The sequence below is a fragment of the Cyanistes caeruleus genome, chromosome 2 (genome assembly GCF_971803275.1).
Source record: "Cyanistes caeruleus chromosome 2, bCyaCae1.hap1.1, whole genome shotgun sequence".
Classification (NCBI taxonomy): Eukaryota; Metazoa; Chordata; class Aves; order Passeriformes; family Paridae; genus Cyanistes; species Cyanistes caeruleus.
In genome coordinates, this window is record NC_141702.1 from 43,885,728 (window position 1) to 44,143,908 (window position 258,181).

At 40.2% G+C, this 258,181-nt stretch overlaps 5 protein-coding genes and 2 long non-coding RNA genes across 16 annotated transcripts; 3 read left to right on the forward strand and 4 right to left on the reverse strand.

Annotated features, from left to right (window-relative positions):
• The first annotated feature begins 14,711 nt into the window (after nucleotides 1–14,711).
• On the forward strand, nucleotides 14,712–112,321 carry CRYBG1 (crystallin beta-gamma domain containing 1). 5 transcript variants are annotated; one of them, XM_086876708.1, is made up of 23 exons: nucleotides 14,712–15,067; nucleotides 46,190–46,319; nucleotides 68,537–70,026; nucleotides 76,057–77,509; nucleotides 77,588–77,764; nucleotides 80,226–80,273; nucleotides 80,384–80,502; nucleotides 81,841–82,003; nucleotides 82,936–83,075; nucleotides 86,522–86,648; nucleotides 86,987–87,022; nucleotides 87,428–87,570; nucleotides 87,814–87,940; nucleotides 88,032–88,177; nucleotides 94,505–94,631; nucleotides 94,805–94,837; nucleotides 96,634–96,743; nucleotides 96,966–97,095; nucleotides 100,803–100,942; nucleotides 103,234–103,357; nucleotides 104,492–104,650; nucleotides 107,530–107,692; nucleotides 110,676–112,321. In XM_086876708.1, exons 1-23 carry the CDS (start codon nucleotides 14,724–14,726, stop codon nucleotides 110,762–110,764), a joined length of 5,718 nt encoding a protein of 1,905 aa, XP_086732834.1. In that variant the 5' UTR covers nucleotides 14,712–14,723; the 3' UTR covers nucleotides 110,765–112,321. The 5 variants fall into 5 exon arrangements, with proteins under 5 accessions (XP_086732834.1, XP_023779659.2, XP_086732835.1 ...); XM_023923891.2 differs by lacking the exons at nucleotides 14,712–15,067; nucleotides 46,190–46,319 and adding an exon at nucleotides 61,991–62,053; XM_086876709.1 differs by lacking the exons at nucleotides 14,712–15,067; nucleotides 46,190–46,319 and adding an exon at nucleotides 67,031–67,171.
• A 1,087-nt stretch (nucleotides 112,322–113,408) lies between these two features.
• RTN4IP1 (reticulon 4 interacting protein 1) lies at nucleotides 113,409–137,368 on the reverse strand. Of its 5 annotated transcripts, none has more exons than XR_015283076.1 (10): nucleotides 136,967–137,368; nucleotides 135,621–135,772; nucleotides 134,745–134,813; nucleotides 134,391–134,515; nucleotides 128,981–129,029; nucleotides 127,366–127,502; nucleotides 125,130–125,313; nucleotides 123,695–123,787; nucleotides 121,978–122,084; nucleotides 118,107–120,327 (listed from the first exon to the last, which is right to left on the reverse strand). XR_015283076.1 is itself a non-coding variant. In XM_086876714.1 (9 exons), exons 1-9 carry the CDS (start codon nucleotides 137,211–137,213, stop codon nucleotides 113,425–113,427), a joined length of 1,173 nt encoding a protein of 390 aa, XP_086732840.1. In that variant the 5' UTR covers nucleotides 137,214–137,356; the 3' UTR covers nucleotides 113,409–113,424. The 5 variants fall into 5 exon arrangements, 3 of the variants coding, with proteins under 3 accessions (XP_086732840.1, XP_086732841.1, XP_086732839.1); XR_015283075.1 differs by having other exon boundaries at nucleotides 118,107–121,572; nucleotides 136,967–137,341; XM_086876714.1 differs by lacking the exons at nucleotides 118,107–120,327; nucleotides 121,978–122,084 and adding an exon at nucleotides 113,409–113,541 and having other exon boundaries at nucleotides 136,967–137,356.
• Nucleotides 137,369–137,392: 24 nt separating this feature from the next.
• QRSL1 (glutaminyl-tRNA amidotransferase subunit QRSL1) lies at nucleotides 137,393–151,406 on the forward strand. The gene is made up of 11 exons (XM_023923896.2): nucleotides 137,393–137,518; nucleotides 137,752–137,911; nucleotides 139,101–139,199; nucleotides 140,190–140,286; nucleotides 141,985–142,161; nucleotides 144,395–144,570; nucleotides 144,675–144,787; nucleotides 146,315–146,507; nucleotides 146,866–146,983; nucleotides 150,217–150,422; nucleotides 150,895–151,406. The coding sequence occupies exons 1-11, from the start codon at nucleotides 137,495–137,497 to the stop codon at nucleotides 151,104–151,106; spliced, it is 1,575 nt and encodes a 524-aa protein (XP_023779664.1). The 5' UTR covers nucleotides 137,393–137,494; the 3' UTR covers nucleotides 151,107–151,406.
• A 52,312-nt stretch (nucleotides 151,407–203,718) lies between these two features.
• Nucleotides 203,719–221,720, reverse strand: LOC111927117 (uncharacterized). Its single transcript, XR_002863386.2, has 4 exons — nucleotides 221,519–221,720; nucleotides 219,687–219,780; nucleotides 209,916–209,987; nucleotides 203,719–208,156 (listed from the first exon to the last, which is right to left on the reverse strand). It is a non-coding gene; the product is annotated as an uncharacterized LOC111927117 (long non-coding RNA).
• A 15,523-nt stretch (nucleotides 221,721–237,243) lies between these two features.
• CD24 (CD24 molecule) lies at nucleotides 237,244–242,017 on the reverse strand. Its single transcript, XM_086876716.1, has 2 exons — nucleotides 241,808–242,017; nucleotides 237,244–239,306 (listed from the first exon to the last, which is right to left on the reverse strand). Exons 1-2 carry the CDS (start codon nucleotides 241,880–241,882, stop codon nucleotides 239,121–239,123), a joined length of 261 nt encoding a protein of 86 aa, XP_086732842.1. The 5' UTR covers nucleotides 241,883–242,017; the 3' UTR covers nucleotides 237,244–239,120.
• A 6,067-nt stretch (nucleotides 242,018–248,084) lies between these two features.
• On the reverse strand, nucleotides 248,085–254,394 carry LOC147654763 (uncharacterized). Its single transcript, XR_015283077.1, has 2 exons — nucleotides 254,283–254,394; nucleotides 248,085–249,386 (listed from the first exon to the last, which is right to left on the reverse strand). It is a non-coding gene; the product is annotated as an uncharacterized LOC147654763 (long non-coding RNA).
• Nucleotides 253,489–257,937, forward strand: MTRES1 (mitochondrial transcription rescue factor 1). 2 transcript variants are annotated; one of them, XM_086876717.1, is made up of 4 exons: nucleotides 253,489–253,640; nucleotides 255,100–255,541; nucleotides 256,390–256,462; nucleotides 257,485–257,937. In XM_086876717.1, the coding sequence occupies exons 2-4, from the start codon at nucleotides 255,108–255,110 to the stop codon at nucleotides 257,659–257,661; spliced, it is 684 nt and encodes a 227-aa protein (XP_086732843.1). In that variant the 5' UTR covers nucleotides 253,489–253,640; nucleotides 255,100–255,107; the 3' UTR covers nucleotides 257,662–257,937. The 2 variants fall into 2 exon arrangements, with proteins under 2 accessions (XP_086732843.1, XP_023779665.1); XM_023923897.2 differs by lacking the exon at nucleotides 253,489–253,640 and adding an exon at nucleotides 254,431–254,632.
• The last annotated feature ends 244 nt before the right edge of the window (nucleotides 257,938–258,181 follow it).

Below are 258,181 nucleotides of genomic sequence, written 5' to 3' on the forward strand. Positions count from 1 at the left end.
GTTATAGAGACATCCAACCCACAAGCACTGCACATTTACTAGAGGCTTTTCTGTCGGTTTCTGCAAGGAACCCCCCTTAACGTTGTTACAGGTCTGCTGAAACCAGTCTCAGGAGGATGCACTGGCCAGTGGAGCTGCTGTGAGATGCCAGCACCACTAGAAAAACAAACAGAAAAACCTGACTGAACAGACAAAAAAATAATATTTTTACAAAGATTTTTAACACATTACAAGATTTGCAAGCTTTCAGAAAGCTTCACACATATGGATATCCCTACAGAAAATCAAGGAGAGCCACAGGGTTAGTCTTTGCCCTTTCCTCCTCTGAACTCGGAGCTCTCCTATAGAAAAGGGTGGTTTTGGTAGGATCTGTAGGATGAAGGGTTCGACTTAATCATTGTGGCATCATCACTAAAAGTAATGCCAGGTCATTTCTTTTCTCACAGGCAGGCATCAGTCTGCCAGCTATTGTCAGTGATACTGTTAGGATGTGAGTCCTTGATGCTGCCTGTGCTCACCTCCCGAGGTCTTACTTAACCCCCACTGTTACAGCTCTTGAAGCACAACATTGGCCAGCTAGACTGTGCAATCAGCATTATGTTGATTACTTATGACAATTACCAAGTAGATTAAACATTTACTTTTGCATTTTTCTCTTGTGTATAAGGAACATAGGCACCTGACTCAAGCATATGGATTCCACTTCATAGGCTGAAAAATTAATTCCATTGAGCACACAAGACTTTTGTTGGATCTAGATCTACAAGAAGCCAGGTAGAGAATAAAACTCAGTCAAGTTATAAAGTGAGATAACTTACTGTTTAAATTACCTTCCTATTTAAACATCCTGCTGGTGTAGTTGCCAGACACAGATACATCAAGATACTTTGCTCATGTGAGATCTTAAAGACAGTAAATCTGTAGGCGAATGAGTCTCTTCTACTGAGACAAAGTTGGTTCTAGATAAGCACATGAAATATGTGATTACTGAACAAATAAACTGAACTTGAAGTGAATGCCAGCTTTTCTGTTATTATGACTACAAAAAAAAAATTCAAATATAAACATTAAAAATAATTGCCAGAATGTAATGTCAAAATAAATACACTAAAAAGGAAATTACCTCTTTGACATATTGTTTTCCACACTGCTATATAATGCTTTGAGTTTCACCATCACTTTGCACAGTTGACTCATCTAAATTGGAAGGGGAAGAGCTCAACAAACATATTTCCAATTCCAAGGATCCTCGAGCAGTATTCCCTCATTTTAAATGTCATCATCAGACAACACACAGTGAGTCATTGCCTAATGGCAGCTGAATCAAAATACCTGTTATTGAGTACACATGGAATGTGAAGATGCTTGTAAAGAACAAGATTATAATTAAAGATGCATTAATTCTAATAAAAAGAAGAGAAATGGAACAGATGTTTTACATATTTGTGGCCAGTTATGCTTTTGTGTAATGGTAGTGCAGATGAAGATTTGTAAGCAGAATCAGTGTATTATTTACATCAGAAGGGACCTCTGGAGTTCTTCCCTGAAATCTAGGCCAACACCCCTTCTCAAAGCAAGAGTAACTACAAGTTAGTAAAACTTGTATAGAGGCTAACTATAAGTTACTCTTCCAGCTACAGGTTGGAACATATTGGTAAAGGTAAATCATGCCAGAATTTGATTGCTGAAAAGTTACCTGAAATAAAACATTAAATACTATTTCCCTCTGTATTTTGCTAGAACTGGGATTACTGATATTCATTGCTTTGATCACATGGAATGAATTTAATGGTGCTTTCGTAGAATTGGTATTTTATGTCACCTACACGTACCACAAAGTAAGGATAGTCTGTAGGTATATGATGTATACATTTATGTAAGTTATACGTATATGGATGTATAACAAATGGCCTTGGCACGTGGACAAAATATTCCATTTATTCAGTCCTGACTCCTCTTCTGTAAAACCCAGACTCCATTAAATCATTGGCAAAACATGCCATATGTGAAACTACCTGTTCCAATGTTGTTTCATTAGCAATAGTGGTCAATAGTGAGCAGTCAATGCTGCTTTCCCTTCACTTCCCTAACAGTTTTCAATAGAAAGCAAAATGTACTTTAATTTTCTAGATATTGTCTTTTGAGTGTGTAAACAAAACCGGATCGTGAGAATCATTAATGTACACCTTTTAACATGCAACAGTGAGTAAGAGTCAAATGAAACTCATAAAGCTGCTATTTTTATCTAGCTAAATAGTTCGTTGTTGCCTACTCCCAGTGAAGATTTAATTTGATTAATTAGATGAGAAGCTGATTCATTCATCTGAGAACTTCCTGGAAATATTATGTTAATCTGGAAACTTAATGTTTTCCAGATACAATTTTAACTTATAAGTTTGTGGAAGTCAAAAAATCAGTCTTATTGGGATGTAATTCTCCTTTCATGCTCTCCTCACCTACTAATATTTGTCTTCTGTAACAGTGAATATGTTTGGAAATATTCTAGACTGGTTTTAAACTCTTTTTTGTCTAAATAACTGAGGTATTCTGACAATTGTCCTAGTTTTCCCTCACAGCTGTTAACTCTTTTTTCCTTTGCTGATTACACAATCACAGAATGATTTGCAGTGGAAAGGGCCCTTGAAGATAATCTAGTTCCAACCCTCATTTCCTATTTTAGTCCTACCTTAAAATTCCTAAGTCATATTTCAGACTATCAAAAAAATCTTTGATTGCTAAACCAAGTGACTGGACATTAGGAAATCCCAGTTCTAGGTCTGCTGCTTATTATTTACCTTGAACAAAATTTCTTGGTTTTGCTACTTTGTCATTGACTCATGAAGACATCTTGGTCTTAGTGAGGAGGAAGGGAAGTACCCCTTTTTAAAATTTCACATAATGTAACATGTGGAGATTTCTTACGAACCTAGATGAGATCATAAGCTTTCTTTTTTAATATATTGGCAATGTCAACAGCCAGTTGTTCACTTTGCTGGATTTTTACCCCTCTGCATGTTAACTAAGTAATACCTGTTCTGTCAAGCATTTTCATCTACCAAAGATAAGTGTCTGGTATTCAAAAGGTAATGGGACACTGATTCCTGACACTTCTTTTCTGTTGGTAATACTGACAGAAAGGTTAATGGCTTTGTCAATACTATCTCAGTATGGGACAGCTTTGGCTCCATCTATGTTTGATATATAAATGTAGCCATTTATGACCAAAGATCAGCACTAACTTAGTGCTGAATCACAGCACAGCCAGAAGGTAACACAAAAGTAGGAGGATAATACAATAACCCCGTGCTGTTTGGCAACTGGAACAGCCTTAAGGTTGTTTACTTTTAGGCAAGAAGAGGTTTCACCAATAACCTATCTGGTTAATACCATTGAAATGTCATCTGCTGAGACACGGGCAGTCCAGCCCTCAGAAGATACTAAGCACCCATGTGTCACTCAGGACTTGGGAACTCCCAGAACTGAAACCAGAATTAACTGCTGTTTGATGAGAAGTAATCTTTCATACCTCAGTAATAAGACTTCTTGCTGTACAGCTCTATATTAAAATAATTTCAATATGGACTTTATTCTTTTTCTGTGTTACACTGCATAATTCCAAGCATCTGAGTTAGACCCTTTACAACCTGGTCTATTGGCCTGACTTACTCTTGCAAAAAAGTACCAAATACCATATGGGTTCATGAATAAATACAGTGTCAAGTGTGACACAGAGACAGCAGCCCATATTCCCTGCCCATCCAAGTCATCAAGGCTTCAGAAAAGTAATTTACTATTCTTAGTAAACATAAGTGTATTATATCTGATGTAGACCAGTTTTTTCCTTAGATTTCTGTAAAGAAATAGTAGTGACTTGTAATAAAACACAGGATTTCTGTATTGCAGACAAAGTGGGGTTTTTTATATCACTGGATTATCTTCAGTAGTTTTACCCAGGGAAAGAATTTTTCTCAGTGATTACAAATTCACTTTGATAATTTTGTAGTACTAAAGTGTTGATAAGTCCAGTTCTGAAGCTCTGATATATCTTTGTTTCTCCACTAATAAAGTGTATTATGAAGATTTAAATTTACAAAGACCTTTTAGTGAATTTAAAATCAATATTGGATACGTTTTTTTCTGGTTTTCTTTTCCTCTTGGTTGTATTTGTACAACATTCATTGTATGAGTTAGCTATTAAATCCCTGATTTCTCAGGGAAAAAAAGAAAGAATACAATGTATGTAAAATAGGAGAATGGGTACTTGAGTTGATGGTGAAAAAAAGTAAAAATCCTAAAGTCTATCTTATTCCATGAGAAGTATAATTATCAGTGGCCTCATCAGTGCTGAGGGAGCACAGGGTTGCTGGAAATCACTTCCCTTGAGTTGCATGCTGCACCGTGTCTAACGTAGCCCAGTGTATACGTGATTTCCTTGCTTATACAGGAGTTTGCATTTGTCTCTCTTGAGCTCCATGATTCTTGCATCCTCTTGTTTGCTGAGATTCCTGTGAATAACAGGTCAAGCCTCCAGAATATCAAGCACTCCACCCTGCCCAGTTTGTATCACCCAAAACCCAAACAAATGTGTGTTCCAGCTCCTTGTCCAGTTCAATGATAAATGTGTTACGTGGCTTTGTGATGGGTTGACTGTGGCTGGATGCCAGGCTCCCACCAAGCCACTCTATCACTCCCTTCCTCAGTTGGATAGGGGAGAGAGAATGTAAAGAAAGGCTCATGGGTCAACATAAGGACAGGGAGAGATCACTCACTATTTACCATGAAATGCTCCTGCGTGGGCCCCTTCCATGGGGTGCAGTCCTTCAGGAATAGGTTGCTCCAGCATGGGTCTGCTACAGGGTAACAAGTCCTGCCAGCATTCCTGCTCCAGCATGGTCTCCTCTCCATGGGACCACAGGCCTTGTCAGGAGCCTGCTCCAATGTAGGCTTATCACAGGGCCACCTTTGGATGTTCTCCTGGCACAGGCTCCTCCACAGGCTGCAGGTGGGGATATCTGTTCCACCATGGACTTCCATGGGCTGCAGGGGAACATCCTTCCTCACCATGCTCTGCACCAAGGGCTGTGCTCTGGCACCCAGAGCACCTCCTGCCTCTCTTTCTCCACTGACCTTGGTGTCTGCAGGGCTGTTGCTCTCACATACCCTCACTCCTCTCTCTGCTGCTGTTTCTGCAGTGCTTTTTTCCCCCTTCTTAAATCTGTCAGCACCGTTGCTGATGGGATTGATCTTGGCCAGTGGTGGGTCCATCTTGGAGCCGGTTGGTGCTGGCTCTGTAAGGACATGGGGGAAGTTTACACCATGTTTCCATAGAAGAACACTGCTATCAAACCTTGCCACGAAAACCCAATACACATTGAATTATTAACCACTACTCTCTGATCCCAGCAGTCCAGCCAGTTTTTCACTACCCTTGCAGTCTACTCATCTAGTCCACATCTCCTCAGTTTAGCTACCAGTACACTACAAAAAACAGTGTTGAAAGTCTTGCTTCAGATAAGCTACATCTGTTAACTCTCATCCACAGAGCCAGCCATTTCATCATAGAAGGCAATCAGGTTGGTCAAGGATGATTTAACTTTGATAAATCTCTGCTGCCTGATTCCAGTCATTGTTCTGTCCTTCATGTGTCTAAATGTGGAGTTCATAATTTTCTCAGGAGTTGACCATGCTGTAGACCTTCTTCCTTGATTTTTTAAAATTTTCGATGTGATACTTGTCTTTTACCAGCAACTTGGGAGTTCCCCCAGTTGCCACAGCCTTTCAAAGATGACAAAGAAGAGCCCCACAAACACATCAGCTGTCTCAACTTCCATGGATGCATCTTGCCTGGCCCTATGTTCAAAAATACTTAAATTAGTCCAAATTTGATCTTCCTGTAGGATGGATAGTGCCTTGGTCCCCACAATTTGCTACTAGGCTCAGAGACCTGACCTTGGCAGTAAAAAACGAAGCAAACAAGGCATTAAGTACTCCAGTCTTTCCTAAGCACTTTGTCGCTATATCCTTTGCATCTTGTCTGTACTATTTAGCAGCGAGTTCACATTTTTCTTCACCTTTCTTTCAGGGCTGCTTACCTGCAGAAACTCTTCTTGTTCTCCTCTATGTTCTTTGGTGGTTTTGACCCCAGCTGTGTGGCCTTCCTTATTTGACTCTTGAATGCTTGAGTGATGCTTCTAGATTTTGTGGTAACTTCCTTTCTGTGTCTGAGCTCAGCTAGAATTTTCCTCTTCAGCTAATCTGGCTTCTCACTGTATCTTCCCATCTTCTTGTGCAATCACAATGGACCATTCTAGTGCTTCAAGGAGATTTGATTTGAAGACCAACTCTTTTTTTTCTTTCTTGGCTCTCCATTGATTCCTGCCGATCTATTCCCTGACCAAGCTCAAGTCCACTCCTGAAGTTCAGGTCTCTGCTATGTACTTTCCTTGCTTCTCTTAGCATCTTAAATTGAACCCGTTTTCCCACTTCTTTTTGGGCTTTGATCTGCATACTTTGATGAACCTGCTTAGAAACCTTTCTCAATAGCAAGACTACCAGGACAGGTGCTCTTGCCTTTCTTTCTTATGCTGGTGCCATCACTTCCCACCAGTCCTTGCTCCCAGAAAGCAATCCATGGATATAGAAACCGAAGGCTCTCCCTGTGACACCAGCTACACTGGCTTTGATCTCCATAATACATCCTCTCCTATTAAGCCCAGGTCCTTAACTGGTAGGGTCAAAGAGGAACACTTTTTTTTTTTTTTTGGAGGCTCTTTACCACAGCTCAGAGCGCAGCAGTAATCTTTGATCTGCTCAAGTTCTCTTTTGGCAGCAACATTTGTGTCCAGATGGGTAATAAGTACACAGTACCAGTGATAAGGCAGTAATAGATAGCAATAATCCAAAGACACTGTTGGTCCTTCTGTGGTGTCCCGCACCAAAGCCCAGGACAAGCAATCAGCTTCCTGACAGCAAGTCTGACCTGCAGGTGGGTACTCTGGCCCCTTAGAGAAGGAAGTCTTTTAAAAAAGAATAATCTTATTAGAGAAGCTTAAGGAAATTCATTCCTTGTTTCATCTCATTTTGAATATTATTACTCTTTCTGTTTGTCTTATTTTTTTTTCCTGAACCCTGAACTGAATAGTGCAGTTTCCTTGATAACTTATTGGGAAGGGCATGTTTATAAAGACTTAGCTTACGCATTCTCCTTCATCTATCTTTTTGTGGAACAGCTGATAGGTAACTCCCTAATTATTGTTTATTAATGGTATAAATTCACTGACCCACATTCTCACAGTCACTCTCTGTGTTTGTTTTAAATATCACATCCTTATTTTCTGTAATCGCAACTGATTATCCTGGGAAAAGCAAATGCTGCCGAACAGCTCTACTGTTTCGTGCTTCTCCTCCCCAGGACTCACAAAAACTGGTTTGTTTCATCAGGACGTTTCAACACCTCCCCTTTGGATAACTTTTCATGGGGCAGTGCAGGGTTTATATTCATGTGGAAAGAGGACAGAGCTGATGGCTGCACAAAGGCTGGTGGTGTTCACAGGATCTGTATTATAGACCCTGTGTAATATACAGGAGGAAGAAGTGACTGGTAAACATAACTATGAACAGACAGTTTCAATTTCCTAGTAATGCTCCTGTATTATCTGCAGATGCATAAGAACAGTTATGCTTTTAATTACATCTGCTTAGCTTAACATTTAATTGCAGATTCTTTAGCACTCAACTAGGTTACAGAAGATTGGATAGCTGTTGGATTTGTCACAGGATGCTCATATTCCACAGCAATTTAATCAGCTGTGCTTACGTTTCATTCTTTAGCACGTTGGCTCTAGACTGTAAACTGCTGAAGATAGAGAGGGACCTACCTTCTTTTGTCCATTTCCCAGCTCCTCTGTTAGTCACTATGAGCAATAATACATAACTGGTAATTATGTATCTAATTTTCAGGGCTATTGATTTAGTAATGTACCTAGAATCTCTATGAAATAATTAATTTCCTGGTAGTTTCTGCCTTCCTTCTTGAAAATCGAAAGAGAAAGAGCCTATCCTAACTTAAGCCATGCTGGCTGATAGATCTCCATGAGAATATGATGAAAATATAATAGAATGGCATTGCTGATTAAGTCAAACAAATCAAAAATTATTCTTTAAGGTGAAAAATTTATTTCAACCTAGATAATTATCAAAAATTTAGACCAGAGAAGAACATGGCCTATAGCTTTGCTTTTGGCCAAGCATGAAAGTGTAGCAGTACTATGCACACTAACCAGTGAAAAACTGGAAAGCAAGAGAAACAAAGATATAAAATATTAGCCTGGAAATGTATACATTTCATCCAAGCTATATCCACTCAGGAAAACATAAGCACATCATGATATTAAGCAGTAAATTAAAAATTTGTCAGTATTATATTCCTAATGCATCATTGTTATGTTAATTTGTGGTGTTTTTCTAATTGAATTAATTTATGGTGTTACTAGTCTACCTTTAAATTGTGACTACAGGAGAACTGAGTGCCGGAATTCACATGGGAATTTTTTTTTCCTTTTAATCAAACTCCAGAGGAGGCTGGAGACCCTGATACCCAGAGTGGCATCAATGATGCTGCCAATCAGTGGCATTCTTCTCCCATAAGAAGCAGTCCCACCTCCCTCCTCCTTTCCCACTAAGACAGGATAGAAAAAAAGCAGCCACAACATGGAATGTTCTCTCCTCTGAGTAGAACCCACGTAATTTGTTTCAGACTAGTTATACAGCCTGTTTTCTCACAACTATTTTATCTTCCCCGCTTACAGCTTTGAGTGGGAAAAAAATACTTATTGAAAAATTTCAGATGCCAAATAAATGCTGTATTGAACCAACCTTGACATAGCACACATAAAGTGTTTCACAGACGTTATTGCTCAGCTTGAGACCAGGCTCAAAATCTTTATTTTAACTCTTTATGCAAACTGGTTAAGTCCAAAGACCGAAAGCTTTCAAGAAACTGTAAATTGGAAAATACACAGAGGAAATGTGAATCTTCTGCAGATGGGCAAAAGAACAAAATACTCGGATACTCAGAGCAAGAACGAAGTGATTTGTAGGTGTTATCTTGGCTTTGTACTGACACTGCACTTCAGTAAAAGACAGATATCATTACAGAAAAGTAACACTGGATTGTTATTAGCAGAATGAGAAAAGCACCTGGCAGGCAACAGAGAAGAAAACCCTTGAAAGAAATGTCTTTTCTGTGAGATTTTTTTTTTCCCTGTGAACTGATTGGAGAAGGAATGAAAACTACTGACATGGATGTATTAGCAAGAATAAGAGAAATATTGAACACTGGGAACTCCTGAACATTTCATAACTGAAATCTATTTGGCTATCTGCCTGGACTTATGGGCTGAACCTAGCTGGTGTTGAAACCAAACAGGGCACTCTCACTGTTAGCATCACGATGGGAGTATTATGTGGAGGTATTAATTGATACAGAAGCAGTTCACTTGTATGTTAAAAAAATCCTACAATGGCTCTGGTTAGCACTATAAAATTTCATGTTAAAGACTACATGCTGCACCTTGGCATTGCTGTGGGACACTTTTAATGGGTGAGCACTGAGGTTATAACCCCCATTAATTACTCTCTCTCTATATATATTACTATTATTATTTATATCCCATGTATTATATACATTACTTACTTTGTTTGCTTCCCTTGAGCTGTAGGATTGTAATGCAAAAGACTCTTTAAAAGTCAAAAAATGGGTTGTAGGGAGGAGGTTTTTGTATTTGAGGAGCTGACTGGAGTATGTGGGTAACAGGGAGATCTGTATGACACTTCATCTATGCAAATATATAAGCAACTCAAAGGCTCATAAATTCTTGGCATTCTACAACAAAAATAGTAATAAGAAACCATGCTAATATTGAATTGATTAATTGAACATGCCAATTTCCCATTAAAAATTCTACCCACACCTATCTGCTGTGGAATACTCAGTTTACAGAATAAAAATCTTAGAGGATCAATGGGTTTGGCAGAACTATTCATGAATAAGTAGATTATAAATTAAGCCAAAGCTTAAGAAAAATGAAGGTGAAATCTTGACCCTGGTAAGAGTTGCATCTGTTTTTGACTTAACTGATCAATAACTAGCACCTAAGAGATGGGAATTGCATGCTTTCAAGAGAGGTATTAGCTCACAGATGAACCTAAATACCAAAGATCCCAAATGGAACCATGATGGGAACTAGGCAACTTAAAATAAGACCAAAAGCATCCAACACCCAAATCTAAATTGCTGCCTGAAGTAATCACACAGTGTGTACTGTGATCAAATTCAGAGCATGAGGTTATGTAAATTCACCCCCACTCCAAAATGTCCTCAGAGCCTGAGGTGCTTCCATCTACTTGAGCTCCAGTGCCTGTGTGCTCCCCTGTGTCCCCCCAGGCAATCCAGGCATGCGGCCGCCAGACAGACCAGGGTAAGTCATGGCAACTGGCACGCCAATAATGATTGCCCTTTGAGCCTGAGTGATGGTTTGTCCCACCTACCAGGTACATAAGGCAATCCCAGAAATGCTTGACTTCCAAATTTACTTCTTGGCTGAAGCTCACATCACTGTCTCTTGCTTCCAGATTTCTTAGTCCTACTCTCAGTCAATCTATTGCCATTTATCCAAAGTCCTTCCCTGTAACATGGAGTTACTTACATTTAAGGGGTTTGCCCTGCTATTTGTTTTAAGGGTCTCTTTGCTTCCCTGGCTTCCAACATATTGCTCTTTCTACAATTCTGGCTGCCGTGTTCCTGAACTAATTTAGTTCCTAGCCTTGGCTTTTCCTGGTCCTAATATTTCGTTGCATTTTCCAGGCTGTCTTTAACCCCCAGGGGTGATCACCCACATCCCACCATGTCTGATAATTTACTGAGGACATTAATTTATGCCTTTTTTTTTTTTTTTCAAGGCATGGAATTGGACTCACTCCTCTTTTCAGGTGTAGCCAGGGAACCTCTAGTCTCTTGTTGGGCCGGAAAACAAACATTAGTGGTGATGACTGTGAGATAGAACGTATTTTTGTAGGTAGGATATTCCCAAATTAAGGCTACCATTTCCATCACTATTTCTGCATCATATCTGGAACTCCTGGAAAAAAACTGGAAGCCAGTATGCCATTTTGGAGCCTGCTGTTACTGCAAGAGTTAAATAAGATCCAAATATGCAACCACAGCGAGTCCCAGCAGAGATTCAGGCCAAGCAATACCTAGTTTTTAGCTCCTTGTCAGACTTGGGCAAGAAGCAGGCACCTGACACGCAGTTCCATGAAGACTGAGGCAACTCTGAGCATGTAGGGAAGTGAATCCCTAAGTACCTGGGGCACTTTCAAGACAAGCAGAGAGGCAACCCTGGAATTTAAGTGCCCACAGGGTTAGGTGTCAAATGAATGTGGGATTTCAGGACCATAGTTTGGGAGTTACGTGTTTTATGTGGGACACAGGGATGATTTTGGCCCCTGTGTACTTTATTGCTCTTTTACCACCAACTCCAAAGTGTGGAAATCCAAAGCAATCTTCATTTATTCTGTCAGTGAATTATCTGGATCACAAATGTTTGTGTGCATGCACCATTTCTGAAGGAAATTTCACACCTCTGTGGTATTGGAAAAGAAGAAAAAATATTTGATGACAAAGTTGATGATAATCCATTCATCTTTTTCTGTAATTTGTGTGTATGGGCTTTAGATTGGAGGTTTGTTTGTTTCAGACCTATTGTGTCATATAGTGGAATAGTTTTTTACAGAGATTCTTTCTGTTTTGAAACAATAAAAAAGGAGAATCAATTATTTCAATAAAAAGTGTTATCTCAACCTGTGTGATAGCTGATTTCTATAACAACTTCAAAATTTTTGAGTCTGTATTTATTAGATTATCTGTGTAACTCCAATATTAGCATGTTTCAGGTTTAGAGGCTTTTTTGTTTTGGTTTTTTTTTAATCTTACGTACAGTTTGCAGTCAAGCAAGACTATTGAACATGGTAAAGCCTAATCTAGTCTCTCAATCATCTTCTTTTTCACCATGCTGGAATGATACCAAACAGGAGAAGGATAATTTGTTGCATAATACCTTTGTAAGGTATGAAGTACTATGAACTGTTGCAAAACTGTGTTGGTTCAGATAAAGCTAGACTGACTTGTTCTGTTGCATGTGCCTGGATTAAACTGACATAAACTGGATGCTGACATAAACATGACCATCATTTAAAGTTTCCTGAATGACAGGCTAATTCTTATGAATGTCTATCTTAATAGCCTTAAAAATGCCTTTCCTGACTTAAGAAGTCCAAACCTTCTACGTAAGACAGGTACAACTAAAAGTACAGAGCCTCAACAGATCTGTTTGGATGGAAATCACACACTGCCATATTTAACAACCAGACTTTAATCTTGCCTGAAGTTTGAAAAACAACCAAAACAACCAAACCCCTTCACTTAATTTTGTGCATCAGGATTTTTCAGGATATGTTAGCACTGGAGCACAAATTCTGGATACCTCGTGGCTTATGTGCAATGAGCATTTCTTATATGTGTCTCTCCAAAGATGTATGGAACTCTGCACATTTTCTAGGTACTCTATGGTGCTAATGCTAATTCAGACCCTGCCAGAACAATGTAAGAGGATTTGAAAAAATGTGTTCCTTTTCTCTTTTATATCATCTAAACTGTATATTTTCAGACAAAACCACATCTATTTCTTTTTTTTTTTTTTTTTTTTTTTTTGGTGTGGAATGAAGTAGCACAGGCCTGCTGAACATACCCTCATCTGCCTGGTCTGCCATCAGCTCAAGGTATCTAATGGCTAGAGTGGCAGGGAGAGGACACACCACGACTGCAGTGGCCAAGACTCCTTTCTCTCCGGTGCTGTTTAGGTGAAGTGGTTCACCAACACAAATTCATTTACCTTTGCTCTGGCACAGCAGAATCCCAATTATAACTGACACCTAAATGGAAATGTAATGTACAGACTTAGTAATGTATTTATCTGGCCTCTTCAATGGTGAATGTCAGAAAATGCCATGGTTATGTCAGTTGTGGTTCTCTAGTTGAGGAAATAGAAAGGAATAGTTTTAGGCTAAAGTAAGAGAAGAGGTATAGCTATTTGAATCTTTACAGTGCCTACCCAGCGTCCAAAAATCCTATCCAGATATAGGAGACAGGACTTTCTGCTTTGTTCCTAGCCATCCGTCAAGGACAGCATCTACCTGCCATCAGGTCTCCTGTCTCTGTCCTTGGAAATACTTAAAATCCAAATGGATATGGTCCTGAATATCCTGCTCTTGCTGACTCTGCTTGAGCAGGGGGTTGCTCTAGACAACCTTTAGAGGTCCCTTCCCATCTCAAGTGTTTTTTGATTCTACGGTTTTCATGTTTATATATCTTGCTTTACTGAAACTGACTTATATTCTCAATCCCTTATGCAGCTCCTGAGAGTGCAACTATCCTTCCAGTTCTGTCGAATTTTGGCATGACACATACTTAATTTTGGGAAAAATAACGTCCTTGTTAGGTTATTCTGTTTGGTTAATCACTAACCAAATAAATTACAAGTCAAAAGAACTGAATCTGCCCCCCAAACCGGTGCACATATTGCCTGGGGTAAAACAGTAGCATAAGTAAGACTTAGCTGCTCAGCCAACTCCTGTGTATTTTCTGTTCCCCTGCCTTGCTCACATCCTTTTTGTCCTGCCACAAAAAGGCAGCATTAATTTATATCCATCAATTTATGTTTGTCAATTATTGACTGATGATGACCATTGCATAATGCAGAATTTAAAGTTTTTCCAGAATACAGATTTCCAACCTTTCTGTTATGTCATCTTAGAATTTTTAGCAGAGAATTATAACATCTATGTCCCACCAGTAACAAGCAAAAATCAGAACCAAAACCACAAGAGCCCTAAAAGCTCCTTACATCAGACAAATGCGTGCTTGTTAGACGCAATTTAGGACAGACGGTCAGCACACAATAGCGTTTTATAAGGAAAGCTAGACCTCAGGGTCATTCAAGAGAAGATTCCTAAGAGTACTGAGGAATACATGGGATCTCCAGGTCCTGGCAGGGACCGGTCACGATTCTCCCCGCTGCAAGGCGCCTCAGCCTGACCCTTCCCGCGGGAGCGGCTCTGCTTCTGTTCCTCGTCCTCCTCAGCGGGATAACGAGCCAGCAGGGCGGTCAGGGACAATTTATTCCCAGGGAGAGGGATAAGCAGCTAATTAATTAATGTGGCGGGCACCGAGACAAAAAGCAGCGCTGCAAGGTTCGGGATGTGCTGGCTCCTGAGCCCCTCGGCTGTATAGCTGACTTTATTCACGTTTTTCGCCTTGAATGTGGAGGGGCTGGGGGGCGGCCGCGGGCAGGCGCGGAGCCCGCGGTGCGGGGGGCGCGCAGCCTTTCTCCGCGCCTTGCACAAGCGGCGGGGCGCGGGGCGCACCTCAGGCTCGGCGGCAAACAACAACAAGATAATGGGCGCTAATGCGCACCCTGGGCACGGATCACACGTGGGCCGCTCCCTTCCTGTGCGAGCGGCGGGGATCCCGCCTGCCGCGGCGCGGCGCGGCTCGCTCCGCGGGGAGGGACCGACGCGTCCGGCGGTGGGCAGGGAGGGAGGGACGGAGGGAATCGCCTTATTAAACGCATACACCGGGGCGGGCGGCTGCCACCGCCGCCCCGTCCATGCCCGCGGAGAGCCCCAGAGCGCCGCGCTCCCCCCGCTGCCGCTGCAGCCCCGGCTGCCGGCGGGACACCCCCGCGGCCGCGCACAGCCCCGCCGAGCCCGGCATGGCGCGGCGCGGCCGCTTCCAGCGCTTCTTCGGCCGCAGCGAGTCGGAGGACTCGGAGCCCGAGGGGGCGGCCGCCGCCCCCCGCCGCCGCCCCTCCGCCGCCGCCGCGCCCAAGCGGCGCCCCGCGTTCCCCCACTGGCGCCCGAAGAAGAAGGAGCAGCATCCCCGGGAGAGCGGCGGTGCCGCGCCCGCCTGGAGCCCGCCGCCAGCATCGCCCCTCGAGTCCCCGGCCCCGCGGTAAGCGCGACACCCGAGCGGGCGGTGGGGGGAAGCGGCGGGCCGGGCGCGGCTGGAGGGCAGGGGTTTTTCTGTCGAGGAGGAAAGGAAGAGCGTGTCCCGCAGCCGCCTTCCCGTGCCGCGTTCGCCGCAGCCCGCTGGCGGAGCGGCGGCCGAGCCGTGTTGACAAACAGCAGCGCCCGTGTGAATAAGTAACAGTCAGCCCTGTGCCCGGAGCAGGGGGAGGCTGCCTGGCCCAAACCAGCCTCCTAAGGGCGGCTGGCGCATCTGAGCGGCTTTGACTCTTCTGCAGCAGTGGGCTTGTTCCGTGCTCGCTTTTTCTGGACGTAGTAGAGGAGGAAGATGAAAGGGAAGGGCTTGACAACACTGTGCTCCCCGCAGCTGTTGCTCCCCAGTGTGGTTCCAGGTCTCCCATGAGTAATGACTGTCTAGTGCATGCTGGCTTCTTGGGGACACAGGCATTCCCCGGGGGCTGTTTAGAGCCTGTGGCCACGGCGCAAGGAACCTCAGTGAGACTGTGAGGTTGCCGAGTAGTAGAACCTCTGACGTGAAGGTAATTCACAGTAGCATATGGTGAACTTGAGGCTACGTCAGGAAAGGGTTTGGTTAATACTGTTCAGATCTGAACGTCGCAAGCCAGGCAGTGAGAAGGTGTCAGTGCTGTCTGCATTAAAAACAAACAAACAAAAAAGTTGTAAGCTATTGATCTCTCGGGTATAAGTTTCAGAAGGTGGGTTTGTATGAAAATATTCATACTTGCTGGAAAATAGACATCAGGTAGAAGTTAGAACCTGATGGAAGTATAGTCTAATGATGTTTGTATTTGGTATTGAAATGTATTATTCAAGACTTTAAACACCAACCTCTTCTATAAAAGGAAAAAATAAACATCTTATGTTTACATATTTTTAGGAAAGAGAAAATTAAGTCTGCTTTTCAGAACTTTTGAGCTGAGAAATAATGTGTTTCAGAATGCTATTGAGTGACCAAGCTCAGGGCAATGCTGCTAGTGACCTCAACCAGGAGCAGATCCCTCTTTTGCTTTCCAAAGGCCAGATTAAACAGAAGGGGACCACAGTGTAACTCAGGGAGGAAGGGAGCCCCAAACAAGGTTGACTCTGAGTTCAGATCCCAGTTGCTCAGGACTGTGTCTACTTGAGTTTTGAAATCTTCCAGGATGAGAGAGTGCACAGCAACTTTGGCCAAGCTCTGTTACTACTGCTGTACGTGAAATAGTTTCTACGGGTACAAGGCTGGAACATATTTCAATTCATAGCTTGTGCTGTGCCTGCCATGCACTACTGAAGAACCTCGTGGCTCTTGGTGACCCTCTCATGCATACTGACGGGCAGGTGATGGGTTCTCTCTGTGGTCATCTCTTACCTGGGCTGAGCCTTCTCCCCCAGCCACTCCTCAGGGTAAGATCTCCAGCCCCTCAGTATCCTGGGGCCCTGTGCTTTTTTTATCAGTGTGTTTTGGATTGAGGGGGCCAAAACTGAATAGAATATCTAGATGTGGGCAAATGAATGGTGGCATAAGAGAAGTGGTATAAGTCTTTAATCTCAGTGTGGGTTCCTTTTTTTCCAGATACCAGGATGTTTTTACTGCATAAATTTGTTTTCAAATTCTGTGCTTAAATTACAAGAGAAGTCTAATAATTGCATGTCTCCTGAAAGGACAGGTTGTAACTCCTGTTACAAAATACTGGGGGTTTGGGTTTTGGTCAGGGAAGCAATCCTGCTATTGATGACTGGCTGGGTTTGTGCTTCAGCACACGAAAATACACATGTATGTCACTAACTGCAGTTGGTCATCTTCAGAGAACACAAGCTTCTCCTGTTTGTGGAGCTTTCCACCACCCTTGTCTTTTAGATAAAATGGAATGAACTAAGCTTTTCGTATACAGCCAAAATACACTAAATGCATTTTTAAAAATATGTTGAAGATTATGGTAGCACGTCTCAAAAGACATGGTTTGAACCATTTTATTTTTATTACACACATAGTGGGCTGTATTGCTTGGTCTCCAGAATGCTGTATAGGGCAGATAGTGTCCTCTTAACAGGGATGACTTTGAAGATACGAGATGCTTAATTAGTGGCTATGGTTTGGCACATGGCAAGCACAGCAGCTGTCAGTTTGAAGACACCTATTTATGTGCTACTCCAGTTTAAAAATTATATCATCAGCAGCTGTTTTCTTTGTCTCATGTTATTTTTTTCAGGTAGCCAATACTTTTCCTTGCTGTTAGTTATTTATCTGGAAGAGCAGTACCCAGCGTGGCGTAAAAAAAACCACCTTGTGACAAAAACCAAGCATGTTTTTCTAAGCATCCCAGCTCTCTTAAACTTGAAGTTACATGTGTGCATTCTCTTGTCTCTATGAAATGTGTGTTGTACTGCCTGCATTCATTGGTGTCAAGGCAGCCAGATTAATTCCTCTGATTACTTTTTCTGCCAAAAGCTCGTAGAATATCTTTCCCTCAGACAACAGCTACAAGTTTGAGCCTCTAAACAGAAAAAGGTGCAGTGAAAAGAAAGAAAAAGAAAAAGAATTACAGTTGTCACCATGCTGTGGGTAACCACATCATGTTATGAATCCAATTTTTATGTGGTCCCTTGGAGGTCATGTCTTTATACAGCTGTCATGGTTTGGACACTGAATGATCTCCACCCAATGGCAACTTAAAAAATGAAGATGATGGCTTGGAATTGAACTTTGCAGCAGGAAGTTGACTGCAGGAGGACAAAAAAAAAAAAAAAAAGCTGTTTATCCTTGGGGTGTGTTTGTTTAGCAATGTTTCTCACAATGTATGCTACTGTATAAATCTGGAGCTTTTTGTATTTGATGGTCAAGACCAGACAAGTTACTTGGTCCAGTTATGAGCTGGCTACCATATAAATGACAGTGGCTAGATTCTTGCCTGAGATGTGTCAGTGTAATCACCATGAAAAAGGAGGATTTTTTTGCTGCTTATTGCTTCCTCAGCTTCAAGTAACACAGATATTTGATATTGAGCGTGTTAGAAACACTAGCACCAGCAACACCCCCTGCTTTTATTACTTCCCCCTCCCCTGATTAAATGAACTCAGCTCGCCTTTACCAACGTGCTAAATATGTGAAGACAAAGAAACCTGTGTTTGTGTTACCCTACAGTGATTTGGCAAGGAAATAAAAATTAGTAAGAGTTTGATAATAGGATAAAAATAAGGAGAGGGAAACAGCATTAGGCTGCATCCAAGGAAAATTAGAGCATGGAATTATACCTTATCTTAGGGAGGGACATGCACATCCATGAGATGTGTTGAATGTGAAGAAACATTATGTTTTTAGTGGAGAAAATGTCAGTGAGACCAAGATCTCGTATCTCTTCCCTACTTCCATTTCTTATTCTAAGTTACTCTTCTATGACTTCTGTGTTAGAAAAGGTGAATGAGCCCACGTGTAACATCACATTTTGGAAAAAGATGAAGAACAAACGCTTCATCCTGTGAAAAATAAAGTGTGTAATAACACAGACCATTAGTAGCTCAATTGATTGACAAGAATAAAATGTAGAAAACTGTTACACAGTTCGCTGTTCTGTAAAGTACAAACCCTCAATTCAATGTACTTTATATGTGTAACTTCACATTTGTGTGTTGTGTGTGAAAAAAAGAAAAAGGAAACTTTCATCTGTGTTCTTTTGTAAGACTGAATATGGATTTCTGCAAGTATTCCTAATTGCACTTAGTGGAAGGTGGAAATGGAAAAGTTAAATTAAAATACTAAATCTTTATTCCTAATGTGTTCATTAGGAATAAAGACTTAGTATTTTAAACTTTTTTTATAGGGGAGTGAAGATCTTTTAAGATATGATCAAAGAATTAAAAGCAGAACTTTTTTTCTGAGTTTTTTTCTGTACTGTGACCTAATGAGTAAATTGGTCCTTAGAAAAAATATATGTTATAGAAAAATACTAAGATAAGAGGGATGACATGCTAAAACATTAATTTGCTATTTTTGCATTTTTAAGAAGTAAAAAATACTGTCCTGTGAAAATGTAATGACATCTGTGCCATAAAAGTAGTAGTTTGTCTCTCCTGCCTAAGTTTAACATCAACTGCTGCTTCTGTGTTGCTGATTTCGTGGGTTTGGCGGCTGTGTAAACACCAGGGTGAAGAACACTCTCTTTTTCATTTTGTCCTTCTCAAAATCAGATGACAGTCTGAAAAATATGAACCAGTAAAACTGCTGATGCCTTCCTGGTCAGCCTGCTTGGATGTCAGGGTATGAAAGGTAGATCCTGGTAGAGAAGAGTGGCACCTCATTCCTGACTGCTGTGGTGCACGGGAATTGCTAACTTTCTTTTCTCATGCTTTTTCACTTCAATTAGAAAAAAATCTTAAAAACATGAAGAAGTGGGTTAGTGGATTCATGCCATTCACACTGAATTATTTTTTCCTTATTTTTTGGGGTGCTTCTGGTTTTCTGGATGTTTATTTGAAGAGATGGTGTACCTTGCTGTATCCAGATGAATTTGATCCACAGTAGTGCTGAGTTCCATTCAGGTGGTAGGAGTTCTGTACACATGTGAAAAACAAGGACTGTTAAAACAAGGACTGATGTGAAAAAGCAGGATCTATCCTACTCAAACTAGGTGCCAATCTCGGTATCTCTGGTTTTGGTGTGTCAGATCCACACTTGGAAATAGTGACCAAAAAAAAATAGGAAGGTGTTTTGGGTAATTACTATTATAAAACACCACTATAGAAACCACCCAGGAAGGTGCACAAACAAGAAGTTCTTATTGAATGCAGGTACGTACAGTTGGCACTTAGTAATGCATGGAGTGCTAAAAACAATGTTAAATACTGAATATATACCAATTCAGCGAGTACCACTTGTCTGAATGAGAAAGTAGTTCAGTCCTTACTCTTTCAGTCCTTACTCTTTCTCGACACATCCTTCTCTTGTCTCTTCCTTTTCTCCATGTCTTGGTCCTTGCAACTTTGTCCCATCTCCCCCTCCATCCTCTCAAGATTTACATCATGCAGTTTATGCTGCACACTCTAGTGGGTTCCTGCTTGCATGGAACAAAGAGAAGACTGGTACTTTAATGTACCTGTGGTGATCTCAGGGAAGAGGCAGGACATTTGTGGATAGAAATTAGTATGTTATAGAAAGGGTCAATATAATTAGTTTCATTTACTTCATATACAAGATGACATCCATATCCTCTAATTTCAGATATCTGCATCTGAAATAGTTCTTCACTTTATAATCAAGGAGGGCAAATAGTCATGTCTGGCGTGCAATGCATCTGACCTTAAGGTGAGTGTCTAAACCAGGCTAAATGAATTGCATCTTAGAAGTGCAAGTTTTTTCTCATTGACTTTAAAAGCTGCCTGAAGGTGACACCTCCAACATCTAAACTCGGGCACCTGAATTCCATCAATGTTATGCAATATGGGGGATACTTCCAGGCTGATGCTTCCATGTAGGAGATGCTACAGTGCAAAGTCAAACAGTTGTGAGCTTCAAAAACTGTGTTCTGGTTTTTCATGTGCAGCTTTAAGGCACCTTCTTTGTTCACGAGCAGTCTGGTTTGAGAGTCTCATTTTTGCATACTTTCTGTTATCCAGTATATTCTGTTATTCATTTGATTGTGGTTAAGACTTTCCAAGTTTCTTTGGGGAGCTGGGATTGATCCCTACTTCCTCATTTTCTTGGGATGGTTGGGAAAGGCATGGGAAACAAACCTTTTTTCAGATGCTTAAGAAAGAGAACAGGGGAGGCAGGAGATAGGGGAGAGGACACTATTACACCTATGGTCTGATTTGCAGAAGTTTAGCCAAAATGGTAATGCTTAGGAAAGTTAAATTCTCCTGGAAATATAATCCTGTGGTAGGAAAGATGGGGAACTATTAATATTAGGTGGTTCTTCCTTTAGCAGCTTGCATTTAAAAATAGAATAAAAACATGAGGACCTGTTCTGTCACCAGAGGTTCCTGTGCAAGGGAAGAAAAAAATGCCTTCTTCAGCTTTCAAAACAGACAGAAGTCATCAGTGGTTTCCATGAGTGTAATGTATCTGATAGTGGTGTATCTTTGTATATACAAGACAATTCTTGTATTTGTCACAGCAGCAAACTTTCTGCTGTACATCTTATCTTCACACGTGTTTGTTCATGCGGCCACATAATGTGAGCTCACAATCTGTCATCAAATATTTCATCATTCAGTGCTCCCTCGAGACAAGAAGGGAAAGATAGGCAAAGACTGATCAATATAAGAGATTGGCCTCCTTTAGTGCTCTCTGAAAAAAAAAAAACCCACAGTATTTATTTAAAGAAAATGAGATACCATCTTCTGTACTGTACTTGGAACTGTACTTGGAAATTATGAAATAAAAATATAAAATTTTTTAAAAATTGAAACAATATTAGCTGGATAAAATTTCTTTTTGGTACATGAATCCTTTATTCATTTAGAATTCACAGTTATAAAGTTAACCAAACTAAAATTTAAAAATGTTCTGAGCTATGAAAATTTATACAAGAGACATGTTTGATGGATTCCCCCAATCGTGAGTTTTGGGTTGAGCCCAGTGCCAGAAGCTCAACTGCTATTTTTGTTGTCCCAAAATAGGTTCTTTTACTCTGTGTGCAAGGGGCAAATCCACACACATAGTCGAGGTATTTGATTTATTTAAAATTCTGTGCAGAAAGGGGTGCTGGATGTCAAACCCACAAAGCTAGCACTACCAAAATGTTTCACTATACATTTTAGCAAACAGAAGCCTTAATTAATTGGCTACAAGTTCATAGGTCGTAGTTCTGGTATTAATTACTGTTTTATCTTCTACTGGTTAAGGATTCTCTTGCTTCTCGTGCTAATCAGTCCCATGGTGTTTCTCTTTTGGGCCGATGGGTTTTTGGGTCAATGATCTGTGAGTCAGTGGTCGGGATCTCCCCCTGCAGGATTACCTTTTACCCAGTCAGAGTTGATCCAGCACAGTTGTTGGGTGAGGTTTATTAGTTTCTTCCTCATCCTGGGGGTTCTGCCCAGTGTCCTTGTGGCTCATAAATTCTGTATTCTTTGTGTCTGCTGTCAGTGGCACATCCTTATTTTTCCAGCTTTGTTAGCCTCCCTCTGTGTGTGAGATCACTGAAACCTGTCAGGCCCTAAAGCTGTTCTTTTTCTACCAATTCTACCAACCAGTAATTTGTCTTTCTAACACCTGGACATCACTTAGAGCTCATGGACTACTCTCTGTTTCAGATTAAATCTCCTTTCTTGTTGATAAGACTTGAAAGCATGCAAAGATCAAATACCAAAACTCCTTTTTTAAGAAGGTGTTTACATTTTTCACATTTTCCAACATTTTGACAAAAGAAAATATAAAAAAATTTCAGTAAGGATACCTTATTACAGTGCTCCTTGTAATGTTTACATAAGTTCTCTAAGAAATATAGGTAGACAGAGGGATCCCCGTGCATCCTTTAACCAGCTTTTTTATAGTTGGTCATTCTTCTTTGTAAGCTACTTCTTTATTGTCTCTAGAGTATTTTGAGCTGTTGCTGGTGCCACATCTGTGGTGCTGCTGTTGAGGCAAGGTGGTAGGTCAGGAATACTGTCTGATGCCTTTCAGATTCAGAAGGATCAGTGCCCAAGTTCACAGATTATAAACATCCAAGCAGAAAGCATTTAGGTTGCATGGCCTAGTGGAACCATCGTTTTCCATTTGTCCCTTCTTTATGGCCAGGAGCAGGTGCCACAACACAGTCTCTGAGGGCTCATGGGGAGTCATGAAGATGATTTCTAATTAATGCTAGTCGAGAGAACCTTGAAAATCAGTGGACTTGGGAGGAGAGGCTTTTTTAAGAAATGAGGAAGTTTTCTGTTTTTTCCTGGCAGATGGCTAGCAGAATTTCTTGTGCTGCAACTTGTACCCCTTGCCCCTCAGTCCTTCCCTGTGCTCCTCCAAGGAGAGATTGGCTCCTGTTAATCAGCCAGTGTCTACTCTTCCGGGTGTTTCTTGTACCTCATATCCCAGCATCTAAGCATCTTGGTGGCCCTTCTCTGTACTCACATAATTTTGTACACTTTTCATGTACAAGAGATGTATAGGTAGCTCCTCCCACTGTCACAAGGGCGTGCTGCTGATAATGTTTGATGGTAGAATAAAATGAAGACTAAGGGCTTGCAGAGACTTGGCACTGAGTAGTGCAAGGTAATTCCAAGTGTCACTGTGAACCTGTGGATTTCTAGGGGAATGCCTATAGTTTCTTACTCTTCGACTTTCAGAAGGTTTTACTGATCTGTTTGATTTGGTTTCTATAATTTTAATTCCTTGAAAACCACCAGTGGGATTTCATGGTGGACATTCCACAACAGCCAGGGAAGTGCTGTATGATTAGCAGTCCTGGCACATTTTCCTACTGTTGGCTGGGAATCCTGTGCCACTTATAAATTATTTAGCCAGTAACCAGTAATTCTTGTGACAAAGTATATATTCAGGATTTTGGTACAGTATAAACGCATTTAGCACAAGATAAAACCATAGTAAGATTCTTTAACATTAGAGTGCCATCCCCATCTTCAAGGGGAGTGTTTTGATGATTCACCCATGGTTATACTGTTTTACAGATAAAGTACAAATAATTCATTCTCCATGCTATAGGGAGGACACCTGCAGATACATGCTGGAGTTCCCCGTTGTCCCCTGTTGAGGCGTCTTTGTGACATCCCTTAGCTGTGTGCAAAAGTTGGGGTGGGGGAGAAGTTGTCTAGGAGGAAGGTACCTTCTGTTTGGAAGCAATGTAGCTGAGTTTGTCAACCATTAACAAAAACAGCTTAATCAATCACCGTCAGCACTGAGAATAAGCTCTCAGAGTCATCCTGGAAGGGTGAATGTGGAGACACATTCACACATTCACTGGCTAACACAGTGGCATGGCTTGTAAACTACAGCTGCTTTTTACCTGGCTGATTTGGACTTGGACATATTGAATGCAAATGTCTGCCTCACCCCACCTTGTAGATGTGTTCTGAGTTAGCTTTGTGGGATTCTTCTGATTTGTGGCTGGATTCCTTAAGTTATTCAGTGGAAGGTACCCATGTCTCTTTTCAGATTAGGCAGTAAGAAATCTTTTTCTCACATCTTTTGTCTGTGTTGTTAGTTTACTGTGTAATCTCTCCCAGGCTGTGGTGGCTTGGGTTGTGTGTTTATCAAATGTCTGGAATAATGGAGTCTGATTTTGACTATGCAAATAATAAATATAAATAACAGCACAAAAGACCAAAAAAAAGTTGGCATCTTTCAAAAGCTCTGAATGAGTACATATCATTTGCAATTTCAGAGCGGAACTTATCAGGCTTTTTAGTCCTTGTGTAATTTAATGGGTGTGTATGAGGTGAAGAATTAAAAAAGAGGCTGAGAGGCCTATGAACATTCCACAGGGGAATATTTTAAGTACAATATAAGTGACAGTCCTGCAGATAATAAGTGTACACATTTGAAATGGACTCCCTAGTTCCTGATGAACAGCTCAATGCCCATTCCTGTCACATATCCTGTCAGAAATGGAGCATAGCCAGGGCTCTCCTATATTTGGGGTTAAACCCCCTGATGTTTTCAGGAAAATGTGTGTATTTAAGGTTCTAACAAACTTGAATTATGGATGTTTCTGTCATCTCTGATGGAAGAGTAGAAATCCAAGGGCAGCCAGAGCTGCACTATTACTCATGAGTCTGATTGTTAGCACTATCTTAGGGCATGTATCTGTGGCTTGGAGCGACTGGTAATTGAACTAACCAGTTCTTCAATAAGATCTAGATGGTATCTTCCTCTCTTGGGATGAGTAGAAAACTTTGCTATATAGCCTTTGAGTTAAGGTGGAGCTATTTTAACACAGGATTTTCAGTGTTCCGTATGAAATAAATTTATGGGTAAGTTAGATTCTGTGGGAATGACCTCACATTTTCACTGTAATTCAATATGAAAGGACAAAAATGCACAGTTACAACAGTACTGTCTACTGGTTCATTATAGTTAATAAATCAAACAAAGACATTAAAATTAACATATAAAATTCTGAGGTCTAAATGCAGCTTTTGCTGTTAAGATAACCAGCTTCTCATCTTGACTTTCAAGAACTATTTGTTGGTGCAAACATACTATCTTTGGATCAAAGGATAGTTTAGAAGTTACTTTAATTTTTATGAACTGAAGTTCAAAACAGATAGGAGTCTTATCCCAAAAAACTTCTGCATGTATGCCACTTCTACACGTGTCTTATTCCTAAGATTGGAATATCTTGCAAAGAAATAAAAAATTAGAAAATCAGGATATACTTCGTAATGTAAGTTTTTGTCAGAAGTATATCTAGTCAGATGATAAACTAGTCTGGGCTTTTTATGTGAAAAGTCCCCCTTTTTCCCCCTGTAAGTTCTAACCAAGTGTGGTAGTGAGACTTTAATACAAAAACACGATCCAAAAGTGACGTCAAGTATAAACATTGAGAAACAGTGTAGTGCTTTAGTCCTGAGTATTTTTATGAATCCTAAATGGACCTAGATTTAAGGGGCTTATATCTCCTTTCTCCCCACTGCAGAGTACAGTGCTCAGAAGCGCTGTGTGTGAGCCTGGCAGGAGCTGCTGGCTGGCACTGGAAGAATGTCCCACTAGCTGCCAAACCAGTGGGGCAGCATTGGAGGCAGTAATAATAGTCCAGGGCTCACCCGGAGGTATTCGAGGGAGGATTGCGTGTTACAGGGGTGCTTGCTTTGGCTGCCGGGGAGGAACTGAACAGGAAGTGTCCAACAAAAACTTGGCAACTTTAAATTCTCAATTTCTGTGTCTACGTGTGCTCTAGCAAGTTCAAATATTGAGCAGAGTATTTTTGATAACATTGTAGTGTTGCCTGATGTAATCAAGATTCTTGTGATGAGTACTTACGTTCTAATATTCTGTCAAGTTTCTTCTAAAAGTACAAAATACAGTTAGGCCATGAGAGATGTTTAACTACTGTTAGGCATTTGAATCACTTCTCACTATTGGATGCCTGTTTACTTTATCTTTGTCTTCAAAGATTTGTCAGTTGTTTTCCTTGGAATTGTTTTAATTATTTCTCTTTCTTTTATGATTTTGCTAAATATAATCAGGGTGAGTCCTTAACATCACTGCCATTGTGATTAACTTGTCGTACTCTACAGTTTAGTTTTGCTTGGCTTTGTTTGTTTTTAAAAGAAAAAAAAAAAAGGTCTGTATACCTGTTTGGACATGTCTAATCTCTTCTAAGTTAGATCTGAGTTACTTGACAACCTTTGGCATATTTCCTTGTGTAATTCTTTTAAACAGTGGTTTCCCCCTCCCTGCTTGTTTCCTGCAGTAGTGCTTCTCCTGCATCCAGCTTAAAGGAGGTCCTTTACGCTCTAAAGACTCCACATTTTGATAATTGGTTTGATAAGGTTTGTCAAAGTCCAGAAATCATCTGTTCCCACTGTTCTTTATTACGTGCCATGGATTGTTTCTCACCCAGCAATGGACTGGATAGGCTTTTCCAGTTGAAGTGGAACTCTCCTGTCATTACCATAGGATAGCTGCCAAAGCAGTGTGCTATTATGTATTCATTTCTTCCCACAGTGAGATGTATCGGTTCTGACGGTGTTTCACATGAAGTAGGAGCTGACAAGAGTTTACCATGAAATTTCCTGGTCCAGATTCTGCGACCGAGACAGAAGGATTTCTCTCTCATCAGTAATACTACTCATTTTTTTCCAACATGCAATTCCCTCAGTTCTTTTTCTAGACATAATATTCCCCAGACTATCCACCATCTGATCTGTTTCTCTCATAAATCTGAAATATGTTTTTATTTACTTGCAGAGGACTCACTGATACGCAGGCTGTATTGCAGCATAGGTGTGTAGAGTAGATCTTACATAAATTTTAAAAACAGAAGTTAATTTGATATACAAGACATAATAATTGTTTTCATTCTAACGTGTGCATTTTGATTTACTGACTGAGTTTTTACTAGCAGGATGTCCATTACATGTGTAGATGATTATAAATAAATTTTGTTGCTGATGACAAATTAAGTGTTTATGTCATCTAATGAAGCAAGTGTGAGCAGCCAGGTGTTGGCAGCGGCAGGCCATGATGTGTGTGAGATACGTGTGCTTCCTTTTTTTAACTTTCAGAAGAAATCAGGGTGCTTCTTCAAGGGTATATTTTGCTAGTTGGTGCTTTTATTGTTTTAAAATTTTTTTTTCCCCCTCTCAGTGTGTGTAATATTCCATCTAGTGTTTGGGTCATTTGTACTTGTGAGAAGACTTCTGAACCCCTCTTCCAAGTAGCCTCTTATTCAGTTTGTGGGAAGAACACATGCAGTTGCCTTTACCTCTCTAATCACATTAAGTGTCAGGGGAAACAGCTGTGAAATAAAAGCTGTTGAGAGTTAAGGTAATGAAAATAAATACTGTCTGACTGGATACTAAAATGTGGACAGACTTACTTGATTTAGCATTTTTAATATCTTCCCTGAGTTGCCCTTTCTTGTCTCTCTTTTCCTTGTAATTTTAGCCTGTGAATACAAAAACTTGGAGAGTCTTTTGAGTACACCATTTTCTGAACTTCAGTGTTGGGTTTTTACAGGATATGTTAGAAACTGGTCAAAAATAGAGAAATCACTACCATAACAGCTCCTCAGAACAAGGGTTTGGCAGAATCTTTTTCTCTGCACTTGTGTTCTAAATAGTCTGTTTTGCTTTTGAGCCGTGGTCCTCACTTGTGTTCAGGGATGCATGTGTGTGTGGTTACTGTACTCAAATATAAGGACTTTCTAATCTAGCAATATCCATGAAGATCCACAGATTTTGCTGCTGCCACTTGTGCTTCCTATCAGAGGAACAAAAAGCTGGACTTCTTCCCATGTTTCAAACACTCCTCAGCCTGAGTGCAAGATTCTTGTCCTTGGGGATCTTTTAACTTCAGTTTCCAATACTTTTAATAAGCTGGGGTTCATTGGTTTAGGTCCTTTGTCACCGAGTCCACAAAGCTGAAGGACACATGAACAAACCAGGCAGTCATTGGGGGCATCTGGAGGAGTAGTGAGCACCTCCCAAAGCTGTGAACATGAATATTTTCCACTGGTGCTCATGCAGCTTTGAATGTTGGTGACCTGCTTCCAGAGTGCCTGGGGGAGGAACAGGTGCTGTGGCACTGCCAGTGCCTTCTGCATCTCTCCTGGGGTAGAATCATGATCAAGGGACAATAAGGAAACAATTTCGGGTCTACCCTCCCTGTGGTATCTCGTGATGTAATCCTTATTATCACTATGGTGGTCAGCACCATTGCTGGCACGAGCCAGGATGCCAGGTTGTATTTGGCAGAGAAGTCAGGGTATGTGACCAGTAGACAGCACTGACTAATGCTCCAGGACTTGAAATGGTGCTGCTGATGCCATTCAGTTCCTGTCATGACCCTGCTGCCTTTGGCCCCAAAGTTACCTCTGTGCAGAGGAAGGGTGTTGCCTTTCCCTGTGACTCCTCACCATTTGCAGGAATTTAGGAGGATGTGATGGGTGTAAATATTCTCAGTCTTGGGCAATATGAGCAGGTCCTGGAAAGAAAAGATGGTTTCTGAGACTGTCCAGAGATGCAAGGCATTTGTGGGGGCACAGGGTGGCCCACCTATAGATTCTTCAGCCCCACATCTACCCAGGAGCAGTTCCCATGGCAAGAAATGTTTGGAAGACAGTAACTGAGTTCACAGGTGTTGGAGATCCTGCTTCCAGCTCATTCTCCAAGATGATGTGATTGTAGATTAGCGCTCCAAAGAACTTTTCAGAGAGTTAAGGTCTAAGAAGTGATGGACTGGCACCATGCCATTACATCAGACAGTATTGTTGGTAGTCCAGCAGACAGCCTTGGGAGCAGGCTCTGTGCCTATAAACAAGTGTCCTCTGGTGAACTGACCTAGGCTGCTGGGAAAGTAGCATCTCCAGCATGGTGAGAAACTGTATTTATCTTATTTAAGAGGTCCAAAGAACAGTTTTACAGTTCCACATTCATGAAATACTACACGTTTTCTGAGGGCATCCAGATTTGATGGTATATTCAGCCAAACACTCCTTGAAGTCTTCCTTTCCCTTCCCACTTCTGAGTTAACTGATTATTCCTTTGTTATTATTCATATGTGTTCCTGTGGACAACCACAAATAGAAGAAAGGAATTTTTTTAATGTGTTGCTTAGCTTTCCTGAAGATCTGTAGTGCATAGGCACCTTCTGCAGCCACTTGCTGTACACATATGGCAGACTGGGATCACATGCTCATGAGAAAACTGAAATTTTGGGTGTGTTTTGTTCTTTATGACATCAATGCAAAGAGCATTAAGCTACAGATGAATAACAACAAATGCATAGGTACTGCTGCTAAAAGCTTATCAAGTAGGTATGTTTCTACTGGAGTGTATTTGTGACCAGTACTGATTTAACTCTGCTATCTTCTTTTTTTTTTCTGTTTAGAACAGTCACAGAGGATTGAATTAAAACATTTTTGCTTTAAGTGAAAGAAATAGTCCAACCTTTTGGCATAGTGAAGTAAAACCAGAGCATTGTACGTTTTTGCACAATAACCGAAAAATGGTATGAATTCCATAAATAGGCCTTGGAACATATGTAATCTCCTGAGGACATCTTATTGTGGAGGAATCCCAATCCCAGCCCCATGAGGAGAATTTTACTTGGTGGTGGGTTGACCTAGACCAGCAATTAAGGACCCACTCACTTTGCTCATTCCTCCCTGTCAGTGGGATGGGGAAGAGAATTGGAAGAGCAAAAGCAAGAAAAAACTCATGGGTCAAGATAAGGACATCTTAATAAGCAAAGGAGAGGAAATACAGTCCCAACTGATGCACAGTCCCTCAATAATTCCACCAGTGGACCAGTGGCCAGCCAGTGTCTGAGCAGTAGCTACTTTGGAGAAACATTCTCCATCACAAAAACAGTGTTGGTATTGCTGAGCACGGTTTTACATGCTGTGGAATATCCATCCCTTTGATCAGTTTGGGTCAGCTGTTCTCTCTCAGCCCACTTGCTGGGGAGAATGTATGAGAAATTGATAAAGCCTTGGTGCTGTGCAAGCACCATTCAGCAATAGCTGAAACTTTGATGTGGGGTTTTTTTATGGGGGGGATTGGTTATTTTGTTGTCATTGTTTTTTGGGGATTTTTGTTTTGATCTAAAATAAAGCATGGTATGAGATGCTGTGAAGAAGAGTAACTCCATTCCTGCCAGACCCAGTGCACACTCTTAGGTACTTATTCATAGTTAATGATTTGTTATTCACTGAAATATTTGTTTTATTGCTTTGTGGTCAGAAAAATTGATAGAAGAACCTTGATAGTTAAATGTGTGGTGAGTTTCATGCATGTACATAATTTGGAAGACAGAGGGACAAAAAAACCATCTGTGACTTGGAAGATCAGAAAAGTCAGTATAAAACAGGTTGCCAAAAAAGAATGAATATTTTCTTATATAAAGCTGATGAACAATATTGTTTTATATATCTTTAAAACCCACACAGGATCTTTAATGTAGGAATCACCTAATTAATAAAGGAAGTTTAAGGCTGATTTTTTTTTTTAAAGAATTAAAAAATGGCATTGCCATTTGAAAGCTCTTGAAATGAACTGCCTGGGGTGCACATGAGGCCAGAGTTGCAGCTTAGTTTTAGAAAAATCCTTGATAATTTTTACTAATTAAAACACTTGTAGTTAGTAAGCTTAGAGCAAGGAAAAATAAATCCTAGACTTCAGAGCTTAATAATATTGCTTAGGAAAGACTGTTTTTTCCTAGTATGCTTTATCACATAATTAGAGAGAAATTAGCCCCACTTTGTTTATAAAATGAACTAGTGTCTTTTTAATGCTTTAATGAAATACAGATTTGTGCATCCAACATGATTTCACTGTCTGACTTTTTATTGTATAAGCTTTCTGTCTTCTTTGTAGGCCTTCTTTTTGAATACTTGTTGTTGAACTTCCCTGTTTGTATTTCTTAATCGATGTAAGCATGAATTTGGACACAAATCCATGTCCAAGCAAATGGGTGATCATATCTTACCACAGTGTGACATTCCCTGCTGTCCTGCATCACTTAGGTGGTAGTGAAGTGTTGTCACTGGTACATCTGTTACCCTGGAGGTTACTGGAAATGCCACCAAGTTTGTGTGGCTGTCACTATGGTCCTGTGATCTTGATTTGAGAGACCATAGGGGTAGAGATGCTGTGTCCATCCTGGATGACTCCCAGGAGCTTGTTCACATTCTCTCTCAGTGGCTTTGAGTGTTCACACCAGGTGTTTTGTGGTGTTGGTGCCTCCTGCCACAAGTTTTCCTTGGCAGGTGCTGGGTCTTGGTGGTGATAAATCTGATGAAGCAGCTGCTGGGCTGAAACTGTTAGGATAATTGCAGATGTTTCAGTCTAATTGTGTCTCCTCCCTTCCCTCTTGCTGGACGTACCCAGTTTTTGGTGCAGTGTTTACCACAGTGAGACTCAAAAGATTCTCAGCATAACTGCAAATAAGTACTAGATTTTACCTCTTACTTTCTTCTTTTGGCTTTAATGCAGTTTGCCTGTTGATGACATTGTGTTACTTAATATTTTTGTTTGAATTTTTACATGGCACCTACATAGAACAGGTGTGACGGAAAACACAAATTGCAAAAACTTGAATCACTGCAGAGAATTCTTTAATGTTTATACAAATTATTTTTTCCTGAAACTTCTTTACATTTCCTCCGAGAAGTACATGTGTTAAAAAATGGCTTGAGTAGTCCTTCTTCTATTAATTGTTGAAGAAGTCCTCATACTCCTTCATCTCTCATACTTTCAGATGTGTTTTACTTCTTCCACTCCGATTTCTTTATGTCTCATATGCTGGAACAGTCTTGTTATTTACATCTGCTCAATAATCTGTCCTAAATGTATTTATTTTGGTTAGTTTTGCACCCTTCCTTTTATGCTGCTCTGCTGTTCTTTAATCTAGCCCAAATTACAATTTAATAATGAAGGTGAGGGTTTAGGAGGACAGACAGTTCTAGTTCAAAAAGTTAGCTGTAAAACAAAACCCTTCAGTCCTCTTCAATCTTCTGGTGTTGCAGTTTGTGGGTCAGTCTGCCCAGACTCTCAAAGGCAACTCTGCTTTCTTGTCCCTGTGTACAGAGTGCAGTGCAGAACTGCTGCTGCATGTGCCTTACAAAGCCAAGGGGCAGCTGAGGCTTTTCTTTCATGAAAACCGTGTGCCTTTTTACTAGGGATGAGAAGAGCCTTTTAACAGAAATACTTTACTAACTGCCTGTCGAAGTTTCTATAGCAAAACTGACTTTTGAGCCAGCTCTTCTGAGTATTTGCCAGTAGAGCACTAAAAAAGAATGACTAAGGACATAGAATCAAGCAAAAGAAAAGCAGACTATAACCTAAGCAGTTTGGTTTGCCCCTTCTTGTATTTCTCCTCTAGAGGGTTTCCATCTTTTCTTCTCCACCGCAACTGCTTTTATTAATTTGTTTTGTGACAATTAACATAGGGAGGTGTTTGGCTATACCAGCTATACCTTAGCTGGAAATTTTATGTTAGGAGACTGACATTTCATTTTAACCTATTTCGTGAGTTCTGATCAATACTAGGAGGATAAAAATGGATTTGGGGTAGTACTTACATTATACAGACTTAAGTGGTAAGAAAATAAACTTTTAATGAATGAGCTGGGTGTGTAAAATGCAGGTTGTTAATTCTAGATTTCTATGCTGAAATTCGTAAAGCTTGAGTTGTGTCTGTTGTCTCCATTTTCACTACTCTTCTGACACATGCTTAAGGAAGAGGAATATTTGGAATACTTGCATAAGTTATTTTGAAAAACTGAACTTGATTCATAGACCATTGCCTGAGAAGGATACGGAATCTTGCTTTCAGCTTCCAGGTACAGCCATTGTTGTTCTGAAGTTCCTAAAAATGTTGTTGTGTGTTTTAATTAGTGAGAGCTGAGTTATTAGAATTATGTTGAACTAGCTCTCATTAGGGAAACCAAGACTTCAGTGTCCTCTTGTTTCTGTAGCTCCTGCTTTTTTTTTCCCCTGTTAATTAATGGAAACATTAATAGAAAATGGTGTGTTTCATTTACTTTTTTTAATGTTAAAGATTTGTAATTAACAGACTTACAGACCAGGCTACAGTGCTGCCTTCTGAAACAAATCAACTGAGGTCTTTCAGTAAGTCCATTTCCTTACTATGCTTCTGCAAAAGCATGCCATTTCATTTTTACATCTATAATTTACTATTTCATAAAACTTAAGCAAATTAAATTATCTATCTCAAAAATAAACATCAAATATTTAGAATTATTTGTCATCCTTAGTTACCTCTTCCTGATCCATGACTTCTCTGAAGTCGGTATTTTCACATTTGAAGACAGAAAAAAGTACAGTTCTGCATTATGGTTAATGAACATCTCTTGACAGAGATTTTGGGGTCTGTATCTTTGCAGAAAGAAACTTTGCAGTCCTAAAGGTCTGCTGCCAGGTTGACTGCAGCAAATGTGCAAAAAGTCTTCAAATGTGCATTTACTGCACACAGAAGAGGAGGTTTTTAGAATGCTTGAAGGTCTGGGTTTGGAGACTAGGTCCAAAGATTTTGAAATTGTCCCTTGTTTCGCTGTGTATCTAATACAATGAAAACATGACTGCTGTCTTTCTTTTCCCTTGCATAACTGTTTCTAGTAAGAGAGTGTTGATTACCTCAGTTGTTTACTCATGCTCCCTTTTGGAGATTACTTAGGGTTTTGGAAAGGGATCTGTGGCTTCTTTAGCTGTGGGAATGTTGTTAAGAAAGGAGGGGTTTACATTATACTTGATAAAAATCACCAAGACAAAATACTTTGCTGTCTCAAACTGAGTATCAGAAATGTTTTGCCCCCAGATCCTGAGGCTTTATCTGTGGGAGATTCTGATTTCTTGTCCCTTGTGAATGAGTTGCCCCATCTGGGTCACAAATGATGAGATAAATGTCTTGTTAAACTGGTTCTAGCCCTCAGAGGGTTGAAAGTAGGCAAATGCAGAAATTAAAATAGAAGGTTTTAGCAGGTAACTACAGAGTTGCAGGCAGATGACTCTGTAGTCAGCTATTGTAAATAGGACATCCTAGATGACTTAAGTCAGTCTTTGAACTGGCTCCAGAACGACCTGCATTTCATGTGTAAAGTCCAGGGCTCATAATACATTTGTACCACATGATGCTTTAGGATAAAGTTTACTGTGTGAACTGTTTTAAAATTAAAATGCAATTGAAATGGTAGTAGAATTATTTTTTGTGATTCGAGATGTTTACTTAATTACTCTTTGTACTCAACTGTCAATTAGACGCCTTGCGTAAGACCCAGAGCCAAAGTGAGCTGCTCTACCTACTGAGACACTGGGATGGTACAAATACCTTTGGCTCCAAAGGAGCACCAGAAAACTTTGTATGTGGAGCTTTTGGGTTTTTGCCTGTTTTTAAAATGGTCACGTGGACATTTTAAAACTCGAAGCTTTCAGCAGCTTGCACGCTCGAGAGCCCGTAAAGCGTCAGAATCCCTGAGATGGTGTTCACACACACTTGAACAATGCGGTTTGTCACTGAGTGCTGTACTGAAACAATTCATTTCTTGATGACAAAGAGCTGAAGCATGACATTTACTGCAATGAAAATTCCTTCCTTCAGTGAACACCATGGAGGCTTCTTCTGCTCGGTGCAGACCAGGTCAGGTACACATAAGAATATGTGATGCTGTAGCTGCAGGCTATTAAGAGCGTGTTCACTCTCTTAAGTTTTTATCCTTAAATCAGCTTCAAACGCTACCATAGTAATCTTACAGTTTTATAGAAGGCATCTTTAATCAAAGATAAGGGGGATGATATAAAAATTTGCTTGTCACATGGAGAGGGAGCTTTCATTAATTACAGACTTGAGCCAAACAGAAGAGTAGGTGTGGCTGAAAGTTAATGCTTATGGTGGACAAATCAAACTTGTTTTCACGCAGAAGTGCATGTGAATTAGGATTATCCACCTCTACTCTGACTGTTTGTTAAATCTAAGAGACAAGATAAACTTATTTCTTTTTCAGAGGTGTGGCCACAGATCAGTGCTGGAGATGTAAATAATTTGTTGTAACCAGCTTCCTCAAAGTTGAGACCTTATTTTGTTTTTTCTGAGGATTTTTCTTTACATGTAGTGGTTGCAATGTAGGAGCACATTGTTTTTACCAATCACAAAGTCTGTGCCTAGTTTACTGTATTCAGAATTGCTTGGTAGGCTCCAGCTCAGACATTTAATATAATTAACATGAAGGTGTTTCCTGCTCAGGAGGTATTTAAGCATTCTAGGGTGATCAAGCAATGAGGTTGGAAGATGAGCTGTTCAAAACCAATAGTTGAAGGCCTTGTAGATTAGTAATCCAGAAGAGAGCTGTTAATGAACAGAGTGGAAGCAACATTAAGTAAGTGTACTGAATTGTAACAAAATGCTCATCATTTTAAATAACAAAGCCTTACACAAAATTAACTGGGCTGTCAGTGTCCCAGTTAAAAAAATACTCTCCCTAGTTTGTCTGCACCTCCTTTCCCAGGAGCCTCCCATTTTCATTTTTCATTTCCCCCTCTCTTCTGTTTTTTGCATCCTTTCTTTTTTCTCCTCTCACTGCCTGCAAGATCACTTTTGGTAGCTGCAGAATAGAGAAGGAGGTGAAACAGGAGTGTGGTAAATGGACTTGACAAGAGGCAAAAATACTGTTAGGAGACAACTCATTGTTCAAAAGGTGAAGCAAAACAAACTCTGAAGGTGAAGCCCGTGGTCTTCTGGCTCTGTAAAGATGCAGAGATGCAGGTAGGCTGCCTTCAGTGAGCTTGTATCCAGAAGGAATCCTGAATTCTGCTATTTACTCGGTAAGCTAGTCCTTCTGAAGAAGCCAATACGACTTCAAAGAAGCACTTCGTAGTGTAAATCCATGTTATGATGTCTATTTGAGCTGGCAGAAAGCCTGACCTCTGTGGAGGTATGTAGAAAACCCATCCACATCCATGTGTTTATTTTAATGTGTAACTTTTGACGATTTATATTACTGCATTAATGGCATTTTAAGGAATGTGAGAATGAAGAGCTCTGATGGTAATCTGTAGGGCTGTGGAATGTACTGTGAAATGGTATCTTGTATTGGTGCTGTGCTAGAATTTGTGACAAAAATCCCTTTCTATGATGCATCTGTGGCTGCAGTTGATAGAAGCTTTTGAGTCATCTTTTCATCTTTTCTATTGTTATCTTGTTGAAAGGTCTAATATTTTTCAAGACTTCCCTGAGCTACTTCTTCAGCTGGACACGTGACTAGAAAAGCCATATGAAGTAGGAAAATAGATTTTACAAGCTGCATCTAAAAATATGTCTGTGTTAAAACATTTTTTAATTGTTTTCATAAATGTAACTGTATATAGACATAAAAGATGAAGGTTGTTTGCTGTAAGACATAAGAGTCATGGACCTGGCCCATTAAACACTCTCATAAATTGTGATTCAGTATTGCCATCTCTTAAGAAATGATGCTTCACTCAGATACTCCATATTGAAATATACATGGAATTTAAATGAAAGTTATTAATCTAGGATTTATATTAAAATCTCTGAAGATGTATGTTTTCAGGCAAATGAGAAAATCCGTAGTGGTAACTTTTGCAATAAAGTTATAATTACTTAAAGCCTGAAATTATAAAGTCCATTATTAAGTCTGGAAGCAACAAAACGTCTCATATTATACAAGCTGACTTATCTAAGTATAACTCTGTGTTTTCCTGCTACTTCTTACCAAATGTGTCATTTCAGTTCAATTTTCCATTCCTGACATCAAAAAGAAGTTGTTTATTCATTTTAGTAAATTGTTCATCCTTTCTTCTTAAAGCTCAGTAAAATTTTAATGGCCAGTTTTCAAAGCGGGATTTACAAAGCTAAGTCTGCATTCTTAATTGGTGCCTTTCCAGTACTGCTTTCCAAAAAAAACGAAAAAAAAAATACTGTTTTTTTTCTGAAGCATGTTTGTAACTGTAGGTTCCCTCGGTATTTAGATTGTTGATGCTCAGAAGTAACATAATAAATCTACATTGATGCAATTTGTAATCACAAATCTCCACTGAATGTAAGCCGCTGTGTTACTTTGTGAGCAAGAAGTGGCTCAGTGCCTTGTTGCCAAAAGTCTGAGTTTCAGTTGGGCTCAGCATAATTGATGCAAATGTGGAATGGCTGGTACCACACTAGGTGCTTGTCTTTGTTCTAGACAGTGGGCTAATTTAGCTCATGAAATCAACTCATTTTAGGTGAGTTCCTTTGCTGAAATTGCAGGGTGTGGTTTATGAAGATTTTGATGCATAGATAAATGGATGAGTTTATGGAGCACCAGCCAAACCTCACAAGTCCTGGTTGCATCTCATTCATTCGGCCTTCACTCTCACGCTGGGCTCAGGGACCTGCACAGGGTCTCCTCACTGGCCCAGTGGGTGCAGGAGAGGCTGGAGCAGAGTAGAGCATTAGGCTGCTGAAAGGCCATGAAATCTTCTGGGATCCTGTGCTGAAGGGGACCTTCCTGCGAGCTGCAGTCCCCAGCCACAGCCTGGAGCTGTGGTCATTCATTTCCGTGTCACAGGTGGTGTCCCCAGCACAAGACCTCGCACTCAGGTGTGTGAGTGCATCCCTCCCTCCCTCTGCCTCTGTACCCATCCTGCACGGCCTTTCCTGGGAACTTGAGACGCTTATTTTGGTCTATACAAACCTGTTTTATCCCTCCTTGTGGGCAGAAATGTTCTTCCCAAGAATTAAAGACTTTCCTACTTGTTGCTGGAATTGCACTGTATTTGGAATTGTCCAGATTAATTGGACTTAGAATAAATTCCAGTTTGTTTCCACAGAAGTGGAACTTTAGTCCAAGGCAGATTACTAGATGCTCACAACTACCTTTAAAGAGCACAAACTTTGCTGATTTTTTTCAACTGTCACTTTGAACTGAAATGCTAAAACTCACATAAAAAGAGCAGATGGGGAAAGGCTGCAAGTCTGCATGTTCAAAAGCATTTTCATGTCCCTGGATTTGTAAACACCCTTCTGTATCTCCCAATGTAGCTACAGAAAGTAGGAAAATGATGCAGTAACGTGGTGTTTCTGTTCCTCAAGTCATGGTGAGTCAATATGAACAAAGGAAGACAAGCATCATGTGTTTAAAGAAATGAGCGATGCTGGCTTTTCGTCTCCTCGGTCAAACAGCTTCATCTGGTTCTTTGACCTTCTTGCTATATAAAATGAGATATTACCTGTGTTAGCTAACTCAGTGTGATGATTATTGTTTATACAATGCTTTAAAGCTAGGCTAGAGTATAAATATCTAGATGAGCTTTTCACTCATTGAGATAGTCCAGTGCAGCATAGTTACAGCTGACCTAGGGGCAAGGATATTATTAGTTCATTGCCCACCAAAACTGAAATTTAACTTTGCTTGGGCTTGCAGGATGCCACTATAATATTCAACATGACTTTTAAAATATTCCTACAAATCAACAAAGTTTATTATATATTTACTCTGGCACATCTGTCAAAACAATTTCATATGCTATCAAAAGTTGCCCATACTTAAAACATATTTAAGGAACCAGATGTCCCCTGACAGGTTTCTCTATACAGATTTGTTTTTTCCCAAAAGTTAGGAGTTGAAAAATTACAGCAGAAAATTGCAGGAATATTTTACAAAGCCCATTTTTAGTAACCAACTTGAGCTGTCTCCCAAATGTGGCTGTTTACACAAAGCTGATGTAAGGTCAGTGCTTGGCTGTGGGAGGAATGGAGTGATTATTGAAGGCATCAGGAGTTTGTCGAGGCACACCTGGCATCTATGTAGAGGTGCCACCCAGTGGCTGGATGATAATAATGAGCTTTTCTGAAGAATGAAAAATAAAAGACCAAAAAAAGGATAAAAAAATGCTTAGAGGAGTATACCTTGTATTAAAATTGTACTAAGTTTTGGGGTTTGTTTTAAACATCACTACATATCAGCAGAGAGAGTTCAGTTTCATAAAAAGTAGTAACTGCAAAAATTTGTTAATGGTCTTCAAACTACAGAATAAAGAAAACTTAAGTAATTTGAATAGTCTCCAAGTGATGAAATGACTAAAAGTATTCCTCCTTTGAAATGAGGTTTTAGACAGCTGATCAGTACATGTACCAGTTATTTTGTACCAAACCAAATTTTTGTTTGTTGTTAGATTGTGATTTTTCCTATGCAAATGAGGGCTAGAAATACAACTGGAGAGAAGTGATTGTTTGTGGTAGGCCTTAACTGAAGTTTATGATGCATCTCCTCGTAGGAACGTCAATACAGAATGATAATAACCTGGTTTGTAGATATAAAAAGGGAAAAAGTGAGTTGCTGTGAAGATGCTTAAGGTACAAAGATACTTAAGACAGCAGGATATAAAATGATACATTTTTCAGGTAATTCCATAGTTGAGAACATCAGGAGGCAAAATACTGAAAGGGTGATGCGCATCTGGCACAAACCTGGTCTAGATCAAGCTCTATGCTACTGTTCATGAATATTTTAACTAGTTATATAATGGCTGGGTTTCTGGGCACCTAACTCCATTATTTGCTACATTTCCAGATAACCTTATGGTTCAACTTTATTGTTGGATTTTTTAATCCATTTTTCTGAAATGTCTTTTTTTTTTCCCTAATAATTTTTATTAACTAGTGTTTTTCCCTAGTTAATAGAGGAGCTAAAGAAGTTAACTTTAAATATAATTAATAATTGCAGTAATTTCCATGACTGAGGGGCTTTTCAATTTTGTAAAATGGAGGAAGATCACTTGGAATAAGAAACCAGAAGCTGCCTGGATTCACTGTATTAAAGATTTGGCTACAGAACAGCACAGTGTCTCTGTGTTAGCACACAGAAAAACATGTTTTGAAGGCCTAATGACTGTAGTATTTCCAGCTACATGCTGTTTGAAGTGCAGGAAAGCCAGAAGCTTGGAGCCATTTCATCTCATGAGCAGTTGCTTAGAGCTTCAACAAACTGCCAAATGCAAACAAATACATTTAATAACCTGAAATTAATATATTGTACTGTGAAGGTGGTAGAAAGAAAAAAACAAATGCATGTAGGAATGGAAGTGGACAACAAGTACGACAAGTTTGTGGTATTAGAGTGGCTCAGAAAAGCTCTGTGCAGCCTTTGTGTGAGCAAATGTATCGTGGAACAAAGCAACGAGGCAGCAGACCTGCTCTTTGTGGTTTTTTTGTGTAGAGTCCATCAGGGACATCGTGTCCAGCTCTGGACACATTTCTGCTGGAGAGGTCTTGTCAGAAGGAAGCACAGAGGAGAACATGGGAATTCCTTTGCAAAAGGGAAGATGATGCTAAATAATTGTTGTGAGTGAGAGACACGGCTGAAGCCTGCAAGTATTTAAATGGTGTGAATTTGCCAAACAAAGGAGGGAATTATTTAGGCTGAATTAGTAAGGCAGAGTGGAGTAACTATAACAAAGGGTACTTTTAGGTGAGGTATTAACCCTGTTATTAAGACATGTGACAAAACACCTCGAAGTAAGCCAGTAAGAATACTTCTGTGCTGACAAGATGTGACCTAAGGTAGTTTAAATAGACTTTTCTATCTCTAGGATCTAGAACGGTGGAGGCAGAAAGGTAAAGCTTGATTCACCTGTGAATCTGAAGCCTGGCCATTAGATGGCAGGGTGCTGGCACAAGAGGGTGCGTGCCTCCCCACGACTTCTCTGCGCCATGCCTGAGGAGGAGCTCAGAGCCATTCATCAGTCCCAAGGCCTGGGAGAAGTTTGAAATGCTCAGTTTCCCTGTAAAAATCACACACACACATCGTGTCACTCCCACAACAGAAAGACATGCAGTACATGTCCCCCAAGCATATGTCCTTTCAAAGACCTGTGTGTCTGCTCCAGATTTCCACCCCTTGAAACTCTGTGTGAGTAGGCAGGTGTGTGCAAGAGGTGTCCCAGCCACTTTGTGTAGGAGCTGAAGCTGGCTCTTCTCTTCTATAACCAGGGAGACAGAAATGGGACTGCTGAGACAGTGGGAAGAGGTGATACAAATGTGGTAAGTAGCTTGCTGCAGACTGTTCATAGAGTCCACATACTGGTTCTGTGGAAAAGATGACAGAAAGAATAACAAGCAGTGGCTTTGTATGGAAAACTTCAGCCCAGAGCAGGCTGTTTGAAATGCTCAAAATATATTAAGGCTGTAACGACAGCAACTCCAATAACGCACAATTAAAAAACCCGTGTTTAAAATAGTCTACACTGCTAAAGGATCTGCCCCAAGGAGTGATCCTACAGATGTATCCACACCTCTTTCGCCTCTGGAGTGAACTGTTTGTGTTTGTGCCGCCTAACATTTGACCTGGGTCCGATGCCCCCATGGCTCTAAGATCATAATTATATTTTTGTGGCTTCAGTTCAAAGTGTCTGGAGTAATGTGAAGGTTGCTTTGCTGCCTGCAAGACTGGTGTTTTTATAGCATTATGCCAAAAGTATGCTGCGGGGTGTGGGGCATACAGAGGCTGTCTGAGGACAAGAGGCTTGTTGGGATGGTGGAGGGCAGGAGAAGCCACTATTGGTCTAGTCCCAGCCTTGCTGTGACATCCTCAGGGGAGTCCATCCACAGAGCTGTGCCTTGGCTTTTCCTTGGAGAGAAGTAGTCGGTCCCCTTCAGAAGAGAGTCCAAGCACACGGTGATGCATGTGTGGTACGGCTGACCAGGACCAGGGAATGAACCAGGGAGGTAAATTATTTGTCAGCATAGGTGCATCTATCATAGTCACGAGTCAATCCTAGTCACGGGTGAACCAGAGAAGCCTTACTGCTCTTTATATTGTTCTGTGTTTTGCAGTAAATCTTTAGTCAGTCATTTTGCTGATCAAGTTGATATTTGCTGCTCCCAGGGAAAAATTCTAGTCCTGATGTGGTGTGGGAGGGGTAAGACCGGGTAGGGGATCTGAATAAACAAACAAAATTTCTTTCTGTTGCAATCAAGTTGCTGTTGCTCATGCATGCTCTCTCTTAAAAAATGATCTCATACTGTGTTGATTGAAAAGTGGGAATTAATAGGCAAGAACCATCTACTCAGTACAGATTAAAGACTGTTCTGAAAAACAGCAGATGGGAGATGGATCTCAGGGCTGAATATGATGTATTATGAGGGAAGCCATGTCTGTAAAATTTATGAGGATGCTAGTTTAGTAAGCACTGTTAGGTTAAAATGTATGGCAACCCACTCTTTTCTTCTTTTTGTTAGTGAGTTGTTTGCTCATTGGTCCTACATTGTCTTTATATATTTTTGTCTACAGGCTAGTTCCCTTCAACATTATTTGTAATTGTCATATTTCAAGTCAATATGTTAAGATAGTTAATAAGATAACATTGTATTGCTGTGAAGTATTAAGGCATGGAGGTAGAGTGGTGGGGCCAAACTGTGTGGTCTGCAGCATAAAGAGAGCACTGCCAGGTCAGTTCCCATCTGGAGGTTTCATTTTCCAGTCAGTAGTTCTACTGTGAATCAATATCTATTGTAAATCAGGTAAAAAGAAGATGTACATACCTACAGAACTTCTCCTTCCTCCTCATGCTCCCTCCAAAAGCTTGATAACTTCCAAGGCCTCCTTCTTGCTCTTCCTTTGCTTCACTGTAAAATTAGTTATCACTGTAACTACTAGCTCTGTGAAAATAAGTGTGCTGGTTTTGGCTGGCATAGAGTTAATTTTCTTCGTGATAGCAGGCATGGGGGTATGGTTTGGATTTTTGCTGGAAACAGCATAGGTAACATGGGGCTGTTGTAGTTACTGCTGAGCAAAGTGTCTGGGAGGGTTTCACAACATGCTCAGAGTGTTGCAAGTGCCTTCTCCCTCTGGAGCCTTGGGGCTCTGAGCAAGTGGGTATGGTTACACAAACAGTCCTGGGTGAGAAAAGCAAGGGTGTGAGTTGACAGTGCCTCGATTCCTCCATGGTGACTGTCCCCCCACCTGTCCTTGCCCCACAGTGAGTTTCTCTGCCATGCATTGGGGTGAGCTTCTCGGCATCTGGGCTGGAAGGAGGAAATTTGGCTGGGCAGCTGGGGCAGAAGCAGTGCAGCCCTGTGCCTTCACACCCTGTCTTGCCCTCAGGAGCTTGTGTGCATGCCCATGCCTTCAGGCGAGAAGCGTTCTGCAGTGTTTCCCTGGAAAACTGCCCGGTGCCATAAAGTAAAACTTGGAGGCTCTGGTGAGCTCAGCTCATCAGCAGATTGTTGGGAGGATAGACCTCAAACCATGAAGAAATTCAAAGAGTACCTTTTCTCACCTGTTTGGAAATCTGGAGCTGGCTGTTTTCCAGTGCAACATCTTTGGGTTGAAACCTCCCAAGATGCTTCTGTAAGCTCCAGTTTCTGGTGTGAAATTTTGTCCTTTAAAAAAAAAAAAATAGAAGGAAGGTGTCTGAGAGAATCAGTACTGCTTCACTATATTCTGAAAGCAGCAGCTTTCTGGCTACTGCACTGTGGCCATGCCAGCACCCTGAGGTCTAAGGTGTCTCAGGGGCTGATGGCCATCAGGAGAGGGCACATGGGGCAAGGTGTGAGGATGTCCCCAAGGAGGCCCAGCCTTCATTGCTGGAAGGGAGCCAGCAGGCGGCTCCCAGGTGCATGTTGCTGGCTTGCCTGGGGACCAGCACAGCCCCCTTCTGTAGCAGGACAAAGGATATCCTTTGGTGAAATATCCCATCTTCCTACCTAGAAAGTGTTTGCTTCCAGAGCTTTCTCTGGGGTCCTTTTGGCATTTGGGATCAGTGATGTGTTATTTTCTGACACACGTTCATTGTATATCACTCGGGGTGCAGATGCTTGTCACCAGCCCAGCAGCACCAAGGAGAATGGTGGCCTCTTGCAGAGTGTCAGTGTCACCTCAACAGCTGACGGCTCTTCCATCCACTTCCCTTGGTGTGCCATTATTTTCCTCCTCCTCAGCCTGACTTCTTAGCCAGACTTCAGCCAAACACCCTCCCGGTCTCCTGCCCATATCATGTCACTTGTTCCATTGCTCTGAGTCAAGGAGTTGACAGTCCCCAGCCTGCTGTTACTCCCTTCAGCAGTATCCACTGCAGACAGGGTAGGGTGACACAGGATCTTTCAGCACTACCTGAGAAGCTTTTTAATGTGACTTCTGAATTCTCTCACATGAAATGTGTGTGGAACCACCCCAAAAGCCAGCTCTATCGGTGGAGGCAGAACATGAAAATCAAGATGGACAGCTCAAAGTCAGCTATGTCCTGGGGAAGGTAACCAGCTATTAAGAGTGATGCAGTTTCTTCCTCAGAAATAGGTAAATAAACAAAATAATTGCACATGTTTATTGGGATATGTGTTAAAATGTCAAAACATTTTCACCACAATTATGCAATAAACTGAAAAACTTTATAAGTATGCCTGAGGCTTTCCTGCTCACTTATTCACTCTTTGAAAACTCTATATGAAAGTCAGTTATAAAACTGAATTTGCAAATAACACTGTACAAACAGAGCTGGATTTGAGACAATATGGTGAGTCTGGAAAAGAAGCCTGTGGGAAAAATATAGTTTTGTCCCAACCAAAATGGAAAATATGCATATTTTAAGGACAAAACAAAACAAGAACTTTTAGAGACTTTTTTTTGTGTGTATGTGAGAGCAAAATACTTCATGTGAGGGCGTCTTTTCTGCCTAGAGATCTCTCAGTGTTTCAGACTGGGGTGAGTTGGATGGCCACCAGTAGGGTGGTTGCCTGTGAGACTCTGCTTGCCCTGTGAAGAGAGAATGGAGAATTTGGGCTTGTTCAGTTTTGGAGAGGAGGCAGCTTTGGGTGGTGATGGAGATGAACTCAGGCTTTTCACAGTCGTGCATGGTGGGAAGACAACAGTGGAAAGTTGATAAAGGAGAGATTCAGATTAGATGTAAGAGAAAACATTTTCACTGTTGTCCAGAGAGGCTGCAATGTCTCTGCCCTTGCATATTTTCAGGAGTTGGTTGTGTAAAGCCCTGGACAATCTGGTGTGTTCCCATAGTTGACCCCGCTTCAGGCAGGACATCGGACCAGGGGCCTCCTGGCATCCATTCCAGCCTGAATTGTACTATGATCCTATGAAAAATTCAGTCTAATTTTGAAAAAGAATATCAAAATCTTTTCAAAACTGCATTTTAACCAATTGTTGAATCATCTGAAGGACAAAAATATATGAACTATTATATTTATATTTAGATTTAAACTGTTATATTTATCAACATTTTAATAAAACTGTCTTCAGGGAATTCTGGATTCTTGCTACTTCCATTTTTCAGGCAGTGAAATGGAAGACATTTTATAACTTGGTCAGTTTTTACTATTTTATTTTTCTCATGTGAGGAGATTAAATGAACTTTTTTACATTCTTTGGATTTAGAATTTGAAATTTGACACTGTGGAATAAACATAAGCAAAATTAGGTTCCTTAAGCAAGTTTTTGACTTGTTTAAAATTTATGTATTGCTTTAAAAATAACGTACACTTCCATTGTGACAGCCCAGTAAGTGACTTGTTCTGAGATTTCAACTGATTCTTTACTGAGACAGCTTCCAGAAGGAAAGTGAACGGAACATGTGATGTAATAAACCCCAAATGTTGTAATCTGCTGTCTCTGAAGAGGTGGAGTGACAGAAGATAAGACGACTAATTTTTCTGCCTTGTGGCTCTGATGTGGTTATCCTGCTGAGTATTGTATTTGGATTTTTTTTGTTTTATTACCAGGAAAAAGCTGACAGGTTAGTTTCAGAGAGCTAAAGCAGGTGGGATGAATTAATGTCTAAGAAGAGGAGCAAGTAGTTTAGCTAAAATAAAGCAGTAAACTTTGGAAGTACCAGAAGCCTTGAACCACTGCAACAGGGGAAAACGTCTAGTGTTTTGTCAGAAATACAGCAAATACTTATTCAGGCTTTTTTTTTTTTAATTTTATTTTATTTTTTCTAGGATGCATTAACTGAAGGATGTTTCTTCTCCTTGCAGGTACTATGATGTATCGGGCAAACGCTACACTGTTCAGGAGAACCAAACACCATCAGTAATCTGCCCCCACTCTTACGCTCTCCCAGCGATATCAATGTCTACTGCCTCATTACCAGCAGCTCTTAGAAAGGTAGGAGAAAACTAAATATGTGTGTTTCTATAAGTGTAGATGTGCACAAACACACATATATCATGAGGGTGTCTATTCTGAAAACAGAATTTAACACAAAGTATAATTGTAATCTTCCTTTAAAAGAGCTGTGTTTAAAGTACTGGAAAATTTTCAAATTAATAACATCTACGGAAATAAGGAAGGTGCGTAATGACTGTAGCTGGCATGAAGACACAAAAAAGAAAATGGCTCGAGGAGATCTTCCACATCCTCCCACAAACCATATGGCTTTTTCCTTTTGTTCATAAAAAAATACGTAAGCCAAAATAATAAAAGAACAGCACCTACTTTTCTACAGTTCCCCACCTAACCCGCACTGTTTTCTCTGTAAGTTTTTTTCCCAGAGGAGGAGGAATGGCTACACGTTTGTTTCTAGTGTTCATTTAGCTCATGGAGTGTTACTCATTTGCTTGGCAGCAGTATTACTGCATGGAAGCAAGCTAGGGAAAATGCTAATTACTCCTGTTCTAATGTGAGAACTTAATTTCAGATTGCAGACAAAGTTGTGCAATGCCATTCTTGTCTTTATTGTAATCTTTCCGTGGAGAGAGAAATACTATTTTTCCACATTAACAAAAGCACTCAGCAGGCCAGTAATTGAAAAAGTTGCTTTCTTCTTGGTTGTGGAACTAATATTCTTCTGAATATATTTGATGGAGGCTTAAAATATTCTGTCTTTAAAACAAACACATTCATTTTTCAGTCGTCTCAAGCCAGCAAGTCTCATCTACTGATTTCTGCATTTGGAAAAGAGTCATTTGTCTTCAGCTGAATACACAAATAACACAAACCCCAAGTATCCCTTTTGGTCTCATTCAGGTTCTTAGTTCTATTGATACTGTTGAAACATCCTACAAAAATATCTCAGTTCTTTACAGAACAGCAAAAGGGCACATTACTGTGCTGGGATGACATTCCATTGTAGTAGAGCTAGCTGGGAAATGGGCTTTCCAACAAAAAAAAAGTGCTGTTCACCCTATTACTATTATGTATATTAGCTTCTTGCAAGGACTTCTAGAAGAACAAGTAGATGTTTGATATTTTTCAGTGGAAAGAATAGGAGGGTTCAGCTGTTGCTTAGAAAACTCTGAATTGGCATTTAGTTCTTTTGGAATAATTTGTTCATACTTGCAGCTAAGTTAAACTGTTGGGGTGTCATTTCTCTAACGTGGAATCAATCCATTTTTTACTAAGAGCATTAACAATCTTTTAAATGAAGCTTCTGAAAGTGAGACTAGGCCACATAATTTTATATTTCAATGTATAACGCAAAAGTCTGATTGTTAGATAAATCGTAAAAATCAAGAAAGTTGCCTGGGGGAGTGTGTGTGTGTGAATTCAGCAGTTTCTTTTGTATTGGGATAATCTCCTAATGTGTGTAATAACACATTCACCTGCTGATGACAGATGGTTTATGGGGATTGGGATTTAATTTCTTGTGGGAGAGTGGTAGAAAACGGTGCACTAGAAAACATAAGCTGTTTGCATCAGGCTCCTCTGTGTTGCTGTTCTTTCTGTGGAAATCTGTTCATAAACCTTTCAAAGGTAAATGTACTGAGTAAAGTCTTGCAGAATAATGTACGCAGACTAATTTGTTTCATCCTCTGTTTTTTCCTAATTCATATTATTCCTTTTACCTTAGGTAATTAAGATCTGACTCCAGCAATGACTAAGACAAGCTCTCCTACATTCTTTTGTTAATGAAACAGTCTTCCTACAAAACCTACCTTATCAGTCTCTGGAGCTCATAAAATTTTGGTTTTGTTTTCTAGGGAAAAAAAGTAATTTGATTTTGCTTCTTTTTCTTTTTTATGGTATTGATTATTAAATGGTGGAGTTCACTTTCACCTAGATTGCCTTCCACTCTCAGCCAGTTCATGCCCTACTAGTCAGCAGAAGATCTAAAATAGCCACTCCCTTAATGGTTTTCTTTGCCTTCTAAAGAAAAAGCTGTCCCCAGCATATTCCAAGAACTTGTTGGACTGTCTCCTTCTTGTATTTATTTTCCAACAGAAAAAAAAAATTAATTTCAAGAAGTAATTAAACCCATCAGGTTCTGTCCTTTTGGATGCTTCCCTTGTGTGATCAAAAAACACAACTTCTCTCCACCCTAAAAGCTAGTCTATAATAAACTTCTATCACAGTATACCCTGGTTTTCCCTTTTCATCTTCTTCCAGGATTGTTTAACAAATCTTCACCTTGCCTCTTCCTGTACTGCACAGCAACTGTTCTTGATGAACAGTGCAACTTTGTTTCTCTTTTTGTTTGACTTACATAAATAGTGATGGTAAAAAACCAGCAGGATGTTGAAAAATGTTTAAGATCACTTGCTTTATAGTATTACACAATGAGTAAATGTTGTGTTGTCCAAATTATAAGGCAAAAATACTTCCTTTCACTACATTATTTTCTTAGGAAGAGAGAGGCTCTCTCTTATCATTCTATAACAGTATTTCTCTCTCATCAGATACTTCTGAGGTTGATTCAAATGTACTTCTGGTTCTGTACAGAGATTTCCACTTTCTTTCCCTTTGCAAGGCCATCTGGAATCTATAATTTTGTTTACTGTAAGCTTCTGGTTGGAACAACCAAAAATGTCCATTATATGACAATGAAAGAGAGATTTCAGAGTGCTTTTATCAAAATACAAATTGCAAATGTTTATTAAGTTACTGGAGGTAACTGGATCTATGAGAAATTAAAAATCATAAAAATTTGAGTATATGTTTAATTTTTGGGTTTTATCCCTTTATAGGCCGTTCACTTAGAAGTTTGACTCAGTTATCATTCTGGCTCCCTTCTAACTCAGACTATTCTGTGATTCTGTGTGATTCTTGACTTTCCTAGTCCTGTGCTATTTAGCATGCAAAATATTTGTTTAATGAAATTGAAGGTTAGCTGTTTATCTTTTTGTATTTTGGCAAATAGACATTTGATAACACATTATTAAATATTAAAAATCCCTCAGAAATAATTTCTAGATGTCAGATCCACAAAGTACACTATTTCTATAGTGTCTATGCTAAAACTCAGCTTATTCCTTTTCCCAAATAATACATTACATCACTGGTTACATTTTCCAGTTTTGCTAATTGAAGCTAAATAGGAGCATTTGGTATCCTTAAGTTTCTTTGCAAGTGAGGGGAAAATAGCTTTCTTAGATTCCTGTTTATATTTAGAATGTCTGTGTGGATTCACACTGAGGATTGCTTCAGCTGTCATATAGCCTATACTGCATGAAGTAGATAGCTGTGGCCATGATTTCAATAATCTGGTTTTTTATATATTCTAGACTTATTAATAAAACAGTGTGGCCAGTGTTCTCACTATGAATGAAGAAACAACATCCTGAATGTTTGATTAATTTCATTCTCTTTGGATAAATAATAATTTAATTTGAGAGCCAAATCACAGATAAAACATGTATTTTGCAGTCATGCAGGTTCAGCAGTGACAAAATACTGATACCAAGGGTGAAGGAGTCCTACCTGTGGTATGGCAAACTCAAATGACCTTAAATTATGTAGTTAAAAACAAACAGGTGTTAAGCCGATAGGTTTCTGTATAGTTACACTGAAAGGCATTTATTCCCCTAGAGAACAATTTCAAATTTAGATTGGCTTCTGCTGATAGCAAAATCAGTGAATGAAAATAGAGTTCTTAATGCTTCATTATTTATATATTTTCTGTGCATTAGGAATAATGATCACAAAAATCTAGACTTTAAATATTCTACGTGAGAGATACTTTGGCTTCAATATCTTTTTTTCTAAGTCGCATCTGTGTGCTCTAATGCTGTCTCTGCTCTTATATTCAGGTGTTGATTAGTCCTATTTTCAGATTTATAACCAGGTACCTGTCCAAAGGTTTCTCAGGATTCTCCATCTAGATAAGAGTTCTCACACCTACTTGCTACCTGAACACAGCCACTGCCTTTCACACAAAGATTCAGTTCTGTGACATGAATATTCATTGAAGGAAACCGGGTGGAGTACTTCTAACACCCAGGTGTGGCTATGGAAGCCCATTTTGATTCTGTGTCAAATTAATGGATTAAATGAGTTTATTCTATCACTGCCTTTGCCATATTCCTGAGACAGCAGATATGCAGATCCCTAATTCCTCCTGTTCTTTTAACTCATCTTTCAAGATGATAGTTCATCAGGGTCTAAGATATTTTCATGTTAGGATTCCTCATCTGCTTCTTTAATTTCTGTCTGCCTTGCTCGAAGAAATGTTAGCAAGACATTCAGCCTAGCTTGTCATACTGCTTCTTCTTACAGTAGTTTATTTTCTGAAGAAATAACAAAACCTAAAGTCTGTTTGGAATCAATGGGGTTACTAAATTACCTCCCAGAGTGATGTTTAAATGGTAGAAACAAAGCATATTATACTGTCCATAACAAGTAAGTGAAAAAGCAGGTGAGTCACTTTCCAAAGTAACATACAACAAAATTATCAGTTCATGGATGGGTGAGAGGAACCTGTCCAGAGAAGTCATTGCCTTAAGGTTCACCCCAATTTTTAATAGATAAGGCCTTTCAGTGGTTAACCAATCTCCTCCCAGAATTTGAGACTGAAATAAGACCTCCTTCTCCAGCTTGGACTCAGACAGGTAAACAAAACCTGGTATCCAAGGTCCTACAAAATGAATCATACAGGGGCTGAGAATGTTTGCTGGTGTTGGTTTTCTCAAAGAAGAAAAAAAAACCCTCACAATTTCAGGAGAACACAAACCTGGCTTCTGCAAAGACTGAAGGGAGAAAAGGAGAGGAAATTATATGACACAGAAGCATCTTTTTCTTTTGAGGTGAAGAGGTGTTATAGGAAGGCAGTTACCTAAGAGAGGCCTAGGTGAGGCAGGGTGCTGGGTTTCTGCTTGGTTTTGTTTCGTTTTCTTTTACCATCTAGATAGGTCCTCCCTCAGCTGTTTGGAATAGATTGTATCTTTCCAGCTAATTAAATGTTGCAGCAGGACAAATTTTTATTGTATTACCTGGAGAAGGACAGGAAAAAAGCCTGCTCAGTGCTGTGCTGAATGTCTGGATTCTTGACAGAGTTTCCATCTGCGTAACTACTCTTATGCTTGGTTGTTGGTTTTTTTTTTTTTTTGTTTTCCCTCTTCTTTGATATAACTGTTACATTCCTTACCTGGTAAAATTACTGTTATTCCTTGTGTGGGAAATATGGCAAGGGTCACTCAGGGTGGTTGTACACCTCACTGAGAGTGTGTGTTCAGTGTAGATAGGTCATTTGCTATACCAAGAGATGGTTCCAGCCACCATCTTCCTTAAGTGTAACTTGTTTCCCTGAAATAATGGTCCCACTTTCCACCTCCCTCCCAGGCTTAACAAGGTGAATAATTTTCCTTTCCATTTTTTTTTTTTTTCTTTTCTTCCTTTTTATTTTTATTTTTTTTTCTGCTAGGAATTCCCCCTGGCTAATAGACACATAGGTTCAAAATCCCCTGGTAATCCCTACACAAAGCTGGTATTAACTTTACTCCCTTTTCAGTTACTCATATTTGTGCTCACTCTGCTAGGACTACCTTCTAATCACATTGCTCCCCATTATCATCCCTACAGAGAAGAGAGTAGCTTCCCATGTTTTAAATTTAAAGTGTAACTTTCAAGTTCTTTATATACATAGGTCTGCTTGTGAGAGTTACCTACATGTGATGTGTATGGGAAATCTGAATAAATACATTTCTTTGATTTAAATCAATCAGAAATACAGTAATAAATATTTTTATAGGCTGAAATAGGTATAGCAATTATATTTACATTTTTATTTATAAACATGTACAGATATGTATGTATGGGTGTATATTTAAATGTAGGTATGGACTGAAGGATTTCTGGGGGATTTTATTCATAAGCCATGGCTTTGTGATTGCTGTCCTGATGTATTTGTATCAGTTGAAGAAAACAGTATACAGAGAGAAAGGAAAAAGAGCAGATGTGGTGAAGCATGGATCACATGAGAGTTCTTTGACAATGTTCAGCACAGCTACATTATTCATTGTCTGTATGGCTTTTTATAGGCTGCTATTGTGCTGAGCAGCACATCAACTCCTTATTATGGTTTAAAATATAGGAAATATAGAAAATATGGTTTAAAGTATAGGAAAACATGAGAATGCTATACTGGTTTATCTAAGTGGGTTTTTTTTCCCCCTTTTTTCCTTTCAATGCAAATTGTTCCCATTCTTGGACTGCAACCATGATGTGATTTGGGGAAGAAAGTTATGTTAATAGAAGAAGAATGCTTAAGTCTTTACTTTGAAATTCATGGAGGGTGGGGGAGGGTGGGAAGTAATCAAATTCTCAAACCAATTGAGTTTAATTTCATTTAATTTCATTTCATTCATGAAAAATGCTTCATTTTGCCCTGGCCATGCCAGCATTTCTTATAGGGTTGACAAAGCATTTACACACATAATAAATATTTAATTTGCTCTGTCCCTTAAACTTTTAAAGTTTTTTTAAGATGTTTAGCTCTGAGTCGTGCTGTTTTGCAATAGTATGAGATAATTAATATAGAAGGATTTTTTCAGATTTATTTAGTTGATAAATATGCAATTCATAATTAAAAAGACAACATCACCATAAACATGAAGAAAAAAATCATAATTTAGAATTTAGTACTGAAATCATTATGGAAGCCAGGAAATGCAGAACTGGGACAGAATTTAAATGCTGACAATTTAAGTCACAGTGATGTCTCCCACAAACATTTGTATTCCAAGAAGCCACTGTATATTAAATTACTTGTCCACAGTGTTCAGTGAGTAGTGTCATAAACCAGTAGACTGAAATGGCTTAAATGTTAAAACCCACAAAGCACAGGGGGAATAATTTGAATACAACTTCTATCAAACCTTTTTCTGAAGAGAGAATATTTAAGAATATGGTCTAGAGACATAATGGCAGTGTTGACTACTATAAGTACATTTAACTGAAAGGGGTGCTCAGGATTGTGGAAACAAAGCAAAATTAACCTCAGCATATCCAGATAGTCTTTATGTAATACTGCTTGCCAGCAAGAACCCACATATATAGGTGAGCTCTTCCTAAAGAGCAGCACTGAGAGTGGAGGACTGAACTACACTTTTGTTAATTCTTTCAGTTTTAATAACATACAGTACTGTCCTTTAAGACAGACATTTCTCAACATTAACACTTAAAAATACAGCAGTAGCAGAGCCCTTATACAAGCAATTTACTTTTAATACTGCATGGGTGCTGTTGTACCTGTAGGAGTGCTGAATCAGGACACTTGGGCCAGCTGTAGTTGTAAGTCAGCATTGGTAAAGCTTATTGCACTGTTAGAACCTAGATACTATGTCTGTTTTTATGGAAAAGGATAAAGAGAAATGTGATATGAATTTGTGTGCATCAAGCCCATTTGTTTTTGGGCTGTGATAATTACACATCCATTGCTTTAACTGTGTCTGTTCTTTGTTAATAGGAGGAGGGAGAAGGGGACAAGAGGGATACCAGAGAGGAGAGATCACAAAGATGCCACAAAAGCAAGCTAAAAACCCAAAGCAGGAACAATTCATTATTTATAGATTAAATTCACAGCAGATAGGAAAGAAAGTTAACCTAAAAATGGAAGTAGGAGTGTCCAGAAGATTGAATAAGCACTTTCTGTCATTTAAATGCTTTCAGTTACATGATTTGTGCTTTTCTAGGAATCTGCAGCAAGGTTTATTTTATGTCTCTGCTTAAAGAACTACAATTCTGATATTTGCATCCCTAAAAGAGTAAGCGATTCATAGTAGAATTATCTTTCTAACACTATTAATCTGTCTGAGACACACAAGAGAATTAAAGATTCCTTAGTTTAGAGTATCCATAATGATACGAAACTTTGGCCAAGCTTCATTCTGCCCGGGTTTCTCAGGACACAGCAAGCATTCATAACACTGCAGCAGAGATGCTCTGGATACAAAGATATAATTCTTTAACAGAAGATGAAGACAGATGTCCTAAATTCAGCCATATTTGCTAATAGTGAAAACAGAAGAATCAAGCAACTAGTTATACATGCAGTGTCATACTCACTGTGTAGGCAGATAACCAAAATTCTGAGAAGCCCTGATGTCAAAAAGCTTGGGCATTAGGTCCACTAAAAAACTATCTGATTATTGTGATTTGTCTTTAGCCCACTGAAGACATGCTCATCCTTTTGTCTTCCAAAAAGTCTGGAAATCTGTGGCTAATTACAGCACAAGAGAGGTTCTCAGCTATCCATGGCAAAACCTCTCTGAGTATTGCTCAACAAAATTACTTCTCTGCTTAATAAAATACTGTGCTGCTGAGTAGACTGATGGCATCATGGCAATTTCCTTGTTGGTTAACTTTTTTTCCATATTCACAGCTCATTATTCCTCTTATCCCCATTTGAACCACAAATTCATTTCAGTGTTAACTTACAGAGGTTTTCATTTTGCTGTTTCCGACATGGCTTCAGACACCAACTCTCTTCTTTCCTAAAAATAACATCCGGGTTAGGTTATGTCCCATTCTTACGGCTGGTTCAGAGGGACCTCGAAAACATCCTTTTCTCTTATATTTCTGCTGCTTTTTGTTGAGATTGATAGACATCTAAGCTGTAGTCGATTGTAGGCATACAGGAGCACAGCTGACAATGAACAAGGGCCTTAGAGAAGGGCAAAACACAGGAGGGAAGATGGCATAGATTTATGTATCATTTTCATAGAAGGAACAGAGGTCCTGGAATATTGGTGCAGGAGGAATCTGTGTTGTAGTCTAATACTTTAGCATTCAAGATGGCAGTGGATATACTGAGTCAAGAAGGCTTCCTTCACCCCTTTAGCATGTATTTGAAGGCAGGGATATCAGTAAATTCTTACTCTGATAGATCTTTCAAGTACTCACTTGAAAGTGAGTATTGAGGAGATTATTGGGGTTTTATATATATAGTTAAAGACATCCAAACAAGCTTGAACTTGTATTAGACAACTTGCATGTATTTATTCTTGGCTGGCAATTTAAGACAGATGTCACTTTGACAGCTCTCCTTCCAAGCAATTCAATACATTCACCTTGATGCAGGTGAAGTATTAAAAGGTTATGTTCAACTCTACATTGGATCTGAATCCTGAGTAGTATTCATATTCAGCTGTGTTTGGAATTGAATTTCATCTGAGCTATTGCATGCTCCAGGTAATATGGTGAACAAATTTAGTGGAAGCAGTGAATGATAATGTGTTTCTTTTAGAGAGGATTAACGATGGCCTAAAGTCATGTGATCAGTGGTCCCAGAATGTGATAATGTTGAGGTCTTCAAGGCTGGGCTGCTGAATTAACTACAGCCTCCCAAGCAGGGAACAAAATAAAAGGTCTAGCAAACCAGCAGACGTCTGCACTTCGCACAAGTGAGATAATGTGGACAGCCACACGCTCAGTGCGGTATTGCCCAGGGAAGGCAATGAACCCTTCATGCATTGCAAATTATTTAGGAGGTCTGTCATCAATGATCAAGCATTGACAGTACATAATGACTCTGGTAATGGTGACATGGGAGTGTGCACCAGGCAGTCTGGTATTATCGGTGACCATCCTTTATCTGCCCCACCTCTGTGTATCATCATGCCAAACACGCAGCTACATAGCATTTCAACATTTCACAGGTGTTACCTCTGCTAGTATGTAACTTTTCCTTAGGATGACACCCGGCACTTTACTGCTTTCTTCCCAAGGGTATACTCCTCCCTTCTGTTTCCCTTGGTGAGTACAGTCCTGTGAAGTTGCTCTTTGAATCACCAGGGGTTTGTTTCTGGCCTTCACACTGATCTGCAGTGTGGAGAGCTGAGGACTTGTACTGCATCATGCTTTTCTTGTACCATTTCCACACTTGTGCAATGTGTTGGAATGGTTTTCAGGACCTTGGCAGCTAGCTCTGGTCTCTCCTTGGGTGTGGCCCTCTCCATTTTGCCATGCTACGTGACCAGGTGGCTCAAAGTACACCTGAGCACCCTCAGATCTGAGGAGGTTGCAACACAAAGCTTTTGCTAATAGCCCATTCCTCCTGACCAGGCTTTTGCCACTTTTTAAGCTATATAATGCGTATGACAATTAGGAATGTGTGTATGCATACATATATGTGTAATTTATTGCACTGTAGTGCCAGCTGCAGTGTAATAATGGGTTTGAAGAGGGTAGTCATGAAAAACTTCATATTTCTGGTTTTATTGTCTCAAGAGCTGAATTACAGTGAATAAGCTGGAATGCTTCTTCACTTACCTCTTTAAAACAAGCACTCCACCTACTATGGCTCAAGATCTGCAAAAGCAAAGCATGATCCACTTAAAAAACCAAACTGCCTAAACTACTGCTTGAATAAGATTTAAAGATTGTAAAAAAAAATAAAATCTACCATTCCTACAAGCTAGTATTGTTCATGTAATTTTCAATATCATAGTGGGTAACATTTCACCAGGTAGGTTTTCAGTTTGTAGTGGTTACAAATAATATCTAAAGATTTAAATAGAATATTATGTTTTCTACTACAAAGTTTGCATTTTTATGATGGAACTTTGACATCATAATTTCCTCTGAATCATATCTTGTGACGTGCAAGTGAAAATTTATCTTCTTTTCCTCTCCTATCTTTACAATTCTCCTCCCACCCTCTTTTTTTCTTTTCTGTTTACCAGTTTTCTTTCTAGGGTATATTTGCTGGGGGAAAAAAAAATACAAAAGAGAGAATAATTGTCTCAGAGGAAAATAGAGATTTAAAAGTTTAGCTTTTGAAAAGTCTGAAAAATCTGACAAACTACACCATAAATTTTAGCAGCCACAGTTCAGATAAAAAGAACATCAATATCTGTTTAGTATTTTTTGCATTTCCTCTGGAGAAATTTTTGATTTTAAAAGTCTCATCAGAGGTGGTTCTAGATATTTCCTCTCCCTCTTCTCCAGGGGAGTTTTGATGGTTTTGCTTCTGGAAACACCAAGAGTATGTTTTTTGTCTGGTGTGTCAGACAGTTTTTATTAGATAAATTTCTGACTATTGGACCTGAAAAAGAATCCCACTTTCCAGACATGGGAGATGTGTAGAGAGTTTGTGAGGGCTTTTTTCCAAGTGTCTGCCAAGCGAGAGAGATGGTCCCCCTGCTTGTTGCTGGCTGCTGTTCAGAGCCTTGTGCACAGCTGGGAAACTGAAGAGCCGTGTCAGGTTCACCGTGTGGCCAGCTGGGAAAGCATGAGTTGCAGAAGAGAAAAATGATGGAGTCACTTGCAGAGGAAAAGGGTAGGTAGCTAGAGAAAAAACGTACAGAGTAGGAGAGATTTATATTCCCAGCCTTTCCCAACAGGTGCCAAGAAGGCGTGGGAGGGAAGCGGTAGATTAGGAACAGGAGAGAAGACTCATGCCTGCTTTCTGCATACAGGAAACGCTTGTTGTCTGCCAGGTTTTCATGGTAGACAACCACCTCCCTCCTGCATTCCAAAGCACCAACAAATAGAGTGAGTTTATGCAAAGGGGACTCCAGAAGTTGCTAATGGAGTGGTTTTGCTATAATTTATTTAGAAAGTAATCTAAAATAGTTTGAGCCGAACACTAGAAGAGTTGGAGCTAAAACTGTGGTTAATCATGATGCTTTTAAGTGTTAGCTTTAAAAGTACCTTTGTCAAATCTGTTGTTCTAAGCCAAAACACCAGAGACACTCCTAGGGTATGTTTGATTGGCCTATATCCAAACTAACAACTTCAGAAATTCAAGTGCAGAATCAATAACTCTTCGTATTTCTTGACATTTCCTGGAAATCCAGATATTTCTGAACTGTACAGTTTAATCCAGTTTGATCTAATTCCCTCTTGCGTTATTGTTAATCAACAAAATATATTTTTAGAGAACCCACACATGATGTGGGTTTTTTTAATACCAAGTAGGAATGAGAAATTTCATCCAATTACCCACTGATGGTAGTGGTGCAGTTTAAATGCTGTTGTAGTTGCATCTCTTTAGTAGCTAACATTCAGCAGTTTGAGTGCACAGTAGCATAATGCAGTGTGACTGTAGTAATTCATCTGTAATAGCAGGAAAACATGTATCTCCCTTTTTTCTTCAGAAGTAATAATGTATCTGTTTTCTAGACAGATGTATTGTTTATTTTAATGTTTTCTGCATTAATTAGTTCTGTTTGGAGCCTAAAATAAACACACCTAAGAATAAAATGCATTTAATGAGAACGCTCCTCTTAGAAGTTTCTCTTGCTTAATGGAGAATATTGCGATATGGAAGTAATTGTGGGATTACAAGCAAAGAGTTTGAAGGACTGCTCCACTTGATTTACATTTTTGCCCACAACACTGTAGGGAACCAGTGGGTTTGGAGTCATTCCCATTTTCTTCATACTGGTTTTGTAAAGCTTATTCTAACCAATATTGAGGAAGTTCTCTGTAATAGTTATTGTAAGAAATAATTTTAGTGAATTCCGGAAGCCTTAGGTGAACACTGTTACTTGGAATAAACACTGAGTTACAGCACTGTAATTTAGATGTAAAAATGAGATATCCAGGCAATTTTATGACATCAGGGTAAGTATTTTAGTAATAATAGTTCCTTGTATTTAAAAACTTTTCATTTGTACATGAGGGAAAACCAGTAAATCAGAGAAGTTATCAAGGAGTGCAAACACTTTATACATTTCATAAAAGGTCTCTTTGAAGCACACAGCCTATCAAACCCAAATTTTCTGAAACAGATGCTAGGTTGGGCACCTTGATATTGTAGTGCTGACTTGAGACACATTCTAGTTGAAAGGTACCAAATGATATCCTGGTATAATGTATAATAGGATTTATATCACATGATTTTAATCTATATAATGAGAACTTCTGTGGAGAAGAGACTACATCAATTTCATATTTAAATACAGTCTTTTTAAAATATTGTCATTTTTCATGCTGCTAAATGGTTTTCAGAGTCAGAACCATACTTTTTTTTTTTTTTTCTGTCACAGGACCATGACATCAGCTTTCCATAGATATCATGCTAAACATATAGTTCACTTTGTTGTTTATGAAATTCGGCTTTGATCAAATTAGCAGTCCAATTTGCAGTTTATTTACTGTCTTTATTCTTTCACACCTTAACAGACTCACCTTAGTAATACAGTGCTCACAAGGATGCCTTTGTGCCTCTTGACCTGTGACAGCCTATATTACACTGTGACTGACCTGGGGAAAGTCCCTGTGTTCCTAGCAAAAGGCTTTTAATTTTTATTTATAGTTTCAGACTGACTGCTACCCAAGAAAAAGATAACCAGATTTATAAATTTCAAAGTACATAATGAGTTTTAGGTATCTAGAGCTAGAGCTGCTGAAGGACACTTTGGTACATTAGTTAGTTTAACTCCCTGTTCCCTAGACCGAATGAAAACTGTTGGTGAGCCCTAGGTTTCCTATCTAGTACTGTGAGACTAGATAACCCATAAGTCTATAACCTTCCTCTGCTGAGCACTTAAAGGTAGCTAAAAAGAACCACTGGGCACAGGAGTGTATTAGAATTTCTGCCTTACTCTTCAGCTACATAGAATCATAGAATATCCTGAGTTAGAAGGCTAAGTCCCACTCCTTGCTCCACACAGGACACCTCGAGAGTCATACCATGTGCCCAACAGTGTTGTCCAAATGCTTCTTGAACTCTGTCAGGCTGGTGCTGTGATCACTACTCTGGGGAGCCTGTTCCAGTGCCCAGCCACACTCTGGGTGAAGAACCTTTTCCTGATATCAAACCTAAACCTCCCCTGACACAATTCCTGGTCATTCCCTTGGGTCCTGACACTGGTCACCGCAGAGCAGAGATCTGCCCCTCCTGTTGCCCTCACAACGAAGCTGTAACTGCAGTGGGTCCCTCCTCAGTCTCCTCCAGGCTGAACAAGCCAAGTGACCTGAGCCACTCCTACAGCTTCTCCTCAAGATCCTTCACCATCTTTGTAACCTTTCTTTGGAAGCTTTCTAACACCCTAATATCCTTGTTATGTTGTAGCACCCAGAAATGTTTATAGGATTCAAGGCGAGGCCAGGTGCAGTGTCATGCAGAGATGCCCAGGAAAAGCCAGCACAGAGTAGCCACATCAGCTCCCTGTTTGGCAAAGACTGATAAGATATGTGGCTCCAGAGGATTATTTCCTTTTTGCCCTGTAAACATTTAATGTAATGTGCAAGACTTTTTCAAGTGCCATAGACTTTCCAGACTGCTGAGCTCCTATTGACAGCAACAATTTTGTGTGAAAGCATGGGGAAGAGATGAAGATTGATGGTGCTTAAGAAAGAGCTCATTTGTGCTCTCGTAACTACACACAAATACTTCATCTAAAAGGAATAAGTGTTGCAGAAAGCTATAAATCTAAATAACACCATTTATGTTAAATCTGTACTAACCAGTATACACCATTTAGAGTTAGTGACAGGATAGTGTGTGCTCTCACAAAACAGAAGAGAGACCCACAAGCGTAAGAAGAAAGAGACTTGCTAAACCAAAACCACTTATGTAATACATTCTTTATCATTGTGAATTGCATTCAGAAATGAAAAAAGGAAAGGGGTTACATTTGTTAGTTGTGGCTTCTGATTAGGGGAGACTTAAAGTTAACTCCAAGCCACACTCTTCCTCTTCAAAATGCTTTTGCCATTTATCCTTTATTGCTTATCAAAAAAGTACTTCCAAGTTCCTATCTCTTAGAACAAAACATGCATATGTTTATTTTCACTCTTTACTTTGAAAGAGGTAGTTTGATGAATCTTTACACTAACAAGATTATCTAATGATACAGCTTTGACCTAGCAGCAAGATTCAAAATCCTGAGAGTGAAGATGTGAGGCTAACTCATTTCAAACTTCCTCACTTTCTCTTGTACTGAAACACAAAGAGCTGCAAGTGAAATCATTCATGTTAATACTATTTTTTTGCATATAATTTTTTCTGGATGTCTTTCAGGTTCAGGAGAGTTGAAATACTCTCTCAGTTACTCATTGTTGAATAATCCCTGCTCCTGCTTTTGGTGCTAATCCTTTTCTGCTTTTTCAAGTCCCTTTTTAGTACCATTTTACCACCAATAGCTTGAAAAATACAGATTTACTATACAAACATAGGAAGGTGAAGAACCAAGGATACCAGTATAAATCAATCTCTTTCTACATAAAGGCACATGTGATTTTTTTTTCTTTAGCCATCCTAAATTTGGCTCAGAAAACAGTAACAAGGTCTGTGAGAACCAACGTGTGTGGTATATTTTGTCTTACTGTTGCATATCTATGCGCTGGTATTGCACGTTAATTAATACACGTAAGGCGTTTGCCCAACACTAACTTTGTAGTTCTTTGCAACATGTTCTCTGCTTCTGTAGAGCTGCTTACTGAAGGACTTGCTGCCACCCTTCTGCAGTTCTTTTTCCTATCCTCTAATTGAGCCCCTTTCATAGCTCTAATTTGTCTGCCAAATGACTTAATCAGTTGGAAGGGCTCAAGTCAGATACTACTTCCTTTTTTTTTTTGCTTGTTTTTAACCTGAGTGCTGCCAGAAGAAAGAAGGGGTTAAAGCGTGGGAGGATTGCTAAGAAAAAGGGTTTGGTTAGTGGCACACAGGACTGCATCTCACACACGATAGTTTGTTTATTCTTCTGTAAACAGCAGAAAGAATTATCATCGTCATGGTAAGGCAAAAAACACTCTCTTCTATTCCCTTTTTAAACCCCCCAGAAATCTTCATGTTAATACACAGTTATTTTTTTTTAAATCATAAAGTCAACTGATCTCCATTAGTTTTATAGAGCATTTCTAAAACTGACAGCTTCTCCTCTTGACAGAAGTGGAGGGGGGAAAGATTTTAGTTTATGGAAATAACTAGCTCTGGGGAAGAGGAGATGGGAGCAGACATGCCTTTTCTGACATGCCCGTTCTTATTTATCTCCCTCCTCTCCTAAATACTCATGTAAGGATCTATTTCATTTTATCAATGCTTCTTTGTCTTCCCTGAGCTTTTTTGGAAGATTTCCATTCCTTTGATTTTGCGTGATTTTCTCCTTTTAGTTTTGCCGTTCTTTTCTAATGCATCCAATATCTAAATCTTGGTGTTTGTAACCTAAGAAATAATATGGCATAAAACAATTTATATGAACATTTCCTTTCCAAAAAATCCATTAAACATGCAGGCTCATTAATTAGTCTCATTAATCTATATGCTGTTACAAAATAGTCAATTTTCAATGTATGTTTGAACTAAAAAATTACTTTTATTGTGAAAAAATAAATTTGAAGTAGGCAGGTCCTGTTCTCTTGAAGATGTGAAATGTTCCACTAAAATATCCTGGCTTACTAGAAAATACAGTCTGTGTAAAAATATGACTGTTAAGAAAACTTATGTTTGTTCCACTTCCCTCTGCTCAAGTCTCACATTTATATCCCCTTGCTTATTCAGGTAAGTTCCTGAATCTAAATAAATGCATTCCCTGCAAATTGTTCAGGTAAATCTGAAATTGTTTAAAATCCAGTTATTGCTGTTTATGTTGTCTATCTGCATAGCAGTCAAAGAGCTGGAAGAGGCAGGGAGTGAATTCCATGCTAGAGTGGACTTGTTAAATTGAAAGCGTTTTTTTTTCCTCTAACTCTGAAGAGGACACTGTCAACCTGGAACGTGGTATACATAAAAGAATTACTAAAAAAAGTTTAAAGAGTATATGCCAAACTCTTGGTATTCAGAATAAGGCAGTTTGGGATTTAAAATAACCTAAGTCATATTTTCCTAATAGCAACCCCCACTTTGTGTCTTTGCGAAGGGTCAGAATAAACAATGAACAATGAGTATAGTGAATTGAAGTAATTCAAATCCATTTGATTGACAGTCAATTAAACTGGTTAAGTTTAGAGATCATTTAGGTTAACTTAAAATACAACTTCATTTTTCCCTTCAGTGAATCACAACAAGAATTCACTCAGGTCAAATGTTTTGTTAAGTATATTTTTTCTCCATGCTTTTAAAAGAACATAGGTACCAAGCCTTTATTTCCATCTGCAACTCACTCCTCTCTCTCTGCCAGTAGCTATGGCACTCACCTGTAGGAGAGTGGTATGAAAACTTCCCTCTGTACAACTTGAGGACTCAAGTGGGTCTTGTGCTTCTCAGACTTTTTTTTCTCTTAGCTTTGATTTGTACATTGTTCCTTCCAGTTTTTCTACTAATACTTTCACAGCATGTTGAGCCAGCAGTACTCCAGAGCAATTTTCAGCCTCACAAAGCCCGGCATTGGTAGTGTGGAATATCTGAGTCTCAGTCTCTGCAGAACGTTAAAGCCTGAAGAGTAATAGTATATTTATTTAAATGTTTTTGGCTAAAGCACTTTTTAGTATGTCATGTGACTGCTAGAACTTCAAGGCTTTCTGTTTCTCATGGCTGGGTGAATTATGATAGTGTGATTTAAAGATACTTGACGTTACTGGCTTTTCAGCATGAATTTGTAAGGGTCTGAAACTATTAGAATTGTTGAAGATAGAAAGGTCTCAGAAATTTTCATGTTAGTTGGAGTCCAGTTATTTATGACCTTCTAATGAATAATGAAGCTCAAAGTTACTCTTCACTAAATGGTTTGTTGCTTTTTTACCCTCTGAAGATGAACGTATGCTGGAAAAGAAATTTTTAAATTAAAGAACTGTCCACACTAGATATTACCATCTATTAGTTACCACAAAGTTGCTAATGACTAGTAAAAATACTGCTTTTTTCTCTAATGTGTGCTCTAAGAAGTGTTTTCATTTATGTTCAGCTGACTCAGATGAACTCATCTAAGAAAATAGCATCCAACTGATCCCTCAAGACACATCCTGAAGTTTTGATTCAACAGATCATAGTAGCTTATGCTTTCTTTTCACTGGAGACCAGCAAAGCACATGTTTAATTCACTGTTAAATTAAGGGTTTGGCTGTGGCAACTCATATTAGCTAATGAGAAAAAAAACAACAAAAAAAACAACCAGCCAAAACCAGAGGAAATATTTTAATGCTAGCATAAACAGGTATGAATATAAATACAAACAAGATTTACATTTCTTGGTTAACAAGGCAGTGTCATTTTGCTTTCAGATTAGAACATGGCTTTCAAGGTTCATGCAGAGTGCTTGAAATGGCTTCCTCCTCATGGTCCAAGGAATGGATAGGCAGGTCCTCTGGATTTTTCAATTGCCAATGCCTTTGATCAGGTATTTCTCAAGCAGTTAATGTTCTAAGAGTAAGAATGCTTGAGCATAAACACGCTGAAGATGCCTGATCTGAAGAGCAAGGGTACTTCTTGCCTTCTGAAATCAAACATTTCTGTGTGGTGCCTGGAAGTCAAGCATTCTCGTGCTGTGCTCTGTCAGGCTGGGTCCCACTTTGGAGTCCCTGGAGAAGCGTGGTCTCTGTGCCCTCTTGCACTGGCAATACTGGCTCACCTACATTTATCTGACTTAAAATACAAGCTCTTCAGGGCAAGTACCTGGTCTTTTATGTGTTTTGAAAGAGCTGTATATAATTAAGGTACTTTGTATGAAGAAATTACTTCAAAACAGTTTACATAGGGCAGCTATTTCAAGATCAAGGAAAAATCTTTAGCCTTGTTCCCCGAGGAAACAAGGCTTATGTGACTGGACTGGCTGGCTGTCCCTCCTCACTTCCATTCAACACCTTTTGAACTTGTTGGTTGTAGTTTAAGCTATGTTTGTAAGGGGGAGACGTCTCAATGATAATTAAGTTCCCATGGACTTTATGAAAATCAGTGGCTGGGAAGAGAGAAATACAGATTCCCATTTCAAATAACTAATTTTTCCAGGTGTAATCTTGCAAACTAAAAACTTGACAGCAAGTGTAATAATGACGGTCAGGTTGATAATGTAGTCCCAACTAATTTAGAAGACTATCAGCTATTTCCATCCAAATATTAATATGTTGGTTGACACCATAATAAAGTTCAAGTTCCCCAGTTTTGGTGTTCCAAAACAGTTTCTAGTATGAACAATATAGCCATCCTCCTCACACTTGTAGTTATTATGAATTTTCAGAGAAATCAGTATCATTCCTTATTAGCTTGCAGTAAGGGTAAAAATTTTGTTTTTTAAAAAGTTAGTTTTGCTTGTTTTAGCTAGCAATGTTCATTATTGCCATCTTATCCGTTCGCCTATAATTAGTTAGTACTGGCAATACATACATAGAATAAGAAATAAGTAATTGGGCTGTGTTACTCATTATTGTTGCATCTGATAGGGAAATTTATAGTTGGTTTTGTTATCGCTAAAGCACTTTACCTGTCTGAGCTGTATGAACTTAATGCAGCTCTTAATGTTGCTCTTTACTTAATTGTTTTGGTTCTGCTGGTTGAAAAAAGTCCTCAAAGGGAGGAGAAAAAGACAGCCATCAACTTTCTCATTAGTAAATTACTTCACTGTCTAGTAAAACCTAAACCTCAACAATAAAAAACTTAAGCTTTAGGTAATGACCATAGACTTGCCTATTTGAAGGCCACTGGTGAAAGATAAGTGTGTGAGGACACAGGTCTTGGGTGGTGATACAGCCTCTTGTCAGTTGAATGAGTGACATTGGTTAGGAGAGGTAGGCAAAGACAAGGGTTCCATGGATTTCTGTTAGACTGCACTGTAAGTCAGCTCTACATCTTCCCGGGTTTAGGCTCTGTGTTTTTCATGGTTTTTGTTATTTTTCATTTGCTTGGGCAAGCCTTGCCTGCTGCACTGACATTAAGTAGGTTCTGTGTGGCTTCCCCAAGCCAAGACTGTGTAGGCTGTTGATTAAGAAAAAAATAACTAACTTAACACTTTTCCAGCTGGAGGAGGAAGTGACTCCATAAAAAAAAAAAAAAAATCCTTATTTTCTTCAGTAGCCAAAGGGCCAGATACACCGCAGGCCGGGCACCCCGGCCAGCTGCAGCAGGCTGACCTCGTATCTCCCCCGCCTCCGCGCTGAGCCCTCAGACGCTCCGAAGTGAGCCTTGCGTGGTCCTTCCTGTTGAAGCTGTTCCACCTCATATAAGTCATTAAGCGTTAATTAGAAGAGGACTAGTTGAGCATTCATTAAACATTAAATACTAATTGAGCGCCTGGGGAGAGCGCCGGCACCATTCGGCCGTGGAGTCATTCTCAGGCCGGTCCGGCCGGGGCCGGGGGGGAGCCCCGGCCGCCCGCAGCCGTGCCCGGGGCGGCCAGGCACAGTCAGCCGGCACAGACGGCAACCAGCCGCTCCCGCCGGGGCGAGCTGGAAGATGCGGGTTCATCTCCCCGCAGGGCTTTGAACCCAGATGTCCCACGGGGGGTGCCGGCCCCGCGCACTTCCCGGGATTCGGGGATAGCCACGCCTGCGGCCGGCAGCTGGGGGCGGCCGGGTCGCGGCGGCTCCCCATGCTGCGCTGCCCCGCGGCCGTCGGGCCGGGCGGGGACGAGCCGGTGCCCCTGTCCTGCGCTGCCCCTCAGGCCGGGCAGCCCGCATTGCAGCTCGCCGGGGCGGCGGCGGCGCGAACCGCCCGCCTCCAACCCTCGCTGCTTCTCCCTCAACATCAAAGGGCGTCGGTTTTGCCCGGGGCGGCGTTTTGCCCTCAATAACAAGGCGGCGGCCGCAGCGCGGGCTGCTGGGGCACGTACGGGGTGCGGCGCCCTCTCGCGCCCCGCCGCCCCCTCAGCGGCCTCACCCGTCGCCGGGGGCGCCCGCGCTTCCCGCTGCCCCGCGGCCCTCGCCGGGGGCCGGTCCGGCGCTGCCGCCGCCCCTCCCTCCGCGGCCGGGAGGGGCGGCCCGGCCAGGTAGAGCCGGTGCCCGCGGCGGGGCGGTGGCTCGGGGCGGGCTGCGGGGGCGGGCCCAGGCGGAGCGCACAGACGGCCGGCGCCGGGGCAGCCGTGCGGGTAGCGGCGGGGTGCGTGCGACGGCTTCGCTCAGGGGCCGCCGAGCCCAGCCCAGGCGGGCGGTGAGTGTCGGGCGCTTGGCGGGGTGAGGAGGTGAGGCGAGGTCGCGGCGCGGCCGGCGGCGGGCAAAGCCCACCACGGCATTTTCCTCCTGCTTGTCCCGTTTTGGGACTGGGGGGGGGGGGGCAGCGGCAGCCTCGGGTGGCTTCGCCCTCCTGGTAACGCGCGGGACGGGAGCCGTGAGTCCTTCGGTGAGATGGTGCTGGGCCGCCTCTCCGCAGCCGTACTTGCGGGGAAGGGATCGGCGGCCGCGGGGCTGCGCGGAGGGCGCGGGGGCTTCGGCGCCGACCCGCCCTGGGAGCTGGGGGGACCCCGGGCACTGTGGGTGCGCTGGGCACTGGCAGGCGAGCTGGGCGTCTGCAGCAAGAAACAAGGTGGAAACTGCCGGAGTAGGGTCCGTGCTGCCGAGGGAACCAGCTCTCCTCGGGAGGTCTGGTACGCCGGGGTAGAAAATACTCGCGGTGTTTTGAAATAGACGTCTCAAAACAAGTATTCATCGTACCGGCATGTGAAAAGGGCTAATGTATTAAAATGCAAATATACATGTGTACTCGGCGATGCTGTTGCGTGTTTCCTGTTTACCATGTTAATTAGAAGTTGTAAGGCAGAACTTCAGTAAGAGTAATCCAGGGTAGTATTTGACCCAGTAACGCTCACTGAATGATGCAGTGGCTTGTATAATACTGGGGTTTTTAGCCCAAAACACAAGCCAAATACTTACTGAACTTCATTAATGAGAAATGTATGAATTTTAAGACAACTTACACCTTTGAAGCTATTCTCTACTGGCACAAGTGTGAAAACTTACTCAGTCAGTATGAAGAGAGAGTTAAACTCCCCACTCTTGTTTTTGTAAGGAAAATTTTGACCATGAAGTTTGACCTTGGTCTTGCAGGCATCAGGATCCTTTTCTGTAACACTTTGGGTGATGTTAATTAATGGTGCAAAAGTTTGATATTTGGGCCACATAAAACTGCCATTATAAGGCAGGAAGAACTCACTTGTAAATAAATGCAGGCAAAAACATTCAGAAGCATCGTGGAGTCTTAATAGTTTTTCAAGAGTTTTGTTGTTCTTGTTCTTTTTTTAAGAGCTAGTATGGTTTAGTAAACTGCTTTGTTTCTATTCACATTGTCCTAAAACAAATAAATGTATTATAGAAACAATTTTGACATTAACCAAATGTTTGTTTGTTTGGTTTTGTAGTCCACCTCACACCTTCCAGATTCTTCCAGAGAAGAAAATAAAAAGAAACCTGTTTTGGAAAGACTTGGAAATTTGTTTGGTACAGGGAAGAGGAAGAATGTCAAAAGTTCAGTAGAACACACTTCACATCATAAGGGAGAGAAGTCAGGTTCTCCTCACGGGGCACAGGCAGTGTACTGTAGGCACTTCCGAGAAGGACACGAAGCTCCTCAAGTACAGAAACAAGTGAGAAACGTAAGTGCCCCTTCTGAGGCACAGGAATATAATTTCAGTGGGGAAGTAAGACCACTGTATCACGATACAATTTCAGAATGGAGTAGTAGGGGAGTCTCTTCTGACAGTGAGTGGTCAGCAGATTGGAGCGGCAGCAGTGAAACCATTAAAAACTCTTTCTGTGAGAGCAGCCTGAATGTGGAAACACTAGGATTGGAGAAAGAATCTGTCACAGATATAAATAATTCCACAACTCCAGATTTCATACAGAGCTTGAGAAATTTGTCTAGTGAAGACTTAGAAAAGAGTATCTTAAGTCACAAGCAGCTTGTGAACACGTGGGTGTCTGAGGAGCCTGGGCATGCAAAACCAAAGGATTTGCCATACGAGTTGGAATCTGCAGCGGCTGAACACGCATATTCTGCTAGAGTGTTAACAGTTGATATCTATCTAAGAAAAACAGACGAACTCCTTAATGAACCCGTGACTCTTATATCAGAAGAAATTTGTAGTGATTTGGACACAATGGATAAAAAATCTACTAGTAAAAGATCTGGAAAACGGAGAAAGTCTCAGTCGTCTAGTGACATTACAAATGGAGAGAGAAACCAGACTGAGAATACTGCAAGAGAAGAATCCGTTTTTGAAGATGATGCCCATTCTGAGGTGTTTTCAGACAAGATAATAAACTCTGAACGAAAAGTGAGGTCTCTTCAACAGACTCCTGAAAGAAATTCCTCTTCCTCAGGTGGTAATCAAGACCTAAAAGTTGGATCTGCTCACAAAGGGGCATCTAAAGCTGAGGCTGACAAGGGCAAGCAGCAGATCTCAAGCACAACATCTGCAAGGAGAAGATCATATAAAAAGAATCAGTCAGATACTGTACCTATTTCCCCTACCGGTTTGAAGAGTCAGGTGAAAGATTACTCTTCAAAAAGGCAACCTTTAGCATCGCCAGAGACTAACCCAGTAACAAAAAGAACTTCAGTGGAAAAGGGAGCTATACCTGTGGCTTTTGGGGAAGACAGTTTGGAGTCTCCAAAAGCTTCTTTGGCTGCTAAGACAGAAGACAATGCCTTTGCTTTTGCTGAAGGCAGAAACGATACCAAGGCAGTAAAGCATGGTAATGGTCCAGATGGAAGAGCTTTCTTGCATACTGATGGGATTAAAAATGGAGACCTGTGTCTGTCAGGTGAGAGACAGACAAATTCTGATTTAGACACCTCAAAGCTGAAGAGCTTGGATGCTTCCAGAACAGTCACGACAAAGATTAGCCTGTAAGTAGCAAACAAGTTTACCTTGTCCTTGTAGCTGTAATTTTGCTTGTGTCTGTGTTTAGAATTCTATGGCAACACTAGCTGTGTATCTGTTACCTGTCTAAATTGTTATTGTCAGTTAAAAACTGCCTTTTTTTAAAAAAAAAAGCCATAATGAAAGCTGCTACTTAACAAGCACTGTAGTCTACATTTATTAGAAAAATAATTCCTTTTTTATTTTTTTAATGGATAGGGAATGTCTTTATTAATTCCATTATATGGAATAATTTAACATATATAAAAAGTGCTCAGTCATCATTGTTATGGATCAGATTAATTCATCTATCATTGACCTTAATGTAATTTTTCTCTCTGTCACCAAATCGTAATGTGGTTGAAGGTTTTGTATGTGAAAATGTTCAAATAAGAAATGTGTTGGAATTTTCTATGAAACAGCCTAAGTTCTGCTGTTATTTTATGAAGAAATGTAGAACTTGGTCATTCAAATGATATGAAAGATCACAGAGATTTGAATACATAAGGCTTCTTTCTTACGTATGGGCAGGATGAATCATATAAATTTTGATGCATGTGAATAACATCAGGTGTTTGCTGAATTATGCATATATTGGTTTTCAGTTCTTGATTTTGCACTTGAAGAAACTGTCTCTGTCGAACAGGTGATCAAACCTTTCCTTAGGATTACAAAGAAGCGTCTGTATTTATAAAGTTCGCTGTTATCACTAGTATGAGACCAGCGATCGATTACTTGATACTATTGCATTCTCATCCACAGGGAATCATTTGTTTGCATTATTCATCTCTGTTGTGTGGTTGTCACAGCTGTGTACTGTGTGCTGTTACACTTGTTCCAGCATGTTCAGTTACAGGTATCGGAGTACACTGAATCCTGTAGGCCCACCTAGGGTACATTGAGTGTTCATAATTGTTGTGTTGGAGGTATGTGGAGGCTCAACGAGATGGTTTAAGAGACACCTCTGTTTCCATTTATGCTTCCCACATCTGAGAAGCGCAGGAGCAATTTCCTTTGCATAATTTTCAGTACTCTGCATCTGAGTTGTTAATTTGTAACTTAAGTTTAAAAAGCCTAATATTGAAAGTTAAACTGAGGCATTTTTGTACTTGGTGATGCTTTGCCATCTGGCAGTATAGATCACAAATCTTAAAACTCTTGAGTTTGTATCTTCACAGCTTCAAAGGAAAGGTACCTTTCATATTGTTTTTTCTCTGTGTCACTGTCATTAGTGATAATGAAGTTATCAACACCTGCATAGCTGGATTTCATTTTTTTCTCCACTTTTCTCCTTTTTTTTAATCTCCTGGGCTTGCTGTACAGTGAATTATCTTTCACTGTACTTGTAAAGTAACAGATAAATACCCTGTCCAAAAGACCCAAATTTTAAGGAAAAACCAGCCTGTTCTATTTCATCCCATTTTGTGGGGTGTGTGACACTGTGTCTTGGCCTTATCTGCTGCCATAGGAACTTTAGCCCTGGGTGGGGACTGCTGTGCTGCCTGCAAGGTTTCTGATGCATCTGATAGCTGTCATTGCACAGCACCGCACCATTTCTTTGGCCAGAGTTACATGCTCAGTGATCTGGTATAATTTATAGTCATTCATTAGAACATTTGAACTATAAACCTGGATATGGATTAAGCTGCTGTAAAAGGGAAAGGAAAAGATAGTGCCATTACTAGAAGACAGTGTGGTTTTGTTCTCTAGTTTTTGTTTTGAACAGATAACTTTTTCATTTTCAAAGGTTAAAAAGTCATTGTTAGGTAGTTCACATTAATTCCTTTCTGGCTGAAAAATACCCATTTACTTAGAGATTCCTTGGCCCCTTTTAAGATGGATTTTATATAATACAAGTAGTTTTCCCTTAAAAATCCATGATGTCTCTTACTTATGCCATTGTGCCAATTCTGGGAGTCAAGTTCCTTTAGACACAATTTCAAAACAAGTCAGTTTCTCCAGTCCCCCCCAAAAATGCAGGTTCCCTCCAAATAAAGATAGCATTTTCTCTCTCTTTTTCATTTGCATCCGTGTACAGGATAACTTGAAAGTTACAGGATACTTTGCTTCTAGCTTTTGAAAGGAAAACCTATCAGATTTGAGACAAAAATGAGGTTGATGGTAAATCTTAGTTGGGAAATAAAACCTCAGGCAGTAGTTACTTTGATGTGCTTAGCGGAAAACTTGGCTTTGGTTGTCATGCTTTATGTTCAGACATGGTTTTGTAGCTGCCTTTATATTTAAGCCTACTTGTTGAATTATTCTTCTCTTTTCACATGCCATTTTTCTTTGCTCACCTCAATCTGATATTTTGGCATCAGTGTCTTTTTGGCACCAGTTGCATGCTTGGTGTGTGACTCACCTTTCATTTTTGACTGTGGGAGAGGTTTAACTGCTTGCTTCCACAGTTTAGCTGCAAGGTGTAGCCAAAGAGAAGGACATTGGTATTTCTCTTGTGCCTGCTTGTTCCTGGCATTGCAGATCAGGAATGGGTAAGTAAGAGTCAGCCACAGTGGACTCTTTGTAAGAAAGCATTTGTACTGTTTTTTCCCCATACAAGATGAGAGGCTTAAAGGATTCTCTCAAACAACATCTCCTTCTAAACAAGCTTAGAAACTCAGTTCTTGCAATAAAGTGCATCTTTTCACTGTATTTTAAATCAGTATTTTGTAGTTTTGAAAAGGTGTAATGAAAAGATTAGGGAGGCCAGCTGTGATAAGTGGAGCTGCACGGCTGAGCTTTCTCATGCTCTTTGGTCCCAGCTGTTTGGCTGGTGCTGTTGTGCAGAAATACTGCAGAATACAAAATACGAAGTGTTGAAGTGCTTGTTTCTGCATAAATTTGCAAAGCTTAAAACTATACCTTTGAGGGGTGAGCTCTTCATTTAAAATAGGTTTTAAGTGTGGCTGGTGAGTATCACTGTTAGCCATTGAACTTGCTTGTGTCAGGGCATACAGAGAGACACGGATTTTATGGGGAAGATATGAGTTATGTTGAAATAAATGCATTTAGTAGCGCAAGTGACAGGCTGACAGAAGGGTGGTATGGGAATGAATTTGTTGAGATAATTGGGCCATTAGTGTTACCTCTTGAAAATACAGGTAAAAGAAATTTTTTTTTTTTTTTTCCTCCTCTGATTGGAAAAGGATATGAAAGGTCCCGGTGACCTGAAATTCAGCTCATGTCAGTAGTGCATCATTGTACCAGGTGAAGGCTGAGCATGTGCTGTGCTCCATAAGCATAGCCAGCAGGTCAAAGGACAAGACACTTGGTGCTCATGAGTCTGTGTCTGGGTAACTCTGTTGAGTTGTAGCCCTTCCTTCCCTTCCATCTCTCTTCTGCTCTAAGATATGTTCCCAAATTGGAATGAGTCCAGCAGTGAGACATTAAAGAAGGTGACAGTTCTGGAGCAAATAATGTATAAGGAGAAGCTGAAGAAGCTTGCTTTCTTCAGCTGTGAGAAGGATATAGGTAAACCTCAGTCATCTCTCACTACCTATAGAGAAGGCAGAGGCAGATTTGTCCCTGAGCTGTGGAGTGAAGGGACAATAGCCACAGCTGCAAGTTGTAACAGTAAAGTTTTTATGGGATATAAGGCAAAAATAATTCACAGCAACTGTGGTTGCCCTTCTGCAGTGCTTCACTAGGAAGGTTGTGAAATCTTGACCCTTGAAGTTATTCAAAACTTGGTCAGGCAAAGCCTTCTCAAACTTGATCTAACTTTGAAGCTGTCCCTGTTTTGAGTAGGAAGTAAGTTGGGCTAGCTGATCTTTAGAGGTCCCTTTCAACTTGTATTAGTTTTCCAAAGAGAAAAGTCATGGAAAAATTTAACTTTTAAAAGTTTAGGAAAAAAACAACTGTAGTTCAAATGAAAAGCAGTGCCTTAATATATTTAATTTTATGCTGTATGATAGTTCCCTTCATGCCTTCCCTCTTTCAGAAATATCTTGTTTTTCTGTTTTTCCTGAAGTTTTCCAAGTGTGTTTTATTAGCACCTATCTGAAGTATGGCCAGTGGATTTTAAGTTTGCTATTTCTTCTTTTATTGATCATGCATTCTTCATAAGAGCCTTCCAGTTGTGAACCAGTTTGAGTAGGCTGGGAGTTACAGGGAGCAGTGTTGGGAAGGCTTCTCTGAAATGACATGATGATAGAAGGACATGGAACTGTTGGAGCAAATCCAGAGGAGGCTACAAAGCACCTTCCCTATGGAGACAGGCTGAGAGAGTTGGGGTTTCTCAGCGAAGAGAATTACATGGAGGCCTCATAAAAACCTTCCAGTACCTGAGGGGGAGGGGGTCCTACAGGGAAGCTGAAAAGGGACTCTTTGCCAAGAACTGTAGTGATAGGACAAGGAGTACTGGGTGCAAACTGAGAGACAGGAAGTTTATGTTGGATATTAGGAAAATACCTTTTACTGTGAGGGTGGTGAGACACTACCAGAGGTTGCGTGCGGAGGTTGAGGATGCCCCATCCCTGGCAGTGTTCAAAGCCAGATTGGATAAGGCTTGGAGCAGCCTGGTCTAGTGGGATGTGTCCCTGCCCATGACAGGGGAGTTGGGGCAAGGTGATATTTTAAGATCCATTGCAGCCTGTTAATAGTCTATGATTCCATGATTTTTAACAGTTACTCTCTGTATAGATTCTTAGGTAACTATTCTCGAATCCTCCTGTTATTTCAGTAAGTTTGTTCCTCATGGTATTCCCAAGAAATAAAGCTTGTACGATGGAGAGTCTTGGATTGGAAGGGTCTCATTTCTTATGTGGGATGGATCACTTGAGGAAGAGGGGAAAGCATTTCACTTTTTGTGTTGTTCCTGTATCTCACACCTCTTTCTTGGGCTAAAGAGCTGCCTGAGAACTTAGAGAACACAGTTTATGTAGGTAAAAGAAAGAAGAAAACAGTTAAACACCAGAATCATGTATTGATTGGTAGAGTACTTGGGACCCTGGAGATTGCTGCAAGCTATTTTCTTTTTATCTCCCACCTTTGTCAGTTTTCATGTAGGGCAGTTCTACCTGTCCTCCTACTGCTGAGTGTCCCCACATTCCTCTTTGGAGAACAGGACTGTCTTTGAGGTGATGGTGGGCTCCTTTGCACTCCTTAGATCTGACTGATAAATTTTGAAGCCATCTGTCTTGCATCCTCACAGTTGGTCATAATGTACAGTATGCAGTAGCAAGCTACACAGACAAATCATTTTTCCTGGTTGTAGGTATTCAGAGAAAAGAGCTTGAAACACTCAGTGTGCATAATCAGCCTTCTGATGCACACAGGAGTACTGTGTGCATGTACTTGTACATGCTTCTCTGTCCATTCTGATAGAAAAGTTTAGTGTTTCCAAATTCAGTTATTGTAAAATTATTAGGCTTGGTTTACACAATTTAACTAAGTTAGCTAAGTTTAACTGAAGGAAGTGGAAGAGTCCTCACATGTGGTGTTTGCTTAGCCAAGGTGCTGATGCAGTGCTTGGGGACAGCTAACAGTTTCTGCAAGCATTCATGAGACTGGAAGAGTTCATTCACTCAATTTGAGGTTGCTTCCATAGTGTAGGTGTAAAGGCTGCAAAGAATCTGGGCAGATGTCTTCAAAACTCATCGGAGAGAATATGCAAATGTTAACCAACTCATTATCACCTTAATGAATTGGGATTTGTTTTCTAAACTCTGTAGGGAATTGCATGTTTATAATTTATTCTGCCTATTCACTACTAAATTTTAATGTCTGTCAGTCATAAGTAGTTGAGTTCTCTGCCTCAATTGCAGAGGCTGTAGGCTGCTGTGTTTGTTTTACTAACCTTAAAGAACTAAATACATGTTTGAAATACATAGTCCTTATTTAGTGTCTAATTTTTTTAATCCATATAGTTGCTCCTCTTTTACTTGATTCCTTTTGAGATACCAAAGTTTAAAGTAAGTCTGCGGTTTATAGTTCTACATTTTATTGTGTTGAAAATTGTTACAAGCCTGTTCAAAATTAATTAAAGATGTCACTCTGTGTCACTTTGCCTCCTGTAGTCCAGCCAAACCGAAGAACATAGAGCTGAATTTTAAAACACCTACGAATCAAGACAGTTTAGAAAGTGAGCAGGACACTCTTGAAAAACCAGTTAATAAAACTAACAGCAACATTGCCAACAAAATTTCCTTGTTTGAAAACAAATGTGCTAACCAGAACCAGAGGCCTACTGAAATCCCTGCTTCAAAAACTAGTGCTGTACCAAGCACATTTGTTGGCAGAGCAAAGCTGAAATTTGGAAAACAACCTAAAGAGAATGAACAGCCTGATAAAACATTAAATAAGCAAAGCAGTCGCCAGAAGTTATTTGAGAATGGCACACTGGAGAAAGAAAGCACTGCAGAATTAAAAGGCAAAAGTGAAGAAAGCTTTGCTTCTTACGATGATATTGGGAAGACAGCAGAACTTAAAGTAAAAGCTGCCATATCCCTTTTTAACCAAAGCAGCAAAAGTGATGCTGGTAGTGTCTCTCTGAAGCAACCAGAACCAGAATTAACCACAGCAAAGAAAGAAAGTTCACCTTTTAAAGTGTCTTTGCACTCACCTGTTAAAAGTGAAAATGCTCAAGATCCTTTCTACCAAAGAAATTGCACAAGCTCAGAATTCCATAGAAACGAAGAAAAAGTGCTGCCAAACACAGAGGCTTTATCACCTTGCAGTAATGATAAATATCCTCTACCATCTCATCAGGTTTCCAGATCAGAATTTAAGAAGATGGAAAATGGAGATAAAAAGGTAAAGCCAGGGGATTTGAGCTTTTCATCACTGCAGTATGATGACAGCAATCAAGACAGTATATTGGAATCAGAGCACAACACCGATACACGAAAGAGCCCAGGCAAAACCTGTAATGGATCTGCTGAAGACGACAGCATTTTTGATTCCCCATCTGACATGAAGAAGTTTGCTGAAACAATAAAAAACTTAGACAGCTCAGTTTGTTTACCCCAGAAAAAGAAGAGGTCAAAGCTTCCAAAGTCTCCAGCACCCCACTTTGCAATGCCTCCCATTCATGAAGACAACTTAGAGAAAGTATTTGATCCTAGTGTATTTACTTTTGGTTTGGGACTGAGGAGGGAAAAAACACAGGATCTGTTACCAGCACAACAAATTAAAATGCAAAGCCTGGAAACAATAGCCAGAGTCAGGCCCAAGCGTGCATCAACAGAGCAAAGTATCATATTCAAAGCTCTGCAGTCATGTAGGGAGGAACCTGCCTTTACTCATGAAATAAATGGAAAAGAGAACACTGATTGTATAGATGGTGAAATTAAGAGATCACGGCTTGAAAAAAGCTCCCTCTTCTCAAGCTTGCTGTCTTCTAAAGAAAAGTTTTTTAGCCCTTCTGTCAATTCCGTAAATAACACAACAGCTTTTGCAACTGACTCTTCAGGGATGCCTCCTTTACAACAGGATGTTTCTGGGCCATTCATCATGCCTCAAAAGTCTGAGGTAATAAAGATCATTCAGGAAATGAAACAACGTTTGTTTACCTGCTGAATGACTGTTAATTTTGATTTTGCAATTCAGTCTCTTTCAGATATGAAGTTTCCAAGTTTTGTGGAGAAGTACCTGCAAGCAGACAGTGCAAAAAAAGAACTAAGTTTACCAATGCCCAACTACGGCAACCCTGAGAAAAGTTTTTCGAGCTGGTTAGGGACAAGCAGATATGAATCGAATGTGCCCCCTGGTTTGTTAGATGTGGATGTAAGTATTGTGTTTTCAAAAAGCTGCCTACAAAGTTACCCAGCTTTTGTTTTCAAGACAATGTGCATACATTATTTTATTTCCCCTCTTTGGGATATATGTAGATTACAAATTCATTGAGGTGAATTTAGGTATGGTACCAGTTTTATCTGAAAATGAGATGACGTCTGTCAACATGATTAAGGGGTCTTTATTTTGAGACTTTTTGTAAATACGAATGGAAAGCATTTTTTTTAATATGTTTTCATACTTGATTTTGTATTATATTGAAACAAATCCTATGCTAACTTTAATTTTTTATTGCAAATTAGTAGAATGCTTTCTGTGAACTTCAGAAAGCTTCTGTTGAAGTAATTGCTCTTCTCTTCCAGCAAGACATTCAGCCATTGTACAGTCAAATAAGTAACAGAGCAAATTTTTTATTTTAGCCCTCTGTTGTATTCCTGTGCATTGGATAAATACATATTCTTTAAGAATACTTTAATAACTGGATAGTAGTGATTACTGAAAGTGCTTCTACAGTGGAGGGCTGTCCCTTGGTCTGATTACAAGCACCTGTTCTTCATGACTGAAGACAGACATATGTTTTCCCCTCAAGGCAACTTTAATATGGAATATATTTGTAATTTCTGTTTTTAAGATGATGAACCGATGTCCTGTAGTATTTGCTGTTTCTGTTAATGTAAGCTCTTGTTGTGACCTGAGAGGAAAACTATAATAAGGAGATCTAAGAACCATGAGAAGAAATATGTTTTCTAAGGTCTAATAGCCACATGAATGTGACCTGTGGAATTGAAGCAGCATGTAAGAAGTGTGAGAAATACTTTCTGAAGCTAATGGTTATCTGCTGTAACAGTTCTGCTAAAAGGAGTGAGGTAGTAAAATCAGCTCCTTTCTTTGTCACCTTGCAGGAGACAGCCATCCGTGGTACATTGCAATTTTGAGAATGTAGATTCTTCTCTTATGGGAAGTTTCCCTAATTGGAGTGGAAATGGAAAATAGGGGGTTATTTACAGTAGTGTTTAGATTTACCAGTTAAAGAGACTTTCTTACTCCAATGGTCCTGCTTGGATTTAAAATCTTGAATTTAAAGCTAGATGTTCAGTACTGTCTTAGTTTGGTTTTTGCTACTTCAGCTGTTGTTCTTGAGTATTTTTCAATTTCGCAGTAGGGTATGGAGGCCTGATATAGCAGTGGAGTGTGCCTATGGACTATAGTACCTAAGACTGCACTTGAGAGAATCCCTTTAGGCTTTGAATGGTTTCTGGATTTCTATGGCACTGTTGCTGCCTGAATTGTTTTGCTCAAGTTAGGAATCAAAAATGCTTCTGTGAGGTGTACCTGCTCTGCATCTTCCACTGACTAAGAAAATGATGATGCAATGGCTAGTGGGTAATGTGAAGGAAAGAGTAAGGCCAGCCCAAAACAATGACTTTGGCATTCCTCAAAACACAGAACAAGTTTTAACAGGAATTGAAGCGCAGGCTAAAAAGCCAGTCATGCTTCCACATGTCTTGATGATGCCTACAAAAACCTGGTGGTGCTTAAGAGCTGTCTTGCGACCACTGCCTGCTCTGCGTGTTAACTACTATGTTCTCTTTAATTCCTTGCACATGTTGCTGGTTACCTATTTAGGGGCAGGATCTGTATTGGTCTTTTTGTTTGTGTGAATAATTCCTAGAAGAGCAGGACCCTGTCCCAGAATGAGCACTCCTGTCCTTGCTATGAAACCAAACACATAATTTCAATGCTTGCTTTATTTATTTGAAGATGACGTGATGCAACCACAGCTTTCCCATATATTCTGCATCATACAGTTTTAATTTACTGCTGACTTTGACATTGATTTAGATTTTCTGTACCTCATTGTGTTTTGTTTTGAATATTTTTAGTTTATCATTTAGTGCACAGTCTCATACTCTTTGAGAAAACCTGTTACAAAGTGTTCATCACAAAATTGATTATACTAGTTAGCTCATACCATGTATGTGCCATCATGCATCCCTCAGTATTTTCATATTTTCCTTCAAAATACATCATGCTTAATGGCTTGATGATTTTAGACATTGAAACTTATCTTTATCATTGAACAGCATATACTTTATCAGTGGCAGTTTTTAAAGTAGTCTCTTGGTATTGAAATCCTGGCATGTATATAGGAGCTGATCAGGATGATTTTAAAGCATTTCAAATCTGGGGTTAGTCAGCTTCAGTGAGATGATAATTGTGGGTTCAAAAGAAGCATATCAATTTATACATTTGTGACAAGATGCTGCTCTGCAAGGGGAAGTAGAGATTGAAGTGGTAAGTAGGTATAGTTGAAAGGTTACCAGCTTTTACCATTCAGAGTAGTTCATGTTTTGTTCTACTAGCCCTTTTTTTATAGCTGAGTACCTTTATTGAAAATGTTTTTGATTTTGTGGAGTTTTTTTGTGATTTTTCTTTTCTCACTGTCTATTAGACACTCCCAAGAAATGGACAAAGTAAAATCAATCCCAGGCCTGGCAAGGTAAGATCAATTTTAATAGTTTTACTGTTCCTGTCTGTATTTAAAGCTTAGGAAGATAGAACTATATGTTACTGGTGTGTTTTTCGGTTTTGTTGTTTTTTTTAACACAGCTGGTGATATACTGTGACTCAGACTGTCAAAAAGCTGGGATTGAAGTTTTCCATGATGTTCCAGATTGCAGTTCTTGGGTTCTTTCCCCAACAATTTTAGTTAAAGTCATCAGAGGATGGTAAGAGATCAATTTTTACTCTTCCTACAAAGATTTTTACTGTATCCAGAGATGGTTTGAAACAGAAGTGGCATGTGATTCACAGTAAGTCTGCCTTGTAAATGGCAATGTATCATGGACAGCAAGAAATAGGGCATTTTACCTCTGCAACAGGAAGTTCTGAGCTGGAAAACTTATTTTGCTGACTAATTGAATGAGTGTTACCATCTGGCGGGGTGTGAAATTTCATCAGTTACAGGTGTGAGATGAAATGACAGATTTTGTCCAGCTATTTTGCTCTTGAGCTCCTCTGTCATTAGGGATTTTGCACAGTATTTGGATTGGGCTAAAAGGCTAGCAAATAAGTTTAAAGACAGATCTTACTTGATTATTTAATGGCCAAAGGAATAAGATGATGCTGTAGTGATAATTGACTGTTTCTCTGACAAAATGAGGGGTTTTGCTCTAAAAACTGTATTGCTCAAGAGTAATTCAGAACGAGTTCATATCCTACTTTCTTCATAGCCTCAACAGAAGGGCCATTAGTAGTGTGGCTAGCACAGCAAGGTATGCTGTGGCCAGGCTATAATGCAAATAGCAGGTTCTCAAAAGTAATTATCTGATAGTAAGGTGCAGACACAAGGGCTAGTTGCAGTAGGAGGTACTGGGAAGCAAACTGATTGCTGTTTAGCTTCAGAAAACTGGAACAAAACCTTTTGATCTCTGTAAACCAGGTCGTCTTTTCCAGCGTGGTCTAGAGGGACTGGGTTTGGGGTTTTTTCCTCCTTCTGCTGAGAGCCTGAGTGAAAGGATTGTATTTGCAGGTGGATAAAGTTCTTATTTAATTATATGTTCCAATCTGCCATTAAAAATGAAGTTGTCCTTGTCTTCTGAGCAGTCTTATCATCCTCTGGCACATCTACACCAGCTCCTGTGGAACTCCAGGCTGTTCACAGGATCCAAGCAACTTGTCTGTTTATACATGATGCAGCAGTCTGCAGTGTCATTGTTTTCTGATGTACAAATTGGTTCTGATTTGTATCTCATACAAAGTCTGGTATTCAGAGACAACAGCCTTTGCTGCCCCAAATTACCAGTTTTAAAAGGTGGAGAAGTTTTTTTGTGAAAGTACAATTCAGCAGTAGACATCTTTAGTTTTATCATTGTTTTTAAAGGTATCACAGTGACTTAAAATGGCTTGCATCGGTAGTGTTGGGTGAATAAGCTGTATGGGGGAAATGGCAAGGGTTTGGAAACAGTACTGTGTATGAAAGGATTTGTTAAGTGGGAACATGATTTTTGCAGATCACACTTGATAAAGCACCATGAAAAATTAGATTTTTTAACATTTATTTTAAGCTGGATACTCTATGAGAAGCCAAATTTTGAAGGCCCCTCTATTCCGTTGGAAGAAGGAGAGTTGGAACTCACAGATATTTGGGGTGCAGGTGCTTCTGAAGAGCAAAGTGACAGCAAGTCTCAAAAGCCTGCAGTGATCGGTTCAATAAGACATGTTGTTAAGGCAAGTAATACAAGTAAAAAAAAATTTATAGGTCTTAATGTATAGTGGTGTTTTATACTGATACAGAGTGTGATTGGTCTATTGGGACACAAGTGTAACATGAGCTACAAGTGCATGAAACAGTCTTTAGTTTTGAATTTCATGTTTAATCACAAAATGCATGTGAGGATTGTGATAACATCAAGAGGAAGGACAGGGTAGGAACAGAACTTGGTGGGCTTTATTAGAATAGGCACCAAAATGCTACATGCAGCATATGCTTTGTAGTCTGGTCAGTCTCAGGAAAAGCATCCCAGAAAACCATCAATAATTTGGTATTTTCAAAATACAGCTGCTTCTTTTTTTTTCCCAGTACAGACCAAATTTGCACTCAAATACAATGTCAAACACCAAATTTTTGTTTGCTTGGAATGGGCAAACTTAACAGTGAGTTTCACACATGATGGAACAGCCGTCCTACATGCACTTTTAAACCTACCATTAAGTAGTTACAGTTGCAGGTTGCCAAAACAAGCACAAGCTATAAAGTTATTTGACTAGGAAAGGATAAGGGAGGAATATATATTGCTTGGAACTACAATTCTTGTTTAAGTTGCAGTTCCCTTCAAGGATGGTTTGTTTGGTGTTATCTTGGGATTCAATTTGCTAGAGGAGATGTTAACTGATGAAAGAGGATGCATTCCTGCCTAGATGGCAGAAAGTAAACAATGTAAATGCTGATTAGAGATTGCCTGTCTGTCTTGGTTCAAACAGTGACAGGCAAAGTGGCTTAGCTATACTTTTATTATAGGCATCTAATAGCAGTAGTAATTGACAAGGGAGGGGGGAAACAATTTAAAACAAACAGGTGTTTCAAAACTGATTTAGTTACGTTCAGTAATTACAGAACTCACAGCACAGATCAAGTGATTATGGCGATCTTCATTTTTCAGGATTACAGGGTTTCCCAAATTGATTTGTATACAGAGCCTGAAGGGTTAGGAATCGTGACTTCCTTTTTTGATGACACTGAAGAAACAGGGGTGTTTGGAGCCACGCAGAAGACTTGTTCTATTAAAGTACATTGGGGCACGTAAGTATGTAGCTCTGTATGAATGTGTAGTGCAATGAAAGGAATTTGGTTTAAAGCATTGGTTACACCTGTCAGACTTCTGAGCAGGCTATATTTATTCTAGTCCTATATTTTGACAGTATTTGTTGACAGTAGTGTTAGTGCATCACTGTAATGCTTCACTCTTGGGGAGTCTGACCTAGAATGTTTTGTTAGAGCTAGATTTTCTTCTGCTTGCATGTAGTAAATACCGAATAACCCTTGTGTATTTGTAGACAAGGAATAATAACTCTCTTGGTTTTTCTCATTCAGGCAAACTGACCATAAGTGAGGGTGGGGAATGAATTGTTATAGTAAGATCACATTTCCCACTTGCTTTCTTCTAAACTTGAAATCATCCTACTAAAAGAGTAAAATTTTGAAGTCCTTCTGTTATACTAAGACTTAGTGCTTCAGAGGGTCCATACGTGACATTCTTGTACTTCACAGTGCATTTTGATCTGGGCTTTTATGATGATGTTTAATACAAATATGTCACCTGAAAATATCTGGCCATCTGAGCTAGGAGGGTAATATTGTGAACCAAGCAAGCTTTCATGAGAAAGGAGATCTCTAAGGAGCAACCCAGGTGCCATACCAATATTAATTTTCATGGCTTAATAAGCAAACTTGTAAATCGTTATGGAAAACATGCTTCAAAGTAGTACTGGGAAAAGTATGCAGAAGAGAGAGGAAAAGTGAGACTGGAGCCACTTCCAGTCATCCTGCAGAACTTCTTACAGGGTATACAGTCCTTGGTTGTTAGCTCTTACCTTTGGGCACTGATAGCACTTGTCTTGCTGCAAACCATCTAACTATCAAAAACTGCCCAGCTGAAGGCAGGTGTTACATACCACTGCAAAGATGTTTCAAATCTACCACATGATATACGGACATTTTCATTGTTAGGCAAAGTATTTTATCAGAGTAAATATTTACACCTTGATTTATGGGAAAAAATGAAACATTTTGGTATATAGGCAAATTTGAAGATGTCCAAATGGTTGGTTCTCTGACCTGAAGTTACTTCTGATAAACTGCAACCTCAATCCAAATTACATGTCTCGCAAGAGTAATTAAATCAGATATATTATTTGCAGGTTGATTTTTAATTTGCTTCATCTACGTCTCCACTTTATTTCTGTCCTGCTTAAAATCTATCTGCGACCAGTAAAATTGTAAATTGTTTTTGAAAGGAGGCAGAGCCTGTGCTCATCTGAGTTATCTTTATTTTCCATTAGTGTAACAGCGTTGTTTTACTAAATCCACACAAACTCTTGCTGTCTTAATATCTCTTTCTTGCATTTGTATCCCCGAATGAAAGCAGACTAATATTTTCACTAGGAAGTGAAATATATTATTTTTCAGCTTTCTTGGATGTCTGTTCATTAGTCCAGTGTAGAAAGAAGTTGCTTCCATGAGAAATTCAGTAGATGGCTGCTGCTTTTTTGCATGTATCAGGATTAGGGGATTTTTTGCCTTTAGTTTACAGGCATGATATAGTTCACTGTATTGGCAGGTGAGTGAGGCTCTGAGTCACCTTGCCATGTGGGTGTGGTTGTAGCATCTTAAAGTTTCCCAGTGTTCATGCTTAATTGCTGTTTGTTAAAAGCTGCCAACAGAAATGAGTCAATGCACCTTTACCTTCTGACTGTACTCTCTCCTTGTTCTTCCATGTGTGTCAGCTCTTGCAGTGGTTAGTCATAGAATCCTTTAGGTTGGAAAAGGCCTTATAAGACCATCTAGTCCAACCATTAACTCAACACTGCCAAGTCCACCACTAAACCATGTCCCTAAGCATCACTACTGCACATCTTTTAAATACCTGCAGGGATTGTGACTTCACCTCTCCCCTGAGCAGCCTGCTCCAGTGATTGACAACTCTTTCAGTGAATTATTTTTTTCTAATATCCAGTCTAAATCTCCACAGGTGGAGCTTGAGGCCATTTCCTCTTGTCACTACCTGGCTACAGTCTCCTTTCAAAGCAGCTATAAAGAGCAATAAGATCTCTCATTTTCATAATTTTCATCATTTTGCATTCTCCCTCTATGTTCATTCTTTCCAGGCTGACCCCTGCAGCTCCCTCAGCTGCTCTTATTAGGCTTGTGCTCCAGACCTTTCACCAGCTCCATTGTCCCCTTCTAGACATGATCCAGCCCCTCAATGTCCTTGGTGTAGTGAGGGGCCCAAAACTGATCCTGAAACACAGGATTTGAGGTGTGGCATCACCAGTGCCAGGGACAGTCACTGCCTTGGTCCTGCTGGCCACACTGTTGCTGATCCAGGCCAGGATGCCATTCTTGGCCACCTGGGCACACACTGGCTTTATATATAACTGCTGTTGACCAGGTCTTTTTCTGCCAAGCAGCTTTTCAGCCATTCTTCCCCAGTCCAGGAGCACTGCCTGGGGATGTTGTTCAACACTTTCTCATGGTTAACCTCATCCCATTGGCCTCAGCCCATTGATCTAGATCCCTCTGTAGAGCTTTCTTACCCTTCAGCAGATCAATATTCCCACCCAACTTCTTGTCATCTGAACAGCTGAGGGAGTACTCAAATCCCCTCCTCCAAATCATTGATATTAAGGTATTAAACAGAGTGTGACAGAATGATGGACTATTTTAATCTCTTTGATATCACCAGATTTATATGTTATGGTCCTTACACGATTAAAGGGTTGGCTGCAGAAAGTGTTGCTGTATGTGTGTTTCATACTGCTTCACACTGCACTTTTTTGAGATCAGCCGTTTAAATTGGAGAAATACTCTGACATCCTTATGCAGAGATCAGTGGTGTGATTCTTTGTTTCTAGCAAGTGATGACTGGCTAAGATTTTTTAAAAAAAGCTTTGAAACCAAACTACTTTTGCTGCCCCTATCAAGAATTCTCAAAGTTACATCTTCCAAAGTAGATTTATTAGCAGACACAAACCATGAGGAAGTTGATTTCTAAGGAGTTGTCAAGTTTTTCTATGTATTAGTAAACAACGTAAGGTTAGAATTTTTTTATTGAGCAGATTTTACATCACATACCAGTAAGGTTTAATAAGGATTTTTAAAATTCTTGCAAATAGGTTCTGCACTTTAAAACTATCTTAAAGAATAATAGAATAACCTTGAATCTTTCTATTTCAGTCTAAGTTGGTTTCAGGTAAGACAGAGTCAAATACTTACTGTTCACTATTTTGATTTGGGTTTTTTGGTCTGATCAAACAAAAGACAGGTGTTGTTGGTGGTTCCTTTGGAGCACAGATATTTGTCAGTATGCCAGCTTGTAGGTGGCAGTTTTGGTGGTAAAGAAACAAAGTTTTGTTAAGGATACAATGATCTTGTTCCAAAACTAAGCATATTGTCTTGTTCTTTACTGTTCAGAAATGTTCTGGGGTTTTTATGTCTTGCTTTTGTCCCTCCACCCCCTCTACTTTTAGATGGCTTCTTTATGAAGAACCTGGTTTCCAGGGAGTCCCTTTAATGTTGGAGCCTGGTGAATATCCTAATTTACTATTCTGGGAGAAGAAAGAAGCATACATTAGGTCCATGAGACCCTTAAAAATGGTAAACTGCTGTTACTACTTACAAGTTAAATGACCTATGTTTATGTGTTATAAATAATGTATTAAGGTGGCTAGATTTTTCAAGACTTACAAAAATCTAACTCTTTCAAAAAAACCCCAGAATTTTTAGTCTATGAAATTCTTGAACTTAAAACATTTGATTGCATCATCTCTGCTATTAATCTGCCTTTTCACTTGCGCTCTTTAAGGAGTATTTCACCTTAGTCCTGCCTTTTTGTAAAGAATTGATGACTCCTCCAGATCTATCTTATATAAAATCTATAAGTTATCTAAGTCATTAACAGCTTACCTTTTTCTTCTTTTTTTTTCTTTTATCAGGGTGGTCGCAAAGTTGAATTCAGTGGGGAGCCAAAGGTAAAAGTCAGTATGTATTGATTGTCCAAAGCTATTTTACAGCACATGAACCTACACATTGGGTAGATAAGTATGCTTTGAGTGGATACCAACTGCTGATGGTTTACTGGGTAGTCCTTTTGTATGTGAGCACACTGTGAAAATGCAACTTCTGTCACATTTCTGCATCCATCACATGCATATGTGACAGTATTAACACCAATCCAGATAATGCAAATGGGTAATGAATGCTCAAGCCCTCATGTTGCATCTCTTGTGGAAAGGCTTCTTTTAGAGGAGAGAGATCCCACTAGTTGGTTTCATCATTTTGCATTCTCCCTCTATGTGCCCATGCAAAAGAAACTGTCTATTGTCAAAATTCATCATCCTCCCTGCAATTTTCCTTTTACTTCGTTTCCACTCCAGGTAATTGTTTATGAGAAGCCTTTCTTTGAAGGAAGACATGTGGAAGTAGAATCAGAGATCTTTACGCTTGATGACAAGGAATCAGAAGACAAGACAAGCCTTCCACTTCCATCAGTGGGATCCATAAAAGTACTGGGAGGAGTGTAAGTGTGGAAAAGCGGTACTTACCCTTTAGCTGAAGTAGTAACTCCACAGGCTGGAAATTGCAGTGGACAAATATAGTCCCTGTTAATTTTGTTTTTGTAATTTTTGGGTTTGAGGTATACACCAGGCTTAAATTTGAAAATATTCACAGCGAAAGAATAAATATCATATATCTGTATCTACTTCATGAAAACACGAGTGGCACTTGTCAGTTTTGACATGCGGACTCTGTTGTTGTTCAGTTGGGTCGCTTACGAGAAGCCTGGCTTTGAAGGCCATCAGTACTTGCTGGAAGAAGGAGCATATCGGGATTGGACAGACTGGGGTGGCTACAATGAGGAGGTGCAGTCCCTGCGACCAATTGTTGGTGTAAGTTCCAAGAACACATAGTAGGCATCCCCTGAGTGCTCTGAGATGTCATGTTGCACTTTCCTTATGGTGCTTCTCTTTGTTTTAACAGGACTTCACAAGCTCCCATATGATAATGTACAGTGAAAAAGACTTTGGATCAAAGGGTTCCAATATCAACGTGCTAGGTATCATTTCCAATTTGAAAGACACTGGATATGGGCTGAGGACACAGTCTATAAATGTGCTAAGTGGCGTGTAAGTAATATTTTTATTCACTCTTTCATTTTAGATACGGTGGTCTTTGTAGAAATTGGTAGTGTTAGCAGATGTTTTTCAGGACTCTCACTTCTATGTGGAGTCTTCAGATAAAATTTTCTTGACCACAGAATGTGAAAAGTAAAGGTTTGGTGAATGTGCACAGTAAACCATCTCTCTTCTTACAATAAGAGAAGATGGTCCCAGCATTGACTTTCTGATACACAAAGCATGAAAGCATGAGATGAGATTCCATCAAGAGAGGAATAAATAGCTTGTTCTTCTGGCTGCATTTGTTTGAAGCATTTCAACAGCAAAATTGTTATGGAAATAATTTCCAGTTTTGAACCTAATTTCCAGGCTTCTTGCATTTCACCAGAGGTAGATTCCTTGCTCTTTCTCTCACTTCTGTTTTAAATGGAGGTAACTTTTACTACGCTCTGATACCTTCTGATACTAGGGAGAGTAACTGTCCCAAAAATTAACATTGCTTTTGCAGTGAATCCTATAGATTAGCAGTGGTTTAGTGTTGTGGCGTTCGTTTTTATTGTTTGTTTGGAGTTTTTTTAACATATGGTTCCCAGAAGTCTCTTATTAGCCATGGCCATTAACAAGCCAGCTCTTAGTCCCACAAGTGCTACCATGTGCAGTTGATCAGCTGATAGATTTTTCTGTTTGATTAATCGAGTCCATCAACTGCAGATTGAGTTTCACAGCCTTGCAGACTGTATCAAAGTATTTGGGAAATGCAGACAAGTATTAGCAGTCATGGCTGCAAACACACAGAATTAACTAAAATAGCAGAATCAAAAGAGCATGAGATGTACAGTCCTGGTATGTGTGCAGGTGACTTGCTGGGAGCTCTGCCTTACCCAGCCACACCCTAAATCTTTCAGTGTGTTATCTGTGCTATATCTCTGCAAGTTTTGTCTGGATAAAGGTTGCAGAATCAAGCTCAGTGCATTCCAGAGGAATGCTTATAATTTGTATATGAATATGGTGTGACAGGAGGGGTTTTTTTCTGCCTAGTGACATCTGAAGCCACTGTGCTGTTTTGTCTTCTGTAATATGCAAGACAGATTCATGGGAAAGAGTCACCCCTGAAGGTTGGGAAACAAATTGTGGGTTACCTATCATGCTCTTCATGTAGTTGTTCCAGTAAATGTGTCTGTTGCATCTGAGATAGGAGTCATACATGAGTTTGAGTATTGTAATTAAGAGTTACTTTAATGGCAAAGGTGGCTAGGAGTCTTTATGAACAAAACTTGTCCCATAGACTCTGCTACCACTCCTGTAATCTCACCTTGTAGACTCCAAAAGATGTAATTTGTAGCAATAAGCTTTTAAAAAATTCAGATGCATTGTTCATAACAGGTGGTTAGCACTCAGCTCTTAAGAGTCTCGTACAACCACTCTGTTTCCAGAGAAGTTGTGAGTGTTTGGGAGTATTGTGGTGATCTTAGTAAATGTTAATGTGTCAGAAAGCATGAATGATCTGTATGAAGTCATTTTTGGCAATACAGTGCTTTATTTTAAGCATTAACCGTCTGTTCAGATAGAAGATTTTTTTATATCTTTCCTTCCAAGAAATCTGTCATTGTGCAATGAATAATCCATTGAGCAATTTCCTGAGCTGTTTAGACTGTAATGCAGTTGATGACATAGTGAACTGTGACAGATTCAGTAAAAGCTTGTCAAAATATTTCAAAGTAACCATCCTGGTGTCGTTCCGATCGGGAACGGCGATAAAGAACGACACTGGACTCTCAAGGGAGTCACAACACGAGAATTCCCTGGTTTATTGCTTCAGCCCTGTCTTATAGACAGATACGTGGAAAGTACAGAAAGGAAACTCTTATTGGTTAACAAAGTGCTACATCACCATCATTGTTCAGGGGCACTCTGCCCCCCTGACCCTCTCCTGCAAGGTAAACACAAGGAACAGACAAACAGCACCTGGCAGTTGTTTTCTGTCTCTGAGGATTGTTTTGAAATCCTCCTTTGAATTCCCAGGCTAGCTTCTCAGGCAGGACTGAGAGGCTATGGGCCTGCAGTCTCTGCAGCTCTCTGCAGCCTGTTCTAAAGCTAGCATCCATAATCCTGGTATCATATTGGAAACACTTAATTAAAATAAGTCAAAAATGTAAGAAGCCCTCAACTTTCATTGCAATTTTTTAACTACAGGTATCTGGAGTAAGCAGTTAGAGAAGTAAGATAACAGATGATCTGTATTTCCCACATAATTAATTTGATTGCTCTGGTTAATTTAAAAGGTATATCAAAGAAAAGAAAGCCTGACACTTCAGTGCACGATACTTCTGAACAATTTCTGAGCTCAACTGCAGCTTTAAACTGTATTGCTGAGACAGCCCAGCTCTGCATTTAGAGAGTGACTATTCCGTTTTGGAGTAATTCAGCACTAGATGCATTAAAATTTCTAAATTTCTAAATGTTTCTAAACATGTTTCCAAGCAGTATTTTCGTGTCTTTGCTAAATCCATTGTAAAGACATCCTGAAAAATATTTCATAGGGAGATGAGGATTGACTTCTTGAAAAATGAAAATTTACTTCTTTAAAAATGAAAATGTTTTGCTCTTGTGCATTTTTTGGAGACTAGCCAAACATAAAATGAAAAAATTAGTTTTCTACCATTAGAGTGGGAGAAAGCAATCCAGGCTGCTTGAAAACAGGAGGGGGCTTTCTTCTTTTAAGTAAGGTTTGATCTTTACTTCCAAACTGGCAGAATTTGAAATGGTGGAAAACGGAACTATTTACTAGCAACAGGTAACACCCTTAACAAGTTCAAGCAAGTACTAAAATCAAGTGTTGTAGTATTTTGATTTCCCCTCTACTTAAAAACTTCTTCAGGCTTTCATTGAATAGTGATCAAAATCACAGGAACTGCATGTTTGAAATGTGCCTTTTCTTTATCCATAAACACATCAAACTTTTGCCAGAACCCCTGAAGAAGATCTAGTCTTTTTGTTGATTCCTTTTGAACTTGCTGGAAGAATTTTCCCAGATTTGTTTATTTCATGTAGTCATCTGTTTACTGTGGTCGTATTATCAGCCTGGTTTTCCCCTAGTTTTCAAGTAATTAATCCACAGTGTAGATTGGGTTGCTTCTAGAGTACGTATGGATAGTGAGTGATATTAAGGAAATAATTAGGTAATGAGCAGTTCGTATACAGAAACCAGAGACAGTAAATTTAACCTGGATGCACTCAGGAAGGTATAATATGAGTGAACCTGGAGACACAAGGTACAAGAACAAACCACCACTGGGAGCTGAAAAGGGCAAGTACCCCTGGTTACCCCATTGGAGAACACTTCAAACAAAGCTTTAACTTCTCTGTATATCTGAACTGATGTTCAGGAAGAAATCTTTCAAGGAGTCACAAAATTAAAGCTCGCAGATCCCTGGGATACTAAGAGTCACAGTCACAAAATAGCATGATGAGCCCATTTTATCTCTTTCCTATAAATAGAATTTTATTACCTCACCCTATCTATTAATCATGGTACAAATCTGCAAGTGCCAGTTAACTTTCTGACCTCCCTCCTAAAGTTAGACAAGGTGAGTCCTGGGCTAACTAAGGGGAAATCTGATTTTTGGCGAGTTATCCATGTATGGATTATTTTCTTGGCTGTACTTTCAGACCCTGTTTGGAGTTGCACTTCCTAGATGTCACATGTAGAGGTTTTTGGAGAAAGATTCTCTGTGTGTAATAGTACTAACAGTATATAATCAATGCTTTATGCTACTTCTGGTTTCGGGGGCATGGACGGTGCCCAGGGATAAAGGTCTCCAGCACCCTCCTGCCAGAAGCCTGGGATGGAGCTGTTGCTCAGCCTCACCAAGGCAGTTTGTACGTCTGGGGGTTACAAAATCTGTTGTGTTAGGAGAGCTCACTCCCTGTGGGGCAGGATGGTTGCTGCCATGCTGCAGAGCTGCACTTCAGTTTTTGTTGTGCCTGGCAGCTGGAATGTGGCTCTCTTGCTCAGCTGTGGAGGCAGTGTCTTGCTCTCCAGGCCTTTATGTTAAATCAGAACTTGGATTAAGGCAATGCACCTTCCTAGGGATAATCTTGAGGTCTGACAGGTTTAGCTGGTACTGAATTCAGCTGCCTGTCCTTGATGATGTTATTACTACTTTCAGCAGCTTATATGGGCTTCTGAATGGAAAAGCACAAGTATGTCACCATTAAGCCCTGACTCTAGGAACTGTCAAACTGCATGGGCTGACTTGCATGGAAGAGTGGCACTTAGTTATTTAAATCCCATTTATTTAAATGTAAACATGTGCAAGTGAGATTTGTTGATTACTTCTGCATTCAGGCTTGTTTTTAGACAGGGGAAACTAAATAAATGCTGTCAAGGGATTCTTGGGAGGATGCTGACATGTCTTACAGCTAACTTTATATCAGAAACATTTGTTTGCATACATCTCAATTAAGTAAAACTACCGTGCACCATAGCTGCGTCCTGGTACTTGTGCATTGAAAAATCTAATGAATTCCTGCTGAACAAATTGTTTAAGGAAACCTCATTTTCACTGCTTTTGGTATATGTGGTATACAGGTATAGACACATCTGAGACACTTGAACTCTCTGCCCAATTTATTGTACATACCAATGTCTCTTTGATGAATTACTCTGAGGTGATTTTGAAATGGGCCTTGAAATATGCCGTAAGTAATTAGTGCGTAACAAGTTGGAATAATTGATTATATCTGAGGCAAACCAAGAGATGCGTGAATAGTGATATATGTGAATCACTGTTTAAGTGTTTGCCATGGACACATAAAACAAAGTTCATACTCTTGGCACATACATGTTGATGCATCTTTATTTCGGTTTGAGGTTATCCCAATTCTTGTGTCTGCAGAGACTCTGGCATTTGTACGTGGAATAAAACTGCAGCTTAGTAGAATCCAATTGATCGACACACATAAAAAATTAATGGGGGATTCTGATGTTGAGAGTTGTCTTCCCTTGCATATTTTAAGACCTGTATCATTTTGCTGCTTTATGATATGAAATTTTTGTTAGTGTAGAAACTCAGTAGGTTTCTGAGCCCACTGAAAGTAGATTTTGTCATAACCTAGCATACATTCATTATGTGCCACAGTGGCTAAAATTAAAGGCAGGTTGACTATGTGTAGAAGTTTTTCTTGTAGAATCAGGAACCAGCAAGATGTCCTGATTCCTGCCTAAATATAATGAATGAAACACAGCTGCTACTGTGGTCTGTTCTCATATGGGCATTCAGAAAACAACCAAACAGAAAAAAAAAAGTCAGAGTGTAAGTGTGGGAAAATTTGGGAAGTGTAACAGTGAAAGGCAAGGCAAGTTCTGCAGGTTATCACAAAATGAAAGGTAATATACGTGCAGGAAGTGCTCTGTTTGGGCTTTCAGTGTGGAACCAGGGTTATAAGAACCCTATAACAGAAGATTTATTGAGTGTAGTAAAATATGCTTAGCAAGACTAAGTGATAGCAGGTATTTAAGATTTGACCTAAAGTGCTGCAGGAATAATTGGACATCAGAGAGTTATATGCAGTGATTTGGTTGCTTTTCCTATACGTAGTGTGTATCATCTCAAAAGTTGAAAGTCTTTCAAAAAGGCATATTCTAACTGATTCTGACCGAAGGCTTGATGCAGATCTCCGAGTTTGTGGCCTATGTCAAGCATGAGGTCCAAGTGAGTAGTTACAATAACAGCTTAGCATTTAAATACATTGATCTGGTCGAATTTTTGGTGGTTTTAATGCTTGACTTTCAAGGATCTTCTTACTCTCTCTGATTCCTAGCAGGGAACAGTCTCCTCTGCTTAGCATATATGCTTGTTGTTGCAGCTCAGCATCCTGTTGGGATGTGTATTTGCTTAAACACAACTGAGTCGTAGCTACAGGCAATATTAAAAGTCATTATTGCTACATTTACTGCCCAGATTATTCTGAAAGTTAGTTTTGTTGAAAAAGTTCTATTCTGGTATCTGACCGGTGTTTTTGGTTTTGTGGTTTTTGTTTTTTTTAGAGAAGAGCTTGACCTTGGTAAAATAATAGAATTGTAAAACATCTTGAAATATTCTTACTGTAGATAACTTTTAGGATATGTGGCAGGTGATGTGTCTGAACTTGTGGTTTGCTTTAGCTAATTCACTCTGATTTGTATCAACATACTGCAAGAAGGTAGGAAAATTTGCATGGGGTTTGCACTGTCAGATACACTGGTTTGTTTAAGACAGTAATGAATATACACATCTGTATTTTGGAAAAGTAGTGTGACTTCTACCAACCACCCTCACCTTCTTTCTCTTTTAGATGGGTGGCTTATGAGAATCCTGAATTTACAGGGGAGCAGTATATACTGGCTAAAGGGCTGTATCCCAGCATTGAGGCATGGGGGGGAAAGAATTGCAAAATCTCTTCAGTTCAACCAATTGTTATGGTAAGGAGCTTATTTTATATGTGTTCTGCAAGTTTCTCTGAAGTATTTGGAACTCTACTTTTTTAAATTCAGTTTACTTACATTATTTAAATGATAATTAATAATAAATTTTGTATGCTCTTTTATCACCGTTGAAAATATTTTTCCTTTTTTTCCCCACAAAACTTTTGCAGGATATTGTTGGAAACGAAAGGAGTAAAGTCAAGGTAAGATACTTCTCTAAGCACACAAACTGTGTCGTGTCTGTAACATGTAAATAAAGAAGTGGCTGTTTGTCAAGTGGAACACTCAGGAATTTGCATAGATGGCTGACTAGTCAGACAAAGAGTGAAAACTGCAGGTGGAGGAAGGTTATTTTCCAAACCTTTTGAGTAAGGCACATGAAGACCCAAGGAAGGTGGGATTTAATACACAATTGCCATCAGAACTTTCTTATGGCACTGGCAATGTCTTGGTTCAGCAAGTGAGGGGTTTTGGGGTATCAGTGATTGTTCTTAGGAGCTGGAGCTCACAGCCCTCTATGCAGAGGTACAGGACCTGGAGTCTGTTGCTGAGGAGAGGGCTCTACAACAGAGGTGTTCTTGGTGAGAGCATGACAGTGTAGATACTGTTCTTGGTACATTAAGCCAGTGGCTTAAGTACTTAATTCCTTTTGAACCTATTTCTTTGATTAAGAGTTTTGCTAGTAGTGGTTGCACTTGAAGGGAGTTGTTCACTCACAAATACTGCTGAGTTGTGCTTAAAAGTTAATGCCACCTTTGTCAATAACATAAGGAAAGGAAATGGCAGGGAGAACTTGTCTGTTCAGTGAGTTAATATATTTCTACATTGGATTGTCTCCTTAGTGCAAGTACTAATATGTAGTTTTGACAGTGAGGCTAATAGGCAGCTTTTTTCATCCTTCTTAATTCTGAACCTCTTCAGGTTTGTCCCTGTACAAAGTTATTTTTATTTTCATTTCAGTCAAAGTGGTAAGTATATCACAGCCCTAAAAACTAAGTAGACAATTCTTAGCTGTCCTGGTTTGCTACTCCTGGTTAGTAGCACGCTTCAGTGGAATCTCCTGCATAGGGATAATGCATAAACTATGCAGAATAAAAATATCAAAGCTGCTTATTTTCAGCTGTGTGCATGAAAAATTATTAGCATCTTTGCATTATGTGCCTATTAAGACCCTAAGGAAGACCTTATCCCAAGGAAACAAAGTAGTGGCTTGCAGCCAAGAGACTACATCCATTGTCAGCGTGTTCCTCTCTGGAGAATGCTGTACCTGCCCACACTCCTATCTCTATTAAGAGTGAATAAAGCTGGTAGGCATGTTGTAATGTGAATGACTTCTGTGTGATCACAGCTAATTATCCTCCAGCCAAATTAGCAAGTTTGCTGCTTAGAAAGTTTTTCTCTTGTTTTTTTTTGTTTTTTTTTAAAGGGCAAAAGACTCTGGGGGTTGTATTCTCTCTTATCCTTGGAGCAGAGAAAGAACCAACACGAGACTGTGTCTATAGCTGTAACAGGCTCATAAAACCCATCTACCCTGGGAATATACCATGCTTCTTGGCATGCTGAGTCCTTTGCCAGGATTATGCACCATTAGTGTTCTGAGAGAGTTTTCATATACTGAAAGATATGTTATATCTTGGATATTTTAGAGATTAAGCAGATTGATAATATAAAACTCTATGGCCCTGTAATAAATGTGTGCCTATTCTGGCCATTGAGTGGGAATTTAAACATCTTACCCAGCAGACAGACCAAGGAGCTATACTTGTGTTGTTTTAATTATTTTGTATGTCACTACGTGATTTACAGCCAGAAGTAATTTTTGGAATTGTTACTTTGCTCTCTTGAGCAAGGATTGTAACACTGAAGAGGTGACAAACATAGATGACCAAGGAAGTCTGGGTGTTTTAAGTATGTTTTATCTAATTATAGAATTAATGGTAGAGATGTAACTGAAGGTAGAAGAATGAATTTCCTTAAATATGTTTATAACTTTTTAAAGGTCCAGTTATTTTCAGAGCCTGAATTCAAGGGTAACTGCCAAATATTTGAAAAAAACACAAGATGTATTGATTCATTTGCTGTGAAGTCTTCAAAAATTTTAGATGGCAGGTAAGTTATATTGAATGAATACTGCAAAATCACTAAAATGGTAGAAGTTTTAGAAAAGCAACCAGCTTTCTAACACATGAGGTGATTTCACATATGGGGATTTACAGAGAACAACGCTTTGACGTTGGCACATCAATCTTTCAGGAAAAAACATTGCAAATAATGCATCTGCATTTTATTGGCACAGATGTCTTAAGAGGAAACTTCTCCTTCTTTCTGCAGCTGCATAGTGTATGACCAGGAGGAATTTGCTGGTAACCAGTATGTGTTGGAAGAAGGGATCTATCCTGATCTCACAGCAATGGGTTGCTCACCCCAAGCAGTTTTAAAATCTTTACGGATCATAAATATTGTAAGTACAAACCTATTAGAAATATTATGAAGATAAGTAGGCGGTGATGATTCCCCATTTTTTGCAACAGTAAAAATTCTAGGGCACACATACAACAGAGGAAGGTTTGGGTTGGGGGCAGGGGGGGGCAGGCATTGCTTGTTTGTTTGGGTTTTTTTCTGTGCAGTAGCAGTTAAATGTCATAGCTGCAGTTAGTCTTCTTGACCTCCGTGCTGTTTTTGTAAAAGAGAAGATGTTACAGAAGCAACTGCCTGGGATGCCTGTTCTTGATAACAGCTACTAAAAGAACTTCTGTAAAGAGTCAAGCCTATTTCCCAGTAGGAGAGACCATTTAGAATGGGTTGAGAAAGTGGTAGGACAGTGTGAAGAAATATCTGTACCGTGGACCTTGTTTTTGATGCATATTTAAAAAGCATGCTTAATTAAGCAGCTTTGCATAAAACACATGTAATTATAAGGCACTGTTGCTATCATCAGGACAATGGAATTTGAGTTAATCACAAAATAATGCACCATTCTAGATAAGATAAAGCAACACCCAATACTATTTGGCAAAATCAGGCAGCGTTGTTATGTGTGGTGGATACAAACTAAACTACATTTACATATTTTGTAACTCATCAGTGGCCAGGAAGGAGTTTGCTCAAGCTTATAACCAATCATTATGACGGATCACTAATGGAACCTGCAGGTATCTTTAAAGATTAAAGTAATTACTAGCAAAATGTGGTCAAGATTCCAGGAACTTATGGCAACATGAGATGGCACTAATTTTAAAAAAGGAGGAGTTCACTATTGAATCTCTTCTTTGAATTTGGCAACTTTATTGCACTCCACTGTAATTTTGATAACTTGGTAGTGGTGTAGCCTGTGTTGAAGGAGAGCTAAAATATGTCATCCTCTTTCATGGCTCTGGAGAATTTTGATGGAGAATTTTGACAACTGCAGCAAGTTCATCTGCCTTCTGAACTCTTTGACTGTCTAGTAGACAGATCCTATTAAAAACAATATAATCGTTTCTAGCCAAGCTTGGTTGGGTGACCACCATGAAAAATAAGCTTTTCAGTACATGTCAGTAGTTCCTAGGTTTAAAATGCTTGTTTCAAGCTGGAAGGATCAGCTTACTTTAAAAAGATTTACTATTTGTGTCAGAGACTGTTGTGTTAAAACAGAAATTCCAGTTCTGTGCTTCTTGACACTTGTGAAACTTGTTCTAGTCCTATGTTTTATCACACTTCAGACAACAGCACAGAGCTGCATCTGTCTGAAAATCATGTGCTGCTGCTTCCTTCTTCAGAGGCTCCCTAGCTGCAGAGAAGAGGAGAATGGGTTATTTTGCTCATTGGTTTATTAGCAAACCAGAATAGAAAGAATGATTGTTTCTAACTACTTATATTGTTCGTTTTTCATGATTTTCCAAAAGCTTGAACCTTATTATTTTAGCTCCTGGTTTCACTCGTCAGACTTATTTTGGGACTGTATTTTGTCAGTGCCAATCTTAATTCCTCCCCACCATCTGTAACTTTTCTCAGGATTTTTTATGACATTTCTATACAAGAAGCACCTTTGCTATTTTAATGTCATATTACTGTTTTATCCAGTTGAACCCCCTTTGCAAGGATCATTTTGTAAGGGACCATAAAAAAAGGAAAATAAAGGGATATTTGATACACTTGCAAGTGAAAGCTAAAAGGACTTTTTAAAATAAGGGAACTTAAAAAACTATATTAAGGGCTGTTTATAAGCACAAGGGTTTTTGGGGGTTAGATTCCACTATATCTTGGTTGTGCTTGCTTTGCATGCTCCACATGGTTGTGCTGTAGATAGAAAATAGCATTTTTCCTTCTTGAATTTGACACATGTTCTTCTTCCTAAGCATACCATAAAACCCAGCTGAGAATGTGGTTTATACTTGAACAGTCATCTGAAATTACTTTTTAATGAGAAAGTCTGTGAAATAACTAAATGTAGATATGCAGGAACACCAGCCTGGTACAGTGCAGTATGCGAGAAGTACTGAAAGAAAATTCATGTGCTGACCTTGCACTTCTTGCTGTTTTATATAACATTGTTGCTGCTGAATCAAAAAAAAATGCCCAGCGTAAGGTGTGGCAGAAAATCGGAGGATTTCCTTTTCTATTTCTGTTTTCTTTGCAAGAAGATTATTTCTAAAGCATTGCAAGAGGCTGAAAGGCTGTTGCCTGAGATGTTGCATGTCTCAGAGGAAGCCAGAGGTGCCAGTCTGTAAAAAGGCTCAGAGTTCAGAGGCACTGAGACATCATCACAGTGTGACTGGTCCTGTTGGGCTCTTTACCCATGGTGACACATGACAGTCTAACTGGTGTTGCATTTCCTGGTGGGGCTGAGCATGCTCTGGTTGTGGAGTAAAGTGGAAAGGCCTCTCCTGGCATTTTCCACAGCCTAGCAGCATGTGTGCCATCAGGAAGCACAGCTCAGCTGCTGTGTGATAAGCTGGACTGCTGTGCAGGTGATGGTGACGCTCATGCAATGCTGTCATCTGAGGCCTTAAACATCTAAAGGAAGATTAAAGAGGAATTTAAGCACTGTCTAGAAATTGGTAGATGGGAGGTCTTGCCTAATAAATTCACATGGAAGCATGCATATATGAGCTGCCACGCATGCATGAAGCCAGCTCTGCCTTGGAGGGCCTGTTTCCATGCCTGAGGCCAGATGGGAGTCTGTCGAGACTTTGCGTCATGTCAGGCGTTCCCAGTCCAGTTGATCTGTGAGTGTGCTGAGCACATGCCAGAAGGAAGGAGCATTTCTGGCTGTGGCATTGGTTTTATGCAGTTGTTGGCTGGAAGACTGGTGAGAAAGGGAGTGGCAGTGTCATTTCTGTCTATGAGTGTACACTGTAACACCAGGGCACTCAGGCTTAATTGACTTTACCCTGGGGAATTTCAAACCCTACCTCCCAGCTTCCACAGGAAGGCCTTCAATATGACAGGCTATTTTCAGTCCACGATAGATACCTTGCCCCCAGAAAAGAGTCCAAGGTTCCTTTTCCAGAAGACATTCAAATTGGATTCAGTGTTGCAGAGAGCTTCATGTGGGCAGAATCCCTCTGTGACCTGGAGCATTTTGACAGAGAAGGAGAAGAATCATTTTTCCACAACAGTTTTGAGGATTCAGATGTTATAATTTTCACTTGTTGTGAATTTTATCTCAGTAGCATGAAACTTGAATCTTTTGTCTAGTCAGAATTGAAGTTGCTGTAACCTACAGTAAAAGTTAAAAATTAATGCAATAAGTGATAAGCAGTGCTGATGAGGCTGTCATCATTTGAAGCTGTAGAAATAAATATTTATCTTACTGTCTGTTCAGCTCTTTGTATGAAAATTCCCACGAGTGGGGGTTAGTGCAATGGAAGAGAGATACGGCATTGATTAAAACGTATTTTAAGACATACTTAAAGTATTGTACAAGAATCAGCCACAGAGGTCTTTGTGCCTGAAGATAAGGAAATTTTATGTTCCATGCGAGAAGATCCCTCGTGTATTTTGTATAAGGGCTTTTTATCACTTTTCAGCTTTAAGTAGAGTTGAAGAGCAGAAACACTAAGGGTTTTTGATCTTAAACAATCAAGAAGAAACCTCTAAAATAAAAGGGGTATGTGGAGTACTGATCTGCACAGTCACCATCTAGAGTTCCAACATCCTATAAAAGCACTTACCTTCCTTTTGCAGGAGCTGTCTGAGCCCTGCATAGCTCTTTTCGAAAAGATGGGTTTCCAAGGAAAGAAAATCGAGTTCAGTACAGAAATCTTAAATCTTCAGTTCCTGGGATACAATCCTCGAATAGCTTCAGTTCAAGTCCTTGGTGGCATGTAAGTTTAAAATCAATTTTTGATTCTTTAAAATGAAGTACTTATTCAACTTTACAGGTGTAATGGAACCACAGAATGTAAAATTAGAATTTCATAATGTGTGTAGTGCATTAATGCCATTTTGTCTTACAGAGCATTTTCATATTCTGTCTCAACAATATATTATCACTGACTCATGTCCTGTGCTAGGATTTGAAATTAATTTGAATAAAGCTCACAAGGAAACTCATGTCTCTCTCATGCCATATTTTAATAATTGGATAGCATTCTTAAAAACAACTTCTTTGCTCTTGGTTTGGGTCTCAGTCGTAAAAAAATAATTTGTTTTGTGATCTGTGTCATAAGTTCAAAATGTTTTTTAGTAAGTCTTGATGGTCATCCTTTAACCTCTCCTATGGACACAGAGGTACAGTCAGATCATGATCTCACCTCTTTTGGTGTTACTAGTAATTTTAGTCCCATTTACTTCAGGAATTGGATGAGTATCTAGCAGTTAGATTTACTAGGTGTTTTTAAGCAGTTGTGTTCTCTAAATGTACCCTTGAAATAATGTAAAAAGTAGTCCGTGATGAAGTTTAAAAGCTGTTTGGGAGCATTTTTAAAGCTACCGTCCCATATTCTAGGATTCCTGCAGATCTGTTAAATTCTCTTTTTGTTTTTTAGCCCATTGTTAACCTCTAAGATACTTGCCCCCAGTTTTGGTGGTTTTTGTAGTTTGTGATTTTTTTGTTTTTGTTTTTAATGAGAGATCCATTTTACTGTTGCTTTACATTTAAATGTATTATTTTGAAGAGGTAAATTTCCAAGGCATGTGCTAGAGATAAGCTGTTGGGTAGCTTAAGACTGCCCTCAAGTGGATTGCTAATATGCAAATCTGTAGAGCAGACCATTTTTCCCATCTGGATAAGCTGGTCAAAGGGTTTTCTTAGCACACTGAACTGAACTTTGAAACAAAATTTTTAAGGAAAGGTACATGTTCGTATTCTGAAGCTTCCCAAGGTTTTAGTATCTTTCACCATAACCACAAGTGATTCTCACTTTCCATAACGTGAAGTCAAAGTTACTTCTTTGCCAATATCATGATTCCAAGTAATGGAATTGTGAATTTTGTGTTTCCTGTCCAGTGAATATATGTGGGGTTTTTTTTGGTGGATCACTGGAAACACAGAATATGTTATGAAAATTCTGATTTTGTTACAGCAATGTAGGCTACTGTATTATGTCAAAATACAGGGTTTACATTTCCCTTGCCCCTGCTGCCTCCTTGTTGGAGAGGGTGTCATCTTCTCTTCCTTTGATAAGAGACCTCTATTTATAATTCTCTTAATTTCATACCTGGGGATATATGTGTATTAGGCAGTGAAAAAGCACCAAAATGAAAGTGAGTGTGCTTCTGGATGAAGAAGTCCAGTGACAAAACAGTCAGAGGAGACAAAACAGTCAGAGCAAGGACGTAACCTGAAAACGAGCATATTGAGTGCTCATGTACTCAAACCCCCATGGCTATTGGACAGTCCCAGCCCATCACTGAGAAAACTCTAGAAACTGCACTGTATGGCAGCCTTTTTTGAAGCCCAGACATAATTCACTGGCTGTGCCAATAATGATAAATCAAAATAATGATAAATCAAAAGTTGGGTTCTGACAGATTACCCTCAATGTGTGATTTTAAGTGTAGCTGGATGCGTGTTAGGGAATGCTAAACAAATTTTTTCTATGTGCACTCTTGCTCTGTCTCTTCTCCATCCCCCTTGCAGGTATTTGGAATGAAGAGAGATGTTATGAAATAAAACTTTTGTCAAAATACCCAACAGAACTTCATCCTGTTGGAGTTTCCGGTATTTGCTTGTTCCAGTCTGCATCCATAGTAGCTCTTTCTCATGTGAACCAGGCCTGTCCAAATTCAGATACACAGACCAGCTGGTTCTGCACCTGCAGCAATGTAGCATTTATAGCATATAGATCTATTCTCCTTGATGAATCACAGTGCCTCCTTGAAAGCAAATGGCATTTAAAAGCAGGGTTCTCCCAAGAAAATGCTTTGCTTCATTCAGCTTGCAATTTTTAAATAATAGGACTCTAAAATTTCAACTCCTATGTACCCATCTCAGTGTGGCTGATCTAAATCAGGATGTTATTTTATTATTTTTCAAGGCCTGTTAAAAAGAAAGTCATTGGCTTTCCAAAGCTAAACACTACTACATTGTGGGACAGATTTCTATTAAACTTATTTATTGATTCCAAAGCAGAATTCAGCAGTTAAAAAGTTGTCTTATTTTTTCTCCTCATAGATGGATCATTTATGAACACAGTAATTACAGGGGACGTCAGATGTTGTTAACACCAAATGAAATTCCAGACTGGTATAAAGCCAGTGGCTTTTGTCAGATAGGTTCTCTGAGACCTTTACTGCAGGTGAGTGGGCTCTGACATGAGCTCATGAAGCACTAATTTATATCTTGTCATGGGGATGGGGAGATATTAATGCAGTTGAAAACAGCGTTACAGCCTTGTCACAGGCATGTACAAACTTCAGCGTTGGCAATTGTGTAGAGAAATCACTCTGGAGTTTTGTGTGTAATAAAAGCTGTTTGAATATGCTACATGGCTTTGCAGTTACAGTGCTTAAACTGTTCATTAAGCATCCTTTAAACCAAAGTACAGAAGACAGTATTTAAGGATTAATTAAGCATTAATAAATAATGGCTATAACTGCTATATATAAATGATTTTGTTTCATAACTAGCACCCACACTGGTTGCTGGCATACTGTCTCTACTATCTGCATTATTTATGGAAAAACAAGAAAATTAGTTTTAAAAAAAAATACTTCAGTTAGTAGTGATTTTCTATTGATTTAAGAGGGAAAGTCTCTCCCTGCTTATTACTTGGCAGAATAATTTGCAAATCTAATACAAAATTTATTCTTGTCATCCCCTCTGTTTTGTTCTCTAAATAAAGACCATATGATCTTGTCCAATGGTGCAGCAGTCCTGGGAGCTTTAACATCTGAGATTCTTGCTAAGCCTTATTTCATTGGAGAAATAGCTTTTTCTAATCCATAGGTTACTTGTACCTGTAACCAACTGCATTTAGTTGCTGCCATAGCTTTGTCTTTGTATAGCCTTAAGCAGAACTAGGAATAATGCATTTTTACTGCCCTGCTGAGAGCTTCTCTGAAAACAAGTGTTCATGTGTAATAGGCCACACAATTGCACCATTAATAAAAGCTAAGAGCATCTATAGAAGGAATTAGTGGAGAGAAGTTAGTTTTGCTCTGAATTAAAAAAATTTTAGCTTTGCACTGTGTGCTGATTTCAGTGCATAGGAAAGCCTAAAACTCCATGCAAAGTGGTGAGTTCTCACAGCTTGTCTCATTCAGATGTTTATGGGCTTCTGAATTAAATTCTCCAATAAAAAAGTTAAACTTTCAGAAAGAAAGAGGGAGGTTTGGGGTTCAGCACTGACAGTAACTTCTCTGAAGTTAACTCAGAGCAAGGTGTGTTCTCTGCTGAGATTGTGGTTAAAGAGTTCTTTTGTTTTGTGCAGAAACGTGTGTACTTCAGGCTTCGAAACAAGGAAACAGGAAAATTCATGTCAGCTGATGGAAACCTAGATAATCTGAATCTCCTTAGGATACAGGTTGCAGAAGATACAGACTCAGATGATCAAATCTGGGTTTATCAGGATGGATTCATAAGGTGTCGGGTAAGGTTTGAGTTCAATGTGCATTTTCTCTTTTCCTCACCAGTAGTAGGGCTTTATGAACTTATTTCCTACTGCAGCATCTTCATTTATTCTATAGGTTTAATCTGTTTCAACTATAATGTAATCTTTCTGAAGGGAGTTGGTTGTTGTGGGTTTTGTTTTGTTTTAATCAACTTCGGCTTTTCCAGGTGATACAAATTAGTTGTATGATACTTTTTTGACATAATTGAAATTTTGAGAGAAAGTATTGCAAAAGAATCAAAGCAGAGGAGTTCTTTTAAAGTACACACCCTGATAATATTTTGAACTATGCATACCTTGCAGTAGGACAGTTAGTGTAATATAGTATTTGTACTGGTTTAGGGAAAATCTGGGAGGAAATAGACAATTAAAGATACAAACATTATAAAGTCACCCTTGGACAATATCCTCTTCTGCATTTAGGCAAACTTAAAGATAAAATCCCACTCTTTTGAGCCATTTAGGGTAGGGCTTTGTTTGTTTTTGTTTTGTTTGGGGATTTTTTGTTTGTCTTCTGGTTATTCCTGTATTTGTTAAATCCATACTTTTTTCTTTCCTCAACAAGTTTCCTGTGGAAAGTACAAGTTTCCAAATAAAGTCCTACTTTTCTCACAGTCCATAAAACTAATCATGTGCAAATTGTCATTGAGGTGAGCAGAGGTATGCGCAGTTCATGTAATGTTTAAGCATGAACAGTCTTAGGTAGGGATGCCAGCCAAAAGAAAATTAAGTTACTTTAATACTGTTAAACCGCTTGACTGCAAAGAATCATGTGAACTTTTTCTATAGGATTGTATAACTTCAAAGGAGCCATTTATAACTATGTCATCTATGCTGGAGGGGAAAATCTTACTGTTAATAAGCTAAGGCATTGTTTGGACATGTTTACAGGACACATGCAGTTGTAAAAGGGATTTATGCAGACAGGAAAATGATGCAAAGTAAGCTAAAAGCTTTAATATGACATACAAAAGACTTTTCTTTTGAAGGTGCTTCTCAAACATGTCACTGAAACTTTTCATATTGAGACAGTGTGGTGTTATATGGCTTTGGATAAATGCTTCTGGTTTCTGCCCCTTTTTCTGTATCTCACAAAGCAATTTTTCTGTGCACAGAAAATACACAGCTTGTGCTGTATTTATGTATGGTAGCTTAGTGCACAGTGCAAGCTGGCAACATTAATCTTAAGTGACTGAACTCGTATAGAGCTCTGCCATATTTCTGGTGAATGGTAATAAATCCATTTTGCACAAACCAAATATTGGGTTTTACCACATATCATGAAGAAAACTGAGCTGTGGGGTGGGTAGCTACCTGCACAGAGGCAGGCAGAGGTCACTGGAAGAACATGCATCTTCTGTAAGCTTGGGTCATCTCAGTGGCTGAGTCATGAGATGTGACCTTGAGCTGTGCCTGGGGTTTTCAAGGCAGGGCTGTTTTAAGTATGTGGGATAATCAGGAAGCAAGATATGAATATCACTCTGCTTTTCAGAAACAGATATGAATGCAGGTCTCCTTACTATTCATGAGTTTCATGGAGACAGGTGAAGTTCTGGCCGAATTGAAGCTGAGAGTTTTCCTAGTCCCACTAGAGAACACTTCAGACACAAGAGAGAATTTCACAACTAAATCGACTTTAATTCTAGATGATGATAGTCAGAAGTATGACTTTTTCAATAAATAGTGCTTTCAAAAGTACTTGTAAAAATAATTCAGGGCCATTTCAACAATGACAAATGAGTGTTCAGTCTGACACAGAAGTGCATTCAGTAGTTAAAAGGCGCAGTTTATGGTGATCTGCTGAAAATCACTGTTTATCTACAAAAATTGACTGTTACTTAGTAATACAGCCTTAATACTCTTTCGAAATAAGCTTAATTTTAGCCAGTTCTTTTTTTAGCCAAAAAGACATTTGCAGATGTTTGGAATCAAGTAATACAAGTGACTAGGAAGAGTGTAGAACAAAGAAGCAAATATTACTGTGATACTCTGTGAAGTTCATACACTTGATCCTGTGCAGTTATGTCCTTTATATGAAAAGGCTACTGCAAAACTAAAAATGATTGAAAAAAATAAAAAGATTGTTCAGAGGATATGGAGAGCCTCTGTGCAAGGAAGGGACAAAGCAGCAAGGACATTTTAGCCTGCAAAGGTACACTTTGAGGGATGATGTGCTTGAAGTCTCTGCAAATATAGCATGGACAACATATGCATTAAAGTAATCAGGGGGTGAGGAGAGCATCAAATATTAGAGACATATCAAATTATTTTTAATTTATGTGTTTTATATATATTATATATATTTAATTAATATATATTTTTAGTGGTAGTTAGGCTTTGGAACTGCTTGCCACAGTATGGAAGGTTTACAATAAACAAGGATGTTCACATAAAAGGGTTACACTGATCTTGGTGGCTAATAAATTCCCACATGGGACAGAAAATGAGCATGAAAGATACTGGGATGCATGGAAAAGTCTCTGGGCTGGCAATTGCTGTAGCCTGGAAGAGATAACCAGGAGCATATTGCATACAAGAGAACAGTCAATGTAATCTTCCACGGTATCAATGTAATTTTCATTTATTGGCCACTGCTAGAGACAGCTGCTAATTGTTCCTTTTGATCCGATACAGCATAGCTGTTTTAATGTTGCTGTGCTGTGGGGAGTGTCAGCAGAAACAGGAACAAAAGAAAGATGAGTCTTGAGTTTGGGGCAAAAATAGATTCCTTGAGGGGAAAATAATTCCTAAATTCTATTCTCACCTGATGATATCTCTCCTATTCAATAAAAAAAAAAACAGTGGAAATAGAAGTAAGGCCATTTTGAGTAATTGCTGTTGTCTTTCTGATGACACAGATGGCAGAGGATTGCTGCTTGACAATTGTTGGAAATCTTATAACTCCTGGCTCTAAACTCGGTCTGTCATTTGAGAGGAATGAAGACAAACAATATTGGCATATTAGTCCTGACGGCAGAATTTATAGCAAGATGAAACCCAAGCTGGTTTTAGATATCAAAGGTAAGCAAATGTTATCTCATTACACTGGGCCTTAATTACATGGTATTTGCAGTGGGATACACACTAAATGTGCCTATAAATTAAGGATGGTGCTGTAGTTGCTTTAATCTAGAAGCAAAAAAGACCCGATCAGCTAGTTTGACCTCCTGAATTATACAGGCCCTAAGACTTCATTTCTCCTACATACAATTTAGTAACTCACAGTACTCGCTTCTCTTGTATTCTCAGTGTCCACTCACTGTTGATAGGCTCAGTTAATTTTTGGTCAGTGTAAATATGATTATTTAAAATGGTGAAACAAGAACAATCTAACTTCTCATTAAATTTGATTTCTGTAAGTGCAAATTTTCTTACATTATAGTTGAAGATGCAATAGCCAAAGGATCGTAGGAAAGCAAAGGCAGGCTTGTATACTGATGTGATTAGATGCAAAAAGGTGGGGTTCTTTTGTTTATTAATGGCTATGCCTATATGGCAAGTATGAGATTCTGCCATAGCTGCCTGGGGTCTGTGAGAACTTGATGTGTATTTTGGAGTCACTTTTGTCATAGTAATTTGATTTGTGTAGATGCTGTTTGTGAACTTTGTTTTCAGAGCTTCACAGAAAGTCTAAAAAAGTAGCAAATTGAATGATTAGCAGAATTAGCATAATCAGATGTTCTTACATAATAATTGCTTTTTTGGGTGAAGGTAGTAAACATTTTCTATATCTGTTCTATTAATTTTTTTAGCTGTTTTTAAATGGATTTTTAATTGATGCTGTTACATTAGTTACGTCAATTACAATCATCACTACCCCCAAAAACTCAAACCAACCAGCAAAATAGCATAGTCAACAACCAGCACTTTTAGAAGTAAATGCTTATAATCATAGAATATCCTGAGCTGGAAGGGACCTATAAGGATCAGCAAAGCCCAACTCCGGGCCCTGCATGGGACACCCCAAGAGTCATGCCAAGTGCCCGAGAGTATTGCCCAAAAGCTTTTTGAATTCTGTCAGGTGCTGTGACCACTTTCCTGCCTCTCCTCTTCCCCTCACAAGGAAGGTATAACTGCAGTGAGGTCTCCCCTCAGTCTCCTCCACGCTGAACAGACCAAGTGACCTCAGCTGCTCCTCATACAGATTCCCCTCAAGGCCCTTCACCATCTCTGTTGCTCTCCTTTGGATGCACTAATAGCTTTATATCTTTCTTATATTGTGGTGCCCAAAACTGCCCTCAGCACTGGAGGTGAGGCTGCTCACTCAAGGCGAGCACAGAGCAGAGTGGGACAATCACACACCTCAGCCGGGCAGGACTATCAGCACTGTGCAATCAGGGTTATCTGGTGTCTGACCATAACAACAGTGGCACAGTCACAAATTCTCTTTACTGACATAAAAAGCTTATGATGATTAATTGCAAACTTAGCAAAAATGATCCACTTCGAGGAGAATCTTTAGTCACAATGACTGCATACCTTTTTCTAAAGTCCATTCTAAGTCGCACCAAACAAGCAGAAGTACTACTGCATTGTCTTTTCTTCAGTTAATCATGTTAAAAACAATTATGTATTCTGTATTCATAACTGAAGAACTTTACAATGGATAGGTCTGGTGGTGGAAGTAGAGATACACTCTTAGCTCTAAAACAAAGTAAATCTGTCCAGTAAATACAAAGCAGTAGATACATTTAGCTTTTATTTGAGAAAGCCTAGTAGGAACTCTGCCCATTTCTGCCAACTCTGCTGATCCATTCTGGACCAGAAATTGTGCAGTAAAGAGTTCCTCAGCAAATGAATGCAGTTGTGTAACTGTGCAGTTGCCAATGCCACCTTGTGGATAAACTGGCATAGCACAAAGCCTTGTCCAGAGCACCATGCTATCCAAATAGTCAGTCTGTCCACTGAAAAAAAATGCCATCTTTTCCCATTTTAATATGTTTACATTCTATCAGACACCACTTAAAAACTATTTTTGCAACTCACAGTGATAAACTGAGCTACAGAAAATAACATTAGCTACATAGTTCAGTATGTTACACTCATCATAAGCTTTCAGCTGAAAGGCTTATCTTTTCTCAGGGAGGGTGAGGCAATTGGGGTGCAAAACAAAAAGACAGTGTCTATGGGAGTGTCCTGGTACTTTGTATCAATGGTTGGCACAGATGGCTGCTTCCAGTGGCAATACCACCTGCTTTGCAGGTGTGTTGTACTATAGGAAATGCACGTGTCCTACAATTCTGCAGTACATACTAGATCTGAGGGAAAAAAATCAGTTCTGACTTTCAGCTCCAGTCAAATGTGCCTTTGCTTCCCAGTTTCTTAAGTCAGAATATTAATGGTGCTCCTCTATGAGAACATATTGGGCATTACATCACCTAAGTAAGTAGATTAAGCTCTTCTAAGAATGTTTGTATTTTTCATTCAGATATGTTCAGCTGCCAGTGCAAACAGCTGAACATTGAGTGATACATGGTGCATGATGACTTGTGATTCATCTGGTCAAAATAAAGGATCATAATGGCAAGGAGTAAACAAGTGCCAGACCTTGTCCCTGACATGGTCACGTGTGTATTGTCTGTTAGCAGCAGGACTTACTTCATCATCTGAACATCTTCACTCCATTCTTAGACCCAAGTGACAACTGACAACTGTTGCAGGAAAACTGTATAGTCAAGCATGACTCTTGCATGTGACAGTCTTCAAAAAGCTGCACCTGACTGTACTGCAGTGTTTCTTTCCTCTTCCATCCAGGCTGAAAAAGCTGAGAAACTGAACTGCTAAGGGGGTGGAGGGAATAAGACAGACTGATCCTGGTTAATTCAAAAACTGTTTCAAAAATAAATTCCAAAAGTAGGCAGTGATGAAAATATATTTTTCTTCTCAGAGCCATGGGTTAAAGAGAAACTGTCTACACCAGCTCTTACTAGAGCTTTTCTGAAACATAGAGTATTTGTCTCTTATTTTGAAGATAACCTCCCCTCTTTGACATTTCTCTCTACAGGAGGCACACAGTATGATTGTGACCATGTTGTTGTCAACACAGTCAATGAAGAAAAGTTAACACAGTGTTGGGAACCACTGGTTGTATAAACCCGATGAATCAATGATGTTTGAATTAGCCGCTGTTCTGGACACTGGAATTGGCACTGCCATCTCTGAAGGATACAGGATCAACGATGAGAATTTTGTCTTTTCTTCACTATTTTAAGAAGGACAAGCAACAGAATGATTTCACCTCCCTATCCAAGATTATTTTCCTTATAAAAGCTTGAGTATATCAAAATTTTTTTTTTTTGTTTATGTTTTTAAATCCTTACAATTCAGTGTTGGATAGAGAGTGGCAGTATGCCTCAGGCTGGAAGAGAATAACTGAAAGTGCAAGTGACCCCACAGAGTTACAATCATGTAAGTGAGTAGTTAACCCAAAATAGTCAGTAAGTGCAAATTATTTTATAAAGGACAGGAGTGCAGTGTGTATGTGGGTATAGCAACTTGGACCTATGCGCTGTAGTATGGAGAAATATTCACTGCAGGGAATTATTATATTTGGTTCACTGGAACAAACTTCTGTTTACTGAAAATTTAAAGACTGCTAGTACAACACATCCAAAGACTTTTTCATATGTGGCTTCAAGTATAGTTAGTATGCTAATGTAGTAAGTCCTAAATTAAGAAAAAAATCTAGATTTTCTCATGCATAGAGGATGTAAAGCAGCAGATACTTCGTTAGAAAAAGAGGGCTGGCAAAAGGATGCATTGGAATGTGAAGAATTTGCTCATTTTCCATGTTACCTAACTTCTTGAGTTGTGGGTATTTTTTCTTCTTTGCTAAGACACATTTGTGCCTTTTAAAACAGTTTCAGTAAGTAGAGTCATAGTGAACTCCCAAATCATATCGGAAACAAGAATTCTTAGGGAAAGTAATACTGAAGATGACTTCAAAAGCCTGTAAGTGCTGTGGTTACTGAGTTTTTCAGCCACTGCCTGTTGGGCTTTCCATGGAGAATGCCCAGCTCCCCAGTATTTCTGGAAATGTTGGAGAGCAGTGTTTGTGGTGAGCTCCTGGCTCTCCATTGGACAGAAGTGTCAGACTCCTCCAGGAAGGGGCACAGCCAAGCCTGGATACATACCCAGCCACAAGGGCTGTGCCCATTCCAAGTGTTACTGGTTTAGTAAAGAGCTTGTGACAAGTAGGATGTTCTGATTACTGCAGGAGTCCTTCTGCTGCCCTGCTTTGAACCTGGTCATGTTAGTTTTCCTGAATAATGTTGGTAAAAAGGTAAAATACACTCTGGTACTATGCTGCTGTGTTTTGTTCTGGCTTAGACCAGTGTTATTACAAGCTGCTCCAAGGAGCATCCAGGGTTTTGTCTTGCATAGTAAGTCTGTTTAAAATTAACATTTTCATTACTATTGTATTGCCTCAAAGGATACTGGTGCTTTTACTATTAGCACCCTAGAGGAAGTGCCTTAAAACTTTCTTCCTTTTGTAAAGACGCACTGAAGTATTGTTGCTCTGAAACGTGCTGCTTTTAGTCCTTAATAGAAAATATGTTGTTACTGGTTTCAAACAGTGGTACTTTGTCATATTGATGTACTCTTGCTATATATAATATAGCATTTTACAAATAAATTTAACTTAGGTAACTTTTTATTGAAATTATTTTTAAAGGTAGAAAGGTAACATTTTATGGTTAGTTTTGCTTTCATCTTGTGCACATCTCTGTCCATAATTCCTCTGTGCCAGCACCTGAGGAGTGAATAGATGGTGTGGAATAGCTGCAGGCTCTGAGGAATCAGTGATTCTTTACAAGTACACGTTCACTGCGTTTGTGCACGGGGCCACCACTCACATGGCTGCCACTTCTGTCCCCTGGGTAGAAGCGCTGCATGACATGGTTGGTGTGACTGGTGACTGTACCACCACAGCTGCACTGCAGTAAATTGACAGCTCTCAGCTAAGAGATTCCTTCAATCAATCCACCTGCATAATTGCAGGGAATGTTACTCCATAGCCCATCTCTGGCAAAATGGCAAGTGGAAAAACAGCCCACCAGACACAAACACCCCCTCCAGCACTTCACCAGTCCTGATGAGACACAAAAGGAACAGGAGCACAAAATTGTCTACCCTACCTGCATAAACACTGCAGTCAGCTGAATCTGGGCCAGGAATTGGGCAATTAGAATAATTATCAGTTACAGACTGATATTGTTCCATGCTTCTATTTAGATTAGCTATGTCATGAAAGGGTTGCCATAACAAGATCAAAGTTTCAGTCTTGAGACAGTGATGTGACTATTTAGTTCTGAGAGTGAAACAGCTTGAGTAATAATCTGCGTTGGTGAAGGTAAATAGAACTAGGGAAGTCAAGGAAAAACAGCACAGGTTTCATATAGACAAGTAGGTACGAGTGTGCCTCACCATTTTAGGATTTATATCTGGAAAAATAAAAGCTCCAAAATACACAAAAGGAAAATGCCGTAGACTGTTCCTCTTATCCTAAGAGTGAGGGGTGTTCTGCAAAAGTCACAACTACATTTTTAACATGGTTTTCAGGTAGAAATGCCTAAGGGACATTAGTATGTCTTGTCTGCTTATTAACAGGCAGCATATGAAGCAATCAAAGGCTTTTCTAAAACAAGACTTATAAGTTAGGCATCCTGTATGAGCTTTTAAAGAAGAAACACTTGCTACATACCAATTCATGTTCAAAGATTGACTGCAGGCAGAATAATGATTAGAGATATTTATTGTTTACTAATTACATTGATCACTGTTTTTCCACGCGCATGTCCTCCTTCCAATTTCAGAAAGGCCTTTGGAACTTCAGAAAATGAGAAGACTTCATCAATAACTGGTTGAATCTACAGAATAAAGAAAAATGTCACTATATTAGGAATAAAGTAATGTATCACCCTCACACCTCAAACTGTATGAAGAAAAGGGGGAGGTTTCTTTAAGGTATTTAGGATGGAACTTGCCATGTAGCCACATTTTAAGATTTTTTTAGGGATACCTCTGCATCCAGAAGAAGGCTTTCTGCTGCTCTTTGCCCAAATTTTGAAACACCTTTACTAACACAGTTTAGAGCCCTTACCTGTGGCTTCTACCACTAACCATGGTGGTATCTGGTGATATATTCTATCACCATGTAGGGCTGTAACTTCTATATCCTTTCAAAAACTGACACTGTGATTTAACTTTTTATTGTCCACAATGATATACTGACAGAACATTTTTTTGCCTCATATTTCTCTACTGGTTTTCTTGTTAAACTCAAGAATTGTCAGAACATCAGATATTTTAAAGATACCTATAACCCTGATGCCCATCAGCACACAGCTCAGTACCTGTAGAAGACCACAAATGAAGTAGAAAAATAGTCCACCAATGTTTGTTGCTGAATCATTTAACTACACTTGAAAACTCAGACACTGTGTATTCCAGGAGCCATAAATCATTATTAAGCCTAGCTTGCATCAACTGTTATTTTGACATTAATTTTGTAGAGTGGCTTTCTGGATTGTTTTAGACTAATTTCTAACAACAACAGTGAAACTACTTAATCACTCTTCCCATTATTAAGTAAGGAGCCTGAAACCCCTATAAGCATTTTCTTTAGATGTCATAGTGTACCAACAGAAGCAGAATTTTCAGCTCTTCTGAAAAATATTTATCACTGCTGATCCAAGGGAAGAGGTTATTTTTTACTGTCAAGTACTGAGTAAGCATTCCCAACACCAAAATAAGATTTGTCTATAGATGTACCTCCCACACCTCCTACCTAAGATCTGCCCCCCCTGAGGTTGGTCCTTTACCTTGGATCCCATAACACCAGACCAGTGCATGTCCTTGCACTGATACTAATCCTCTTACCAGAGGAAGACATGACCAGTAGATGAGTCTGCAGCTAATGCTTGCAGTGATGACAATTTGAAGTACCCAAGATCCAAACACTATTTATAGTGCTAGAAAAAGATAATTTTCACTTGTGTCAGGGAAAAATTATCTTCTGCACTTTCCTTATAGTTTTAGCATGTACCCTTCTCCTGTTGAATAAGCCAGAACTGGTAATTTCTCTCTGCTGGCAGGATGTGTATCATGCCAGACAGAAAAGGAATACAGCAGCAATAAAGACACAATGTGCCAGCTTTGAAATGGTACTGTCTTTCAAAAGCTGCCTTGCTTTGACTGCAAGACAAAGGGTTTTTACTTTCAGATGTGCTGCTTAGAAGGTGAGTGTGCAGCACTACCACAGAAAGGTTTTCATACACACACACTTTCCTAGCAGCAGTGCTGACCACCCAGCACCTTCCCCAACAGCATAACAAATGCCCTCTGATAGTTGTCCATGATCAGGGAGATCCTTTTCTTAGATCTCCTAATTTTCTCTTCATCTATACACTGTGCCTTACATTGACATCCACTCCTTGCATTTAAATAACTACTGACTTTGCTTGTATGATAACAGTAATCCAATACATCAGTACTCTAATTTGCACCACAGTATTGCCCAATATCACTAGATACTCCTTTTTATTTTGTCAATGCAAGCTTAGCCATAGTGTGAAACTTTACATGGCAGAAAATTGGGAAAGAATGCACCCCTTCCAAAGAATGCATCAGAATTTTCAGACAAATCACTTTGAGAGCCACTGTGCAAATAAATATAGTCACCAAGTGCCTCAAAGTTTCCATGCAGCAAGGTACAAGGCTTAGTAATTATTTCCCTTGTTCTGCCTAGACAATGTCTGTAAACTAACCCCTAGCAAAGTGAGTAGCATCACACAGCAGAGGAGCCACAAAGATACCCCAACTGTGGAAGAAATGCTGGGTATAAATGACCATGTTCAAGACAAACTCATGTCTGGTCAGCATTCAGTACAGAATGGAAATGTTGTCTTGGACATCAGCAAAGTCAGGGACGTGGACTCAAGGCAGCAAAACCACTGAATTCACAATGGTTTGGGGTAAACTAAGCATCTGAGTGCAGCTGCAGCTGTTGTGACCCTCAGCAGGAGGAACGTGCTGCTGATCAGTACTGACTGTTTTGAGGAAGACCAAGCCTTGCTTTCATAGCAGATGCTTGGGAAAACACAGTTCAGGAACCTTGCTGAGCCAAGCACTTGTACAGTACTTATTGTTAGTGGCAGTTGTGTACAAAGCTGTGGTGCTTCAACTGAGAGGGAAAAAAGAGATGCAGAAACCCAGCCTGCTGATGCATGGACACAGATGACCCTGACAAAGTAATAGGCTAGGAGGAGAGGAAAAGTATTCAGGGAAGAAAGCAGAGCACCAGCACAGGGGATGCGAAGTGCAAGGGATTCCAGGGAAAAGCAGAAGTTAATTTCAGACACGTGCAGCAACTGAGAAAACATGAACAAGACACTTTGCTGTCCTGCTAACCCACAGTCCCTTACTGTAGGTTGCACCTTATAACCCTGACAGAGGTATGTTATATCCTCAGCCTATTGGGTAGAGTTCAAAGCAGTGCATTTGAAAAGTGGTGACACAGTGATTCAGAGGAGCCCTGAATTCATCCTCACAGTTCAAAGCACCGTGTGTATTGCAGCCACCACATGCTCAAAGCCCATCTGCTACATTGATGTAACCTCTAGCTTCATTTAAACGCTGGCTTTAGGCAGTGCTATAGAGAGATGTGAATACCGAATTGATGATCTTGGCAATTTAGAGCATTAAACATTTTATCTGGCTGGCTGGACAGTCCCATTGTTTGAATAACCCTGAAAGGGCTGACCGTGTTGCAGCACAGTGATTCACTCAGCCTTTACCATAATCCACTGACTAAGATAAAATTTCTTCCTGTGAACAGACAAACAAGTAGGGGAGAGTCTGCTGTTTGTTGAATGTGTGATAATAAATGGAGATTAACTGGATAATAAAAACACTGCCTATTTACAGCCACGCATCAGTTCCTTGCCAGAGGACACCTATTTGTTCAGGGAAAAGGGATTAAACTAAAGTCTGGGAGAGAAAGGATTACACATACCCACATTGAAATGTTTATCTGAAAACAGATTGGGCCTGAAAGGTATTTTCTTCCTCTTCATTCTCTCCAATGCAGGACATACTATAGAAATGAATCTCGGGTCTCTTGGAATGAATTCATGTGCTTGGAAAAATAAAAAGAGTAGTTGCTGATGCTGATTAAGGCTGTCCTGCACAGAACACAGAGGTGCTATCCCAGCCACTCCAGCTCTGAATGTAGCAGGCAGTGAACAGCACTAGTCAGCAGGAACACACTCCTGCTCATGGCAAATTCAGGCCCACCCTTAGAGGTCCCACTTTCTGCGGTATCAAGGGCACAGTTTGAATTTATCAGGAGAGAACAAGTGAGAAAACACAAAAGGAATGGAGACGGCTTTGACCCTCATGGTAACAAGAAGTCACTCCAGTAGATGCGCAGCTTTTTCCTGCCACTGGAGGGAGAGCGAGAGCCTTGAAATTCTCAGGAGAGCGAGGAACTGAGCGCAAGCCTAGTTCAGAGCGCAGGACAAAAGTGCCCTCACTCAAAGGACAGTGACAGTGCACTGGCTCTCTTCCAGGTCTGCAAAGGATGGCCGTGTCAGAGCTGCCGGGCAGCCTTGCTTGTGAGAGTGCCTCCCTCCCAGCTGCTGCCTCCCACTGCACATCCCCTTCCTACACCTTGGTGAGGCTGCTCAGGGCTCCCGTACACCACCCTTAGAAAAGGTACTTGCACACAGAACAAAAGCTCCAGTAGACATAAAAATCCTCCTGAGGGCTTGCTGTAATGGAAAAGATCTGGCTGCTGTTTTGACTAGCTGAGTTAAAAGATAAAGGCTGTCTTCCTCCAGAAATTACCACTGGGCCTAAATGTAATCCATGAGCACAAATGCAGTGCTTGATCCTTTGGCCTTTAGTGAATCTCTCACCAATGTCAACAACAGTAATGAAGAAAAATCATTAAAAAGAACAGTCCTTGTCCTGGAACTAAAATTGGTTATCCATTTATTACTTTATTGTCATCCCATGGGGAAAAAAGATGCTGTTTTGGGACACTCCTACTTTAGCTGAGCATCTTCTCTGCTGTACTCATGTTCCATGCTCTTTGCATCTTAATCTCACTTCTTTCTTCTCCTTAAAATGGCATGCAACAAAGTATGCCAATCCTCATATTGCTTGCCAACAGCAAGTTCTAGAGTCAGCCCTCACTGAAGACAAAGGCTGAAGTTCTTACCTTCTACAGCAGCTGGCTCTGGTCACATCTTGCACAGGTAGCTTTGCAACTGCACAGTACCAGCGTAGAATTGTAGGATGGTTTGGGGTGGAAAGGACTTTTAAAGGCCATTCAGTCCAACTGCCCCTGTCATAGGCAGGGACACATTCCACTAGACCAGATTGCTCAGAGCCTCATCTTTGAATATATTTTATAAAACTTTCCTTGCTGTGTTTTTTATTAACTTTTATTTCAGAGAATATGCACTATCATCCATGAGCACATTAAAGGACATCAGGTACATTATATTTCTGTCCCAAATACATAACAGAAGTAAAACTGATCTAACAATACACCCATAACAAAAACTGTTGCAGTGATTAAGGCATGGGAATGGAAGGCAAGTGTCCCAGGGTCTAATCCCACAGCCACCTTACCAACAACTGTATTATCAGGTCTTACTTGTTTGGTTATTAAGACAAAGGACATTTTTCATAGCAAATCTCTAAAAGCAGCCCACAGGAACTCATGAACATCATGTACAATTATTAAAATGCTAGCATACAAATCCCCAGCTAAGCAGGCTATCAGGGTACAGCTCAGAGTGTAGAAAAGGCTTCAAAATCTCGTTTGTTAATTAGCCCTGGCAGAACAGCTTCTACAGAACACAATGAAGAGCAGTAAGAAACTGGAACAAGCCCAGAACTGCACTGTGTGCTAGCCTAGCCCAATCTTAAATCAATAAAAATAAGGAAGATCCTGGGTTTAGCTACGTACTGGACCATGCTGAAAAACTGTTATCTAAAGGAAAGCACAATTAATCTCCTCTGGAATCCCTGGTAAGGCACATTCTTGGTAGTTGTTCTGATATTTATGCTGGTAATTAAAGCAATCTGGGTAAACATCACCATTTACTTAAGACAACCAACTTCCATACAGTTAAACAGAAATACATATTTACATGTGAAATCATATCACATACAGAGATTAGAAGATTAGTCCTTTGTAATCCACATCTTCCCAGTCTCAGTAAACTAAACTCACAGCAGACAAGGGCTGCCTTGTCTGCATGTTACCCCTGCACTAGTCACAATTCCCTCCTACACCAGGAGGCCAGAGCTCGGAACACCAGGACTAACTTTCCACACAATTTACAATTAGATCAGGTTAAGGGAACACATCTAATTAAATGCCTGGAAGATGGTGATGAATTTTTTCCAGATCTCATTGTGGTGTAAGTGAATCTACATACTGAAATCCTATTTTCCCACAGAATGCAAAATTTCCATTAGTTGCCCTTCACAGACACTTTGTGATGTAACCACACAGCACTTACATAAGGAGCATAAGCAAGCCACCATGTCCTGGAGGAACAGGAACAGGTATGATTTAATAAAAATCACAGTGGCTTTTTTTTTTGGTGGCTGTGACAAAATGCAGATAGAGCTTCTTTTTGGAAGAGAAAGGGCTGAAAAGAGCTTTTGGCAACCCCTCCGTGGTCAACATCTCTGTGCTCTAGCCAACCAACCTGCCAAGCAAATGCACTGCAACAGGAAAACACAAAATTAAATGCAAAAAAATAAAAAAGGTGCAACTTTCGCAATTTAGTATGAAGAAAGACAGTCATCAGAACAAGTGTGAGTGACTAAAGAGTAGGGAGAAGGACTAATCTCTAGTTTATTGAGACATTTAAGTGTAGAAACCCCTATAATTAGGCACCCTAGTGCCTTTTTTAAGGGAGACTAAAGCAGGCACCACACAAGGGTGAATCCTCAGGTATCTTAGGATAACTTAGCACAGTCATAAAGCCTGGAATTACTGTAGAGAAGGCCAGATCTATAGATGCCATGTTTGGAGAACATTCAAGGGCTCAGTTTGATATTCATACAGCTGAGAGAAATGCAACAAGAGTGCAATAAGGGCCAGGAAGTAGTTATTTGCAGAACTGTGACAAGATGAATTGGAAGCAAATCAATACACACATACAGAGTCCAGAAGCTGTGATGACCTACATTAGCAGTAGGTGTAAGCCATCTTAAATCATGGCCATCCAAACAACTCTCAGAACCCATGGTATGTCAAAGTGGATGACCATATGCATTTGTGTTATTTCCTTCTTGAATAGGAAATACCTAGGAACCGGAAGCAATTCAATTCCTCATTTTAACAAGGTATCTCAGAGCAAATCACCAAAGGTGAATAAAGGGCATTAGCCCTCATTAGTACATCAAGAAATTATGGTAGCAAAAGGTTATGTGATTTGTTCACCACTGCAAAAGAAGACAGCAGCAGGTCCAAAGAACAGTCAGCATCCTGGTCTCCAAACCATAACAGCAAGTGCAAAGTCCAAAGCATCTAGTGATTTCAGCAAAATGTATAATCAATACTACTCACAAATTACATTAATATAGGCATGCAGTTGTTCTTCCTATGGGTGCCTGTGCTGGAACATCTATCCAAAAAGAAAACATCAGAGAGAATGATGTATTCATTTAATGATTAGAGACTCTGCCCTTTAGCCTTCCTTCTGCAAAAATAACTCATCCATCAGCCCATATGATACAACAATGCTCTAAATGAAAGAGTATTAAGTCACCAGAAACACTGCACACACACTTGTACTGCATTTAAATAGCACTGAATTAAAATGAAAATGTCACATTTCTGTTGGGCTGCATGTTAACCCACATCCTATTATTGTCCTGCAGGAACCACAACACACTCAGTGCTCCTGCTTACAACACTAAGGAGTCTTCTGAGACTGCTTTCCTGCACCAGCCTTTCTAAAAGGCAAAGTAACTGATCAGTTATGAGTTAGAGGCTTCTACCAACTTAAGTACTTATGTGAATTTGGCCTATTTTCAGCAAGGACTATAGGACATCTCTTTAGAAGGAAAATACTGGGCAAGCAGCAAAAAACAAAACTGTCAATGTTAAATCCACAACACTGAGCAGAAAAACACCAAATTAATTCCTAATGAGCCCTTCAGTGATGACACTTCACCGAACAGTGTGCCAGCAGGTCTGTGTCCTGAACTGAAATCTCTGTTGATTTCAGTTGCCTTTAGATGAGAACTGTAATTCCACAGGAACATTCTACCATGGAAAGAGACACAGCAGCTTCTGGCATGGGCTTCATCAACTCATTTGGTGGAGCTCACATTAAGCCAGTCCTTACTGGGTTATAATTAACTGCTGCAATTCAAACCACAACAGGGATTCTCCAGCAGTTTAGAAAATAGCCAGTCTCTCTCAAATTTGTCAAGGAAATACTAGGTTTTCTCCATGCCCACAACTGTTGCAGCAGCCTCCCAGCCCCTCAGTCTTGCAACTGTCTTTTTGCAAGATATGCAGCTGCAAGGCAGAGAAAACAGCTCATAAACTGAAAGTGGTTTTACAATTCCCAGAACTGACTGATGTGCAGGTAAATTACACAAGGAAAATTATTCTCTTGTATTACCAGCTCATCAAATCCTCTCCTTTGCTTCCCCATTAAAAAAAAATCTATTAAAAGAACTCCTCCTCAGAGCTGGCATTTTGCAAATCTCCATTCCTTGTTGCAAAGATCATCCAGGTGAGAACAAAGTAACTTTAAACAAAGTCTTATTCTGCGTCCATTGAAGGATTGAGGATTTTGCTTTCACAAAGGAAGATAATGAACTCATCAGAAATAAAAATCTCTGTTGGTGCAGAAGGACTGTAAGGAGAAACACTGTCAGATCAAAATGATCCGTAAATGTTTCAGAAGTATGCTCTTCAACGCTTCACTTACTGTAACATCTCTTTAACCCCTCATCTCTTTTTAATTTCTTACATTTAATCCCCCCGTATCATTTATTCCTGAAAAAAAGCCTCTCATTTTCAGGAGCTTTCTAATTTCTCTTATTCACTTCATAAAATCTCAAAATTAAGATGTCCTTAACAGAAAAGACTAAAATCTAAAAAAAAAAAACCCTGCATTACTCAAAAATATTCACTCAAAGATAACAAGCTAAACTACATGAGCTCAGTTTTCTGTTCTTGATACATTTCATTGCTTTGTGCTTTTTTTATTTCTCCTTTATTCCTTCCTATGAAAACATAAACATTTGTCTTCACTTACTTATAGGAAATTGTGGAAAAATTTCTCCAGTGATTCTCTCCTGCCTTTTTTCCCAAACACCTACTCTTCTGAATGGATGGTCTGTCCTTTTAAGAGAACTCTTGTGTCTAAACAAAAAAGGTCATAGTCTTATTAATATCTGTCTAAATGGAACACAACTGGGTCTTATAAAATCCTGATGACAGCTCAGATGTTTACAACATTGCACAAAATAGAGTAAAATGCTACTAGAACAACTCTGCAGACAAACAGTCTGATGTTAGGACCTGTTTTTGCACAGAGAATAAAAGACCAAGCAAACATCTTTGTCCTCATGATCATCTTACTACCAGAAGTACATCAGGACATTCATGTATGTATGACGTACATCTTAAGTGGCATTGCAATTCACCTGTCCAGGTTATTAAGCAAAGAACACTGATTAAGCCCTATCTCTATTGCATAAACAGCTGTTTCCCAAGAGGCTTTCATGAGCATATTCTGCATTTGTTTAGCATACAAGGTAGGAGCAGAACACAAAACAAATTGCAACTGGCTGAGAACAGGACAAATGGTAAGAACAAAGACAAGGGCATTTCTTTTTCTTAGACACTTAGAATTTAGCAGTGTGACTGAATGCAATCACAGGATGAGGACTTTCTACAGCTTCTTTCTTAATCACAGTATTATACGGTGCCAAAACAGAAGTAATCAGGTCTTCAGTACAACAGCAATTTATTTACTCTTTTCCAAACTCTGGAACATATTGCATATCAAACAAGGGGAATCAACACTCAGACTTTGACAGACCTAAATTTTACTAATATGCACAAATTTTGAGCTCAAGATAGCAGTTCACATACTAGAATTACCAGCAGTCATGACAGACTGCTTACTCTTCTGCTTATCTACCACATAGAAAGATTAACAGCAGTTGTCCATATTCTCTACTCTTGGATAATTTCATGTTGCCAAAATTCCCAAAGAGGACACTGCTGGGACTTATATCACCACACAATCCAAAACATAGGAAATCAACTGTTCACTCCCACAATATATTTTGTAACAAGCTCATAAACCCAAAAAGATCACGAAAGCAGACTGTAATCTTTCTTGGCTTTTCCCCCCCAAGTCCACTAAGATTCCCCAGAAGTTTATGAATGCTCACAATATTCCAAGTCCCTGTGCTGAATTAGCATAAACATCATACTCTGCAGCACTGAAATTACGAAACACAAGATTCTTGTCACAATTCTGCCAACGGAGATTACATGCAATAACTAGAATATTCTAGTTCTATGCACACTACAGGCAGGATGCCCAACCATTACTTACCAGGCTAAGTAATTTTGCATATGCAGATACACAGCCATGTTTATTCTGCCCAAATGAACCAAGTGAGACCTCTTAAAACATAATTTTCATGTGGAGTTTATATTAAATTATTCCCACTGGCAAAAATAAACAATCACTGGACATTACTCCTTGTAACTTTGTAAGCTTCACGTTTTTAAAAATGTACGCTCAAGAGGGAGAAGGCAGAACAGTCTTAAGCACTATGAACTCCTAAATTCCATGCAAAAGGCAGAAGTTAGAAACTGGAACAAGTTGATTTTTAACTAGCTTTCTTTACCATGACTCTCATAATATTTTTCTTCCCAATAGTGAACTACACTATTTTTGAGTCCAAGCAGCATCTCTTTCAGCACAAATACCCAAATAACCATTACTGACATACCTTTCCAGAATCAACCAGTTCTGCTATTTCATCCAAACTTGGGCCACTTGGCATGAAAAATGCCCACCGATAATGGACTCCTTTAAGGAGATGCTGCAAGAAAGATCACAAATCTATTAAAATACCATGAGAGCAAACTGAAATGGGAACTAAAATTAATGACAGAATCTCTGAAGAAGTAACTTAAGGAAAAGACATGGAAATTATATGCTAGTGTCTGAAAAAAATGGCACCAAAGCATGTGGATTAAATGTACAGACCAGGATGCTGTATTACCACAATAGGATCAGGTTGAATTTTGTGTCCAATTGTTCGAGTCAGCTGGTAGAGAAAAACAATTGCCTTGTCTCTGAAGCTAGAAACAATTATTTGTTACATAAGAGAGAAATGGTGTTATATGTCCACATACACTCACAAATGGGTTGAAATAAACCCAAATTAAAATGTGATATTTACAACCTTCCACCTCAGTATCAGTGACTTCATTTTCCATTGTAATATCTGCCAAAGTTATCACTGTCCAACAACAGATGGCAGCTCACATGAAAAGCATTTTGGGAAGATCTCTCACACATAAGTCAAGAGCTTCTCCTCTAAGTAAGTCATTACAGGAAAAAACAGCCATCATCTGACAAAGAGAGATGATTTTTATATATGGCATAGAATCCTCCTCATCATGGTAACATGCACACAGAGAAATACTATTACATTATTTCTTCGCCGCCTTTTCATTTTGTCTTTGGACTTTCTTGTGAAAGTACTACTGCAGGACTTAAAATCCCATTCAGCCAAGCCTTTGCAGGAATACCATAGCAACTGCTTGAAAAGCATTCATTTGGAGAGCAAGTACACAAGCATAGGGAAGAAAAAGTTCTAAAAAGCCCCACTGATCTGGCCACTGGCAAAATGTTTTAAGATCCACTTACAAAAACTAGAAAAATCAGTATCACCATCCAGACACACGAACATGAAAGAGATGAAAGACTTTCTAGCCACCCTCGACCACACTTACTACTCTCTGCTGCTGGAACAGGATGAAGAGAATCAGTCATGGAACAATGTTTTTAGAGAAAGCCTGACTGGCCTAAAGCAAGTAACAAAACTGCCCTCACTTCAGTGAGGCAGGGATTTGCTGTGTTTACTATGAAACCCCGGCTGTCAGCAGGACTCACTAGGGAGGCCATATGGAAAAGGCCACAATGGAAAGCACAATAACGAATCAAACTTCAAAGTCCCCCAAAGTACTACATACACTCAGCAGCACCACCCCAACTCATTTCTTTTCAGTGCAAGAAAGAAAGAATAGTATACTTAATGACATATGAGGACAATGCAACAGCTGCCCCTCCATGAGCTCTGTGACTGGCATCCAAGCCACAGAAGTAGTCACTAAAGTACTCCAAAATATGAAAGTACATAGGATTTTGTCAAATACCTTTAGAGTTTTGGAACCAACAGTGACTCCTGTTTGCAGCATGCCATCAGCCACTCCAAGTTTGTCCATATTGATCAGAAAAGGTGTCACTAAGGTAACATATGTTGCTCCTGACCATTTCTTCAAGAGATCTAGTGCCCACTTCTCAGTGGATCCACCAACATTATCTAGGATAAAATCAAACCTGCAGACATAGAAATAACAGGTTTAAAATCTTGATATGGGAAAAATAACTTCACCATAACTTAGCTAATTAATAGCAGAAATCAGCTACAGTTCACATTTCTACATGTCACTGCAATGCAAAAATAATCAGCCTGCAAGATAGCAGAAAGAAAGTCCCAAGACTTCACAAAGGTCCCAAACATTCAGCAAAGTTTAATGTACAATGGGATTTAAATTTACAGGTTATTGCCCATTCACTGTGCATCAGACACAGGCTATTTAAAATGTACACTTAAACTCCAAAAAGCAAACTGAGATGCACAACTACATTCTGTACTTGCTTAAAGCCTTCTAGAGCTCTATCTCCTCAGCCCTCCCACAGAGACTACTGGAACAGTCTTGAGGTCTAGCACTAAACAATATGGTATGTACACGTAAAAACTAGTCTGGACTCATGCCCTCAACTAGGAACAGCTCTTGTACGTGCTGTACTCAACAAAAGTCAGTTCCAGTGGCTAAAATTACGTAAACAAATTATTCGACTAATGCTTATTTCCTCACATCTTTTCTGTGATCCAGTTCTCAGCTTTGCTTCTCCAAGTTTTTTTTGACCTCCTTATTTATTTAGGGGCCATTTTACCTCTCCTGACAGCTCTTTTCTTCACATCTACCTATTTAACATTGAACCTAACAATGCAAAGGATCTAAAACCTTCCCATCATGGAATGGATATATGCAGCCTCTGGCAAAAAGCCACAGTTTCAGTGTTCCTTCTCATTATCCCAGCATGTGAGCCTGTAAAGGCTGAACAGGGCAACAGGGAGCTATGCACCTGTTCTGTTAAATGCACAACTCATTCTCATTTTCATCTGTAAATTTCCAGCAGTCTTCAGATTGTAACATATATCTCTAATCTAAATAATTTACAAATACGAGGGAAAATGCTTATGCAAATTAAATAGAAAAGTCCTTATCTCTCTGGAATGACAGTTTTCCTGCCTGTCTTCCAAGGGTGTGATTTTATATTTACAGTTCAGTTAATTTAACAGTTAGCTGCCAACAAGAAAAGATCTTAAAAACTAATGTTCCTGGAAGGAGTAGCTGACTGGATTCTGAAGAGTCAGTACAACTGTAAAGGGGAGGGAAGTAGGAACATCCCAGTCAGTAGAGCTGACTGATCAGTCTAGTTGCATCATTAAACTGCACCCTAGAACACTTGTTGATTTCTCTTAGAAAGGGTCACTTTGCTAGAATGGGTGTTTAGCATTTAAAGTGTTGCACAAAGGCAAATTTTGCACCAACTGCAAAGTCCATCCTGCTGTACAGACAGTGTCACTGCCCTCGCAACTGCCCTCAGGCCTGCTGACAATCACACTACAGCTAAAGGACACATGGCTTCTTAGCACAGTTACCAGTAAAATTCTCCCACAGATCAAGCAGCTTCTATTTCCCCTTCCAGAAACTTACCTCAGTCTAGCTAAAAAGAGCTGTGTAAATACCATCTTCAAATACAAGTAGATTACATTTAAACAGACGGAAAGATTAAGAAAGAAAAAATACTTCTGTTCTAGAGAAAAATCCCAGGCTAGTTTAAACATAGCTGCTGTGACAAGATAAATGTGATTGTTTTTCAGAAGCAGCTGTATCCAATGTTACAGAAGAGAGATTTACTCCCAGTTGAGTTGCACAGTGGCAAGTCACTGCTTCTTCATGATACAGTTCTTTCCTCTACAAGATGAATTTTGTATTTACCAACTTCACTCAGGATTTCAGAGGCTTATTTCAATTTATTCATGCATTGTATATTCTCCAAGGTACTTGGATGGAAGCTACAAAACTGTTCATATCACAGTCATTGAAGAGAAGCAGTCTCCCAATTAACTGGCTTAGTTTTACAATGTAATCTTTGCTGGGCATACTCATTTGCTAACTGCATCCAAAAAGGTGAATCTGCTTTACAACATAAGGCTTTAGAAAAATTTAGGGAACTCTGATAGAGTCAGGCAATCAAAAGGCAGAAGGTCTGACCGCCAACTCCTTCATCTTAGCATTAAGCAATACAAACACTCACAAGGGTAATGTTTTAAGATGCTCTTCCAGATTTCCAGATCTATAATCAACCACATCATCTGCTCCAAGCTTTTTCACCAGTGTGCTGGCATCATGAGAGCAAACTGCTGTCACGTGAGCATCCCAGGCCTTCATTAGCTAAAAACAAGTATAAAAAAAAGAAGCCCAAAGATTAAAATTTAGTGAAATAAAGAACAACTTAAAAAGCCAAAATCTCATTATATTTATATAATGAATGAGCGCCATTAATAGGGAGTGGAGAGACTGTTCTAATACAGGCTAATTTGTCACAATTCCCACAGACAAAATAATGGCTAGAATTTGTCAATATTTAAGGTGGTTGTGGGAGAGGAGGAGTTGGTGTGAAAGAAAGACTTTGGGGTTTTTTAATGCCACTGAAAGATACCAGGTCTCATGACAAATAAGGCTCTCAGTTTGCTCTGAATCTACCAGCTAAGCACACCAAGAGGTACTGTCCAAGCTGCCAGTCTACCATGTTGGCACCACATGTACCATTAAATATTATTAAATATGCCCTTTAAGTATTTCATATTACTGCAAATAGGTTAGGTACTAGTAACAAGAAAAAGAAGGAAGTCATCTCTGATTTACCACAGGGACAGTATCGTGTTATCTTCTATTCCAAAAGCTATAGCAAAGCAAAGGATTTTTGCTAGTTATCTCTTTTTGCATCTCATTTTTTCATTCACATATTCTACCTTGATTCCAGATAAATTAACATAGTTTATCCAGGCTTGATCAGTTAAAAATTGTACCTAGTCAATGGCTGGTCAGCCTTTCATACTTAGAGTCACCTGTTTTATCATGGATCAGGCAAATAGTGTACCACAAAAAATTCTGCTGTAAAACTCTTTATAAAACTGCTGTGCTTATGGCCTAGTAACATGGAAAGCAATGATGCAATCACCCAACTTCTTTATTTTTTTATAATCTTAAGAGGAAGATGTTTCAGCATGAGATGACACTAATTAGAGTCAAAACCACCAAATTAACTGAGCGCATGAAAGAGGACGCTCCATAACTAATGAATCAACAAAAGAGCACGCTGACGTTCCAAAGTTTAGAGCTATTGGAACAGACAGACAAAAGGGCAGCAGGGCAAAGACAGTGAGGGAAAGTAAATCTAAGCCTCTGTGCTTTACAATCACTGCAGTCAAAAGCCTGATGGCCTCTCACATCATTTGACCAACTACAGTAGTTGTGGTAGGTAATGTTCTCCATCAGTTTTCCCACTCATACACCAAGTTCTGTACATATTTTAAAGTGCACGTCTGAATGAAAGATAATGAGAACAGGACACATATTTCAAATTACACCAATCAGAGATTTTCTGCACCCAAATTGTGAAATGTGATCTTACACACAACTACTTTCCTTGAAAGTCCCTGCTTCCTACTTTAAAATAATACAACATAATAAATGGAAAGCAATAAATCTGAAAATACTTTCCTTTTGGAAATATCAATTTTCTCTATCAGACAGACTGATCAGTAGCTTACTATTTCTCTATTCCTTCTCTCAATTCCCTTCTGTTATTTTTTTTTTTTATACTGAAATGCTTGAAGATTCATCCTGGGCATGCTGGATAGTATTACCTGTACAGCAAATGTACCAACTCCTCCTGAAGCTCCTAATATTAATATTCTGAAAAAGAAAATTAAAATATATTTAATAGTTCTTTAAATAAATTCTGGAGTAACTATGTATTCTAATGTTTCTTATACATCTCTGACACTGATTTATTTTTAGCAAAAGATTGGTTTTGTCATTCAATGTTATTCAAGAGTGGTTAACTGTTCAAAGAGCAAAAAATGTGACTTAACATTATTGATCACATGTTCTGTGCCAAAAGCATTACCTCAGCACAGCCAAAGAGACTTCCTCATATGTGCTTTCAACTAAATGTAGGCAGTGGAGCTGTCACTGGAGCTGTAGCATTTATATCACCCAAAAACCCTGTACCTGTCCTCACTTTCCCAAACATAATTGTTTAATTTGGGACAGAATAAATTAAGAGTCCTTTCTGTCTCCCAGAGTCCACTGTCATATCTCCTAAAGAAAAAAATCCAATTCACCAACATTTTACACAAATCAATCCTATCTAAGAGAAAAAGTAGTTTAGGACATTATTTAAGGAGACTGTGAACTGCAGAACATATGGAACATAATTTTCCTATATTGCATAATGTTTATCTAAAAGACAATAATACAATGAAGTACCCTCATCATTAACACGTTTAATTTCTATTAAATGAAGATAGGTGCATTTTCCTTTGGAAAAAAAGCAGTAGAATTTTTCTAATTCCTTCTAGTACCTCTCAACAAGACCCTGTAAATTCCAGCTTGTGGAAACTGGCTCATAAGCAAGAAAATTAAAGAGCATATTGTCAAATTATTAGCAATTGAGAGTTCATTTTAACTAACAGCCCTAAATTTATTTAAAAAAATAATACAAGTTTACTTGTGTGAGAATCTTACTGCTAGAAGCCTAATCACTGTTCAAAAATTTTATCCAAACATTTCATTAAATAACTAATCATCAGAAAGTGAATTAGTATGAAAACCTTGCAGCTCAAGTTGCAAACAATGCTTTGACTTTGGATCCATTTGCTAGGACAAAAAGAAGATCCAAGATGAAGTCCTGGCATAGGATTGAGGAACATCATGTTTCTCAGAGCTTCTGTTTGCCAGAAAAATCTCAGAATCTTCAGAAGCTGATGAAACTCCTGTTTTAAATCTCACAGTGAAAGATGTTGAAGGAAATTGCTTTTTACAGTACAAAACTGTACTATACAATCTGGAGTCTCAGTTTACAAAAGTTCTTTGAAGTAGCTTAAGAGACTTGGCTTTGGTCACACTATCCATTTTAAAATGCTCCTTTTGTAAGTGATCAGATTCTGTTCCCTCCCATTTCACTGATCCAAGCTGCAAAATTCAGATTAAGAATATGAAACCACAATACCACAAAGCCTGCAGCTTTTAAATCTGCCAAAATGTACTTATCCTCAGAACCAGGCTTCTAACGACAGATGCCTGAAGCAACATGCATATTTTGACTTTAGTATACTTGAAAAGGCTCCAGGATACTGCACTCAAGATATTGGGTTAAACCCATCTTTATCCTTTAAAAGGACAGTTAAAATTAAATCCTTTCAAAAGAACCTTTTCAAACTGCCTTTACAATTTCACTCCTAGATAAAGGGCATTTCTTCTACTACATATTTGGTGGAAAGCTGTCATCTGAAAATGTACAATTTGCTCAAAGGATTTAGGTAACATTTTCCGTTTGGAGACCTGCTTGGCTAGGACTATTTTTTATTTTCCCCTTGAATAAAAGCCCTCAAGATTCCTCCAGGTAGAAATACTTTCAGATTCAGTTTGTTCCTATATTACATGGGCTACTTTCTACCACACCTTCCAATTATTAAAACTGTCTCCACACATTGTGACTTCAATAAAGCTCTTCATTTCTGAGACAAACTACATCTGCAGAGGAGATCCATGCGCACCAGCTCAACAGATCAGCATTTTTACAGCACTGACAACAGCAAGACACACAGGTAAGAGGGGGAGTGTTTGAAGGTGCAGGACCTGTTAGGACAGTACTGAATGACAGATGGTGGCAAGTGCCAAAGCAGGAACAGTTTTGCTTGCACTGCCTCAGGAAAACACAGCCAGGAAAAAACACATCATAGAAACTACCTGTTTTCACTGTAAGGGTGAGCTCAGGAGTAAACTAATATACAAGTATTTGCACCAGGAAACAAACTAACAAATCTTCTGACCTGGACAGAGATCCAAGAGAACCAATTCTTTCAAAAGAACAGAAACAACATTTGTTCCCCAGGCTTTCCTCCTTTCTGACAGAGGCACAACATCCACACCAAGATCCCCATGGGGCTCCAGCAGTTCAAATGATCATAGGGAGCAGATCTCTCCAGATAAGCACACACATGAGATTTGAACCCATCTTAAACCATGAGTTTAGCCCATCTCCCTGGGCCCTGCTTGGAACTATGGTGTGGTCAGAAATGAGAATGAAAGAAGCAGGACCTGTTTCAGCTGTGTGTGTCCCCCAATAGAACATACAAAGAGTGGGGAGTGGATGTACAGATCAAGGGCTAATATTTTCTCCAGATTATAAACAATTAAAAATTTTCAGTGACTGAGTTACATGCAAGATAAAAACTGAACAAATACATCAATTTTATATAGTTACAAAATTTATGTATTTACTGACTAAATATATCAACTCTATTTATATATAAAATTATATCTTATTTTATTATGCCAACAAAACGCCCCTGAGAAATTTATTCCTGGATCAAGAAATGTTTACCCTTTCAAGAAATTTTACAACCTACACTGACTTTATACTTCTCAACAGATAAAATGATGAAATAACACACAGACATTGAAAAAAATATTTTCTTTGGGCATTATATCATTCAAATTTTCAATGTAACCATATAAACCAGGAGTGTACATTTGGTAGCTTACATTAACAGAATGCAACATTTCTGCCCAGCATACATGAAAGTCTAAGGTATTGCCTCTGTATTCACATAAAGACTTTTACTTAATAGCAATGTAACCACTTTGGATAACTTCTCACACTGTCAGATTTGTTTTGTCATGCCTTTTGTGAATACAGAAAGCAAGATATCTAACAGCTAGTGTTGAACAAGCAATCCCCCTTCTACTGAAACAGATCAGGAACACATATGAGAAGCTCCAGGTATCCACAGAGAACTTCAACACAACAGAGTCATCCTGAACATTTAGGATAGTAAGAACATTTAAGCTTCTACAAGAATATTGACATTAATTAGAGTGGTGCAGAATGAAAAAACAACTGGAATTGCAGGAGGGTTCACAAACGATGAGAGCACACTTCAGGAAACTTGCAAAAACATAACCTGTGAAAGTATGTGCAGATGGAGCAGATAATCTGTCAGATCAATGCCAGACACTGGACTAACAGCAAGTATTTCTGGTTAGCCCACGCTACCACCTTAAAAGAGGCAAAGAGAACAATACACACCAATAGAAAAATCTTGCTGCTTTTAAGATGTCTAAACATTGCACTAAAGCACCAGTGAAGTAGTTTTCATCAAGGAATACAGCTCCTCTGCCAAAATAAGACATTTTTGTGTGCACATACACCCTTCTACATAGCTGTTTACATACAGCTACAGGGGACAAAAAGACTGACATAAAATCACATATGTAGGTAAATTCTCACCAAATGCATGACCTAAAGAAATTAGGAAACACTGTATAAATTCTTGTACTTTTAAATTATTGCCCTGAGAGTTCATGGAATGTAATGCACAGCTCCTTCAATGCATTTTAAACACTTTCCTACAAGTAATATTTCAGGGGAAAAAAGGTACCGTCACATAAGTCATTCACTGCTGGTTTTACAGTTCAAAATTTATAGACAGGAAATAGAATATTTTTAAGTACATTAAAATGGGTTTTTTGCTTATAGAGTAATTAAAAATTTATTATTATTTATTTATTTGGAACGTGAAAGTAAATATTAAATGTAAAGACACATTACAAATGCAGTTTGAATTTTACTGTTAACAGCAAAATCTAAACACTTACCTGAAGATTGGAAAGACAATTTAATAAGGCTAGCCTATCAGTGTATCATCAGGTTAATTCTATTTACTTGTAAAAGTTAAGATAATAAAAAGTATAAATACTGAAAAATAAAAAGTAATGTGATCTTATTTAGAATTTCATTACTAGCTGGAAGTTAATTTCAATAACGTCTCTTTGAAACTCCTTTAAATTTTGCAATTTCATTTTCTCAAAACATTGTTTAGAAAAAACAATTACTCAATATTCTCATGGTGAAGTTCCCTGTGACACACGAATGACCACTCACTCGACTGTCTTCCAGAGATGTAGGTGAAGAATTTCAACAGATCTAGTGTCCTTTGCAATGTGTTGCGTTACAAAGTATCAGCAAGATAAGACGAGGTCAGGCATCCAGACTCCTGCTACCCAGTAATTACTTTATGACCTAAACCTGTGATGCAGCACAGTAATTTTAACTACTGTTTTTCAACTCCCATAGTTTTACTTTTGCCCTTATTTCCATTCTGAAGATCTTGCTATCTATTTACTCAAACATCTAAAGGTCAAAATAACTGAAAATTTCAATTATCAGGAGAAAAATGGTATTTGCTCCAATCTTTCACTGCATTTTTCCTCATCTGCCATTGTCATATTAACAGACTGATAAACAAAGTCAATTTTTCTATTTCATTGGCTGCTCATCTTGCATGTTCTCCTTTTCTTGTCTGCATTCCTGACCCCATCAAAGCTCTGGCCTGCAGGTCAAACAAGAGTCAGTCACCTGTTCATTTTTCTCTAAAAAGCTGGAAAACCAGTCTGTTCCAAATGGCCCACACATGCAGGAAGTGAGTGAACCACATCTCTGTCCTTGAGAGGGCTTTTTGTGAGTTGTCAGTATAACTGAAAGGATATTACATTTGACTAGCTGTCTTAACAGACAAAAAAAGGCAAAGTCCCTATAAATTCCTGGAGATAACATCCTCAAGTTCTCTATACAGCCCATACATTATATATACACTGGATTATGATAGCATCATAGAACGGCCTGGGTTGGATGGGACCTCAAAGATCATCCAGTTGTACATGTCCTGCTGTGGAGAGGAACACCATTCACTGGAGCAGGTTGCCCAGAGCTCTACCCAACCTGGCCTTAAATATTTCCACTTGTGGATGCATGGGCATCCGCAACTTTTCTGGGTATTTTTTACATCTATATAGGGACCTCATCTGAGCCTTCCTCTAAAGAAGCCTCTTTCAAGCAGCTTGTGTGGACAGAATCCATCATCCTCAGACAGCTGATCTTTATGGATGTCATGGTACAGCAGTCTTTATCACTGCTGGACGTGTCTTAGAAGCAGCTCATCAATATAAAAATGAAGAACTTTGGTTTTAGCACCAGAACTGTTTACTTACCTTTTCCCACTACAATTACTTTGGTTCAGTCCTCCCACTTGGTTAAGTGCAGACCACGCAGTGAGACCAACATATGGTAAGGCAGCAGCTTCTGTGTGACTGAGAGATTTTGGCTTAAAAGATACCTGAAATAAAATCATATCTAAGTCACACAGGAGCTCCTATGTGGCACGGAAATATTTAAGAAAGCTTTACTGAATTGCAGATTGTGTATTGCACATTTTTAGCCATCATCAAAACTAGCTGGAGTACAAATCAATCCAAGCACTAAGAAATCAAATCACTTAAATACTGAAGAAAAATACCAGCCTTTACAACTTTGAGATTTTGTTAGCCACAGTTTTGACAGTTTACCTCGTTTCCACTAGCTACCACGAACTCTGACAGAGTGCCTTGTTTCCACGGGGGAATTGCTGCCCACACCTAAAACCAAACAGAAAATAACTATCAATTTTTGTAACTTTGTACACAATTGTACGTACACAGAAGTTTCCTTCATTACAGAAAACTTTCTTCTAATTCATAGAATGTCTTCACTGTTTATCAGAAACCAGTTTTAGCTTATTTTACATCCAAAAAAAATCACAAAACTGACTAAATGAAGGATTGGAGAGCTATGTAAATAAACTGTACCACTGCATTGTGTTTAAGATATAATTTTTCAACCCCTCCCCCCCAAACTACTCCCATGCCAGGAAAGCCCAGATTAGAGGGGTGAGCATGGTGCAGAATCAGGATTTGCTATGCTAAAACTGGTGAAATGTGAAAGCAACTGGTGAAGGTGAAAGCAAACAGTATCAGTATTTGTGTAGGCACCCATGAAGTGCTTCTTGGGATAAGCCAAAGTTCCTACTCCAAGCTAGTTAAGAAAAACAAAAACAAATCCCTTCTTGTTAGAATTGAACTGAAAACAAAGCGGCACTTTGAGTGTGCAAAAACAAAGAAACAAAAACCAAATAAACAAAATTCCACTCTTGCTACTGCTGAAATGGATCAAAAATTAAAACACAAAAGGGAAACTAACTTGCAGAAGCAAGTATCTGAAAGACTATGCTTTTCAGAGAAAAAATGAAGGGAAGAAAGTATTCTAGGAATTTACTGCCAGATAGGCCTTATTAAGAGTGCAACAGCATTAAAAAAATAATTAAGAGCAGAATGAATGTTGAACATCTCATAGCATATTTTAACTATACATTCTGGAAAAAAAACATAAGAGACTGGTGGAATCACCTCATCTCCAGGTTTGAAATAGGACACACCCAGTCCACATTCCATAACAACACCAGAGACATCTCGACCAAGTGTTAGAGGAAATTCAGCCTCGCCAGTTTTGAGTTTCAGGGGATCCCGCTTCATATTTAACGCGGTTGCACCATAACCACCTGTAAAACATGGAATCAACCACAACATACCATACTGAGTGTTCATTTATAATTGTGCAATTCCAATTAGAAAGCATCATCTGTACATAACATGCTTTATTTCTGTTATAACTGAAGCATGCAAAAAAACTGCAATATCTCATATTTCTACAGATTTTAGAAATCAAGAGCAGGTGTGAAAAATAAAAAGGCATATCTCCTCTAAGACGAACAACCTGGACTTCTATTCAGTAAGCAACAGACAAATGCTGTGAAGTCTCAGAAATACCCATCTAATAACAGTGTGCAGCCTAAAAATAGCCTGCTTTTGGGCATATATGTCCATTCAAGTGTTTGGACAAGTTTGCCTAGGGGCCCTATCATGCTAGAAAGTGTCTTAACACGAATCTTCAGATAGAATGTCCCATCACCAAACCTCCAAATATAGTCAAAGATTTTTTAAAATTCATGTAGAGAGTCAAACACAGATTACAGCTCTGTCAGCAAGCTTCCTGCAGATATATTTGCTTATTCTGCTAAAACTGATTCGATAGGCAAGCACTTCTACATAGGAAATAAAAGGTATTCTACCACCACAACTTCCTTCTCGTGTTTCAAACCCAGAAAATGGGGACGTATATCTGATTAAACGTATCAAATAAGAAGAGCCGGGCAATGAAAGAGCCAGATTTCCTGGGCGGGATGACAGCACGTCCCCAGATGCCAATTCAGGATGGCAATGAACAACACAAAGCTTTGCCTTAGGTCGCACATGCCGACTTGGCAGCAACGCAGACCTCCAGCGTTATTCACCTCAAGATGGGAAAATCCAGCATCACTTAGGGGCAATGCTGTTCCTTGGCCGGGCGTCTCTCGGTCAAAAGAATAGCACCACAATCACTCAATTAAAAGTTCACCCTCCCAACACACACACACACTCTTGTCAGCGGCATTTTATATCGTTCTCCCCTAAGAACTTGAAAAAAACCTTTTCGTATTGTTCTTCCCTGAGAACCTGAAAGAAGATACGTTTCCAAGAGGCGGCGGTTTTCCACAGGGCTCGGGGAAACACGTGTGTTGAGGCAGGCCTGGACACTGCCGAGACAGCTGTGTGCCGGGCCAGGACGGCGCCCTGGCACCGCTCGGGCCGCCGCGGCCGCAGCCCCGGCAGAGCCCCTGCCTTCCCGGCAGCGGCTGCTCGGGCTTGGCACTTACTTCTCATGCTGAGGTCGATGGGGTTCAGGCTCGCAGCGTGAACCTTAATGATGACCTCGTTCGGGAAGTGTATGATGGGGAACATCATGTCGCTGGTAAAGCGCAACACCTCATTGCTGCCGTACCGGTCTATGACCCAGCTGGGCATGGCGATCCCCGCCCGCGGAGAGGAGCGGAGCCCTCGGGCCGGTGCCCGCCCGCTCGCCCAGCGCAGCACCCGCCCGCCCGCAGCTCCCCACGACAGCATGGCCGGGGCAGCCGGGCCGGGCCGGGCCGGGCCGGGCCAGGTGGAGCCGCGGGATCAGAACCGGGACCGGGACCGGGATAAGGATCGGGCCGGCTCGTTCCCGCGTGCCTCAGCGCTCAGCCCCGGCCGACCCCGCAGCCAATGGGCGGCCGCCTTCTTGGCCGCTCTGCCAATGGTGCCGCAGGGTGTTGCGGCAAGATGGCGGCGCGCGGCCGCCGCGCCGGGGTAAGGGTTGGGGTCGCTTCGCGGGCGTGAGGAGGCGACGACGGGCAGGGAGAACCATGCTGCGCGCCTCTCTCCGACAGGTGAGCGGGGTCGGTCCGCCTGCCGGGGGTGCCGAGGAGCGGGGTGGGGGTGCCGAGGAGCGGGGCGGGTTCGCAAGGTGACCGATGTCCCATCGCGCCCCCCGTCCCCGGGGCGGCCCGGGAGAGCGCTTCCCGTGGGCTCCTTCCCTCAGCGGCGGTGGCGCGTTCTCCCCGTGCCGCCCCGGCGCGGCCTCTGTCACCCGGCTGCCCTGAAAGACGGGCTGCGTTCTTAGGTGTCGGCGGCGTTGAAGGAAGGACGAGTCACTCCCACGGAGCTCTGCCAGCGATGCCTGGCCCTCATCAAAAGCACCAAGTTTCTGAATGCTTACATTACCGTAGCGGAAGAGACCGCTTTGAAGCAGGCTGAAGAATCCGAGGAAAGATATAAAAGAGGTATGTTGGTTTGCGAGTAATGTCAGGCCTTAAAAAGTTGCTGTGGAGGAGCTGTCTGTGTTAGACGAAGCACCTTTGCTTTTTCGAGGGGTTGTCTTGGCTTGTTTGACTGTCGGGGGATGAGGCTCACGCTGTGAGGTTTCCGTGGGTGCTGATGGACGTACACTTGGCACTCGGAAGAATATTTAGTCCAAAAATCAGGGGGAAAACCTGGACCAAACGAGGTACTACAGGTTTAACAGGCCCTGTGCCTCTTGGACAGCACTGATACTTGGTGTCTGCTGCTTCTTTCCCTCAGCAGCTCATTTGGAATGTGTAGCCAATTAGCTACCATGAATAGGCAAATGCAGTGGTCATTCGCAGACCTCTAGACTGGGATAGGCAAACAGCTGGTACAACCTGTCGAGTTTTTAATTAAGAAAGCAAATTAAAATAAAACAGCTTCATTACTTGCAGTTAGTAATTGGAGAACAGAACAACTTTCAGTCCTGTTATCTGCAGCATTTAGAAGATGGCCATCCTCATTTTCCTTTATGTTTAAAGAAAGGCAGGAAAGGTAAATTTTCACCTAATAGAGTACATATTTTCCTTCCTGGATGATGCTTGCTGTCTTCTGGCAGCTCAATAAATTTGTTAGCCAGGTTGTTTTGCTTCCTGATGTAGGCCTTTTAGTTTCCCAGTTGGGGTTTTTTTTTGTGGTGTTGTTTGCTGGTTTGGGGTTTTTTTGATGGTAGATAATCAATTACTTGGGAAGGACTTCCTCTGCTTCAGTAATTTTTCAGGTCGTATCTACTGTATATGTCAGATAGGCAGAATTTATGGCTCCCAGCCTAGTGAGGGTGTGGATTTAGCAGCACCTATGGCTGAAATAAGCACTGTGTGGTCACATTGGAAAAGGTATAGCCAGCCTGGAGGAAAGCAGCTGCCTGCCTGAAGGGCTTAGACACATTCACAGAGCTCTGCTCTGTGAGGCCAAGTCTGGTTTGGGCAGAGTGCTCAATGCTTTAGTAGGAATGGAAGATGGTTCTTGAAAATGGAACAGACAACCATCAAATGCCAAGTGGAAAGAATTCTTTCTTCCAAAAACCACCCAAAGGGACATATAAAATAAACAGTAATTGATGAGAACATTATATATATAGCACATTTTGCTTTAATCTCTGTTGTTTTACAATCATTCCTAATGCAGGTCAACCACTGGGCATTCTAGATGGAATTCCTATTGCTGTAAAAGACAACTTTAATACAGCTGGCATTGAGACAACATGTGCATCAAATATGTTAAAAGGTACAGTAAAGCTTTTAAAGTAAAATCAAATAATTTGCTCTTTGTAGGATTTATTGACTGGAGTCTTCCAGAAAGCCAAGAGTTTTCAGAAAATGAGCTGGTGTCATTTGAGGAAATACATTTGTCCAATTTCGTTAGCCAAGTTCATCTGGTATTACAGATGTATCTTTTTCTTCTTCTAAGCACGTTATCTCTGTATTTATATTTGTATGCATTTAAAAGCAGTTATAATTAAAACCTCTATACTACAATAAAATGGATCCAAACCTCGCATTTTCCTTCACATTGTTTGTAGGTCTAGAGGAGAGCAGTGAGTACTGTTCTGCCTAGTGGAATCCAAAGACTATTTTGTTGTTGTTGTTCTGTTTATAATTGTTGACTTAAATAGTTCTTTCATATGGCTGTGGGGAAAGTGGATGTTAACAATCCCAACATACAATCACATTCTATAATGGTTTTATGGCTTCTTTTTTTTTAATTTCTTAATATCATTGTTTCTATTAACAAGTCAAGAATGTTTTCAAGGCATTACAATGTTTTTATAGTAAAAGCAAAAGTAGGAAACATTTCTTACAGCTGTTTTATTCTGCACAAAGTAAAACTTTATATTAATCCTTGTGGAAGATAGCAGAAGGAAATTAGCAGACCTCTAATTTGATTGTGGTTTTTTAATAGCAGAAGAAACAAAATATGGCGTCACTGTTGTAAAAGTTGTTATATCACCTGAGATGCTTTTCCTTAAAGCACATTCTCAGACCTGTTGTGATTGATTGCAGTGAGTATTAGGAGTGATGTCCTTGTTCCTGATGAAAGTGGGAGTGGAGGAGCTCCTGTGAATTGGTTATTACCTGAGGTCTCATGTCACTGTCATAGTTCTCATCCTAGGTTATGTAAGGTCTGAGTGGTAACGACAACTTTAAAATGTTCATAGTACCTGTAAAAATAATTTGTATCTCACCATTTGGTCTTAATTGTTCTGATTGTTTTCAGGTTATATTTCTCCTTACAATGCTACAGTAGTTCAGAAATTACTGGATCAGGGAGCTGTGCTTTTAGGTAAAACAAACCTAGATGAATTTGCGATGGGGTGAGTGATGTTTATTATTTTTAATGCGTTGATTTTACATAAATAGCATGCTTAGCTTATGTTCCTGTCAACCTGTAATCCTTAACTCCTGTTTCTGTGAGTCAAGACAATAATGAATACTTACTGGAAGGGTACACAGAGCTGCATGAACTTCTCCCTGAGCACTTAGAGTGTTGTGTAAATGATACAGACACTGAGTTTCATGAACATAGTGTTCAAATGTAGCTGTGCTTGAGAGGTGGGAAGTGGTCCAGCTTTTGCAGAAGGCCAAGGACAAGTGGCCTTCTTGTAGATTTGGTAGTGTGTTAATAGAATTGATTACAACACAGTTAATTGCTGCCTTTTCCTCTCTCCTTACTGATGGCTTTTTGCCCTTAGGTAATTGTTATCATACCCCCAGTGGCAGTCACTACCTCTGCCAGTCAGCCACTGGGGTAATTTATATGGGTACTCCCTGACTTGCACATAGGCTAATCGAGAGCAAGGCTTTTAAGTTGCCTAAGCTAATGTTGGTGACTTTTTGTCAAGAGCACATTGAAAAATGCTCCTACAAATTGATTCTTCTGCAAATCTGTGAAGCCAGCCAAACTGTAGCAGAGAACAACATTGGGCTGTTAAGGATGGGAATTACTGCTAGGTTTGGAAGGGAATCTCTGGGACTTTAGTTACCTGTGAAAAACAGTAAATGCTGTATTTTGGTTTTATTATACTTAAACCAAAATCCAAGGTTTGATTGGAAATTCACATGGATGGGGTGGAAATACTTTGACAATATTATTTTGAATAAAGTAATTTTTGTGTGAAAAGGTATTCCTCAGAGGAGGAGCAGACAAAAAGCTTGGGAAAAACCTGATAATGTAGTTTTACAACTGGTCTAAGTTCAGTAAAGCACAGGGTTCTCCTAGTAAGCTTATCCCAATACTGGCTTCTCATCCTAGTCTGTGTGTTTGCATGATCTCTTCATCAGGGAGCAGATCCAGCTCTAATGTAATGATGTCTCAGTAAGGTTGGTTTTCAACTGCTGTCAGCTGCCTGTTCTGTCTGATGATTTAGCTGGTAACACTGGCACCTTACAGTCAGGGGGAGCATGGGTAGAGGGCCTGAGGAAGGAGGAAAGTACACCCTGTCCCTCCTTCTAGTGGCAGCTCACACTTAGGTGACACAAGCTGAGTGAAACCAGTTTCTGAGAAGCCAGTTTGGCATTCTGAACCAGTGGACTGTGGTCTCTGCAGAGGGCTACCGGGTAATAGTGTGGCATTTCAGAGAAATGCATGTTCCTGGTATTGTGGAGCTTTTTCTCCATCTCTGGCAGCATGTTTTTCCTCACAGCTGTGATCTTACACCACATATAGGGCTGGAAAAACAGAATACCTTGGTTTTGAAAGAGACGTGCTCCTGTACTTTTACATAGCTTAAATCAGTTTTATGTCTCTGTGACTCTGGTTCAGTGGCATTAGCAGAAGTTAGAAAGAGGTACCAGTTCAGGTTCTATGTCAGAAACTGATGAGCAGCTGTGAATTTTACAGTTGTATGTAATGCTGTAGAAGTTGACTGCATAAGGATTTACATACACCAGCCTTCTTGTGTTGAAATTGAATTTGAAAGGATGATAAGGAGTTGGATTAAAAAAATTAAATTGGTGAATACAGTGTGTCATTTGTGACTTCTGTCTGTATTTGTCCTGTCTGACTACCTTAGATCCGGGAGTACGGATGGAGTATTTGGACCAGTCAGAAATCCCTGGAGTTACTCAAAACAGTACAAGGAAAAGTCTGTCCCAAAATCCCATTCAGAAGATGAAGAGTCTAACTGGGTGATAACAGGAGGGAGCTCAGGAGGCAGTGCAGCTGCTGTGTCATCTTTCACATGTTTTGCGTAAGAGGCTTTTAAAATTGTCTTTCTCTAAATGTCTCAAAATATGTTGGAATGTTTTATTTTTTTAATTTTCTCGTGAGGTAGTATGAAATAGGAAGGTTATTGGCACTGGCACACGAAAATTTATTTCAGCATCCCTAGGTTATTTGTGGCATATAATGAAGCAAGAATTAATCCATGCACGCAAATTTAGATTTACTCATTTCGGGCATTTTTCAGTGGTATGACCACTTTGCACTGAATGAAATAAAAATATGATGGCAGTAAAGGAGTGACAGTTTTATTCTTTTTCCCACATAATCTCATAAAAAGTCTTAGAAGTTTTTGATGCATCCTCTGCCTCACTAATTGCATTACACAAATACACACTGAAAATACAATTCAGCAAATTAGGAGATCCCTTAATTTGTAACAGTATAATAATCTTTCCTCTACTCCTTTGTTTTTATAGCGTAGTTATGTAATAGTACATAAGATCTGGGACCTAAAAGCTTTCAAATCCCTTAACAAAAGAGTACAGAGTATTTACTACATAGGTACTTACAGACTTCCCTGTTTTTAAGTTAGAAGACAGTTGTAGTGTTGGGGTTTTTTTTTAGGCAGGTGTGTGTTTATGGTCATTTGGAGTTTTTTTCCTAAAGGAATTTAAATAAGCTGGATTTTTTTTTTTAATAGTAATTATTACTTATATGGAATAGCAACACACTGTGTAGCAATTCAGTTGTCTGTACTGTCTTCCCCATCTGACTGTTAAAACTGATCACAAATCTTTACACCTTGCATTTTATGCATTCAATTTTAGAGCTACATGTTGGGGCATGTTTTATAGAAAATTATTTCAATTGTGCTCTTAATTGGAAGGTGTTTAAAAATGCTCTTTATTTACTTTATTGTTGTTTACCCATAGACTACATTACTAATATCTATTTTGTTGTTAAAATATTCTTGATAATGTCAATTACAACTCTTTTAATTAGTTATTAAAATTATATATCTCTTCATCTTCTTACCTTTACTGGGATGTAACCCATTTTAACCAACATTTTAATACTGTTGAAATTGAACTCTGTGCAGCCATTCCCAAGGACTGCTGCTCCTCATCCTGAGCCAGAATGGGCTGATCCTTAGAGGGTCTGGCACCTTTTCTTATGTTGCTGGGCTCCCATCTTGCACTGCTCAGCACACTGTCAGATCAGGGAGATTTTTTTGTCCAGCTATTTTATTGTGTATAACCTGCTGTATATCCATCCTATTAGTGTCTTTCAAGCACTAGGAATGCTGCCAGTCTTTACATTTTCAATTTGAGATTTGGATGTCCAAAAATGCTATAAAATTGAAGATGTTTTGCATCAACACAAAGGCTTTGAAAAAAAATTGACTTCAGGAAAGTCAGTTGAATGTGTTCAGCCATATCAAAAACAAATGGCTATGGGAGAAGTCATATACTCAGTTCAATAAAGATTATACCTGTTTCTAAAGTTTAAATTTGTTTTGGCAAAGATTTGAATGAAAACTGCTTTATCTTTTTAATGCTGCTTGAGTTAGATTTATTAAAAACAAGAGAACAGTGTGTTTCATTTCAGTACAATTTAAAAAAAAATATATCAAGGTTTCACCTGTAAATAAGAAAAAAGAAATACAATATAGTAATAGTAATAATAATAATAATAATATACTGTGTTTTAATTGTACCTAAGCTACTGTAAACTGGGAGTTCTGATCAGTCTTTGTAGATTTGGAAACAGGAAAAGCATCTTTCCAAATTATGCCCTCTTCTTAGGGGCAAGAGGTGTTGCTCTTCATTTTTATCCTGGAAAATGCTGATTCATGCTGCATTGGCTACCCAATAAATATCAGTATTGGAAATTGTTCCCTATGTCACATATTTATCACACAGTATTGGAACAGACCACAGTATTGGAACAGAGAAGGCAGAAGAAGATATTTGGGGCCATTTCAGATGGTCTGAATTCTACCTATCTGCCTCTGCTTTGTGAAGAGAACTGGACTGTCCTAATGGCAAATTCAGAGACCCTAAGAAAAATCAGGGAACAAATGAAAAATAGACATAGAGAGCAGACTGGAATTTAGGTTGTGTGATTATGATCTTCAGATCTTCTGATTTGGAAGAATTCACAAGAGTTTTAAATCCATGCATCTTAAAGCCACACATTCTTATGATTTGGAAATGTTCTGAATTATCTTACTAATGATGATCCTTTTGAAACCATAGAGCCTTAGGGTCAGACACAGGAGGATCTACCCGAAACCCTGCTGCTCACTGTGGTGTTGTAGGTTTAAAGCCAACATATGGACTGATCTCTCGCCATGGTCTCATTCCTCTAGTGAACTCCATGGATGTGCCAGGAATCCTAACCAGATGCGTGGATGATGCGGCAGTTTTGTTAGGTATTACAATGTCATCTTTGTTTACAACATTTCCTCAAAACAAACTGAATTCTAACTAACTAATGTACGTTTTCCTGGTCTTCACATGTCATGTCATATTTCAGGTTCACTTGCTGGACACGATCCGAAGGACTCTACCACAATTCAGGATGACTTTAAGCCATTTGAACTACCTAATTTGACTGATGTCAGCAAGCTTTCAATAGGAATTCCAAAGGTATCATTTAAATCCTGTTAGCAGTTATGGATAGGAAGAACAAATAAGGCACATAATAAAAAAATACTTGTGTCTTGCCCACCACCTCCCAGTCTCCTGTGATTTGAAACACTGAAGGCAGTAAAAGCAGCTCCTGAAAAAGAAGGGTATGTGTGTGCTCTGTTGCCTGTCCAGGCAATTTGGAGTAAGCATACACTAATGCATCATCTAAAATACTGTCATTGTGGTGGGAAGCACAGTCAGGAACTTCAGGGGAAATGGAGAACTTCAGTTTTTGGTTCTCTCTGTTGCTCTTTTATTAGTCCACTCTGTAACCTCAAACAAGTTGCTCTTGGTGCCTTCCCATGCAGTGAGCTTGTTACTGGTTTGTGCAGAGCTTTGAGATGCTTGCCTACATGGCCCTGTGTTAATATAGAGCAGAAGTTTAAAGGCCATTGAATGGCACAAGGAACTATGGTTTGCAGAGTTCTAATAAGAACTCACATCTATAATTTGGCATCTGATGTATGCAATTCAATCATGTTTGTAACTATAAGAGTACTTGAAATTTAAGAGCAAAGTTTGGGACTTGAGCCTATTTTTAATTTAATAAAGGCTCTGCCTGCAAAGAGACAATGTGAGTAACATTAATTGGATTCTCAGTTTTGCAACCTAAGCTAGAACAGGCATACCAAAAGTTTTAATTTCGTAAGCAGGGATGTCCACTGACAAATTATTCACAATTTGTGAAATGGAAAAACTACATGCCTAGAAAATTGATCAGCTGCATACTGTTCAAATCTTGATAAATCTAAAATGGTGATACTGGTTTATTTTTCCTATCCTTTGAACAGTTTTTTCTACTGCTACAAGTTATTCTAAACAGGTACATGCATACATTAAACATGGGTCATAGCTTCTCAGAAATCAGTATTATGTATTATGACCCTGATATTATGAGTTAGAACTAAAGCAAGTATCTTCAAAATTAGGGAGTTTTAATAGAATGCTTATAATTTGAGTATGAAATAGAAATGTAGCTAACCTAAGTCTTCTCCCAACCCATTGATTGTAGATTTTCTTTGGTGGGTGGTTTTATTTGTTTCACCAAGGTGTGCCAGTTGCCACTGATAGTGCTGTGGCCATTTTTTTTATCTGTCCCACTTGCAGCAGCCCTAGTTTTAGGATTTAGACCTGAAGAATTTCTACCCATGACTGAAGAGCAGTGCAGTACAGTCTTGATAGATAAATAAGGGGATAACTGGGCAATTACTCCTTTAGAAGAAACTGCTGAAATTCCATGATTGGTGATACATATATTGATCCTACCAAGATGAACATAATACTCTCAAGAACACTCAATCCTGTTAATTTAATATTCCTTCATTGTATAGGATTTAGTAGATGCAAAAAGCTTTAATAAGTACTTTAAATCTTAAAGTGCCAAGATAATGGTTTCAGTGTATTTTTAGCAAGGAGTATTTGTGTTTTGGTTGCTATTGGAAGTAAACCAGTGTGTAAAATAACTCCTCTTGTTTTTCCTCCAAGGAATATCATGTACCAGGGCTGTCCAGTGAAATTCTGGCTCTCTGGTCAAAGGCTGCTGAGCTGTTTAAGAATGCAGGTGCTAAAGTGGTTGAAGTGAGCCTACCACACACTCGTTACTCAATTGTCTGCTATCATGTGCTGTGCACAGCAGAAGTGGCATCAAATATGGCCAGGTTTGATGGACTGGAATATGGTAAGGCCTTTAAAAAGCTTTTTTCTTAGACAGTAGAAATATTGCAGGATGCCATGTAAAAGTGTTTTTGTAGATTTCCTTTTCATGGTTGGATGCTTGATGTTATTTCTCCAAGATGAAATATAGTAAAAAACCTTGTGCAGATAAATAAATACATAGTATATTTCACTACTAGGCATATAAATGTCTGGGCTCAAAATCTAGTTTAGTATTTCCATAATAAGACAGGAATATGTTTCATTGTTTTTCCAGAATAGTAGCGTGTCAGACTGCAGCAAACAATGACCTATTGTATTACTATGATGTTATTAAGTCTTCAGGATTACAAGAAGTATTAATACCCAGAATGCCTTTTCAGGACATCGTTCTGACATGAAGGATTCCACCGAAAGTATGTATGCTGCAACGCGGCGAGAAGGCTTCAATGATGTCGTAAGAGGAAGAATTCTGTCAGGAAACTACTTCTTGTTGAAGCAGTAAGCAGTACATCTTGAAATTCAGTTTTTCCAGGTTAACAAATTTTTGAGCAAATGGTGATTAATCATGATATGAAAAAGAAATTTCCTTTATACTAGTAGCTGTTTGTATTTTTATTGCTGCTTTAGCTCTATAATACCTAGTTAACTGTTAATAACGAACAGAAATGTTTTCCCTGAGTCTTACCAGTGAGCCTCCTACATTAAATAAGTAAAACAACTTAGTGATATTTTTTTTTTTCCCTACCAGAACATTATTGGCATCCATTAGTTAAATTAGGCAGAAATGTACCCTACGGTATGACATTGAAATCATACTGAAGTGATTACTGCTGTAGTGTTAGAAGTTCTGTAGCTGTTTATCTCATTAAAACTGCATAGAAAAAGTGCTGGTACATTGTAGCGAGGCCTTCTAGGGAAAGCCAGAGACACAGCTGTTACATTAACTGCGCCTCTCTGCCTCAGTGTGCAGGGAAAGAGAAGCATTGGCAAAGTACTGAACTGGAGTCCTTACAGAAGTCGGGGTTTTATCCAGCTCACATGGAGAATCTGGTGCATGAATCTATTTTACGTTTTTAGTTTTCAATCCTTATTCAGCAGTCCTAATTTATGTTGGTAAAAGTGCTGTTTTTCTGTCTGAATTCGTTCAGATACTAACAAAAATACTAGGCATGTAATCAGTCTCTGTAGTGCACTTGCTTTGAAAGAGCTCCGTCAGCAAGAGTATTCATCAGATGTGACTTCTAATTGCTCTGAGAGACAGGAATGTTGTCAGTCAGTCTGTAACAACCAGCTTTTATGGAATGCCGATATTCCTGCCAAGTGTGCTCCCTCTGCTTACAACTGTCCAGATCAGCTTTCCTAAGGCTGCTTGAAAATTCACGTAGTTAACTCTTCTGTGAAAGAATACACAATTACAGAATTACATGCCAGAATTACAGAATATTCTGAGTTGGAAGCGACCCACAAGGATCATCGAGTCCAACTCTTAAGTGAATGGCCCTTATAGAGATTGACCATGCAACCTTGGTTATTTTGTCACACGGCTCTAACCAGCTGAGCTGCTCTCATTGGCTTCCACCAAGATGGAACAGAGAGTTGTGCTCCTGTTCCACAGTAAATTACTCTCTTGTAAGACCGAATGGTTCAGAAAGCATCCTTAGAATAAGTAGTAGAGAAAACCCATCTGTGTCTGCTGCAAATGTTGCCTTTTACAGCTTATTTTTATCTTGCTTTTCAGAGTTTTAAAATGACTAGGTGATCGTTCAGGAAGTTCTGTTTAACATCTTTAGAGATGACATGGACAAGGGGATCAAGTCCTCCCAGAGCAAGTTTTCAGACAGCTCCAATTTGTTTGGTAGTGTTGATCTGCAGGAGGGATCTGCAGAGGGATCTGGACAGGCTGGGCTGAGGCCAGTTGTATGAGGTTCTATAGGGCTGGGTCCTGTATTTGGGTCACAATAGCCCCAGGCAGCCCTACAGGCTGCAGCAGAGTGGCTGGAAAGCTGCTCAGGGGAAAAGGACCTGGAGGTGCTGGTCAACAGAACATGAGCCAGCTGTGCCCAGGTGGCCAAGAATGCCAGTGGCATCCTGGCCTGTATCAGCACCAGGGCAGGGATTGTCCCCCAGTACCCGCACTGGTGAGGCCATGCCTTGAATCCTGCATTCAGTCTGGGCCCTCCACTACGAGAAGGACATTGAGAGGCTAGAGCACATCCAGAGGAGGACAGCAGAGCTGGTGTAGGGTCTGGAGCACAACTCTTATGAGGAGTGGCTGAAGGAGATGGGGGTGTTTACCCTGGAACAAAGGAGAGACCTTGTCTCTCTCACTACAACTACCTGAAAAGAGATTGGCGAGGTGGGAGTCAGTGTCTTCTCTCAGGTAACAAGTGATAGGAGAAGAGTAAACAGCCTTATGTTGCACCCTGTGAGGTTTACATTGGATATTGGGAAAAATGTCTTCACTATAAGGGGTGTCAAGCATTGGAACAGGCTGTCAAGGGAAGTGGTGAACTCCCCATCCATTTAAAAGACATGTAGATGTGGCACTTAGGGACTTTTTGAAGTTAACAGCTAGGCTGATTTCTGAAGTGATTGTAGGAAAAGGTCTGATTCCTATTATATAACTTACTAACTTGAATACACTTTTTATTAATTATAGCCATTTTCATTGCTGTCTTTTGGAATCTTTAATCTTCAGATTACTCTAACAAAGCAGATTTTAGGTAGTTGCAGTTGTTTTATTGGTAAGCACTGGCATGTAGCAGTTGGTAATACACCACTCCATTTTTCTTTCACTTCCCTTTTTTTTTTTTTTTTTCTTTCCCAAGTAGCTGAGGGTTTAGATGACAGTTACTTTTGAAACTGAACTTCTCTGAATTTAAGATTCCATATTTACCAGTTCTGCATATGAAGTTAAAAGGAACGATAGACGTAAAGTTGACTAATGTGTTTATGCTTCAGAGTTGTGTAAAGACAGAAATTCATAGACCACATGTTTACATGAGGGGAAAAAAAGGATAAAGATAAGGTCTTTATAGTATTCTACAGAAAAGTATATTACAACCACATACATAGTTTTAAATCCATTTGGAGTTCTCCAAATGATGGGACTTTTTCACATGCTTCAAGTATCTTGCAGGGTTGGATCCTAAATGGTTAATTCCTGTTTTTCAGATCTGTGTAGCACTGTATGTCCTAGACTTTGCTGCCCTGCAGTGAAATTAGGTTAGATACCAGCTTTTCACCCAGAGGGTGGTTGAGCACTGTAACAGACTCCCCAGGAAAGTGGTCATAGCACCAAGCCAGTGTGAGTTGTGCTCTCAGGCACATTGTGTGGGTCTTGGAGTGTCCTGCACAGGGCCAATAGTTGGACTCCATTATCTTGATGGGTCCCTTCCAACTCAGCATTTTCCATGGTTCTGTGAAATTCAATACACCGTTTAGTTTCCAAATGGTCATAAAAGTGTTGTGTTGATTTTTAGTTAATTATTGTAAAGCAGGGTTTTGTTTTCCCTTCACCTTTCTTCAGCTGTATGCCCTCATTTCTTCCTTCTCTGACAGCTCCTTTGCTTTGAGAGCATAAATACATGTGTGGTGACTAAGCTTCCAATGTGAGTCAAAATTTTGTCCAAAAGGATTACTGGGCTTGTCTTTTCCAGAGTGGCTAAGAAATAAAGTTCTGTATTTTGGGAATTAAAATATCAGGCCTTTATGTTCCTGTTCTTTTCTAGGAACTATGAGAAGTACTTTGTCAAGGCACAGAAAGTGAGACGTCTCATTGCCAATGACTTTGTGAAGGTTTTCAGGAGCGGTGTTGATATTTTACTCACTCCCACCACTCTGAGTGATGCAGCACCATACACGCAATTCATCCAAGAGGACAACAGGACCCGCAGCGCTCAAGATGACATCCTGACACAGGCTGCAAACATGGCTGGTGAGTAGGGGACAGGAACTCAACTGTGTTTTGTCCTGCCAAGTAATTTTAAATGTCCAGTCTCTTTAGGTATTGAACCTTCTCTTTCGAATCGAGATACTTCCCCCACATGTCGTAAGTCTTACAGTGGTAACTGGGTCTAAAGACAATTTTTTAAATGCTTGAAAATATAAGACTAGATTTTAAATTAGGGCACATTGGAGCTGAGTGTGAGCTGCAGGTAAGATGAATCTGTTCCAGAGACAGAAATCTCTTTCTAAGGAGAACTGATTATCTTTTTCAGAGGATGCTGACCTCTTTAATCTCTCTAATTAATTTCTTGTGATCATCTAACATTCAGTTCATTTAATCAAATTATTTTAGCTGGTCTTTTTTCTCTACATGGTTTGTTTTCTGGTTCTCATAAAATTGATTCAAAAATTACTCTAAGGTTTTATAGTAAGTCTTTGCATGTGTATTTTTTTTCTTTCAGGACTGCCAGCCATAAATGTTCCTACAGCTCTTTCAGAGAGAGGCTTGCCAGTTGGACTTCAGTTCATTGGACGTTCATTCCAGGAGAAGCAGCTTCTCACTGTAGCCAAATGGTTTGAAAAACAAGTACAATTCCCAGTGATTCAACTAGAAGAAGTAAAGAGGCATGACAGTGGTGTCTTTCAGCATCAGAAATCTGCTTCTTTTTCATAGCCTGGAACTTGTTAGTCAGAGCAAGAAAGCTGTGGAGGTCAGGAAATTTCTGCAGTTAATTGTCTTTTGCAGAAGTAATAATGAAGACATTATGCAGTAATCCACGATGGAATCGGGACAGCTTGTTACAGTGTAATTTAGGTAAAGTAAATTAAGTAAATATTACCATGTTATTAAGAGCCATTTCTTACTGATACGAAAAACTCCAAGTTGAGATTTTGTATGTTTTGCCTGTGAAGCTGATTTTTCAGTCCTCAGAGGGTGTGTAAGGTATCTGACCAATTAAAGAACTAACCTGAACTTTTGTGTGAAAACTTCATGGTTGCCAAAGGGCTTGGTTTCCTTCTGGAGTGTAGACTTTTGTAATGACGACAATCAGACAAGCTCTGTTGGAACAAAGGTATCGAGGATCTGTTCAAGACTTAAATACAAAAGGAAACAAGGGAATAACATAGAACCATAGAATCCTCTAGATCAGAAAATACTTTTAAGATCATCACATTCAACCAGCACTACAAAGTTCACCACTCACTCATATCCCCAATGCCACATCTACACATCTGTAATGTGATGCTTATTAAGGATATTGTGAGAAAGCTAAATCACACCTGCATTTACATCCCTGTTTTATCAAAATTCAAGATATGGAAATGTTAGTCTATTTTAAAAACCAAAAATATTCCCTACTTCCAGCTAACTTGTGCAGGAGGTGAAAATAACCTCTGGGTTTACAAATCATGCAGATTTTTCTGGTTATATCCATGTAAGAATGATGAATTCCAGGTATCTTCTGGGGAAAGATGTGTAGTAGTAGTACTTGAGTAGTTATTTTCTTCTTTCTTCATCACTGTTCTTGATAATTGACACTTAAAAGCTTACTAAAAAAGAGATCTTACTCATTGTGACTCCCTGTAGGAATAATGCCATTTATTCCTTCGTGGACTTTACAATAGTAATTCAAACTGAATTTCCAAACCATCGTCTTGTAGACTGAAATGCTTACTAAACAACTATTAACCTGTTTCAAATGTTGTAGTTTCCATTTCTTGACAGGTAAAAACATGAAGGGTGAAGTTTGTAGATATTTTGCATCAGATTTGCTTTCACTCGTAGTCTACAGCATGCAGAGATGTAAAAGGTATAGAGGGAGGAAAAACGACTGAGATGGAATCTCCTATGGAAACATAAAGAAACCTCCTGAATTACATCTTGTCATATACTGTATTGTCACCCATATAAAAAAGAAGAAAACCGTATTTCTAAAAATTGCAGGTGAATTTGTGAATTTTCCGTATGCCAAAGTGAGTTTTTTCAATACCTTTCCCACACAATTAAAATGGTACACAACTAAAAACCCCACATTTAAAAAGCTAAATTATATTTTTAAATACTAAAAATCAAGGTACGGCCTATTTGCAGCCTCATTCTTACCTTTTTCCATAGAACAGTATTTAGGGAACTTGATTTTTCTGATTAGTGGGTGATGACAATGAATTGAGAATCCTAATAAAATATTTTCACTAATGTCCTGTTCAGTGATTTAGGCATGCTGTAATCATGCAGGTGTGTCTTAGAGCAGGTTGGTGACCAGAGCTCCTGGTGAGGTTATCCAAGTTGCTGTACCTGGATCTATACTGAAAATAGCTGCTCTTTGATGTGCACATCCCAAACCCAGACCTACCGCTTGCTGTTTCTGAAAGGAAAGGTCAGTGACTTTGGCCCAGGATTTGAGATAAAATCCTGGCTGTGGAGAGCATTCCTGGAGAGACTTGAAGCACCTTGGAGTGTTGAAGAAGAAATAAGCCGAGGACTGTTCTTTCCCTTGTAAATTAATTCTGGCCTTACTTCTGACCTACCAGAAGATCACTGCTTATGCTTGGCAGTCTTTCTCTTAGAACTTCCTCTGATGTAAAGAGATAGCTGAAGGGAAAATTGGATGAAGGCAGAGATCCCTACTTCATGTTTCCCAGGCAGTTAGAGGAGGGGTAGGTGGAGGGTCCCTGTATCTGCACTACCTTTTTTTTTGAAATGGGACTCCAGTTCCAGTCTGCAGAACCCTCTAAAGGAGCATTCAGAAGATCACAGCAATGACCTGTTCTGACACAGGTCCTTCAGAGTTTCTGCTGCATAGAATGACTGTGAAGAAATACCCACTGGGGGAGAGACCAACCAACCAGACACCCATGCTGCCTGGTATTTATAACTGTGTGTTAGCAGTCGAATTAACAATTGTAGAGACTTAAAAAACAAGCTCCTGGGCAGATACTTAAATTTCTGGGCTATCAGATTTACAGCAGCCCCAACAAGGTTTCTACCACTCTTTCCTCCTCTTCTACTCCTAGCTGGTTTGCATTTTTAGGGACCATATGACTATATGCTTTTTCTGCCTCTCCTTTTTAAAGCTGGAATTTCATCTAACCAGAAGGTAGGAACTAGTTTGGTCAAGCTGCTGAAGGATGTAAGCAAGAGTTCCTTACACTGCAGGAGAATAGCTAAGAGCTATTCTCTAATTCTCTAATTCTGCTGTCTTCATATTAGAAAAACTGGTAGTTGACTCTGGAGCCCCAGCAGTTCCCAAAGGAGTTTAACACCCCAGCTACTTATAGGTATTGTGGTTGTGAGCAGAGCTTTGTGCAGCTGCTCCCAGTGCCAAGCCATGGCTCCAGAGTTATGAACAGAAAAATTGCTATGCCAAGATAATTAGACTCTCAAACCCCCTTGTTACAGAAACACAGGAATTCCAAGGAGCAGGAAGGTCTGGAGGTAAAAAAATAAAAAAAGGAAAAACCCAAACCCCTGCCTATGCAAACATTTTTTAAAGCTGTCTTGAAAAACAATTCACTGAAATAATAGAGTTGGAAGTTTCATGGCATTGCAGTACGGTCACAGTGGGAGGTAGGTGTAACCTTAGCCCACACTGAGTCCAGATAATTCCAGTGTTTCCTGAGAGAAACAAAAGCTAGAGCTTTAGCAAATAAGCAATCTGGGTTTTGGCGCACCTTGTTTTTTCTTCAGGTAATGAGAACCTTTAAGGACGTTGTATAGTAGAAAAGCTTTTTTTGAGATGAAAATTTTTAAGAGCTTTTGCTTAAGATGTTCTTAAATACAGTTGCCATCTGATACTGCACTTTAAGCAGTTTCCACATACAAGTTTTTCCCTCACCCACTTTAAGAGCACTCATAGAAAGGAGAAATTCAAAGCAAAATTCAGTCTGAGTGCTGCTCCTTCTCTGTTCCTGCATTTCTAGTTTTCAGGTATCACACACTTAATAGTAACTATGAATTCATTATAACTTCCAAAGTGCTAGTCATTTCTCTATGAGTTTCATGATTCACCCAAGAATAAATCTGTGGAAAGCTGCAATAGGGAGCAATGGGCTTTGTACCCTACCTGGGGAATCCCACGGGCCTCCCCTTCAGCTCTGCCCCCCAGAATACTAAAAGCAGTATCACCGGACTCGCATACAGATGGGCAGCTGAAAAGGGAGAAGGGTGTGCACAGCATGCCTAAAAATCTCAGCTGGAGGTACATGGCAGTTTCACTTCATGTTAAATTGATGCCCACAGTGCCACCAGAGAGAGCACAGAAATAAGCAAAAAAAAAAAAAAAAGAGGAGCAAAAAAAGGTTTATCTAAGTTTGTTATTTTTTCATCTGTCTCTCAAATAAAAAAGAAGGTATCCAGTTACAGGAATGTTAGAGAGGCAACAAATCAAAAACACAATCTTCTTAATTAGCTCACCACACCTTTGATTGACTAATGTCCAGATGCAATTAGGCGATTCCGAGCTAACCTTTCTTTGTAAGCAGAATAAAGGGGTTTTTTCCCACCCAGCACAGGCATCCTCATGTACTTGCTGCTGAACAGTAAAAGGTGTTTTTAGCCCAGGAGTGCAGGGCACTCAGGAAAAGCAGCAGGAACACAGCCAGAGCACTTTGCAATGTCCTGTGCCATTTTACAGCCCAGGCTATGGTGTGATACCCACACAGTAAGGGTGAAAATGCTGTAGGGAGTCACAAGCCAAGTCTGCAGCACAGTGTGTGATGAAATGGACTTCAAAGAGCTGGAAATCTAATGTTTTTCAGCTGAAGAGACTGTTCTTGTATGTCACTGTGTGCGACAGCCAGTGGAGAAAGCATTTGTGTGTCCTGCCTAGCTGCACTGATGGTGACACATGGTGCACAGGGTACTGTCATGTGCTGGTTCAGACACCTGGGGCACAACGGGCACTCCTCAGCTAGAGGCCCCTTTCAGGATCCCCAGGTGCATTATGGTGGAGAGAAAAGGGCAGAGGATAGACTGAAAGGCTGCTGCAGGAGGTGAGATAAGGGAGCAGGAGCAGAGGCAGTAGGTGGTCAGTACTGGCTGGCAGCAACTGGGTACCTGGCTGCACTGTACCATGACCTGCTGGGAAGCAGCTGCTAGCACCACTCCCAAAGGGGAGACAAATTCCTGCACTGCAGTGTATGGAGGAAAAGCAGTAGGCACTTCGTTGTGCCACCTAGGAGGAGATGTTTCAGTTTGGGAAGTGACACTGAGAAGCACAAAAACGTTGTTTAGGCAAGCTGAGATATGTCAGGAGGTAAAAAACACACAAAAGAGGAAAAGAATTAAGTATCATAAAAGCTGATAAGTCATTCAAGTAGCCAAACTTGGGAGAGGAAGATTGAGGAGATAAAGGACATAGGGATAAGGAAGCACATATAATCTCAGAATATTCTGAGTTGGGAAGGACCCACAAAACTCATCAGAAGTATTCTGGTGAAGGAGAGGCCCTGACTTCATGTTCCTAAGTTGAAATCTTCAAAGTTTGGTACCTTTTATGAATTGTATCTCTCTGAACATAGAGGCAGCTTGATTTAATCCAAGACCAGAGTATTTAAGACTTGCGTTCACCAGCTTTTATTGCCAAGGTAAATGCTACTCAAGCACATATAATGTATGACCCAGACACACAAAAGATGTTTAACAAAGATCAAAACCTGTTATTAGCAATGTACTTCAGGAAGCCTAGGAACACACTGCAGAAGGGACAATGTGGGCTATATTTCTCTACATAGATAATTATTTCATAGTCATCTCCATTATTAAAATCTAAGTATTTTTGGTTTCTTTCTCCTATTAATATTCAGGAACCTTTTGTTTAGAAGCTTAAATCACAGCCAAGACACACACACCTATTTACTCAAGGCAATATTTGTTGGTTTTTTTGTTTAAATATGCCTTCTCACTTGATGTGTTTAATTCTTTCTTGTATTTATAGAGCACAATCACATTCTTCCTTAGCCTGTATTCTGCTAGAACAGTTTACTCCTGTATATTTGAGTTTTAGCCCTGTGCTAATTCCTGTAACCATTCAATTCACCTGCTCCCACTGAATCCATGTCTTTTAGCATAGGCGAGAAGTATTGTAAAGGCAATTCCAGGTGGAGTCTTCTGAGCACAACAGCATTAATATTTCCCTGCCACTCCAAAAATTCTTCTCCAGAACACTCTGGAATCACACTTGTCCTTTACTCAGCCACATTACACCAGAAGCACAGAACCAATTTATAATTAACCAACACGCTTGGGGCTTGCTCTGCCTCCATTGCTTTCAGTGGATAGCCGTTCCCCTTATGAGCTGTGAGCTCATTACTAAACCTCTGGGTTCATGACCTTGCACTCCTTCTCATCACTGCTATTCAGATTATCAGAATTTTCCAGTTTTTCCTGTAAGACCCCAACTCACCACTGTTTTGACAGTAATTACCAGCTTCATGTCATCAGAAACAAAGAATGTGCCCTTCAAATAACTTTCCTTATCACCATAACTTTACCCCCATTGCAATCATTTCCCAAGCCACTGCTGCCAATGGACTTAGGGGACAATAAAATCCAGCTTCTCCTGTGTGGCCTCTCTGAGTCTCACCTGTGCCCTGATGAATCGTGTAGCTGCAATCACCTATTGACAAAGCTAGATACAGGCTGAGGAGCTGCAGCCTTTCTTAACAAAAACTTGGGGTTACAGCCCTCACTCTATTCCATGACTGGCTTGCTTTGAAGGCTAAAATTACGGAGTCCCATAGCAATAAACACTGTGCATGGGTATCAAGAAAAGAACTTGCCCCTGAAAAGAGCTTGCATCTATTATGAATCTATCCAAAACCCCCATAAAACCCCCAACAAAAAAGCCACCCCAGGATAATGAGCTATTGTATCCACAGCACTGGAAACATAAGAGCCTGAATGATCTACTCTCAATTGTGGACAATGGAAACACGCTGAATCACTAAAACTGAACCTTCAATAGGCAAAATGCAGCCTTGTCACTAAGAAAAACTGCTAATAGCAACAATGAGGCTTGGAACAGCTTGTATGGAGCCAAAGTGGCTCTCATACTTCAGCTGAAGTTCATCCAAAGTTGAATAGGGAGGTCTCCAGATGGTCACTGCAACTTCGGTTGGAAGGAGGGACCATTACATTACTTTCTTGTTAATACACAAAGTGTAGAATTTTGTTTAGTGGTGAAAATTAATACTTACCCCCAGAGGAGTGGAGAGGATAAGACACAAAGGAAAATGGCATCACTTACACAGGGAAGATGATACTCCTCTAAAAGGATATTGTACTCATATAACTTTGGCAGAAAAGCCAGAGAAAAAGCACAATTGTGTCACAAAGTTTGTGCTGTGCTTTTTTCATGCAGCATGTAAAACTATGTCATTTCTTTTATAGAAATAAACGTCTAACTTCACAGTATTTAAACAGACAAGTAACAAAACCCTCAATTGTAGCTCAGTCAGAAATGTGACAGGCAGAGGAATGTCTATATTGTTGAACTGAGCTGAAAGCTACACTTCATCTCAGGTCTTCCATTTAGGGTTGTATTTGTGTCTGTCCCCTGTGCTTCAGAACCATTCTGATGATGTGGACTTTGCCAGTACAGGCTCAGGGAGAGCACAAAATACCTCAAAAGAAAGAAGCTTCAGAAAGAAGCATCATCTCTGAGCCAATCTGCCCGCTCCCACGGGCACCAACTTGCAGACAAGTGGAGGTGGGAAGGTGCTGGACTCCACCTGCTTGGTTACACAAGTCAGGGAACATATTTAGGAGGAAAAACTGTCCCTGAGAGGACTGCCCAGTACACCAGGGCAAAGGCTGTCTTTGGGGATATTTGAGGTCAGATCTGATGCCTCTCTCAATGTGCTGGCTTCCAAGGACTCGGAGAGAATTTGTGTTTCTTCATTTCCCATCCCACTCTTGAATCTTAAATCAATCACAGGGTTCTCAGAGCACCATAGCAGCAGGCACATGGAGAGTGTGAGGAACTTACAAAAGCCCCGAGGACTGTTTGAAACACTGATGTGCAATCAGGGAGATAACATATCCCAAGGCCTGCCATAAAAAACATGCCTAAACATTATCAGGGTGGAACAAAAACCCAGTTCTGCTCATGCCACTTTGATTTGCGACTTAAAGCATCCATCTGACAGAATTGCTTACAAAGGCAAAAAACATTCACTCTGTGTTGTAGCCAACAGTGTTGCACATCTTTGCCACAAGACCATCTCACCTGAGGGCAGCCCGGCAGGACCACTGTACATCCTGGCAAGAGAGACTCCCTCACAGAACAAGCAAAGAGGCTGTCCTGGTCTTCAGCCAAAGAAGAAGGAGATTACACCTCCTAGCATCCTTCTTGGGGGAGAAGCTTAGTGAAATACATTACTCTTAAACAAAAGCACTCTTATTTTTGTCCCCAGAATATATACTGAGACATTGTAAATGCCAAGTGTATTTCTCTCACACAGCATGTTTTTCTCTAAAATCAAATTCACTTTTTCGAGTACATGCCATGAGAGGGAAGAATAGTGGTGAGGAATTTGTAGCATGCCTTAAAAGTTGAGGGGAGACAAATGGAATACCAAAGGAGGAAATAGTTTTTACAAGCAAGTCAGCAAAATATTCTAATGCATTTGCTCTTCAAACACAGTTACATTCATGAACAGCCTGATGAAGGGGATGTGTGTTGCTCCAGTTCCATTGCCTCAGCAAGACTGAATTTGAGCACTGAAGGATTAGGACTAGATCTAACATACTTTGAACCTGGTGAAAAACAGACTTCAGAATTAGCAACATAACTGAAAGTAAAGAAGATAATTATTTTCCTTTCTTCTTTAAAAGTGAGACCTTAAGACAAGCTATGGCATAGAGGAACTTTAGGTAACTATTGCTTTTCTCTGTGCAAACTTAGCACTTTTCGTGTAGAGCATTTCTGACTCCTGCTCTTCACTGCCACTTCATTTTTTCCGTTCAAACACAAGATTTCCCAGTGAATTTGGCCAACATATATGGAATTAATTGATGGACCTGAAATGATGGAGAACACCTATCAGAATTCATTCTGCTTGGTGTAAATGGACTGGTCATGCTGTTTTTGAGAAGAGACATCAATGAATATAGTAATGGGTAGTCTTCCCTGTAGACTTCTCCTAAATTTCCTTCTCCTGGTATTGTTTACTCTGAAAGCACAGACATTTCCCAAACCACTGGCTCTGGCTCTTGTGAGCAAACTCACTAAACAAACATCACATTTCCATGCAGTCTATTATTACCAGAGTGAGTGTGCTATTGAATTAACACCTTAAAGCCATTTTAGAGCATTCTTCAATCTTATTAAATATGTGAGAATTTAGCTCAAGCTCCAGTTCTGTTACAGACAGAAATTGCTGTCATTGTCTTAAGTATCAGCACAAAGTATGGGTGGGGGACAAGAAGACTAAATATCACTTAATAATTCTATTGGTCTATTCAATTTTTAAGGCTTTTTTTCCTAGGACCTGCTGCAAGTACTAACCTTTTTCTGTAATTACCACTAAAGATCATTGGCAAGAAACAGTTCTGAAAAATTATGAACTCTCCAAAGATGAAACCTGAAAATGAGTTTCATTATTCATGAATAGCCCTTGGAGATATCTGTTTCTATAAGACTAACATTGTCAAGTCCCTACTTTTGCCACTTTTAAAACATCTGATATGTATTTCTGTTTTCAATATATTAGTCTTTACTGATAGCTGTGAAGGTCTGGTTTTCTCTGCTTAATGGAGGAAGACCAGCTGCACAGGGACACTGAAGACAATTTTCAAACTGATCCTTTTCAGAAGTGACTTGGCTCTCTACTCATGTCACTACTTCAGAAAGCTTGGTCAGGCCTCAGAGTGGAGGTTGCCTTTCAGGAGTTTGATGAAATATTACAAGGAAAAGGCCAGTACTCAGAAACTGCTCTTGAAGTAAATAATTTTTATTACTATCCTGCTGGAGGAGGCTTTACTTTATTAGTGTGCTATACTGCTTTTGTATCACTCCCAATTTCTATACAAGTGTCAAATGCCATCCAAGAAAATAAAAATCACTCTAGAACTCTAAATATACAGTGGCAATATAATATATATATGATATATATTATAATATATATCAGCCACCTCTTAAAACAACATTACAAATCTCCCAAGTTTGATAGGAAAATGCTTTCCATCAATCTGTTGACAGTCATTATATTGTTTTCAAGTTATCTGTCCAGTTCCCCCATCATGGTTTCTGCTCTTTTTCCTGTGACTAAGACCCAACAGACTTATGGTTGGGAGTGCCCCCTGAAATCCTAACAGCTCTGAGATGTAGCTTCCTCCCCTCCTTCCTCAGGGCTTCCCTGCTGGCCACAACAACACTCACCCCAACAGTCTCTCAACCCACTACGTTTCCTGGAGGAAGGTTATGCATTTTCAAATGTTTAGCTCCGATTTAGCACACTCCCAATTTATTACCAGAGGGGAAGATATATAGTCAAATGAAATAGCTATGATGTCTCTGTTTTGTATCTGTAAATGTCTCTAAGTCCTTTCTCTGCTGCTAGTGGCAAAGATTTTGTTTTGCCGACAGCACCAGTAGGTGACCAGGAGCACAGCTGGGCTGAGAAGGGAAGGTGGATTTTTATTCTTAGGAAAGCCTAGGGCTTAAGTGTTTAATATCTTACCTTATTCCACATAATTAGTATCTTACCCTATGAAAAGAGGTGTATCAGCTTTTCCAGCTAGAAATTTATGTCCTGTATTTGTTACTCTCAGCTTCCCCATTCTTGTTTTATATTCACAGAGAGGAGAGTTATTGTTTTAACAGTTCCCTTTCAGCCAGGATGTTGTTGTTTTTCTTGAAATGAATGTACCCTCATTTTTTTCCCAGTTATGGCTTATTAGGCAGCCTGGAAAATATTCTTAGACATTTTACAGTTACAATTTACATTTTTTTCCCCAAATGACTTAGTTCAGAGTTGTTTTCCACTTTCTGAAATTGTATCAGCTAAAACTACTAATTTGCATTTTGTTTTCCTTGAACAAACATAATTGAGCTGTGAATATTTTTATTTATTATACCACTAAGTTTTACTACTGTGCCTCCTCTCCTCTGCTGAGGCAAAATCTGGAGTTTTCTTGATATCTGGAGCAATTGTTTTTAAGAAACAAAATTAAGAATGTAATTTAGTGATTCTGAAGATGTTTCAGTGCCGGCAGCATGAGATTGCCAGCATATGGTATTTGGATTAATGTCTCCCACAAAACCCACAATCTTCCTTTTCCTCCTATAAATTATAGATAGCAACTGAAAAAGACAGTCACCTGTTCCTCATAAAAAGCAGGGGGTTTTTTTCTCTCACAGAGAGAAACTCCTACTCCCTTTTGCATTTCTCACAATGGGAAATCTGTCCATGAGACAATTCCTTTGCTATTTGTCACTAGTAAAATATTCACTTCCTTTTGTTATTTTTGGTAATAGTGTGCCATTTCTTATCCCCTTCTGTCCTCTCAGCCTTTCTTAAGAGATTTTTACCTGTGATTTAAAGATTTCAATTACCAGAAAATTCTCATCAAGTTCCAGCAATGCCATCTCTATTGAAGTTACAGTCCTAAATAAGCAATCCCAGTTTCTCTGTTGATTATTTAGGACCCTCACATCGGCTCAAGCAGCTAAATTATTTCCCCTCATGTCCTTGAGCATGTAAGCTGGTTTTATTCACCGTGGCATGGCTTGGAATTAAATTTGTTTCTGGGCAGTCCCTTTCTCACAGAGGTAGAAGCTGCAGAGTTCTCCCAGCCCGCTCAGAGGCTGCCTGCTCACCAGAAATCCTCCAAGAAGAGGAACCTCCCTTCTGCCCTGCAGCCAAAGGCAGGAGACATTAAACACATTTATGCCTGCCGCCTTTCTTCAGCATGGATAAGTGGTTTCTGGCGTTACTCTGGCTAATATTTGACCATATGTTGCTTTGCCCATCCCTCCTCCCTTTAAAAACCCAAAATCTTGCTCCATGAGTAGTTTTTGCACTTAAGAGGAAGGTAGAGAGAAATGAACTTCTAAAGTGAAAACAATTTTTGTGTGTATCCATATCCTTACCCTTAACTTTCATTCTTTTATTGGAAATGTTACATTAAAAATATGAAAGGGCAGTTAAAGGTTGAAGTTGTTTTATTCCACATAAACTCAGGCATTAATGATTTAATGTCCTGTATTTGATTTCTAGTATGATCCCAAATTTCAGCAGGATGTTATTCTGCACAAATAATCAAAGCCACAGAAACTCATTCTTGAAATTGGTACTGTTTTACCAGAGATGTATTGCACACCAAACGAGAGTGAATTCAGCACTCTCCAGTCAATGCTTTGTAACATGGTCCATTTATAGGATGTGCTTTAAAACAGGACCAATTATTCTTACAGATTGCAATACAAATCGTAGTGTAATTAGTCCTTAACAGCAATAGTGAAAGAAAGTAAGAAAAATAGTGAAATAAAAAGAGACAAAACCCAATTTATTTTAAGTAATTGCATTTCCACCTATTTGTTTAAAATCTTTCAAATCTTGTCATCTTGCCAATGCAGTAGCACAATGTTCTGCTGCTAGCCCTTTATATGTCTTTGTAGAATAAAAATCTCAGCTGCAGTATTCCCTTACTCTCAGAACAGAAATTATTCCTTCCTAATCCAAACCTCCTAATGGCTCAGCATTTTGTGCTGAGAGATCTTCCATCTTCTTGCAAGATCAAATAAGCAACTTTTCAGTTGAGTGTCCTAAAAGAACTATTGTCTATACAGCCACTTTAAAAGCCAAGACTTTTTTCCTCACACACATTCGCTTGCTTAGGAGATGTTTTTTGCATTCTCTGTAACCACTTCTTCGTCAGTTTGCTTAGCCCAATACAAACCTCACAGTTAATGACCTTTGTTATTTCAAATGCATAAAGAAACTAGATTCAGTTCAAAGTCAATACCACTGCAAGGCTATTGTAGTTCTGAAATATTTCCTTGCCAGTCTGTTGGAAGAAAGTAAAAGAAATAAATTTTTTAAAAGTCTAGAAAATAGCCCCTGAGAACAAAAGTCCAGTCTGCCTTAACAAGCGTGGCTGAATGGCATCCAGTATTTTAGTCTTTCATCATTGCTCCATGGAGTTCAGTATTCCCCCAGTCCTCCCAAATTCAAGGGCTTGTTTTTGATTTTGGATCTACTGTCTCCAGATTGACAGCTATGAAAACATGAAACATCCACAAATCACTACAGCATTAATTCCCAAATTTGGCAGCCAGACTAAATCAATGGTGTTTGCAAAGCACAAATCACCTCGCGCATTTCAATGGGCTCCTTGATCACCAAGCTGTGGACAATCAGTTGGATAATGAGGTTTTTTAGCTGTTTCACAAATAATTGTGTTACTAAAACATATTCCTCTCTGAATGCCAGTAACATTCTAGCCAGTGATCAAAACCTTCCCGGTTCATCATTTGTAATTCCTGTGGCATATCCATGAACTGGCAGTATGGATGTTCTTGGTAGCACGAAATCCAGACACTGCATAAAACACCGAATACACAAGAAGCCTCAGGAAAACAAAGGTATGATCATATTATTCACAACTGTGGGAAACTCATCAATTTTCAGGGTGACTGCTTGGACTTTCCAGCCTGCCCTGACCTCATGTCACTGCAGCCAGGAGCAGTGACAGAACCGTCAGATCCCACTTATCACCAAGCATCCAGGTGTACATGCCTTGTGTGACTTGATCAGCCAGCAAAAGGAATTACCACCTTTACAGTGCAATGGAAAAGTTTATGCTTTTTTCTGCTCTGCAGAAGTGGATGTGGAAAACTTGGACCTCTTTGCGAAGTCGTGTTTTGGTAATATGTGTCAGGATAAGCTTTGCTCTAAACCCTGATTTAAAGCCGAACTGAGCTGGGAAGAGTTCAGTTGGTTTAATTAAAGCAGTTTACTTTGGGATTTTTTTGCTTGTGGAGTTTTTTCAGTTGGTTGGGATTTTTTGGGGTTTGGGGTTGGTTTTCTTTTGAATACAACCACCCACTGCAGGGCTTGTTACCTGTGTATTTCCTTTTGCACCTGGGAATATCTGTGTTACTACAGCACATCTACAGTGTTGCAGTAACCTTGTCTGTACCTGTGCTTGTGTAAGGAGCAGACAATCTGGGAAAAGGCCCAAGTACCTGAAATCTTCTCTATTTATTTTCCAGTACACTGGTCGCTGTAACAAGGGCTGCTACTTTTTTTTTTACAAACCTTGCTTTCTTTATACTGTACCCACTTTAATGAGCTTGTACCACTTTATCTACCTGACAGGTCATAGCAGAATAAGCTGTGCTCCGTAGGCACATCCGAAGGAGCGTGAAAGATGGAACAGGTTCCAGCATTTTGAAGAGGCATTTTAAGCAACAGTTACTCCCTGCCTCCTCCACAGCCAGCTCAAAGACAGGGCAGTTTCTTTCCTAAAGCTTTCAATAATTCCCAATATGCTGCTCTGACCAGTCTGCCTTGCCCACATCCTTTACCACAGTTACCAGGGACTGCTCATGTGAGGAAACCTGTTGTCAGAAGCAGTGAATGTGCAACCAGTTCCCAGCAGCCTCCATGGATGCTGTTCCTGAACTGGAATGTGGTTACTGGGAATTAATTAAAACACCCATGACTTAGCAAGCACCATGAATACTGTAAGAAAGCATGTTCCCTGAATATGACTCCAGATCCCCTGGGCCCATTCAGCTCCATGTCCAGAGACCAGAGCTGCCTGACAGCTGCAGCCCTGCACTCTTCTTCCAGCAGCATTGGTACACCTGGCAGCAGCCCTGTGCCACAGCCTCTCTCTGCCCCACTGCAGCATCGCTCATCACTGAGCCCCACGTCCTTTGCCAGGGGAGCAGACACACCAGCCTGGGCCTCCTCATCTCATCCTCCCACAGGTGACCAGTTGTGCAAGCGTTTTGCCCTCCCAGATCAAATAACCTGACTCAAGGTGTCTCACATGATGGGGCACAGGGAAACTGAGAAGTCTGAATTGCTGTGGTTTCACCTTTCTGAAGTGCAGCACCTGAACCAACAACATTTTCATGTTTTTGAAGCTTGGGGACTGCATTTCTTGATCCCCTCTCTGTTAAAAAATGCAGTAGAACTCTTCTCAGAAACAAATAGATAACCAAAGAGACTGATACCAAACCCAAAATACTAGTATTGAGAGTATACATGCATGATTTGGCTGAAGGAGCAGGAGAAGTCTAACAGAAAATACGATGCAGATACCTCCTGATTAGCTCCAGACTACAGTGCCAAAGCCACACTGATGTGTAAAAGATTCCATCTCACCAGCAAATGGAAAAGCATCCCTAAATGCCCATGGCATGCTGCAAGCTAAGCAAAACTGAGCTGCTGACTTTGTGAACGTGTGCTCAATGTGATGTAATTATCATATCATTTTGCAGTGCACCATCAAGAATTTGAGCAGGAAGAGCTTTGTCTTCTCTGCTGTGTGACTTAAAAGCCAGCAAAGTACGCTGCTCACCTTCTCCAAGCAGCACTGCCACTGTGAGTGTTAAAGTGACAGTGACTAAAGGAATCAATGCTTATTTATTTTTAAATCAATGCTTCACATTTACTTGGATTCATGGAAGAAATAAAAGTTTTAATCTTCCAGCAATCCACCCAAATGAAAAATATAAATATGCTTGAAACGTTTTTGAGAGTATAAAACTGAAATATGCTTCCTTGCCACCTCTGATCTTTTTCTCTGCTATAAACTAGAGAATCAGAATATCATTAATGTGATCATGGTGTTTTTATCCAGGATGAGAGGTAAAGTCCCTTGCTGTCATCGACCTGCTGTACTGCTGACATTCTTGATACCTGAGCAGTTGTGATGAGGTGACAATTTTAGAACAGCAGCTGGCTCTTTATATCTCTTGAACATACATTTTCTGAGAAAAGATGATGAATCTTCTGAAAGTCCAGAATGATAAATTAAGTCAAGCCTTGTTCAGAATGGTTTTCAAATAAGGTATTCTGCAGTTCCCAGTATTGTCTTCCCACCCCAGTCTCAAGGATAAAAGATGTAATGAGAAGTTGCTGCTATTTGGGAGCACCAGCAGCTACTTTACTTAGTAGCCCCCGACAGGCAGAGAGGGCACAAGCTCCTGCAGAGAGCCCGTCTCCCCCGGGAGCTGCAGCGCTGCCAATGTCACCTTACCCCTTGTTTTTTTTCCAGATCATTAACTGTTAAACAGGGAGAGAAAGCAGAAGTGAGTCCTGCTGCCCTGAGAACAGCACAACGTCAAGAAGGAAGGGCTACATTTCATCAATCCTCTGCTAAAGCAAGTGCAGCGTATACTTTTGCCAAAAATAAGCAAGAAGAAGGATGGAAGTAAAAATAAACATCCCTAAAGCTCTTTGACTTTCTTCTGCCAGAATGTGTCTGTGTAAAGCAGGCTTTGGCAGCGAGTCCCTGGTGCCTGACTGGGCCCTGCTGTGACCGGTGGCTGCCCGGGGGGAGCAGGCACAGGCACTGGGGCTGGGATGAGGGATGGGACAGGGCTGATGTCACAGAACACCTGGAGGCAGGCATGGGCAGCACCGCAGGGTGGCTTGGTCAGGAGCTGCCTCCAGCTCCGGATCTCTGGTGGACTGCACTGAAGCCTCCAGGTACCCTTGCCATTTCACCTTCACCACAAAATCTGATTCTCCACCTTTTTGAAACCCTCTCAAGAACATGGGGGTTTCCCTGCTGTGGTGGATGGCTGTCTCTCTCCACACTTCCACTATTTTCGGTGCAAACCAGTTTCTAATTTTATGTTCCAAGTGGGAATTTCCAGCTGTAACCTGGCTGCACTCTCGGTGCGGCAAGCAAACGGGCTGACTCGCAGCCACATGATTTGCTCTTGACATTGAACTGTTTGTTCTTTTCACACCCTGGCCACTTCTACTGTGCCTAAGCATCAGTCATAAAATGTAAGAGCTGGAAAATGTTACCTACAAAAAAGCTGCAGAGCTCCTCAACAGCAAGAGAGCCTTTTCCACACTGCTAGTCTTTGTTTTTTGGGTCTGGGTATCCCAAGCACACCGTGCTGTTGGATTCCGGTCACACAGCTCTCTGAGATGCACTGCACTGCACCCACTGCCCTTCCTCCAGGTACCAGCAGCCTCTGATGCAGTAGTGTTGAAACAAAAGAAGATTAAACCAGGGGCATTCCCAGCTGTCAGTGCTATATGACCTGAAAGAAGTCAAATTAGGATTTTAGAAAGTCCTAGGCAGACTTTTCATCAGCTCCCTTTGATTTTAAGGATATCAAAGGGTTCAGGTGGAGGTGCAGACGAGCAGAGCAGGAGAAGCTGGACTTTGCCAACTGCTTTAGTAAAGCTTTACTCCCTCCCTTGAAGGCCAGCCACAGCTGTGTTAATGCTGGGGGTGACAGTGCCACCTCAGCTCCATCCCTTCCCTGAACCATCAGGGCGGTGTGTCCTCCTGGAAGCACCAGGAGGAAGCAGCCTCTGTACTCTCTGTGAAGACTGCAATCACAAGGAGCTATCTGGACGCTGCAAATAAATTTTTTTGGAAGTTTTATTTCCTTTTGGACTGGGCAAGTGTCAGAAATTGCTTCCTGAAATGACTGAGATACGACTCTTCTGGCACTATTCCAGGCTTAAATAAAGATGAGTTATAATACCAAGCTTTGCAAAAAACATCAAGAAAAATGCTGACCAAGAAGCTTTGTGTAACTTCTTGGCAAAAACTTGAGAAGGGAAGGATAGTTTAATCTTCATGGATTTATGGTTGCCTATAAGAAGGGGAAAGGCTTGACGTGGCTGTGGTCCAAATAACTAATTTTTAGTGATTTTTTTCTGCAACCTGTATTTTATCTGATTGATTCCTATATGTCTACCTTGAGTCCTTCAGACAGTTTGTCCTCTCAGACAGTGCCAGGTTCCAGCATGCATGTCCAGAAGGGAAAGAAAATACAATATAAATCCAAACTGAATTGAATTTTTGCTTCAGTGTAGCATTCCATTAAGACCATACCTAGCATTTGTGGAAGTCCTTGAGTTATCTGCACCAGAGCCTGCTGCCAGTCAGAAGGCAAGAACAACCTCTTCCTGCTCCTCTTGAAACACTCCCCAGCCAGCATGAAAAGTCCTACATATGTAATGTTGTGCAACATGCTTATTTTGTTATTAATTTTGAGCCACTGGTTAGAAGAACCAGACTGGCTGATCAACAAATTCCTAAATATCTGTAATATATTTTTTAACTTTTCTATTAACATGCATTTATTCTTGTTAGAAAATTAGCGCCTACATTCAGTTACAGATTAAATAAGTACACATCAAATTTTATTTCTCCATTTGTAAATCAAGGAGTAAACTTCTGTTCATTCTCACCCTGATTTTTTCAAAGAGATTGTTCTTTTTCTGACTTTGCAAGTGAGCTATTATTTTAAGTAGTGTTATTGGGAATTAACTTACATTGTAAAGGAACAAACACAATCTTGCAGGCACCACTGGTTAAATGCAACATAAATTGCACCAAGCACTGAAACAAAGTCTAAAGAATATCAAGATACCATTGTTTAAAACAGTACAAAGCAATCTCAAAACCTTTAGTAAACACAGAGAAAGAAGAGTGTTACCTGACTGCCAAAGAAGGCTACTAGGTATGACGTGAGAGGATTGTAGGCCACTCAGCCTAATTTCAAGATCTGAAGTGTCCAGCAAATCACTATATAACTATAACCTGACAGAACACTCTCAGTAAAGTCAGATTCCACCCGGTGAAATGTGGGTGAAGCACTTCTTACTAATGAGTATATAAAAATTCTTTGAAATTTATTTTAAAATACATATACTTGCCTTGGTTACCACCTCTTTTTGTCATGCTCTTTCAAAGAGAGAAACGCATAGCTCAAAACCTGACCCTGAGGCAGAAAGACATGACTCTAAGAATGACATCTTTCCAAAGACAAGAGATTGTCAGCCATGAGCACTTCTCTCTTTGAAATGAAAACCAATGAAGACAAGTTCCTTTAAGAAGGGTATGCCAGACTTCGGGTAACAACTCCAAGCACACACATTTCTGTGGGTAGTTAAGTACTAGTTGAATTCATCTTGGTTAGTCTATTCCATCTCAAATCCAGATGGCCTTTAAAAGTTGGTTTCTGAATCTACTTTCCCTGGGAATAAGCCAGTTGTTACTGCCTGGTTTGCTTGGAGAGAATTGCTCTTGAGTGGCTTTGACTCCACAGATGGTCTGGGGAGGAAAGCCCACATTTTGGGGGAAGAAAGCCCACATCTGGGGATTTCCTTGCTCAGTCTGACAGTGAGAGGAAAACATATCAACAAACAAAGCCCTAGACAAGAAACAGCTCCATGAGGTGCTTTAGCCTCTGATTTAATGGTTGACTCATTGCTTGTGACACAGAAAACCTCAGGGCTATCACCAACGTGGCACAGATTTTCCAGGGATGTCTAGAAAAGCTCATTCCAGTTCCTTGGTGGGGGATAGGAGGAGCAGAGTGGTGCTGTGATGGGAAAGAATAAAAAACAGAAAGCAAAGCTGAAACGATCCCAGGAAATAATTTACCAGCTCTCTTCCAGAGTTCAATTCAGCACATGCATTTAATTATTGATACTTGCTGAATCTGCTGAAAGTCTAGCAACTTTGATGGAAAGCTTTTGTTGTTGCCTAAACTTACTGTGAGGTGAGATGTCCTTTTTGTCATATCAACCCTAGACACAATAAATTATTCATTCCCCTACAAAAATCTATTTCATTGACAAAGTTTAGCTTCAGAGGGTTTTTAGGAAAATATTTCTCAACAGGTCAGGTACTCTTCTGATAAATGCAGGTTTTATACACTCAAATACAATTATCTATTACTCAAAGTAACATTTACCCATTTTGGATTTTTAAAAAATCCATTCCTTAGACATGCAATATAAATTAAAGTTATAAATTATGATTGTACTAAGTTTTCCACAGATTGTCCAAATCAGTTTACTCAAGGGACATAGTCTTTCAGCTATTACAGCAGTAGATATGAATGTAGTACTTGTAGATTTTGAATAATCAAGAAAATAAGGTTTTGCAGGTCAGAAAATTATATAATTTTGGAAACCAATACTCTCACAGCATGTAAACACATTCTCCTTGGTCTCTCAGTGTAAAGCCCTGCTCAGACACATACAGAGTCCAGCCTCCATCGAACCTGTAAGCTCTAGCAAGCAGTAGAATTTCCCAAAGTCTGCACAGTTTTCAGGGAAATTAAAGGGATTTCAGGGAAATTAGGTTAAATTAACCTAACATGTCTGTTTTCTAAAATCAGCAGGAAGTCAGGTATTCCAGAGGTAGTACAGACATGGGAAATAAAGTGTTTTTGTATAGGTACACTTACAACCAAAATATTAATCATCAGTTTTTTAACAGTGTAACATACTTATAGACGTTCTCCCAACACATCACAGTCAGGATTTTGACTATTTTAAGACTATTAGAAAACATAGTATATGCTGTTGAAGAGAAGCATTATGCAACCACTGAAAGAGTCTCTTCTTCACCCTTAATAAGCAAAGTTTAACTACTGAACCCTTACCTAATGGACAGAAATAACTTACAGGAGCTATAAAATACTTCCTGATCCTGTACACTGTTAAGCTAAACATCTTTCTTACTATGGTGTACCTGACCATTTCCATGTTTTGAGAGCTGACAGAATGATTTCCAAACCTTTTTTTTTTTAAGATCTGCAGAAAAACAAGCAAAAGGTTTTGCCAAATCCACTTCAGGTATATGTTTATCCCCTAATTTAAAATGCCTGTGATCTAGAGTAGCATCTAAAAGCAAGTCTTGCTTCTTATTGTCTACAAAATCACAGGAAAATGGTGTTTTCTAAATAGCTGCATTAGCTGTAGCAACTCCAAGCAGTAGGTCATTTAAGCCCCAGAAACCTGTTTCTAGTGCATTTGTTACATTTTGGAGTATTCATAATGCTGTTTAAATGAGGTCTTGAAAATATTCTTGTAGAGACCAAATTACTCTTTTCTACCTGCTCAACAATAAATATTAGAAATATTTGGATATTGCCAAGGTTTTGAGGCATCAGTAGCCACTATCTTTAATTGTTTTCTAAACTGAAAGAGGACCATGTTATTAACAGTTAATGGAGTTCTCAATCTAAAATCTTATGCTGCTTTGAAACAAGTAGAAAATTATATTGAATTTACCATCAAAGAGATTTATGTGAATGGCTGCAGAGAGTATGATTCTTGTTTGCCACTTTTACAACACTACTTTTCATTGTTCTCTGCAAAAACCTATTGAGTTTTTAATGTACAAGTTATATTACAATTAGTTTTTCTTATCCATTTTGCTTGCTTGCTCTTTTACATCTGATATTACCCAACCAGTCAAAGAACTGTTTTCTTCATGTGCTAAGAAGCCTTGTGTCCACGCACCTAAACTGATCTCTGCAAAGTCATTCCTCCTGTCAGGAAGGTGAGAAAGAGCATTTCTTCCAAGACAGGCAAGAGCAGATATACTGGGGGAAATGCTACCTTTGTACTCATAGTCCTGATCCATGGACACCAGTAAAACCAGTAACACCTCACTAGTATTTCAAACTGGTCTTGTTTCACAACCAGCCATGGATGTACTCCATTTAAGTAATATTTAAGCTATGAAAAATTGAACTAAAGACACTTCCAAATCACAGAAGCTTGAATAGTTAAGCATAATCTAGGTTCTAGTGTTTACAGGCTGTAGGCATTTTAGAAATGAAAGTGAATGTAAAACATATTTCAATGTGAAATTAATGATGTTTCAGGATCCTTCGCAATGTAAACTCTTGCTTGATCAAATTCAAGATTCGGTGTCCCAACAAGTAGTGGGCACCCAGCCTTCTGACATTGTCTGTGACAGGAACTCAGAAAACCTTTCTGGAGGAGTAAAATCTTTGCTGTTTGCTCAGCTGGGCTCTCCAGCCTTCAAGCAAAAGTCTTCAGACGACACCCATGGAGCCTCCACTCCCGCTCTTCTTAAGGCATTCTGCTCCTCATGTCTTTTCTAAGTTCTCTCTTAGTTCTCCTCCTCAGTTCTGCAAGCAATGTTTTTCTCTTTCCAGTTCCACAACCAAGCAATGAAATCCTTTTTTTATGACTTCCCTACCTGCCCAGAAAGTGCCAGCAACCTAGTAACCCTTTACAGGGCTGGTGGTCTCACCTATTTATAGGCTGCGAAATGAACATTTCCAGAGGGCCTGGTTATGACTTCTGCACACAAATTTCCATGTCATGCCTGAGTGAAATGACATTTCATCACTCTCTAGCACAACACACTTTGTGAAATTCTGAACTGACTTTACCAATAAAGCATATTATATTTACATAGTCACTAACATTAAGTTCTCCTCCTCACAGAAGATTTCTTTACCTGGGGTAGAGGTACAGCACTTAATGCATAGTGCAATACAGTGATTTCATGGGTAGTCTGTCATCCTCAGCTGTGGCTTAAGAGCTTTCTCTTCAGGAGACAGATTTTCTTGTTCTTTTCCAGAGTCTGGGGCTCCTCACACTGAAGATGAGTGCCTACAGAGAAAAGAGATGCTACTGAAGGTAGATCCTTAAACCAACACACACAGAGCAACACGAGTGGAACAAGGGATGCTCCTGAAAATAAGCAGTAGCTGATCACACCCCGTCAGTACACAGAAGTACAGACCTGAGCCCTTCCAGCCACATTCTCCTGACCTGCTCTCTCCACCCACAGCAACAACTGCTGGAGCTGGAGACACACAAATAGCACTGCACCAGCGTTGCTGTTCCTGTGAACAAACAAGGAATGGTGCTACAGGAAGGGAAAAAAAAAAAAAAAAAAAAGACAGAAGAAACAGAGAAACAACAATCTGTTTTTCAGAAGTTGTGAGGAAGTGAGGCTCCAGATTTTCAAAATTTTTAATTTTTAAATTATTTAATTAAATAATGTGTGGAAAACACAGCTGAACTCTTATAAAAGAGTCATGCAGATTCTAAAGAACAGATTTTATTACCTTAATTCAATGAAGTGTTAGTCTAAGGGTTAATTTATCAGGGTATTAGGGACACTTGAAAGTAGAAGAATCTGGATTTTAAGACCTATTACTTCGAACATTAAACCAATGTACATCAGACCCTATAAGTCGATGTCAGTAATATTTACCACAAGTAATTATTCACAATACTTTTTAATAGATTTTAAGTCCCAGAGCAACCTTTATATGAATTCCAGCCTTTCCTAAACAACAGATATTTTACTAAATTAAAGGCTTTTTATAACCTAATTACCACACACACTTGTGTAAGCATTTTCAATGATGTCATGCATTTTATTTCTGGTATAATTCTAGTTTCAGCACTAAACTTTCTCATGGCCACCTTCTAAGATGAAGAACTGTAATATAACAACTCATGTCTCCACAAGGTAATGGAGGTTTCTGGACAGCACACTTGTTTAAACCAGCATGCCAGGTGCAATGCCACCAATAGTGTAGCCAGTGGTAATGAATTACTGGGTTTTGACCAACTTTAATAACATTATATTCTGGTTTTATTCCATTTCTGTTTCACTGCCCCCATTCTCCAAGAATGGTGGTTCTCCTGTTGCAATGTGGAATCTGTGATTATCCCTGTCTTTTGAGAAAGAATGTACTAAATACATATATATACATATACATATATATATATAAAGAAAGCTCCACATGAGAATGGTCATAATAGCAAAGCAATCTTCAAAATGTTTGTGCATGAGGCAGATAACAGGGTTAAAAGTGTATCACAGCCATGTACCCTGGAGGTACGAAAAGATCCAGCTTTGTAAGAAAGTCCTTAGCAATTGAGGACATATATAAAAAGTTAATACAGGTTTGGTATTACTTAGTCATCTCCTTTTCTAGCTTAAAATAAGATTCATAACACTGAACAAACATTTTCCTGACATTTTGGCACATAAGACAAACTGTTCTAAGAGAAAAATACATTATGAATAAAGTGAAAAATACAGATATAATCAATCATACTCAGTTATAATTTAATCCTCTAGTACTCAGTCTTCTTCTTTCCCTCTCCCCCAATGTTGGGATGATTATAAAAATCTCCAGCACATTTAAAATCAACAGGAGATACTTTGGGTTGTATCTGACCAATTTAGGGTCAAAGGGTACAAATGCAATGCACAGAATTTTGTTCTTGAAATTCTAATTACCCCTGCTTTCTCAGGCAATGTTGGATCTCTAATAGAAAATCCAGCACACAGATTTCTTGCCTATCAAAATCCCCTTACTTTTCCTGTGATTCCTTATTCTCTCCTGGTCAACTGATTTGAAATCAACAAATGTTGTTTCAGAGAATATACAAAATCCTAATTAAGGATAGGAACATAAGAATTGGAAAAAGGAATTAATGAAAGCAAAAAATTAAGTAAGACCATATTTTATTGAAAATATAGAATTAGGAGACCGATACCTTTTTCTTAGGTTACATCATTAAATGGATTTAAACATAGGTTGAAAGCACACTTCTTTCTGCAATTCTTTGCAAGATTCCAGTAATTTTACTGGATAGTCATACATTTTCCAGATTTCAAAATCTGAATACCTACCCTTTAGAATTACTGCCACCAATGAGAGACTTGAGGACAAAACCATCTGCTGGCCTTGTTTGTGATACATTGCTTCCTTCATATGCTCCCATATAACCACGGTGGGGGCAGCCCACTGCCCTACTGGCACAACACAGAAGGCTCTGTATTTCAAACACTCTTCAGTAATAATGAAACTGAGAGGAGTCATAGCTGTATTTCCAGCCATCTCATGGCAAACTGGTTGTCTGTTGCTTCCATCCAATTCCTTGCCCCGAAGCACTCTCTTCACAAGGGTTTTGAGAAGAGTACTGTGTACTGAACCTTTTCCTACTTTAGAGAGATAACAAGGGAAGAAGAGGGGTGACAGAGGGTACCAGAAAAGTCTTTTCTTTTTCTTACCAGAAAGTAAGATTTTCCAAAGCTTGCTGAAATTAATTTTCCCTGAAGAGAATTTCCAAACTCATTTCACCACCCCTCCAGTTTCCTACAACACTATGTCAGCTAAGTAGAATTGTCTATTTTGCACAGGAACCACCTTTACATCTCAGTTTCCAGCACTCTTTGAGCCTGCCTTTTCATGCACTTGCAGTCAAAATATCATTTTAATTTCAAAACAGCCAGAGACATCTTGAGAGATCAGATTCCTCTGTGAAGAAGACTTCAGTCTTTTGAAACACATTGTCTCCAGTGCAATTCAAAACTCTATCAGCATAAAAAATTATTTAGCATCTCCACCAAATACCACCAAAGAACTAAGTGCCCCAGAGATGTGGGGCTTGGAAACTCCCAAGGTGTAACACTGGGTACCTGACAGAGGAACCAGTGGAACAAATTGTCTGGAGTCAAAATAAAAACAAAAGCAAACCTAGTTCATGGATACACATGTGTCACAGGCACTCAGGTTTCTGGGTGTTCTCTCCAAGTCCAGCCATACAGAGGGAAGAGGATACTGCTTGCCAGGATTTTCCTACCTGAGCACTCCCTCGTTCATTTGAAGTCATTATTCCCCTCCACCCCTTTGATTTACCAGGATTGATTTTGCAGAATGGGCCTTAGGGAGCACTTGACCAGGAGCTCAGCTGGGATAGCAGCCTCTGGCAGAGGAGCTGCATCAACCCCTTTCATCAAGTACAGTGGTCCCAGAAGAAAACATCTATTTGTGGCTTCCACTGAATCAGAACCATCTCTGCATAACATTTTAGTTTTGGCTAAAAATCAATAAGTTCTGCTGAGTAGGTGTTGTATTGATTATTTTTTCCCTAACCAGCTGTACAATTGCTAAGAAACTGATGTGCTATCAGATATTTCAGTGACTAAGTAATGAATTATTGGCATTTAATTCAACCAGCTGTCACACTAGACAGTCTCTGAAAGCCTGTTCACAGTAAATACTGGGTTTGAGTGGGAAGTTGCAGGTACAAATATTCCCAGTGTGAGTTTCTTGATTCTTTTTGCTTCAACTACTGCCTGCATAAAGCTCACCTTTGCTTTACCTATATTGCAGCATTTTAGTACAGTGACATTTAAATCCTGTGAGATTTTCAGCCTAAAATTTTAAATCCCACCTGCAGAGGTCTTTATAACAATACTTAAATGTTTGATTCTGCCTAGAGAAACATCTAGTAATAAGCTTATCATGTGATAAATGACTAGCTCTCAACTCTCCTCATACTGAGCTCCATACACTATAGCCATTGATTTTTTTTTCCACAGCCAGTGCCCACAGACAAATTTGTGGCGTCATTTGAAACTCCCAAAGAAGAGCAAAGAGACACAGAATTAGAGTTTTGGCTCTCTGAAGCCTTCAAAATCGCTTTCCCAGGAGCACATTGGTTTTAATATTCCTTTCCCTGGGTGCACCAGAAAAAAATTGTTTCATGACCAAAAAGAATTGTAGTATTGTATTGGAATATGAGTCCAAACAATTATGTGAATCATCTCTCCGGCTATGCCTTACATGGAAGAAAATATGGAATTATTAAAAAAAAAGCAAACAACAGCCACCCAAACCAGCCAACCTATATATCTCTTGGTTGAAATGATCAATAGTTCATATGTGTGTAAAATATTTAGAATGAAATAGTCCTTGTATGCAACAGAGCAAACTTGGTCAAGCAGAAGACTCTCCAAGTTTCTTATCCCAAGACAGCTGTCTGCCACATATATCCAATGTATCTTACAACATAAAATTTGCCTCTCTCCAGTTTCTCTAAGAATGAGCAAAACTTGCTACTTAGAGCAAGACACTGGTCTCACTCCACACACACCTCCTCATCTCCATTATTTTTACTGCCAATGTTAGCAGCAGTTCATTGTAGAAAAAGCTATTAAGGAACAACTACTCATTTCCTTTTAGCTTGTAAAGTAATTAGACTGGCAAAGCAGTTACAGTGTTAATTTATCCCTGGCAGATAAATTAACTGGTTCTTTGCAGACGCTGGAGAAATGACTCACATCATGAACACAAGTTTATTAACCTGAGTCTTTCCCTCTTTCCTACCTCCCACCTTCTCCTTTGGGCATAAAATTAAGACTGGAAGGCCAGTTTCACTGTATTTCTTAGCGTTTTCACTGATTGTCTCTGTTTTCTATCCCCAGTCCCAGAGTTCAGCCTCACCAACACTCGGGAGCGATGCCTGCTCCCAGTGCAATTGGATCAGCTCCACTGAGAGCCTTAATCTGTTCATCGTTTTCCACACTCATAGCCATCAGCTAAATATCAGCAATACCTTCTACACCACAGCAGCAAGTCTGCCAGGAATGTTATTTGGATCTGATTTTTAGGTGTTTTTACACAAAACACAGCTAGGAAAGTTCCCTGCAGACTGAAATTAGAGGGCTGGGTTCTTCAAGCACTCATTCACACAAGCAGCCCTTACCTGCAAGCCTCATCAATGGCACTATTCACGTGAGATTTTATGGTTTAGAGGATTAGACACTGTATGTAATGTCTCAGGCTGAGACATAGCCCCATACCCACATAAGGCTGAACACAGGCCACACAGCACAGTTCTTCTACCCGCTCTCCATCAGTGGCTGAGAGATTCAGAAATACAAATATATTTTTGAAAGTTGCCCTTTAAATCCTCAATTTCATCATTGCCCAGAAAAATCCAGCTGCTTGGGATATGTATGCAGACTCCCTTTAAGCTCACCATGATGAATTCAGCCTTCAAACAGGCCTGTGTTGGAAATTGTGGTAAATGAATTGCTGCTAGTCCTATATAACAAGTGAATTCATTTTCTAGGCTTGCCAATATGGCCTGTTTCAACAAGACTTATATTCACTTTTTGCAGGTATTGTGTTAATGTGTTTGTATAATTTTTTTCTTTTACAATTCCCAGCATATTTAAGGACCTCCATCATTGCAAATTGCCTCTTTATCTTTGTCACGGAATCCCTCTTTATCTGCAGGCCCTTTGGCTCAGCAAAATGAACCTCTTGCCACATCAAGAAAATTTCAGGTTCTGTTGTTTTTTAGGTTAAACAAGATGCTATGGCAACTCCAAGTAGAACCTGTTATGCTGGCTCAGGTCTGCTGGCAAGGTATGCAAGTTTCAGGTGCTCACTTTAATTAACAGCGATGATGAAGGAGGCACTTGTACCTTAACTCTCCCTAATCCTTGTGGGAATAAGGCTCTTAGAGCCTGCATTTTGTTGGTGATACAGCCATGGAATAAATATTAATTCTCAGTAAGTTAAAATCATGATTACCATGTCTGCTGAATGACGTCTGCACCTCACCTTGGCTGAATTCTTGGACAAGCTTCTGTAATAAAGACACTGCAGTGTCATAGCCATCCATACACTGCTCACTGACGCCAGTGCCATGCCACGTGCAGCAGATGTCAGACCAAACTGCCCCACCCTAAATTAGGCCAAGGAAAGGAAACACGAAATCCCCTTCATTATTCAGGAGCCCCCTTGCCAGACCTGTGTGGGCTCTCTGGGGTGCAGCAGCAAACCAATCTCTTCAACACATAACAGCCTAACTGCAAATCCAAATTTCCCAATACTCTAATCACTGCCCAGAGACACTGGTACAACCGATGTTAAAGACAAAGCTTTCTGCCCTGCTCTGACACCTAATTCCACCCACAAATTCTAGTTCTCTTGACCTTGAATGTTAAAACAACCCCAACCTTTAGTCCCTGCTGTTAGCGTAACCTGACTGCAATCTCAGCCTACATGTGCTTTTTATTTGCTCATTAGCATCAACAAGAGAATTGGCAACAAAGAGAAAAGAAATGACACTGACTATAATGACCTACAGTTCAATTAAGAAAAAAAAAACAAAACCCAAATCATTAAGCAGCAGGCTCCAAAAACTCACAGTCATTTGGCATACCAAATCATGCTGGGGTAACAGGATTACTGCTTGCACTGAGATCAGGGATAGGATAAGATTTATTATTTAGGAAAGCACAGAATGAGGAGCTTGATTTGTGCTAAAGGGAAGGTCATACAAATAGGGCATGGGGTGGAAGGTTTTACTTTAGCTTTTAGGCTGAGAAGGACTTAAGGTCCAAATTTTGTAGGTGGCTCTGAAATCTGTGAGGACTAGTGTAAGACCTGTGTGCGAGGACTAGAGCTTAACTCAGGTGTAACCAGGTCTCATTTGCCTATGTGCTGGCAGGAGGTAACAGGGGCTGGGCAGCAAGGACAAAGACAGGATGAAAAGCATGGGAAGACCTGTTGCTGCTCCCAGGAGGGATGAGAGAGCTCCCCACTGGCTAATGAATTAGCAAAGGTTCAAAACATAGTGTGGAAGATGGAAAAGGTGGTGTGTTGCCTGGCGCCCTAAAGTAGCAGGAATATCAGGGCAGAGAATTGATATTTGTGTTGGTGCAAGTGGGGCTTACTGGAGTAGTTCTAAGGATACTACTGTGTAACTCTACAATAGCTTCTTAAATCAGAGCTACAACATGCTTTTAAAGTTAATCTAGTAATCATTCCCACATACCATGCACTGAGCTGTACTGTAGGCAGCTGTGGTGCACAAAAACAAGACTCCTTTCAGTCAAAAGAGACCAGGAAGGCCCCCTCCAAGTGTACTCCCACCCTTAAAGGAGCTTTTGGGTCTGTAAATCTGTTTTGCTAATGCCCCAAGGTCTGCAGGACAGTCTGTTCTTGGAGATTTCTAAGCAGGTTTTAGCAGCTGGTAGCCAGCTGCAATGAGAGGCATTGTTATTCACGTGGTATTGTGGGTCCCAAAACAACCTGGCTAGATAAACTGCTATGCAAGGACCTGAGAAAAAGCTGACCTTGTAGGAGAGAAGGTCTTACTTGTCTTTAATCTAGCTAAGTAAGAACATAAACTGGATAGAGGCAGTTCAGAGACTGTAGCAAGTTAAAAGAAAAAAACAAATCAGAGTAAGATACTCAGAGTAGATGGGATAAAACCTCTGACTGGGTGTAAAAAACAGTTTTGGATAGTACAAAGGAACTTGTAAAGAGGAATTGGTGAGAAAAGATGAGTGGTGATGAAAACTAAAGAGAGATTATCAGCATCCAGCTTCAAGGAGCATTGCTGGAGCCTGAGAAGCAGCAGGAGAACCTGGGATACTCTGTGATGATGCAAAATAATCTGATCATCCCTCATTTATCTGCAGTTTGTCTGGTTTCTAACAGGCACAAAGTTAATGTAACATGTCCCGTAGCTGTTGGTAATAAAGTTACCCCCTAGGTGACAGGTGGCTGTGTGACACTGTATTTATTTGCACTTTGAAGTGTGAGGGTACTGCACCAGCTCTTCCTCCCTCTAGGGATTCTCTTGCCCCCTCTTCAAAGAGCTGGCAGCTCTTGGCTCATCTGCTTGGCCCAGCTGGTCCATGGATGCTGATGTAGCTCTGCTTGCCCCCAGCCAGGCACCAGTTAGACTGGATCCCACAAAAAGCACCATTATTTTCCAAGAACTCGAGGAAAGCAAATACCTGCATAAATCCTTACTCATTTCCCACTCTCGTTACCCAGAACTAGAGAATTTGCACAACAGTTTCAGAGATCTTTAACACAAAGACTACCAGGAACTCATTGTCCTTGTCTTCTTCCTGAAACAAAAGGACATTAAGGAGGAAATCTGTACGTCTGTCAGCAGTTAATCTTGGGGTGTTTTCCTGCAACAGCTGCTGTGTTTAAAGGATTGAGCCCGCCATTCTCTCACGCACCTTTGGCCAAACAAAATCTCAGAGGTAGGAAAACAACTGTAGTGTCACTTGTAGAGCAGGAAAAGAATGAGCTGGAACACAGATAAGGCATGAACATATGCAGCGATGGAGGCAAGGCTCATTTCTGCATGGTCCACTGATATGGAAAACAAATGTGGTCAAGCAAGGAACAGAATAACTTACAGGGTTATTTCTTGTCCAGGTAGATATTTCTTCATTATTGTTAGGTTTACAGATAGAACTGGTGCTGCAGAGAGGGTTGCAAAGTGCAGGTAACAAAAGGCTAAAGTAAACTAGAAGGCCTTCTGAGTTGGATAAGGGTGAATAGTGAAGTTAGATTGTTGTTGCTGTAGCAGGAATCTCTGGCCCTAAACAAGTCTAAGTTCAGGACAGGGTTAGATATAGAGCTCTAACTGGAAGAATCAAATTGATAGGACATTTGCTGAATCCTGCTTGGTTTTTCATTTATTTTCCAATTTCTAGAACATTTATGAGAAAAGGTTAGGCTACTTCATATGGTTGTGGTTACTGAGAGCAGGAGCAGCTATGTCATGGCACGTGCAGAGGAGTGGGATAGAATTCACACTGGAAAGAAACTGGCTTAAGGTTAGCCAGAAGTTCATCTCTGTAGCTAAAATGATCTTTCTATCTCTTGAAAAATTATTTACACCTAAGATTAAGACTGGAGAGGGGATGAGAGTTATGGAAAAGGGGCTGAAGATCTCAAGTTAGGGATGCAAGAGCCACTGCTGAGGATGCGATGTGGGGCCATATGTGGTTTCTTTGTTACTCCAAGTTCAAGGGAGAGATGCAGAGAAGAGACAGCCCTGGGCTTTGTAATTAAGACAAGATTCAATGGAAGAGCTAGTTGGATTCACAGACACTGAAATGCCTGTGGACTGGACTGCTACCAATAGGAAAGTACAACCTTTCTTCTTGTTTGGATAAGTTGCTAATTATTATTAAGCCAGTGGCTAGGGTTTGTGGTTAAGGTTCATTTACAGAGTCCTCATTTACTGGAGAACTAGAATCTTGTCAGGCCTAGCAGATTAGAATGAGGACTGACACCAGAAGGAAGCAAACTCCTTATACTCCTTATCCATCTGCTACTGGGATGTGTCTCTTGGTACAGCTACTGTCAGGAGTGTGGTTACTGCACAACAGTGGTGGGGAAATGATTCCTCTCTGCTACTCACTGTAAAAGACCCACTGAAAAGACTTTGGCTTAGACTAGTCCTGCATACTAAATTAATATAGTTTGACATCCAAAAACTTTTGACTTTATTCCTAATCCATGAAGCTGGCTTTAGTCTTAACACAGACTGGCTGGAAACAAACAAACCCAAAGTAAAATATTCTTCCCTTCTAGCAATGGCTCTTGCAGTAAGAGATTAATCCCTGAATACTGTAGTCATAAAACCTGAAATCTTCAGGACCTGGTGTTAATTATGTACCAGTCCTAGCACAGGTAGATTATTAACCTTTTGTCTGTAACACAAACACAGAAAATCAGTAATAAAGTATACACACACATCACTTATATATGTGTGTATAGCCTTTTGAGGAGGTCAAAGTAATGTGAAGACCATTCAAAAGCAGCAAGATTTTGCATAGCCCTTTGTCCTAGACAGAGTCTTTGTGTTCTCAGATTAAGACAAATTTGTAAGTAGGTAGCCAAAAATCCAAAATCCAATAGGAATAGTTATAGACTGGATTATGAGGCTACAAAGCTGATATCTGCTTGATTCCTAGACACAGCACCTCTAAGGAGTCAAATAATCAAACTAGTATTTCAGGATCTGCTGTTTCCAACCATAAAATTGATCATATCTTTGAAACCCTTCCACAGACTGTAGAGAAGCATGAAATATTCTTGCCTCCTGGCACAAGCCTGTATCTTAGTCCACAGTTCTCTGTTGCACCTTTAAACACTGGTCTTCTGGCCCTGCTATTTCCCTAATAAGACACCTGGCCATAGTTAGAGTTAGGTTCTTATCATAGCTTGAAAAGAGAATGAACTCTTGCCCTCTGGCTACTGGTCCCAAATCTAAACTGCCACAAAAATATCTACTTTCCATCAGGCCCTGCAAGCCATAACCTCTGCCCTAGCTGAAGGCCACAAAAAGACACAAAATGGGCTTCTCTTTTGCAACCAACCCATTACCAAGGCCAGAGCAACATTCCTTTTGCAGATAAAAGCCTGGTTGTCCAACCCAGCTCCATTGCCTTAAGGGGAGGCTAAACTTAGCTATAACCCCTGAAACTGCTGTTGCAACCCCACCCCAGCTTCCCTCCAGAAGTAATTTTTGACACCCAGAAATACCTAGCATTTGTATCTCTGATGGATCTGAACAGCAACCAAAGCCAAAGCAAAGCCCCAGCTACACCCCAAGTGAACACTATAGCACAGATACTTTATTTACATCATGGATCTGTGTGTTTCAAGCACCATTCCTTAGTTCCAAACATGAGCACCTGGCCAGACCTAGTGATAAAATAACATCTTCAGCACTCATCTTCCAATCCCAGACCCTGGTCTCAGTTCCAGTGCTGGCACCAAACAAAGCTCAGTGACTGCCAACATCTCCACAAGGGTTTTTTGTATCTGCTGCATACTAGAACCAGCCTTGTATACGTCACTGTAGGCCTTATAAAGTATGCCAGTGGAAACAAACTACTCTGCCTCATCCATCCAGAGCCATAGACTGGCAGTATTTTTAGATTATGAAGATGGTATAAACTGTATTACGAAAGCCTTCAGATTGCACCAAAAACAAGAGAAAATCTGTGATTCTCTCAGCATCACCTTCAGCAATAGCTCAGTAAGTTTTGCAGGGTAAGCAATAAAGTGGAGCATTTGGTACTTTAGAGTTAAAAACTTCAAACCCAATATTTATATTAATGTAGTCAGAGACCCCTCACAACAGATATGCTCCAAATGAGGCCTCCTGGAATAAAAGGTTTCTTGTGGGGGATGATGAGGAAACAGATGTCCCAGCAACACAGCTGCCTACTAGAGGGATTCTTTGCACTTACATGTGGTTGTCATTGACTTGGCATAAGAGGGAGAAGGGATGTTGCAGGGTTTCACAAACAGGGTTTGCTTCTCTAAAGCTTGCAGTGCAAATATAGGCAGTATCACATCTCAGCACTATCACAGTTTGGGTTGTTTTGGTAGTTGAACCCAGAGTGATTCCAAAACATTTTTGTTATTGTGGTTGCAGGCAAAAATTTGAAGTCATGGATGATGAGGCACAATTCACTTGAAGTCAGATCTAGATAATTATACTGCAAATGTCTAAACACTCTGGAACTCCTTTGTATCTGATAGAGGACAACAGGTAGTCAGAAGGAGAAATTCCTCTTGAGCTAAATTTAAAAATCTACTTCAAGATGGCATGAATCGTATTCATCATGAACCTATCACATTTTCAACTATATCTCTGTGAAGACAGCTGAAGGTGTGTAATTCGTATGTAGACATCTACATTTAGTCAGATAAATCTTTTAAACTTTCTTACTAACCTGGAAGATCAGGATCTTGAATAATCAGCAAATTTCCATACATGCTGCCTTTATGGCATTATGATTTATTGATTCATGGAAAGGACTTTAAAGGGTATAGCATGAGATGGAATTTCTTGTATCTGTTCTAAGGGATTTTTCTTGTTATTATTATCTTCACTTCAGAGTTAAATTTACCTGTGAACTGAGGGCGAATTCTATCTATTATTTGTTTGCAATAGTTAAAAAATTTGTTCAGGTCCGCTGGTCAGGTGGCAAAGACTGGCCTAGCAAGGCTAAACCCAGCAGAACATTGAAAATTTACAGTGCAATGAGCATCTGGCCTGGCTGTGTTTCCTCCCACCTCTCAAGAACCAGAGGTAGGAAGCTAGATCACCACTACCAGGAGTGGTTACATTTCTTAAAGTGACCTTTGGGGAGTGCTCCAGCATCTGGGAATTGTAAAATTGTTCCTCTACTCTTCACTAGAGTTTAGTCAACTGCTGTATGTGATACACACTTCTTACACATTACACTTAATTACTTAGCTGAAAAGAGCCATCTGCAACACCAAGATCAGGGCTTCTCAGCTGATTACAGAAAGTAATTTCTTTATGCTCATCCTTTCCCAGACATGGCTGATTAGATGATGAGATTCAATATAATGCATGGGGGAAGCACTGGCTGCTCCTCCTTGCAGAGTGTCTGATTACAGGACACACAGCTGTAAGAGTGAGCACTTTCTGAATATAAACTTGGTGCCTATTCATTTGCCACAGACCATTCAAGGGCTGATTCACAGAAATAAGTACGAGTAACACAGCAATACTTCAATGCCATTATTCTACCAATGGCATGTAATTTCACTGCCAGTGACAATTAAGCTAGCCGACTGTATTTTTATTTAGTCTTTAGTACCCCAGCACAGCTTTTTGCTTACTTTGCCACCAATTTAAAATTCACATCCTCTCCAAAGATTGTATTAATATTATTGTACACAATACTCCAAGCCATACTATCTTACTGAATATTCAAGAGAGGAGGATGTTTGTGTGAGTGATTGCCTGTCACTGAAGCCAAGACTCACACTCCATTTCCAGGAAGCAGAATTAGCTCCCAATGAATATTCAAAACGCTGTCCATAAAACAAATGCTATGACTATGTGGGTTGTCAAGTGCAGCTTGAGTAGATGTGCCTAAGCTGGCTGGATCAGGCAGGTGCCACATGTAAAACCCCTGAAGTAATACTGAGGACAGCACAGGCTGCAAAACCCTGTTAGGCCAGGGATAAATCACTTTACTTCAATTCCGTGCTGCCTTGGTCATATTGTCAGCTATGCCCAATTAGCTACCCTTAAGCTGAATTTATCTTATTTCTGCCTTCCCAGCCCAACCTTCTTCTTTTTCCTTTTTCTTTTTTCTTTTTTTTTCTTTTTTTTTTTTTTTCCTAGTTTGAATGGATTGAATGAAGAAAATGTGAACTAAAATAACTGAAACATTGCACAATTAAATCAGGGCCAGTGGTCATTAAAGAACTGATATCCTCTATTCTAAACACCCATGCTTTTCCTTTCAGGGGAGAAATCAATCTGTTAGGGAGAAATTTAATGTACGCTTGGAGATAAGGTGAGCTCCATGTTTGCTACATATGAGAGAACTTCCCTAGCAGACTGATAAGCAGGAAACATTTCCTCTTCCCAAACTTTTATTAACCAATTTCAAACTACTCTCCAAAGGTAGGTAGAGACAGAGCCACTCTGAGATAACCTGTGGAGTACAGTATGGAGCTTATGGACCTGAAAAACAGCCATTACCTTATCTTTTAAGATTGCCAGAAGGATTTTGAGTGATAATTACTTTTAAATCACTCTAAGGAAAGCAAGGTTAAAATAAAAGTAATAAAAGCAAATAAAATCACCTGTTTACAAAATACAAATAAACAGTACAGGTGAACAGTTTGTGGGAGAAAGTACAAAGAAAGAAAATAATGTAACTATCCACCCAGAGTTTGGATGATGCTTTAAGGATGCCAGGCCCTCCTAGAGCTGTATGACAGCAATCAGTGATGGGTGAGGAGAGGAGCCAGGGCACTTCTATGGGCCAGAGAATGAAGTGTAGACAAGGTAGAGGACAAGAACACAGCAGCTGACAAAGGCCTGGGCTGCAGAGGGAAATGCTGCTTTCCCTCTCTAAAAATGATGTCAGAATACTGAACACTCCTCAGATGGAGCTGCTGTGAAGCACCTCCAGATTGTCTACCATGTTACAGAGACTGTGAGACCTTCAGAGCTAAGTCTAAGCTCACTGAGATGTTACACTAATTATTTAGACTGGGATTTTTCTCTGTGTTCAAGACCCATTAGCAAAACACTTCTCTGTTTTGTTCTGTGTATAATGGAAATTAAATTACCATAATCAGGTCATGGTAAAAAACATTTTGGTTTACAGCAAGTGCTGAGGTAGTAGGTTATTACCTTCTCCAAGACAGAGTTCCACAAACATCTATTTACAACATATTGATTATAATTTTTCAAGAAAGTGCTGATTACAGGCTCAGCAAGTTCCCTTTATTTAATGTTGTGTTCTGAAGAGACACCTTCTATTAAAACTCCATGCAACCAGCTTTCAAACAGTCTGGCAATGTCTTTAGTGAATGCATGTCATTTCAGTTTCCCTGCTTTGGGGAAAAGCACTGAATTGCCAGGGTGAGAGATTATCATGATAACCATGAAATAACTTGATGTTAACTAATATCTCAAAATCACTCTTAGCACAAGCCAGGAAAAATACTTTCATTTTCTTTTATGGTTATTTGCAGAAGCCAAAAGAAATAAGGCAGTTCAAAGGTTTTTTTTTAAGTCAGAAATGAAAGAAACACATGCTTAACTTGATTAATGTCTGTAAATCTATCAGATGAGCTGTACCTGAGTATTTGTTATTTTTTTGCATCCTTCAAGATATGAGCTCAAGAGGGACTCTCAGGTTCTTGAGCCTATTATTTCCTTCCCTTTCAAGTTCCAGGTCCCTTCTTAAAGCTCCCCTGAAATTCTGTTTGCAAGTCTCTCCCTTGCCCTGGAAGGATGCTGTTCTGCATTTCATTCAGGAGGTAGCTCTGGGAATGTGTCTCCCAAACCATCACCTTGATGGTAATCAGAGAAACAGCTATTTACAGCCTGATTCAAGACATATTTTAGCAGTCATATGAGGGGACACCACTACTGGATGGTTGTGTCACCACTTATCCTGCAATGTCTCTATTGCCAGTTATTTGGATAAGCCCATCTCCTCGCATCAGTCAGGACCATTTCTGCTGGGCCGTACTTCAGGTCCCTTACTCATATTTTTCTTTGGCCTATGCAGCCATGGTAGGATATTCTTCCATGTAAAAGTATTTTCCCCACTTTACTATGAGCTTTATCATAGCTATTCATCTAGGTCTTTTTTACATATCATTTTAATAAAAAAAAAACTTAGTAAGTGGTATCATTTTAAAATTCAAGAAGGGTGTTGATAGAGAAAAAGCAGTGCTTAAAGGCAAAGTGGCAAACTGCCATTTAAAGCTAGAATTTGCATTTAATTTCTAAAGAATATAATTTTTTAACTATACAGTTTTAGATCCTACTTTAAAATCCCTTCAAAATACATTGGTTTTTAAATTCTCTCTGTGCTTCATTGTCTTATTTGAAGTTTAAAAACTGCAAGTATTTGAATTTGTGGAAACACTAACAATATTAATTTTCTTTTTTTCCCCCTATGCATTATGACATTCACATTTAAATATGAGCTTTAAACAAAAATGCATTGGAAGTGAAACACAGCTGAGCATTCACCCTTGAAAACTGAACAGAACTGCTTATAGATAATTTAAAAGTGCATGCATATTATGTTTGGATTCCTTGGGAGTTATCAGAGAGATGCCAGCTCGTTTGCCAACTATTTCAAAGTAATTTAATACATAATGCATTCTAAATGTATGACACAGTGTGTGGGAAAATTGGCATTTCAGTAGTAAGTTACTATCTAAAGGAAGAGGAAGAAGAAATTATGACAACTGCTTGTCAAGACACTTATTCCAGTGGCATCTGCCAATGTGGAAATGAAAAAAGAGCAGCATCAATGGGGTGTTCTTAAGACATGATTTAGAGTGTGGGAAGTGATGAGAAGTAGTAGAAGAAATTTGCTGCCATTAATATTACTAATAATTTTTTTAAGACCTGTGATGCACTGACTTTTACTTTAAACTTGAATCCATTTTATTGAATAAAGCCTTCTGCAGACTTCAAATGAGGTTTTCAATCATGCACAGTGATCACCAAACTGTCCTTTGACCAGCTGTCCTGAGTTACTCCACAGAGATTGCTCAATAGGAATTTTTTAGCACAGGGCAAAAAATATCACAAAAGTTTCTGCACCATTAAGGAAATCAACATGGTCTCCCAGTATCTCCTGCCTTGTCCCTGCTTGGTGTCTGTGTTGGTCCTGAGGATAGCAATGACAATGAAGAAGAGTCTACCTGAAGAGGTGTCCAGGAAGTGACTGGAATAGCTTGTCAAAACCTAGAATATTCACCTGTGAAAGTAAAGAGCAGATAGAATATATCAGCCTTTGCATGGCAAAAACAAGAACTGACCTCTAGGTATGTATAAATGACAGATGGGTGAGAGCTTTGGATGAAGTGCCTGGCAGGTATGAAGAGTGCATCAGTCCATGATAAGTCTGGATGCACAGAGCCAAATCTGGCATTAGCTATGCTGTTTATTGTGTGAGAGTGAATGCAAGTCAGCAGATAAAATGCCAAGGTAGAGGAAAATGAGAAAAACTGGACATGCTCCTATTTCTTGCTCTGTGCAAGTTCATCAACCATTGTGCCACAATTTACTTTTACATTTATCAAAATGGGGGGAAAGGAAAAATAAAAAACAAACAAGGAAAAAATCTTGCCTTATGTTTCTTCATAAACCAATGAGATCTATATAGGAGCTTAGCAGTCATCTCAGGGTAAGAATCATCTCATATAAAACATTGAAAAAGAAGAAAGAAAGGCAGGAAAAAATGAGAAAATACATCCCAAATGGATCTGTAACAAGCTGTTTTTCCAGCACAGCCTGTGACTATCATTTACAGATGACAGCTCTGTATCAAGATTCAAAATCCCCGTTCTCAGTTGTTTTCTGCAATCTTCCTAGGTTGCTAGAAATTATGAAAACATTTGTAGTGAAAACCCTTTTTGCTTTAGCAAAGAAAACTGAACTGAGCACCTGACTCGGACTCCTCTCTTTTGTTCCTCCAACAGGAAAATGAGTCAGAGCTCCAGTCCTGCTGTACTGTACCAAGAAACCTCCTTTTTACTCTTTTTACTCATTGCTTTACTCTGCAGCAATGATCTGATCCATCTGCCACAGCCACTGAAAATTGTGGCTCTGATCATGAACCAGGATTTTAATCCCAGGTTGCTATTCCTGCAGCAAAGCTTGGCTGCACATGAGGACACTAAAGGGGAAAGCCTGCAGTTTTCCCCAGGATATGGCTTTTATTTACAGTTATGGGGTGCTGTTTTCAGATGTGTTTTTCAGCCTATGTTTCAGTCTTCCAAGAAACAGATGCCCAAGGAAGGAATATGGATGTAGAGTTCAGCTTGGTGTAATGGTTTTTACAGGGAGTCACTACAGTGAACCTCATGCTGCTGCCCTCAGAGAGAGTGTGCTGAGGAGGAAATCCACATTTAGGAACTTGGAAACAGCTACCTCAGCTGTAGAGGCTGCTCCACAGGAAGAGCTCTCACATGTAGTATGGTGGCATGTTAATTTTAAGTGCAGCTTGAGTATTGGGTGCTGTAGCTCAAAACTGGTTTAATGTAAAACCAGTAATTTTGAGGTTAAGTTTTTAAAGAACTGCTGAATTCTTCATTCTTCCACACCTCCAAGTATAAGAAGGCAGATCACTACATATTTGGTGAGTAAGAATAAAGTAAGGAGGGGGAGGGGGAAAAAAAAATCTTCATAACATTTCTTTATTACTCAGCTTCACATCTTACCTTCTTATACACTTTTCCATAAACCACTTCTCTGTTGAATTTGTATGCTGTGACCTTTTAGCTTTAGCAGGGAGAAAAACAAAAGCTCTGGGCTTCCTGTGGCTCAGCCTGTGAAAACTGGTGAACATTTAAGCTTAATACACTAAAATTTCAGTTCCAGAGACACGCTGCACTGTACTTGCCAAACAGAATGCCAAGATAGTTGCAGGGAAATTGTGTTTTTGACAGCACACTGTATAATGTCTGCTGGGATGACTCCAGTTCCAGCAAGTCATAACTAGAGGTCACACGGTCTGGATGCACTCTTGTGTCCAACACCTGTTTTCCACCAGGTCTAATATCCAATGAGAAACAAAGGCAAAACACATTCATTGTTTTGGCATTTTTCATTTTCTGAAGACTGAAAAAATGTTAATAAAAGAACAGAAAAGCAGTCACGCTTAGGGAGCTCACGGATTCATATTTTCTATTTCTCTGTCTCCATCAGTGACCCACACTGATATCCAAGAGCAGCTCTGTTTGCACTGACCTTCCTTGGTGCATATCCCAGTCCACCATGCAAGGGTCTCTGGGGTCAAACCTGGCACCTCTGAATCCTTTTTATTCATGAATTCATCAAGCTGCATTTTGAAGAGTTATAAACCTCAGACTTCCACAAATTCCTGTGTCAGAAGTTCCCCAGTTTATTTGCATGTTTCCTAAAAGTTATCTGTTTTGTTTGTTTGGAATGTGCTGAGTACAAGCTTTGATTGAGGACTCCTAGCTATAGTGCTGCAAGGCACAATAAGCATTTTTCCCTAGACTTGTTCTTCATACTAACAATAGTATGTCTATTAGCACTATTGACACTAGCAATATTATATCTGCCAGACTCAGTCACCTTGCTCCCAGGTTGAAAAGTGGCTATTTGGTCATTCTTGTTTGCTTTCAGCCCTTCACTCCCTCTTCTCTGCCTTTCCCAGTTCTATTATACCTTTTATGGGAGCTGGAAGGGGGTTGGTGGTGTACAGCAGGAGTATGCAACAAGATGACAACCAAAAAAAACACCTAATCTGTTTAGTTTCCCCTTCCTAAGTTTCCTGACCATGTCTACAATAACCTCAATGTCTCTTTTCAAAAAGGGCAGCTCAGATTCCAACACTGTAAAATTAGAAGTGAGTTTTGCCTCCCTTGATATTTATCTATATTGAATTTTACCTGCTATTTCACCACACAGAATTTGGAGATCCTTCACATTTAGCCCTTACCTTTGCTATCCTGAATATCTTACTGCTCATTTGATCACTTTGTTCAGACCCTTCACTGACCTTGAACTTCACTCTCTCCCAACATAAACCTATATTAATCTCTGCTGGCTGGAATTCAACGTGAAAACTTTCCAGGACTGCTAACTTCCCTTTCCTCTTCATCTAGCTAGTTTTATATCTCGAAGAAAAATGTCCACAGCAGCCTGGTTTAAAACCTTGTTGCATGCCTTTTGTTGGCTGAGCAGCTGGGTCTCCTATATCAGTATTCCTGCTGAACTTTTCAGGAAAGCAGCTCTGATATGCTTCTGAGGAAAAAGCTTTGGCAGTGTTTGCTCATCCCCTGAATATCATATTTACCCATGTGTATTATTTTCTTTGGTGCAGGTCTAATGATTTGCCAGCTACAGACATAGCAGATATATTTATCTATTTGTCCATAGCATCCCACACCTCTTCTGAAGCACCTTCAAAAACTGGTATAATAGTTGAAACCTTCAGGTCTCCAAATACATAAACAAAAGGTGGTGGATCACAGCTAATTCAGTTCTGAGCTCCTTCAGAAAACACAGTGTGTTATCAATAAACATAAGCTCCCAAGTTCCCGAGACTTCTTGAGACGTTTCAAAGGAATTTTAAGTTTCTGCTTTGTGTCTTACCAAACACCATTTCTATCACTGTAGATACCTTTCATTAGGTGTTTTTCACTCTCTGCCACTTTCACATTGGACTGCTTCAAGCTCTTATTTGACCAGAGTATTTTTTCCTAAGAAATTCACCTGCATTATGGGGATCTGAATATTGGTACTTCTGTCTTGCACTGCCTCACGCTTGTTTCTTTGTCACTTTCCTCTTTTTTTGGCCAAAACTCAATTAAAACATTAAAAAATATTTAGTGCTTTTGAAAACTGCCTGGCTAAGAACACTCACAATATTTATCCACCAACAAAAGACTGCAAGGGCAGGACTACTAAATCACAACTTGACCTGAAGGAACCTGGAGTGGAAAGTGAAATTCATCAAGACTTTTAGAGCCAGCATTTTAAGTATCAAGTCAAACTCCTAGCATAACTGATGTCAGCCAGGGTTCTGAATTGCTGCAATCTTTTAATCTGAGTTTCTGCGTTTAAGTGACACTTTGCAGCACCAGGATGATGCCAGTCTATCTGCCCCTCCTATTCTGTGTGATCCTTGTTCTGACTCAGCAGTCATACTTCCAAGTGGGACTGTGTATTTCCCCATATAAAGGACAGATATTGCAACACGTTTTTTTAAAGAACCCTTTCTCAGTCCTATTTCTCATTTCCTAACCCCAAGGGATTATCTGGTATTCAGGATTGGTGGCTGGGTTATTACATCCTTAGAATCAAAAGCAAGGTGCAGTTGCAGCAAGACCAGTGAAGCTGACAACCTTACAGGGCAGCTGTAAATGTACACAAACTAGATCCACACTTTTCATCCCAAGATATTCTGTGATTTCCCTCTTCCAAGGTTCAAACACACTGGCCACTTTCTCTGCACACCTGATCAATAGGACGGAATTCTGAAAATACCATTAGAGAAAAACAAATGTCAACAACAGAGTTAAGGCCCTTTCATTTCTCCCCAGAAAACAGAAAACAAACATTGTAAATTACCCATCAATTACTCAGATGCAAATGCTTGAAGTTCTTTTCCCTGTTGCAATTACAGAAGTTGTTCCATGCAATAAAAGGTTATTAAGGCAATACTTAATGGCCTTATTCATAATTCTAAGCAAGCTTCATTTAAAATTTAAACCTACCAGGCTGTTTGAATGTAAATCACAATGCTCTAGAGTAAAAAAAAAAAAAAGAAAGTGAGAACACCATAAATTCCAAGTATTTTCAGGCATGTCTCTTCCCATCATTTCTGTTACATCAGCTTTACCGCTCACTCTTTCTCTCTCAATTAGACCATTCAATATTCTTCTCGCAATGCTCCCAGTGTGTTTTTCCCATTCTTGGCTGAATAACTCTCCAAACACTGCTGTAGTGGTGGAGGAGGGGTTGCCTTCCTGGAATCTGCGTACTTATCAGAATGGACATCTAAATGGTCTCAGAGCAAAAATTAATGCTATCAGGCCATTACAAGAGAGCCTTCTGAGATCATTAGGCAAAGCCTGACCACAGCTCTGCATGCACAAAAGCACTTGGCTCTACAAGCACCCTCAATCCTTTCCTGTTGAAACTTTGGTCAGAATTACAAAAGAGGTTGAGGTGTTTTTGTTGGTTTGGGGTTGTTTTATTTTTTCTAATGGTGTTGTGAGAGGCAGAACTCAGTTTATGATTAACTTAGCCAGACTGTAGACCTTATCTCAGCCCATAATTAGCATGGCTATTTTTTGGAATACCGCCTGTTAGCAAACCTGCACACACAAGTAAATAATTTCTCCCACTCTGAAGACTCTGCCAACTTCACTTGAGAAGCATCTAAATTATTTGAGCTAAGAGATACCAGCATGTGAAAAGGACATAAAAACAATAAACTCCTTAATTTTTTCTTCTGGTCTCAGGAGCAGAAAGGTTTCCAGGAACTGAACATGATGGGGTTCACCAGTTTCAGTCTCACATACAGCACATCTATAGATGGAAAAGGTCTTTTCATAGGTTCCATGACAAATCAATAGAAATTGCTCCACAGGGGGTTCAGCAAGTACTGGAATAAATCCAATCAGTTGCTAGGTTAATGCATTTATTTTTGTCTTCTAAATCAGTTTTTTTCTTTCCTGAATGATCTTTCTGGACAAGGAGCAACATGAATGAACAAATGAATGCTACTGCAGCCAGGGCAATCTTTTGATTAAGCTAAGTGTGAGCTTCTTCTCACCTCTGCTGCTACGCACTGATGAGGTGAACTGTGCTGTAAATATCAGTTCAAAATAACTTTTTGTCTCTTCTGTCCACTTCAAATGAAATACAGAAACTGAAGACTGGCTGCAGAGTATCTCTGGTGTGCACATGAAAGGACAATTAAACTCTTTTACTGAGGCACCCCACATTCAGGGCTCAGACTCTAAAAATAAAGCCTCAAGGATCCTGAGATGTGGTTCATACAGACAAACAGGCAGAGGACAAAAACTATACCCCACAAAGAAAAAAAAAGGACTCTGTTATTTTTTACTACTTATAATAGTTATTATGCTGTAACACAGAAAAATACTATTTTTACAAGATAGCTGAGAAGTACCATGTAGGATCCAAATTAATTTAGTTTACCTCTAGACCAAGAAAAATATCTTAAAAAATAGTTTAAGACAGATATTATACTTCCCAAAGCAAGTACCTTGAGGTTGGGTTTGAGTACAATGATAAATACCTGCTCCTTTCAAGTCATTCTACTCTAAACAACAAAAGGGATATGGATTGCAGGCAGTTTTTTGCCTGCCAAAGTACTGCCACTACAATCACATTATTTCTTTTGAAAAACCAAGAACTTAATTCAGTTTATATGAAGGAGGTACAACCAGAAGCCAACACTGCATGAACAAGAGCATACTTTGCTTAGGATTTTATTTTTCCCCTTGACGATCCATGGGATCCACACACGTGTCCAGATGATTTTGAAAACGAAATCAGTTGTCCAGCAGGGGCCACAGAGATGATGTGGAGTCTGGATCTTATCTGGATCTCTCTTATCAGGAGATACCGTGGGAGCCAGACCTGTTTGGTCTGGAAAAGACTGACAGAGGATCCCATTAATGCATGTAAATATCTCCAAGGAAGGTATCAAGAGGATGGTGCCAGATTCTTTTCGGTGGTGCCCAGTGACAGTACAAGGAGCACAAGGAACTCCACCTCAACAGGAGGAAGAACTTTACACTAAGGGTGGCAGAACACTGGAACAGGGTTGCCAGGGAGGTTATGGATTCTCCCTCTTTGGAGATATTCAAAACTCCATCTGGATGCATTCCTGTGTCACCTGCCCTAGGTGTGGACTAGGTGATCTCCAGATGTCCCTCACAACCCTAACTGTTCTGTGATTCTGTGTTTCTGTAAAACAAGTGAACGCCTTCAAAAAATGTCCTATGGAAGAGGAAAAGAACTTTCAGGATGGTACAACCAATGTGCTACAAACCTTAAGTATGCCTTAACTTTAAAATTTTAAAAAGCCACTTTTCAGATGCAAAATTAGTGGATATTCAATTCTATGGAGGGATTAGGAACATTATACAGAGAGCTTTTCTAGTAAGTAATCTTACATTTCATGAAGGAAGACCTCTAAGCGCTACATTCAGTTTGCCAGTTGAAATGCAGCCTCAGAGATGTGAGATGTTGTCCAGCACATCTCTGATGTAGCCTCACTCCTCTCAATTCTTTCTAAGATCCAGCCAAATTTCAGAGCTCTGTGACTCACTGTCCTCAGAGAGGCATGTTTATGTCGCTTCACTCCCTGACTCCTTCGAAGGACATTGCCACATGGGTACTGGTTTCAAAGCTCTCATTTTCAAACACCTCCACATCCACTTCAAACAGCACCTTGTGAGATGATGGCATTATGAGAAACAGAGCCAGAAGATGGAAAATGGAGCGAGCCTCTTCCTGTGATGCTTCCTTTGCTAACTGCTCGCACAATGGGCGAACCCGACAGACCTGCGTGGTGGAAGTGTGGAGATGACATTTCTGGGAAGGTAATGGTCTCTAATGTACCAGAAATGGTTATTACTTTATTACACATGCACTGGAAGATGTCACAAACCAGACACTCTAGACACAAGTGTTAAATCATGGTTTATGTTAGACACAACAGAAAATCTGAAGATTAAGGCAACTTTCACACTTGATGTATTTGCTGACTTGTGACAGTGAGAGAGGAGGAAGAGGGCTCCAGGTCACAAAAGGAGACCTGTCTCATGCCAGGTTGTTTCAGTATGGATTTTCTTCTTGGTTGTAATGAAAATCCTTCTGTTAACTTGTCAGAGATACATGATACCTATGTGGGGATGGTCAGAGCAGAGTTTGCCTCCTCTGCTTGCACCAGAAGCATCTTCAAGTCTTAGCAATAAGGGTATCCTTGCTGTTGTTTATCCCAATTACAGGATTACCTGTCCAAAGGGTAGCAAGCTACGTAACAGTCTCACTGACATCAGCATGGGCTGCATTTTGGAATTAGTGCAGTACTACATCATTCATGACAATCTGAAGGTCTGGTGGGCTCCCTACACACACCGGGACAGAGGAAAGAAATACAGATGGCTCCTCCACCTCTGTGTCCCTGCATGTTGGTGAGTAAGTCCTGGAAGTTTCCTTGTCTGCAGGAGAAATCTTACCAGAACTTGCCTCCAACTATTACTTACGCCACAGCTTTAATTACTCAGTTTTGCCATTAAGCCATGGGCCATCAAGTTTTAATGCAATCTTACATTGTTGATTAAAACACTGTGTTATTTCCTGCATGTCAAACAACGTATGACAATAAAGTAGGCATAAAAGATCAGGAAAACAAATGTTCAGCTACTTCAGTACTAAATGCAGAGCATAAATGACTGATCTTTGCATGCTTTGTATTTGCTCGAAGCTTTATAACAATAAAATTGACAATAGTAATTAGTTTGCCTTTCAGAAAAATGAAATTTGAATATTCCTGAATTCTCCTGGGCCCAACAGCCTGTAGCTAAAGCGTATTAACTTGCTTTCATTGGCTCTCCTATTACTGTTGGTAATGTATTTTAAAGACTGAAGAAGCCCCAAAACTCTAACTATTTCTTAAAGCAAGTTGGGACATGCTGATGAACAGTTGTTTTATATAACATAGACATCTTGAAGCTATCCACATCTTCCTAATCTCCACATATACGTAACAGAGAGCCACAGATACCTCAAGAGAATGACTCACAAAGTGATGTAAATTAAGTGGGTCTGATGAATTACCTTCTCAAGGGGCCTGTTTCTCTCAACTGATGTGAATAAAGCTTAGGGTGACTAGCTTGGATTTAACAAGGTGATGATGTTCAGATAGACACACTAAATTACATCTATTCTCCAATTTTTCTTAAAATATGTAGGGTTTACATATTAGAGCACTCCAAATTAGAAAAGATCTTCGAAAGCATAGGAGAGCTATCTGACTTCAAATTTATTATCTCAGTCTCTTAAAATATTTTAAGTATATAGTTATCTTCACTCCTGATACTCCTGCAGTCATGTCTGCCCCGAGTTGAATCCCTAGGTCTAGGAGGAATCAGAGGCCCAGAGGAAACACAAATGCCATTGATTTCTTTGACTTTGATGAATTTCTGGTTATCATCTGTAACCAGGATTGAGAAAATAACCCCCTAAAGAACAGAGCAACTCAGGTCTTCTCATTTTGTGCCTGCAAGCAGCAGTCAGCAAAAAGAAAGCCTACCAGAAAGACTCACCATCTCACAGCAGCAGGTCTTTTTAAGTTTTGCTATATACCATGCTACTATCAGCTCGTCAGAAACACTGCTGCCATTACAAAACCTAACTCTCCCCTCCCCATTCCTCACATCCCTGAGGTTATTTCTCATCTACAGCTGGGTTATTTACTCTGAGCAATCACTGACCTCCCCAGAACTGAGGAAGATCTGTCAATTGTTGAAACTCTATGAGACCCTGTCTGAGATATCACCCAGCCTTTCCCTGGGTAGTTGGTTTTCATGAGCATATTTCATTATAATATACCATACCAACAAACCCTGAAATCACCACCAATTATTTTTAATACTGTGTGGAAGAGAGGAGAGGTCTGAAAAAGGCAAATTTGATACAAAGAAGAGCATGGGAATGCCAGAACAGACTGACTGGTATCCCAGAAAAACAAAGGAACAATCAGTCCACATATGCCCACAAGATGACAAAGGGATCAAGCAAACAACCCAAATAGTTCTGTTTTGTCAAAAACTTACACCAGATGAATCTAGTGTCCTCTTCTGACAAGACAACCAGCCTGGTAGCTGAAGGGGAAGCTATATACACAACTTAAATTCATCTCACATGACATCCTCATAAACAAGCTTTAGCAACATGGTCTAGCTGTAACCAGCCTTAGGTATGGGCAAAAGGTGTTGAGAACCTGCTTTCAGCACAGGTGAGTCACTGTCAGATGGGGAGAGAGGCTGTCAGCTCTCTCTCACTCCATGTTTTTATCAACAACTAAATGATGGTACACAGTGGATAACAACAAACTGTAAGTTGCAAATGCCTTGAAAGGCAGGGTTACCGATCAATAAGAGCTTGGAGGGAGGGTATGAAATCACTATGAAGAAATTCAGCAAGGACAAGTGCTAACACTACACTGCAGAAGGAGAGAAATCAAGTACAAAGCAAGGATTGACAAAAGACCTGGGCTTCAAAATAGGTCCAAACTTTCTCATGTATGAGTAGCATGAAGCTGTGTAAACCTGGGGCACACTGAGAGGGTTGCCACTTGTGAGAGACAGGAGGAGACATAATTTCATTATTTCCAGATCTCTATTAAGTTCCTTTTGGAGTGTTGCACTTAATGGCCAAAGGGGAAGCCAGTCTGGAGAGATTTAAGAGGGTAATAACTAGTGCTGAGAACATCTGATCCATGAGGAAGGTGGTTGGGGAGGCTCCTTCGCCCCAGGAGAGCACTGTCTCGGGCTGCTGCAGCTGCTTGTTCCCTCAGGGACTGTCTCCTTCCACAAGGCTCGGGCTCTTTCTTGACAATTCACCTTTCCACACTGTTCCTGACTTTTAAATTGTTCCTGTTTCTCATTTGGCAAGGAAGGACACGCTATATCTTCCTACTGAATAAGGGTTTCTAATCTCATTTGGTGTTCTCTCCTCTGGGCTTCCCACTGGCCTTTCCTTGCTCTTCTCACCCTTTGCTGGAGCACCCCACTGCCCACAGTGAGCTCAGGTCACCTTTCATCATGTTCTTGCATCTCTACCTCTAGGTCACCCATCACTTCTCATGTTTCCATGCCCCCCCTCCTTCTGTTTTTGTATATGAAAAAAAGGGTCAGCAATCCTGTGGCAAAAGCTGGGTAAGGAAAAACATCAGCCTAAGTAACTGGTTACTTGAACTGGCTTTAAAAAGATGTTTCAGTATTTGTGTGGGCATGGCTCCAACAGCATCCACAAGAGCTAGTAGGAAAAGGGATAAATTTCTCACTCAAGAGAGCACATAGAGGACTTTTGCCTCTCAGGTGACCTATATGCTTTTGGATATTACATCTTTCTGGTCAACTTCACAAATATTTTCTTGCTTCTAAATTGTGCAGTACAGATTTTGCCCAGATATGGTGCTGTGGACCCGTAGCTCATTGGCACTGCTTCCTACACTACCTCAGGGGCCAGGGGACCTCAGGGGGCACCACCCTGGGCAGCAGCTGGCTCACAGCCATGTTCCTCCCTCACCCAGCTCCAAAGGAGACCCAAACAGAGCCCCGTACTGAGGACACACTGGGGGCACGGAAATTCATCCTGCCTGTGTAGGGCACTGCCTAAGGATCACTGCTTGCTGTCATGCCATCAGTGGTTTGGCATTTCTTGATAGGGAGAGCTTGGCGTTACAGGTCTCTAAATGTGGCTGCATTGTTGTTTGTATTCCACAGCCAAAACCACCTCAGTTCCTGCACTCCACAGCAGCTGCATATGGGGCAGATTGCCACACCTTTCCCCCAGGGCTGACACCTCTGTGCCTTCCCAAGTAGCCATGGCACTGCACTTAGTGAAGTCCTGCCCGTGATGGCTGTGCCAGAACAGATGTTTTGGCTGCAGGAGGGGTGACACGAAGCAGAGGCAGCAAGAGGGTGACATGTAAGGGTCAGTTTTCCTTAATGAACACCGTTGTTTCCTTTCTGTCAGCTTGTACTTTCAGAAGTTCATGGAGCTTCCTCATTTCCAAGGCAACTTTATCTTGGGGACAGGACAGAAATGAAAACAGACTCACGTGTTTGTCACTAAAAGGCACCTTTACACAATGTTCCTCATGCTTAGTGCGTGCGTCAAGCGTTGCTCCTCGGTTGGAGCCTAAACGTCCTGTTCACGCAGCTGAGCAGGATAATGGCATCTGAGTGGGGAAGGAAAGAATGAATCATTATTCACCACACAAGTCCTGACCCCACCATCTCCCTGGCAAATGAATGCAATGCTTTCCAGGGCTCTTAGAGTGATACTTTTGTGAGCCATCAATTATTTACGTACCTGGTCAATAATTTAAATGTCCTGGAATGTGCATATTACAAAATAACTGCCTTTGTTCTTTAAATTTGCAAGGATACCCTGCTGGCACTAGCACAATTAATGACTCAATAAGGTTTTAGCAGCAACATTGAAATACTGGATTTTACTGCTTTGATGAAAACTAAGCTGAATTTTACACTTTGGAAAAGTTATCCTTGAAAGAACACATTAGGCATATATAGACATTTCAGTGAATTGGGGGTAAGGTACCCAAGGGTTTAAGTGAAGCTGTTACATCAAAATTGTAAAAAAAAATCACTTTCCCTTACACAGAGAGTATGAAAATGCTTTTAATGGGGCTCTTGCTAACACCCATTTGCATATGAACCTCAGTGACAGTGGAGATGTGACTGAAGACAATGCCATTCCAATGAGGCAGCATCTGCAGCAGGTGCAGGATTGCAGCAGGCTTGGGCTCAGCCCTGAGAGGGGCACAGCCCTTGTGAAGGGTTCCTGCAGACCTCTCTTTCCTCCTCTCACATCCCCAGCTGGATACGGGAGGTGTTCATGTGATATTGGTAATTCACACTAATTCACTGCCTCTAAAAAGGTGTCCAGGTGACCCTGCTGTCATTTTAACAAGGCAACTGGACAAAGGGTGACTTGTGTTTGCTGACAAGACTTCTATAACTGTTCCATTATGATGTATTACAAATCAGAGTTTCAATGTAATTGAAGAATTAAACCTAGGTAAGCATTTGCCCTAGAAAACAGATCAGTTTGTCTTCATGAGGGTGTTTGGGACTCCTGTGATTCCTGTGATCTGAACTCCCTTTCCTTTTCAGGGATGCTAATGAATACTAAAAAAGGAACTGTAAACCATTTGTAACAGCATCTTTTCTAAAATGTTGCAGATGGTAGATCAGCTTTTGCTCAGTAAAAACAACTCTCCCACACTTCATCCTAAAAAGGGTTATCAATGGAGCAGATGAGTGACCAGCCCACATCCCCATGAGCATTTCAGTTTGTGCTGTAGAATGAACATCAACAAGCACCAAAAATGTTTACAGACCTTTACTACACCCTTTCATAAGTATTTATCAATAAAATTTCTGCCTTAATGGAAAAGGGTCAGTGCAGCTTTGTGTTCAGGTCCAGGTAATGATGTAAATTAAGGAACAAACAGGAAATTGTTCCATCATTAACATTTTAGATTAAGAATCATAGGATGTGGAATAAACAACCAGAGCAAGAGGCAGCAGTTCTGTGAGCTACATGGGAACCCAATGTACTGTGCTTCCCATGCTGAAGGTAAACAACAATGTGGACTCTCTGATGGCTAACAAGGACTGTGCCTATGCTGCAGCCTCCATCAGACCTGGGATGGCTCCTCACAGCAACCCTTTTGACAAAGGCAGCAGGAGCCTAATTCCTTGGATCTTTCTGTCAGGCAAGGTTGGAATTGGTCCATATGTTTGAATTAGCTGGGGCAAGAACAGAAAAGGGCTGGTTTCCAGAAGTCTAATTTCTTGTTTTCTAAATGTCTTTGTAAAACCATTTTTATTACAAAACCAAATTTATCTTAGGCTGCAGAGCAGTATTCCTCTAGTATGCTGATCCAGGGTAGAAAACACAAATGTTCTCTGTTTTGTTGCCTAAGTGAGGAAGATGCCATGAGGAAGACAACAAGCCATAAAATGATCCTCTCTCTCTCTCTTCCTCACCTTCTATTTATCCCTCTAAATTGTACACTTGACCTGCAAGAAGCATATCCAAGGGCTTGAGAAAGACACCTGCAGAGTGACATTACTCCCCTGCAGGTGCTGCATGATTTCATTTTTGTGTGTTTATCACAATGGATACGTGGCAGTAGCACAGTTCCTACCCCGCTGATCCAAAGAACTGCAGGCTGCAATGCACCCTGAGGGCTTCTTGGTACTTGCAATACCATTATTCACCTTCCCTTTCAAACCTGGTTGCTCAAGTCACCTCCCCTCAGTGGGAAGCCAACCATGAGGTTGGAGTATTTCCTGATCACCTCTCATTCCTGCCCATCAGGATTCTGACTTCTCCAGGAGTCCTTTCCCTTACAGGCAGAAAACACTAAAGTTTATAAACTCAAGTGCAAACTCTTCCACCCTTGCCTCCTGCTGCTACTTTTCTCTCTCTCTCTCTCTCTCATTGGGAATGGTATCTCACAGCAAAGAACCTCTTTGCCTTAATCCACATTTGTTGTGAAGCAAGTGGGTTGTCTTGTATTTCCACCAACACGATGAGGATCTTTCTGACATAAAAGGCTACGTTTAAGTCTCTTTTTAAGGATATACAAGCAGATTTCTACTAAATTACTTTGAAAGTACAGGACTTTTGGACACTCATTATCCCTCTATGGGTTTATACAAATAGTCTGTTTCTGTCTTCTAGCCAGATAACTTCAATTTACGACTCCATTTCTTAACTTGGGTTTAAAATAGTTTTGTATCTTTTATTTAGGAAGTTAAGAGTACAAAAGCTCCTTGCTGAGTTTCAATTAAAAAAAAAAATAAAGAATAAGCAAGATGGTACTATTAAACCAGAGGCTAGTAAGAATCTTTTTATTTCATCTGTAACTGAGAAGGATAATAAATATCCTTCTAAACAAAACCTAAATGAAGTGTAAACAAAACTAAGTATTTTTTTTTAAAATTGATCCTGAAGTAATATAACCTAGTATTAAAAAGTATCAGTAAAGGAATTGTACAAATCAGTCAATATGTCAGTTATCAATAGCTCACTGAATATTAGAGAAGTCAGAAAGTTTGGAAAGAGTCCTAATATTGTGCCAAGACTTACCAAAGAAAGTTAAAATAAATAAATTACTGCATCAGTTGGGCAACAATCCAAGACAATATAACTGATAACCTAACAGGAGAGACAGTTATTAGGATATAAGAGATAGGTAATGCCAGTAATAGAGATTTAGGGAAAATCAATTTTACCAAATAAATTTGATGATCTTTTTGGTATATTACAAGTTTGGTTGTTAAATTAATAGCACTGATATATTAACTTCAGGTATATATCAGGTATTTTAATATAGTAAAAGAACTGGAGGAAAAAAGAGTCAACACTGAATACCAGGTTGAAAATTACAAGCACAGGTTCTATAAACAAGATACCATAATTGAAGGGGTGGATTTCTAACAGGTTCATGGAGACATTAAATCTGCAAAATTTTCAATGGTGAAATGGAGGTATAAAAACTGATACTGAGTACCAGGTATGCAAGTGACCTAAGAACAGAGAAAGGGAGCAATTGGGTGACAGGGCAGAAGGGTAGAGAGGATAAAATACAAATATTAAGATAATATAACTTGTAACATCTAGAAACAAAGCATGCATGCCAGACTCCTAGCCTGAAAGCCTCTCTTCCAGGAAAGAGCAGCTCTGATAAGGAACTGGGTATCACTGGGGATGATCAGATGAGCTGGGTCCTGATGAAACCAGCTGAAAGAGAAAGCACAATCCCACAGTGAACAATGGGAGTATGGGGCAGTTTCAAAGATGGCATTTTGCCTCTGTGTTTTTAATGGGTTGTGAGTGCTAATGCCTGCAAGTGTGGTAGAGGCTGATAGAGGTTGACACAACCAAAGAACTGGAAAATATACTTTAAACACAGATATCCATATCCAGTGTTTTGCATCTTTATCAAGTCCCAGCTCACTACATCTCTATGATGTATATTTAACTGTGAATACCAACCATACAGAACAAGAGGTACACAGCCATTCTGTGTAACAGGCAGGAACACAAGGGTGGAAAAAATACAAGTATAAAAAGTTTTAATTTTATGTGCTGTCAAATACTGAAGTAGGCTGTCAGATTTTCCAGTAGCTTTTCTGTAATTTAAAGTTTTCTAAAAAATACTGAGCTGCAATATGTTGACTAAAATGGGAGTTAAGGAAGGTCCAGAGTTGATGGTAACTGAAAGATCAGAGTAGGTGAATGCAAAAGCTTTTTGCAGTTAGATAAACATTTCATCTTCTGTAGAAGAATCCACTTCTTTTTAAGCCATTGGCTCTAGAAATGCCTTCAGCTCTAATCCTGAAACCTCTCTTTCTTCTCTGTGAGCCTGTCTGCCTTTGAGGTGTGTGCCAGCAGAGGAGTCCATTACTGTTGCAGTCTAGACTGGCTGGATGCACCAGTCCAACCAAAGGAACCAACAGAAGAGAGCAACATTTTTTTACATATAACTGTACAGCTTTTCTATTTGATGTTATTTTTTCCTCCCCCAGAAAAGCTGACCACACAGATTGAAAAAAACAAATCTGTAACTCACTGTGGGCCCTTACTGTGAATTGCCCATCACTGGTCCTGGATGGACAGCACTCACCATATGTACCCCATCCCATTAAAAACTCCAGAGGGGCAGACTTTGGACTTCACATCCTAGATGCAGCCCATGTACAAGGCACACAGAAAATGTTTTCTGTGAAAACCTCTGTGAAGAGCAGACACACACAAAAATAGTGAACTCTACAGAACTGTGCTTGCAGTCTCATCAAATAGCTTAATTGGGTTTTTTAAAACTAACTACTGCCAGTCTCCTAGCTCTGTGATTAGTAATGTATCTAAATCCTCTTAGGAACTTTGTGAATCTATTAATCTTCTTAAGAAAGTATATCAAGCCGATTAAATGATGGTTTAAGTGTTCTGTGCAAAACATAGCGGTAAGACAAAAAGCCCTCTGAAAAGTTATGATATGTATATACTCACATGTTCAGCCTCCCAGAGAAGAGAGCTAATTCTGGTGCACTGAATATCTTAAGAGATTATTTCTCTCTAAAGTTCTTTTTTCATCACAACATTTTTGTTTTAGTAGTTAAGATAAAACCTATCAGTCATGGAAGAGCAGAATGGAAACAGCTTCATTAAGGCGAACCCTCTGATAGTTCCCTTATTTCTGAAAGTTAAATTCTCTTGAAAAATTAATCACAGCGAATCTGGCAGAACTAATTTTAAAATGTGAGAACATGAGAGATGCTCTACTTCTAGCCTCAAGTGAGATGAGATCAATATGTTAAATTAAGTCTACATAAAACCGTACAGGAGAATTTGTATAGGCAACATTTATTCCCATTCGGAAGAGTAATTGCAATTTAGAGAGCAGTGAAGAGAGATCTTGGCAAAAATATCACTGGCTAAAATTAATGAGAGAAAAAATCTGCAATGAACTCGTTCATTGCCACTCAGAAGTCAGTATCAGCAGTATTCACCTTAAATCTTCTGAAAAAACCCAAACAAATACACAAAAAACCAGAGCTGTGAAATGTGAGCTGGCAAGTATGTTAAGAAAAGTTCCCCAGACTCTGATGCTGATCCTAATTCCTAAAAAATGTTTTCCTACATCCAAAAGGAAAATAATCAAAGCCACAGATATTTGGGGAAAAAATATAAAATTAGTCATGAATCCTTAAAATTCTATTTCATCAACACCCACCTTGTATACAAATTTTGTAATTTAATACACACAAGCACACAAAGGATATACAAATGCACTATTTAGGCTTTCAAATCATCAAGGAGAAACTAATGGCTTGCATTATTTTTTTGTTGGGAGTGGAAAGAGCAAGCAGATTCATTATTATATTTTTCCCTACTGCAGTTTTACTCACATTAATTAACTATTAATTGAGCACAAGTTGCATTAACAGCAAAAATGCCAGCAAAAATAACTCACAATGTTGCAGAAAGCAGTGATATTCAGGTTCCCAGGAATTTCTCCTTTATCAGTGGTCCAGATATTTTGATGCTTTAACCTCCTCCCAGCTGCAGTGTCTGGACAAAGTTTCCAAGCTTTCTCTTCAGCTCACTTTTCCTCCCTGAATCCAAGTTCTCCAAACAAATTGGAGACTGTGCCATGATCTGTGCCCCCTGGTAGTTAACACATGAATGACACAGAATAACCCCACCTGGGCTGTGCAGCCAGTCCTGTGCCCAGGGCAGGCTTGTGCAGGTGAGGGAATTGCTTCGTTATAGCTCTGACCAGATTGGACCCACAATGACAGGGCCAAAAATTCACTTAACCTGGGGCAGCAGAACACCTCAGCTTCACACAGAACTGTGTGTACACTGCTCTGGTCACCAGCAGGATACCCCAAAGGATATCCCAATGATGATTTGTAGTTGAACTTGAGAGATCTATGTGCTGCCAGCAGATCTTTTCATCAAATAGTTCATCATTCAGCTAGTTAGCTATATTTGCAATATTCAGATCACTGTAACTAGAACTGGTCATTATCTGGATACAAAATATTTAAATGGAAGTCAATGCAGGAAATGAGCATTTCACCACAGTCTGCTGCTGCTGGTGATATGCTATTAAACAATAGTAACAGCAGAATAAGGTGGTGTCTTGGTTTGAAAAGACACGTGTCTGCTAAGGAAGGCAGAAACTTCCTTTGAAATAAATAAGAATCTAAACCACCACCCCACCACCCCCACCCCAAAATATTATAATCTTGAAATCAAGGTGCTCTTATGCAAGGATATGGGAATAAGAATAACAGTTTTTCACTAAGGAAATTAAAATTAAAATGTAGTACTATGAAAAAAGAAAACCAAAGCAAACAAAAAAAATAATAAAAAAACCCTAAAAAAATAAACCCACTGACAGTATCAGAATATAATTTGACACCCTGTTGGTCAGAGTGTTGGTAGCAGTCAATTAAATGGTGGCTGCAGTGCTCCTGCAGTGACAGATGTGGTTCTGTTGAAGCAATGATCCTGTAGAAGGGTGTAGTTTTCCTCTGGAGGTCCAGTGGTGCTGTAAATAGGTCCAGTCTCCCTCTGGGAATCCAGTGGAGAAAGGCTGACTGTGGTGTTCTAAGCCTCAGATTATATCCAGGTAGGAATGCTTGGCTCCTCCCCCTGGGTGGAGCATCTCCCAATGGGATGATGTAATTTTATCAGTCATGCAGTGAGACTCAATGGCCCATTAACAGAAGAGATCCCCTGGAGGGGGAATGGGTCCTGGAAGAGATAAAGAGCACTGGTTTTAAGAGCTGGCCCATTAACAGAAGATACCCCTGGTGTTATGAGGGATGGGTCATGGAAGAGATTAAGAACACAGCCCTGCCTGGTTTTAACAGATGATAATAGAATACATACTTTTGGTTACATCTTGCATTGCAACCTAATACAGGTGGCCACAGTTATTCTCCCTTCATTAACTCCATGGAAAAAGACAATTACATATCATAGACTACTTTTTCTCTAAAGGTCTGATATTTTTAGTATTTACATTCATTAAAAACCACTCCCTCTCTGGTTTCTAGCAAGCAAGCCAAAACTGTCTCCACTGAGGATCATGCCAAGAGGGCTGTTGCTGCCCATGCCACAAGTGCAGCATTTCCACAGCCTGCAGCCACCTGTGCCAGCAGCCTTCAACTACCAAAAAAATCTATTTACAAAATCCCTACTTGTGGCTTCACGGCACTCAGAAAAGTAAGTCCAGGTATGCCACATAGTAGTCCATGTGCAAGATATTTCCAGCTGATTTTACACCTCAAGAGTGCTTTAGGGGAGCTAAGCAAACCAAAACACAGATGGAAAAAGTGAGTTACCAAGCATCAACTTCTTACTTTGCAAGAGATTTTTCTTAGGGAAATGCTCTTTAAAAGGAAAGCCAGCTTTGTTTTGAGAGAAAGTTGGAATGTAAACACTGTCTTTAGAAGTAGCATCTGCTCCTTTTGTTTTTTTAGAATATGCTCTTGCATTTACAAAAGGATTTGTAAAACTTTTCCAGGCTTTTAAAATTTGTATATTCAAAACTTTCAAGACAACCATTAAAATCAGAACAGTTTCATTTTTGTTTCCTTTTTGGTTTCTTTCAATTTCTTTCACAGAAAAAATATTTTTTCTTTTATTCTAGACAATTTAGTAACAAATAGCATGTTTGGGAACCCTGGGAATTTCTCATAAGAGGAATAATCAAACTCCTGCCTAGATCTAGTCATTACCAAAAAATCCAGCCCTCATCACAGGCGCAGGGGAGATGAAAGACTGAAAAAATGTTTGGTACTCATGGTTTCAGGCTTCCTTTTGGGTTGACAGACGATACCTGTACTTTCATGACACAAACCTTCACTTGAAACCAACTGGATGTAAAGATAGCACAGAGGACACCGTAGTCAATCATGTATCTCCTTCTAAATAAAAGAAATAAAATAGCCCCCCCCCCAAAATAACAGGAATTCGTGTGCTCAGTGAAGTCAGTGAGACCGCTGGCTTTTATTTTGGTGATGCAGAACAGCATGAAAGAGTGCTGATACACCTGGCCTTTCTTGGGAGGAAGAGGGCTGAAGCAGGAAGGAGGCAGGCAGTGCATGGGCTGAGCTCCAAGGCAGGCAGGGCAGGGGGGGCCAGGGTTATGGCTCCCAGGTGAACAAAAGCTCTCCTACCCCACATGAAGGAAGTCAATACAGGAGGAGGGGCAGGGCGAGGCAGAACGTGCTGAGCATGGTTTAATCCATCCAAAAGTTACAAAGACCTAAACAGGGCAGCATATTTACCCTGTCTTTCAGCCTATCCACCCTTCAAAGCAGTAAGGGTTACACTGGGAAGCAGTGCAGCAGCAGGCACTCTACCTGGGTTACATTTGGAGTAGGTTTTCCAGAAATCTCTATGCTGTCTGGGAAACAATTTGGGGCCCTTTTTCACTTGTGATGCCCATAGATGTTTATGGCTTCCTAGCACCACATCTAGCTGTACGTTAATGGATAAAACTTACACGTGATGCCACAGGAAGAGCTTTCTGGCAGGGTAGCTCAGTCCTTTGGTGTTTGCAGGCTGCTTGAAATGGCTGGAAGGAAATAAAAAAAAAATCTCTTTGCTTTATAAAATGTGGCTGTTCCAGGGAGAGGAGTAATAATTACTGTTCACATGAGAGCAGATGCCACAGTAAGAACTGGTAGCTTATTTTCAAAAAGATGTTGATAAAATACAGATAGTTCCGTGAAAAGCAACAAAAATTGTGTAATGCCCTAGGGAGACTGATTAAACAGGAAAAAAAAATCAACAAAAATTCTTATGAGTAAGGACTGGTAACAAACATGGGAGCAAAATAACCTTTCCCAACACTTAGGCCCTAGCTGAGGGAAGATTATTTACTTGCACACAAATACACAAGCAGGCAGCTCTGACTTACTGCTGTTGGCATTTTCCTAACATTTGATCATCTGGTTGCTAAGCACACTGCTACATTACCACTTGACATTTACGTTTTATTTTCAGTTTATTACTAAAGGTAGGAAATGAAGCACTCTCCTACTCTCTTAAATTATAGTCATCTTGCTAATAATACTGCTAAAAGCCCCATTCCATTTCATTTAATGAATTTAGAATACCTGATAAACATTCAGATACTGCCGAGCAAACCTATTGTCTTCTGCCTGAAGAGGCAGGGCCTGCTGAGCGCATTTTCTCATCAGAAGAAGGGTTCCTGAAGTAATCCTGCTCTTGTAATCTGCATGGAGCCTTCCAGAAGAGTTAAAACCATAGAGTAAACCAAACCTACAATAGCCTCAAGTTGCAACATCAAAGAACTCAGCTACTGTAATCCTAAAGAACTAGTAGGGTGTTGTGCAACTGAGGAAACCAAAGCAGAAATCACCATGTGTTTTCTCTGCCATCAGTCAGCAGGGCAATAAATAGCAGAAGGATTTTAATGCCATGCACTCCTGAGCACTCCTGAGGTCAGCCTTCCCTGCAAAGGCAGTTTATCAGTCTGACGAAAGATCAAAAGTAAATTTTGCCAAACTCATCATCTCTGGAAGACTTTGACTCACTGGTGGCTGCAGTATAAATCACTTAACAGCTGAACCACCTGGGTCTTCTGTGCCAGAGGAAAACATGTGAAATGAGAGCTTTATCTTATGTATAAATAAGTGACTAGGGTGACCAGCTCGATTTCAGATGTCTGACTTTCAGACTCCCCAGTTAGGCATCCCACACCTCTGGGTCCATCTAGAGCGGCTCTGAGTATCTCCAAACCCCTCCTGACTACAGTGGCAACTATAATTTTCCAGCCCTGCCAGCAGTGAGAAAAACATTATTCTCTGATAAAGGCCTCAGAAATACAGTTGAGATCTTATTCCTGACTCCAAACAAACAGGGCAGGGGGTGGCAAGGATAAATCTTGTACGCTGGGAAGCTCCCACTGCAATGGGCTGCCAAAGCTGGAGTAGAAGCATGTGTCCATCCCCAGGAGAACATGAAGGCACCAGCTCATCTCCACATTTGAGTGTGAAACAGGCAAGAGGGGCAGCCCAAGGGCCATGGTGACTTCTGTAGTCTCCCCTTGCCTGGCAGTGGTGACCACACAGCTATAGGGATGGGTGCAAGAGACTGGGAAGCAGTCATGGTGTGGTTCGAGGTTTCTTCCAAGCACAGAGGAGATGTAGGAGCAGTTCAGGGCAGGGCTGGAAATTATTTTGTAGAATAGTGAGTCTGCCTGTCCTCTGTTCCCCTTTAGTCTCTCCAGACTGGTTTACCCAAATCAATACATAACTTTTCCACCCCCACCCCCCCTTTATCTGTCCCACAAATCCTCACAGCCCTGCATGTCCTGAGTGCACAACCACAGCCCTCATTCACCCTTGCCCACTCCCCTTCTCTTCCCTGACAGCCTCCAGTTCTCTCAGTTCTGACTCTCACCCTGTTTCTGCAGGCAAACCCCAGCTCAGGAGCAGCTGGGGTAGCAGGGAAAGCTCAGGAGCAGCTCTCTTTCTTGCAGATAAACAAGTTACCACCTGCCAGCTGCTCTGCTGTGACACATGCAGCAGCCCACACACAGGTTCTTCTCTTCTGCAGAGGAAAAACAGGGCTTACCCCAACACATGAAAATAAACCTGCAGGGAAAAAGCCTGCAGATAGGGCACACTCCTGTTGCAGCTGGATCTTGGCACCACCACTGTGCTGTGGGAACTGGGGCATGAGGAACTGCTGGGTCACAAACATTCCCTTGGATGGCAAGGAGTGACCAGAGATGTTTAGAAGAGAAGTGGGAGCATCAGCTGAAAACAACAGCACAGAGACAAGGATTTCTCTGAGTGGGTGGACTATTCTGGAGGAAAATATTCACATATTTTCCAAAATACTTGGAGTTCTCCTGAAGAACAATTTATTTTCTGGTAAAAAAATGTCACTTCTATTTAGTATTAGTGTGCCTTGCTGAGAACCTGCCTGGTTTAGCTCTTCCAGCTTTACAATGTACAAACAGCTGAAGCTGTGAGAAGGCCTTGGAAAGCAGAACAACAGGTCTGTGCTCAGAACAGTGGCAGAGTGAGCCATTGCCATCAGCACAGCGATCCAGGGAGGCTGCTCTGGTACCTCTCAGGAGTACATAACCAGCATTCACAGGTTTCAGCAGGTAAAGCTGCCGATCGCTCCAAGTTTAAGCCCTGCAGTGATCTGAAAGTTGTCATGTCGCTTCTCCTGCCTGTGTTGCTCAGTGCACAAGCACAGTGTGAAGCACTCGTGTGAGCTGTGCACAGCTGTAAGCACAGTTCAGTACCTCGTGGCACCACAGAGGCGCTGCAGCCGTGCTGGTTTTCCTGGTATTCACGTGAATTACAAGTATGGCCTAACAGCCAATTTAAAAATAGTTTATTGAAAGAATAAACATTACATCAGTTACTAAACTGCCAGAAACCTCTGTATGTCTATAAATGAGGTGATGTCAAAGTCTCTAATTTCCTCTTTTGGAGTTTTAACAAAAGAAAAAAAAAGAAATTTTTTCCTGCTTTATTATACAAAGTAGTTTTATTGTTTGGGAAAGGAGAGCTCTCAATCAGCTGCAGTTTTTGTGTGAATGGCAATGCCTGGTAATACTCAAATGTGCAACTCTACTTATTTATGAGTTAATAGTCCAATATGAGTTGCAGTTAGTCCTCATGAGCACTGGGTTTAAAAAAAAAGCAACAAGTAGCATAAGGTTCAAATATCAGTGTGTATCATTGTTTTTGCATATGTGAAAAGCTGATACCTGAAAATTTCCTAGCTAAAGCAAAGAAATTAAATATTCAAAGTCCAGAATTTTTTCCTAGATTTTTTCCCATGTGGTGTGGCCTGAAATACAGATGGCAAATGTGACAGTGATCTCCACCCTTCATCATTTCCATCCTTCATCCTTTCCATCTAGGACTTTCTAAATATCTCTTAATTGTACAGCACACTTTGGATTGTCAGATAACAAAAAAGGTTTTGTTCATGATTTTTCTACATTTCTGTCTAATTAGATCTTCATGCCAGAGGAATCCCTGCACTTTGCCACTGCAGTAAAGCCAACAGCAAAAACCAGATCAAATCCCTGTGGAAGAGCTGTGGAGGTGTGCTCGTGTGCAGATTTCCAAGGGCTTCACCACACTTGTGTGGCTCCTGGTTCCTGACAAGGAATGGCATTTGGCAGGGCCTGTCCAGGCTGCACTTTGCTAAGTGAAGCAGGTGTATTGGTTCCTGCAACAGTAGAACAACTTTTCTCCAGTAAATGTTTAATCTAAGAAGAATGTTCTGTATCGTACAATGGCAGGTACAGAAAGCCTCCCCTACACTCCCACAAGTTTCACCAGTCCAGCTACCACTGTAAAAGGCAGCAGAGCACTGGGCAGTGCCTTACAGGCATCTCACTCACCCATGCTGATGAGGCACAATTTGGACACATGAGAAGGGAGTGTTTCTAGCACCTGCTTGCAGAAAGAAAATAACAAATAATTATGGAAGAAAGTGAAACTTCACTGAGGCCAGGAAGTTTAGCTCTACATGATGTACTGACTCCTGAGGCAAAAGGTTTCTAATTAAAAATTTTGTTGTGGGAATGCAATGCCAGGCACCAGCTGGAGGGAGGAGAGAGTCCCTGTGTGTTCAGTGAGCTCTCACCAGCCTTCAGCCTTCCCTCACCACATCCCAAAATAATCAAGGGTGGTGGGTGTGGGGCCTCCTGGGAGCAGAGCTCCAGCACATACACAGGATCTGCAGTCAAATAGAAAGTGGTACCACTTTCACAGCTACTTTTGCCCCGTGGTTGCCCACGGCTAACTTGCAAACCAGTATTTTTCTAAATTAAGGTCTCATTTCAATTGCAAGGTGGCATTTTCCAAATGGAAATATTTGACATCAGGGAAACATGATGGTGCACTATGGGAAGGGATAACTTCCTTCATTTCCACGCTGTCTCCAAGGACAGGAACACGCTGTGTGGGTATCACGCCCCAGCAGCTGCGTCTATCGTGTACCATCTACAGCTTTAACCAGACCATGACCGAATTGAGGCCAGGTGTGGTACAAATATAAATGAGATCCAGCATTCCTGGGATGCCCTAAACAGTGACTCCAGAACAGAAGCAGTTTTTAACCCTTTTTTAACATAATGCAGGGAGGCAGAGCTAGATCTGAGGAACAGGGACACAGCTGGCAGAAGCCAAGTAAATGTACAAAGGTTTTGCATTACCCTTGGTTTTGCCTTACCCAAGTTACTCCACTTCTTTCTCATTCTCTTGTTCCCTGGGATAGCAGAGGAAAGGTGGAAATGAAGAAGAGTCAGCGGAGACTCACATGTAATTGAACACAAATTTGACATCAGTGTTGTTAGGACTGAACACTTCAAGCTTGTGTTTTAGTGGCGTAAGGAAGAAGTTACCCTAACAAACCTGTTATTTATGAGTGAGAAAATCTTCTAGATGTTTTCAAGCACATTTCTGGGCAGCAATAGCATTTTTGGGCAGCACCAACAGAACCCCCTAAGGCAGCAGGAGTATGTCAAAGGAGAGGAGAGTTGCTTCTCTTACAAAAGGATAAGAGCCCACAATTTTAAGAAGTGATCACATCCGTGGAACAGCGTTCAGAGAAGACCCAAAATGAAAGTGATCCCTAAACTGCAATAACAGATGGACTTTTAATCTACAGAACTAAAAGCCATAGTGCTTGCTGACTTCCCATGGTAGAGTGTTCCAGGAAGGAGGACAGCAGAGAGCACTGCTGTGTATATAGCACAAGAATGATGCTCAGCACGTCACAAAATACAGAGCTCTTGAATTCTACCAGCTCTTCATTGTTACAACATCTCCTGGTCAGCAGGGATCCTCTCACCCGCCCAGCGCCCACACCTGAAACCTGCACACCACATCACACCACATCACAAGCTTTATCAAACCATGCTGCCTCTTTCATTGTCTCCAGGATATGATCCCATTATTGAGGCACCAAAATTCTCAACCCAAGAAGAGTTTCTATGCATGAAAATTCTTATGTACACAAATAAACACACACACTCACTCTTCCCTGTTTCAATAGGGAAAATTCTTTCCTCTTTTGGGTCAGCCATGAACATCTGAACCATTGAAGTGGCCCAGGTGAAGAAGAAGGCTGTGAAAATTCTCATGTTCCATTGGCTGAGATTTTTGCTTATGTTTTCACCTCTAAAATTTCATCTTCATAGAATGGTTTGAGTTGGAATGGACCATAAATATCATCTAATTGCAACCCTGCTGCCATGCACAGGGCCCTCTTCCATTAGACCATGTTGCTCAAAACCCTGTCCAACCTCAGCTTGAACAGTTCTGTCCCCAGATTTCTTTTAGGCCCCTTTAAGTGCTGGAAAGCTGCTGCAAGAGCTAACAGGAGCCTTTTTACTCCGGGATGAAGAACCCCATGTCTCTCAGGTTGTCTTCAGATCAGAGCCTCCTGATCATCTTTATGGTCCTCCTCTGAACCCTCTAGTTCAAAGACCATCTCAGATTTTACTGCTCCTCTGGCTTTTATGTTGGGGGCTGCAGCTCCCTATAACCCCACAGAAATCTCCCTTTTTCTCAGTCAAGCTGTCCTTTGTCACTGAGATTGCTGAGCACTCATGTCATTTGTCAGTGATATTTTCTCTTCACAAATTCAGCATAATGTTGGATCTTGGATGGGAATTACGTCTTCAACAGCATCCTGTCTTCCCTCCTCCATCACCAACTCCTTTTTTTGTCTGTTTTAGTGATTGTCTGCGTTTCAAGATCAATCTTGATCTTGAAATTTCAAGACCATTAAACGGTAAATTCTTCTTTTTTGGCTGGTCACCCTCCTCATTAAACAGTTCATGCTCTAGGTGGCTTTTTGGGGAGCAAATTTTGAGCAGCCTATGGAGCTGCTCTTCCCTTTCCTTCAGAAAATCTACACATCTCTATCTGAACTCCACGCTTGCCTCCAGCATCATGTCCCTAATCCTCTAATCCTTGTTTCCAAGACATGCAGAAGGCTGAATTCTATCAGTAAGTAGATCTTGGCAGAGACATCTGCTTACACAAGTACCTCTGACTGCTCCTGGTCACTGGCTCCCATTAGAGTCTGATATTCCTAGCCCCTGGCCCTAAAAAAGGACAGAAATCCCACCAGACTCTCCTAGATTTCCCTCTCCTTTTCTCAGAAGAGCTGTAGGCACAAAAAAAAAAAAAAAAAGGAAAAAAGAGTGGCTTACTTATCTGCGTGTGCATCATATTACAGAAACCTAATAAGAAACACTGTCCCAGGCTTCCCTGATCACTGATATATGAGCCTGGTGCAAAAAAGGTGTCAGCATTACCTTTTCTCCCTGCTGCCTAAAGGATACTGCCACCTTTGGAGTCCTTTTTGTAACCATCTTCTGTGCAGAGTCTTGCTCAGGCTGGGCTTTCAGGTAAATAGAAGATTGCCAGGGCAAACAGACTTCTAAGGAGTAGAATAAAAATAAATTGTTGCTCATGCTTTCTTATTTAATACTAGTATAAAACCAACCAAACAAATCAGCTACAACTACGACAACAAATCCCAAGCAAATTATTCCTCAAAATTTTAATGGTAGTTTTTTATTCCCACCTTTCAGAATATGCTTTTTTGGCCATTTTCACATGCAGCAGCTTCATTCAGTTTAGTTTTAAATTGACAGCCAAGTTTGCTTGTAAATTCCTAACAGAGAAATCCTGAGCCATGCCACCAAAACAGCAGACTGACTGGTGTGTCCACCTGTCTCAGGTACCTGCATCTCTTCTTCCTCTTTACAGCTTGCTTAGAATTATTTTCAGTATTATATGATTACAATGAGCTTACAGACATGGTTTGATGTCTTCAGATCTTAATTATGAAAAAAATGGATCTCTTTGAAATCTGGAGGCTGGGAAGGAAAGAAGGAAGGATATTTTCATTTTAGTTCCAGGATGTTTTCATACTTTCACCTGAGACTCCCCTAATGAGAAAATTACGTTGTATTGAATAGCCTGTGCAATACTGTTCAGCAAGGCCTCCAAAATATGGGTTATAGACACTTTCTTTGGTGCTTTGCTAACAACATTTGCCTTTAACATTCCTCAACAGCTCAGATCTGATCACTCATTATTTCTGATGCAACTAACATGCTATGTCATACTTTCATAAATTTTTTCTCCTCTCCCATTTTTTGCGAATGAAAATTTAATTCAAGTAGAAAATGGGCACTGAGTATTCCCTTCCCTCTTAATTTTTCCATTTACTTTTCTGGGTAGTGCTTTGGAGAAAATGTAGAAACCTCTTTATGCTTCTTAGGAATGATGGCCTGTTCATTCTTGGCACAATTACTTTCACCCCCTTTTGCAACACTCAAGCCTTCACATTCCCTGTCCACCTTATCAGTTCTCCAGCCTGGATGATGGACAGTACATATTCTGACAGATCTAGCTCCAAGTAGCCACCCTCAGAGTACCCTCCTCATCCATATGGAAAAAAACCAAAAAAACAAAAAAACAAACCAAAACCAAAACCAAAATGTAAACCCCCAGACTTTTGCATATCAAAATAAATCTTCAGCTCTGCTCTTCTTCTCAAATTGAATTTTCAGTCCTTAATTCAATCAGTGGAGTAAATGGACTGTCCTCCTCTGGACAGATGAGAGGGAGGACAAATGGAAGAGCTGAATATCTGCTCTCTTTTAGTAGTAGTCCAGGAGATTCCAGTAAGAGTTGTTGCACAATAGCAAATGGCATTTTGTTCTTCGGATGCTGACAGTTTTCCAGATATTTTGATTAAATTAGAAAGGCATAGTAGGTCTGTACCACAGCACAGGGCTTGAAAGTTTACTTCAGTTTTGCAGCAGGCTGTTAACTGAGTGAAGCAGCAATAATATTTCAATTATATAGCTGGAATGATACTTATTACACAGAGATGTCAAAATAGCAGTGGCAGAGGCCTGGTTTACAGGCATCGTTTGGGATAATACATTCTGAAGAGATGTTGTCAACATCTTGCTCCTTGCAGAGAGGCTGAGTAAAAGGGCTTAGCCATTTCAATGGGGCTGTAAAAAGATTTTCTTTGAAGGAATGAAGAAAGTCCCATTAGCTCCTTGCAATACCTGTGGTGTCTCAGCCTTCCTTTAAGCCTCCCATAATTTTCTGCTGCACTCCGTGGGTGCACTGACAACCGCGATAACAGCGAGTTGTTTGGAAACTAATTCAGTGACAAAGAAAATGCTGTGTAAGGGTGGCAAGGAGAAAATCTGTGCCATGGTTACTGGTAGCTACAACACGGCTTTCTACACACACCCATGTGCTGGGATTATACTCGGACCCCCCCAGGTGCCATTCCCTCTTTTGTCGTACTGAAATGCTGGCATGAAAAGCAGGAGTCTGCTCAGTCAACCCCTTGCAGGCATCTCCAAGGAGCACAAACAGACACTATTGGAGAGTGAATTCTGCTGCTGAATCAGGCCTTTGCTGAGAGTCCTGCAGGGAGCAGAGCTGGAGATAACTCTATTCCATCCCCAAAAATCTTCCAGTTCTTTCAGAGATTTCAGGTGGGTTCCAGGGTCTTTGATTCCCTCTGAGAATCAAAGGGGGAATCAAATGTTCAGCAATTAATGAAGCATGTTCTGCTGCCTTTTGAGGAGGACACTGGTGAGGACAAACATGTCCCACTGCCCCACAAAAAAATCCCAGCTCTGTGTCTGAAGTCCTGGCAAGAGGCTGGAGGAGACCAGACTCAGGGCAGGAAGCCAAATGTCCCACCACGGTTGTGGCAGCAGTTGCACACTGGCAGCAAAATTACATCTACACAGCAGTTTGAATGCACAGAGTGGTTTTTTGCATTTATTATTTATCAAAGCCTATTGATAAATAGGTTTTGATAAATAATAATAATAAAATAAATCAAACCAAAACAGACAAACAAAAAACAAGACAAAGAAAACAAAAGGAACACTTAGAGAAAAGATTTCTGTGGACAGCAACCAAGTGTGTTTAAATAAGGGCTGAGAAAACCCAGACAAGGCTGATTCTCAGAAAAAGCTTTAATCAAAATCTTTGGAGCTGAATTCTGCTTTTCTCTGCTCTCAGCTTAGATGGTTTAGTTTCTTCTCCCTTTCTCAAAGTGCAGATTTCTTTTTCCTTAGACTGGCTTAGAAAATGCCCTTTTCAACCAGCATCTATCCATGTTTTCAGTCATAGAAAACCCTGTGCTAGTAATTCCAGAGAATTAACCTGCATGGGTTTACAATTTTTTATTTTTTACATTCAGATTTTACCTGCTCTCTTTGTTGTTTTTCAGTTGACACCACCTTTTCCAGTTTTATTTTTCTTCCACTCTTCATCCTCAGCCAGGCAGTGGTTCAACCCTTCCTAAAGAAAGCAGAGTGCTCAGAAGCAGGCACACTGGACTTTCCTTGCTTTAAATGAGTAATTATTTTCCAGGACACTCACTGAACTTTCAGACAGAAAGAGAGCAGTCAGCAATGTGCAGGAGAGCTTGTTTCCCTTCTTGCAGCAGAGCACTCCCAGGCAAGTAGATTCAACATTTGCATTTCCCTCCTGCCCTGAAACACGTTAATCTGCCCGTTCCCAAGGCTCCATTTGCATAAAGAGCAATCGACAGGAGAGCCACCCAAACAATCTTGCCTCTGCATCAGCAGTATAGCTTTTTTTTTTTTTTTTTTTCTCAAATGAGCAAAGCACCTTTATGTGTTAAACCATTTCAAGTAGGAGGTATCCCAATAAAACATTAAAGGTATTTTAATGGGAGGGCAGCCCACTGGAATTTTAACTACTATTCTCAGAGCAAAGTGTGTGCAGAGAAGCAAAATATACAGAAGCACAGGGCAGAATATTCAGTCAACTTTATAAGCGGCGCCTGTATCAGAGAGACCTGAAAACCTTACATGACCTGCTCTTATGATAATAGACTTAAAAATAAGAACAGGAGGAAGCAACCACGAAACATCATCAAGAGACTTAAACAAAACACTATGCATAAACTGTAGTATTGCTGTATGTTTTATTCCTACTCTTTGTTTTGTTGCTTTTTTTTTTTGTAACTGTTGCTCCCCCTTAACTCTTTCTTTGGCAGCCTCTGCCCATCTGCCTCCCACTCTTCCTTTTGCTTGTGCAGGAGTAAACCCTGGGTGGTGTACAGTAAATCCTTCTCGAATTTCCTTCATCACACCAGAGATCAGAAACTGGCCCCAGAGCACCAGCCTTCGAAACACAGGCTGTGGTTAAACGGGGAGGAATTTGCAACACCCTGATACAGCCATGGCACTAATGGCATGTAGAAACAAATAAAGGGAGGGATAAAACTCACAGGGGAAATACCCCTTTGCATATTTTCTAACAGTCAAACAACAGTCTCAGCGTCCTTGATACAACCTTGGTAACATTTATATAGGAAGAAATGAGGCTTTCTTCTCCCTGTCAATCTGCCCTGTGCTTAGGATACAATTTTCAAACTGCCTGCAGCAATCAAGCAAACATTAGTAGGGCCAAAGTCAGTCCAACACCAAACACTTCCTCACACTGTCCACTATTTATTTATTCTGTTTGCAGCCAAGAAAACTTTGAAATCCATTCTCATTTGTGGTTTTGGATGGCTGCTCTGCATCACCAGTGGCAATTTCAAAATCCAGTGTTATTTCCTGCAGTTCAGACCTTGACCTGCATGAACAATCCATACTTGTGGTGTTGTTTTCCTGTATCAAACTTAAGAAGTGTGTGAACAAGAGGTTATTTCTTTGGTGGGTGCAAATGTCAGGACCGGTGTCTACTACGCACGGAGTGCTTTAACCCATTTCTGCCGAATAACTGTGCAACAAAAATTGCCTTGCTGTGCAGTCCAAGACAATACTGCGGCCATCTGAGCTTTATTGTACCCTGAGCTGCAAAATTAAGGGCATGGAGGAATTGCCTGTCATGGCACACAAGTAACATCTGCCTTTATTAAGGTCAGGACCCACACACCTCTCCAAACGGCCCTCCTGCCACACCTCGTAATTTCTTGGCACAGTAACCTATATAAACTCGCACAGAGCCTGCTTTACCTCCCCCCAGCCAAGCCACCCTCCGTGTATGAATGAAGAATAAACACCTTCTGCTTTCTCCTACTATTGAGATCAAGCGAAACCTGGGCTTGGTTTTCCAAACGGTGCCAGCGCCTCTTTTTGCACATTTTCTCGGTGAATTTGCTTCTAAAGAGCTGACGTTTTTCTCTCTGTCCCTCACTGAAGGCCCGTGTCGGCGCTGGCTGCACCTGGCAGCCCTCCCTGCGCAGGGCATCCTCCGCACCGAGCGGCTCCTCCCAGCGCGGGGAACAAAGGAGCCACTGTGGCCGCACCGAGCAGCAGCCTCGCCTCCGAGCCCTCCTCGGTCCCCCGGGCAATGCACCCGCTCCCTCCCGCTCCCACACACACCGGCTCCAGACACACGGCTCATTGCCCTGCCTGCCTCCCCGGGGCCTCCCACCGCCTCCCACCACGCAGACACTGGGATTTGGCTCCAAACTGGCCCTGTCCAAGGGGTATGGGCTGCTCTGGATCCAGGTGATTACCCCTGAGAACACGGTTCTTGTGAGAGCGTCGTGTGTCCTTGGCAAGCTGTAGCACCTGCACTAAAGCAGGGAAAATACAGGAGAGATGGCAAGGTATTCTCTTGAATAATGATATTTCTCCCTGCCGAACATTATCACCCCTAGATATGTCTAGGTATGAAAGGATTTCATTTTTCACAAAAGGTTTCCTGTCTAGGTTTTGCTCCTGACTGATTATAAAATTGCATGGAGTTTGTCAGGCACAGCATCAGTGTAGCTTCAGACTCCCATCTGCACCACAGAGAGGATACACAGCAGTGTGCTGGAGCACGAATATTTTTTTCTGATGAAATATAACTGCTGGAGCACTTCAGCCAAGGACATGCTCTTTGATACAGTCCCATGTACTCCTGTGGGCTGGCCAGAGCCCTGTGTCTCTGCACACAGCAGGTGATTCTTTGTTCCTTGCTTTTGGTTTTTAATGACGCTGCTCAAATGCCTTCTCTCTTGCATATATTCTCTTAGACCATATTTCCAATTTTACTGTTCTGTCTCTCTCTCTCACCTGCTGTTTGCTCACTGCAGAGCTCTGTGTGCACATGGTTAAACAATACCCTGGGAAATCCCACCAAAGCTCCATGCTTTCAACTCCTCTGTGAGCAGCTCAAATCCAGAGCTCACATACTGAACAAGTCCTTTTTTCTTTCTTTCTTTTTTTTTTTTTTTAATCTGCCTAGCTTGTGATTGTTGCATTTATTCATAACAGAAGGGCAGCCATTTCACTCACCAGTTCCAGTCAGTTTAACCCAACCCATAATACCATCATTGTAGTCAGCTTGCTGAGAGCTGGAAAAATTAGACATACCTGTTTGTAATGAATGCTGATAATTACACAACAAACAAACAACAAAGCAGTCTGCTAGATCCAATCACTTCCTCAATTTGGAGACATTAACATTGATAATTGCATACTGTGGAAGCTCAGAGGCACTAAACAAGATTTGCATCCTCTGTACTCATCATAAAAGACATCACCAGAGCAGAGGAGTTTACGCTCTCGGAGGGAAAGGACACATGGCACTGCTTCCACAGATGAGGAGCAGGGTGCAGAACCCACCACCCAGCCAAAGATGTAACACAGGGTAGAGCTGGAACCGAGTTAACTGAGTGCCATAAATACTTGCCACTAACTTTGGCACCAAGCCATCTGTCTAAGACAAACTCCTGGACAAAACTGAAAGATCTTGTGAAAATGTACGGGACCCACAAATTCCATTTCTATGTGTAATTCTTTTGAAAAGCAATTGTTTTGGTTTTTTTTATTTCCTAGTTTTCTATATATGAACCTTCAAGAGTAATGGAGCTTTTATATCTGACTCTTCATGTGATGAAAATTAAATCTTCTTAGTCTCTATGGGGAAGGATGCACCATAGACAGTGACATTGACATCCAGATGCTCCATTTGTATGTGTGTGTGGTGCAAAATCTTCAATGAGCTTATTTCTGGATTCCTGATTTTCTGTTATCATCAGAGCCTGAAAATGTGATTCACAGAGAGATGTTTTGCTATATAGATTATCATACCTGGAACAAAGCCATGAATTTCCAAACCTTACCAGCTTTGACCCTCTTTTTTTTTTTTCCTTTTCCATAATACTGAACAGCTATTGTAATTGCACTAGTTCAGAATATGAAAATTCTCCTGTCCAGCATTTAACTCCTGTGAAGACAGGCTGATAGAGCAGAGGTTGCTGGAGAGTCTGGAGGAGAGACAGTACCTGAAAGGGACTTGCAAGAATGTTGGAGAAGGATTTTTCATAAGAACAAGTATGATAGGATAAGGGGGAATGGCCTGAAACTGAAAGAGGGCAGGTTAGAAAAGGTATTAAGAAAATTCTTGGCTGTGAGGGTGGTGGTGATGCACTGGAACAGGTTGCCCAGAGAGTTTGTAGACTCCCTGTCCCAGGAGGTATTCGAGACAGTCTGGATGGAGCTGTGAGTAACCTGATCTAGTAGATGATCCTCAAGGTCCCTTCCAGCACAAACTACTCTATGATTCCATGATTAATTTGATTTATGCCCCCATTTCCACAAGAAATGTACTCTCTCAAGTCCATATATTAGTATAACACAAAAATAATGTAATCTACACAAATACAGGTACCTTTTAAAGCCATCACTGCTTTCCACACCCTGCACTTGCAGCAGGATGAGGTCTCACTTGCACTGCATATCACGTCAGCTGCAATTATGAAGACACGTCAGCATGTTTGCAAGGCAGCAGCATACAAAAAGCCTCATCTTACAACCACTGATGCTGGAGGCTGAAGAATATAGAAACAGATTTGTAATAAAGGGCTGTAATAAATACCTGACCTCAGTGTTCATTTTACACACTGACATGAAAAAATCCCCTGTGCTTTAGACCCCTCAGCGGGACACTGGCAAGTTCACCAAGCACCCGGGAAATTTTCAGCCACAGAATAGAGATACCTTGCAGTGCAAGAATCAGACAGCCTGAGCCTTAGGCTTTGGGCTCCTAAGTCTCAATTTAAGGAGGCTAGATCCTGCACAGACCTAACACCTTATTATATGTTCATGTTCCTTTTCCAGGTCTTTCCTGGTAGTTCTTCATCTATCAGCTCTCCCCACTTAAGTTCCTCCCATCCCAGCACATTGGCACCAAAACCACAGACCTACTCTCAACATTTTCAAAGTGGTATTTAGCCAAATAACCCACTACATCAAAGATGAAATATCTCAGAAGAACATGAACGTTTCAAGAGTGTTTTGCTTGTGACCAAAATGAAACCTTCCAACTGGATACCTGAGGACTTTGATCTCAAACTAGGCATGTCAACGCGTCTCTCTTTCACAGAGGCACTTGAAAGGGGCTGCTTTGTATTTTGTTCCTACAAAAGATACAGAAAGACTTCAGAAACCTCAAGAACTTTCCATGGGATGGAATAACTATTCTTCAATCATTTCTCCTCTAACACTTCAAGGGGAGGGGCTCAGGTAAGGGCGCTCCTGTCAACCACCTTGGTCATTCAAAAAAGACTGACTGGAAATATGCTGCAAGTTCTCCTCCTTTTTCTTGATAAAAAAAAAAAAAAAAAGAAAAAAAGAAAAGAAAGGAAAAAAAACACTAAAATTATGCCCAAAATCACTGAGCATTTTGCCCAGTTCTCCTAAAAAAGCCAAAAGAAGAAAGAAATCACTGTATTAAAGTATGCTTCATGACTACAAAGTGTCCAGGAACCTCTTGTATCAGTTTTTCTTTCTACATTTGTCCAATTAATCTTTAGTTTACTTCAAGTTTTTATATATGGAACAGGGTAGCTTGGTTCATGTCTTTTTAAAAGACACTTAGTAACATTTTTTGAAAGTAATTACTGAAGTTGCAATAGAAGATAGAAAAAGGCTATTTCCTACTGCATTACTGTACATTAATATATCTTCCCTGACATTTACTGTCAGGATTCAGTTTTTCTTACCATCAATCTACTTCACACAATTTAGTCTCTTATTGGATTGAAACTTTTCAGACTAAGAATATCCCACAGTCCTTCTGTTGCATGATGATTCCTACCACTTTAGGTGTCTGTTTCATCAATCACAAGAATTAGAGACTATTCTGAACAATAAAGTCAAAAGTATGAATAAGATTCAGAAAATGTTGCCTTTGCATGGTGTGCCCTCTCAGGAACAAAAAAATTTCCATTTTCTATCTACCTTTTGGTCTTTCACATTTCTCGAGTGTCATTTGCATTTGAAATCAGGACAGAGTACAGCTTGATGCCACAATTTTTTTTTTTCACTTTGAACAGATCACCTGTTATTCTTCTACCAGAAGGACTCTTGTATTCCTCTCCCAATTCCTCATTACATTGCAGCCAGTTCATGCTGGTCATGAAATTACTGTCAGGATAAAAAAAAAGTTTAATTCCAAGTCTCCTGAACTTACTCATCAATAGCTTTCTGCTTTTCTTGTATCCAAATGACTCTCTAATGGGAATGAATGACAAGATGGATTATTTCAGCCCAGAAGGGTGAAGCCAGATTACAGGAGAAAGTCATTGCTAGCAGAATGGAGTCAGTCATGGAGCTCAAGCACCACTGCACTGGGCCAGAGAGGCTTCTGAGCCTGCTGGGAAGATTCAGACCAAGTTGCAGGAATGGCTCTCACACTTGCAAGTGTTCCAGCCCCACACCTGGAGCTGTGCCAGTGCAGAAGAATCATTGCTGCATCCCCCTTCAGCTCAGATAGCATATTTATGTATCTGCACACAACCAAAAGGGATTACGGTGAATGATGCTCAGCAAACGCCTGAGAAAAGCTGTCAGATAAAGGCTCCATCATTTTTAGCATCCTCAAAATGTTTTCATTAAAAGGAAGAAATGGATGGATGTCACTGGTTGAAGGGCTCACTTCCAGCAGTGTAATACAAGAAGGCAGCAACTGAGAGGGTGCTGAAAGTTTCTGATATTTTTCATGCCACCCAAAAATAAGAAGGATACTTGGACAAGTCAGTTTTCAAAGCAAAGGGGTCATTCCTGTTCACAAATATAATGGAAAATAAAGAATACCCATTTGATAATTCTGACAGAATAATCTGTCAAATGTGAGGGATTGAGATTAGAACTGGAGATTGAAAATGAACAATGAGGTGCAAAAAGGCAGGGATCTGCCCCAAAGCAGCAACAGCAAATGGTGGCATCTTCAGGTGTAAGGCCTTTGCAGCAGGGGCATCTTCCTTGCTGCTTGTGCAAGAGGCAGCAGGGTTACAATCCATGTCTAGTGCTGCTAGTGCCACCTTGGCTAGTAACAGAATGGGCTGCACAGCTGGCAAGTCTGGAAGGTGAAAGAAATTTCTAGGTTCAGCAATTGCTGAAAAGCTTGTCCCATTCCTGTAGAACATCACTTCCAAGCCCCTGAGAAATGTTGCTGTTATCTCACCTGATCAAAGGACCTTGCATTCCACAGGAAATAGCAGGTGGATAATCATACCCCACCTGAAGAGGAGGGACTGCATCAGCAACCATAGAATTTCTCCTCCTCCAACAGATGCTAAGTGGGATTTCTCTGAGGAAAGGAGCTTAAAGGTTGTGATACCTCCTTTGCTTAAGCTCCAGCATCAGAGGCAAGCTGCTGTAACATGATAAATTAAAAAAAAACAACAACAAAACCAAAAAATACACCAAGAAACCAAGGCTCCAATTTAGAAGGTGCAAAAAGCAACTGCAACAAAAGAAGAATCTTATATCCTTGTTTCAGGTGTCAGTGCCTGACTTCTTGGTGTCATCCAGGATATCACTCACCATCACTCTCCTCCTACCCTCCCTCCCCCCAAAAAAGGCCAGAAAAAGTCTTTACACTGCAGGGAAATACTATGGACAGCAGCTTAATCTGTGCATTAGTGAGGTGCAGTATCTAATAGGTAACTTGGTCTTCCCTAATTCTCCCATGGATCAATGCAAACTTCTGGTTATTTGTAAGATAAAATATCATGCCATTAGCAGAAGCCATTCATGACAAACATCTCAGGCATTTGACTTCTGCAGAAGAGTAGATGTTGATTTTTGCTCTAGCTCCAGCAAAAAAAGCAATTAAAGTGATTAATTGGAAACTATTCAGTGTTCCAGTGCCAAGGTGGGTAAAAAGCACCAAAAAACATCTTGTGAACATCTTTGCTCTCTGTTATTAAAAGAAAAAATTGCACATTCAAGATAGCTGTCAGTCAGTTCTGGTGACTTAATCTCTGTCTCTCTTTTCTAGGCACAGGTTAGAGGTATTTGATATAAAACCACAGTGCATATTTCTCTACTAAAGGGTGTCAGAGAGTGCTGCTAAAGCAGAGATAATCATGGGCTTAAACTCAGAAGGAAATTCAGGTGCATGTTCAAGTAGAGCTGTCTCAGCTTCTAGCAGCAGGTCCTGAGGAGTGGAGCAAAAGCAGCCCCAGAGCACTGTCCCATGCTAAACACAGCCCCTGTGACCCCAGGAGCAGCTGGCCAGGGTCTGGCCAGAGAAATCCCCACTTTTCTTGTTCTCCAGCTGTCTCATTCTCCCCTGGGCAATGCTTGTGACTCAGAGAGATGTAGATAAAGCTCTTTCAAAATTGCACCAAAAAGAAAAAAATAATTCATATGGCTGGGACATACAGTGGGAAAAAGAAGTCAGACCACATTAGAATTATTCTGTCTTCTGACCTGGCCCACAGCTCCTGTCTTGTGAGCAGCCTTCACTTACAGCTCCTCTGTCACACTTTTAGACAAGCCTGAGGACTCATTTGTCTTCCAGGGATGTCTTAAGCTGTAATTAATGTTTTACTATATAGCACCATAAGTCTTTAGGATGAAAGGAGTAAACTCAAATAATTTCCTAATGAAAATCATTAATATTAAATGTAATTACAGAGCTATTGTAATGATCCAAGATCTTCAGAGTATTTCAACACCTACATTATCCATTTATGATTTTAAAACAGAGGTAGATAATAGAATTTTTACAGAAATCTTTAAAAGGGATGAATTCTTCACAGTTATCAAAAAAGTAAGAGCTTTTCCACTTTCTGTAGGGGATGAAGAAAAGAGGAAGGGAAAGAAGCCTTTAAAATATTATATCAGTTTCTAGGCCATAAAATTATATGCACAGTTTAAGACTTGGTGGGAGAAGGACTATGTAGCCATAATTGAATAGAGTTGCCACTCTGTTGAGTAGAGAGCCACTTCAATAAAGACCAGCCATAGATTATCACCAGGGGAAAAAAAAACCATCAACATTTAAAACAAAAAATAGCTAAGAAAATGGATGAAAAAACAAAAAGAGGTTGTTTCCAAAGGAATATAAAAATAAAATAAGAAAGGTCACATAAACCAAATAACATATAATCAGAGGATTTTATATCCCATTTACATTTTTCTTTATGTCATCATATTTTTCCTTACATATATAAGCTGAATGTTCAACAATATAAACATGTGCAGTGGTGTCCTCCTCCTTAGAAATCTTCCAGGAGTTTTCCAAGTTGTTTCTTCCTTTGAGATGAAGAAGTTTTCATTTTTTTAACCACTGCACACATTGTGAGTCAAGACTTGTTAAATAAGCATCCAGCAGTACCAGATATCAGACCTGAATAATTAACTGGTCCATTTCTTCTCTCCATCACCTTTTCTTGCACTACAGTCTTTACATATTGCCTGATAAATCAGAGCTCTTTAGCAAATAAGAGCCACCCTCCCAAACAGAGTTTTCTCACAATAGACCTTTATGATACCAGGTTTTTATGGTATCCTCCCTGCCTTTCTTTCAGGACCCAGCGCACATTCTGGGCAGATTTTCATCTCTGTTGGTGCAGTCTAAAAGTGTTAGTAAAAAAAAAGTAAGCAAGAACAAGATGAATGGGAGGAGTCACAAAAGCTTTAATCAACCCCTACACATTGCAAATAACAAAGCAATTGCTTCAAACTGAATTCAGTGCTGCAATCTTTGACTTCAGCAAAAATCTGAGTCAAAATTACAAAGCCAGGCCTCAATAACACAAAATCTTGAGCAATGTTATATATCACTATAGAAATCCAACAGGTATTATTTTAGTTTGAAAAGAAACAAAAAACCTCAAATTGAACTGATTTTGTCCTATTTAAATTTTGGAAGGTTTTAAAATTACCACTAGTATGTGATGATTGCCACAAGACTTTACAAAAAGTTATGTTGCTTTGTATTCAACACAAGTATTTTCTAGAGAAACTCAAGTTGATATGCCTGCTTGATGTTCACAAATCATTTTGAAGATGAAAAGTAAGAAGTGCTAAACATTAGGCTAGTCTGACCATCTTCTCATTACAATACAGATAGGCAATCTCTCAGAACAGGAAAAACGAGACACAAAGCTGGTCTGGTGAGGAACCTGTTTTGCCTTTGAAAAATGTTAAAGTAATTGATAGTTTCAATAATACATAGTTTCAAAGTATTAAGCATTCCTTTGCTCAGTGCTTCAAAGGGGTCCCCAAATGCCTAGAAATGCAACTATTTTCCTTTTCATGTTTGATAGGAAAAAGTATTAAAAAGACTCTTAAAAATACAAATAAAGAGATCTATCCACTTTTTGATCCACCTTTATCTGAAATTAAAAAAGAATTTCGAGTGCTTTACATGTCCCCCTGTAATGAAAAGCCTCACAAAAAGACTCTGATGTGGAACTAATTTACATTCTGAATGTGCTGAATGGACTACAGAGACTATAGTAACCTTTAGAGAATCTTTGCTGCATTAAAAAAAGCAATTCATATTCTACCTCCTTCTACAGAAAATGAAAGGTTGAAAGATGTAAATTAGACAAAACAAACAAACCTTTCATAGTATATTATGAGCTCCAGGTTTCCTGTGCACTTACTAAAATTTCAGTAACTCCTCTTCCAAATTCAAGCAGAGTAAATTTGAGCTATTTGACAAATGCCTTATCACCTCTCAATTTAAGTGGTGATACATACAGAAGCGCATTTCAAGGAATAAAGCATTAAGAAACAACTTCTTTGAACTTCCTTACTGTCTCACTCATGCCATCAAAGGGCTGATAGCTTTTTTATTATTTAAAGCTCACATAATTTCTAGCCTGTCTAACTGACTTTAAGCCTACATGACCACGTGATGCCTGTACATCTTCACATTTCCTTAATTCAAGTGTTGGAACCCGCTGACCCATGCCAACAGATTTTAACAGGGTGGTCAAGGCCGTAAACAGAATTAAATTCCTGCTCATCCCATGAAAGGAAAAAAAAAAAAAAAGAGGGTTAAGGAAAAGAAAAGCATTCTCTAAAAGCCTTAATTAAGAGATTGGAAACAACATATACTTGTCCCATGTGAGAGACAGTGAGCCTTTCTAAAGATTCCGCTCACTCAGAAAGTGTTTTTCAGATACCAGGATTCCCTTGGCTTTGGTGTTCGTGCCCAGTAAGGGGCAATCAAGTCAACTTCAAAAACAGTGAAACAGTGATTTGATAGCAATTCCTTATCCCCACCATGCAGCATTATTCAAATTATCTTTTATCCACTCAAGCTGTCTGCCTTTCCTTATTTACCCTTGTCCTTGTAACAACTCTGCTGGTCCAACATAACGAGGCCACACTGCTTCTCCAGATGCCCCAAATCCTTGCATCAACACTATTATCCTGGAACCAGATGGGAAAGAAGGGCTGTCAGAGGCCCTCCAGCCTTCCTCTTGCCCAAAGATATGATCAGCTAGATCTGAATTATTCCAAAATGGTGTTTTATCTAACCTGCTTTCAGAAACATCCTCAGCCATGCCTCAGTCGATGCTTATGAACGGGACTTGTTGTTTCCACAGCACACAAGAAGGACAGGCTCTGTCCCTGTATCTCAGCTACTGTCATCTACCTACAGGTCCCAATATGCTTTTTGTAGCTAAGTACGCTCTACTCTGTCTACTTCTTTTCCATCTACAGCTGTTGTGATTTTCATTGCTCTACTCTGAATTTTACCAGTTGATATCTGCTAATTGCAGTGTCCAAAACTGGACACAGCACTTCTTATTTGGAGCTTGTAAGATTTCTTTTGAAGGGTTTGCCTTAAGCTACTTAAGAAGTGCCTTACTTAAGTTTGCCTTAAGAAACTTAAAGATGTTTCTTTATTTTTTGCAGTGTCCTTTTCCCCAGAAAATCCACTACCTGCTAACCCAACCCCTGCCCTCTCCCTTATGCTCCACCCTGTCATGTGCAGGACAGCACTTGAATCCCATTTTATTCCTCCCTTCCCCAGATGGAACAAACCAGCAAGACTGCAATCTCTTCAGGGCTGAAACCATCTTAAAAGGCACAAAGCTATAAACTATTAGCTATAATTTGCCATACTAGCTATATAAAAATATATTAGTATGGATACATCACATATATATTAACTCTAATTAGCTATACTCAGCTGATAAGTAAGATTAAATACAGTATTTCAGTGCCACTGGAAATCAAATGAAGTTTCCATCTGGAAAAGGATGAAATTTCCCATATTGTCAGTTCATCAGCCTCTCACTCAGCCCCTCCTTCCTTCTTGTCAGCAATCAATATAAACCCATCATTCTGGTCTTCACCGCAATGAGTGGCTCAAGCCCAAAACTGGGGCTTGTCTGGGGCTCTCGGCTGTCCCTGGGTTGAAGCACCAAGGGAGAGTGGCTGCTCTGGAAGGGTGCTGATCCCCATGTGTGAAAGCCTGGGACAGAGTGCGGGCAGACTGCGGGGACAGGCGGCTCTGACCTTGTTAAACCCCTCCTGTCCAGCTGCAGCAGAGGTGAAAGACACCACTTTGGTATTCACAGACACTCCTGAGACAGCAATCAGAGGTCCTGAGTATAGGAAGCAAAACAAGCAGGCACACAAAACAGAAGAGAAAAATAAGCAGAGATCCCATGAGGTCCATAAGAGCTTTCAGCGTTACACACTGATTTTACACACAAGGCTATCAAACTACAACCCTCAAGGACACTGGTCTGAACAGGAATTCAAATCAGGCACCAAATTACTTTTGAAGACCTGGGCTTTAAATACTGCTGTTACAGAAAATAGTGCAAAACCTGCTGAAAAAATGGCTAATGCCAACCAGGAGTTTTGCAAGCTCTCAGCACAGGCTGCCTCTGCTCTGAATAACACTTCATATCAGACTGGAGCGAGAGAAAAAAGAAGGAAGCAGAAGTTGAACAATATCAGCCTGCACTGCTGAGTAAGAACAGACCTGCTAAATGTAAACACATTGAAATACTAATTAAAGTCACAGACCCCCATTAGCTGCCTAGCAAAATCCACCAAATCCCTGGTGGAATGAACCACACATTTTGGGATAAAAGCTGACGTCTAAGTCAGGTCACAGGAGTACGTGTGGCCGCTTTACCTCTCATCCTGTTCATCCACCATGCTGGCAACGTGTTTTTGCTTACAGTAAAACTGTGTCAGAGGCCTCAGATCAGTGCCAGATGAACAGGGCTAAATTACTGTGGAATTTGTGTTCTGAAAATAGATGTGTGTTCATTTGATATTTTAATGTCAGTAAAACACAAATTAGCAGGGAAGAAAACATCCCGTCTGTCATCCCAGTTATGCTTCAGGTTGCTCATTTACTGATGGCACTTTGCAAAAGGCCACACCTTACAGAAGCCTGAGAATTTTAGAATGGAGGCTAATTCCAATGTGAAAAAATTGCTGTGCTGCATGTAATTTTGTGTTAGTTTCCTGAAAAAGGAAAGACAAAAAAATCTGAGTAGTGACAACAGCCTTAAAAAAATTAAGCTTAAGATACCCTTGGAAACATAAAAGTCACAAACTTCCAGCAAGTTTTAGAAAAAATATTTTTAAAAATGTAGATAGCAGATACGTGACAGCAAATGTCATTGTTGTGTCTCAGAATAATGATGCCATCTCTCCTTTGCATTACTTGCACAGCCCTGCCAAAGGACTTTTCTTCCTCATACTTAAGCGTTAAACCACAGAAGCTGCCATGTTTGAGCAAAGACTCCGTCAAATCTATATTCTATATCGTATTTTATGATTCAATGAAGTTCTTTTTCATTCTACTAACGTGCCTCAGACTGTCTTTGTATCTGAACAGCTACCAGATAATCTGACTTCAGAGGAAATTCTTCCTGACTCCTAAAACAAGGAAGGTTCTCAGAACATGCTTTTTACCCATTTTAATATATTTGTCATTAAATTCTTGCTATTATGGTTTTAATTGCTATAATGAGCTGTATGTACTCAGTTTTGAATCATACTAGTCCAAGCAATCAATATTTATACTGATATACACAATATTTATTTTTATACCACACAGTTTTTGCACAATAATATTTGTTATTGTACTCAGGTTATATATCCCTCTGAACTCAAGGTTCAGTCTTACACCTCAAAAACCATCTGCATTTTATACAACTCAGTAAAAAAAAATATACAGTTTTTGTCATGTGAAGTTTACATATTTCAGCCTAATGAAGGCAGACTTTAAGACCAGGTTATGCACACTAAGCGATCTGAAAAAAGTTCACGCTGTGCTTTCAGTGACAGTGGTTGAAAAGCGGGAAACAGAACAATTGCTTTACAGAGGCGTTGCTTCCTTTAATAAATTGTGCCACATAAAGAATACTTTTCACGCTAGGTCATTCAAGAGAGATTTTGGTGGAATGCGATCATTCAGTTTATGCAGCAAAACCAAGCTACCACGATTTAATTCTGCTGTGTGCTCAAATTTTATATTGTACACCCATCAGTTGTTAAAGCATAGCTCCTGCTAAGCTGAAAGCATGAAAGAAAGAGTCTCATTTCACTTCTGAAAAGCCTGAAAATGTTTTATTCATGTATTTGTAGCACATACATTGCAGGCTGTATTACTGGATTCAGGAGAGAATTGAATGACCCTTCACAGATGAGATTCTGTTAGTTTAGGATTTTGATTGGGCAGTAAAGAATCTATCAGGTTTTTTCTTCAGCTCCAGGTCATTCATTCTGGACATTTTGATGAAGTCTTAACCAGAGCAATTATGCATTCATGAGCAGGATGCTGAGGGTTTCACTTGGAAAACTGAAGGCTGATAACCAAAGTAAGGATCAAGTATCTTTCCTGAGGCTACTGCATAATGATGAAAAGACCACATCTCAAAGCACATACTGCAGAAAGTCTAGTGCTGCTCTCCAAGCTGCTGTAGATAAACTGATGGATTTTAAATAACCAGCCCCTTCATCTGTCGGGGCTCAGTAGACCTGCACACTGCATCAAACATAACGTGCATTCTAGAATGAAGAGCTTTGTGCTGCTACGAGGCAGAGCTGACAGCTCCTGTTTCAAAGTTATCTTTAATGCAAAAACAAGAAACGTTCCCAATTGTATCCATTACAATAAAGGTGCTGGATGATAAAGTCTGGTACCTAAATCATTTCAGTCATGTATGGGAAATCAAATCTCTATAAGCCTGAATGCACACAAAATGCAAATCACTCTGAACTGCCTTAATGCAAGCACATTCACATCCATCCTCAATTTCAGATACAAGGTGTTATTGTGAGCTCACTGCAGAGCCTGGTGTAACCCGAGCCCAGGGAAACGCTGACTTGGAAAGATGTGTGACAAAGAGCCAAGCCCTGCAAGTGTTTGTTCCCATGAGCCCTACCAGAGGCCAACAGGCTGCATAAGAAGGACTCTGGGGAGAAATTATTCCATATTAAACAACGTACTAATAACATTAGAGAGCAGCCCGCTGTCTCCAGCTAGCTCGAGAGCATTTGCATTGTACAGGCAAACCCTAATTTGAGGGATTCAGCTAAGAGCTGGGAATGGCTTGTCAAAATAACCCTGAATTCATTTATTGAGACATTAACAATGTCCCATCACCACGTGGACAGAGGGGCACTACCCTTGGTACAGCACAGCATTGCCTGTACGCTGCTCTCGTGTGGAGAAAGGCTCAGGGGACAGGGCTGCGTCTTGCTGAAAACAAGGAGGCCACTAGCAGTGGTGTTGGATCTGGCCCAAAATACTTCACCTTGTAGAGATTTTTGCTGAATGGAAGCTGTTCATTCAAGGTCCCTGTGGATTTCTAAACTAGATGAAAACTGCAATTTGGAAAAAATTAAGGGACATCCAGAGTATGATGTTGAGAAGGAAGGAATAGTAAGCTGCACACGAACTGTAAATGCTCATTTCATGTCTTTTCATTCAAATAATAACAGTGTACTTTATTCAGGACATATGTGGCTAGCACATGTTTACAACGAAAGCAATGCCATGCATCAAACAGAGCAGTATTGTTCCAGGGTCATTGCAATATACACTATCCAGACACACCTCAGCTGGACAGATCTGTGAAAGTGAGAGGCATAGGTAAAGAGCTGACTCTAGTTATTGTAGGTGCTATTTCAAAAAAATTAAATAGTTGTGAAGTGCGTAGGCTCCATTCTCCTCCCTCCCCTCCCGCCCCCCCTGCTTTGTTAAATACATCCATCACATCCTCTTTCCCTGGGTGGATTTCTTCATCACTGATTCCATTGTCCTGTGGTGGAATGGAACAGAACAAAGGTTACCAGATCATTTTTCTAAATCGCTCATCTGGTCTGGTGAAAACTCTAAAATTCAAGAGAATTTAAATAGCTTAAATGCTATTAAAGAGCAATCTGGCTCTATTTCTCCAATTTAAAAAAAAAAAAAAAAAAAATTGAAAAAAGCATGGCACCAATTAAGCCAAGCATCCCATTTTGCCTGAATATTTCACAAAAACTTCAAACACATTCCTTTACTTCTTTTGTTGTACTGGTATATCATAGAATTAAGGCCCATTGTTGCAGCCTTTTTTCCTTGTCTACTTGTCTTTAGAGAGAGGTTATTTTTAGTTTTATGTTTTTAAAAAAAGGTGCGCAGCCGGGTTGGTTGGTTTATCTTGCTGCTTTCTCCTGGAGCATTTGGAGAAAAGCTAAACAAAGGAACAATGTGCTTTGATACTCCCTGCACGTTCCAAGACTTAGTTAAACAATGAGCTTTGATAAACTTATCCTGCTCCTTGGGTTTGTTCAGCCTACTGGAAAAGCAGAGGAACAGAAGCAAAGGCCTGCCACGCCACATTCCCTCCGGAGCCTTGGGAGGCCTCTCCAGGGGCCTCTTTCCCACTGACAAATGCAGATCCATGTGCAGCATGCCTAAGTGCTTAGGCACTTGTAAATGTGTTTCTCCACATGTAGGGAGTGGAGATAACCACACAGAACAACCCAGGGCCTTTAAGGGGTGTTAGAAAGGAACGCACCTGAAAAACAACACGGACACAGTTTTGGAATGTCACGAACGGCAGCTTTGTTACTGAATGCCCATCCGGTTAATTTTTGCTTTAAAGCAAAAATTTGCATAAATTTCTACCTCTTCCAGCCCCTGTCCTTCACCAGGCGTGGTTCAGCTTGTATTATTGGGATATACCTAGTGTGTTAGTGTAGTCTGTGGGAGTCAGAAACCTTAAGCAGTTAATTCACATTGCTTTATAAACAGAAGCTGAGAAACAGCTTTAGCCATCATAAGAAAAATCGCTCATTGCCACCAAAAGAAATAAAGGAAAACTGTCTAAGCACAGTTTGTCTAACATGAAAACATAGTCATGCTTTGAAAGGGAAGAGGCTGTAGTGTGTAGGGATAACTTTGCTACAGTTACTAGAGATGCTAATCAAATCTCACTCCCTGGTTTCAAAGCAAAATCCAGACTCCCAGTGGCACAAAACCTTCCAGAGAAATAAAACTAATTACACTTCAGCATTTCTAGACCTTGAGGTTTTTAATCACATATACCATCTTGCTTAACAGTTCATTCACTTAACACAGGCAAGGTACAAGTTTTTGTAGATGTGTCTGGAAGTGCATCTAGATTGCATTGCCTGTCCACTGCTTTATTTACAGGTTTTTTCAATGAAAATCAGTAGCTAATAAATCAAAGCATTATTACACAAACACAAAATACAATCATTAACATTTTACTTGATACAAATGATAAGCATAAGGAAATGTCCATGTACGTTCACTGACATGAATTTGTGTTAGCTTGCTACTAAATATGTGATACTGTGAATTGGTGGTAACTGAAAGACAGATGTGTATTTAAAAAAAAAATTAAGAGAGCCACTCATGTTTGACATGATCTTATACTGAGATAAATATCTACAGACAGTGGTATGATCATGTACACTCACATGTGATCATATCAACATAGTTAATTTTTTTCTGACAAGGTGTCATCATCAAGGTAGTTGAACCTCCTCAACAAAGCTTGCTTTGATCAAGTACCAGATACTATTTTCTAAAGTGTTGGATAATACAGAAACAATCTGTGCAAGTGTAGCAATTTTGATTCAGAAAAAAAATTTTAAAAAGTAGTATTTACAAAGGGAACTTTTAAATTCACTGATTAAATTAAGACTCCAGTCTTCATATTTCAAACACCTGTTCATTTAATTTCTTTTTTTTTTTTTTTGGCGGTTTGCTCTCCTCTCCCCATTCCTTCTCCTCACCACAAATATTAGCCCAGGTTTAAAGTAGACCATCACAATTAAAACTCTTCAAAAAACAGTAAGTTATTCACCTTGTGCCAAAAAAAAAAATAAAAGGAAAAAAAATGTAGCACTATAACATTACTCATAAGGTTTCATAAATCCTTCATAATTAAGGAAAGTTCCAGGAGCAAAAAAAACTTATAGAACTTGTAGAATTTGGGAGGAGAAATAAAGGAAAGAGGAGACATACATCCATTAACTTTTTTGTTTGTTTGTTCTTTTCTGAATTTCATTTACAAAAAGCTCCTGGTACTTTTTCTAATGTTTCCACACCTCCTTTCTCTGGCACATACGGTTTAATATACAAACAATTTAAATAAAATGTCAAATTCAAATTCCCACCATAAATAATTCCACTCTTATGAAAACTGGTGGGGTTTTAGCTATTTCAAAACTAGCCCTCCCTGGCTAACCATTTGGTTAGGAATCAAGGGTTAAATAAGAGGATTCTTACAAAAACTTTGTTATTCTATTTTAGCCTTGTAACAATTTCATACAAATGAAACCTAGAAGAAACCTTTTTCACTGATGTTGTTTCTTGTTCATGCATCCTAATACCCATAAGTTATAACCATACAGACTGTTCAAGAAACAGAATTATTTGAACTTTTCTCTGTTTTCTAGGGGTTCTATGAGCCTGTTGATGTTTTTGAACTTAAAGAATAAAAACTCTTGAAGTCCTTATTCTAAATGGTAGATAAACTTTAAGCCTTTTTTTCTTCATGGAGCGTTATTATCCATCCTTATGATAAGATGCTGTAATTCTTCTCAGCTTTAAATTTGGTTTGTCAGTACTGTCTCTTTTTGCTTCCATTTTGGTTTTCAGATTCCAACTCATTTGGTGGAAGAGCTCATCATTTTACCTCCTTGCTGAAGCTGGTCTTTTCACACTGGTCAGCTTTGAAAGTCAGAATACTGAGTGCTTGCCTAAGTCAGACTGGTACTAATTTGAGTATGGAGTGGAACCAAGCTGGTTTGATGTGGAGTTTGGGTTGATTTCTTCTCATGCTGGGTTGGAGATCTAGCCATCTCAGGCGGTTCAGGAAACGGGGTGGGGAGTGGTAGCCATTTCCATGCCAGAGTCTCTTAACAGCAAAAATACAGAAGAGAAACGGAGAGAATGAAAAAAAGACTTGTGGTTGAGTGAAGAGAATTCCCATGTCCGTGAGTGGTGGTATTGTTCACTGAATTTGTGACAGCTGACAGAGAGGTGGAACTTGCTGAAGAATTGTTTGAAGGTGTCGGACTTGTTCCATTGGGACCACAGTAGATCTAGAATATGGAGAGGAGGGGAAGTAACAAAAAAGGGTTATATTGTCTCTTTTTAAAAATCAGAAAACGTATTAGTAGCAATGAACACTGCGTAGCCCCACTCAGTCACAGCACACAAATGATAAATACAAATGCTCACACCTTTCATTGTGCAGTTAAGGACAAAGACATTTTGAATTGCACGTGTGGGATTTGTTAAAGAAATAAATCTAATTATTTTCTAAATGTATTTCCATAACTATTACTTTATGGAAATCCTTCCCTAAATCAGAAGATATATAGGTTTCAAAAAACCTCACAAAAAAAAAAAAAAAAGTGCAAATGTGGAGCTATGTAATGGCAAATCTTAGGATAAGAAAGACTTTCAAACAACGGCATGAATTGCAGTCTGCATTTGCAGACTAAGCCACAAACGAAAACACAAGGAAACAACAGTCAAGAATCTATTGATGCTGTTTCTGGGGCTGGTCTGTGGCTTCCTTTCAGGCAATGGTGGGGCTTTATGTCAGTGGATTTAATACTTCAGCCTCTTATCTTGCTGTGGTAGCACTGAACTGCAGAAGTTAGAACAATGAAACCATAGTGATTGAATCACAACCTATTGGCATTCTAGAACATACAAACAAAAAAAAGTATAGTGAAAAGGCACCATATTAACAAATTTTAAAAATGCTGACAGAAAGCAAAATAAAAAAATACCCTTTTCCCTTCATAACTCTAAATTATAGGGACAGAACAAAAATTTGCAGTCTGTGCAACCTCAAGATAAAGTTATTCCCTACATATGAGCAGGAAAACTGTCAAAGATAACCAGTGAAAAAGAGCATGTGAAACACAAGGATGAAAAACAAGAGCAAAAATCACATTATTTCAACCCCAAAAATGAATATAATACAAAAGCTTGGCTTTAACTCCATGGCAGCAAACTTGTATTCTACCAGAGCATCCTGGTAAGCTCTTAAGAGTTAATTCAAGTAAAAAAGTATACATTTTTAAAGAAGTTAGTTAGTTAGTTCTGTCCACAAAAGGTGTCCTTATTTTCTCATGTTTCTAGAGCTGCTGAGAAAATAGATTAGCAGAAAAAAAAATAAAATAAAATCATTCCCTCAATACTGAAGCAATGAGGTGTATGTTAAATTAATTAGAAAATTACATAAACACTTTCAGTGTTTCCTACTAAAAAAAGCATACAATAGAAAAACATAAGAACGTTGTAAAGCTTCTGATAGTTTGCATTTTTGGCAATCGGCGTCGTGCTGGAAGCAATTTAGGACTGCAGGATAAAAATCGCTGTGTTGAAGTTTCTGTTAAAACCGGTCTGAAAGTGATCAATAGCGAATTGCTGAGTTAATAACCTACAAGGCAAGTCCCAGCCTGCCCTGGAAATTTTTTTTCAGTCTACATACAAAGACTCTACCATCATTCCACTCTTGGGTATGTATTTTTAAAGTTTTCTTGGTTTTTTTTAAAAGAAAGACAACCTAGTTTCTCTTTTTTTTTTTTTTGGTGGAAGAGAATGAGCTTATGTCCAAATTCCCCAACATCACAGTAGATGGGACCCCAGAGATTTTCTCAACGTGAATGTGATGAATACCGGTTACCCAAAGGGTCTGATCCTGCTCTCATCACTGCCAAGGGCAAGACTCAAGCACAAAGGAGAAGGGATAATGCCCTTCCTCGCAAACAAAGAGGAGAGGAGGAGGGAACACGATCCAGCAGCGCCGTTGCTGTTTATTTTTCTGATACTGTGTTATTCAGCGTTTTGAAGAGGAGGTCGCTAAGAGCAACACACCGATATGGAACCTGGGAGCCCAGCTGGGCTTGGCCGCTCCGAGAGAAGCGGATCGCTCCTGCGCCCATTACCTTTGCGCCAAGGGCAAGGCTCGGCCAGGGCAGCGGCCAGAGCCCGGCGCCTTTGCTTCCAGCCTCCCGCTCCTGCCGGGAACCGAGCCCGGGACGGGACCCAAAGCCCCTCAGCTTCCATGAGGGGGAGCCGGGTCCCGCTGCAAAACTCCCGCCTTCCCGGAGCTCTCTCGGGTTTGGAGGGATCGTTCTCCCTCTGATCAGCGGGGCAATGAACGCTCAGCCGCCGCCCACAGCGCGGTTCCCCTCGAGAACTCCACGGGGGAAAAAAAAGGTGGCGAATTCCAACTTCATCTTTTTCGGTTGGACCGGGATAATCCAGGGCATCGCCACCGCCATCCCAGGGCTCCGGGCTCGCCCCGCCGCCCGTCCGCGCCCATCCCCGCCCGCTCCGCAGCCGGGGCTGCCCGGGCTCGTTCCTCTCGCCCGCCGCCGCCGCCCCGGGGCGGAGGAGCCGCCCGCCACCCACGGCCGCCCGGGGGGCGCGGCGGCGGGCTCCGGGACGGCGAACACGAGCGGGAGCTCCTCTCGGGAGAAACCCGCCCCTCCGCCGGGAGCGGCCGCCGCAGCGGCGGGGAGGGTCTCGCCCTGGGGCCGGCGGAGGGAAAGCGCCGAGCCGCCACAGCGGCGGGGCTCACCTGCGTGGGGAGGAGGAGGGCAAGGAGCAGGAGCCCCAGGCCGAGCCGCGCCGCCAGCGCCGTCCCCATGCCCATCTGATGCTGTCCCGCCGCGATGCTGCTGCTGCTCCTGCCGCTGTGGCTGCGGGCGAGAGGGATGCACGGCTCCGCCGCGCCCGGCCCTTTTATAGCAGCGCGGGCTCCCGTGACGCCCCGCAGCCGCCTTCCCCCTCCTCCTCCTCCCCACACCTCTGCTCCCGCCCTCCGTGCCCGCCGGAGCCCCGCAAGTCGCTGCCGCCCCCTCGTTCCGCGCCGCTGCGGGCTCCGCTCCCCCTGCCCGGCTGTCCCCGGGGAGCGCCCGAGTCCTGCCGGCCCCTCTCCGACAGAGCCGGGAGCTCTGCTTCCCCCCTTGGGCTCTTCCCCCCTCTCTAGTGCCGGCGTCGTGTTCGGGTATGGAGGGACTGGCACAGGGCTGTGGCGCTTGAGCTGCAGTTACTCCAGAGAAATGCTCACGTTTATAAAAACACCAGGCTTTTTCCATTTAAAAAAAAAAAAAAATTAAAATAATTTTAAAAAATCATTAGTGAGAGAAGGAAAGGTGAAAGCGGCTGTAAATATTTCTAAATGGTGGGAGCAGTGGAAGAAAAGCTGAGGAGTTAAGATCCCATCTTGTTCGTAGCTACCTCACCATTAGTGCTCAGGCTTCAGACCACAGGTTGCAATTTCAAGCACTCTTTGGATCTAAATATTTTATTATTACCATTATTCTTTAAAGAAACCTGTGTAACAAGTGGAACACAAAGTTCTTCCAGCTGTAGCCTCTGTGTAGGTGAGGTTCTACCTTCTGGCACAGTAAATGCTGAACTTACATTGTATGTCCCCCCTTGACTGCCTAAAGATCGATTTGGTGAGGCCCTGGCACAACCTTTCAGATGTCTCAGTGTATGGACAACTGAACCAAAACAGTCTGTGTTCACTTTATAAGCTACAAAAAAAGAGACACCAATGTGCTGATTCTATTGCCACAAAGCAGTTATTTCTATTTAAAAGAAGAGCAAGATTTTCTCTTGGCTCAGACAAATCCACGGGTTTCAAAATTAGATAAATCTGTGTTAATCTCAGAACAAAGTGTGAGGAGATACCCAAGTCCAGCACTACATGACCCATTGCCCATCTTCAGGGGCTGGGCTGCTATTGAAGAGCTTCCAAGGGCGTTGCTAGAACTCAGTCCAAAGGCACAGGAAATGTGGAGAGATGCACTGCAGAACTGGGTGCTGGGACTTGTATTGGACAAGAATATTTTGTTCCAAACCAGGTCTTACATTAATTTCTTCAGAATGCCTGACAAATATATAGTTTTTTATGTTTCCAGAAATAAAGGCATTTTGTAAGCTGTACTACCCAAAATATCAATCCCTCTTCTATACCAGGACGAAAGAGCTTTTGAGAGCTTCGCTAAGTTTGAAGCACTTTTGAAACAACATTTCTCTTATTCTGATCATAGTCATAGCCCAGTTCTTAACTGTAAGAGACATAGTCTATCAATAGAGTAGCTATGGGAACAGTCATCAAATTGATGGTCTGATGTCTCTGAATATTCACTGGTTGTCTGCTGAAAGCTGGATGCCAGAAGATGGCTTTTCATGATTATGGAGATATAAGGAGAGAAAAAAGAGAACTGTGGTGGACTTAAAATGACAGAGGAGTGACAAAGCTCCTGAGTGACAAAACATTTCTATCAGTACTTTTCCTTGCCTGCAGTTAGTTTTGGTTGTCATAGTTTAATGAATCATAAATGAGGGAGAGGATCACCTTTTCATTCAATAGATAAGCCTAACACTACAGAAAAGTGAAATTCCCTGTGAAAGAAGTCACGTGAATCACAGCAGTGAAGTCAGGGCTCACATGATTCTGACACCAGATTCCCTGGAGGCGATGAAAAATGAAGGGAATCCAGTTAGGGCTCTACAATAGCTAAAACAAAGAATATTCTAGTGTAAAGCTGACAGAGATGGCTGCCATTATTATCTCTCCCATCTTGTTAGGGAGAAAAGGAAGTGATACAGCTGTTGCATGATGCCATAGGGATCATAACCGGCTGTTCCAGATAGAAGCAGCAGCTGAGACACTTAAATGTCAACACGTGGACAGATGAGAATGATAGAGCAACAGTCAGGTGGCCTTTCCCATTCTCTCTACCTGTGCATCTTGCCTGAGGTCTATAACTGTAAAAAAAAAGAGAGGATGATGCACAATGCTTGTAAGGTTACATGAACCAATACAGCATGATATAACTGACAATGACTTTTATTATTATTATTATTATACAGTATATTGCACTTCTGGTGTTTTAATAAGTTTCAGTGAAAATGAGGGTATCTTTCTTTTTTGCTAAAAATATTGTAAAGTCTGTTCCTCTGTTTGAAAATAAGGAAAAATATTGAGGTTTAAAAACATTTGGCAGAAATTATAAATTACAGAAATAGTGTAATTCTGTAAAGTTTATGTTTGGAGGCAAAAAAGATGCCTTTCTGAAATATTCCTAAAATACTAATATAAATAAGGAAATGTACTGTCAGCAAGGGAGAAATGCTAAAAATATTTTAAGCCCAAGATTTTCATTGAAACTTTTGTCATTGGAAATTATAATGCCTAACACTCCATTAGATTTATAGGACCAACTTTCCCCATTCAGGAAAGCTGCAATATTCTGGATTCCTTCTGAACACATAAATCACCCATGTTCCTAATTCCAAAATCTTTTTTTTATAGATAAAGTTTATAATGAAGTCTGCAAAATATATATCTGAGCAAGAGTCCAGAATCCAATATATGGATTTTTCGACAAGGCAAGGAATGCTGTGAGCTGAGAACCATACAAAGTGAAGTACTGCTATCTGGTGGCCAAAAGGAACTTCAGATATTTTTCTTTCAGAAAAGACAATATGTTCCTTCAATCAAACACCCTTTGATGGCAGTGTGTTCTTCGAGTTCTCATCATGCTGAGATACAGTGTTAAGTATTGTTAAATCCCCATTCCTCTACTTCCTTTAGTTTTTATCCACAGGTCAGCACCTCTCCTAGTTAAATACATTTATTAAATAGTATTTGATAAGAAAGGTTAGCAGGGAGAAGATGACCTTGATCTTTTGAGTTAAATTTAAGCTCATATGTATATGCCACCAGTGACTTTTAAGTTGACTGAACTTTGCAATAGGCATAGCTCGCAGTTCAGTGAGCAGAAGCAAAACTTTTGCTGCTTTGCATAATGCATTGGAAAACAAAATCAGCTAAAATGACTGGCAGAAAACCTCAACAGTTGTCTATAAAAGGAGGCAGAGAAGCGTACAAGACACATAAGTAATTTATTCAAATACATTACATTTAAATAAAAGGCTTTAGCAAAATAAGTGTAGACAGAGCATTAAGTGGAATTAATGAGAAATAATTTTGACTTAACCATTAATTTACTCCTACCTTTTAGATGCTAATCTTGATCCATCTAAAATATTTTAGGAACATCAATTGCCCATGAGAATCACTGGATCCTGTGCTCCCCCAACCAGCTCTTCATTCTCCTTAGTTGTGCACAGACTAGAACTTACATATTAGAACTTACTACACCTTGTAGATCCTCTCAGAGTCCTCATCCAAGAAGACATGTCAAGCTCAGTCTGCTGCAGCTCTCAGTACTCACCTGAGTCATATTATGAGTTATTCAGTTAATACCCACCTGTGAACTTGTGTATTCATGTATTAGAACCTGATGTTTTTTCAAAAGACAGATTTGGAGAAATCCATTTGTGCAGTGTTCACGAACTAACTCACATACTCTGATCTAAGCTGACATCATCTGGTGATATGTTTCCGTGATATCCATTTTTAGCACATGGTTATGCCTTGAGAAACTCACAGGTCAATATTTCCTAATATTTCCTAGTACTTCATTAGTTAACCTGGCCTTTCTCTTGCTGCTTGTTTAGTGGAAAGGACGTGTGTTGTAGCAGCGCCAGCCATATAATCAAAATTTACCAGATACTTTGAAGCACCTTTCCTTACAGTTGCATCTGCACTATCATTGCAGAACAAGACTGAAATACTGATGGGATTGGTTGAAACTGATTTTAGACAACTGGACAAAAGCTGTTTGATATGTGTCTTGGATAAGAACTTGGAATATATACTGAAGATTGCATTTCCTCTTCCAGTGGTTCATATTAAATTTTTATTAGTAAAGCTTTTAATGGAAGGCATGATTTGTGGTAGTGTAAATCTCCATTTATTGGTAATAAATGTTGATTAGATTTGACTATATATGTTTTCAGACATGGGCCTTGCTGCTGTGATGCAGAGCCACAATTCCAGCAGTGGCAGCTGTTTCCCTTCTCTGTTGATCTGAGACAAAGGTATTGGGCTGGCTAGTTAGAGGTACAGTTATGGAAGTAAGCAAAACCATGATTTCCAAACCCGGAATCATGAGCCTGGAAGTTTGAGCAGAAGGGAAATTGTGATTCCAGAGAACGCCTCAAGGAGAAATGTGTAAGGGCTGCTGCTTTAATGTCCGTGGATCTTTTGACTTCAAGGGATGGTGTCAGCCTACACAATTAGGTGTGGCTTCAGATCTGCTTGAAAGCACACCTTTCTCCCTAAGTCAAACAAACTCCTGGGTGACATCAATACAAACAAATTAAATGGTAGCAGAGCCTGTTCTTTGGCCTTCAGGCCAACTGACATGTCCAACCCTGTCCACACCATTAAACTCTCCCAGTCTCCAGAAAATGGAGGCTAAGTCTAAATTGCCTATTGGGAGGTAGCTGTCCCTGGCCTGAGCCAACCCCTGAATCATGGTCAGGAATTGCTTGGGATCATGCTTCTTGGAACAGGGCAAAACCAAGACAGAGCTTTCCTTCACTCATGAGGCATAATGTCAGGTCTATAGACAGGAAGAAATAAAAATGATCAAAGGTAATTTATTCCATCTTCTGATTTGAGGGAAGTTTAAACATTATACTCAGAAAAAAAAATCAGTGGAGGGTATTCAACAACCCAAAGACCTTCTTTTTGTTTGCCAAACTATCTTTGCATAATATTTCTCTTAAGTCTTCTTTGCTGCAAGTTTGCATTGCATTGCAACCATTTATTGTGTTGCATAGTAAAGTGCACAGATAATGATGACCAGATTCGTGTTTACTGGTTGAAAACATATCAGACACTTTGCACTGAGAGAAGGAAGAGTTGCATGACAGCAGCCATCTACATCTAAGTAAGTCTCCCTGGAAACCCTTATATATGATGAAAGGAAACAAGTGCCTCTATGACGTAATTAATCTCATTTCATCACAGACATCTGAAGTAGATTAATCACTTCCTGGAGATGCTGACATCTCTTCACTGACTCCTAAAAGAGTATAGATGATTCACTCTGACATTTGCCACTATATTTTCCTGTAGTTTGAGGAACTGATTCAATTCCTTCAAGCTTTCTTCACAGGATTTTTATGCTTTTTTTTCCACTTTCTTTTGTACTCTCTCAAATCTGTCTTAATTAGATCATGCTTTCCAAAGTAGCACACTCTGCTCAAGATGAGACTTCAACATGCAACAACTCCATTGATGCATCTTAGAAAGAATAATTTTTCCCAACTGTTTTGTTTTGTTTGTGGTTTGATGCAGTTTCGTGATTATCTCACTCCAGTTCTTGAGCAATAATGCAATGTTAGCACTTTTCCCATCTCCCTGAATTTTCCTTCTATGATAAGACTTATTAGTAGAGGACAGGCAGAGAAAACAAAGTAATGAGAACGAACCATGGAGAAATCTGAGAAACAGGAATATTTGAAGCTGGATGGGAAGACACAAAATTGTAAACCAAAATAAGAACAAATAGGATTACAACGTGTACAGTAGTTCAGCTCTCCTTCAAATTTCATAATAGAAAAAGGGACTAGTTTAGGATTTGTAAAGCTGAAATGCTGAAAGGAAACTTGTATCATGTATCACTAGGAGTGCTAAGACTTCATGTATCTTTTAAATGGTGAATACTTTATCGCAGGGTATCATTATGCAAGGTACAGAGAAGGAGTGGTCACACAGTGATGAGAACACCCAGAGTTTAAACAGCTGGTGTTGCAAGGACATGCTTCCCTGGGAGATAAATCATCCCAGATCTTCCTACTATGCGATTTACACATCTTTTACACCTCTGGAGTTGGACATTATGAAAGGGCAGGACAGCCTTGACATCAAGTAATATTATTCTCACATTCTATCCCTCCTTATTGCACCTTTATTGATATTATTTCTTTGTGTGTATGTGTTTGTATCTCAAAGGTGTGTTGAAACAGATAAAATTTTCTGGTTTTAGATGCTAATCAAGAAAACTTGGTGTCTTGTCACTAAAGGACACGAAATTATTCAGATGGACACTTCTCAGTGTCAGAACAGAAAAGCAGTGCCTTTATTCTTTGACTCCAGTATTTATAGATTCTCGACAATGACCAGGGATTGGATAATTAAGTTACCATCTTCCCAATCACACTGGTCATGAGAAACATCCATCAAAAGGTGTTTCTTAGAAAGAATGTGATAAACAACTTATGTTTATAGAACTTTCATGGGAAAGTAACTAAAACTATGAAAACATTATCAGAAGGCTTCAATTTTCAGAGCAACAGTCTCTGAGTCACACTGGAAGATGAAGTACTTTTCTCAGCCTTTTTTCTGCTTTTAAAAGTAAACTGACTCAAAACATTGTTGGTTTGGGTTTGTTTGGGGCTTTTAGTTTGCTTGTTTTAAGAAAACTTTAATTATACACAGATGGAGGAAAAATTGAAATTTCCCCATTGGAAACTGATAATGCTAAACTTGCATGTGTATATCTTGAATTAGTTGCTTTCAATTAGAAGAGAGAACATTATTTTCTAGTAACTAAAGACATTAATCTGAGGAGAATACAGAGGAAACACAGCAGTAAACAAATAATTCAAACTACTTAACATTTGCTCATGAACTATGTTGTTTTATGGCTAATAAATAAAGTTCAAGTAATGAATGCTTAATTGATTAGTTTTGTTTTTTATTGCATTTACCACCCACTGTTAGTGCAGCTAGATAAATCCTAGAGCAGCAACCAACACCAGCAGGACCTGAACACGTTCACTATAGAATGAATGAAAATCTTAAAGCCTGTCTTAGGAAACAGCACAATAACTTTTCCTACCAAAAAAATTACTGTGTTTTAGACATTAGCAAACAAGAAAGCAAGGGTGAAACAACAAAACAAATTTCATTGCAAACCTCTCATCAAACTGGAAAATTAAAGAATTAGCAGTGAAACTGCAGAGTTTTTAATCTTGGTGTAGAGCTGGATTTAACACCAGACTGGCTGAAAGAAGTTACTCACTGTTTTCCTCCCATTTGCTTAACCACTGATGTAACATCAGTTTTCACTGGCAAGGCAGCAATGTGTTTCTGGTTTAGGTGATTCACCATGCTGTGACTGATGGACTGTCCTCACATCACTTCTTCAGTGCTGGTCAGAGCAATCTGCACTATCCACCTCCATCTTCTTTAATATTATGGCTCAATGTTGCCTCCTACTCTAAAAGACAGTAGGAAGTCAAAAGCCAAATTAGTCAGGTAGTGAAAAGGATGGGGAAAAAAAGAGAGAAAATGATACATTAACAAGTGACTGTATCCATCACTTAAACAAATACAAAACAATACTTGAGACTCATCCACTTTCCTCTACTCCTCTAATTAATCTTTGATGGCTAAGATGGGTTTTCAAGGAATAAGTAAACTGCAAGTAAAGGTGCTTTGTGAAACCTTGCTCACTTCTGGAAAGGGATTCTCTGTGCAGGACGCCAACGTGGCTGCAGGAAAAAATGGACAGAAGTTCATAATGCAGTTGTTAGCATAAGAGATAAAATGGCAACACAAAGGGTTGATAAGTAGAGAGAAACAGAAGTTTCAGTGTACTGGGGTAGGAGCTGAGTACGTTAAAGGTATCCTAAAGAGAATAAACACAATGTTTTATAGCAAAAGATAGCACAATAGATTACATAGGCAAATAAATGAGAGAGGGGAGTTTAGAGCAGCCTGCCAACTGAAAAGGCAGCACTGGAAGGGCTAGAAAGGGAGCTTCTGCTGCATGAAAGGTTATTTTTCAGAGAGGAGGAAGAGATGATAGGATTATTTGGTCACAGATTGAATGCAGTAACCTGCTAGAGGAATTGTCTCTAGGCTACGGACTAAGAAAAAAAAACATCTAAGGAGTTACAATAGGTGTGAAGAGGTGAATTAGCAGTCAGGAAGCTCTTTATTCAAATGAATATGGACAAACTTAAAGGTCACGCTCATATGGGAACACTTGTTTGGCCAGGCAGCATAAATATGCATAGAACACTGTCCGGTCACCTTCCCACCTTGAAACAAGCAGTGTAACTTAAAAAACATGTGGTCTTCACAACAAAATATTGAAGTGGAATCTGCAGAGACAAGTAATCTGGTGAGATGTGCATTGCAGAATGTTAGTCAGAGCTACTCACAGCACTCAAATGTCAGCATGGGGCTCTTTATTTTGCAAATGCAAGGAGTGTCAGCAGATCCAGCGCTGTCACTTGACTGACCTTGCAGGAAAACAAAGGTAACAAAAAACCCTAGGCAGTGGGGAGGGAATTCCCAGTTACAGATTCCAACACACAGGTCAAAAACTACTGAGAATTTTCTCTTTGAGCTACCAAATCTAAAAGATTAATCTTGTGAGTGAATGGCATAGGGAGTATGTTGAAATACATGAAATGAAAATCAAACAAGAGATAAATTACCCTTTCTAGAGAGGAGATGTCTTCACTGAAAAAACAAAAACAATTCTATGAGATTAGACATGGGAAGAACACACCTTGATCAGAATAATTAAAAAAAAAATAAAATAAAATTAGACTACAATGAATCTGCCAGAAATGAATTGTCACTGTTTCTTACCAAAATTGAAACTTTTGAGTGTATGTTGTGGAGGTCTCTTATTAAAAATAAAAATAAAAATTAAAAAAACACATTCAAATCACCGAGAAGCAAGAACATCCTGCTCAGAGATAGGTATGACTGATGTATGATTGAGCAAAGCCTCTTGTGCGGGAAGCCTGAGCTCGTGGCAGCTTTGAGAGGAGCTTTTCACTGCCATCTAATGGTAAACTGGGAGAAGAGAAAAATTACACTGAGGTCTTCAGCCCCTCGGAACATTTTGGTTATAATTACAGTTCCATATAATTAAATCAGGATTGATCATTCTTAACTTCATTTTTGCATTGTTTTTTTTTTTCATTAAAAAATGCACATACTGACCCGGGCTGGGGGTTCCCTCTCATGGCCCTTCAACTCTGGCACGGAGGGAGTCTGACCACAAGAAGACCTGGGAGATATTGAAGTTCCTCTACAGTCCAGGGCTGAAATAATCCTGGGGGAGGGGGAAGTCCCAAAAAACCTTGGTAGGCATCTGCTTTCATGACTGAGATGTAATAATAACATGATGTACCTTCCAACTAGTACAACTGGAACAGTTGCCTTCATAGCTGGACTAGGAAATTAAGCAAGTGTGTCAGAGGTGATGTCTCTGTTTGGGGTGGAGAAATGATGAGATAAATCAGATTCGTGATGCCTGCTCATGACAACCAAGTCACATTTACTCTGCATCTGATTAATTTCTGCTTGTGCAAGATGCAACTGTATCATCATATTTTAAAATATAAGAGAGGGGGTGACTTGAGGCACATTCTTCCTTGCCATTCAATATGAAGGTGCAATAAGGATGTGTAATGCATGAATAACATAGAAAGGCACTAATACTTATATTTTTGTTTACTAAGAGTACGTTAAATTCACGCTCAGAAACGTTAGATCATGACTTTAATCCTACATGAGACAAGTCAAATTCCAAAAGATTTGAAGAGAATGGGGTGCATGATAGGATTGGGGTGGTTTCTGTTGGGTTTTGGCTGGGGGATTTTTTCCTTCTTAGAGAAGGTAGCATTTCTGCTCAGGGAATCCACACTGCTTTTGACATTCTTTTCTGTTCTGACTCACTAGGTGCCACTGTGAATTCAAGGAAGTCACTCTTACCATCCTTCCCTCCCTGCCTCCCCCCCCAACCCGGTAAGTATGTCTGTGTGTTTTACCATATATAGGGGGAAAGTGCCAAAAAAAATTAGAGGCTATATTCTCAACTGAATTTGGTCAAAATCTCACAGAACTTAGCACTGGAACATTCAGAATACATAAAGACACAAAGGTGTTCAGAGACTTCTTCCCAGTGAAGTTTCTAAGGAGGGGAAATAGTTTTGCCCGTGAATTGCTCATTACCAAATATCCCGACATAAAAACCTCCCATTCAAACACTTTATGACAAAGTTTATACAGGTGGAAAATTAGGAAAACACTTATAATGCCTGTGCTAATTGTACCACTGCTGTTCAGCAGTAGTTCTGAAGTTATATCACTTTTCAGATTTGCTTGTATTTTTCCAAGGGACGACTGGTCTGTCAGGTGAGGTGGCTGGCATGTTAAAGCAGAACTGTAAAGCTGAGGAGCTTTTCCATCTGCCAAAATTACTCTGAACCTTGTGTGGCCTCTTATATCAGGGTGAGATGCTACCAATCTGGTTGCATTCTGTGCCTGCTCAGTATGGATACAGAGAATTCCCCCAATGCTGAGAAATTGGAGCGTTCAGAAGCAAAAAGAGATTGGTGCACAGCATAGAGAAATCTGGGAGAAGGCAGCAGTGGGGATGGACCTCCTAGTTTCTGAGCTCCAAAGAGAAGGAATCATGAATTGTCACCAGTAATGGAGATGCAGAGTAAAAGGAGATGTAATGTGAAGGAAAGTAAGAAAGATAAAGGTAAATGTAGGTCACAGAGGGGTTTGAATTAGATTGTCATGGTGGCCAAACCCTTCAAATCAATCTATTGGAAAACTTGTGCATCTGCTGGAGTGATTTCCCCAGTGAGAGAAGTTCATGTTTTTCTGTTTTGGGCATGCGGTCAGAGCATGAGGAGCTGAACACGCAGAAAAAACTTCCCTAGAAAGCCAGAGAAATTATAATGGGAAACAGCTCCAGCATATCTCGGTGGGGAGGGAGACCATCGGTGGCTGGACCAGTCTTCCAGCAGAGGACAGGGCGGAGGCTGGCCCAAACACAGAGGGCTCCTCCCGTGGAACCTCCCGGTTTGCTGAGGAGGGATTGGCAGGATCCCCACTTTAGCCTGCTGCCCTCCTGCCTCTCCCAGCTCTCTCCAGCCTCTGCTCCCAAACCAGCGGGCACCGTGTGCAGAAGGGGAGAGGCAGCCCCAAATATCTAGAGGGACGATGCCAGGAGGATGGAGACAGGCTTTTTTCGGTGGTGCCAACAGGCAGAACATGATGCACAGGAAGTTTCGCCGGAAAATGAGGAAGAACTTTACTGCTCGGGTAATCGAGCACTGGAACAGGCTGCCCAGAATGCTTGTGGAGTCTCCTTCACTGGAGATACTTAACCACTGTCTGGACACAGTCCTGTGCCGTGTGCTCTGGGATGTCGCTGCTTGTGCAGGGAGGTTGGGCCAGATGACCCACTGTGGTGCCTTCCAACCTTGTGACTCTGTGAGAGGCGCCTCGGCTCCCCGACCGGCGGGCACGGGGCGGAGAAGGAGAGGCCCCCGCGCCGCCCGCCCTGCCCGTCCCGCCCCGGAGCGGGTCCGCCGGGCCCCGGCAGAGGGCGCCGAGCCGGGGCTGCTGCGGCTCCGGCTCCGGCTCCGCCTCCGGCGGGCGAGCGGCGGCGGGGGACGGCAGCGGCCCGGGCCCCGGCGGCCGCGGCACCCAGGTAACACGGCGGGCCGCCCCTCCGCCCGGGCCGGGCCCGGCGCGCCGCGGCTCCGGGGTGGCGGGGCCGGGTCGCGGCGGCGTTCGGCGGCGGGCGGGCGGCGGGCCGGGCCGTGCGGCCTCCGGGGCAGCCGCCAGGGAAGGCGGGGCCGCCCGGTCCCGCCGCCATCGAGCGGCCCGACGGCGGGTCAGGGGCCGGGCCGGGGCTGCCGGGCGAGACTCTGCCCGGCCGAGGGCTCCAGCGAGGCGGAGAGGGCGCTTCCTGTGTGGGGCGGGCTCACGGCCTTCCCGGCCCGCTTGTAGCCGCTGGCCAGCGCGGAACAAACTAAGGTCGAGTGCTAAAATGAAGGAATAATATTTGTTTGCACGTCCAAATAACTGTTGGAATTTGCCCCCGAACTGAGGAGAAGGCAGATACACGCCTGTGTCTTCTGCGATCGCTGTACCGTCCTACAATTCAAACTGTATGTCATATATTTTAAGTTCACATATTTAGATACAAGAAAAAAGGCAGAGGAGGTGTGGTTATTTTTATTTGGCCAGTAATAGCCCTCATTGCTCAGGGCTTTTCTCCGAGCCACAAATACCGCCTCATTTCATATTTCGGCAGGGGTCATTGGGTGCGGGGAGACCATACTCTTACCTCAGAAGGAAACACTTTTCCGTGGATATGAGATCACAGTAAAAGCCAGCGCAGCACCCAGCTAGTAGGGACTGTAAATCAGCTTCTGAGAGGGTTGAAAGACATCTGGGGTGTTAGAGGGGTGTTTCCACCTGCGTGTCCCTGGTTAGAGAAAGGAGCAGCAGCAGCGGGGAGCTCCCATGCGAGCCTGCTGTGTCCGGTGTCACTCTGGTGTCGCGCTGTTGCGGGACACAGAGCTGTGACATTCCTCCCGAGCACTACCGCGGCGCCACTTCCCGCTTGGAGAAACGGGGGGGTCGTTGTTCAGCGTTTTGTTATGCAGGAGTGTTGTGGTCCAAGCAGAAACTGAGGTTAAGCAGCTTTCGGCTTTTCTGGATTTGCTTGCTTGCAGTGTTCAGCAACTTGCTTGTGTTGACAATGACTCATGATAAATAGAGATCACCCTGTGCTTTTTATGACACAGATAGCAGCGTTTCTGTGTATTTTGTGAATTGTATTTCAGATGTAGGGAGGAAAGTGCCACAAATGTGTTTGGACAGTTAATGTTGAACACCAGAAAAGGAATTACAAACGGAGTATTCCACTGGGCTTTTCTGTGTTTGGTTCTCGTTGTGTTTAGTTCCTTGTAGTTGGCCAGTGTGTGAGAAATTCAGATCATAAAGCCACATAAAGCTTTGTGCTTTCAGGTGATGCATCACTGGATGGGGAACTGGATACTCATCTTTTTGTAGTAACTGTTATGCCATGTGTGGGGAAATCCTTCCAATCCATCAAAGCAGTTGCTCATTTTTATATAAGAATGTTTGTTTTATTTTAGGTTATGCTATGACTGGCTTCAGACTCCCCATCAGCACTTTCAGAAAACTAAATGTCTGGTTTGGACTGTGGGAGAAATTTCCCTCAAATAAACTGTATCCCACTTGGAGGAGAAGCTTATTCTGTAGCTGTCAAGCAAGCACAGTAAACTACAGAAGATGTTTCAGTTTCTCCCCCGTCAGACTCAGTGCACTAAGACTCTCTCCAGAGTATATCTCAGTACTTTCTCTGCGCAACAAAAGCAGCAAAAGCTCTAAAAGGAGCAGACAAAGCGTACAAGAGGAGGAGGAGGAGGAGGAAGAAGATGAAGAAGATGAAAGTAATTTGGAAGATGAATTTGAAAATGACCCCAATGTAGTAAAAGATTACAAGGATCTTGAAAAAGTAGTGCAGTCTCTTCGATATGACGTGATCTTGAAAGCTGGTCTAGACATGGCAAGAAAGTAAGTACAGAAGAAACAACCTGGTAGTGAGAAAGATGTCATGTATCTAGAATCTGACTTCTGATAACCTTTTATTGTTGGAATAACTCAGTATTTGTGGGGTTTTTGTTGGTGTAGCGTTTTTGACCCTCTGCATGCATGTTTTGGATGTATGGATGTTCCTGTTTATTTCACCCTATCTCCCTTGAAACAGCCTGATTTTGCTTTTCCCTGTCTGCAGTATTTCTGAGATTGCTGAGGAGGCATTTTGTATCACTATTTATTTAAAATTAAGAAAATGCAGAATACTGTACTGAGTGATATGAAAAGGTCTAATTTGAGATTGAGGGAGTAAAATAATGCATTTATTATTATTTATTTTTATTTATTTATTATTTAATGAATGGAGAAATAAGGGATGGTAAGTATAAGCTTCACAGGTCCACCAGGTAAATGTGCAGTCTATAAATGTATCACAGAGTTTGATCTAATGCAACCTGCAGAAGTCTGATATCACTATGTTGTTAGAACGGAATATTAGTATAACTTGGTCACTTACAAATTATTAAATTGGCTGGTGCAGGAAAGGGGACGTTATTCATTGGATATTCAGGAGACAGATCTCTAGAAACAGCTTTTCTGGCACAGAGCAACTATATGCTATTATTTAATTTAGTATCTGTGAAAGACCTTTTCTTTACTTCCAGTTCAAGTCTGTCCTAACCTCAAGTGAAGGTGTCCTTTACACACAAATTAGAGCTGTGGAAATGTGCCTTGCCCATGAATGGTGGTGCTGTGTTTCTGCAAAGAAAAACTTGTATTTCTTCTACTGCACACTGTAACTGCAATAAAACCTTGTTTTTCTTCAGTAAAGTAGAAGATGCATTCTACAATAATGAACTCAGGCTGAACGGAGAAAAACTATGGAAGAAAAGTAGAACTGTAAGACTTTTATTTTTTAAATTTCTTTTTAATATAGCACAGGAAAATAGCTAAGGCATGACCTTCTGCCTCTAGATCACTCTGCAAAGGTGAATGCACAGCATTGCTAATACCACTTCCACCTCGGGGCGGGGGGTGGTGTGAGTATACTTCCCTGGGTAAAACATTATTCCCTAAGGCAGACAGGAAACTTGTGTGGTTGGAAAGTCAAATCTAAGACTGGAAGTCAAGAGAAGGCATCAAGGGCAGAACATTTTAAGTTGTTGAAGGGAGCAATGATATGTATGCAAGGTTGATGGAGTAGGAATGATTAAATCTGCGATATTGGTGGAACAGGCACATGATTAAAGAAAATAGGAAGTTTGATGATAGAAAGGGATTGAAACTGGGGTAGCTGAGGGAAGGTTGTACCTGTAACAGAGCACACAGGACCACAGTTAGGAGAGATCCAGAAGGGTCACCAGACACGTACTTCTACCAACCCTTTCTTCATGTGAGGGTGATCGTCAGAGGTGGCTACTGTCATTAAAGGGCAATACGATGAGAAGTTTTGATTCCTGATCCCATAGAGTTAAGGCTGGTTTATGACAGGTGTACTGCATCTGACCTTTGAGAGGAGCACAGGCAGTTGCTAAGCACTCTGTTTTTGAAACACTTCAAATCGTTTAAAAGGCATGAGGAAGAACTTTGCATTTTGCTGTTTTGTGTCTGTGTTGATAGAAAAAGACTGGTGGGATGCACAGTTCAGGAAAAAAAGACATACATGAAACTTTTTTCACAGAGTTAGGTGTTGGTTGTATAACATGGAGGGTGAAGCTCTTGGCATGGAAGATCATGAGACATGTAATTGCATATTGCCACAGCTTTCCTAGAAGTTTATAGCTGGAGGATCTATAATAGGTCTGGTATTGGCTGCCTTCCTCCTCTCCTATGAGATAAGAATATTAAGTGGAAAGAAAGAAAGATTGCAGGGATTTGTTTTCCCCAGGGAATGTTTATAATCACTCCTCTTTCTGTTCCAGGTGAAACTTGGAGACACACTGGATCTCATAATAGGTGAAGATAAACAAACAGGAACTGCTGTAGTTATGCGGGTAGTCTTAAAAAAATTATCTGACAAAACTGTAAGTGAAAAATACAAAGTCATTTTGAGGCGTTGGAAAAATTTAAAAGTGCCCAAACAGGATGTACTTAAGTAACAAGGAGTTGCATGTGGCAGCATAAGATTTTTGCAGAAAAACATATTTTTTTGTTAAATATGAATTTTGGTTGAACAAAATTACAGTACCCTTTTTTAAGGGCTTGTGTCAGAATGTTATCTTGCTCTGCTGTGTACATCAATAATCATGCAATAATGCCTGTCACTTTTTGCTGTTAGCTTTGTTTTGTGGTACTGTAAGTTAAAAGATCCAACACTTACATTTCCAGGAAATTTCTTATAAATAATGAACCAATAAAGACTGATTTGATCACTATTTAATTGTTGTCTAATTTTGTTAATCAGAAAGGTTACATTAAAGCTGCCATCACATCAAGCAAAATGGCTTTCTTTGTTTCATCTCTATATTCATGACATAGTTAGGGCTAAAGCCCTCAATTATGTAAAATTGCTTCCTTTTTCATTATTTAATCTTAATTAAAAGTTAACAGTACCAACTTTATGCTTACAAGTGCTGTTGCTATACCAAGAATACAGCAGGATACTGATTGCAGTGGCAT

Excerpts from the sequence above, each read along its gene's own strand:
- MTRES1 (XM_086876717.1), top strand. The coding sequence starts at position 255,108 with ATGACTGGCTTCAGACTCCCCATCAGCACTTTCAGAAAACTAAATGTC. Across the intron at positions 255,542-256,389 it reads GGTCTAGACATGGCAAGAAA|TAAAGTAGAAGATGCATTCT; the intron begins GTAAGTACAGAA and ends GTTTTTCTTCAG. Across the intron at positions 256,463-257,484 it reads TATGGAAGAAAAGTAGAACT|GTGAAACTTGGAGACACACT; the intron begins GTAAGACTTTTA and ends TTTCTGTTCCAG.
- CD24 (XM_086876716.1), bottom strand. The coding sequence starts at position 241,882 with ATGGGCATGGGGACGGCGCTGGCGGCGCGGCTCGGCCTGGGGCTCCTG. Across the intron at positions 239,307-241,807 it reads CCCTCCTCCTCCCCACGCAG|ATCTACTGTGGTCCCAATGG; the intron begins GTGAGCCCCGCC and ends TCCATATTCTAG.
- RTN4IP1 (XM_086876714.1), bottom strand. The coding sequence starts at position 137,213 with ATGCTGTCGTGGGGAGCTGCGGGCGGGCGGGTGCTGCGCTGGGCGAGC. Across the intron at positions 135,773-136,966 it reads CATCGACCTCAGCATGAGAA|GTGGTTATGGTGCAACCGCG; the intron begins GTAAGTGCCAAG and ends CATGTTTTACAG. Across the intron at positions 134,814-135,620 it reads ATTTCAAACCTGGAGATGAG|GTGTGGGCAGCAATTCCCCC; the intron begins GTGATTCCACCA and ends GTTTGGTTTTAG.
- CRYBG1 (XM_086876708.1), top strand. The coding sequence starts at position 14,724 with ATGCCCGCGGAGAGCCCCAGAGCGCCGCGCTCCCCCCGCTGCCGCTGC. Across the intron at positions 97,096-100,802 it reads CTTTACGGATCATAAATATT|GAGCTGTCTGAGCCCTGCAT; the intron begins GTAAGTACAAAC and ends TTCCTTTTGCAG. Across the intron at positions 104,651-107,529 it reads ATGGATTCATAAGGTGTCGG|ATGGCAGAGGATTGCTGCTT; the intron begins GTAAGGTTTGAG and ends CTGATGACACAG.
- QRSL1 (XM_023923896.2), top strand. The coding sequence starts at position 137,495 with ATGCTGCGCGCCTCTCTCCGACAG. Across the intron at positions 140,287-141,984 it reads CTAGATGAATTTGCGATGGG|ATCCGGGAGTACGGATGGAG; the intron begins GTGAGTGATGTT and ends TGACTACCTTAG. Across the intron at positions 150,423-150,894 it reads ACAGGCTGCAAACATGGCTG|GACTGCCAGCCATAAATGTT; the intron begins GTGAGTAGGGGA and ends TTTTTCTTTCAG.